At 47.2% G+C, this 233178-nt stretch overlaps 2 protein-coding genes across 6 annotated transcripts; one reads left to right on the forward strand and one right to left on the reverse strand.

Annotated features, from left to right (window-relative positions):
* Nucleotides 1-1698: 1698 nt before the first annotated feature.
* Nucleotides 1699-146783, reverse strand: EVC2 (EvC ciliary complex subunit 2). Its single transcript, XM_004269625.2, has 22 exons — nt 146512-146783; nt 139446-139500; nt 136159-136325; nt 133015-133083; nt 130848-131034; nt 125248-125357; nt 120596-120649; nt 105879-106013; nt 102881-103020; nt 73076-73400; nt 66477-66716; nt 64092-64267; nt 61198-61357; nt 56087-56541; nt 50712-50916; nt 47023-47145; nt 32365-32592; nt 23479-23696; nt 20670-20757; nt 13334-13530; nt 10468-10569; nt 1699-8199 (listed from the first exon to the last, which is right to left on the reverse strand). The coding sequence occupies exons 1-22, from the start codon at nt 146710-146712 to the stop codon at nt 7929-7931; spliced, it is 3906 nt and encodes a 1301-aa protein (XP_004269673.1). The 5' UTR covers nt 146713-146783; the 3' UTR covers nt 1699-7928.
* A 2384-nt stretch (nt 146784-149167) lies between these two features.
* Nucleotides 149168-232901, forward strand: EVC (EvC ciliary complex subunit 1). 5 transcript variants are annotated; one of them, XM_033427850.2, is made up of 21 exons: nt 149168-149568; nt 155984-156109; nt 162051-162134; nt 164222-164454; nt 165887-165971; nt 176605-176703; nt 179465-179602; nt 182289-182447; nt 186706-186922; nt 188638-188786; nt 191532-191630; nt 206315-206467; nt 214727-214836; nt 217201-217411; nt 218361-218567; nt 221270-221414; nt 223228-223339; nt 227900-228026; nt 229181-229274; nt 229987-230098; nt 230567-232901. In XM_033427850.2, exons 1-21 carry the CDS (start codon nt 149383-149385, stop codon nt 230649-230651), a joined length of 2931 nt encoding a protein of 976 aa, XP_033283741.1. In that variant the 5' UTR covers nt 149168-149382; the 3' UTR covers nt 230652-232901. The 5 variants fall into 5 exon arrangements, with proteins under 5 accessions (XP_033283741.1, XP_004269672.1, XP_012388416.1 ...); XM_004269624.3 differs by having other exon boundaries at nt 206255-206467; nt 230567-232900; XM_012532962.3 differs by having other exon boundaries at nt 206255-206467; nt 230570-232900.
* The last annotated feature ends 277 nt before the right edge of the window (nt 232902-233178 follow it).

Raw genomic sequence — 233178 nt, forward strand, 5'->3', positions numbered from 1 at the left:
ATTCTTGCTTCTTTGCTTGCCTGGTGATTTTTAAATTTTTTATTGGAGCATAGTTGATTTGCAATGTTGTGTTAGTTTCTGCTGTATAGAAAGTGAATCAGCCATGTATATACATGTATCCTCTCTCTTCTAGACTCCATTCCCATATAAGTCATTACAGAGCACCGAATAGAGTTCCCTGTGCTATACAGTAGGTTTTTATTAGTTATCTTTTAGTTATAGTAGTGTGTATATATCAATCTCAATCTCCCAATTTATCTCCCCCTCTTGGTAACCATAAGTTTGTTTTCTACATCTGTGACTCAATTTCTGTTTTGTAAATAGGTTCATTTGTACCATTTTTTTAGATTCCATATGTAAGTGATATCATATATTTGTCTTTCTATGTCTGACTTACTTCACTCAGTATGACAATCTCTAGGTCCATCCATGTTGCTGCAAATGGCATTATTTTGGTCTTTTTTATTTGCCTAGTAATTTTGGATTGGCTCCAAGCATAGGTGATTTTATGTTTCGAGGGCACTGGATTATCTTGTATTCCTGTAAGTGGCTTCGGACTTCGTTCTGGCATGCTGTGAAGTCACTTGAGATCAGTTTAAATTGTTTGAGTCTTGTTTTCTTCTTCTTTTTTTTTTTAAATGGTTTTATCAAGATAGAATTTACATACCATAAGGTTCACCCACTTGAAGTGTACAGTTCCCTGTGTTTTTTGTATATTTACAGAGTTGTGCTATCATAGCTATAATCTAATTTTATAAAATTTGCGTTACCTCAAAATGTACCCATCAGCCATCACTCTCCACAATCCCCATGCTCCTGCCCAACCCTCATGATTCCAGGCAACTACTTTCTGTCTTTATAGCTTTGTTGAGACTTGCTTTTAAGCTTTGTTATGGTGAATCCAGAACTGTGAATTTATTCCCATTACCACGGCAAGATCCACCAGAAGACCAGCTGATGCATCACACTCTGGCTGGTGGGAATGGGAAATATTCCCAGTCCTTGGTGAGCGTTGGGAATTGTTTGGAAACTCCGTCTTTCTGGTGGTTCTTTCTCCCCGCTGACAGTTCACCCTCATGTACACATGGTTCAGTATTCAGACAAAGACTCAAGGGGGTCCTTTTATTGATACTAACGTGCCCTCCCTCTTTCTCTTTCTCTCTCCCTCTCTGTGTCTCTCCTCTATATTCTGCCTCGTAAATCCCAGTTGCCTCAGCCTCCCTGAATTCCGCTCTCTGTCTCCTCAACTCAGGGAGACTGCTGGGCTCTGTTTGGGTTTTCCCTCCCTGATCTGCAGCCTTAAAACTGCCTCCAGGCACTAAGCTAGGGCAGTCATAGGGCTCCCTTCATTTATTTCCCTTTTTTTAGATATCACGGTCCCATGCTGCCTATTGCTCAATGTCTGAAAATAGTTCTTTCCTGTATTTTGGCTAGTTCTCTAGTTGTTTAAGTTGGAAGTTTAAATTCAGTCTGTGTTACTCTATCATGGCCAGATGTCCTTTCATGTTATGTTGAAGCGAATCTCTAACAACATATAATTTCGTCCATAAATATTTCAGTATGTTTCTCCAAAAGATGAGTCTTTTTTTTTTTTTTTACCATAACTATCAATTATTCCTAGCCAATTGTTAACTCTAGGGAAAATGAAGAGTTACACCAAAAAGGAAACGTAATTAAAATGCACTACATGGATCAGCTTCAAATAAAATTTTATTAGTTATAATAACATAAATGCTGAATATTTAGTGAAAATTGTACTTTAATTGCATTAACTGGAGAGGAAGGGTGTGTGTGTTTACATGTGTATAAGAAAGCTAAATTCTCATCTGCTGTAATAGAAGGTTAATATATGTTATGAATGATACAGCACTGAGAAGTTGCACTATGTTCCTAAGAGTATAAATCTTGATGCCACAAGAAACAGCTAAACAGTTGAAATTAGTTGCTCCTGGAAAAGAAGAAATTAAAGGTAAGGAGTAGTGGTCAGGGGACTACAGGGGGCTGTAAGAGACTGTACTTTAATCTTAAATAGAAAAAAAGAAATACTAAAATTTGTTGTATCAGAAGTCAAAGAAACTGAAAATAGGACAATAGAAACAAATCAAGAAAACATAAAACCAGTTCTTGGAAAAGATCAATAAAATCAATATACGTGTAGCCATGTTAATCAAGGGAGAGAAAAAGAGAATAAGCTCATTACATATTGGAAATGAAAGAGTGGTCATCACAACTATTCTCTTGGACATTAAAAGGAAAACAAAGGAATATTTTCCAAAACTTTATGCTTGCACATTTGATAACTTATATGAAATAGACCAATTTCTCAAGAGACACATGCTACCCAAACTCACACAAGAAGTAACAGACAATCTAAATAGGCTTATATCTATTAAGGTAACTGAATCAATAATTAATACCCTTCCAAAGGAGAAAGCACTAGGCCCAGATGGATTCACTGGTGAAACTATTCCATATGATAATTATTATTATTCAAGGAAGAAGTGATACCAATTCTCTACAATCTCTCCCAGATAGTAGAAGCAGAGGAAACACTTCCTAAATCATTCCATGGGACCAGCACTACCTTAATATCAGATAAAGGTATTATAAGAAAGGAAAACAACAAACCAATATCTTTCATAAATGCAGATGCAAAAATCCTCAACAAAACATTAGCAAATCAAATCCAATAAGAGTGACATCTTTAAAGTAGTGAAAGAAAAAAATTTAAACACTAGAAACCTAGAACCCTACACTCAGTAAAAACAGCTTTTGAAAATGAAGGCAATAGAGAGACTTTTGACACAAAGTGTGAGAAAACTCATCACCAGAAAACTTGCACTAGAAGAAATATTATGGGACATTTTTTATGAAGAAGGTAAGTGATACAAGATGGAAATATGGATCTACATAAAAGAAAAATGAGCACCAGAAGGTGCAAATGTTTGTAAAAACATATTCTTCTAATTTTAAGTCTTTAAAAGATAACTGCATATAAAAAGTAGAATATCATCAACGTACATGGGAGTTTAACACAGATAGAAGCAAAAATGTGGTTAACAATAGCAGAGAGGATAGAGCAGGGAAATGGAAGTGTATTGTCGCAAGATTCTTACACTATATGTGAAGGTACATAATACTATTTGAAGATGGAATATAAGTAAAAAATGTATATTGTAAAACCTAGGACAGCCTCTAAAAAGATATGATAGGATTTCCCTGGTGGTGCAGTGGTTAAGAATCCACCTGCTAATGCAGGGAACACGGGTTCAAGTCCTGGTCTGGGAAGATTCCACATGCCGCAGAGCAACTAAGCCCGTGCGCCACAACTACTGAAGCCCATGTGCCTAGAGCCCCCACTCTGCAACAAGAGAAGCCACCGCAATGAGAAGCCCACGCACCGCAACAAAGAGTAGCCCCCACTCACAGCAACTAGAGAAAGCGCACGTGCAGCAGTGAAGACCCAAGCAGCCAAAAATAAATAAATAAAGTTAAAAAGAGAAGTATGATAATAATCCAACAGAGAAAATAAAACTGAATCATAAAAGATACTCAATACCAAAAAGGCAGGAATGGAGGGAAAGGAGAACAAATAACATATCAAAGAATGGAAAACGAAATAGCAATTTGGTAGATTAAAATGCGAACACAACAAATATCAACAAATACATTAAATATAATGGTCTAAACACCCCCGTTAAATAAAAGGCAGAGATCTTTAGCATCACCCCCCATAGCCTGTAAGGAAACTCTGGGAGTCAGTGATGGTTCATCTCCTGGGGCTGGTGGAGGAATCCCCTTCCCCTGAACATGTTACCACATAAATGAAGTAGGGGTGCAGTAAAATCAGGGAGGAAGTACTCTCAGGTGGGTGAGAAATGGTCATTCCCATATACATTAATGATGAGTAAGGTCATTTCATAGCAGGTTATCTGTCAAATAAGATTAGTAACATCTCCTCTACCTGGTCTTCTTGAGGATTAGGAAAAATTTAGATAAATCTTCAAGTGATGTGCCTGATCCAGAGAAAGCAAACTCATGAGTAATGGTGTTAGTGTTGTTGTTGGTGGTGGAGTGGTTGCTGGTAATCTTGGCAAACAAAGGCCAGACAAGCAAGGATGCATACAAAGCAGAAACAGAATTATCTCCGCACTCCCTACCTGTAGCTGTGTATTGGAAGACAGAAGCCAATAAAAAGCCCAAGTAACTGCTTCTACTCCTGGACCATCCTCCATAAGACCTTTAGAGTTCCTTTCTAAAACAAATCATATCATGTCACTCCTCTGTTTACAAACTTTCTAAGACAACAATAATAGCTAGCATTTATTGTGTGTTCCCTGTAGCAGACACATTACAGTATCACTTCATTAATCCTATAAAACAGGTGAGGGAAACAGAGGTTCACAGAAATTAGGTAGCTTCTCTAGGGCCACAGAGTAAATGGCAGATCCAGGAGGCAAACCCAGATCCACCTTCTTCTTTGTGTCTCATTGCCAATCAATGGCTCCGTGGAAAGTAGAGGCTTCCCCTAGAGACGCGGGTAGGAAGGTTATTAGCGGACAATTCATGGAGGTCTTGTAGGCATTGAAAAGTTTTTGGAGGTCTTTCAGCAAGGGAGTGACTCAGATATGGCTACCATAGACCAAATTGGCTTGAGCCAACCTGGAGAGAATGGACGCTGCTGGCACCATCCAGGAGAGACATGGCCTGGGAAGGAGTGGAGGGGAGGAAGAGGGCATCAATGTGAAGGTTAATGCAGTAGTCCAATCAGCAAGACGTAGTCATCATATTTGGGGGTTGAAAACAGGAAGATGTCTAGGATGACCTGTAGGTTTCTGACTTGGTACCATCTACTCAGAGATGGGACATCCCATAGTGGAACAGGTTTTATAGGAAGCCAATGGGTTCAGGGCTGGACAGGCATCTGTGACAAATGTGTCTGGAGCCCAAGAGGAAGTCCAGTCTGGAGATAAAGATTTGGGGTCAAAAGCTTAAAGCTGTTCTCAAATATCCCCAGTCAGGCTGCATCTCACTCCCAAACTCCCACAGCATGGTTTTCAGAACTCTGTTTTATCCCTTGCGCTTAATGATGATTGATTTTTGTGTCTGTCAACTTAACTAGACTGAACTCTTAGAAGACATGATCCATGGGACACTGAGCCTCAGAGAGGTTAGCAATTTTCTCAAATTCTCCCAACTTGTAAGTAATGGAGCCCCATCTTGAAATCAAGTCCTCTCAATTCAAGTTCCCTGGAGCTTCTCTCTTATGAATAGGCTTCCATGTATTGTGGCAGGTACAGCCCTTCTAGAAGGGTCACTGTCTTCATGTTGGGTGAAAACAGGAATGAAAGGAACCGCAAAGCTCAATGTTGTATGTAAAAACATAATAAATAAGCTACATTTATTGCATATCAACATTTTATTGAACACCAACATTTTATATAATATCCAATATCTTCACTCTTTGTGACATCCCTACCCTAAGGTAGGTATTAGGACCCCTGTTTCACAGATGAGGAGACTAAGGTTCAGAGTGGTAAAGTGACTTGCTTAAAAGTTGTAGAGCCAGGATTTAAACCTGAGCTACCAGATTCCAGGAGCACAAGATTTCCCTATCACATCTTCGTGTTTCTCATGCAGTGAGTTTAGAGAAATTAAATCAATAGCTAGTCTTTGTCTATTAACATAACGAGTTATTATTAGGTTCAAATGCTGTATTTTGAATAGTTTGAGCACCTCCTGTTGTTGCTAATAATATATTCAATCAGCCTTCAGCCCATAATTTTGACCTATTTTTTCGAATCCTTATGTGCAATCTATTTTCAACCATGCATAATTCTAGCAGAGTCCTAGAATCAGGAAATTATTAGAAAGGCAGATGGGTCACCTTCAAGGAATACAGAAGGACATAGATGTGGCAGGTGCACACCACCACCAAACACTTTACTGATCCAGTTTCATCTAATCCTCATAACAAGGGATTCTCATCATCCTTTTGTTGATGAAGAATATGAGGCTCTGAAAGGTCAGGTGAGTTCCACAGGACACACAGCTCACGAGCAGCAGAGCAGGATCTGAACTTAAGTAAGCTTACATCAAAGACCATGCATTTTCCACTCCACTATCCTGTGTGGAAATCACTGTTCTTTCTCTCCTCTCTCTTCTCACTTGAGCTTCTGATGGGAAAACTGACCCCATCCACTCTTCTCTCCTGCATTTTAACTGCTTACTTGTGCATATCTGCTAATGCAGAGATATGGCCAACTGGCAGCCACTATGATGGTACACAGCTGCCCCCGGAAGAAGTGCAACTCCAGGCAAAGATCCCTGATCACCATGCTGCACGCATGCTGATGGGAAACTGCAAATAAGACTTGACCTTCAGGTTGCCAAAGGCAATGCGATGTCTCATGGCAGGTAAGGGTTTGAAAGCTAGGAGACTTGGGTTCAAAGTGAGGATTCCTCCCTTACACATGGTGTGATCACAGGCGAGTTACTTAAACTTTCTGAGTCTCAGTTTCCTTGGCTGTAAAACGGGAGTAGTGATCCTCATCTGCTGGGTATTGTCAAGGATTAAGAAGTGGGTTCAATAAAAAGGAACGAAGTTGGGTCATTTGTAGAGACGTGGATGGATCTAGAGACTGTCATACAGAGTGAAGTAAGAATGAGAAAAACAAATATCGTATATTAACACATATATGTGGAACCTAGAAAAATGGTACGGATGAATTGGTTTGCAGGGCAGAAATTGAGACACAGATGTAGAGAATAAACGTATGGACACCAAGGGGGGAAAGTGGCGGCGGTGGTGGTGGTGTGATGAATTGGGAGATTGGGATTGACATATGTACACTAATATGTATAAAATAGATAACTAATAAGAACCTGCTGTATATATAAAAAAAAAAGTGGGTTCAAGTAGCTGTAAGGGTCTAGAAGCAACTCTCATGTAAGAGATGCTTCATCAGAATCCCTTTTCTTCTCGTTGGTGACAGGATTCCCTGCCTAATCATTTCCCACGCTTAGGAAAGACCCATTATAATTGTATTCTTTGCCTGGTTCTCAGAAAAGCTCATATAATGATCCAACCACACTGTGAGGATGGAGAGGGTCAGGGCACAGGAAAGCACTTTGTGCAACACGAGGACCTGTGCGCAGTCAGTTTGCTGGCAAACACCTGAGGGCAGGTATGTGTCCATTTACCAAGTCCAGGAGAAGGGACAAGGGTTTGGGGCCGTAAAGAGTTCAGTGAGTCCTGACTTTGTTACTTAGTGGCTTTATCATCTTGCCTAAATCCCCTCACCTTCTTAAGCCTGAGTTTCCTGATTTGAGTTGGATATGGTATCGCCCAGTGGCTGGCGCATCTGGCCCCTGGAAAGATGGAGGGCAAATTTCCATTGAACATCACGATGGCCAAAACCCAAGAAGGGATTAAAAATAAATGGTTCCTACAGAAAGCAAAGACGAGTTCTCTTGAGAAGAGCTTTAGGGAAAATACTCTTCTTTCAAAAGCTCCCTTGATAAAAATAGCATATGTAACAAACACACAATGTGAGAGAAGAGAGAGCCTTGCCTTCAACATACAGCCCACTCTTCAGCCAGGTGTTGCGGGGATGTGAATTAGGGGCCCGGGGCTCCTCCAGACCTTCAGCAAGGTGGGACTGAAAGCAACGAGGGTTCACGGGCTGGTCCCCCGTCTCTTCATGTCCTTTGCGATGCTGAAGGGAAATGGGCCATCTGGGAATTCATGGGACCAGATTAAACTGAGTCCATGAAAGTCGTGGTGAGGGAGGGAGAGTGGATGTATCTGTCCTCTGCAAGTACAATTAACACCTGCAAGTTGTACATTATAAATGCATACACACACTCATGTGGGCAGGAGAAAACAAATCTTTCTGTCTTCAGACTCCCTGGAGCTTTCCTTTGGGCTAGTTCATGCCCAAGGCCCAAGTGGCCTTTTTGGCATTCAGAAAGTTCTTCTTCTTTTTCCTGGGAGGAAGGTGCAGTGAGATCTCCGGCTCCTTTGGATTTCTGAAGATAAAGAGCTTTTCGCCAGTGTTTAATAAATCAATGGTTTCTGCCCCTACAATGGGCACCGGGGCCAGTTCACCAATGGACTCCAGTGACAGGTGTGGCCAACTTCCTTTTCCAGGGAATATCACCCTCTCTCTGAGAGGGGGACACGTCTTCTTTAATATGCTAAAGAAAGAGCAGAAGATCAGATATGACGTTTTTGGCAACTGACTCTCCCGTGTCCTGAAAGAGTTCTCTAGGAAAACTCCCTTTTGTCCCTAGGGCCCCAATCAAGTGTCTTTTAAAGAAAGGTTTTTCCCTGTGGTTGCCAGGTTGCCCCTGAGATTAGCTGAAGCCTGTGGGAGTGGTGGCTGCAGACAGCTCTCACCAACTCATGACTGTTCACTTTTGTGGAGTTTTGTGAGCCTGTGGTCATCATATTGTCAGCACGGAATCAGCCATGGTGGGAGTGTTTCACACCACGGAAACAAAGTGCTACAAGTCAGAGCTCCCATCTCCCCCCGGAACAATTGTGAGACATTTCCTAGGACACCCCTGCCTGTGGGCTTCACACTAAAAGCAGGCTGATAAAACCTGATTATAAAGCAACAGTTAGAAGTTAGGTAAAATGTGTTTGAAATAGGACAGAGCAACATACTTTGAGAGTATCCTGTAAAAGGACGGCTGGAATCCTGCCCATAAGCAGTCCAGTCTCTTGATAATGGTTGTGACTCCTCCTGAGAGCGCTCTACAACCTGAAAGCCACAGGGTCCTGTGCCCAAGCGGTGCAGGACGAGGCCATGTCACTGGGGGGTCGACCTACTGGAAGCCACTGGCAGGCTCGTGGGCCCTTCCTGAACAGGCGTGGCCAATGAGGCTCCATCCCCCTCAGCAGGAACTCCTGCCCTGGCAGCTGCATGATCTGAGCAAGGACTCAAAGGCAACTCGGACTGATTCACAGTCTCTCCTCCTCCCACCATTGTACACAGCATCTCAAGGCAAAAAGGCGAGTACAGTGATCCGAGACAGTGGCGCCAGGGTTCTCCTGATCTGTACTCGCCCACCTGTGTCAGTGCAGCCCAGGAAGGCATTCAGCGGCCCCATCCCCATGCTAATCTAGAACAACGGACTTCCGTTCCTTCGTGGAGCGCTGTACAGTATACAGCTTGAATGTAATTTTCTTGGTTTGGGCTCAGTATCCGGTTCTAATTTCTCTGGGACTAAATTCTGATACCTGGCCCATTATCAATGGCTCCCAGAGTTTTATTCATGGACTATTTGGGAAGCTTGTCTCTGCGGCTTCACCGGAGCCCTGAGAAATTATGGAAGGGGCAGGACACTTCTCTTGGACATCCTCTGTTTCCAGAGCACACTTTGGTTATCACATTTTAACCTTGTATGTTAAACGGTCTAACGTAACTCTTGTGACTCACGTTACCCTTTTTCCGAATCTCTAGTGGGAAACACGCGAGACCCTTGGTCTGTTGTTTGTAGCACCCTAAAACCGCACTGCCTCTAACTTGCCTCTGCTCTCCAGGTGTGCAATCACCACAGCTGAAAGAGAAGGCACTCAAGAGAGTGAGCAGAGCGCTGGCCCGGAAGTTCAGGGAAATAAAGGGACCCTAAATCCCACGGTCACTTTTAACAGCTGCAGGCATGGGGTCTCTTCCTCTGACCTCCCTGAGCTGGTGAGGCGTGGCCGTGGCATTTCCCTCACTTTCCAGGAAGTGGGGAGGCTCAGTGCAGCAAGGCGAGAGAGGGCTTTGTAAACTATAAAGTCTGAACATTTATAAGGACTTATTCTCCTTCTAATGAGATTCCATTTAAAAAGAGCCATTAGTTAAAATAAATACTGCAATTAAAATGCTAATAAGTGACAACATTCTCCCACTGATAGCTGGTGGCTATCTTCAGCTCATAAACTAAGTGCACTTTGCATTTTTTTTTTCAATTGAAGTATAGTTGATTTACAATATTGTGCTCGTTTCAGGTGTACAGCAAAGTGCACCTTTTCCATTTTAGGTTATTACAAGCTATTGAATATAGTTCCCCGTGCTATACAGTAAATCCTTGTTGCTTATCTATTTTATATCTAGTAGTTTGTATCTGTTAATCCCATACTCCTAATTTATCCCTCCCCACCCTGCCCCCGCTATCCCCTTTGGTAACCGTAAGTTGGTATTCTATGTCTGTGAGTCTATTTCTGTTTTGTAAATAAGTTCATCTGTATGACTTTTAAAATTCCACATATAAGTGGTATCATATGATATCTGTCTTTCTCTGCTTACTTCACTTCAAACTAAGCCCACTTTGAATAAAGACTGCGGTCTTTAGGGAAGGAATGTTGACATGTTTGCAGTAACCCTCCCTTTGTGGTCCCCTCCGCCTCCCCTTCCCAGCTCACAGGCAGCCTGGCTGCCCTCCTCAGCCCACCTGAGCAGATGCCCTCATTACCTCTCCTTCCTCTTGTGAGCCCAGAGCATCTTTTCTAATCCTCTGCTTATCAGTTCTCCTCGAAGTTTGCTCTCAAAGGCTTGCCACCAGCCCTGATGTTTCCTGAGGGCAAGAAGGGAGCGTTCTTATATTTTCAAAAAGAACAGAATCTTCAAGCGATGCAAAATCTTAAAAAGCACTATGGGGACTCCTTCCCTCAGCTTGACCTTTGGCTGACATGAGAAACCCTGAGAGTTTTCACGTTTGTTCTCTCATTCACTCTGTGAACACCGATCAAGGATCTTTTCTGGCCGAGTCAAGACACGGTCTCTGCCGCAAGGGGTCCCCAATCCACGGGTCACAGACAGGTCCCAGGTGACATCAGTCAGATAAAGGAAGGCTGCCGAGATGCGGGACACTTGAGCTGGATCTTGGTAGCCCAGCAGGGAACGCATGGTGCATTCGAGAAGGAAAGGGCTCCTGCCTTGGCTTCTGTGCAGTCCACCTCCCCCGCTGGAGCGGACACCCCATGCAGCAGGACTGCCCCTTACTCTCCCACGTGCACCAGTGCCTAAGACAGTCGACATGCTAGGATCTCAGTGAGTGTTCATGAATATATGAATAAGAAGGTCGAGAAGGCACAGTGGAAGCTTGGAAGGTGGGTGAGGCAGGGAGTCCTCATGCCATGTGAAGAGGTGTGATTCTCGACCGAAGAAGGGACAGTGCATAAGGAATAGGGGGTGGGGAGGTGTTCGCAGGCTTGGGCTCAAGTTAAGTCAGTAAAGATCAGTGTAGCAGAGAGTCCTGTCTATGCCTGCCTCTGGCCAAGTTCATACTCTGCCTCAGCTGGTTCACACTGCCCAGCTGGTGGGGTGAAGGACCCTTGCCCACACTGGGCCAGGCTCTCTGTCCCAGGAGTCTAGCTCTTGGGCAGAGAAGGCTGGTCCTCTGAAGGGAGCACCCAGAGAGGATGGTCTCCGTGCTCTCCTTGTCCTGCCCATACAGGGACCCGGCGTACAGCTCTTCCTGGATTCTGACAGGTCCCTCACACACCCTTTCTTGCTTAGATTCATCAGTCAGTTTCTGCTGCGTGAAACCCAAGACTCTGAACTGACGGTGTGCCCAGGTACCAGTCGCTCGGGACACAGGAGTAGTGACTGCCCTGCCCTCAGAGGCTATGGTGAGTGGCTCTTGACTCCAGACGTCATCCAGTCTACTTGGCCATGAGGTCGGGCTACACAAGGGCATGCCCATGCTCCACACTCCTGGCGACACGCCACCTGGGCGCTCCTGCTTTGTCCCACATCCACCTGCCCATGCCGGCTTACCAGCCTCCCAAACTAAACTGGCCGAAGGGGAGCCCGTAAATAAGGTCCTCGTGGGCAGCCCTCAGGCAGAGGTGACATCGCTGTGACCCTGCACATTCCTGCTCCAGCGTCACCACCGACATCTGCCACCTTCATGCTCTTGCCTGACTGGGCACTGAGAGAAACCAGGCTGAGACATGCAACTCTCTGACCGCACCCAGCTCTCTGACCACGCCCACACCAGCCCTGACCCCACCCACACCCCAGCTCCTGTGACCACACTCACATCCAGCCCCTCGTGGTGAGCCCCACCAACTCTAGGAAGGCTCGTCCCAGCCCCTGTGGACTCCCACCCCTGCTCAACAGCTGTTGTTCCCAGGCTCCTATCCTTCCTTTCACCCTAACCCTACTCTTAGCCCTCAGCTGAGTCAGGGACCCCCTTTACGCGTCAGGAAAAATAATGTATATACACACCTTTCCACACAATCATGCCATTTTGGAAGACTCATGGGCTCCGAGACACCCATCCCCAGCCTCCTGTGGGTCCTGGTTGAGGACCTCGGCTTCACTGCCTGGCCTTCAACACTTTCAGGTCTGCTCGCGGCTTTCCCTGTAGCCTCACCCCCAGCAAATTCTGCTCTCAAGTGGCACCACTGGCTGCCCCAAACCCACCTTATCCACAGCCACGCTTCATGTCTTGACTTATAAAGACCCTTAACTGATCAAACACACACCTGAAACTTGACCCTAAAAAAGTAGCTCTGCAACATTACCCATAATTGAGGAGAAATGAACGCAAACTAAATGTCCAGTAAGAGGATAACAGTTACATACACTATGCTACACACCTCAGTGGAACAACAGGCAGCTGTTAAAAATAGTATCTATGGAGATGTTTCAATAACTGGGAAAAGTATGAATTTTAATTTGTTAATAAAAACAGCAGAAATAGCGTCAAAATAGTGTGATGATTAGAAAGCCGTCTGCACGTGGACAAGAGTCAAAAGGTAATAAGCAAACTTGCCTCTGATATAAGGTTCTGAAAAGCACGACACAAGGTTGTATATACTGGGATTCCTATACACACACACACACACACACACACACACACACACACACACACACACACACAATGCACACACTCATAAAACCCAGCAGAGGAAACATGTTCTGGAGGAAGAATGGTAGCAAAACGCTAACAGCCATTTTCTCCAGCTGATAGAACCATGGATATATTTTTCTTCTTTTTCTTTATGTATTTATTGTATTTATTTATTTCCTTTATTATTTATTCCTTGGGCTGTAAATATGCATATATGGCATATTTACAGCCCAAGGCAACTTATTCTCTTAAGATCCTACTGGGGAAATGAATTGGTGATGAAAAGAGAAGCTGTGGACAAAATACTTGGGTCTGCCATGACTTACACAGAGGATGCACAGCGACTCTCCGGGATGCTGTCTGTTTCTTGAGCAAAGAAACTCCCCTGGGAAGGCGGGTGTGCTTGTGCCCCGTGGTCCCGCTCCCCTCTCCCATCCGTTCTCTCTACAGGGACCTCGTTTTCCCACCCTGTACTCACCCCCTCCTGCCCAGGTCAGCCTGCACCCCGCCACCGTCACTCTCCGCTGTGTGGTCCTGATGCCTCTGGCCCACGGGATCCAGCACGGAGAGCAGCTCGGGCTGCAAGGCTGCAGGCGCAGCCACGCTCAGGAGCCAACGCAGTGTGCTCCCCGGCAGCATCGCCAGCTTCGACAGGTAGGACGCCAGTCTCAGCTCCTAGAGGAGTGAACGCAGGGACTCAGGGCCTCACGGCTCTAACCTTGACGAACAGCACGTTTTAACGGATCACAGTCTTAGGACTTTTTGTCCCAGGGAGATAAATATTTTAGTACCTCAGTCTTGAAACCGTGTTCCCAAAGTCACAGAGCTGTCAAGAAAAATCTATTTGGCCAGCAGCCTTGGCTTGCCATGACATTCCCCAAGCCTTCATCCATCCCTTCCAACGACTCTCCACTCACTCTTCACAGCTGCAGCCTGGGCCCATTAGTCATTTCTCCTTCTACTCATGTTCGATGAGGCGATAGGGCTCAGAGGGAACAGCACAGGCTGGAAACGACTGAAATGTGCCCAAATCCGTGGATGGTTAAAGAAACTGTGCTATGGCCATGCCACGGAATACCAGTCTGCAGGGAAAGGAAAGAACTGGATGGATCCCTAGGGCGTTTCGCTGCGTAAAAAGAGCCAGGCCCCTGTAAAGCAATTATACCCCAATAAAGATGTTAAAAAAAAAAAAAAAAAAAAAAGAGCCAGGCCCCGCTGTACTTCCACGTGAATAACATTCCAGAGGTGACAAAGTTTAGAGATGGGGAACAGAGCTTAGCGGCCGGGGTTAGGGGTGTGGAGGGGAAGTGGATATAACTATAAAAGCGTAGCACAAACAGGTCTTTGTGGTGACCAAACAGTTCGACATCTTAAATGCGGTGTCATGCTAAACTACATGTGGTAAAATGACACAGAACTATACATGCATTTTTTACGCATGTCAACTTTCTGCTTTTGATATTGTCCTAGGGTCCTGTAAGATGCAACCATGGGGGGGAACAGTGTAACAGGGGTCAGGGCACTGGAACTCTCCATACTAGCTTTGCAACGTCTTGTGAACCTAAAAGTATTTCAGAAAAAGGTTTGAAAAGGAGAAAGAGAGAGTACAGGCAGGCTCTGCACTCCCCCAAACCTGTGTTGGCTCCCAGCCCCAATGCACAGAACTGTGTGTCCTTGGGAAGTGTCTTTATTTCTCTTCAGGCCCCAGCTCCCTCATATTGTAAAATGAGTTAACAATAATACCTATGTCAAAAGGCTTTGTGAGGACAAAATGAGCTGTGATGTGTAAAACTGGTCTGTGTTAAGAAGGCAAACTCCCTTTCCTAGCAACAGCGTGGGCATGCCTGGCCACCTAGCCAACCAGAGACCTTCCCTGGGATTTTACACAGCAAACCCAGGAGAAAAAAAGCACTTTATACAGCAAAACCAGGAGAGCTGGATGCTGAAAGGCCATCAGCTCAGGGCTGTCAGCTTTCATGTCCCTTCCTGTGTGGAATAAGCTTATTAGTGGACACAAAGAAACAGGGGAGAGAGACAGAGAAGGAGAGAGAACCACAAAGAGTCCTTTGCCAATTGAGGCCCCAGAGCTCAGCTCTGCTCTTGGAGGGGACAGTCAGGGTATTAATACATTTCGTTTACACTCAAACTAGTTTGAAATGAATTTCTGTTACCTTCACCTAAAAAGAATTCTGACTTTACAAGACATCTAAGTGCCGTGCTTGACAAATCAAGGTCATTCAGTGAGTGTTGGTCGTTGCTGTTGTTACAGTATTTGTATGAGTTTCCTATTGCAGCTGTAACAGATCACCCCAAACTTGGGCTTAAAACAACACACATTTATTCTCTTACGGTTCTGGAGGCCAGAAGTCTGAAATCAGTGTCACTGGGCTAAAGTCAAGGTCACCCAGGCTGGCTCCTTCTGGAGGCTCCCGGGAGAATCCCTTCCCTGGCCTTCCCTAGTGTCAGCTGCTGCCTGCATTCTTTGGCGTATGGCCCCTTCCTCCACCTTCAAAGTTCATCCTCCAATCCCTGCTTCTGTCATTCTCACATGGCCTTCTCTTCAAGCTTGTAAGGACACTTGTGATTACATTTAGGGCCCACTGGGATAATCGAGGATAACACCCCCATCTTAAAATCCTTAATCACATCTACAAAATCCCCTTTGCCATAGAAGGTCATATTCACAGGTTCTGGGAATTAGGACTTAGACATGTTTGGTGGGCCATTGTGCCAGATTATTAGTACACTTATTCATTCAACCAACACCACGATGGAGTCCTACTGGGCGCCAGACCCTGTTCCAGGCACTGGAGGCAGAGCAGTAAGTAGCACAGACAAAGTCTCTGCCTTCATGAGGCTCACAGTCAGTCAAAGAGACAGATGGTAAGCCTACAAAGAAACACCGTATCAGGCAGTGTAGGTGCCACGATGCAAAACAAGGCAGGATAAAGAGACAGAGGGTGAGGGGCGGGGGTGGCTGATATATGAGACAGGTAGTCAGGGAAGGCTTCTCCGAGGAGGTGACGTCTGAGCAGGGACCTGAATGAAGTGAGGAAGTGAACCACGGGCACATGGAAGGGAAGAGCTTTCCAGGCAGAGGGAAGGCAAGGGCAAAGACCCTGAGGTGGGGATATCCTTGGCACGTTTCATGGAGAGCGAAGGAGGCCAGTGTGGCTGGCATGGACCGTGTGAGAAGGAGAGTGACAACAGTTAAGTTGGGACAAGTGGCGGGGGATCAGCTCATACGGACCTTTTCATCGTAGGGAGAATTTTGACTTGTCTTCATGGTGAGCTGGGGAGTCATTGCAGGAATTTAAGCAGTGGGAATGGCATGAGCTGATTCTCATTTTTTAAAGATGACTTTGGATGACACAGGGGCCATGAACCATCTGCAACAAGTGAGGTAGCAGAGGGGCAGCATCTCAGGCAAGAGATGGTAGCTGTGTGAGCCAGAGTGGTGGAGGGGAGGTGGTGAGAAGTGGTGGGACGCGGGAGACTCTTTGATGGCAGAGCCAACAAGGTTCATTGAAAGACAAGAATAAAGGATGACTCCACCATCTTTCACTTGGGCTGCTGGGTAACTGGTGTTACCCAGTGTGGAGCAAGCCTGGGACAGGGGACTGTCAGTCACTCGGAGTTCTGTTTGGACAGGTTAAGTCACTAATGGCGATGTCAAGTCTCAAGTTCAGGGCAGGGGTCTGGAGCTAAGATTAGATGGTAATCAGTGTGGTGATGACATCAGCAAGGGAGTGAATGTAGATGAGAGGGAATGAGGTCCAACGACCGAGTCCTCAGGCTCCCAACGTCCAAAGGCCACGATGCATCCAACACAGGGGCTTGACCACAGGTAGCCAGAGGGCTGGGAGAGAACCAGGTGTCCAGGGTTTGGAAGCCAAGGAGGGAACATATTCAAGAAAAGGGCAGTGGATCAAGTGCCACAGAGAGGTCAAGAAGGACAAAGACATGGACTTGACCACTGGATTTGGAAACATGGGGCTGCTTACTACTCTGACCAATGCTTTCAGTGCAGTGATGGGGAAAAGTGTTATTATAAATACCAAGCTCTTTCCTTGCGACCCGTGTGCTTCCTTCTGCCTGTAGTACTCTCTTCCCCAACGTGCTCTCTGTCTGGCTCTCCTCAACTCATTCTTTTGGTTTCTACACCCGTGTGGGGCTCCTGGAAGCCTTTCCTGACCCCACATTCTGGGACAGATGCCTCTCCTCTGCTTTTCTCTGGTGTTAATCAACTCTCTTCTGTCCAATTCTTGTATAAAATTCAGTTGTCCAATTTCTCATGTGTCTCTGCAGGGAGGTTTTAGGATGGGGTCAGCATCATATGCGTCTCTACCTCCAGCATTTAACCCGGTTCCCAGCACAGAGAAAAACATCAACAGACGTGGGTCGAATAAATGAAGGATAAACTCCATCAACACCCTGTAGACTCACTTCTTCCTGAGGCAGAGGAGTAACCCTTCATCACCGGGATCCCCACTGGTGAATATGGGGACCCACCGGCCCACTGCCATGGCTCTCCCAGCTCTGAAGCTTTCTGATCAATAAAATAATCCTTAACAAAGGTCAATTAACTGGGTCGAGTCTTCCTGAAGGTGGTGACACAAAAAGCATCTGTGTGGGTCACTTCTAGAGACTGAAATGAATCACAAAGCAATGTGGGGACCAGCTGTTCATGCAGAAGACGGCGGCAGAAAGACCAGGCTTAACAGCAGGCCCTGCCTGTCCCTCTCTCCTGTTCTGCTTCACCGCCACTGGACCTGGCACGGATTTCCATTGTTTGGGTGTATCTTGGCATATTTCATCCTTGCCTTGATCTTTAAGAAATACTGCTAATTTAAAGGAATCAAACAATGTAGAAAAGCATAAAAATGTTAAAGTAATTATTCCAAATGCCACTATCCAGAAATAGTTATCAGTACCATTAGGCAAACCACGTTCCAGGAATATTTTTAGGCATATACATAAGTAGATGAATGGAGGGATGGATGGATGGGTGGGTATACAGATGGACAGATGGGTGAATGGATAGATGGATGATGGATAGTGGGTGGTTGGACGGATGGGTGGCTCGGTGGCTAGATGGACGAGTGGCCAAATGGACAGATGGATAGATGGATGGATGGATGGTGGGTGGGGGGATGGATGGATGGACAGACAGATGGACTGATGGATAGATGGGTGGATGGATGGACGGGTAGACAAATGGACAAGTGAATCGATGGATGGATAGACAGATGGAGTGACGGCCAGATGGATGGATGGACATGACTATAAAAATGAGATCATAATCCACATAAAATACTATTTGGTTCATGTATTTATTTTGTTAATTGCCTGCTTTCCCCACCAGAATATCAGCTCCTGAGAGCATGGGCTTTATCTGTTTTTTTTTTTTTTTTTTTTGCAGTACGCGGGCCTCTCACTGCGGAGCACAGGCTCCGGACGTGCAGGCTCAGTGGCCATGGCTCACGGGCCCAGCCGCTCCGCGGCATGTGGGATCCTCCCGGACCGGGGCACGAACCCGCGTCCCCTGCATCGGCAGGCGGACTCTCAACCACTGTGCCACCAGGGAAGCCCTATCTGTTTTGTTTGCTGCTAAAATCCCAGTGCCTAGGATAGCACTTGCCACTTACTAGGAGCACAGTCAATATTATTCAAGGACAAAGCCCGTTTAGAAGATCTTAAGCTGAATCTAAGTCATCCTTTATGTGGTTAGAAAAGAATGCCACTCTGTTGTCTACAGTGGTTGCAGTCATGCTGGAGCCCCAGGGGAGAAAGGAGGCGAGTTCAGTGAGGACCACAGATGGGGTCCCAGCCTCTCCCCACAGCACAGGGAAACTTCCTGCCTTGTGAGGTTAGTACCATTCATTTTTAAATGAGCACCCCCTTCCTGTTTTATTCATGAAGCAATTAAGAAATACTTTGCTTTAAAGGGAATTGTGCAGTAGCATGAAATGGAATGAGTAGAGCCTTTAAAGGGATAAAAACCCTGATTTTAAACCAGCCCCCACTGACTGGCTATGGGACCCCGGCTAAGTCACATCACCTCTCTGACCCTCAGTTTCTTCATCTGTCAGGTGATGATCCTCTCCATGCCTCTCCTCAACGCTGGGCTGATATCAGCTGCTGTTTGTATCATCACCATCACAGAAGGGCTGATGGATTTGCAGCAGTGCCCTGGGGAGGCTCTTCCCACTGCCAGGGTCCCCAGAGCAATGGTGAGCATGAACTGGGATGATGTGTGATGTGTCTAGCACAGAGCAGGCATTCGAGAGTGTTATTTTGATATTGTTATAAACATGCAAAAAAGGAGGAGTTGGCAAAGTTGCATAAACATGAAAACATGGGTGCTCGTATGGAAACTATCCTTCATGCAAATTTGGGAATTCAAACTATGCTGTCCCTAAGGCAGTGTAACCATGAGGAAAGAAAACAGAAGAGAGAGAGAGAGAGAGACAGAGAGATCACAAGAGAAAGAAGAAGAAAAAGGAGGAGAAGGAGGAAGAGGAGGAGGGGAGGAGGAGTAATTAGAAAGAGTAGGAGGAAGAACAGGGAGACAGGGAGGGAGACCTGGGGTTCCCTCGTTATCATCTCGCCTGGTACAGAGAAGAAACAGGTGAAATACAGGAGTCCTCTAAACAGGGAGTGATGGTTAACTTTACAGGTCATCTTGTCTGGGCCACAGTGTCAAGATATTTGGACAAACATCATTCTGGATATTTCTTTGAAGGAGCTTTTGGATGAGATTAACATTTAAGTCAGTGGACTTAAAGCAGATTGCTTTGATGTGGGTGGGCCCCATCTAAGCAGGTGAAGGCCCAAACAGAAAAAAGACTGACCTCTGAGCCACAGTGAATTCTGCCAGTAGTGGGTCTTTGGACTTGAACTGTTAATATCAGCTCTTCCCTGGGTCTCTAGCCTGGTGGTCTATCCTGCCAGCCTACTTGGACTTGCCAGTCTCCATAATCACATGAGCTAATTCCATAAAGTAAGTCTCTCTCTCCTTCTCTCCCCCCCCCAAGTCTTTGTGGTTCTGTTTCTCTGAAAAATCCTCACTAATACACAGGGCCTGGAAAAGAAACAAATCAGTTGAGTAGACTTTGCTGAGGGGACTCTACAAGGCACAGGGTTGGGGGCAGAGAAAAACCACGCCCTGACTATAGGGCCAATTCTTTAGCAGAGTTCACAGTTTAAAAGAGCCAACAAATCAGAAATGAATCTGGATGAAATTCCACATGTGACACTTTGGCCGTCTGTCAATTCTCTTAGTTACAAAGAAGAAAGGGGGTGGGCGGGCAATCAGAGTGAGTGTGGAGATGGCTCAGTTCCCCCAGAGACCCAGGCCAGGGGCATCATGTGCTCTGCAGGGAAACTGAGCAGAAAGAGCACACCGTGTAGTCACCTACCCCAGGCTGAATCCTGAGCTCCAAGGAGCGGCAGTGAGCCCTGGAGCCCTCATGCCACCAATCTGGGCATGGTTCCTCTATTTGAAAAATGGATATATTAAATGTATATATTAAACTTACTTAAGACTGAGAAGAAGAAGGTTTGGGTGCCTGTCTAATTACAGAAACTGACCAGGGCAATGATTACTATTGTCATTGCTGCTGCCGTGACCCCCAATCAAATGTCCTCTATGTGCTGGCCCTGGGCCAGGGGTTTTCACAGATCTGCTTGGCAGCTCCCAAGGTTCGAGTTATCATCCCCATCTTGAGGGTGAGGAATCGTGGACACTGAGAAAAGGGTGAAGTGACGACCTGGCAAGGGATGGACCCAGGACATGGCAAACTTGTTCTCACCTGGCTGTACAGGGTCACAAAGGTGTCCGTCTCCATATTCTCCAGCAAATCTTCAAGCATGACACTGTTCTCTTGCTCTTCTCTCAAACTAGAGTGAAAACAAAATCTATATGAGTCCAGTTTTGTTATAAAGCTAGTTATTTAAATCCTAGTTATTTAAACAACAAGGGATCACAAATCTAATCAACATGATTTAAAAAAAAAAAATCCATCCAAAGAGGTGGCCAGAAGAAGCTTGCTGGTTTTTAGCTAGATTACCTTGCAAATAATGTACCAGGGAGGGCTCACCAGGAGGGAGAGCTCCTCGAAGCAAGAAGTTTTGTGGGAGCCATATGGAGACTTTTCTGTGGCTTTGCAGGGTAATCTGTGATCTGCATGGCTATTAGCGTAACTGATGCCATCTTGGGCCCTTACAGTCTCTCCTGTCCTTCTGCTGACCCACCTAGGACTGTGCAGTGAATCACTTCTCTGTCATCAGGGCTTTGTAGTTAATAGATATTGTTTAATAACCATTAGGACCAGGTAGCCTCTATGCTTTGTTCGTCCCCAGACAAGGATGAAAACCTTCCCTGAAGTATTCCTGGCACCCACGAGACTAGGTACCCGTTCATAAATCTTCACTTAGGAATGCACGTCCTAGTTCCAAGCTATCCCCATACCTTAGGTTAACTATCAAATTGTCCCAATGGCCCCTTGGTGGGGCAGAATGCAGCTGTGAAGGCTTCTGGATTATTGTCTGCTTGACCCCACCTTGTGAGGATGTTACCCTAGATAAACAGATCCATTGGTTATGTGGAGCTGCCTGCCTTGTTTTTCGGTCTCCAGATGCCTGCTCAGTTCGGTGGGCACTTTTCGTTCCCTCTGACCTCCAACCGTGATCCTAAGTTGAAAACTCTCAGTATTAGTTGTCATGCTTGTGCTCAAGAACACCAAGATCTGGAGTCTTCAATTACCATGTGACCTTGTGTTGAAGCGGGCCCAGAACCATCTCCCAAGGATGGACCTGACTCTGACCACAGAGGCTGGGTGGCACCTTATCACACAAGGTCTCTATCAGGCGTCTTGACTTCCCCACAAGGAGGTCCTCCCAGCCTATCCCTCAGCCAATCAAAGTTGGCATTTTGGGTTATCCATCCTTCATTCCTGCTGGTTAATACAATCCAAACCCAATCTGCAGGTACACTTCATACCAAAAGCTCCATCATCAGCATTTTCCACCATGAAGCATGGAATACGTTACTAAAATCCTAAATCAAGTCTAAATAAAGTCAACATCTCTGAGCATTTTCCTCTGATCAAACAGATTCAGTCTTTTATGCAATTATTTCAATGGAAAACAGAACTGCACTTTGATGTTGTGTTTACACAGAAAAGCGTAATCAAATACATTAAAATAACCTGTAATCTCACCACACAGAAATCACATCTATTACAATTTGGCCTATTTGCTTCAGTTAATTTGTGTGTATGTTTTCAAAAATGAAATCATGCTGTATATATAGTTTCTACCCTGTCCTTCACATGTCAACATTATATTCACAATGGAAAATTATGAAGCTGTTAACAGTTATGTTTTCCAGAAGATATATGTGCCTCTATGTTCACTGCAACACTATTTACAATAGCTAAGATATGGAAGCCACCTAAGTGTCCATCCATAGATGAATGGACAGAGAAGATGTGGTATATATACACAGTGGAATATTATTCAGCTGTAAAAAACGGATGAAATCTTGCGTTTGGAGCAACATGGATGGACCTGGAGGGTGTTATGCTAGGTGAAATAAGTCAGACAGAGAAAGACAAATACCGTATGGTTTCACTTATATATATGGAATGTAAAAAACAAAACAAATGAACAAACAAGACAGAAACAGACTCATGGATACAGAGAACAAACTGGTGGTTGCTGGGTTGGGTTGAGGGGAAGGGGGTGGGAGGAAAGTCAAAATAGGTGAAGGGGATTAAGAGATACAAACTTCCAACTATAAAATAAATAAGTCATGGGCATGTAATATACACATAGGGAATATAGTCAGGAATACTGTAACAACTTTGTATGGTGATGGATGGTAACTGGTTTTACTGCAGTGATCATTTCGTAATGTATAAAAATATTGAATCACTATGTTGTACACCTGAAACTAATATAATCTTGTATGTTAATTGTAACTCAAAAATAAAATAAAATACCTAGACTCTGTAAGGGAAAAAGTATTTTTTTCAACAGTTCTTAATGCCATGGGCAAAGGCTAATTGTCTAATTAATTGAAAAAGAATGCAAAAAACAACAACAAAAAAGAAGATCAGGGGCTTCTGTCTGTTTTATAATTTTACAAAAGCAGGATATAAATATTATGTTTATGGTGAGGCCTGAGTAAGGCCTGTATTCACTGCATCGTGCAAATGTCAATTCCTGGTCTGGATAATGTGTTGTTATCCTGTGAGATGTTGCCATTGGGGGAAGCTGGGTGATGGGCCATGGAACCTCTGCACTATTTTTTTCAACTTCTTGTGAGTCTATAATTATTTCAAAATAAAAAGCTGAAAAATATTACCTTCAGTAAAACCTCAATATTAAATATTCAACAGAAATTAAATATTAAAAGACTCAAAAAATGAAGTATAAAAAGATGTCAGGGAAGAAGCCTGTTACAAAGTTAACAGCTCGTGCCTGAGTGCTGGGAGGACCTCTCAGACGGCAGCACGACAGCCCAGGTGGGCCTTATCCCGCTGAGTCTGAGAGGCCAGGTGCCCCCCTGGCCTGCGGGGACTGAGCCTACACACTGCCCTTGGGCCCTTGGCTCACCTCTGCTGGTGATGCTCCAGTAACTTCTGACCCTTGCTCAGGGCCCGTCGCAGGACAGCCGAAACCTGCCTTTCAGAATCTGTCTCCTCCTCCGGCTCGTGCAGAAGCCCAGGCCCCTCACCTGCCCACTGCTGCCGACTCTCCAGGGCCCGCTGCAGCTGGGCCGCCTCTTGGTGCGCCAGCTGGTCCTCCAGCTTCCTCTCCAGTTCCTGGAGCTCCTGCACACAGAGGGGCAGGTGATGAGCCCAAGGCAGGTGGACCGCAGGATAAAATCCGCCCCGCTTGGCACGGCGCTGCAAGCCTAGCACCACCTCCTTTTGCTGCCTCCCGGATCTGGCCGTGCCAAACAGCATGAAGAGACTGCATCTGGGTCTCTCACACCTCCGTGCCTTTGCACACACTGTACACCCACCTGCAGGGCCTTTCCCCGTTTGCCTGGCCAACTCTGAGTCTTCTTTCAAGGACTGGCTTTAGAAGAACCTCCTCAGGAAAGAGCTCTGTTCTGTGTTGGTCTCAGCCTGTGGACTGTGACAGTACTAGCTGGAGATGCCTGGGGGTCCACACTCCCTGGGGCAGCGCCCACAGGCATTTTCCTGATGGGCTGATGTCAAGGTTGAACCGGCCCTTGTGGTTCTTATGATTGCAAGACTCAACCTCAGCAACAACCATCAGGGACCTTGAAAAAACAAGGTTTATTCCTCACAGGCCCTGGAGGGTACACGGCACACCCAGGCCACACAGCAGGGTCGCAAAGAGAGAGACAGCATGGCCCTTGGATGGTCAAGGGTGGGGTGCCTAGTGTTTCACTGGTTCACTCTTTGTTGGTGAACTTAAATCATAAGAGCAGGAATTGAGGCGCAGGGAGGGCAAAGCAGGGTCACTCAAGAGGTCAGGTATGTAGGTCAACCAGAGCTTTCCAAAAAAGGGAAATTCATGGGTGGGGCAGCCTGACTTTTATCTAGTTGTTTAGTTGGCAACCTGTTTATTTTCAGACGATGTCTTTGAAACAGATGCCTCGACAATCAAAAGCTGAATGTCAGGCACTTATATTACAATCAAAAAAGCTAATTGTCAGGCACTTACTAACGGCTCCCTAAGTCCCCTGGGAGATGCAGACTCCCCCTCCTCAACTGTCCACTCACCATCCCTCGTATTTTCCCATTACAGACTGAATGAATATTTGTGGTCCCTCAAAATCCACATGCTGAATCCCTAATCCCCAGTGGGATGGGGCTTGGAGGTGTGGCCTTTGGGGGTAATTAGGTTTAGATAAAGTTACAAGGATGGGGCCCCCAAGATGGGATTAGTCCCCTTATAGAACGAGGAAGAGACCAGAGCTCCCTCTCTCTGCCATGTGAGGACACAGTGAGAAGGCAGCCGTCTGCAAGCCAGGAAGGATTCTTCTCAACAGAAACAGAATCAGCCGGCACTTTGATCTTAGACTTCCCAGTCTCCAAAACTGTGAGAAAATAAATGTTTGTTATTTAAGCCCTGCAGTCTATGGTATTTGGATACAACAGCACGAGCAGATTAGGACAATGCTCCACTTTCTGCTAGAGTGTGAGCTCCTGGGGGGCAGGGCTGCATTTCCATCCCCCAACCTGCAGCACATAGCAGCTCCCTGGCAGCTCCCACCTGTTGCTAAAACACATGGGTTGGGCTTCCCTGGTGGCACAGTGGTTGGGAGTCCGCCTGCCGATGCGGGGGACGCGGGTTCGTGCCCCGGTCCGGGTGGGCCATGGCTGCTGCGCCTGCGCGTCCAGAGCCTGTGCTCCGCAACGGGAGAGGCCACAGCAGTGAGAGGCCCGCGTACCGCAAAAAAAAAAAAAGTTAAAACACATGGGTTATCAGCACGTAACCTACACGGCAAAAGCTGTGCTGGACCAGCAACCATGGATAACACCTAACACTGACAGTACGCAGGTCAAGCCTGACCCACTCTAAGTGCTCTGTGTTTATTCATCTCATTGAATCCTTATAACAACTGTAAGGAATATCTTATTTTCCCTGTTACAAATGATGCAACTGAGGCAGGGAGACAAAGTAATTTTCCAGGTCATGCAATTCTTAAGTGGCAGAACCAGAATACGGGGCCAGGCCAGCCGGCTCCAGGGTTTGTGTCCTTAACCCCCAGGCTATACTGTCTCTCACTGGCCAGACAGAAGAAATCTGCATTCTGAGGCCACCAGAGTCAGAGAATCTGGGTACAAGAGACTGTCCACAGCCTGCTTAGATGGGTAAGAGAGGGCAGGCAGGAAGGTCCCAAGCCTTGTAAAATGCAGACACACCGAACCTATTATTCACCAACTGGCCAGTGTTCTATGTGGGGTGGAGTGAGGATGGGGCTTAATCGTAAGAGGCCTTGGTTAGGTGTCATCAGGAGATGGTGGCCCTTGGTCCTCCTAAATTTTGTGCAAAACCGTCTGCCTGTCTGCAGAGGGGCCAAAGCTTGCATCAAATGCTCCGAAGGGTCTCAAAGTCCCCCAGAGGCTCAGAAACCAAGGCAGAAGAGAAAATGGCCAGAGAGGTAAACTGAAGTCGTAGTGTGGAGAGTGCCTGGGTTGTGCCGTCAGGGCCGTGGAAGCTTTGGAATGCTCTGAGCGTGGGCTACCATCACACTGAGATTTCCAATTATGACCATCCTTCTCGTTGCTGCGTCCCAAATTGGAAACATAACCAAACACAGCATTTCCAACAGCACTAATGAGTTTCCCTCAGCGTGTTCTGTCAGCATGCCCGGAGCCTGGTCACGGACCAGGCTTCCACTGAGGCAGCCCCCAGCCCACAGTGTGGGGAAGGAAAGGACAGACCCACGCCTGCCAGTGTCCCCAAAACAGGCAGAGCACAGAGAGCTGGCGAGTCACACTTTGGTTTTCCGAGACCGGGTTAGCCCTGGTTAGGAACAGGAAACAAGGTGGGAACCTGGTATCCTGCAGGTTCTAAGATGCTGATGGGAGGTTCTCCCAGAGGTCAGTTCTCCTCCAAACCCCTGCCACTTAGCACAACTGGAATCCAAGATTCGGTTCTAGAACTGTCTTCCTTAATGCCTGCTCTCTTCACTAGAGTTTAGATGCTCAGGTAGGGACTCTGGGACTGTCTTGTTCATCCTTCTCCCCAGCAGGAAGCAGGCACCTGGCTTGTGGAAGGAGTCACAGTAATCAGCAATATCTTACTAATAGTAATAATAACAGCAATTAGCACATACCGAATGCCCACCTTGCGCTAGATTTGATTCACGCTATCTTTACATGAATTAATTTATTTAATCTTCACAAAACAGCACAAGGTAGTCCCATTTTATCGATAAGGTAGCTCAGGCGCAGACAGTGTAAGGAAATCTCCTGAAGTCCCAAGAACCCAAGAGAGGAGTGATTTTAATTTCTCTGACTCTGGGCCCCATCTCTCGCTTCTATTGTCTCTGGAAAGCATTATGTAGGCATCTTTTGAATGAATGGATGGTTGGACAGATGGACAAATGATGATGATGATGATGAAGACAGACAGACAGGCAGATAGAGAGACAGTTCCAGGCCTTTTATTGGGCACAAGGGATGCTGGGGTGAATGAGACATGGCCCCTAGACTCTGGAAACTCACGGTTTAGCGTGGGAGACAGTTGTTCAAACACAGTAACAGTGACAGGTAACAGCCCGTCTCTGGGAATCGCGATGGAGAGTTATTTGAGTACAGAGCTGGGAAAAACCAACTCTGTCCAAGGGAATCATGGATGGCTTCACAGAGGAGGCAACATTTGGCTTGTCTAAGACTATGGAGAGGAGTTTGTACGTGGGCAGCAGAAGCATTCTAGGCAGAGGTCCTTCCAAGGAATGGAGGCCTGAATGTGTCTCAAGTGTTCAGGAAGCTGCAAGAAGGTCCAGGGGCTAAAACTCAGAGTCCGAGGGAGGGAGGGGTAGAGGATAAATATTAAAATATGGAGCTGGGAATGGGGCTGTCACTGATCATTTTTATTTTTCAGAAAGGCTCCTCTGGCTGCAGTGTGGAGGAGACTGCAGCGGGAAGGAGGAAGGCGGGTGGAAATCAATGTCAGGACAGGAGCCAGGCTTTGCAGGCAGGAGGTGTGGGCTCTGCTTTCCAGCTGTGGGACCCTGGTGAAATGCGTTAACTGTCCTAAGCCTCAACTCCATCTGTAGAATGGGAATAAAATCATCCTGGGGTTGACAGAAAGTTTACACACTTAACACGATGCCTTGCGCTTAACGAGAGCTCAATGAGTGCAAGCTACTCTTGGTGCGATTTTTGGTTTTCAGATTTGTCTGAAGAGTGAAGCTGGGCGGCAAAGGTCAGAAGTGAGAAAATTCCAGCAGGATCGACAGACTGGGTGACTGGCAGCAAGTGGGCAGTAAGGCAGAGGGGAGAAGAGAAAGATGTCCAGTCCAGGCTTGGAAAAGTGGATATGCAGCCACTGAAATTGAAATGCAAATACAGTGGGTACAGTTAGTCTGGGGTCACATTATCTGTATGAGTAAGTCCATCCCATTTAAATTTGCCCATGATTCAGTTATGCCTTTGCCTATGTCCCAATTTCACAAAATGAGTCTAAATCTTTCATCAAGTGAGGGGAACTTGATATAGTTTTCTTAGGAGTCATTGCTTCCAAAGCATTTCATTTCATGCTTTTTTAAATTCTCCTGAATGTGAAACAGCTTAAAAGCCCGTTCCCAATGGGAAAGTGGTTTTCCCAGAAGGATCAGATTGCAGAATGAAAGTCTAATACCAGGAGCAAAATGACAGGTTTGTCTTCCCCCCAAATGCAAATCTTCACTGCAAAAAAACCCGGCATCGTATCCATCGCTGTACCAGGAATTTAATCATGCAGCATCCTCTGATTTATCATCAGTTGCTTCCAATTCAGGACACATTAACTCTTCTATTCTAAACACGCTTGAGAATAAGAAAGCTTTGATGTTACTCAAAAGGGCTTTAAGATAAAATTGAAAATGTAAGTGTTGTGCTGCCCAATTACTAATGGGAATAAGGGTCGTTGCAAGTGGAAAGGGCCATTCGGTGTCTCAGGGCTTAACTGAGGTGCTTCTCAGAGCATTTATGATGAAGAGATGAACTGGGAACTGAAAGCCAGAGGTTCCTAGTGTCTTATTTTGTTCCTAATTTGTTTGATACATGACCTTGGACCTGCCCTTCCTCTGAAGGCCTCACCTGCTTCATCTATAATTCCTGGCAATGTCCACCTCCATGCCAATCACCCGGCAGCGATATTTACTGTGGGTTTTGGGTAAACATCCTGCAGGTATTTCCTCCTATTATTAATTTGCTAAGGAGTCTTAAGTTGAATGGGTGCTGAATTCAATAAAATACTTGTTCTGTATACACTGAAATGATCATAGGAGTCATTTCTTTAATCTGTTAATCTAATGAATTTTGTACATGAATGTTTTAATGTTAAACCAACCTTACATTCCTGAGAAAAACTCAGTCCGGTCATGCTGTATTAAATCCTTTTTACAGACGGCTGGATTAGGTCAATATTTTGTTTATGAATTGTACATCTATGCTCAAAGTAAGACAACTGTAATTGTTCTTTCTTGTACTATTCATGTCTGCTTTTGGTGTCAAGGTTATCTGAGCTTCATGAAATGAGGAATATTCCCTATTTTTTTAACATCAGAAATAATCCTTATATGAGATTGGAAAAACTTGCTACCTTAAGGTTTGGTGGAGCTCACCTGTAAAACTATCAAGGTAAGATATCTTTGCACGTGTGTCAGAAGATTTCGAGACTACTGAGTCAATTTCTTTCGTGGTAATAGACCTATACAGATTTTTTTTCTAGTTGAACCAATTTTGGTGATCTATAATTTTTTAGAAAATTTTCTTTCATTGCAATGTCTAAAGTCATCTACATAAAATTATTGTTCACAGAATTCTCTTATTTTTTAAAACTCTAGGGCATCTATTGTTATGTTGATTTTTATACTTCTGATATTACTTGTCCCTTATCTCTTTTTTAAATGGTCAGTCTTTCTGGATATTTGTATATTTATTAGACTTTTCTCAAAAAATTCAACATTTCACTTTATTGATTCTCTCTACTGTAGTTTTGTTTTTAGTTTTATTTATTCTCTCTTCCTTCCCTCTACTTTCTACAGGTTCATTTGTGGTTGTTATCCCCCTAACTTTTTGTTTTGTTTTGTTTTTTGGGGGTTTTTTTGCGGTACGTGGGCCTCTCACTGTTCTGGCCTCTCCCGCCGCGGAGCACAGGCTCCGGACGCGCAGGCTCAGCGGCCATGGCTCACAGGCCCAGCCGCTCCGCGGCATGTGGGATCTTCCCGGACCAGGGCACGAACCCGTGTCCCCTGCATCGGCAGGCGGACTCTCAACGACTGCGCCACTAGGGAAGCCCCCCACTAACTTTTTATATGATTTCAATTGTGAGCCTTTCTTCTTTTTCAATATAAGTTAAGGGCATAAATTTCTCTCTAACAACTGCTTTTTTAGAGGGAAAAAAAGCAGTTAGAAACGTCGTATCTACATTATTTTTCTGTTCTTTGAATTTTAAAATTTCCATTTCTTTGATTTGAAAATTTCCATTCTTTTGATTTGAAAATTTCCATTTCTTTGAAAATTTGATTTCTTTGATCCATGAATTATTAAGAAGTATGTTTAATACTTCCAAAGTATGGAAGTTTTAATCTCTTAAAAAATTGGATTTAAACTTAATTGTCCTTTTTCAAAAAGGTGGTCAACAGGGTAATGCATGGTCAATTACTTTTTAACTGTTCTAATATGTGCTGAAGAAAAACGTATGTTCGTTAACCGTTAGCTGTGAGATTTTGCATGTGTGCATTAAATACAGGTTGTTAACTGTGTGATTCAGTTCATCTGTATCTTCACTGGTGTTTCATTTGATCAATGTTCAACCACAGAAGGAGGTGTGCTGAAAGTTCCCACCATGATGAGAGATCTCTCAGTTTCTCCCTGTTTGGTCAATTTTTCTTTTTGTTGTTTTGGGTCTTTTACCACATACATGCAAGTTGAGAATCTCTCTGCTCTCTGGGTGAATGAAACTTTGAAATCATTTTGGAATTATCTTTAACTTTTTAAATAATTTCATAAATCATTCTTTTATACCCTATACTGATAATTCAGACATCTACAGTCCTTGGGGATTTTAATCTGCTGGTGTTTTGTGTCTCTTACCCACAGGTCCTCTTGTCTTGCATCTTTATGTGTTCAGTGACTCTTTAAATTTTAATTGAGAACTCATAGAAATCCTGAGGTGCCCGGATTGAGAATATTTTCCTCTGGACAGGATCTGCCTTAGCTTTAGCCATGCACCAGGGCAGGCATCCCACCTGGACCTATTTAAATTTAATTTATCACCTTGGAGATTTCCCGACTGAATGGCTAAAGTATTTTTGGATTCCTTCGTCACATTAGAAGAAGCCTTTGGTGACAAATTCAGAGGAGACTCACACCCCGCGCCCCTCACCCCCTGCCACCAGCAGGGCTGAAGATGGACAGGTTACCCTGGTGGCTGCTTTGACCACAGGTGGCTTTCTCCTCCCGCCTCACTGGGCATTCTGTCTCCTCAGGACATCCCACAGCCCCATCTCCTAGTCCTTCAAATTAATCCCCTATCCCTGGGCGTTCTGGGTTTCACCCTTTGCCCCTAGATTTCAGCCTCTGGATTTGCTTCTATCTCCCTCTATGAGTTCAGCTTCTCCAGGCTATCCTTAGCCCTTGGGGATTTTCCTCATTCTCTTGCAAAGTCACAAAGCATTAAAAAGTATGTTTATTTTTATTTACCCAGCGTTTGGATGTTTTGTGCTGGGATATCAGCAAAGCTTCCCCTTCTTTCCTATCCCTACAAACAGGCGTCACAGTGCAGGGTGCACTATGTTTGCTGGAAAAATAACTTGGACTCTTCAGGGTCTCATGTTATTTATGACTTCTGTAAAGAAATGACGGGAACCCCCATTAGCAAGATCAACTAGTCCATGAACATGACCCAGGGGTCTGAAGTGAGAAAGGGATACATTTCTGGCTCCTGTCACTCAGTAGCTCTGTGGACCTCGGAAAGAACTTGACCTGCCACCTGCCCGAATCTCATTTCTTCACTTGAGAATTGAGCACAGAAAAGGTACCGACTTCATGGCATGGCTCGATGATTAATTGGCATAATGCCTGACAAAGCGCGTAACTGCAAAGCAGCATAAAATCGCAACTTATTAATAATCATGCTTAAATGATCATCTTAAGACGCACAATTAAGTAATGAATTGTTAATGCTTAAATGAGAGTACACCCATTTCACAGCTCATTAGTGCTTGCCTGCCACACACGTGACACTCGATAAATGTGAGTTCCCTTTCCTCACTGTAACTATTATAATAATACATGAAATTCTAAAATTATACATACAGGGACTAAAATTAGTCCTCAAAACCATTACGTCGGTAGCTTTTGTTTTACGAGTATACCTCCCACGCCTTGAAAAAAATGCAGCAGGTAGGAATAATTAGAATTTTGAAAATAAAAAATAATCCGTTATTTCACAGCATCTAAGGCGCCATTCATTGAAAGCGACACAGCTATTTTTCATAGTAGTATGAAAGATACAATACTGCTGTTGGCTGCAAGAGGCATCCCAGTTTCCCAGATTTTAAAAATGTTAAAATTCAAAAGGTTTGCTTCCTTGGAGGCAATGAAATAGAGCAGCCTTGGGCGGCAAGGGTGCACCACGCTCCCATGGAAGTTTCCTCACTCAACCCTCTCCAGGACGCTGCAGTGGGCACAGAACAGTGGACCACCCACCTAATGGTGGGAGAAGTGGAGGTGGCCACCAGAACGAAACACCAAGGTATGTGGTGCGGCCCCCCGCGCCTTCCTTCCCAGGTCTGTCACTCACCGGGCTGTGCGACTCCAGGATCTGCGTGCAGGCTGACTTGGTCAGGGTCTCTGACGCGCTCAGCTCCTCCAGGAGCAGGTCCTGGATGGTCAGGAGGGCAGTGTACGCCCACAGGGTATTGGCCATCCTGGCCGCCTTCTGGAACTGCAGGGAGACGAGGGACTCGGCAAAGCGTCCCTCCTGGGCTTCCAGCTGCTGTACCCTCTCGCGAAGCAACTCTCCTCGGACCTGGGAGGGGCCAGCCAGAGAACCAGAGAACAGTAAGTGGAGGGACGGCGGAGGACAGAGCACGCGGCTTACAAAAGCACGGTGTATGTATATCCGTGCAGGCAGGCAGCCGGTCATCGATTCGGGATTCTGAAGAAGGTCTCAAGGCAGCAGCGTTGGAATCTCAGTGCGCAGTTTAAGACAGCAAGGGCCTCTCTGCTTATAAAGATGCTGCGGGACTTTCAGAGTCCAGCTGTTCATTCCACATTTATCACTCTCGGAGGTAGATCGAACTGTGTTGCTCTCCAGGGCAAATTCCTTCAAGCCTCCCATCTTAAAGGATGAAAATTCAGTCTTCCTAACACAGCCCCTAAGGCCCTCCCCTCCCCGATCCCAGCGAAGGTACAGCTGGAAAGGTCTGGTCTGTTCTGCCACCTCCACCCACATACGTGGGACTTCCATTACTCCTGACAGTTCAGGGCCTTGCACACCATGCTCTTTGTGTCTGTCATCCGAGCTCTTCGCTATGATTCAAACATCCCTCATCTTTGTCCTCCTGAAAATCTCCTACTTGGCCTTTGCGTCTCTGGTTCCCAAGGAGCCACTCTGAAGCATCCTCACTCTGCACATCTGTCGCCCTCCTTGTGTTTCTTTTGTCTCTCAAGCTCCTCTCCCCAGCTGGTACTACACTGTTTACCCCACCAGGACAGAGCTCTTGCAGGGGAGGGCCCAACACCCGAGGGGCCCAGCAGCCTCTAGATGAGAGAATCCATTCATTATACTCATTCACTCAACTAAGTAGTTCATTCCAGCTTCTCTACATTTTTTCTCTGCTATCACTACCTCTTACACTTTCTCTAGGAAACTTGTTACAGGGAACAACATAGTCTACTGCTTCTCTGATTTCACCACCCGAGCCCCTAAAGGCAGGTCCCTGTAAGTGCATGCCTCTCCCCTGCACAGGAAGCTAAAGTACAACCCCAAAAGTAGCCTACACAAGCATCGTATCTCGATGAAGCCTTTCATTTCATCTTTAAAGGTTTGTGGAATATATTGACAATAGCCAAAGTCAAAGCAACCCAAGGACCCCCTCAACAGATGTACGGATAAACAAAATGGGGTCTATCTATACAGTGGAATATTATGCAGCCTTAAAAAGGAAGGAAATTCGAGCACATGCTACAACATGGGTGACATTATGCCGAGAGAAATCAACCAGTCACGAAAGGGCAAATCCCGTATGATTCCACGTATATGAGTTTCCTAGAGTAGTCAAATTCACAGAGTCAGAAAGTAGGATGGTGGTTGCCAAGGGCTGGGGAGAGGAGGGGGTGGGAGTTAGTGCTTCATGGGGACAGAGTGTCAGTTTGGGAAGATTAAAAGTTCTGGAGATGGATGGTGGTGACAGCTGCATACAACGTGAATGTACTTAATGCCACTGAACTGGATCCTGAAAAAATGGTTAAGGTGGTACATTTCATGTTACGTGTATTGTACCACAATAAAAAAAATGGAATTTTGTTTGCTGCTACGTAACCTATTTTTAAGATTTGTATGTTTATATTCAGAGGTTATAAAGTAGCTGGCCCAAGGGAAAATATTTACACGGCACAGAGGCTGGCAGAAGATGGTGGCCCGGGTTCTCCCAGGGCTGTGCAATTTTCCTGTGCCCATTGTGTGTCCTTCAGAGGAAGGCAAATCCCAGTTTAAAGAGATCAGATTTCACCTGTGTGATCTGTCCTTCAGGAAAAACTCTGCTGCAGGAAGGAGGAAAAAGTGCCCCAAAGAAGCAAAGAGCCCACTTTGTGTATTATTGGCTGGAAAAGAAAACTCTGCTGGGGGACCTGCAAAGGCTTCTGGGAGGGGTGGTGCTTACCACAGGCCATGGAGAAGGAAGGACAACAAACAAGTGAAACTAGTTCTTCAAAGACACGCTGTGGGGACCTGCATATTTGCAGCCCACGAGCAACAGGGATCAGAGGCAATAACACACAGAACTACGGCATGAAAACAGCTTCTCTGGAAGAAGACACTTCATTTCCCTGCTTGAAAGGAAACATGAAGTCTTGTTATCAAAAGGATGCTACCAGACCCCAGTCTTTCCCTAGTTTGGAGCACCAGGTGACAGCCACTTGTGACAGTCCGGTGATCTGTTTCCATGGTAATTACAGATCACTGGCCTGCGCCTTCCAGGTGGGCTTTCTTCGAGGGCCAGCAGCTATACTCAGCTGTGTGGAGGAGCCTGCATAGCTCGTAGAGATGGTCCAATGTCCTTGCAAGACTGGGCGATGCCCTGTGAGAATGGGGCCCCAAGAGCGCTGTCTGATTACTTCCTCATGGGGACACCTGGAAACTGAGTCTCTGAAGTGCTTTACAGATCCTAACAGTCTTCCAGCAAACTCTTTTTTCCCACCGTTATTTTTTTCACAGTAAGTTCACAAACAGAAAATATATTTACATCTTTGTTCATTCATCCAAAAAAATTTAATGAGCACCAAATATGTATAATATAAAGGAATGTGTGACGCACCCAGGGAATGGGGACGGGTGCGTCACTAGACACGTATCTAATCCTGAAAGAGCTCAGAATTGAGGAGGGAAGTAGGCACCATGGTGAAAGGCACAGGCTCCAGAGCCAGTACTCTAAATTTGTTTGATATTTTTGCACTTTAATTATCTAGATGATGGGGTGGGTGGCAATGTCTTTCCAGGCATAGAAATCAATTTTTCTATCTTAAATTTAAGCACTAATGATGTTTATTCAGCCGGGTGTTATGTTTATTTAGTCATGCACATGACTTAGCTTCTCTGAATTCCTAGCTTTGTCTTCTTCACTCGAGGAGTCCACCAGGTTCTGCCTGGTTTCCTTCCCCTGCGCCATGGCCTGGAAGCTCTTTCAGGGCCGTACCCAGGACAGTCACAGGGCTCAACTCATTTGCTCCCTGTTTCTCAGGGATCACTTTTGACTGTTGTCCAGTGTTTTAAAAAACACATTATTTCATACATTTTGTTCATTGTTTTTGTTTTGTTTTGTTTTAGGTGAGGGGATAATTTGATGCTTCAATTCCGTTACGGCCAGAAGCAAAATAAGTCCCCAGTAAGGTTATTTTGATTATTAAATAATCTACTACTTTCAGAAAACCATAATTCAAAAAGAGCCATGTACCAAAATGTTCACTGCAGCTCTATTTACAATAGGCAGGATGTGGAAGCAACCTAAGTGTCCATCGACAGATGAATGGATAAAGAAGATGTGACATATATATACAATGGAATATTACTCAGCCATAAAAAGAAATGAAATTGAGTTATTTGTAGTGAGGTGGATGGACCTAGAGTCTGTCATACAGAGTGAAGTAAGTCAAAAAGAGAAAAACAAATACCATATGCTAACACATATACATGGAAACTAAAAAAAAAAAAAATGGTCATGAAGAACCTAGGGGCAAGACAGGAATAAAGACACAGACCTACTAGAGAATGGACTTGAGGATGCGGGGAGGGGGAAGGGTGAGCTGTGACAAAGCGAGAGAGAGGCATGGACATATATACACTACCAAACGTAAAATAGATAGCTAGTGGGAAGCAGCCGCATAGCACAGGGATATCAGCTCGGTGCTTTGTGACCACCTAGAGGGGTGGGATAGGGAGGGTGGGAGGGAGGGAGGTGCAACAGGGAAGAGATATGGGAACATATGTATATGTATAACTGATTCACTTTGTTATAAAGCAGAAACTGACACACCATTGTAATGCAACTATACTCCAATAAAGCTGTTAAAAAACAAAAAAAAAACCCCAAAACAAATACTTGTAAGAAAATAAATAAATAAATAAATAATCTACTACTTTTCATTGACTGTAACAGTCCCTGACACACTGAAGTGTTGAATGATGGCTAGCTGTTGTTGTTTATTGTTTTTGTTTTTTTTTTTTTTTGCGGTACACGGGCCTCTCACTGTTGTGGCCTCTCTGGTTGCGGACCACAGTCTCCGGAAGCGCAGGCTCAGCGGCCATGGCTCACGGGCCCAGCCGCTCCACGGCATGTGGGATCTTCCCGGACCGGGGCACGAACCCGTGCCCCCCGCATCGGCAGGCGGACTCTCAACCACTGCACCACCAGAGAAGCCCTGTTTATTGTTAGTATCAATTTTATTATTAAAGGTAGAACATGGTTGGTGGCATAAAGGAGGTCCATATATAGCGCTATGATATTTTAGAGGATGGAAGAGGGGGAGGGGTCAGGGAAGGTTGTGAAGATATCAGCGTTTGAACTAGATATTGAAGGATCCAGGCATTAAGGAAAAGGGAACAGCACAACCAAAGGCACTGAGGCAGGAGTGTATGGGGTCCCTATGGGGTTAGTGAGAGGGTGAATTAGACCAAAGCTGAAAGGAAAAGTGGAAGATAAGGACCTAGAGGTCAGACAGAAACCACATTACAGAGACCCTCACTGCTAAGGGGAGGTAGGTAGCCTTTCTCCGGAGGCAACAGAAAGGGCTTTGGCAAGCCTGTTAAAGTTACTAAAAAGGAAAAACATGAGTGACAGGCAGGTGAACAAGAAATGGATGAGAGGTCCCCTCCTTACACACCTGCATGAACTCATATTTCCACATTTCCTCCATGTGGTTTCAATCTTCCCCACCACTGGACAGGTAGTGGTCCAAATACCCTGTAAGGCCTAGTCCCCTGCAGAGATGCAGGGCAGAGTAAGGTGGCCATGAGGGATATCTCATTTTACTTATGCAAAGTCATTCCTAAAATGTGGGATAAGTGTAAAGCCCTTTGCATGTACTTCGAGAACAACTTGCACAGTGAAATTAACAAAAGAAAGCTTCTCTAACATCCTCTTTCTTCTTCGGAAAGCTTAATTTCTTAATTCTAGCCCTATGAGGATACGCCTCTGAAGAGGGCTTTCATCCTTGTTTAAAAGAACTCCTGGGAAAAGATACAGATTTGCATTTCTATGAGGTATTAATGACAGGCTTAATTAAATATTCAAGCTACCTAAATTAATAAAAATTCATTTGCAAAACAATATGCTGCTAAATACTCTTATTTTAGATGTGAAGTTCAAACAGCTTCCTAACTGGTTTCCCTGGTAGAATGTGCAGTTTTGAAGGAGTAGTTTCTTCTATTCATTGGGATGTCCTTTAAACACAAAATAAAATCAACCTGTCAATCATCAGAGAATTACTGAGATTCTAAGAAGTTCAAGACCTTACACCCCTCCTCCCTGCACAAGTTTGGAAACATATACAACTGGATGCATGGGTGAGCCAGACAGACACCAAATGTCAGCTCTGATATTGATGGAAACTAGACTGGAGAATGCGGCTCAGATGTGTTTGCAAAGGAGTGGACAGTCCTCCAAACAGCAGGCCTCCCCCCAGCTCATCACATTGTAGTCGGAAAACGGGGGCTTCCTGCAGGCAGGCTGGCTTCCAAAGAGAGCAGGGAGTTGCGCTGAGCATGCTCAGTTCCTACTTTAATCTCGCCAGTCAGGTAACACTCTCCTTGGAGAGAAGTGGGCAAGGAATGCAGAGAGGCCAGGATGTCACTAGCAAAGTCCCTCCATGTGGAAAGAGAGGGGTCAGAAAGGAGTCACATTAGGAATCTCACATCCAAATGCTGGGAGGAGATGCTGATGAAACACTATTTAAATATAAGAATGTACTCGTATTCTAGTGGCTGGCCCTCTCAAAAAGCAGGTCAGCTTAAACCATGCTTTGCAGGATGGGTTCAAAATTTAAGACTCTCTCCTTTATCTTGCATCAGGAGGGGAGTGGACTCAGTAAAGGTGTGTTGGGTTAATGTTTATTGAATGAAATAACACCCGGCTAAATAAACATCATTAGTGCTTAAATTTAAGATAGAAAACTTGATTTCTGTGCCTGGAAAGACATTGCCGCTCAACCCATCATCTGCATAATTAAAGTGCAAAAATCTCAAACAAATTAAGAGCGCTGCCTTAAACGAGTCAGCATAGTTTTATTTCTTGTGTTTATGGCTGATCTGTTATCTCCTACGTAAAAACTTACCACCTAACTAGCTGTGTGACCTGGACAAGCTGCTTAACCTCTCTGAGTCTCGGTTTTATCTCCGAAAAGCAAACAATAAAATGACAGGGAACAATGCCTAGTAGAGTCTGTGGTACTTAATGAGCCCCTAATAAATAGTAGCTGCTGTATTCTTACCACTAGTATTATTTTGGTATCATCACTATAATTAGTTAAATAGAGTCTCCTTTGGGTTGCAGGAAAAAGATAAAACAATAGTTTATAATATTGAGAGTTTTCTTTCCTCCTTTAAAAAGTTTTTTCATTTCTAATTATAAAAAAACATGCACAATGTAGAAAAATATTCACAACTGAGATTCCTGGAGAAAGACAGTAGATTTATAACATGCATCTACTGCTCTCTTTAAGGCAGAAGGACTCAAGTAAAACTCTACATACTGACTACTAAAATCTCAGTTCTCTTCCCTCATTTGGCTCCTGACATATGGGCAGCAAGGCCTTTACCATTTAGGCAGGAGACTGGTCTTCTCTGGGCACTCTGACCAGATTTCAAGAAAGCTCTAAAGTTACAGACATTGGGAATTCACCAAGTGAGTGGTCCAGTCCAGTCACAGCAGCGTGAAGGTCACAGTCTGCAAGCCCTACTTACAGGTCAGAGCCTCCAAGTAGCTTTTAAGTACTCGACTCTTTTTTTTTTTTTTTTGGGGGGTACGCGGGCCTCTCACTGTTGTGGCCTCTCCCGTTGCGGAGCACAGGCTCCGGACGCGCAGGCTCAGCGGCCATGGCTCACGGGCCCAGCCGCTCCGCGGCATGTGGGATCTTCTCGGACCGGGGCACGAACCCGTATCCCCTGCATCGGCAGGCGGACTCTCAACCACTGTGCCACCAGGAAAGCCCAAGTACTCCACTCTTAAATATGAGCAGACCACCAAGGATGGCCACATACCTGGGAAAGCCTCTAATGAACGTAGAGGTAATAATAAATGTGCAGGAATTTTTTGAAAAACTTAATGCTCTCAGAGAGATACAAGAGTTATTGTAGCCTTAAAGCAACAAGACAATGTTATTTCGTAGAGAGCATTCAGAGAGAAAAAACTCTTGAAAAATTAGAAATTAAAAATATAAGTGGGCTGCTTTGGTAGCAGTGGGAAACTATGAAGCTTCCCTTAGGAACTCTGCTCAATATTCTGTAATAACCTAAATGGGAAAAGAATTCGAAAAAGAATAGATATGTATATGTATAACTGAATCACTTTGCTGTACACCTGAAACTAACACAACATTGTTAATCAACTATGCTCCAATATAAGATAAAAATTTAAAAAAAGGAAGAAACTTTCCTTAAAATGGTGTTTCAGGGAGATGACTTTGACAGAGTCTGCCTCAAGGGATAAAACAGGGGCAAGAGTAGACATGAAGAGAACCGTCTGGAGGCTTTCCCAGTCTTGGTAGGTGGATGAAGGGATTTTCTCGCCTCTTCCTAAAATGCATTCCCTTCCAATATGCCTTCTTTTCTAAGCTTTATAAAGACCTGTACCATCAGTTTTCTCTCTTGTCATGTCATCTGAAAATAAGCACATTATTCTCATGCTTAAGCTCTAGCCACTTCTGAAATGACAGGTGTGTGAAGAGCTGTTCCTGACAGAAGCACCAGCCACCTCTGCATAATTGCCGAGGCTGCTGCAGAAACACACTAGGATGCGTGGTTGATTGCACTGCAAGAGTTCCACTCCTGATGGAGGGATTGCTAATGAAGTATGCAAGCATGGCATCTCGTGAAACCTAGAAATAGTGAGTGAATAATGGATGGGTGAACGGTTATGTGGTAGACACACCACCCAGATGGAAGCAACATTATTAAAATAGTACCAGAAATCGTGGGTGAGCAGAAAATACGGTCATGTCACTTTCATTTATATTGAAGTGCTCCTAGAGAAAATTTATGAGAAATTTATATATACTTTGTGCAAAACCAGCAAGAGAACAGACCAAAGATGAACTGAAATATTGCCTTCGTTTCTGGATCCATCAATTAAAATTCTGCTAACAGAACACAGAGGTGGGCATCGAGAGACTGGAACCTTATCCTTGCTGAAGTGTCTGGCGTCAGGGCCCCTCAGTCCCCAGAAATCAGTCCAGCTCTTGAAAGGGGCTGGAATTGCAACCTTAACCTCCATCTCACACTGACAAGTAGAAGGAAGAGACCAGGTCAGACTAAGACACGGCCCCCAACCCCTAGAACCAACGAGAGCAGAGGTCAGGAGAGGAGGACTGGCCAACAGAGACTGACTTCTAGAACTACTAATGAATATATCCTGAGAGATACTCTCTACGAAGTGCCTAAATCTTGTCAATGTTCCCTCAAAAGGTCTGAGCTTCTCAGTGTAGCTGTCAGGACTCCCATGACCTGGGTCCTCCCTGCCTCTACTGCTCCTGTCTCCATATCTAACGGAAAATACTCAGCCTTTTGGAGGACAAATAAAGCCACAAGGTAAGCCTCAATAAATTCCAAAGACTTGTTATCATATACACTTTGTTCTCTATCTAAAACATACTAAAAGTAGAAATCAATAACAGAAGGATAGGTTTTTTTTCTTTTTAAGGATCTGTTAGAAGTAAAAATCAATCAAAAAGGGATAGGTTAGAAAGTTCTGCTTCTGGCCATGATACAGGAACAGGGAACAAATTTACTCTGTAACCAGATTTGCTTTCCCACAGCTAGAAAACTAGACAAATCACATGATGCAATGGTTTTCAGACACTGGACAACAGGCAGCACAGAACTGGGATACTTGAGAGAAGGGAAATAGACAAGGTGAGCCCCACGGTTGCCCCAGCTTACAGCCTGAATGCAGTTCCTAGTACACAAAAGGATGTGTTGGGGAACCCAGGGAGAGACCAGCAGGCTCAGTACTGTGCCTAGAATTTGTGGGGCAGAGTCCTAAAGAGGAGGGAGCTGCTGAGAGAGGGAGAGAGAGAGAGAGAGAGAGAGAGAGAGAGAGAGAGAGAGAGAGAGAGATCCAGAGATTTGCAAGGGGCTTTGGCTCAATACTGTGCATGTTTGAAAAAAACCCAAATAACAAACCTATGCCAGGCCAGGGAAAGAACCACCAGAAATAATAGGCAGAACCATTGCTGGAGCTCACACAGTGCTGGGAAGAGCTTGTGTTCCCACGACCCAGAGTGAAAAGATCCCACGACACACAAGGTATCAGGTAGAGTCCTCAGAAGTGTGTAGCCTCAGCAGCGGGGATACGTTAGTCCTCGACTAAAGGCAGCTCTTGACCCAACCTAACAAAGCTTAAAAGCAAGCCTTGAGGTGAGCTGTGACAAAGCGAGAGAGAGAGACATGGACATATATACACTACCAAATGTAAAATAGATAGCTAGTGGGAAGCAGCCGCATAACACAGGGAGATGAGCTCGGTGCTTTGCGACCACCTGGAGGAGTGGGATAGGGAGGGTGGGAGGCAGGGAGATGCAAGAGGGAAGAGATATGGGAACATATGTGTATGTATAACTGATTCACTTTGTTATAAAGCAGAAACTAACACACCATTGTAAAGCAATTATACCCCAATAAAGATGTTTAAAAAAAAAGCAAGTCTTGAAAGGATAAAATGAATCCAAAAGAACATACCTACATGTCAAAACTCCACTATTAAAGAAAATACAAAATCCAGTACCCAACATGTAAAATCTACAATGCCTACCATCCAATCAAAAATTACCATGCATGCAAAGAAGAAGGAAACTATCCATAATCCAGGGAAAATTCAACGAATGGAAATGAGAGAGATCATGGAATAAGCAGACAAGGACATTGACACACTGCTAAGAAAAAGAAATGAGGCGTAAGAATCAGAAAGGAGGCTACGAAGCTGTGATTATTTGTAGACATTACGACCAAATGCAAAAAATCAACAGACACATTCTCACAAGAATCTTAAGAGGTAGGTGTACCTATCACGCACACTTGAAAGATGAGTACGCTAGGGCATAGAGTGGTTAAGTGACTTGCTCAAGGTCACAGGGCTATAAGTGACAGAGATAGGGACTTTGGACCCAGCAGTCTGGCTCCAGAGATAGAATAAGGGAGTCTGGAAAGACTTATAAAAATTCGTAACATTTCTTTACATCAGTATCAAATAAGCCCAAAACATAACTGAAAATAGGTAATAACTCACAATTGCAACTAAACCTATCATGTATCTGGGAATCATCAAAAAGAATACACAAGACCTTATGTATATGTACACCTTATCCATAAGGTGACCCTATGATTTCTTGCCCAAGTTGAGAGTAAAAGGAAGAGCTAACGGGAAGGGACGTGGGGATGACAGGGGAGACTGGGACTGTCCCAAGCATATCGACTTAATGGAAGCAAATATAAAATCTATTAAAGATCTTAAAAGAAGATCCACATAAAATAAGAAACATTCCACCTTTTTGGAGGGGAAGACAATTCTCAAATTAACCTGTAATTTTAGTTCAATCCAACAGAAATTTATCTTGGAACTTGATTAACTTATTCTCAAATGTACATGCCCTCCAGAGTCCTCCAGGTTGAAAATCATGCATCTGTGCATTTGTAAGGAGCCTATCAGAAGGACTGGGATGTCTGTGGAGTGTCACAGGTGCACAACAGCCACTCAGGATGGCTGCCTCTGACCGGAGCTGGTAACCCATCAGCTGGACAGAAAAAGTGGGCAGGCAGGAAGTCCACTTTCATCCCTCTGCCTGTCTCTCTTTTCCTCCCTGAATCAGTCGTACAAGTCTTTCTGAATGAGTCACGTACCACTCATTCAAGGCGGAGCTCAGCATAGTCAGGTGGCTTCTATGTGAAAGCAGGAGGCAAACCTGTAAACGGTCGATGTACAAACTTGCTGCTCATCTAAAACCGTGAACATCTCAAGTGCAGGATCCTGCAACAGTGCCTGGCCCAGAGAACAGGCTACAAAATGTTCTAAAGGAGGAAGTGAAGGAGAATGAGGGAAAGGGGAAAGCTGAGCAGGGCAAGGAAAAGGAAAGAGGTGGAAGAAAGGGAGGGGACGTGGGGAAGAGGACCAAACAGCCCTGCTGGGAGGCTGAAGCCTTCTCACTGTCACTGCGGACCCAGCACCATGATGGAAAGGGCATGGGTGATGGAAGCAGACGTGCCTTGTGGGAGCCCCAGCTCAACCACTCACTGATGGCGTGACCTTGGGCAATTCTGCCGACCTCTCCAGATGGCAGAGTCCACACCAGGGACATATCAACCTGGGGCTGAGGGTTGCAGATTCTAGTAAAGAAACGGGGCACCTGGCAGGTGCTTCCAGCATGCTCTGCAAACCCCAGCTGTGAAGCCACAGTCCCTTTGGGGACAGCATGCTGCCAGCCAGGCAGGGGCTTAACAGTGGGTCTTGGGACAGTGGCCATTAGGTCCCTGCTCCATCTTGATAGCTACATGAGCTTGGAAGGGGTTCCCAGTCCTGAAGCACAATCAAACAACTCTCAGCTGCTGCCATCCCCCCAAGGGCTGTCATTTCTGTGCAATTACCCTGCAAATAAAAAATCTGAACAATTGCCACTCGGATGCTAAGAGATGCAGTCGACCGACTTCAGGAGGAACATCAAATCTGCTGACTGGGGAGTGCCTATTGTATTGGCACTTGCCACAATGAGATAGCCATTTGTGAAGATGGCCTGTCATGAAAAGGTCACAGCTGACAAATGACTCTTGGCTGCCTTTCTCCATGAGGCCGGAATTAGGTAGCCTATGAGTTGCTCCATTATTGGGGAAATGGGCACTGGAGCCCACTCCAAAGTTAAAAAGCACCTTCCAATCCATTTGTTCCTCACAAATCCGGTGACTAGTGGGTTATCATTGTCTCAATCCTGATTTTACGGATGTGGGAGCCAAGGCACGTTCATCTAACATTACACAACCGTGGGAAATAACCATGTTCCGTGAGAATATTCCCTGTCAAAGATGAAGAAGAGATAGAGCTTTAGTTTGAAGTGCTGGATCCACCACCGCCTGGCTGCAGAAACCTGGATGAACTCACTGTGGAGACTCAGTTTCCACATCTGTAAAATAGGGATAAGGACCGTTCCTACTTCTTAAGGAAGTCGGGAGGGGTAAAGCACGTAATGGAATGAAAGAGACAGGCTAGAATGGGGGAAGCACGTGCGGTCAGGTGAACTCACGGTGGGTGGGCTGCTGAGTTTGGCTCAGGAAACCTCGGGACCTTCTCAACCCATCCTTCATCCTGTCCCTCTCCTCCTTCTACAGCGCTGGTGAGACTCAGCCCATCTTCCCAGACAGGCACTTGAGACCCTCCACCCCAGGTCTGTTTCCCCATCCCCTCGGGAGACCCAGCACCCCAGCAAAGCAGCCTTTTCACGGGGCTGCAGACTCTCTGGGCTCCCCTGAACCTGCATTGTGTCCTTGGCCACGGCTCAGGCCATGCATTCCTTCCACCAGATCAAATCCTCACTTTTCCTTCTCTAACAATATCTACCTTAAGTGTGACAATGGGTCACAAACCAGCGTGCATTGGAGGAAATGACCTGCCCCGCCCCCCATGCGGCTAGTTCCTCCATGTAGTCCCTGCCTCGCTCCACCCCTCTCCTCGTCCCCTCCTGGGTGAACTGGGAATCCACCCCACTGGGCAGGCTTGGCTCAGCTCTGCTCTGGGAGCCCCACTTCTGCTCCTCCAGGTAGGTTGCTGCCAGGACCCCCCCAGGGACACCTGTGATCGTGTGACTGAGTCTGTCTAATTCTGGGATGTTTAGCAAGCCCATCTGGCTCTCATACTAATTTCTATCTTCTGAATTAGCCTTTAACTGTAAGACAGATGATATTTCCACCTGTACCTGCCTTAGTCTTTGTCTTGTGTCTCAATTTTATATAGAACACAAGTGGGAATAGGGTGCTACTTCTGTGTCCCTTAAGACATCAACAACCTGTACACACCTGGAAGGAGCCATGACCTTGCCTGGAGCAGGTTCTACGGCTCTTTGCTGGATTACGCATTTGTGTTCTGAGAAATACACTTACATTAAAAAAAAAAATTAAAATAACTAGGTAAAGGACCCGAGGGACAGAAGGTAGGAACAAGACGAGCAGATCTAGAATATGGTCTGTACATCCACTCACTGACAGTCCTCTGGGAGTCTGCCCTTTGCTGGGGAAGGCAGCGGGCCCCCGGCAGTGACAACACGGTGTCGACTCTTAAATGTCACCTCCTCAGAGACACCTCACCTGACTCTCCCACCTATAGTGGATCCCACTTCCCCCTCGCCATCCCCCCACCCCGGCACTATCATACCACCTTGTTCATTTCTTTATCGGCACTGATCATGATCTATCATTTTAAGTGCTCTTTGTCTAGAATGTGCATTTCTGAGAGCTGGGACCACCCCAGCGGTCGTGAACACGATGCCTGGGACGTTGCTGCTTCCTCAGCATCCCAGAGGAATGAAGGAACAGCGTGAGATATGCTAGGACGGGAAAGGAAGTTGGCAGGGGGAGGGGTAAGTGGGAGAACTGGGTGTTCTGGGAAGGCTTCTTGGAAGAGGGGGCACCTGAGGACAGAGGTTGTGCCTTAGGACAGCTGAGGACAAAGTCCACTTGTTCAGGTAAAAAGAGGTGGAAAGGTAAATCCAAGAAGAGGGAAGGACACAGGTAAGCAGCACGTGGTCATACGCAGTACGCGCAGGAACAGAAGTGTAACAAAAGGGGGCTGGTGAGGGAGGCTGGGTTGCTTGTGGTGCACAGAGGAGGGTGTGCAAGATAAATGCGGAGATAGAAGTGAAGCAGCACAAGTGAACCCCTCAGCACAGAGCCAGGCACAAGGATGGTGGCAACCACAGGCCATGGAGGCAGCACCAGAGATGAGGCCAGAAGAATGGACCAGAGAGAGACCTCCTGGGGGAGAAGTGGAGGAAGAGGGTTCCAGGCAGAAGGACCAGGTGAAAAGGGGTGGGGGTGGGGGTGGGGTGGGTCCCACCTGCAGGAACACAAGGTAAAACCCAGGTGCTGTGGGGAGGGGGAAGGGTAAGCTGGGGCGAAGTGAGAGAGTGGCATGGACATACATACACTACCAAATGCAAAATAGATAGCTAGTGGGAAGCAGCCGCATAGCACAGGGAGATCAGCTCGGTGCTCTGTGACCACCTAGAGGGGTGGGATAGGGAGGGTGGGAGGGAGACACAAGACGGAGGAGATATGGGGATATATGTATATATATAGCTGATTCACTTTGTTATACAGCAGAAACTAACACACCATTGTAAAGCAATTATACTCCAATAAAGATGGAAAAAGAAAAAAACAGGTGCTGGGTGGAGATGGACAGTCACAGCCCCCAAGGGCTCTGTGTGCCCTTAAACTGGGCGGCTGCCAGCCCTGCCGTGTGCTATGAGGAGTGACAGATCGAACACTGACCTTTTCAACCAGGTCTTCGGGGGCCTGTTCCTCAAAGAGCTGAATTTTATCTTCAGTGCACTTCTTCAAAAGGTCTGTCTTGCTTTTGCTCTTGGAGCGTGGCTTCCTTGCCTTGGATTGTGGCTGGAGAGAGGGGAGAAAACATGGGCGAGAAAGTGATCACCAGTAGGTTGGTGCAGCCCCTGGTCTCCCCAAGCCCAGAGAGGCTCCTGCAGCTCTTGGCACCGCACAGCTGTCTTAGCCAGAGAGGGGAGGAGAGATGAACACTCTCCTGGAATGAACTCCGTTCATGGGCCTTCGGTCTTGGCATACTTTGGGAGCTTGTCCCGCCAAAGGGAGGAGAGGGATGCTCGTGGGCAGAGCCAGAGCTTTGCAGTCAGACAGATAGTGGCCCCACCTGCGTCCACCTCCTCTCCAGGGGGGGACCTCAACCCATCAGCCTCTGTGAGCAGGCACAGGACGGAAGAGGTGCTTGTCCTTGGGAAGCTTACAGAAGAGCGGAGGAAAAAATCGTAAACGTGAAAACAAATAACAGACCAAGACACTCTCAGAGGGTTGGTGAGTGCCATGAAGACAAGGAGACGGATATTCTCTGGGTATTATCTTACATTAGGCGGACGGGGACACGTCTGCAGAGGTGAACGGCTGCTGAGGACATCTGTATGCATGCATTCAAGGAGGCATTATGCGTCGGCTTTAACACACACCATCCTCCTAGAATAACAGTCTGCACAACCTACACACACATAACAGCTTCTCACAAATGTAAAGAAGTGACATTGCAGCTCAGCCCCGCATGACACGGTGTCAGGAGTGTGAAAATGTGGGAATAGAAGCTTCCAGACCCTGAAGCCCAGAGCAAGGGTGAGAGGGGTCAAAGAAGAGGTTGTGTGGGACTTCCCTGGTGGTCCAGTGGTAAAGAATCTGCCTTCCAACGCAAGGGACCCAGATTCGATCCCTGGTCAGGGAACTAAGATCCCACATGTGGCGGGGCAACGAAGCCTGCGTAACACAACTACTGAGCTTGCACGCCTCAACAAGAGAGTCCATGTACCGCAAAAACTACGGAGCCCACGTACGCGCTCTGGAGCCTGCCCGGAGCCCGCACACCACAAAGAGAAGCCCGCGCTTCCATAACGAAGACCCAACACAGCCAGAGGAAAAAAAAAAGAAAGAAAAGAAATAAATAAAATAAATAATTTAAAAAGAGAAGAGGTTGTCGGTGCTCAGTAAATTGATATTCAGTGAATGAATGAATGAGTGTAGAAGATGCTACCCTCTCTGAGCCTCAGTTTCCAGACCTGTAAAATGGAGCTAATGATACCTACCTCATAGGATTACCGCAAGAACATAACACAATGGAACATAAATGTAACATAATCTAACATAATAGACAGGAAAATATAACAATACAGCATACTGTAACACAACACGATAGAACACAACAACATGCTTAGAATGTAGCATAAATGAGAATATAACAATAGGACATGACATAACATAGCAAAACAAAACAGCATGCAGTAGGGCATAATGTAGCAAGACCAACACAACACACACCACATCTAAGATGCTTGGCGCAGTACGTGGCTGCTGGTCACTCCCCATGAGGGCCAGTCCTCCTCCCTTCCCAGCTCACATACCCACCCTTCCTCCACTCTTTCACTGTCACGATCTCCCAGAGCCTGCTCTAGACCTGGACTCAGGCCTGCCCACCAGACTCTGACCCGGCGCCTATGGCCGTGGTGATGATGCAAGAGAAGACCCCCATGTCCTCAGGGCCTGCCCCAGCGCACTCAGAGGAAGCGAGCACGTACACAGCAATTCACTGAGTTCAGAGACCCCCATTTGACAGAGGAGGAGACTGAGGCCAGAACAGAATCGGTGACCTCAGCCACATCATGGGAGCCCTAAGAACTAGACGGTGAGCTTCCTGACTCCTGCACCCAGGGTCTTTAAAAACTCGGGCTGGGCTCAGCTAATCCCATGAGTGAACTATAGTTTTTATCTCCTGATCTAATGGTGATAATACCAAAAAGAGGAAATTGCGGGTCAACCCCTCTTAGGAACAGAGCTAGGCTGGTGGGTAAGACCCTGAAGCCCAGAGCAAGGACTGGCACTGGAAGCGGGGGAAGCCAGAGTGGCGCGGGGGTGGGGCAGATCGTGTGCATCCCTCCCAGCCCCACGCACAGTGATGTCAAGTCGGTAGCCTGAAATTGGCCTTGGAAGGAGTATTTACACCAGGGAAATAGGCAAATGCTACAAGTCAGGAACTCCGAACCCCCAATGAGAGTCAGTTTACCAGCATGTGACTGATCAGGGGTCAGACCACAGCGGGTCTTGAGATCATGGTAGAACTTATAGCTGGGCAGAGAGCACCAAGGATGTCCCTGAATTTTGTTTTCTCCTCAGGGAGAAGCAGTAGGTTTAAAGTCAGAAAGCACCAGCTCCAAGATGAGTCCTTCTACTTCCTCCTACGTCGGTCAATCACTTTACCTCTGCTGGTTGGTGCTTTCATCTGTAGAATGGGGACAAAATATCTACCTCCTGGCCCTGCTGTGAACCACAGATGAGCTACTGGAAGTGTAAGTGATTCGAAATGTTTTCAATCTCAACATAATATCAACTCAAGGGAAGTCCCCGCATTCCGCCCACATCCGGTGGTTGGTTGGTTGAGTCAATAAAGTTTATTGCACACCTGTTATGCACCAGGCACCTTCTAGGTGCTGGGATGGAGTGGTGAACGGGAACTACAAACAGGGAGCTTGTTGGCAGTGGGAGCACAGACCGTGAGTTAAGTCGAGAAACCAGGACATTGCAGATAGCAATCAATTCTCTGAAGACGTGGGAACGCAGCATGGGATAAAGGATGGCTGGGAAAGTGGTGATCTTGGATAGTGGGCAGGGAAGACCACTGTGCAGGTGACACATTTGAACTGAGATGTGAAGAGACCATAAAGAGCTGGCCCTGTGATGTTCTCGGCAAAGGAAACAGCAAATTCAAAGTCCTTGTCTCCGGTGGGATTCCCCAGAGGCAGAGCCAGAGACAGGGACTGGGGTGCACGCAGTTTCCGGAGAGAGGACCTCTGAGCAAGGCGTAGGGGGTGAGGGAACCAGGACAGGAGGGGGAAAGGGCCACGCACGGTGGAGGTCTTAGGTAGGGTCTGGCCTTGACTGGTCCATAAGGGGCTCCAGAGTAAACCCTGCACCCAAGAGTTGCCTCGTCTGTGGCCCGTAACACGTGCTCACCACAGGCATCTGTCAATCATCACCCTCCGAGGCCCAGGGTGAGAGATGCCCTTTTCCACCTGAGCTGAGCATCCTCCTTGTGCCACTTACAGAAGTACTCTGAGTGGGTCACTGGCTGTGGCCAAGGGAGGGGGCAGGAGGAAGAGTCACCTTTCAGGGCAGGTGGATCCCATCACTGAGGGGAATGCTCAGGACAGGGGCGCAGCTGTGAGCCGTGAGTGGCAGAGACTCAGGGCCACTGGTGGACAGTGCAAAGTCCAGGTACCAGTGTGTCCACTACAGAACTTAAGGTGCTTCCAGGAACAGCTGATGCCAACAGGGCCAGAGAGGAGAGGGTGGGAGATGAGCTGAGGGTGGGTGGCGGAGCGAGATCCTACAGTATCAACCGCCGGAGGAGGCCCCGCTTCTGCACCCACGAGGCCCCAAGATGCCCATCCTACCTGCAGCTCAGGGGCGGCCAGCGCCTGGTCCAGTTTCAGGAACTCTGCTTCTCGCCATGCGGTTTGAAATTGCTGCAGCAGGACTCGGGCCCGGATTTTGGGAAGGGCCAAGCTCCTGTCCATCTGAGCGAAGCAGCCGTGAACTTCCTGCCTCATCCCGAGCAGCTCCTCTTCGGACAGGGAGAAGGCAGAGGACCAGAGCTTTCTGGAAAAGCAAGAACAGTGAAATGTTTTAGTGGAGAGAAGACAGTGCGGGTTGTGCTGGGGGGAAAGTGTAAATTCAAAGCTCAAACTCCACTAGTCAAATCCACGTCTGGAAAAACCCCGCCATCTCCTTAATCGGGCATTCATTCCACAAGGATTTCTTGAGCATCTAATGTGTGTCATGATGGACACAACATCATATCGGGGCTAGGAATTCAGAGTTGAATGAGACAAGCCTGTGAGCAGGCAACAGGTGTCCCGGCACTCACGACCTTGAAGAGAACCTGTCTCCGTTTAGAACAGACATGAAGACAAAGAACTGTCCACCGAGCCTGGCCAGCAGCAGACTGTAAGTAGGGACCAGCAGCTCAGAGGAGAGATGCCCAACTCGGCAGGTCATGGGGAAGGGGGGGCCTTGTGCTGGGTCTTTCTAGGATGATGAGCGACAGCTCTCATTTAGGGAAAACCTATTCCGTGCTGGAAACCATGCAGGGTGATTTACCATTAGGGGCTGACTGTGTCCTCCCAAAAGATATGTTCAAGTCCTAACCCCTGGTACCTCTGAATGTGATCATATTTGGAAATAGGGTCTTTGCAGAGGCAGTTTAGAAGTAAGTTAAGATGGGGTCATGTTGCAATAGGGTGGACGCTTAATCCAACATGACTGGTGTCCTTCAAAGAAGAGAAGACACACACACAAGAAGGCCATGCGATGAGGGTCTACGAGCCAACAAGTGCTGCGGATTGTAGCAACAGCAGAAGCTGAGAGCAAGGCGGGGATCAGATTCTCCCCTGGAACCTTCAGACAGAGCATGACCCTGCCAACACCTGGATTTGGACTTCTGGCCTCCAGAACTGGGAGCCAATACATTTTTGTTGTTTTAAAGCCCCTGGTCTGTGGTGCTTTATTATGCCAGCCCCAGGAAACATCTACCTGCATCCTCACTGATCCTTTGGCAACTCAATCCTCAATTTACAAATGAGGAAATTTTTTTTTTTTTTTTGGTACGTGGGCCTTTCACTGTTGTGGCCTCTCCCGTTGCGGAGCACAGGCTCCGGACGCGCAGGCTCAGCGGCCATGGCTCATGGGCCCAGCTGCTCCGCGGCATGTGGGATCTTCCCGGACCGGGGCACGAACCCGTGTGCCCTGCATCAGCAGGCGACTCTCAACCACTGCGCCACCAGGGAAGCCCACAAATGAGGAAATTAAGGAATGTCCCCCTCTTCCTCCCAGGCAAGGCCTACAGCCACTCTACAGGGGAGAATGGCCACAGGCTCTCTTTCCCACCTCTGGGGATCCAGTCTGGCCAACGAGATGGAAGAGGAGGTCGGCTGGGACTTCTGGACAGAACGTCCTCCCTGACCCAGGAGACAGCATCTGGGGGGAGGCCATCTCTTCTGTCCTGCTTTGGGCAACATGTGTCTGTTCATTGATCACTCAAAGAATCTTCATGTGGGCCTGTGGGACTTCAGCTCACCTAGAAAGTTCTCTCGTGGAAGCAGAATAAGACCGAAAGGGCTGACTTGGGCCCCCAGACAGAAGCAGTCTAAAGGCCCCAAGCCCATGTCTTGGGTTCCCTGGGACTCACCAATTTTTCTGAAGTACTTTAGGAAACTGCAGCTGTTCCTTTGTACCTTCCCTCGTGGAGAATCTTTGCCCCACGTGTTTGCTGCTTACTTGGACTCCAAGGTGAGAGCAACTCTGAAATGAATCTGAGTTTTTAGTCTTGCCAATCTTCAAACCAGATTGGCCCAGGGTGGTCTGGCTTTAATGCCTCCACTAGGTAGGCACCAACATAATACAGAAATATAGGAGATAGGGTCTTTGCCCTGAAGGAATTTAAAATCCAGGCAGGAGTTTAGCAAAAAGCTCTCAAAGACACTTTCCCTGGCAAAATATGCAACCTTATTAATTCTTATTTTATAGGACCAGGTTGACAGCAACTCTCTCTTGCTTGAAATTGAGAAGCTTATAAAAATATGTTTCAAAACTATTGTGCAAAGCCATTTCTACTTAATGCCTCAGAAATAAAGGCTACAACCTTTTAGGGTCTTAAATAAGCAAAGTATATAAGCAGACTCAGATTGTGTGTATTGTTAGTTGACCCCCTTTAACCCTTAGGAAAATCATAAAGAGTTTTCTGATACCAAAGTGAGATCTCTCTTTTCCTGTTGAACGACTCAATCGGCGGCCGCTTTAATAATACTCCCTGCAAAATGGAACCACATGAATCAAAGAAGATGACCACCCAATAATGGGAAGGTCACGTCCAATCCACACACTTTGAAGAGCCCAAAGCAGGCTGGATGGAGCAAAGAGACTTTGGTCGAATGTAGATTGAGCTGAATAATTACTGCTGAGAACAATTAGTGGGAATAAGAAGTGGCATTGAAGCATCTGACTTGTGTGGGCTTGGAGAAGACAGCATCTTGTTTGTTCAAGAAAACAAAAACGAACAGAGATGGCGAACTAAACAAGGACAGAACCATAAAGAAAGAGCGATGAGAAGGAGGGGAGAGGTCACTTCATCTAAACCAAGACAATCTCACCCTCTGCGAACACCTGGGACCTCTCCTCCCTGGCAGCAAGGTCAGTCCCTGGGAATGAGCACTTAAGGAGGAGGCACTGCATCCTTGAGGCCAGGACGACCTTGTTCCATGGGATGTCACTGCCACCGAGGAAGGATGGGCACTGCAGAACGATGCTCTGCTATTTGGTATCCCTGAAAGGGTTCAAGGAGAGCTCAGGCCTCGGTGCAGATGGGGAGGACCACCGACGTCCAGCGAGCAGCATGCAGGATCAGTAGAGGAGGGGGACAGAGGGACCGAGCAGACAGACTGAGAAGGGCGCCTTCCCCTACCCTCCCCCAACGCCCACCCCCAACACCCCCTCCACAATCCTATGTCGATGCAAGCTTTTCTAATCAAAAGGGCTTCAATTCAATTCAGAATTGAAATTGTGGCTAAGATCCAAACTGAACTGTGGAGTGGCCATACCGAGGAAAGAATAGTCAAAGGGCTTTGGTTTTGTTTATTCGCTTCAATAGTGTTTTCTGGGTTGGTTGGTTCCTTTAAGGAATATTGATGGGTGGGTCCATTGGTTAAAAGGAAAAGAGCGCTATGTTATAGCCAAACGGGCACCGTTACGCCCTTATGTGTAAACAGTCTACACTAAATAAACAGACTGGGAAGGTGGCAGTTACTGTCTATCTTCACTGCGCTGCTGTTGCTGGGGGGTTTGATTCTGTCTTTCATGCGGTGAGACTGGTCTCCCCTCTTCACACCCAGACAATGACCCACCCAGCTGTTCCACCGCCTGGTCTTGCCCCGCCTCAGCAAGGCAACTGTGGGCAGTGTCCCCTTGTCTCTGGCTCCCAGTACCAGGTCAGTGGCCGGCGCCCAACATGTACCTTCTTCAGAGCTTGGTACCTGGTTAATTACTCCTGCTTTGTGTATCACAATCATCTATTTATGTGTCTGTTTTCCTCCTGATAATCTGAGTTCTTCCAGCACAGGAATGATGGTGGTGATGATAGCAGCTACCTCTTATCATCCACTTATTGCAGACCAAGGGTTGTGTTAAAAGACTGACATAGGGCTTCCCTGGTGGCGCAGTGGTTGAGAGTCCGCCTGCCGATGCAGCGGACGCGGGTTCGTGCCCCGGTCCGGGAAGATCCCACGTGCCGCGGAGCAGCTGGGCCCGTGAGCCATGGCCGCTGAGCCTGCGCGTCCGGAGCCTGTGCTCCGCAACGGGAGAGGCCACAACAGTGAGAGGCCCGTGTACCGCAAAAAAAAAAAAAAAAGAGATGATGTACGTGACACCTGGAGCTGCAGCAGCCATCCTGAAACCATGTGGGGCTGAGCCCAAAGACCAAAGCAGCACACTGAGTATAGTGGAGCAGAAGGATGTTGAGGGCTGGATCCTTGATAGTATCATTGGGTCATGGAATCAAAACTAAAAAATTTACCCCCCGACTTCTTATAAAATGCTTTCTTCACCTTCTAACAACCCAGTAGTATCATGTGCTGCTGAAAGCACCGTAAATGATTTATCATTGTCATCCCATTCTACAGGCAAGAAAGATGAGGCTCAGAGAAGTTAAGTAACTTGCCTACACTCAGACAGTTGGTGGCAGTGCTGGGATTTAAACCCAGGTTTTTGGTCTACACTGCCCACCTTTCATTCCTCTCTGTAGCCCCATGTGGGCCGTGTTCGAGGCTCCTCCAGTTTCCAATCTGACGTGCCAGCCCTAGACAGTTGCCAAAGCTTTGCTGGTGTCTATCACACAGCTGATGGCCCCTTCTGGGCCACGTCAAATCTCAGTCTGCACAAAGAGCTGGCGAATGCTGCAGGGGAGTGAAGGACTGTCAACAGTGGCCCCTCTGGAATTTGATTTTAACTTGTCCTCATTGCTTCCATAGCTCTCCAGTGGCTTTGAAAACATGAGTGGTGCAAATTATCCATTATTTTATAATTATTACACCAGGATTGCTGGCGGGCAATGGCTTACAGCATCCTAGTCAGAAGTGGATGTCATTCCATGGTTCTTGAATTCAATGAATGAAGGGGACCCATAAAGAGATGGTGCAGCGGGCCATAAGGCCTGGAATGAAGGCCCACTACCATGTGCTCCCTGACATCTGCTGACACAGGGAGGGCCTCATGTGGCTTAACTATAAGTTCCCCTCCCCACCCTGCTCCTGTGGACAAGCTCCCCTCTTCACACAACACTTCTCATCAAGGGGACCAGGTGCAATTCCTGCTTACTCATGAGCAGTGGGTTTCAGTTCCCTGCCAGCCTGTAATTGTCCAAACAAGCCCATCACATCCTCCCACGGGAACCAGGGGGCACCTCACCCTCCTGTTGCTCTTGCGTTGGCCAAAAAATTTGTTTGTTTCCCCACTCACATGAAAAACCCGAACTTTTTGGCCAACCCAAATACAAAGCCTGCCTCCCACGAGCACTGGTTGTTTGCTCTGCAACCCCTGAGTGGCCCTGGGGGGACATGCACTGCCCGTCTTCCCTGGGCTGTGGGTATAAGTAACTAATACACTGCTGTCCAGTGTCAGATGGCACGTGTCTGGCCATCCCCGTAACCAGGCGGTGGAATCCCTCCCCCACTAGTGGGAGGAGAGGAGGTGATGAAAATACACAGGGATTAAAACTCACGTGAAGATCAAGTGCTCCCAGTGTCTCAGCTCCGCCTGCTCCTCCGTGGAGGCCTCCAGAGCATCGTCCTTCAGTCTCTGCCTCACGCTCTGAATGCCCTCCTGGCCTCTGTCCCTCTCCTCGCCCTCGAGCCGCTCGGCCCGGGCGGCCAGGTCCCTGCTGTGCTCCTCCAGGATCTGCTGCAGGAAGAGCCAGGGGACCCCGCGCTTGAGCAGCTCCTGGGTCATCACCGAGTTCTGCAGCCGCCGCAGCTGCTCTGTGGCTTTCTCGGACAGTGAGAGGGTCAGGGCCCTGAGCTCGTCCAGGGCAGCCTGGTCCAGGCGCTCCTGCAGCTCCTCCAGGGTGGCGCTGTGCTCGGCCACCAGGCTCCGCCACTGGCCCATGTACTGGCAAGCATCCTCAGACGCCCCGAAGGCTTCAGCGATGGACAGCCGCTCCCTCCGCTGCTCCTTGTGCTGGCAGGAGTTCCAGAACAGACAATTAACAGGGGGCGGGACTCAGTTGTACAGCTCTTGGGGAAAACACTCCGGTTGCAGGAAGCACCGAATGTCAACATCTCTTTCCCCAATCACCTCACATTCAGCAAATTATTCTTGAAAACAAAAAAAGTAACATAATAGAAAGACCAATGGAGATTGCCAAAGTAGCAGCAGAGGAGAATTGAGCCACGAAATGGAAACTTTGAATAAATGCTTTGCTCTTCTAAAACCTACTAAGATTTTTATGCAAGTAGGCTAATAGGACAGAAATACTGCAAGAGCGTGTTCAGAACTGGAAGGACTCTTGATTTCTCCCCATAGTCAAGTCTTAGACAACAAGAGAGGAAATTTCTATTAAGGTTTTTACCTTCTTAACACATCCTCCCCAAAGGAGAAGAGTGCATAACCTGGTTGATCTTTAGCGAAATGTGACCACCTTTTACTCATTTGTTTCAAAGAAGGATCCAGGACATCTTTTTTTCTCTTCCTTCACTCAGATATAATATTCTCTCTATTCTCTCTATCTTGCTCTCTTCTTCTGGACTAGACAAAACCTGCCTCTGTCTATGTTAATCACAGTATTCCAGAGGCAAGGGGTGGCAAATTTCATAATTCAAAGATTTAGGGTGAAGATTTAAGCAAAAGGCTTAATCTGCCTCACCCAACTGAGCTTTTAGCAGTACCTCCTTTGTTTGAGGTTGCATCGTTTTTAAATGAATCAATAAAGTTGATCGTTCTTTCCCCCCTCCCCAAAAAACAAAATTATTCTTTAGAAAATAAGCCAACATGTAGTGAAAACTTCATTTGTTCAACATTTATTGAACACGTACCTATTGAGTAGGTAACACCCAAGAGGCAGACCACCTGGGCTCCTATCCTGGCTTCTCCACTTACAAGCTGAGCCACCCAAAACGAGTGTCTGGCCCTGTCTGGGCCTCTACTGCCTAATCTGTAAAATGGGGATAATAATAGGATCTACTTCACAGAGTAGTTGTGAGGATGCAATGAGTTGCTGAAGACATGTGTAACTCTTAGAGGAGGGCCTGGTGCAGAATTGGCATCAGTGAATATTTGCTATTATTATTACCAAGTCCCAGGCACATAGGAACTGAAAATTGAGATATCCTAAGAGAAAACCCCCCTGAGATCCATGAGAGACAATTTAAATGAGGAGGTCACAGAAGGCCTTTTAAAGAAGGAGACCCAAATGGATACAGCACGGGGAACGATATTCAATATCCTGTAGTAAAACATAATGGAAAAAACAAACAAACAACAAAGGCTAATCACCACCAAGAGTAATTATAGTAATGATATGCTACTACTAATTTTAAAAAGTTAAAAAAATAAAGAAGGAGACCCAGGCTTCCCTGGTGGCACAGTGGTTGGGAGTCTGCCTGCTAATGCTGGGGACACGGGTTCGAGCCCTGGTCTGGGAGGATCCCACATGTCGCGGAGCGACTGGGCCCGTGGGCCACAACTACTGAGGCTGCGTGTCTGGAGCCTGTGCTCCACAGCAAGAGAGGCCGCAATAGTGAGAGGCCCGCGCACCGTGATGAAGAGTGGCCCCCGCTTGCCACAACTAGAGAAAGCCCTCGCACAGAAACGAAGACCCAACACAGCAAAAATAAATAAATTAATTAATAAACTCCTACCCCCAACATCTTCTTCTTTACAAAAAAAAAAAAAGAAGAAGGAGACCCAAGGGAGACCTGAGGGATGAGGTCATATCTCAGCTGGGTTAAGATGGGGGAAAGGATATTCCTGGGAGAAAGAGCAGTAGGCATAAAGGCCCTGTGCTGGGAAAAAGCTGACATGCATAGAGATGTACATCACGGTGTTATTAACAATAGTGCATCTGTGGACAGTCTGGGTTCTATGTTGTGCAAATATGTCTTGTTCATGGGTCCGGGTGACCAGAGAGTGTCAATTCCTTCCTTCTACAATATTGGTTGAGCACCTACAATGTGTCCTCAGAGCTGAGGATATGACACAAACCTTTGCCTTTGTGGAGCTATGTTCTCACTCTGTACCACTCACAAGATTTATCAAAAGCAGCTGTAAGAAACAGTACTCATGGAAAACTGCTGAAGTATCTGCAGTTCTTCCATCCTTCCAGATCCTAGCCTGGAACCAGGCCAGACCATCAGAGAAGTGTGTTCTTGGGCCTCATTGCTTTGATCCTTGAGCCAATGGAGATGGATGAGGTGATGCTAAAGATGGGGTGGAGTTCAACGGTCCAGGTGAGAATGCTGGGCCCAACACTTGATAATAAAAGCAGAGTTTTTAATCAACCAAATTAAGTTATTGTTTCCCTTTCCCTCCCGAATGGCATCAGACCACCCCCTGTGTTATCCCATGTATCTAGTATCTCCTCTGAATCTATCCTTGTTCCCATGCTCAGGACATGCTCTCATCCGTTTTGACCTGGTCAAGGTCTACAGCCTCCCACTGGTCCCATTGTAGACCTGCTCAAGGTCTACAGCCTGGGGCTCCTCCAACTCTATGGCAGGCTGCTCACAGGAGCTTCCTAAATCCCAAATCTGATCTTCCTTCTGAAACTGAGCAGGACCTGTGGGGCTCCTGGGTATGGGAGCCTTTTGAACAGCTGCTAATCAGGGAAGGGAGGGGAGGCACAGACAAGGGAGGGGCAGCCAAGAAACAATAGTGTAGCCTTGGGGCAGGGTCCCGGTTCCGCCTCAAGGGATACACATAACAGTATCTTTGAGCTCTTTTACAGAACTAAAACCCCCAGCAAATGGAAGTATCTTTGAGCTCTTTTACAGAACTAAAACCCCCAGCAAATGGAAGATGTTAGCATTCTTCATTCCAGAGACGGTAATGACCTGCTCATCAGGAGACCACCTGAGGCCAGATTAAGGAACTGCGGGCACTGCACACACCCTGACCTTTAGCAGCATCTCTGCCCTTGAACCACTGCCACAAAACTCATCACCCAATCCTCCCGGGTTGGGACACACAGTTTTTCAGGGCACGAACCCACTGCGTCCTTCTTTGCCTGACAAAGCAATAAAGCTATTCTTTTCTACTTCACCCAAAACTCTGTCTCCAAGATTTGATTCAGCACTGGCGCACAGAGGCCGAGATTTTGGCATCACTTCTCCTCCTGAAAACCCTTCAATGTTCCCCACTGTCCTCGAATGAAGGTCAGCTGCCAGCCCGGCACACTGCCCTCATTGACGAGGTGCTGCTTCCTGGGAGTGCCTCCTCCAGCCCCCACCCTCTGCCCTCCCAGCTCTCAAGTTCTCGGAGCTCCACGCACAGCGGGGCACCCTCGCCTGAGTGCTTCACCTTTGAACAAGACGCCTCCCCATCCCCTGCAGTGTCCTTCCTGCCTTGCTCGCATCAGATGCTCATCTGTCCCCCAGAACTCGGGTACCCCAGGAGACGGTGACTTCCTCTCTGTGCTACCAGAGCATGTAGGGAGCACATGATGCCTTTCTGTGGTTGCCGGTTGGTCTCTCCCCTCTCGAGGTTCACAAACAGCTGAGAGGGTCAGTGTCAAGGACAAGACTGAGGCTCTAAGTCAGACAGGCCTGGGCTCAATTCCACATCTGCCACTCACTAAACATGTGGCCTTGACCTCATTACTTAATACTGTGATCTGAATGCTTGTGTTCCCCCAACATCCATAGGTTGAAACCTAACATGGGACATGGTGGTGTTAGGAGAGGGGGCCTTGGGGAGGTGCTTAGGTCATGAGGGTGGAGCCCCCTGAATGGGATTAGTGCCCTTATAAAAGAGGCCCCACACTCACCCACCAAGCTTCCTCCCCCTTTCCACCCTTCTGACTTCTTCTACCAGCAAGAAGTCAGCTGTCTGCAGCCAGAAGAGGGCCTTCACCAGAACCCGACTTGCCGGCACCCTGACCTTGGACTCCCAGCCTCCAGAACCGTGAGATATAAATTGTGGTTCTCTATAAGCCACCCAGTCTGGTACTTTGTTATAGCAGCGCAAATAGACCACAACACTTAAGCCCTGTCAGCCTCGAAGTCTTCATTAAAAAAAGAGAAAACAGGGCTTCCCTGGTGGCGCAGTGGTTGAGAGTCCGCCTGCCGATGCAGGGGACACGGGTTCTTGCCCCGGTCCGGGAAGATCCCACATGCCGCGGAGCGGCTAGGCCCGTGAGCCATGGCCACTGAGCCTGCGCGTCCGGAGCCTGTGCTCCGCAACGGGAGAGGCCACAACAGTGAGAGGCCCGCGTACCACAAAAAAAAAAAAACAAAAACAGAAAACAGTAGCATCTACCTCATAGGGTTAATGTAAGGATTAAATAAAATACATAATACACTTAGCACAGTGCCAATTAAACACTCCATAAATGTTGTAGCACCCATCGGTCATTATTCACTGGAACCAGCACTCCTATTCCCTTGCCCTGGCAGACATTACTAACCTACCGCAACCCTCAGCTTTGCTAGGACCTGTAGAGATCTTGACGCAGCATTCCAAAAAGTCACTACCAATCAACTGTAGATGGCACATCAGGATGCCTGCCCAGCTGCCCTTCGGATCCTAGCCCTCTGATGGCAGTGCCTGGCATGGAGCCCGGCACTTGGTGGGTGTTCACAATGGTTATGTAAAGAACCAAGAGCACAATTCCTTATATACCTTTTGCAGCATCTCTCGCCTTCTCTTAATTATTAATTTTTGGTGGAGTTTTTTCTTTTCCTGCTTTAAGTCATTGTCCAACTTCTGTTTTATAGAAAAGACTTCTGTCTGAGCCCGCTCCAAGAGCACCCGCATCTGATCTTCATCCAAGTAGCCTGCTCTAGATGAAAAAGATGCAGGGTTAGTTAACACACTATCCAAACTCACCTGCAGCTTGGCTGTGCTGTGGCTGAATGTTTATCTCCATATTAGTTCGGTTCGAATCAGAGAAATCTCTACCATCAGAAGGAGCAGGAGAACAGGAAGCTAAGACGTTACGAAAATGCAGGAAGGGTAAGGTCAGCTTTTTCAGAGATGTGCAGAGAAAGCTCACATCCCGAGAGAAATTACAATTGGGCAAGAGTTCTTGGAGGCAGCAACATTCAAGGGGACCACTGTGGAAGAGATAGAATCTTCCAAGAGGAGATGGTAGATTAGGAAGTCCTAGTGACAGGAATGGCACAAGTAAAGTCCAAGAGATAAAATGCAGGGAAAACACGCTGTGAGGGTTAATTCTGTTTATCAACTTGACTGGCCAGGGTGCCCAGACTAAAGATCACTTCTGAGTGTGTCTGTGCAGGGGTTTCCAGGTGAGACTAACATTTGAATGGGTGGGCTCAGTAAAGCAGATGACCCTCCCCAATGTGGGTGGGCACCCAGTCCACTGAGGGCCTGAACAGAATAAAAGGTGGAGGAGTAAGGAATTCACTTTTTTTTTCCTGCCTCACTGTTGAGCTGGGACATTTCATCTCATCCTCTCCTGCTCTAGGGCTGGGATTCCCCTGGTTCTCAGGCCTCTGGACTGAATTACACCACTGGCTTTCCTGGGCCTCCAGCTTGCAGACGGCAGATTTTGGGTCTTCTCAGCCTCCACAGTCACACAACACAATTCCTCAAACATATCTTACTGGTTCTGTTTTGCTGTTGTTGCCACTATCACCACTACCATTCCCAGTCTGTCTGCATCCTTGGGCTGGGCCCCCTGCTTGGCATACCGTAGATTCCCCATGGAAGCTTCCTGAAGGAATGAATAGGTGACTGAGCAACTGGTAGATATGCATTTCAGAAATATAAGTCTGTGCCAACCTATTAAAATAGGATTTAAAAATCAGAGGTACAGAACACTTCCCTGGTAACTGCTCCCCATGTATACCCAGCTGTTGGGTGCTTCCATTCAAGGCAAGGAGCTGTTTCTTTCACTCGAGTGAAAATGAATCAGGAATGTCAAGTTAACTGCAGTGACAAATTCATTAGCATCTTTGGGTGGGGAGTGTTCACATAACTTGCACCTTACTGAATCCTCATTAAAGAGGACAAGAGAGGGCTTCCCTGGTGGCTCAGTGGTTGAGAGTCCGCCTGCCGATGCAGGGGACACGGGTTCGTGCCCTGGTCCGGGAGGGTCCCACATGCCGCGGAGCGGCTGGGCCCGTGAGCCACGGCCGCTGAGCCTGCGCGTCCGGAGCCTGTGCTCCGCAACGGGAGAGGCCACAGCAGTGAGAGGCCCGCGTACCGCAAAAAAATAAAAATAAAAAATAAAAATAAATAAAGAGGGCAAGAGAGCTGCCAAGTCCTAGCACAATTACTCAGGTAGTAGAACCAATTCATAAAAGCACGGCTTGTCCTAAGAAAGCCAGCCTTATCATCATGGCCCTACTCATTTTAAAGCTTGTAACCTACAAAGAATAAATTTCATTGTTGACAATTATGCGTCTCATAGACTAGCTGAGAAGGAACGCTGCCGAAGGGCTAGAGGCTGCAGTGAACAGCACCATTTACCTGGCTGCATGGTACCCCAGTGCCATACTCAGAGTGCAAGATAAGCATCTGTGTATTTATACTTAATTCCAAAGGCCAAGACATGGAGGCAACCTAAATGTCCATTGACAGATGAATGAATGAAGAAGATGTGGCATATATATATATATATATATATATATATATATATATATATAGTGGAATATTACTCAGCCATAAAAAAGGATGAAATAATGCCATTTGCAGCAACATGGATGGACCTAGAGATTATCATACTAAGTGAAGTAAGTCAGACAGAGAAAGACAAATACCATATGATGTCACTTATATGTGGAAGCTAAAATATGATACAAATGAACTTATTTACAAAACAGACTCACAGACGTAGAAAACAAACTTATGGTTGCCAAAGGGGAAAGGCATGGAGGGATAAATTAGGAATTTGGGATTAGCAGATACACACTACTATATATAAAATAGATAACCAACCAGGACCTACTGTATAGCACAGGGAACTATACTGAATATTTTGTAATAACTTATAAGGGAAAAGAATGTGATAAAGAGTAGATATATATATGTATGTATAACTGAATCACTGTGCTGTACACCTGAAACTAAGTCAACTATACTTCAATTAAAAAAATACAAAAATAAAAACAAACTCCCCCCCCCCCGAAAAAAAAGAAAAACAAAGGTGAATGCAAGAGCCAGCGGTGTCCTAGAGCTCAAGGAGAAGTGGGCTATCCCATCACACAGTTCATGAAAGCCTCCACCATTGATTTCTCTATGAAATGTTGGGGATTTGCTTTAAGATAACTCAGGGCAGGGATGTATAGCTACATCAAGATTGCCCACAAGCTGGTACCTACTGAAGCTGATGACGGGCACACGTCGGCTCACTGTATGGTTGTCTCGACTATGGGGTATGTTTTAAAAATTCTGTAATGCAAAGGATTCTTCCAACTAGAGAATTCTTAAGAAATAAGTCAGGAGCAGCCAGTGCATGCGCTGCATGAACAGAAGTAGATGGTCTTTGATGAGGAACGTTGGGGCAAGGCTGTTTGTCTGCATCATTTTGGGTGGTTTGGGGGTTTTACCTCTCGTGTTTCTGGATAAGGAGGGTCAGCTGAGCAGAAGCAGTGCTAAGCAGGCCCTGCACACGGGTCTCTGATGACTGTATGTTCTGGACCAGATACTCCCTGTGGCCAAATCTTTTACTGAGATGGTATCTCTTACTAGCCTGGAAAAAGTCCATTAGCTCTTCTACATTGTCCTGTTTAAAAAAAAAAAATCAAGAAAGTATGCTTAAATAAAATTTAAAGAAAATTCTTTCTAGTCAGTTAAAATATTACATTTCCTTTCTGAAGAAAATACACGGGCATAGAAGCCCTGGGATTAACACCTTAAATGTCCCTGCCTCGAACAAAGGCTCAGAAGAAATGAGGGCTTTGAGAAGTGCATTTGAGACCCAGATGGTAAAGAGTTATCAAAACAACTAACTTTGCTTCCCTAGAAATGGAATATAAATTTCTCTCAGGCATCCTTCACCCACGCGCACAGTCACACCTGTGGTGCTCCCCAAACACAGCACCAGGACAGGTGCTGAAGTTCTGGGATAAATTAGCCACCGGCTCTGACCCCAGAACTCCCACTCTCATGGAGGACATGAGATGAGCCTGGTCACAGAGTAGCACAAAGTTCTTATAATGTACAAAATGCATAAGAACCCAAGCAACACAAGAGAGTAATAATAGCCTTGCATATACTGGGTGTTTTTGCTGGGCCTGGCATTGGACCCAGAGCATTTCTCGTCTTTTGTAACTTAATTTAGGGACAGGATACTATTATTCCCATTTCACAGATGAGGAAACTGAGTCCATATCACACAGCTGGTAAATGACTGAGCAGGGATTTGAACTCAGCCATCTAATTCCAGGGCCTGTGTTTTAACTTCATAATAGGCTGTCTCCCAAATCCAGCTTCAACCAGTAGCATAATAATTAGACCAGCAGTAATTAAACCCACGGTAATTAAAACATCAGCCTCAGTGTACTATCCCACTGACTGGCTCTGCTGTCTTTTTTCCATCTGGGGAAATACTGTCCATGCAGTGGGTTACCCGAAAGTTCAACATTTTGTTCAATAAGAAACGTATGATGTTTTTCTTTCCACACAAAAGCTATAATCTCTCCAGGTCCAACACCTGAGGATTTGCACTCTCCTGACAGTGAAAAGCAGAATGGTCGGTGGGATGTGGCCAAATGCCAGCTTCTGTCTGAGAGCTCCTGGCAGCAGAATCAATACAGCAGGAACACTGTGGTGACATTTCTATCCTCTACGGAGCTGGATCACGTGAGTCAGCTGACCTGAGCCCTTGCCGTCGGGAAGCTCAGAGTCGGGATCCTCAAATCCTAATCTGTCTGTGCCTTGGGACTGTCACCAGGGCTGTTACTTTTTTGTCCCCAGTATTATTAACAATAACACGTGTTTTTCCAACGTGGAGAGTCAGCCACAGCTTATCACGAGGAGCGGGCAAAACGACAGCAAAATCTGTTAATCCCTAAGTGATGCTGTGGGGTCTGAATACCTACCCAGGACTTTATTTACTCTCCTAAAGTTTTACTGGGAAAAACCAAGAGCAAAACGGAGAGGCTGGCCGGCTCTCTTCACGCCAAGATGCCCAGTGCTTTCTGACAGTGGTCCTCTCTTTCCAAAAGGCTCACGAGAGCCGCCTGGTCTCCTCGTGGGACAGCCCTGATCTGTTGCAGCTCTCACTCACGAGGCCTGTGCCAGGACCAGAAATCTGGTGCTTTATTGCACACCAGTGATGCACTGTGTGTACAGGCACAGGTAAAATGCCTCAGGCAGGCCTCATAAAAATAGTGACAGTCTCATAAACTATTTTCACAGTCATCTAGGAATTTATTCAGTCTGGGTTAATGACACTCACACTCAAGCTTACATGCAAAAACACCCACAAATTCACCCAAGAATATCGAGACAGAGAACATAAACCCTAGGCATACATTGCCATACATACGTGTATGCACATATATATTTATATTTTTAACCACTATATATATTAACCATATATTGTGCCAAGCACTGGCTTTCCATGAATTAGATCATGAAATCTCCATCATGACCCTCTTAGTGTGGGGACTCTATTACCCTCATTTTACAGGTGAGGCAACTGAGTCTCGGAGAAGTTAGGCAATTTGCTTAAATTCACAGAGCTGATGGGTAGTGGAACTGGAATGCAAGTCCAGGTGAGCCTGAGTCTAAGGTCTGTGCTTCAAGCCCCCATTTGCCCTGCTTATTGGAAACTCAGCCGCCGCATCAAGAGGTCGAAGGAAGACAGCATTAGTTCACTGGAACCCAGCACAAAAGAGACAGGACTTAGCTCAGAAAGAGGAGAAATTTACTGAAACAGTTCAGGAAAATGACTCCTCCATCAGAGAGAGCCTCATTTGAGGCATTACCTGTATTTTAGAGTAATCTTGCAGCAGCATTTTCGCTGCCTCTGGCTTCAGTTCCCCTTTGAAAATAGCACTTTTTATCTGGGTAAAAAAGATACTGTGCAGTTCATTCCTCTGGAAAATGGCCAGCTGCCTGTGGGCCTTGGCAAAATCTTCCTCCTGCTGCAGAGCAAGGGACCTCCTCAGGTGCTCCTGTTCTAGGCCATGGAGCGTCCGCAGGAGGCTGCTGCATTCGATAGCGGACTGTGGAGAAGAGCGGGGCACGTGGGAGGTAACACACTGGTCAGGCATGCACAGGCACATGTGTACAACATGTGAGCACACACATGCATGCACGTGCACATGTACATACATGCACGCACACACAGCATACATGCATGCACCAACACACATGTGCACAGTGCATATAAATGCACCCAGCAATAATGCACATACAGGCACACGTACATGCACGTGCATATGCACACACGTGTACAGAGGACACATACATGCACCACCAACATACACACAGTGCATATCAATGCACACAGCAGTAATGCACATACACGCACACACATGCATGCACGTGCACAGGCACATACACATACACTCAGCACACAGATATGCACCACCAACACACATGTGCACACATACACATGCACAGTGCATATAAACGCGCACAGCAACAAACAGTGCACACACATGCACAAAGATACAGGCAACACAGCAATACAAATACAGAGCACGCATGTGCACATGCACACACAAGCATGTGTGTGCACACCCACATGGAACACACACATGTATACACACAGGCATACACACACACTGAATCCCAAATTTGCCATGAGGAAGCTGCTAAACTCTGGGAAATGCTGTTGTAACCTGTCCTCCCTGTTATCTTAACGTTTTCCAGAACCATCTCAAAGAAAAAAATTCACAAGAGTGGAAATTTTCAAATCAAACTGCCTGAAAATAGCCCGCAAAATGGAAACATCAATGGACTGTGCTGTTAGGCTCTCAAGCTTATTTCCATCATCTTTCATCCTTAACTTAGATGAAGAAAAAAATACGAGCAATCAGGCCCAAACTGATAACCTTTGTGTTAAAAGGGAGGCAAAGGGGAGGTAGGAAGTGGCTCCTGGGATGCCTCCACTTTATGTGGTCCAGAGGGAGGGCAGCAGGGGGGTGACACGCCTTCACTAAGTTCCTGATGCATCTGCACTCCCATTACCTCAAAAGACTCATGCCGCAGGAGGGTGTCTTAGTCATTCCACGTGCAGAGGCAGAATTCTAAGAAGCCCCCAAGATTCCTGGCCCCCAGTGTAAGACGTCACAGAAATTCCCTCCCTCTGAGTGTGGACATAAACTTTGAATATGATGGGACTGTCACTCCAATGGTCAGATTATTATGTGGCAAAGCTGAAGGGGTCTTCTCTTCTGGAGAGAAGTAGTTATTCACAGCTGACTTGATCTAAATTACAGAATGCAAGTCACCCACAATGAGGGTGTTGGGCCCCTGGTTCTGGGCAGCACAGGGATGCTCTGCTACCAGGGGAGTAGCTGGTGCCCAGGTAGGTCCATTCATCCATGAAAGTGACCTTCTATTTTGACAGTATGCAATTCGACAAGCTCCAAACCTCAATTTATTTTAATTAATAGGAATGAAACAGGGGTGAAATCCATTTAACTCCTCACAGCCAGGACAAAAAGCAAGCACACAGCACACGTGCACGCGCACACACACACACGCATACACACGTGCTTGAGTGCGCGCGTGCAAATCCTAAAACGTAATTATCTGTCCTTGCTTAGAATAGTATTTCTGAAGAATAAGGCATGAGGAAATGTGTTTGTGTCATAGTGAAATGCTCCTTAAAATAACTTTTGGTGGGAATCCTCCCCATTTCCATGTATACTGCCCTCCTAAGGGGGTCCAGAGACCCACAGAAATGTGTTCATCCCCTGCTCTAGTTCAATCCTTCTGTGGCACAGATGAGAAGACTAAATCCTAAAACAGGGGACACCACGGAGGCCTGCCAAGCAGGGGAGGTCATGTGAGGTAGCCTGGGAAGCACTGTACTAGGGGGCATTGGGGACTGGGGTAAAGTAGAGAGAGCAAGCCCTGCTTACGGGGTCAGCCACTGCTCAGCCCACCAAAGGGGGCTTTGCAGGACTACGCACCTGGTGTGGCCATATCTTTCCATTTTTTTTAAGAGAAGTTGAAAGTCTGGATTTTCTATCCAAAATTTTATATTTTAAATATTGGCAACAAATGTGCATTTTTAAAGGTACATTAAAATAATGGTCACTCACCCCCAACTCCCTATTGAACTTTCCACTAAAATAGACTTCTCAGAGAAATGAGGCATGTTTATCCTTCGGCTTAAAAGGCCTAAAAAAGCAACTTGCATGGAGAGATTGGGAGGCCTGGATCAGGATAGGGTACTTCGATCCTGGCTCGAGAATTGCAGGCCTGTGCCAGGCTGTTCTGACAACTGCTCTTCGCGCTGACTCTAGGCCATCAAAAATGTGAAATCGCGTCAGGAAATTATGACTGTACTAAATGACACTCCCTGTACTCAATTTAGCAAGCTGGACAAATTGTGAAAATGTTTTATAGAAATAAAACCCCCAGAGATGGTTCCAGTGTTAAGAGTTCTTGCCCTTAAGGCATCTTTTCCTTTAAGACACACTCAAAGGAGTTAGGAAACCTCCGGCAGCTCAGGGCAGGATGCGCTGCTGCTGCCTCTTCTCCGAGTAGCTGGGAAGCACGTGGATCTGGAAGAGGGTCCCCCTACAAAGTACACATGCTGAACGGCCAGTGGCTGCTTGCAGGAAGCTGGGCAAGACACTTCCCCTCTGGGCTTCTGTTTCTCCAACTTGAACTGGAAAGATTTCACATCCTGACTGTTTTATGTCATGGGCTTCTTTAAAGATTACACTAAATAATGAAACTGGATAGAACAGGGCTGACACTGCCAAGCATCGGTCTAAGGACTATACAAGCATTGACAGTCCTATATGACAGGCATCATTATTACCCCCGGTTTAAGGATGGGGAAACCGAGACCCAAGGAGCCTGAACAAGGCACCTTCTGGAGGAAGAAAGTGAGATCTAAACCTAAACCACCTGCCTCCAGAGTCTATATTTGCCACTACCCTTAAGAGTTTCTCCATGCAGAAACGCTTTACAGACTGTACGGGATCATATAGATGTTTAAATGTGAACAGATTTCATTGCTATACTAATTACTGGAATTCCTAAACTTTACTCAAAAAAACTGATCCTCCTCATTTAGCTTTTTTTTAAAAAAAACAAAACAAAAAACTAATTCTTGGAGGAATAATATGGCCAAAATATTTTCATGCATTTTATTTAAAGAATACTACAATAAATGAATAGATGACAAAGTCACTCTAAGATGGAATGACTTGCACGGACTGGGAGGGAAATAGCTCTGTTAACTTTTGCAGTTTTATGCTATTTTTGGAAGTGGATTTGCTCAAATAAGGAGACTTGTCTCTGGACAGGGTGGCCTGGGGGATCCATAATGATGGTGCCGCCCACCCTGAGCCCTGCACAGAGCGAGCAGGAGAACACTGTGTGTCACCCCTTCTCTTTGCCCCCAACAACCAGTGGAAACAATGAGCAAACACTTAAAACTGCGCTGCCGCGGGCAGTCTTTGCAACAAAAGCATTGCAAAGGCAGAAGCCCACCAGGATTACGATGCACTGTTGCGTGAGGGTGGCCGTGAGGCCTGATGGTCGGGGAGAGCTGCCTGGGTGTGTGTCTTGGTCCATCCACGTGTCCTCAGGCAGGTGACCTTCTCCTATCTGTTTCCTCACCTGTAAACGTGGGAGCCTATCAATTCCCACTTCACCGAGTGGGTGTGAATATTTGAAGAGAAGGTCCAGGTGATGTGCTCTGAAAAACTCCTGGCCTTCAGTGAATGCTAAGTGTGAGAGCATTTAATGACATCTGTGATGGTAAGTGGAAACAACCATGATAGAAGGTTCAATGAACCGCATAAACCTTACTCTGTAAGAAAAAAAAAAGTAAAAATAAAGCAAAAGGTTTATGCTGAAATCCGAAGACAGGAGTGGGGTCCCCTTAGCATAGTGGTGTCTCCAGGCTCAGACACACAGCAGGAACTCAACAAACAGGCTGAACGAATGTTTGTCCACTGTTGACTGGTGGAATGTGTTTCAATTTTTTTCTGGGTTTTTCCTTTTATGCTTTGGAGCTGGAGTTGGCAGACTTTCAGTAAAGGCCAGATAAATATTTTAGGCTTTCCAGGACACATCAGGGTTCTGTCACATATTCTTTTTTTGTTTTTACTTTTTACAATCCTTTAAAAATGTAAAAACCATTCTCAACTCAAGGGCCAGAAAAAACAGGCCGGGCAGGATTGGACGCATGGGTCCCAGTTTGCTGACCTCTGCTTCTGAGTACCTTCCAAGTCTCCCTCATTGAATGCGTATTATTTTTATCAGAAAAAAATATATAACAAATTGAGGAAATAAGAGAGAGAGAGAGAATGAGACTGTTTGGGGCTGAAACAGTGAACAGTGTGTTTAACACATTCTTTTAAAGTGCTGGACTCACGGAAACACAGTGCCGACCTGTGCAATCATGGATGGAGGTCAGAGAGCACGGTCAGCCAGGGGAACAGTGGTGGGCTGAACGTTGCCCCCTCTCCAAAAAGATACATCCACATCGTAATCCCAGAACCTATGAACATGACCTTATTCGGAATAAGGGTCTTTGCAGATAATAATACAGGATCATTTAGCTAGGTCCTAAATCAAAAGATGAGTGTCCTTAAAAGAGACAGAAGTGGACGTGACAGGGTCATGGGGCCATGTGAAGACCAAGGTCAAGATTGGAGGGATGGGGCTTCCCTGGTGGCACAGTGGTTGAGAGTTCGCCTGCTGATGCAGGGGACGCAGGTTCGTGCCCCGGTCCGGGAAGATCCCACATGCCGCGGAGCGGCTGGGCCTGTGAGCCATGGCCGCTGAGCCTGTGCGTCTGGAGCCTGTGCTCCGCAACGGGAGAGGACACAACAGTGAGAAGCCCGCGTACCGAAAAAAAAAAAAAAAGATTGGAGGGATGCAGCCACAAGCTAAGGAATGCTTGGAGCCACCAGAAGCTGGCAGAGGCAAGGAAGGATTCTCCCCAAGAGATTTCAGAAGGGCCATGCCTGGCTGACACCTTGATTTTGGACTTCTGGCCTCCAGAACTGTGAGAGAATAAATTTCTGTTGTTTTAAGCCACGAAGTCTGTGGTCATTTGTTACAGCAGCTACAGGAAATCCATACAGGAGCCAAACAGAAAATAAGCCACACCCTAAAATGAGATGTGTGTTGAGGCGAGGGGACCCCAGCTGCAGGGGAGTGGCTGGGGGTGAGACAGCGTGAATCGCACCTCTCTGCTTAAGTGCCCAGCCCGTAGTCTGACCACAGGTGACCGACCCTCTGAGAGCCGGGCGCTGTCACCCTGAGAGCTCTCTACTCTCTCCCAGAGGATTTCTGTGCACGGCTGCCAGTCTGCAGAATGGAGGTTAGGAGTTCAGAAGCTCGTTCCTAAGATGTTAGACCTCCCTAGGTTGATAAATTTTCAGAACAGGTTATATGGGCTCAAGTCACCAGAGGGAACCAGCCATCTCTTCCATGGAGGAAGGTAGAAATCAGACTGGATTTGGTGCGCCCGGGAAAAAACTCTGGCGTGATTCCTTTCAAGACGGAAACTGACACTCTCTTAGGAAAATGAGAGCTGATCTCCGATCAACAGAGACCAGCCCTGGGAAGGCCGAGAGGTCAGAGATCCCAGAACTGGGCACTGTGCACGAGAGCCTACTGCAGCCCACACCCGGGGCTCCTTTCCTGCATTACTTCTTCCAGCTGCTCTGAGAGGGGGGCGCCCTCGGCCTTGACTCACAGACTTACAGAGGCTAGTTAAGGCCTTCCGGAGCTGAGCTGGAGTGTACTAGAATATGAGTCCAGGTTTGTCTGACGCCAGAGCCCGTGCTGGAGAGAACTTAGTGTGGTGCAGTCCAGACGGACACACGTGTGCACTGACATCACAACCCCCCTGAGCTGTGCTCTTGTGGACATGCTTTTCTGTGAATGAAGCCATTCTACCTGTCCCATGACACCCCACAGCACTGTGAACGTACCTCTATTACAACATGGCTGAATGAATTCACATGTGTTATATGCGAGAATCCTTCATTAGACTGTGAACTTCTCAAATGCAAGAACCATGTCTCAGTGCTCTCTGTACCTTCACTGCCTAGACAGTAGTGATCAGTAAATGCTTTCTAAATGAATTCTGGATGGATGGATGGAAGTGTAGATGGGCAGGTGGATAGAAGGGTGGTAGGCGGATGGATGGATGGGTTGGAGTTTGGATGAATGGATGCATGGATGGGTGGTGAGTGAATAAATGGATGGATGGATGAGTACATGGACAGATAGATGGAAGGGTGGTAGGTGGGGAGAATGGATGGATGGGTGGGTGGATGGATGAATGGGCAGGTAGATGTATGTATGGATGGATGGATGGATAAATGATGAAGGAGGGAGGCAAAGGAAAGCCTTCCTTTCAAAGTTGCCTTACCCTCTCACTAACACGTTTCAGCACCTCTTCTGCTTCCTCCATTGCTGCCATCTCCCTCTGGTACTGGCTTTCTGTCTTCTTTTTTGTTTCTAGGTCACACTCAGCTGTCAAGGCCACCATCTTCCGATCATACTCGTCTTGAATTTCTTTCTCCAGCAACAGAAACTGCTTTTTGAAAACAGCACCCATCCTCCTCTCTACCTGAGGGGAGAGATGGCCACTGCTGGTCAGATTTTTCAGTAGAAGAGCAATGATATCTTTGCTGATTTGGGTTCGACAAGCTTCCAGATCTGAGTCTGCCCAATTCAGGGTTGCAATTTCCAGCCTGGGAAACACAAAGGTCAAGAGAATTCCATTACATAAAATCACAGCAGAAACCAAAGGTCCCTCAGAGCTCTGAGGTTTCAACTTATTTGTAAAGTAAGGTCTTTCTTTTTTCCTTTTCCTTCCTTCTCTTCCTTTTCTCCCTCTCTTCTGCTCCATCCAGTTATTGAAGGACAGTGACTAAATTAGCAGAATATTATTTAGTAAATTTGCAGGGTACCATGTTGGAAACTACAAGGAATATAACTAATATAAGACATGGTCTTTGTCAACAAGCAACAAGTCAACAAAAACAAGAAGACCAGGAGAAAAATGGTTAAATATTTGGAGGATTTGAAAAATTAGGTTCATTTTACTTTTTTCCAATTAAAAATTAATTTATAGATATGTCAAGTAAATGTAATGTAATACCCTGGATTGAATCCTGGAACAGAAAAAGGACATTAAGTAAAAACTAGGGAAATCTGAACGAGTATGGACTTTAGTTAATAATAACGTATCAGTATTGGGTCATTAATTTTAACAAATGTACCACAGTAATAGAAGATTTTAATAACAGGGGAAACTATGTACAGGGTATGTAGGAACTCTCTGTACTATCTTCTCAATTGTTCTGTAAATCTAAAACTGCTCTAAAAATGAAGTCTACTCAAGAAATATTTGTGAGATACTTCACAGAGTCACAGGTTCTAAAACTTGATTGTAATGTTGTAATGGTGGTTGTACAGCTATATATAGTTACACATATATATCAGACTGTACTCTTAATGTGGGTGAATTTTATGGTTTGTTGGTTATACCTTTATAAAACTATTACAAGATGCACAGGACAAAACTATGTCTATGATAGAAAAATCTGGAAAATAAACACAGAAAAAGACTTCATTCACAGTAGGTCTATCACCCAGTCAGAACCAATGGAGGTATTTGTTGTATTTGCTTCCAGTTTTTTTTTTGTCTACACATATTTTCCCCATGGATGTATATTGTTTACATAGATGCACATATAGTTTTGTCCTGTTTTCAATTAATGTTGTAACAGGCATCTTCCAGTTGTATTTAAAAACTGTAAAAGTTTCCTTTATGATGGTTGCAAAATACTTCATGATGTGGTGTACCATGATTCAATTAACCATTCTTCTAGTGGTGCACATTTGGGTTACTTGCAAAATTCAAAGTCTAAGATAACCTGAAGTGAACATCTTTGTAAAGAGTTTTTGATATTCACAATGATTTTTTCAGTATGATTTCTACAAAGGGAATCACTGGGTCAAATGCTAGCAATATTTTAAGCCTCTTAGGGCATCCTGCCAAACTGCTTTCCAGAAGTTCCCCAGCAATGCAGTAGGATCCTTATTTCACCCCTCCCTGTAAAATGTTTAAATATATTTAATAATTTGATAGGAGAAAATGGCATCTGACTGTAAAAATATAAGGGTTTTAAGAAAACCTTATTATGGGGCTTCCCTGGTGGCACAGTGGTTAAGAATCCGCCTGCCAATGCAGGGGACATGTGTTCAAGCCCTGGTCCAGGAAGATCCCACATGCCGCGGAGCAACTAAGCCCATAGGCCACAACTACTTAGCCTGCGCTTTAGAGCACGCGAGCCACAACTACTGAGCCCGTGTGCCACAACTACTGAAGCCCATGCACCTAGAGCCCATGCTTTGCAACAAGAGAAGCCACTGCAATGAGAAGCCCGCGCACTGCAACAAAGAGTATCCCCTGCTCACCACAACTAGAAAAAGCCCATGCACAGCAACAAAGACCCAATGCAGCCAAAAATAAATAAATAAAATAAATAAAAATTTTAAAACTTATGAAAAGAAAAAAAAAGAAAACTTTATTATGGAAATTTTCAGGCACTTAAAGTAGGTAGAATAATCAGACTCCCAATGTAATCATTACTCAACTTGGAAAACTGTCAATATTTGCCAATCTTGTTTTAGTTACTCCCTTCAAAGTTTGCTTAGCTGGGCTTCCCTGGTGGCGCAGTGGTTGAGAGTCCGCCTGCCGATACAGGGGACACGGTTTCGCGCCCCGGTCCGGGAAGATCCCACATGCCGCGGAGCGGCTGGGCCCGTGAGCCATGGCCGCTGAGCCTGCGCGTCCGGAGCCTGTGCTCCGCAACGGGAGAGGCCACAACAGTGAGAGGTCCGTGTACCGCAAAAAAAAAAAAAAAGTTTGCTTAGCATTTTAAAGCAAACCCCAGATTTTTCATTTTACCTTTAATTTCCTCAGTATGCATCGTTAACTGTCAACTGTATATATATATATATATATATATATATATATATATACACACACACACGTGCATATGTATGTCTATATATGTGTATATATGTGTTTATGTATATCAGTTTTGCCTAACCTTGATGTCATTATCATATTCAATACCATTTAACCGTATCATATTTAAAGTGTTAAACAATAATCCCAATAATTAATATCAGTCATTATTCAAACTACCTCAAGTGTCCCAAAATAATTTTTACAGTTGAAAGTTTAATTCAAGAACCAAACAAAATCCCACAATGTTGACTAAGTCCACTTTATTCTATATCATTCTGCCCTTCCTTTTTTTTTTTTTTTGCGGTACGCGGGCCTCTCACTGTTGTGGCCTCTCCCGTTGCGGAGCACAGGCTCCAGACGCGCAGGCTCAGCGGCCATGGCTCACGGGCCCAGCCGCTCCGCGGCATGTGGGATCTTCCCGGACCGGGGCACGAACCCGTGTCCCCTGCATCGGCAGGCGGACTCTCAACCGCTGCGCCACCAGAGAAGCCCTCTGCCCTTCCATTTTCCCTTCCATGATTTGCTGGGGAAACCTGGTCGTTCATCCTGCAGAACGTCCCACATTCTGGACTTGGCTGATTGCTTCCAAAGGGTGTCATTGTTCCTCTATCCTTTGTATTTCCACAAACTACTAGTTAGATCTAAGGTCTTGATTAGAGTCAGATTAAATTTGTTTTTTTAAAATGTACCATAAGTAGTACCGTGTGCTTCCTGTAGGATCATACAATGGGTAAATACTAAGATGGATCACAAGTTCAAGTGGTTCCAGTATGATCCCTATATTATGAAATTCCCTATCTACCTTTCACCTAATGGTTTTAGTATACATTGTAATTGTTACCTAGATCCATGATATCATCAGGGGTTGAAAAATCACACTTTCTAATTCTATCATTTCTTCTGTATTTTTTTAAGCTGGAATTCTTCACAAAGAACTTTCTCTCCTCAATAATGCAGTTACTCTGACATAAAGCTTATAATTATGATAGATGTTTGATTCTTTGCTAAAGAGCTGGTGTCATCGCAACCTCCCATGGTGACAAATGAGTTGGGGTCTGTTTGTTAGTTGGTTTATTTGCTTGTTTAGGTATGAGAGCAAAAGGTTAATAAAACTTTTTCCAACTTCCTGAGAATCTGAGCTTTGGCTTTTACCTGAAAACCTCAGAAGGACAAGAACATCAAATGTCATAAAAAATAAAACCTGATTGGTAAATTACATCTGGATGGGAGGACCTGTAAATGAACCATAAATCCCTAACAGGGAAGCAGACACTGTGCTTTGAACTTTCCCGAGTGAGGTCATTCTTGGACCTGGGCATGTCCCTTGTGGAAACGCTGGAAGCCATGCCCGCGAGTTATTACAAAAGATGCTGGCAACTCTGGGGTATGAAGCGTTTAAGCCAGGAAGGCTCCCATAGCTGCCTGATGTAGACTGAACCTCCTTGCACTAGAGCTGTGTGACTTGGGGAGAAAATACCTCCTGGACAGCTATAGGTTGCAGTGTGACCTGAGGCAAGGGCACCCACAGAAGACTGTCTAATGCTGCCCTCACAGTGGACACGTACACTGTGTTCCTGCCCTCGAGTTACATAGAAGGGGTCAAGTGTGGCCTATGGGAGTCTGAAGAGTGCAAATGTTGAGCTGAATCTAGGAAGACCCCATGCCTCTGCGTAGAATCACTATGAAATTGTATATATTTGGTGGGTTTCAATCGACTACAGCCATTATTCTTTTTAATGCTCAAATTTTACCATCTTAGATCAAAATGTCTCCCGTGTCCTTTAGACCAAATTAATATAGTTTTAAACAACAGCTCATTCATTTCATTCTTTCATTTCCTCAACGGGTACTTACTGAACCTGGCATGTGCGGAGAGAGTTTGCAGGTTACAAAGCAAGGAAAAAGCAAAGAGATGCTTCCAGGTGGTGCGTGCACGGTTAAATATCCAAGGAACCAAACAAACCATGTCCCACAGTCTCAGAGAAGAATTACTTCTCTACTGAGACAGACAAAATAGATTGCACACGTTTAATGAAGCTTTTTGTGGTAGACAAAATAATGCCCCCGGCAAAGATGTTCATGTCCTAATCCCCAGAGGCTGTGAATCTGTTAGGTGACACGGTGAAGGAGAAATAAGGTTGCAGGTGGAACTAAGGCTGCTAATCAGAGATTGATAACAAGGTCTTTAAAAGTGGAAGAGGGAGGTAGAAGAGGAATGGGAATCAGAGGGAGATTCGATGAAGGAAGCGGCGGTAGGGGGGTAGGAGTGATGGAATCATCAGCTTTGAAGATGGAGGAAGGGGTCACGAGCCTCGGAATGTAGGCAGCTTCAGGAGGATGGATAAGGCAACGAAATGGATTCTCCCCTACAGTTGACATCTTGAGTTTTCCTAGCGAGGCCCATGTTGGACTTCAATGTCCAGAACTGTAAGATAATACATTTGTGTTGTTTGAAGCCACCAAGTTTGTGGTCACTTGTTACAGCGGCATATGAAACTCATACACCTTATCTGACTCACTCCATCCATCATCCATTCATTCATTCATTTATTAACTTGTATTAGAAAATGGGTGGCTGCCTATCGGGTAAACTGCAAGTGCTTTGCCAGGTACATGGGGATTGAAATGAACAGGAGGACATTTCCATAAGTTCTCTGCTGTTAAATCGCTTCCTAGCTTAAGCGAGCTGGGTAAAGGACTTGGCTTCCCCACCGCACAATGGGGACCATCCTCATAGGTCGTTGTTCAGGGCTAAAAGAGATAAGATATAGAAAATACATGGTGCGGAGTCCGGCATTTTGTTGTTTCTAAATACAGTAGTTTCCTTATTCTTTTCTATTCTCTCTCCCAGGAAATTGGTGGCAGGAGAGAGTCGGTCCTCACAGCTCACCCTTCCCGATCCCCTGGGAACACAAGCTCACAGACACTTTCTGTTTTAATAGTATTAATGTTAATCACCATGGATATACTCTCAGAAGTAACAATAAAACTGTCAGGGTGTTCCAAAGCCACAAAAGAAAGAAAAATGTCCCTTTAAACCAATTAAAATAGCATGCAATTAATGAAGGTGTCATCTGTTAATTTCCCAACCAGCCACAGAAGAACTAAATGCATATTAAGAATGCATAGTTTGCATACAGGATTGTCTCCACTGGTAAAATTCTCATCACCCCCTATGGTACTTTTAATTATTTAGACAACAATGAAATACACATATTTTCCCACTCCCCGCCCCCTCCAAAAGTCCCTAATGCCTCCATGAAACAAAGACATTTTGAGTTGCACAGGCTGGACTGGGATTCTTCATCTTCTTTACTACTTCAACAAGTTGGCAAAGTTAGCAAGATTCAAACGCTTCTTTCCTAGAGAACATCTAATTTTTTCAGGTCACAGAAGTGTCAGCTTTTGTCACTGTACTTTAGAGAGGAATGTACTTACTCTGGCCAGGTTTGCTGCATATACATCCTGTACAAGCAACAGCCCTCTTATAAATGAGTGATTTCCCATGGGAGTTAGAACAATGACCAGCACAGAGGGAGCGCTTCATAAATATAAGCCATTAAGATGTATTAGTGGCTTTTTCCCATGACAACATCTTTGCAAAAGAAATGGTACAGCTTAACTTATCCCAGAACTGATTAATGCTTTGCATAGCTACGGACGATACAAAAGAAACAAAGACATAGGTGTCTTTTTCCTTATTTATTTTGTATAAAAATGAATCAACTTCTCACCAAATGGCAAGCAAGGTGTCAGAAAGAAACTACAGTAGGATTTGCTACAGAAGGCAGTAGGTGTTCTCCTGAATGAGAAAGAGGGCTCATTAACGTGGAGGGTAACTCATTCAGAGTGAAAATGAAATGGCCATGGCCACTTTTATAATACAAATCTCCACGTTGGCTGATGTAACCACAACAGACCCACAAAAAACAACTGAGTATTAGTGAAACCAAAATTTTCCTCATAGGAGCCAATTTCCATGGCATCTCACTGCAGCAAGATTCCATGTAGAGACCATAAATCATATTTATATCCAATCGATTTGAGGGCCTGGACAATAAGAATTCAGGGGAAAATATCTCCTGGGTATCCTCACTGTCAAAACTGTAATGGCAGGTTAAATCAGAGTAAGACTAACTACTGTGTGTGAGTGAAACACTGGTTGAAGTTATGATAAACCCTAAATTTTTTAGTTTGGTATAAACTCAAATAGATTGTCAGACCCAGGGTCAGCATCCTTGTCTTTGACTTTTTCCTCTTAAAGATCTCTTGGTTTAGAAGTCAGCTTGGGCCCTCCCTCTCCAAGCTTGAAGCAGAGGCTCGTTAACTCCTTCCATCCTGGCGTTTCCACATCACTGCCCCCTCCCCAACCCCTCGGTGGCCAGACCTGACGGGACAGCTCTGGAACAGGCGAAAAATGTAAGGGAGAGTTCCTCTCTCCACTTGGCCGTTTCCCAAGAGATGGTGTTTCACTACGTCTGAAAACATCATGAGCTCGGGAGTCACGCCAACTTAGCTTCCAATCTCAGCTCCCCCTCTTAGGCGCCGGGTGACTCAGGTGAGTTATTTGATGTCTCTGATCCTAGATCCCTAGTTGGTTAGTAAGAATATTATCACCCATGTCAAATGAAGGCCACTGAGATGCACATGAACTTATCTACAAAACAGAAACAGACTCACAGACGTAGAGACCAGACCTGTGGTTGCCAAGGGCAAGGGGGTTGGGGGAGGGGAGGATTGGGAGTTTGGGATTAGCAGATGCAAATTATTATATATAGGATAGATAAACAACAAGGTTCTACTGTATAGCCCTGGGAACTATAGTCGATATCCTGTAATAAATCATAATGGAAAAGAATATGAAAAAGAAGATATTTATGTATAACTGAATCACTTTGCTGTACAGCAGAAATTAACATTGTAAATCAACTATACTTCAATAAAATACATTTTTTTTAAAATGAAGGTCATTGAGAGGATTAATAGTGCCTTTTATGCACAGGCTTTGTTTTAATAGCTTGATGGATATCAAGCCATTTAATCCCCATGATGATCTTATAAGGTAGGTGAAGAAACTGAGACACAGAAAAATTACCTTGTTGAAAGTCACAATGCTATTAGGTGGCAGAACTGGGATTTGAAGGCATGACATGTCTCCAGAGTCCTGGCTCTATACTCTGCCCCACTGCCTCACACTGACACGCACAAAGCACTTAGCTGGTGCCCGGCACAAAACAGATGCTGGAAAATGTTACTTCACACTGTTGTTGCTGTGGTTATGGCCATCAGAGTCTTCCTTGGTGTCATTCTTTATGGCAAAGAAAAGAAAATTTGAAGGGAACATAAACAGATGGATAGATGGATGGAGAAGTGGAGAGATGAATGTTACATAAATAGATTACATTTGAAATTCTTATTTGTATAGCTGGATCTTGCTCTACCTGGAGATTAGATGACAGTGATGGGAAAGAAAATATAAGGTGGAACATTTAAAGACGGCTTTAGAAATGAGATCAACCTTGGACATCATCTAAGTCATCTTTCCAACCAACGCCCAGGTGTCCTCATTATCTTTCCTGCAGAAGTCCCCCAGCCACCACTCTGCACACGCATGGTGAGGGGTGCTAACTGCCTCTCCGGGCGGGCTTTCCATCGTGGGAGAGCTCAGACAGTCAGAATGGTCTTCTTTGTAATCCACTAGAAGCCACCTCCCTAAAATGTCTATTGTTGTTCCAGGTTCCACCATCTTCTTGATGATTTCAGAGGTATCTGGCAATGGTGACCACGTGTACACTACTTCCAGTTGGGGCAGACGACACGGGTTTACCAAGAGCAACAGGAGGCTGGCAAAGCCGGGGTCACTGAAAAGAATGGATTGAGGGTCCGGGATGGACGTGAGGTGAGTGCAGGTGGCCGGTGAAGGCATGGCAATGACCAGGAATCGGGTGGTGAAGGTGAGACGGAAAGAGGGGAGAGGTCTGGGAGAGAGAGGTGAGGGGCCCCAAGGAGAGACCGCGTCGGGATGACGCCCACAGTTCACCAGGCCGTTTGCTTGCTCACATGGAACCTTGAATGGGGACTCCTGGTTAAAGATGAGGAGGGCCTTTCAAGGACTACAAGCTGCCTACACTGAGATGGACGACTTATTGGTTTCCTGGAGCTGTTGTAACAGAGTCTCACAAACCAGGTGGCTCAGGACAACAGAAACACCTTGTGTCACAGAAGAAGTCTGGATCAAGAGGTGGGAAGCCATGCAGGGGGGTTAAGACCCTCAGGAGCATCCTTCAGGCAGTGAGGGCTCGGAGTTGCAGATGAATGGTCCAGGGTAAGAGAGACAGAGGGCTGGAGGGTTTGCAGTTTTACACGGGGAACCTTGGGACTCTAGAACCAACTAGAGGATGCACAGTTTGGGCACATGGGTCTCCAGCAGAAGCTCTCGAACTATTAGGCATCAGAAGGACCAGAATGACTTCAAGTCATGTTAAGATGCAGATTCCCAGCACTACTCTCAGATTCTGATTCCGAACAAATGGATTAAGGTGCTGTATTGGTTTCCTAGGACTGCCTCATTAACAAAGTACCACAAACCAGGTGGCTTCAAAGAACAGAAATGTATTCTCTCCCACTTCTGGAGGCCAGAGTCTAAAGGCAAGGTGTCCACGGGGTTGGTTCCTTCTGAGGACCATGAAGGAGAATCTGCCCCATACCTCTCTCCCAGCTTCTGGTGTTGCCAGCAATCTTTGGCATTTCTTGGCTTGTAGAGACATCACTAGTCTTTACCTCTGTCTTCACATGATGTTCCTCCTTTCTGTTTCTGTGTCCAAATTTCCCTCTTATAAGGACACCAGTCATACTGGCATCTTAATTGTATCTGTAAAGATTCTATTTCCAAATAAAGTCATATTCACTGGTGCTGGGGTTTAGGACTTCAATATATCTTTTTGCAAGGACACAATTCAAGCTCTAACAGCAGCCTCCCAAGAATGAAAGTCCCTCACTGTCAATGAGATATCCAAGTAGAAATGGGTTGACCATCTGTTGGGTGTACTAGAGACAATGGAATGGAGCAGGACCCCATGGTCCTTGCCCTCCACCTGCCTCTTGTCTATAGAAAAACTTTAGCCAAAGAATAAAATTAATCAGAGAGGGCTTCCCTGGTGGCACAGTGATTGAGAGTCCGCCTGCCGATGCAGGGGACACGGGTTCATGCCCAAGTACGGGAAGATCCCACGTGCCGCGGAGTGGCTGGGCCCGTGAGTCATGGCCGCTGAGCCTGCGCGTCCGGAGCCTGTGCTCCACAACGGGAGAGGCCATGACAGTGAGTGGCCCGCGTACCACAAAAACAAACAAACAAACAAACAAAAATTAATCAGAGAGTGAGAAAATGCAGAAGCAAAGGAAAACAGTCAAACACGACCAAATAACAATAGTTCAGTCATTAAGCAAAGTCAAGGACTTTTAGTTCTTCTTCAAGGGCTGTAGATAATATTCTCAGCCATGGCCATATCCTCTGAGCTGTTCTGTAGATACTGAAACCCCCGCCAGGTGGAAGAAGTTAACTACATGATAATCAGACTGTAGCCATGACATAAGCTGCCACAATTCTGAGAACTAGCCTCAAAGAAATGGGAACAAACTGACCCAGAAACTGAAGATTAACTGTACTTAAAACAATCAAGATGACGCTGATCAGACCACTGCATGACCAATTTCCAGATGACTGTCAGAGCTGACTGTGCTGCTTCTGCACGTAGCCCCCTCCCTCCACCTACACACCCCTGAAAATTCCCTTCAAAAGCCCTTGTCCACTGATTATCAGGGGAGAATTGGCCTTTGGACACGAGTTTGCCTTCTCCCCCAGTTGCTGGCCTCCAAAATAAACGAAACTTTCCTTTCCACCAACCTTGCCTCTCGAGTATTGGCTTTCAAGCAGCGAGTAGCCGACCTAACTTTTGGTAACAAGAATACTTTTTCCCCTGGCCAAGAATTTAGACCAGATGACCTCTAAGATCCTTTGCAGCATCAAAACTCTAAGACTCTATCCTCCCAGGAAAGTAGAAATCACTTTATACTTGATGTTAGCTAACAGATGATCAGCAATTTGTGAAAATGGTTTTCATCCCACATCTATCCTTTTACTAGTTTATAAGGGTGTACTCTTACATAACCAAGAAAAGCTTATTTTCCCACTCATTGATGCATACATATAAAATGTGCCCTTTGTTGCTCATTTAACCTTCACCACATCCCAACATATCATGACAACCACCTCCAAGGTGTGCCATCCTGGCAGCCCCTCAAGAGCTCAGCCACCACTGTTTCAGGAGGTGAACGAATTTCTGGGCTTTTTATTGTCACACTTGCACAGAGTTAACGATTTTTCACTTTACGTGCACTGGACACAATCACAGCATTAATTCTTGTTCTTGTGAACTAGTCTTGTTCACTCGTTCACCAACATTTACTGAGCACTCGGGGTGACTTGTCCACTTCTCGGGACTGGAGCTGATTACAGGGCAGACACGTGCTAAGGACAAGGAGATAAAGCTTCACGGTGCCCAGCACGGTATGGAATCATATATTTTTCCATGTGGTCCTCTGCTGATTGCCTGTCTCCCTCAGTAGACTATAAGCCCCGAGGGCCAGGACCCTGCCTGTTGAGCTCACCCTTGCATTTCCAGCCCCTTGCCACCTACTGTAGACTGAACGACTCATGCGTGGGCAGCGGAATAAGGAGTCAGGAGTCACCGAGGAAATGCTGGCCATTTTTGCAAAATCCATGAAACTGAGCCATAGAAAGAAACCATGGGGTTCAGTGGGCAGAATAGAGCCAAGAGCTAAAATGAATGGAAACAGGTGAATCACTTACTGTGAGCCAGGCATCGCCACGCTCAGGTCTGGGTGTGTGGGAGCTCATTAAACCTTCACCATCCCCGTGTTCAGATGAGGACACTGACACACAGGAAGGTTATGGGTTGTGGTCAAGGTCATTAAATGATTAAAGGGCGGAGCCAGGAGTGGGGAAGAACCTTGCAACTCAAGCAGCCCTGCGCTAAGCCCAGGCGACCTCCTCTGCTAACCAGACAAGAAAACACAACTACACCTTCAACGTATGAAAAGTTGTCCAACCTCACACATTACAAGAAAAGTGAAAAATTAGAGCTCCAGGGAGGTGCAATGGTTTCCTATCAGACCGACACAGGTAGAAAGATCAGCTGCCCCTATGACTAGGGTGTGGGAAAGAGAGGCTCTCAAACACTGGAGGTGGCAAACTGGTCTGGCCTCTATGGTGGGCAATACCTATTTTAAAAAATACACACTAATGCAGCAACTTGACTTTGAAGAATTCATGCTACAGATGACCTTGCACACGTGCATCAAGACGTCTGTGCCGGACAGGCACCGCAGCACTGTGGGAGGGTGTGGTTAAGATGGTAGGCTCTGGGGGCTTCCCTGGTGGCACAGTGGTTGAGAGTCCGCCTGCCGATGCAGGGGACACGGGTTCGTGCCCCGGTCCGGGAGGATCCCACATGCCACGGAGCGGCTGGGCCCGTGAGCCATGGCCGCTGAGCCTGTGCGTCCAGAGCCTGTGCTCCGCAACGGGAGAGGCCACAGCAGTGATAGGCCCGCGTACCGGACGCATGTCCTGACCACACCTCCTACTTGCCTTGTGACCTCTGGAAAGTGACTTAAACTCTCTGGGCTTTAGTTTCCTCATCTGTAAACAGTACTTAGCTCAGAGGCTGCTCTGAAGGGTAAATATGTTAATGTCAATGTCAATAAAAAAAACCAGATCAGTGTCTCATTCGTATTAAATTCTCCAAAAATTCAGTTATGATTACTGTTATTGGAATATTATGCAGCCACTTAAAAGAGCAAGGTCGCTGTGTAGGTATAGATCTCCAAGACTGCTGCAAAGTGGGAGAAAAGGGAGCAAAACAGTGGGTAAAGTATGTGATTATTTTGCATTTTAATAAAGGAGTATATGTGTAAATATACATATAGTCATCAATGATCTCCAAAGGGTACATGACATGGGTAATAGACTGCCTTTGCCTCTAGGGATGACAACCAGAGTGCAGGTGATGAGAAGACAATTTGGTTTTTACAGTATGGCCTCTTCTGTCATTCTAGTTCTTGGCCATGTTCATTAGTTACTATTCAAAAAACTGAGTACAGAAACAGAAAAAAAGCAAACATGGGTGTTATCAGAGTCAGGGACTACATGTCCCTGCAGGACAGAATGAATTTCTGGGTCGCTTCTGACAACCTCTCTTCTGGCCGCTCTCTGTGGCTGGTGCCAGACCAATGTGGGTAGTGATGTCAAGATGGTGGCCCAGGCCAGGGCCTCAGAAGTCGGCTAGAAGCACCACCACACCCAGAGCACCCAGCCCTACCTGCCAGCACACACAAACTTCCATGAACTAGTGTCCATCACTGCAGCTGACTGATGGCCTGTGCTGGGGAGGGGCCATGTGCCTTTTCCCCCTGCTTACGGCCCTTCCACGTGGAGAAGATCTGGGAGTGGAAGTGACGGAGGACCGAAGCAGGAATCCCCTGCAGTCAGTTTTAGGGAGAGGCCTGCAGTGGGGCTGGCTATGCTTCCAGATAAAAGCCACATCCTCCAGCCTAGCTCTTCTAAGCAATAAAAGTAATGGGTGATTTTTCTGGCTGGACTGGACAACATGCCTGATGTATGTCTTATCTCCCAATTGGCTCAGAACTCAAGGCGGTGGGAGATGGGAGCTGTTTACTGACCCCTCAGACATGCCCAACTGTTGAGATGATTCCTGTTATGTCTAAGAAACTCCTAAGAGGATGCACGAACCTTGTGATTTGGAAGGGGTGTTGTGAGGAAGGGGAGATGCTGAGTCAGAGAGCACACCCATCACAGCCTGCAGTTGTTAAATGGACCATTTGTAACTCCTTGGCACACAGCGGAGGGGCTGCAGTGGGGGTGAGGGTGCTAGTCGACGATCATCCCAGCCTGCACCGCGTCTCCCTGCACTGCATTTAGTCGTCTGGGTTGATTCTCCCCGTAGACGGCTGCATGTTGAGTCCTCACTTGGTCTGGCTTCCTCTCCAGCACCTCATCCAGCTCTGCACCAAGCACTCAGCGGGAGCTCGGTAAACACTTGCCGAAAGAAGGTGTCTGTGGGACACAGAACTTCTCCGACAAACACCTGGCTGCAAAGACGAGTGAGGGTCACCATGGAAACCAGAGTGGCACTGCTGCTGCTCTGCTCAGCAGCAGTCTCATATGTCCCCATGAAAATCCCCCTCTGGCTGGTCGGGCACTGGTGGGACCCGGGGCAAGGCACAGGTGTGAGGACAGGGCTGCTTTCTGCCTCAGTCGGCCTGTGTAGCAAGATGCTTGGCCATTTGATGCTCTAGGTGAAATTGCTCCTTCCAGAAAGCCAGGAACGGCCCAGGCTTGGGTTATTTTCTTAAGAGCCCATTCACTTCCTGACAATGTCTCAATGACCCTTCAACATCCAGTGCGAATTTCACCCACTCATTCATTCACAAGACGATGGCTGATGCTTACCTAGTACCACCAGACTGGTTCCCTCCGAGGGCTCAGGGTCTAATGTGGAAACAGACACACAATCTGGGCATCACAAAACCATGTGGTGAGGGCCCGACGGGGGCCCAGGGGTGGGAGCACGGGTGACTCTTGTTTGTGTCCCCACCATGTGGCACGGTATCTGACACATACTAGATGCTTAATCAATACACGAAGAAAAAAAAAATGAAGGAAGAAAAAGGAAAGAAGGAAGGGAGGGGGGAAGGAGAGGAAGGGAGGGGGGAGGGGAGGAGAGGGAAGGGAAAGAGGTATCCTCAAAGTCATTTAGAATTTGGGAAGAAAAGAGGAGGGAGTTATTTACTGGCCTCCTAAAACCCACCACGACCCCACTAGTCTCCAGTGGGACATCCGGCCCCAGGCGACGAGGTGCGATTCTTCAAGGCCATAAGTATTTTCTGAACCCCTGCCACCTGCAAGCTGCCACTTCTATCCCAATCCCACTGAGGGAAGTGGGGAAGCTGTACCATGAGGGGGAAGGCTGCCCCCACCTGGATCAGGACCCTTTTCCCTCCTGGGAAGTCTCCTTTTGCTTATTTTGAGAAGACTCTCCATCAAATGCTTTGTAGACAATGAGGAAGCACTAGAGGGTACCCAGCCTTGGTGTCCGAAGACTCACATTTGAGCCCTGGACCAACTACTTCTTAATAGAGAGAAGACCGTTTCCAACAGCGCTTGTCTGAAGAGAACCCTCAGGAACATTCCAGAAACAATGCTATAACCCACCTCTTTGAAACCCCCAACCCACAGACCCCCTCCTCTCACTTCTTCATGAGACCCCTCAAGTCTCCACTCCCTTCCTCATTCTTTTGAGATTTCCTGATCATTTGCTGGAATAATGGCCACCCAAAGATATCAGGTCCTAATCCCTGGAATCTGTAAATGTGGCCTTATTTGAAAAAAGGATCTTCGCAGATGTAAGTGAATAATCACGACTGGGGAGACCATCCTGGATTATCTGGTGAGCCCTCAATCCAATCATGAGTGTCTTCCTAGGAAGAGGCAGAGGGATTGGATACATACTGAAGAGGAGGAGGCCACGTGGGGGAGAGATTGGAGTGATACGGCCACAAGTGAAGGACTGCTGGCTGCCCCCTGATGCTGGAAGAGGCAGGAATGACTCTCCCCAGGAATATCTGCAGGGAATGCAACCCTTCAACACCTTGACTTCAGCCCGGTGAAACCGACCTTGGACTTCCGGTCTCCAGAACTGTGGGACAAGAAGTTTCTGCTGCTTGAAGCCATCGTTTATAGTGCTTTGTTAGAGCAGCCACAGGAGAATACCACACTCCCCTCGTCCCTCTCCTGCTCACCTGGAAAAGCCCTTTCTGTGCAGAGCAGGGGACCAGCCACTGTCCTAGCACTCTCTGAGGCAGGCACAGTTATCCCCATTTTATAGAAAAGGCAACCAGAGTCACACAACGGCAAGTGGCAGAACTCGGACCCCAACCAGGAGGCCTGGTTTCTCAGCCTGAGTTCCTAAACCCTGGGCTCTACAACCAACCTTCAGCTGTCTCTGCATCCACCCAGAGTGCTTTAAGCATTTCCCTCTCATGGGCCCATGTTCTCCTTAAGCTTCGGCTCCGTTTCTCTGCTCCCCTTCATAGCAAAGCACCTTGAAGGAGCTGCCCATACTTCTTGTCAGCATTCTACTCACTCTGTTCTGGTTTTCTGCCCCTGCCTCTCCCCGAGAGCTGCTCTGATCTTCAATGGTATCCCAGTAGCTGAAAGCAAGACACTTGACTGAACTCCAGGCAATATCAGGCATGGTCAGTCACCCCTTTTTTCTAGGACCCCTTTTCTCTTGACTTTCCAGACCTCCTTGTTCTCCTGGGTTCCTCTTACTTTTCTCACTTCTAAATGCTGGCATTCCTTAGGGGATCGTCCTGGTTCCCTTCCTTCCCTGTCCTCTCCCATAAGTTCCCCCATGAACCCCCATCTCTACCTAGCACCTCCATCCAGACTTTCAGCCAATAACAGACCTACACAGCTGACTGCCCACCTGACACCTCCATCTGGCTGTCTCAAAGGCATCTTTCAGTCACCATGTCCAAAACTGACTTCCAATCTTTTCCTCAAAATGCAATCCTGCCCTCTCCTTCCTCATCTTAGGAAATAGCACCACATTCTCCCAGTTTGTCAGGCTGAAACTTCGGCATCATCCTTGATGGCCCTTTCTCCCTCAAACCCCATTCTCAGTCCATCATCAGGTCCTGCTGAGTCTCCCTCATCATTCCTCAATTCCACGAGTATATATGGAACCTGTAGGATGGACATCAGACAGACCTACATCCTAGGGGTTCTAGTTTGAGTAGCCTTGCACCTTCTAATCTTTGTCATCAAATTAACCAACAGTGATTGTAAAAAGCATCATATGGTTGGTACATAAAAAACTACTCAATGCCGGCAGACCTTGTTTTATTGGGCTCTGCTTTACTGAACTTCACAGCTACAGTATTTTTTACAAATTGAAGCTTTGTGGCAACCCTGTGCTGAGCAAGTCTATCGGTGCTATTTTTCTAACGTCATTTGCTCACTTCCTGTCTCTGTGTTGCATTTTGGCATTCTCACAATATGTCCGATTTTTTCATCATTATTATGTTTGTTAAGGTGACCTGTGATCAGTGATCTCTGATGATACTATTGTAATTGCTTTGGGGCGCCACGAACGGCGCCCATACAAGATGGCAAACTTAACCAATACCGTGTGTGTTCTGACTGCTCCACAGACTGGCCATTCCCTCATCTCTCTCTCCCTCTCTTCGGTCCTCCTTATTCCCTGAGACACAACAATATTGAAATGAGGCCAATTAATAACCTGTAACAGGGAAGAGCCAATTTTGACTCCACTTTGGATCCTTTTCTTTGACTTTAGCCTTTGCTTTTTGTTGCTTTTGTTATTATAATCATACATAATGGCCTGCTTCAGGGAACCCTACCCACCCGTGGATGGCTGCAAGAAAGAAATTAACACATCTCCTCCCCCCTCCCCTAGGCTGGCCATTCCAGGAGACGTTTTGCAAGACTGATGGCCCTTTTTACTTTACTTCCTCTCCACCTCTCCCTCTCTATTCTGCCCTTTTACTTTACCTCCCTCTCTGATTCTATAAAAGAAACTGGCATCCAGACCCCTACGAAATGGTTTTTTGGGGGACCCTAGTCCACCATCATCTCGGTCTGCCAGTTTTCCGAATAAAGTCATGCTCCTTGCCTCAACACCTCGTCTCCAATTTATTGACCTGTTGTACAGCGAGCAGAGCGAGCTTGGACTCCGTAACAGCCCCACAATGACCTCTAAGGGTTCAAGTGAAAGGAAGTTACACATCTCTCACTTTAAATCAAAAGCATTTTTTGGCAATAAAGTATTTTTAAATTAAGGTATGTGCATTGTTTTCTTAGACATAATGCTATTGTACATTTAATAGACTACAGTATAATGTAAACATAACTTTTACACGCACTGGGAAACCAAAAAATTCATGGAACTCGCTTTACTGCGGTGGCCTGGAACAGAACCTGCAGTATCTCCCAGGTATGCCTAGACACGTGTTTAAAAGCCTCAGTTTTACAAATACTCTGAACACCCACTTGGTACTGATGCCAAAAGCTCAGCCCCTCAGCACAGGTGTCGAATCAAGTCTTGGAAACAGAGTTTTGGGTGAAGTAGAAAAGAATAGCTTTATTGTTTTGCCAGGCAAAGGGGAACACTGCAGGTCCCCGACCTTGAAAACTATGTGTCCCAACCCAGGAGGATGTGCGGGTCCCTGACCTTGAAAACTATGTGTCCGAACCCAGGAGGATTTGATGGGGAGTTTTATAGCAACGGTTCAAGGGTGGGGCTGCTGATAAGATTAGGATGTATGCTTGGCCTGCACCTCTAATCTGGTCTCAGGTAATCTTCTCGATGAGCTTCTCTGGTTCCTTTAATGTAGTCTCAGGTGGTCCTTCTCCTATGAAGAACGTGGACATCTTAAAGAGCTTAAAGGCACTGCTATGTGTATCCCTTGAGTTGGAACCAGGACCCTGCCCCAAGGCTGCACTACTGTTTCTTGGCTGCCCCTCCCTTGTCTTCGCATCCCTTCCCTTTGTGGATTAGCAACTGTTCGAATCTGCCCTTTGGAACTCAGGGAAGGTCATGGAGGTTAGAGTCAAGAAATGGGACATAAAGACTTCTGTGCCAGGAGCCCCACAGGGTCTTGCTCGATTTCAGTACAAAACATGATTCTGAGGCAGTTTAGAAGGTAATGTCGGTAGCATCGAAAGATAACAGTAAGCTTCCTTTTAATAACAAAGGAAATAAACGCAGACCTGGACTTACTAGCTACTCCTATTTTTCTTTGCCTCTCTAGAAAAACCTAAGCTCAGTCTTTAAAAAGCTCTTCTGTCAATAGAATGGTGGATTTGAAAGCACTCAGGCCTGGACAAAATCTATCACCACTTGTGTGACCTCAGGCAAAACCAATAAACCTTCCCGAAAGTCAGCTTCCTTTGTTAGAGTTGCTATGAGGATGAAGTAAGGGCATGGGTGTGAGATGCTTGGTGGTGGTCAGAGCCAGAGCAAGGCTGGAGCTAAAACCCTGTGGGCACACTATGCTTCCAGAAGCTTCCAGGACCAGCAAGTCGTGGTCATTTCCTCCTTTCTCCTGTCCCAGCATGACTGGGGCTGAGCCACCTCCATTATAACCATAGCTGGGGAGCCTGATAAATATCAAAGGAAATATTCCTTCCTCAAATGCTCTGTGTAGGAGGCAGCCTATGAATAAACAATGTAAAAGATAACCAAGCAAACCAAGGAAATGCTCTTTGTCAAAAATAAATCAGCAATATAGGGCAAAGTTATGGCTCTGATGGGTCTCGGAAATGAGGTGGCAATCAAATCACAGGCCTATTTAGAATCCCAGCGAAACCTCAGGTAAGAATTACAAATGGGATAAATGATTTGCTGGAGAAAAACTCTATTTTTAGTGGGGAGACTATCACAGATTCCCATGCATATTAATCCCCTGACATTCTGAGTGACATTTTTCTTTCTGCGAGTTTCTAAGCCTGACATAAATCAAGATGGAAAGATTAAAAGTAATTGGCAATGTTACAATTTTTAAAATAATCACCAGGTCCCAAAATGAGCGTCCAATCACAGTGCTTTAAACAGACCTGGCATGCAGTAAATATTGAGTGTCAGGATGGGGAGGGAGGGCAGAGAGATGGGAGAGGAAGCGAGGAGAAAATTTAGTTCTCTAGGTGAGGATTTTCAGGTCATGCTTGATAATCAATGTTAAACACTCCTCAGACAAAATAAGATCAGTTCCCAAGGAGAAATAAATATAAAAGTCCAGAGCTACTAAGTAATTTACAAGAATAAAATCTTGGTGAACCCCAATATCCCTATTGCATTCACACACCAGGATCAGCAAATTGCAGCAGCTGAGAATAATCTCATAAAATATAGGGATAAAGGAAGACTTTACCCCTATATTTAGTGTTAGCTTTTCATAGGCTAACACTTCTTGAATCTAAAACAAAACCGGGATGATCAATACTTTCCTATTTTATAGTACTAATGACACCGAGCAAGACCCTACGGTGCTCCTGGGCAAAAAGCCTTTCTGTGTCCCCCATTTCTTGATCACAGGAAATAGGTTTCTTTCAGCCTCTATGACCTTCCCTGAGTACCAAAGGGCAGGTTCAAACAGATGTTAATTAGGGAAAGGAGAGGATACTAGACAAGGGAGGAACAGTCAAGAAATAGTGCAGCCTTGGGGCAGGGTGCTGGTTCCCCCTCAAGGGATACACATAACAATTCTACAGATACTGAGACCCCCACCAGGTGGGAGAAATTAACTGTGCGCTGCCCACAAGCCCGTAGACCCCAGGCCGGTTGGAACCAGAAGGTTGGTGATGCTGACTCCCGCTTACCTCACCACCAACCAATCAGAAGAATGTCCACGAGCTGATCACGCCCTGTTTGAACTATTACTATAAAACTTCTCCCGACCCGCTCCAGGTTGGCACACACAGTTTTGAGGGCAATATCCCACTGTGGCCCCCTTTGCCTGGCAAAGAAATAAAGCTATTCTTTTCTACTTCACCCAAAACTCTGTCTCCAAGATCTAATTCGGTGTCAGCGTACAAAAACTGGATTTGGCTTCATTAATTACTCAGGTCAGAAGGTGACAGAGTCTGATCTACTCGCAAAATGAAACATCTAAGTGCTGCTCACACAAACCAAATCATTTCACTCTGCTCATTTTCAAGTTTTGGAAGAAAACAGACTTTTAGTTACAAAATACACTGATAATCACCTGCTCGTACCACTTAATATAATTAGAGATATTTACAAATCACTGCCATAACCACCCCCCTTCTCCCCACTGCCTGTCCTCCCTCCGCTCTCTCAGACAGTGTGGAGGATTTTAATTTGTCGCCCTTGGCATTCTGATGAGGGAATTCAGCTAAAATGAAGGCTCACAACTGAATGGCTGCACAACCATGACACCCAGCAATGGATTAACAGGCCCAGTTCCCAGCTGGGTGCCAGGTTAGCCCAGCACTCACGAAGCTGATGGCCTGGCCCTGCACTGAGGCACTCACTCAGCTGGGAAGGAGCTGCCTTTCAAGCAGGAGGAAAGCCCCTCTCTGCTTAGAATACCCTCAGCCCACAAAGTGCTGTGAGTCAGACGCAACAGAGTTCTCCTCTTGGGCCGATAAGCGGTCCCTCTGAAGACGAGGAGGCCACACTCTCTGTTTCTGATTCTATCTTGGGTCCATGTCTATTCACCATCAGGTTCCATGGAGAGAGGATCACACAGATGCTCAGTTTTGCCTCTGAGCTTGTAACAGAGCAGGACCCTACGGGGCCTTCCTGGGACAGACCCCTCCCCCATATCCTCTGCTGTAGCTCCTCTCCGAAGGACCTAGATAACAGTATCAGATGCACATTTCTTGAGATGTTTTACAGATGCTAAAACGCCTACAAAATGGAAGAAATAAACTACTTGAGCATGTAGCCCCCACCCACCCACCCCCCGGACCTACTGGTGCCTGAGGACTGATAACGTTAACTCTTGTGATTCCACCCCATTACCTCACCATCAACCAATCAGAGAACAGTGCAGAAGCTGATCACATACCCTGGGACACTCCTGTCTCACCTGGCCTTTAAAAATGCCTTGCTGATGGACTCAGTGCCCCGTGGTGACCTAAGGGGGAAGGAAATCTAAATAAGAATGGATATATATATATGTATAACTGATTCACATTGCTGTACAGCAGAAACTAATACAACATTGTGAAGCAACTATACTCCAATAAAAAATTTTTTAAAATGCTTTGCTGAAAACTATTATATATAGAATGGATGAACAACAAGGTCCTACTGTATAGCACAGGGAACTATATTCAGTATCTAGCGATAAACCATAATGAAAAAGAATATGGAAAAGAATGTATATATATATAACTGAATCACTCTGATGTACAGTAGAAATGAACACAACACTGTAAATCAACTATACTTCAATAAAATAAAAGTTAAAGAATTCTTTGATGAAACCTACCCAGGAGTTCGGGGTTTTAAGCTCTAGCTGCCCTGAACTCCTTGCTTGGCGTCCTGCAATCAAGCTGTACTTTCCTTCACCACAAGCAGGTGTCAGCAGATTGGCTTTACTGCAAACAGGGGAGTGGACCCCAGTTTGGTTCGGTGACAAGCTCTTCCATTTTCGGTTCTATCTGCAATGTTCTTGAGAAAGACTCAAGAAAGTGCTGATCATCTTGAACATTTCTCTTCAGCATCTGCTAATCTCCCTTGAACTGAGATCCAGGCTTAGAGGCAACATCGCAGTGAAAACTCTACCATCATGTATCTTTCATATCAGTACACTTCACAGTATCCCAGGGCAGTAGGTTATGGTTTCTCCACATGAGAGATGAGGAAACTGAGGCTCAGGGAATATTTGTAAAGTATCATGTGCTCAATATTAAATTCTGAGAGAGCTCGAGACCTGTTCTGTCACTTACTAGATGTGTGACTATGGATAAACCTCTTTACTTAGGCATGCATCAGATTCTCCAACTATCAACTACTAAAAATAAGATGCCCTAAAGAGCATCAGGATGAGGACCAAATTAACTAAGGCCTGGGAGAGAGACTGTACATTTTTATACACTACCCAAATATGAGTTATTATACAAGAATATAAGGCATTATAACTTATCAGTATGGTAATGACTCAAAATTCATAGAAATTACTCCCCAGTGGAAAATGGGCAGATGAAGCTATGCCTCTTGACTCTAGACTCAGAAAAAGGTTGCTGTACATGGAATCCAGTTTGAAGAGTTCCCACATGGTCCCAGTATTAATAATCAGCAGTCAATAATCAACAAGAAAGCAAAGAAAGCAAAAATAAAAAGCTGATAAAACCAAATGAGAATCCAATCTCTTCAGATGGTATATTTGGCATACATAGAACTTCCAAAGACCTCTGCCCCAGATTCAGCATCTAACTACTGTCCTGAAAGTGAACCCCTCTCCTTCCTCCAATCTCCTGGACACTTCTGCAGCCTCTGGATCTACTGAGCAGCTGGAACTGTTGGGTGGTCCCCCCCCGCCTCAAACACAAATACATAAATAAACTAACAAACAAAACCCAGAACCCTGGGGAGTCATCCAAAAATGTTCCCTCCCCTTCAATGTCCAAACTGCACCCACCCTGTGCATACACACACAGTAAGGTAACAACGAGTTACCCAGTTCTATAGGCTCTTCTCACTTGACCCTCTCCTCCTCAAGTCTACCGTTCCCACCCGACATCACACCTCAACATCTCCCGCAAAGTCTCCCTCACTCTCCCCTCTAAGCCATTTGCCATCTGCATTCAGAGTAGTCTTTTAAAACGAAATCTACCCGTGTTAATAAACCACTGCCTGGGTCTCCGATGCCTACTATGGAGCCCTGACATCCAGAGATCTCTGTGACCCAGCTCCTCTTCGCCATCCTAAGCCATCACTTAAGCAAGTAAACCAAGGCCACATGGGGATACAGCCCAGATTTAAACCTGACCTAACTCCAGGGACCATGGTCTTAACCAATGCACTCAATAGTCCTATTGCTCTTTGCTATTTTGAGCCTTGTCTGTTTCCACATCAATCTCCCTCCTAGGCTGCCACTGATAACAGGGACTGTATCTGGTTCATTGTGGAGAGTATGATTTACACAAAGAAGGATTCTGTTCCTATTAACGGTGGTCTAGGTAATTTTGACAAACTATCCCACTGAAAACAGTTAGAAAAGTTGGACAAAAACAAAATCTGTTTGAAAGCATCTGAGAGCTAACAAGGCAGTGAGTAAATATGAGGCTAAGATCTAGGAGAATAAGGAAGCTCAGAGATGGCAGTCCCATATTTGGGGTCACTGTGTTCCTAAGAGCATCTTGTGGTTCTAGAAGAGGCAGCCCAGGGGCTGAAAAGCTGAGCAGAATTTCTGATGATGAAAACTGGAGTCCAAAGACTGCTGAGGAGATGTCACCATGATAAAATCCCTTAGCCTTTTGTTTAGTATTCATACCTTAGTAGTAAAGGACACCTGAAACAGATCAGCCCTTGGAGGAAATGAAGCCCAGCTTCGAATGAACTCAATTTCTGATGAGATTGAGGTAATCCATAATAAAACCCTTAGTTGCCTGGAGGAAGATAACATCATCCTAGTCCTCAAACTGTCTTCTCCATTTTCATTTACAATGTCTGGCACACAATCAAAACTACCTAGGCATACAAGGAGACAGGAAAATAGGATCATAAACTAAGAGGAACAAGAGCTAATAGACACAGGACAGGGGTAAAGATAATGAAGTTTTCAGACAGAGACTTAATAAGTATACTTAATATTCTTCAGGAAATAAAAGATAAGACTGAGAATTTTAGCAACAACTGAAAAAAGGGAACATATAAAGAAGTCACCTGCCAATTATCTGTGAAGTGAAAGAAGGAAAGGCCAAATTGATGAAACTTACTGAGCTACAGTCAGCCAGCAGACTGTGTCCATTGCCTGGCCAGGAGAAATTGTGGTCAGTGCAGCACCCTGATTAAGGGCATGTACCCTGGAGCCACAGCAAGTGGGTTTGAAACCTGCCCCTCTCATTTACTAGTGTGTGCCCTAGGGCAAGCTTTTTAACCTTAAGTCCTCACCTGTAAGATGGTAAAAACATCAATGCCTGCTTCCTAGGGTTGTTGAGAGGATTATACATATTTGCAGAGTTCTTAGAACCATGTCTGGTTCTACGTTCTATTACTCATACATAGAACATTATAAGTATTTGTTAAATAAATAAAAATAAATGGGTGGACTGGAGGACATCAGCATCATGGTGGAGTGAGACACTCTCTTTGTCTCCCCTTCAATCAGTAACCAGTAAGGCACCCACAATGCAACAAAGGTGCCTCTGCCCGACAGGATACCAGAGAATTCCACATATTTGTACATCTAAAGGTGAGCAGACTGGAACACACAGAGGGGGCAGAACTGGGGGAACAGCAGGACTGGTGCCTGCAGTCCTGGCCCCCCAAGCCATGGCAGATGAACCCACAGCCCCAGAGATCCCAGTAGCAGCAGGGGGAAGAAGCACACAAGACTGACATCCTGGCCGCAGCAGCGCCCATGGCCATAGGTAAGTGGGCAGCAGTGGCAGTGGGGTCTGGGACCCCGTCCCTCCAGCCACTGAGGCACCCATGACTCTGACCCCTCAACCCCCTAGCCCCCAGCAGCAGAGCTCATGAACTGTGCAACACTGGACAAGGCAGAGGTGCCTGTGTGAATCCAGCTCCCCTCTACTACCCCTTGTGGTGGCAGAGCCTGCAACTCAAGGATTCCCAGACACGGCAGAAAAGCCTTTCATCCTGGTGCCCCAGGTAGCAATGCCAGTGACCGTGGCAACAGCAAGGCACCAACAAACCCGGAGACACAAGAAATGATAAAGAAGACATGGAGCCACACCTCTGACAGAGGCAGTGGAGGATGAAAAGTGCCAACTCTCAGATCTAACTAGAGGCAGCTCAGAACCAAGCACAAAGGTGTTTGCTACTTCAGATGCACTGGCAGGGGAACAACTCATCAAGCACCATGAAGAACCACAGTAACACTGCACCACAAAAAGAAAATGACAATCTCCAGAAACCAAACTTAAAGTCACGGAATACTGGGATCTAACATATAAAGAATTCAAAATAGCTGTCATGAAGAAACTCAGTGAGCTATAAGAAAACTCAGAAAAGCAGCTCAACGGGCTGAGAAATAAAATTAATGCATAGAAGGAATGCTTTACCAAAGAAATTGAAACTCAAAACAAGAATCAAACAGAAATTCTAGAGCTGAAGAACTCATAAACAAGGTAAATTATGCATTAGAAAGTTTTGGAAATAGAGCAGCCCATATGGAGGAGAGAATTAGTGAGCTCAAAAATAGAAATCTAGAAAGATACAAGTAGAAGAGGAAAGAGAAATAAGATGTTAAAAAACAGGAAAATTCTATGAGAGCTATTCAACTCATTTAGGAAGGGTAACATTAAGGTAATGAGTATTCCAGGGAAGAGAGGGAGAAAAGAACAGAGAGTTTATTTAAAGAAATGATAACTGAGAATTCACAAAGTTGGGAAAGGAACTGGATAAACAAGTCTGTGAAGCTAAGAGAACACCTAATTACCTCAAGGCAAAAAGACCCTCTCCAAGACACACTATACTAAAATTGTCAAAAGTCAATGACAAGGAAAGAATTTTAAAGGCAGCCAGAGAAAAAGGTTCCTACAAAGGAATCACCATTAGGCTATCATCAGATTTCTCCACAGAAGCTTTATGGGCCAGGAGGGAGCAGAATGACATTCTCAAAATACTGAAAGATAAAAACTGTCACCCAATAATATTCTATCCAGCAAAGTTATCATTCAGATATGAAGGAGAAATAAAGGTTTTCCCAGACAACAACAGCTGAGGGAGTTCATCACCACTAGACCTGTCTTACAAGAAATGTTGAAAGGAGCCCTTTGATCAGAAACAAAAAGGCAAAGTACCCCAAAGTTTGAGTAAGGTGATAAACAGAATCAGAAAATTGTTACTCTTTCCCAGAATAGGTTTTACAATATTTTATCATAGCATAAAGGTTAAAGGAGGGGGAAAAAGCAGAAAAAATAATGATAACTACTTCAGTTTGGTAACTCACAACATAAAAATGGATAATTTGAGAAAACAAAAAGGGGAAGAGGAAAAAGGTGGAACCCATAGAGTTGAACGAAGATAAGATGCCATCAGCATAAAAAGGACTATTTTATCTATGAAAAGTATTACACAAACCACAAAACATAAATCTAGGGCAGAGACACGGAACATAAAAAGAGGAAACTGAGAAAAACATCAGAGAAAACCACCAAATCAAAATGGCAGACAGAAACATAGGGGGAAAGAAAACAGTGGAGAGACAGAGCAACCAGAAACGAAAGATAAAATGGCAGTACTAAGTCCTCATCTATCAATAATAACCTTAAATGTAAATGGACTGAATTCACCCATCAAAAGACATGGAGTGGTTGGATGGATTAAAAGACAAGACCCAACTACATGCTACCTCCAGGAGACCCATCTCAGCTCTAAAGACAAACACATGTTCAAAGTGAAGGGATGGAAGATGATACTTCAAGCAAATGACAGCCAGAAAAGGGGGTGTAGCCATACTCATATCAGACAAAATAGACTTCAAGCCCAAAAGGTAACAAGAGACAAAAATGAACAGTATATAATTATAAAGGGGAAAATTCACTAAGAAGACATAACAGTTATTAATGTATATGCACCTAACATAGGAGCACCAAAATATATAAAACAATTATTAACAGACCTAAAGGGAGAAATTATTTCACACAGTATTGGAAGTCCTAGCCAGAATAATTAGGGAAGAAAAAAACTAAAGTTATCCAAATTGGAAAGAAAGAAGTAAAGCTGTCACTATTTGCAGATGACCTAATTTTATACATAGAAAACCCTAAAGACTCCACCAAAAAAACTAAAAGAAATAATAAACAAACACATAAAATTGCAGGGTATAAAATCAACATACAAAAATCTGTTGCATTTCTATATGCTAACAATGAGCTACCAGAAAGAGAAATTAAGAAAAAAAGTCCCATTTACAATCACAGCAAAAAATATAAAATAACTAAGAATAAATTTAACCAAAGAAGTGAAAATATGTACACTGAAACTTATAAAACACTGTTGAAAGAAATTGAAGGAGGCACAAATAAATGGAAAGATATTCCATGCTAGTGGATTGGAAGAATGACATTGCTAAAGCATCCATATTACCTAAAGTAATCTACAGATTCAATGCAATCTCTATCAAAATCTCAAGGACATTTTTCACAGAAATAGAACAAAAATTCTAAAATTTATGTGGAACCACAAAAGACCCTGAATAGCCAAAGCAATCCTGAGAAAAAAGAACAAAGCTGGAGGTATCACACGCCCTGATTTCAAACTATATTACAAAGCCATAGTAATCAAAATGGTGTGGTACTGGCACAAAAACAGATATATAGATCAATGGAACAGAATTGAGAGCCCAGAAGTAAACCCATGCATATATGGACAATTAATTTACAACAAAGGAGCAAAGAACATACAATGGATAAAGGACAGTCTCTTCAATAAATGGTGTTGGGAAAGCTGGACAACCACATGCAAAAAAAAAAAATGAAACTAGATCACTATCTCATATCATACACCAAAGTCAATTCAAAATGGACTGAAGACTTAAATGTAAAACCTGAAACCATAAAACTCCTAGAAGAAAACATAGGTGGTATGCTCTTGGTCATGGGTCTTAACAATATCTTTCCAAATATGTCTCCTCAGGCAAAGGAATCTAAAGCAAAAATAAACAAATGGAACTACATCAAACTAAAAAGATTCTGCACAGCAAAGGAAACGAAACTATCAGCAAAACCGAAAAACAACCTACCGGATGGAAGATATTTGTAAACAATATATCTGATAAGTAGTAATACCCAAAATATATAAAGAACAGATACAACTCAACAACAAAACAACCCAATTGAAAAATGGGTGGAGCTGAATAGACATTTTTTCAAAGAAGACATACAGATGGCCACCAGGCACATGAAAACAATAGCACGAATTATTAGGGAAATGCAAATTAAAACCACAATGCGATATCACCTCACACCTGTTGGAATGACTATTATCAAAAAGGCAAGAAATAACAAGTGTTGGTGGGAATGTAAATTGGTGCAGCCATTATGGAAAACAGTATCGAGATTCCTCAAAAAAAATAAGAACAGAACCACTATATAATCCAGCTATCCCACTTCTGGGTATTTATCCAAAGAATATGAAAACATTAATTTGAAAAAAATACATTCACTCCTATGCTCACTGCATCACTACAATTGCCAAAATATGGAAGCAACCTAAGTGCCCATTAACAGATGAATGGATAAAGATGTGATATGTGTATGGAATATTACTCAGCCATAAAAAGATGAAATCTTGCCATTTGCAACAACATAGATGGACCTTGAGGGTATTATGTAAGTGAAATAAGTCAGGTGGAGAAAGAAAATATCATATGATTTCAGTCATATGTGGAATATAGAAAATAAACAAAAACACAAAATAAATGAACAAAATCAAACATGTATATACAGAGATCAGAATAGTGGTTACCACAGAGGAATGGTGGGGGAGGGCAAAATGGGTAAAGGGGATCAACTGTATGGTGATGGATGAAGACTAAATTTTTGGTGGTGAACATACTGCAGGGTATACAGAAGTAGAAATATTTAATGTTGTACACGTGAAATATATACTGTTATAAACCAACATTACCTCAATAAGTAATAAAATAAAATAAAGATACTCAGGTCCTGTTCTTAAAAGTAAATTATAGATAGATAAATAGACAAAAATTTAAAATAAAATAAAAAGAACTGAATTCAGTTTAGCCAACAATCACATCACCTGGTCTGGCCTCTCTCTCAAGGTGTTACTTCCTCTCCTTCAATACACTACTCAATACTCCAATCAACACATCAATCATACTGAGCTCCTTACACTTCACCAAATGTACACATCTTGGTCACTTCCTATCTTGGCATCTGTCCTGTATTTCCTCTGCCTGAAAAGCCTCTCCTCCCTTCATCTACTTGAAAAACTTCTGCCCGTGCTTCAAAAATTAGTTAAAATATCTCTTCCTCTGGGAAGCATCTCCATGGCCTGCTCAGAGGTAATTACTTTTTCTTCTGGGCTCAGCTAGCCCCGATCTTAGCATGGTACTCATCAAACTTTTATGGTCACTTCTGTTTCTGTGTTTGTCTTCCCACTAGGTCAGACTGCCTCACAGCTCAACCTATGTCTTATCTCTTTTCTCAAATACCAAGCATAGTGTTCAGGGCATGGCAGTTGTTCGATTATGACTACTGAATGACAAATTAATGATTAATAGGATGAATTAATGAATGAAATACACTCAGTGTTTGCTCTCATGCTGCTATAGGTAAAACATTCATCATATCCATGGAAGTATAATGTGACTTAGAATTCTTACTCTTCTAAGGCTTGAAGCATGCTCCCGGGGTCCTCTGAAGACAGAATGTCTATCATTTGGTCATTTAGCGCGAGATCTTCATTCATACCATCAGCTGAGGTGAACTGGGAGCGCTCCAGCTTGCTCTCGTGATGCTGAACCTTCAGGAGAATTTCAGAAACCACAATTGAGTAGGCCTTCTTGTGAACGTCACAAGCTGGAAAAGTCATGAGGGTAGGTGGGGATCTGCAGTCAGAGAACCTATCTGGCCCCACCCACTTGTGAGCTGGTAAGTCTCAGGCAAGACATTGCACTTCCTTGAGCCTCATTTTCTCATCAAAGAAGTGGGATAATAATTCTGGTAGCCCTGCACAGGCTTGTTGTGTGGATAAAGCAGAGCAATGGATGGAAAGACCTTTATAACTATAAAGATGTAATAAAAATACTTCACCATCATCATCACCACCATCATCATCACCACCCCCATCATCATCATCACCATTATCACCAACATCATCACCATCCCCATCATCATCAACACCATCATCACCATCCCCATCATCATCATCACCATTATCACCAACATCATCACCATCCCCATCATCATCACCACCATCATCACCATCCCCATCATCATCACCATTATCACCAACATCATCACCATCACCATCATCATCACCACCAACATCATCACCATCACCATCATCATCACCATCATGCAGAGGAAAATTACAGTTGGCAGATGGACGTCAACATCATGGATCTGGCTGGTTTCTAATCAGACTATAGAGTTGTCACATGGAAGTGACATCAGAGATAATTAAGCTCAACCCTCCGATTGGGTAGATGATATATCTGTTCTGCTCACTATCATCATTATTTCTGCAGAAATGCATGATAATTATAACTAACATTTAAGAATTCCTGTCCCTGTGCCTGTATGTGTCATACCATGAAACCGTCACACCAAGTCAGTGTTGATGCCCCCACTTCACGTACATGGAACTGCAGCTCAGAGAGATGAAATGACATTATCTGAGTTCACACAGCTCATAAAGAGCCTGCTTGGTTTTTGACCCAAAGTCTATCTAACTCTAAAGGCTGTCGTCTGTTTATAGCATGTTGTCTCCTTGGTTACTACCACGATGGAAAAAAAATTTTTTAATGTGAAGAGAGATCGTTTTGTGATGCCGGGAAAAAAAAAATTCTATAAGAGGCTTCAGATCTTAAGTCAAATTCACACTGTGCTTTCCTCCCGCGGTTGTAACAATCAGCCTTTAATCTCCAAGAAATGAATCCTGCTCCTTCATCGAAGTAGCAGGGTGAGTTCTGTTCTGTGATTGATAACAGCTTTGGGAGAGTAAGTGGAATGTCTTTTTTGGAGAGTAAGTGGAATGTCTTTTTAGATGGGCCATTTTTCTTTTCCTCACTTCTGCCTGCCAAGGAGACTGTGGGCTGACCTCACTTTGAAATAACAACTCTCTTCTCCAGGAAGCAGAAACAAAATGAACAATGGCACAGGACTGCCAGCCTCCAGAGAGGGCGGCAGGGTGGTCCTCGGAAGCCAGGTCCAGCCTACACTCGGCCACGTGAAGCAGGTTGTTGAGCTTCACGGGCCTCAGTTTCCTCACTGTACGGTGAGGTAGAAAGATGATCGATGTTCCTTTCAAGCTGTTGGACCTCTGGGTGACAGAGTCACAGCAGCTGCAGCCTCCATGGCCCTGAAGGAACAAACAACCTACCAGGGTGCTCAGTCCCAGCAGTGCCTTCTCACCCTAGGACTGTGCCCTGCTTTCCTTCCTCTGTCTGCCCATCCTCTGGCTGGGGGCTCATTCATTCCTTCACACGTTTACTGAGTGCCTTCTAAGCGCCAGGCTCTGTACAAGGCAATGGGGATTACAGCAGCCAGCATCCATGCTTCATCCGTGTCCCCTCGTCCTTGCCGTTCAGTGCCTTTTAGCCCAAGATCCACCGGCCAACACCTATGCTGCTTCCTCCCCTGAAGGCTCCTGCTGGCTTTCAGAGCCTATGCCAGGGAAATAACGTTACCCTTTGCCCTGGCCCCCTCACCCCCTGTCATCAACCAATGACCAATGGGATTTGATGGCTAAATACCCTGGCTCCTTCTCCCTTCAGGCTTTATCCTGGGTGGGATAAAGCCCCAGGTGCCCACAGTGGAAGCTTGACTGACTGCCTTCCCTTCCCGCCTCACTTCCCCACCTCCTACCATTACTTCCTGGGATCACTTCCCATATAAACTGTTTGCATTTGGGTCCTAGTCTCAGGATGTGCTTCTGTGGGAACCCAGGCCAAGACAGGAAAACAGAGATTGAGGAGTTCACAGGTGGGGATAAATGCTGGGTGGGGTCCAAAAGCTAGTGCAGGAACCCAGAGAGAGAGTCCCCAACTCAGCCAGGAAGTGGCCAGGGATGACTTCCAAGGAGAGGCAAGGCCTGAGATGAGTCTTAAAGGATGCGTCAGAGCTCTGCTCATTGAAGAGCGAAGAGAGGATTATAAAAGCATCCAGGTGAGTGTGGAGAGCTCAGCAGTCATTGGGTAGAGCCGGAAGCTGAGGTGTGAAGCTGGACCACAGGGGACTTTCTTTATAAGCCATGCTAAGGCATCCGGGCTTCACCCTGAGGTCAAACAAAGTAAGTCTTCAAAGACTTTTCAGAGGGAAGTGTACACCAGGACCTGAGTCAGGGTGTGGCATGAGTGCACAGCTGGCCATACAGGTGGGCGCTCAGTTATTCAGTCAGACTGCAGGGGTTCCCAATCCTGGTCGTTTGTTAGAATCATCCAGGGAGCTTTTAAAAACTACTAATGATTGGGCATGGCTCCCGGGACAAAGCAGTCAGAGTCTGTGCAGGAGCGCCTGGGTCTGAGCATGCCTCACGGTTCCCTGGGGGTCCCGACATCGATACAGAGTTGAGACTGACTGAACTGAAGCATAAACTTCAACCTCACATCTACCACCAACCAACTACCCTCCAGGGAGAGGATGCACATGGACTCCCACCTGATGTCTGGTAAGCATGCTTCCCTTCAGACACTGATATCGAACCATGAAGAAAAGCACAGCCCAGGTCAGCACCAGGGAGAGGATGAAGGCCACGAAGAACCCTGCTGCGTGGAGGCCGTGGTTTGGTAGAACCTATGGGGATAAGAGAGAGAGATTTGTTTGTGGCCACACTTTACATTTTTCAAGTCAAGTTACAACTGCGTTAAAGCAGAACAAGCGCAGAGTTAGTGAAACCGACCTGGGTTTAGACCGAGCTCTGCCACCTATTAGCTGGTTGCCTTGAGACCATTGCTGGACCTCTCCGGGCCCAAGTTAAATGGGGCAAGCACTTCAAGGAGCTGAGCATGGAGGCTTGCACACAGTAGGACCAACCACCCCAAGCCTGGCACATCACAGGTGCTCAGGAATGTTAAATTCTCAAATCAAATATGTAACAAACCTAAGGCAGCACTAAGGATCTGTGAAATGTTTTGAGTCGGGCAGAATTTTGCAGAGGGCAGAGGAAGAATCCAGGGTGCCCTCAACTTCCCTCAAAGCTGTCCGCTCTCCCCGCCCTGGGAACACGTCCCATTAGGGGTGCAGCCCACTCTGGACTTCAGGATCACCCTGGAGGATGCACGTGTCTGGGGAGGCATCACACAGCGGGAGGCAGACCAGCTGCCAGGCAGTCCAGTAAATGACCCGCCAGGGGGAGCTCGAGAGTTCACGTGAGCTTCACTTAATGTGCCCAGTGTACTTCTCCCTCCTCAAAGGCTTCCTCCGGGCTCCAGTCAGCGACATCCTGGGACCAGTGTGAGTCCACTGATGGGCCAGAAGGGGCTGGCACCAAATAACAACTGTGAGAAGCAGTAAGTTCTAGACACCCCACATTCCTCCCCTCCCTCCACCATTTCTTTGGGATCTAGAACGTGACACCAAAGACAGCAGCAGCTGCTGCTGCACTCACCATGGGGCAGGCTTGGGGCTAAGGCTGCGCTCCTACGTCAGAGCTCACATCAGAATCACCTTCAGGGTCTGTGCAAACAAATTGCTGGGCCCCTCCCTCGGGGATTCTGAGTCACTAGACCTGGGGCAGGAACCGAGAAGAGGCATTTCTAGCAAGCTCCCAGGGGAAGCTCCCACCCTTTGAGAACCCCTAGGCTAAGGGTTTCACAAGAATTAACTTCTTGAATTCTCCCAAAGACACTCTGAGCAAAATAAAAACAGCTCTGGTTTCAAATCCTACAGGCCTGGGGCATCCCTGGTGGCGCAGTGGATAGGAATCTGCCTGCCAATGCAGGGGACACGGGTTCGAGCCCCGGTCCGGGAAGATCCCACATGCCACGGAGCAACTAAGCCCGTGCGCCACAACTACTGAGCCTGCACTCTAGAGCCCGCGAGCCACAACTACTCTAGCCAGCAGCCTAGAGCCCGTGCTCTGCAACAAGAGAGAGGCCACCGCAACGAGAAACCCACACACCGCAACCAAGAGTAGCCTCCGCTCGCTGCAACTAGAGAAAGCCCACGTGCAGCAATGAAGACCCAACACAGCCAAAAAAAAAAAAAAAAAATCCTACAGGCCTGAATTACAATGCCTCCTCTATTGAAACAGCTCTATACTTTGGGCAAGTGACTTGATCTCTGGAAACCTCAGTTCTCTCATCTGTAACATGGGGATAAAAATACCTCACAGCATGAAGATTAAACAAAATAATAATGTAGAGGAGTCTGGTGTAAAGTTTGGCTTATCTATTTAGTCGACAAATAGGTACTGGGTGTCCACTGTGTACCAGGCAATATGCTAGAAACTAAGAAGATGCTGATGCGTTCTCCCCTTGTGTGATTACACTCTTCCTGTGGACACTGACCAGGGCTGACCCAGCCTACCTGCTTCTCACAGATAAGGGCCTGTAACAGCACAGAGAGTGAAGTTTGGGCTCTAGACTCAGACCCCTGGGTGTGGGACCCATCTCTGCTACTTACTGGCCGTGTGGCATTGGGGCAAGTAACTTCATCTCTCCTTGCCTTTGCTCTTCCCTTGTAAGACAGAGACAAGAGCCTTCCAAAGGTTGTACTGAGGATTAAACATGAGACATGAACAGAGTCCAATGAAGTCACTAGAAGAGGGCCTAACCTGTGGCACTCACTGACTAAATGTAAGTGATTCTGGCCGTGCCTTCCTTTGTGGGTTGGGTGACGCAAGGCCACTCCACTGGTACAGAAAGGGAGATGCTACGTGGTGACCGTTACCCAGTCATTTCTTCAGAGCGTGACCTCGAAAACAGGCCTGGACAAAAAGAGACTAAGATTTTTATGATACTTCCATCCTTTGGAGTGCTCTCACCAAAATATCTATACTCAAAAATGAAAGGGAAAAAATGTCTGTGTCCATAACAAGGGGCTTTAAAATGTTCACCCCTTTAACCTAGTGATTTCATATCCAGGATTCACTCCTCAGGAGATACTACAAAAATAGGCATAAAAGCTTATACACAGGTTGGTTTGATCCAGAAATATGCATGAAGATTTATTTATATATAAGGCTGCTTTTAAGAACATCATATAAAATAACACAAATGGGATGTATCCTAAATGCTCCACAACACAAAGAAGGGTTAAATATTTTAAGCTTCTATGAGTTATTCTATCCATAACGGCCAATCATGCAGTCATTTTACAAGTTTTGAGAAGCAGAATAATGCATGCCTGCTAGGGAAAAAAAAGGTGTTTAACAGAAACCAAGGGTTTAAAAAGAGAAGCAAATAGCCTGTGTGTCCTTCTGCATCCTCTTCTAACCCCACTTCCCAGAGGCAACTATCTTAAAGAGATACTGGTTTCAGTTTCTATGGTTTAGTGAACCAGAATGGTTAGTTAACTTAAATACTCTAAAAATTATGCATATATCTTTATTCCTTGATATGTCAACATTACACATTACTTATGAATTCCTGCTACGACAGATGTGGATTTTAGCTCACGAATTTTTACCCCCAAATTTTGAAGGATTGTTACCTACAAATAACCCTCCCTACACTTTCTCCCAATTTCAATGGTTATATTCAGTTAGCTACCTTTGTCTAACTTTAAAAAAATGAAACAGTTTGTATGTCTTCTTTGGAGAAATGTCTATTCAAGTCTCTGACCAATTTTTTAATCTGGTTGTTTGGTTATTATTGTTATTGAGTTGTAGGACATTAGGGACTGAATGTTTGTGTGTATTCCCAAAATTCATATGTTGAAATTCTAACCGCCCTTGTGATGGTATTAGGAGATGAGGCCTTTGGAAGGTAAATGGTGTCCCTATAAAGAGAAAAATGGACCAGAGCTCTTTCTGCTCTCTGCCAAAGGCAGATTCAATGAGAAGATGGCCATCTACAAACCAGGAAATGGGTTCTCACCAGATACCATATCTACTGGCGTATCTACTTTGACCTTGGACTTCCCAGCCTAAAGAACTGTGAGAAATAAATGTGGGTTGTATAAGCCATTCAGTCTATGACACTTTGTTATAGCGGCCCAGACTAAGACATAGGATTTCTTTATGTGGTATAGATATTAACCTTTTATCATATAAATGATTTGCAAATACTTCCCCCCATTCTGTGAGCTGCCCTTCACTCTGTTGATTGTGTCCTTTGGTGCACAGAAGTTATTAATTTTGATGTAGTCCAATTTATCTGGTTTTTTTTCTCTTTTGTTACCTGTGCTCTTGGGTCATATCCAATAAATCACTGCCAAATGCAATGTTATGAAGCTTTCCCACATGTTTGCTTCTAAGAGCTTTATAGTTTTAGGTCTTACATTTAAGTCTTTTGTTAAAATTAACAAAATTAACAAAAATTAATGAGTTAATTTTTGTACATGGTATAAGGTAGGGGTCCAACTTTATTTTGGACCCCAACTTTATTTTGGATATCCAGTTTCCCCAACATCATTTACTGAAATGACTATCCTTTCCCCACAGAATAGTCTTGGCACTCTTGTTGAAAATCATTTTATTATAGATGTGAGGGTTTTTTTTTTTTCCTGGGCTCTCTATTCTTTTCATTGGTCTTTATGTCTGTCTTCATGACATTACCACACTGCTTTGATTATTGCAGCTCTGTAATAAGTTTTGAAATCAGGAAGTGTGAGACTTCTAACTTTGTTCTTTTTCAAGATTGTCTTGGCTATTTGGGTTCCTTTGAGATTTCATATGAATGTTAGGATGGGTTTTCTTTCTATTTCTACAAAAAAAATGTCATTGGAATTTTGACAGAGATTGCACTGCATCTGTAGATCATAGCAATATGAAGTCTTCCAGTCTGTGGACAAGGGATGATTTTCCACTTACTGGTCTTTAATTTTCTCTCGGCAGTGTTTTGTAGCTTTCAGTGTACAAGTCTTTAACCTCTTGGTTAAGCTTATTCCTAAGTATTTTATTCTTTTTGATGCTACTGTAAATTAAATTGTTTTCTTAATTTTCTTTTTGGATTGTTCATTGTGTATGTATATAAAAGCAACTGACTTTTGCGTGCTGAATTTTTAGTAATATAAAAAGTGTCTATATGCTAGTATAACATTTTAAAAGAAGACACAAAGCTGTATATACATAAAAATTCCAATTACATTAAAATAATATATATGCACCCGTATACATATGGAACCTATGAAGAAAATATTCCAGAATTTTGTTGAGCGTAATTACTTGATGAATTTTCTCTTTATGTTTCTGTGTTTTCTATAATGGGCATGTATTAATTGTATAATCAGGAGACAAAAAATGATAATAATGAGTTCTAAAGGTAAGTTTGGTAGACAAGGAGATGCACCACCCAGATCTCCCTTCAGGGAAGGACTAGGTGTCCAGCTACGGGCAGTGTGGTCAGTAGACCTCCCACTTCATGGTCTAGATCAGCTGCAGAGAGCCACATCACCTAGGTCATGCCAACATCTGGTAACAGAACAAGGCAGAGGCATAATGGCCAGCCATTTAGCCTGATGAGGGATGCTCAGACAGGTGACAACACTTGCCCCACAGCTCTCTGCAAGGTGAAGCTTTGTCAGCCTGGATCACACTTGACTTCTTTCTCTGCCCAAACCTGCTTCCTCCTCCTCCCCTTCACAGGTGATCTGATTGTGTTGGGGGAACCCCACGACCACCCCCAGGTTGGATGATTCACTAAGACTCATATATAATCACAAAGGACTCAGCATATAATCATTCTACAGCTATGATTACAGTGAAAGGATACAAAGAAAACTCAGCAAAAGGAAAAGGCATGTGGGGCAAAGTCCGGGGAAACCAGGAACAAGCTTCTAAGGTCCTCTCCCAGTGGAGCTACAAAGGGTACGCTTAATTCCTGCAGCAATGAGCATAAACGCTGTCCACCAGTGAAGCTCATTTGAGACTCGGTACCCAAGGTTTTTATTCAGGACTAGTCACTTAGGCACCCTCTGCCTGGTATGTACCAAAATCCCAGACTCCAGACGGAAATGAGGTGTTCAACATAAAATATATTCTTTATAAACACAGTTTAGGTGGGTGAGCCACCCATAGTTCAGTAAATGGTGAGAATCATCCTGAAATCCAAGTTCCCAGATGCCAGCCAAGGACTAACCTTGTAAGTAGGGCTTTCTAAGGATAGCAGTCTCAGGCCAGCTATGTCAACTTTTCTGCACACTGGTTACCATGTTATACCCCAACTCTGTCTTGGCATCTGCTTCCAGAGAAGCCAACCTGTGACAAGTTTAATTCAAAATGGTTGCAGGCCCCAATGTTCATTGCAGCACTATTTATAATAGTCAAGACATGGAAGCAACCTAAGTGTACAATGACAGATGAATGGATGAAGAAGACGTGGTACATATATACAATGGAATATTACTCAGCCATAAAAAAGAATGAAATAATGCCATTTGCAGCAACATGGATGGACCTAGAGATGATCATACTAAGTGAATTAAACCAGACAGAAAGACAAATATCATAAGATATCACTTATATGTGGAATCTAAAAATATGATATAAATGAACTTATATACAAAATAGAAATAAACCCACAGACATAGGAAACAAACTCATGGTTACCAAAGGGGACAGGTTGGGAGGAGGGATAAATTAAGAGTTTGGGATTAACATATATACACTACTATATGTAAAATAACCAACAAGATCCTACTGTATAGCACAGGGAACTATACTCAATATTTTTTAATAACTTACAAGGGAAAAGAATATGAATAAGAATATATATATATGTATAACTGAATCACTTTTCTGTACACCTGAAACTTACGCAACATTGTAAATCAACTATACTTCAGTAAAAAAGTGGCTGCAGATTACGGGAACATTTAATGCATTATGTAGGAGCTGGAAGACAACTAACCCATTCCTCATTACTGTGGTCACAATGCACACTGTAGTTAAGGTTAAATTTTTCTGACAGACCAACAAAGCCAACCTGACCTTCCAAACAGTCAAAGCCAAGTTAGGTTGGGAACAGGAGCTTCGGTCCAGACAATTACTGGAACCTGAATCAAAGTGTGTTGCCACATATGACTCACCTATGATGAATCAGCCTCTGTCCATAGAGGCTGTTATCAGAGGTGGTCAGGAAACCAATTCTGTTTTCAGACTCAAACATCCTGATTCTAAGTCTTACATTTTCATTAGCACCAAATTGAAACGCAAGTTCTCCATTTGCGCTGGAAATAGCCTTCTAAGCTCTGATTTGTGAACCTATCAGATAAGAAGAAAATCAATAAACTGGGTAACTATGAAAAGCAGTGCAAACAGGTTACATTAAAATACTGATGGAAAGGAGACAAAACATCTGTGTCTCAAGAGAACAAAAGGCTATAGATCAGCGATTTGTCTTCAAAGTTCGCTACTGACAGAAGGCAAACACTTCTAATTTTACAGCCTTAGGGAGAAGAATGGAGAGGTAAGGGAATGAATGACATTTGATCACCTACAATATGCCACTCCCTGGGCTAGATGCATGTAGGGGGTTGAACTGTGTCCTCCAAAAAGCTATGCTGAAATCTTAACCCTCAGTGCCTATGCGTGTGACCTCATTTGGAAATGAGGTCTTTGCACACATAGTCAAGTTAAGATGAGGTCATACTGGATTAGGGTGGGTCCTAAATCCAGTGACTGCATCCTTATAAGGAGAGGGAGATTTGGAGACAGACACACACAGAGAAAAGGCTACGTGACCACGGAGGCAGGGATTGGAGTGATGTAGCTACAACCAAGGAAGCATTTCCAGGAGCCACTTGAAGCCGGGAAGTAGCAAGGAAGGATTCTTCCCTAGAGTCTTCAAAGGGAGCATGACCCTGCCGACACCTTGATTTCAGTCTTCGAGCCTCCAGAACGGTGACAGAATAAATTTCTGTTGTTCTAAGCTTTGTGATAATTTGTTATGTCAGCCCTAGGAAACTGAAAAAGTGTGGTATTGCTTTATCTCACTCAATCTTCAGCAATCCTGCAGGGGATGTATTATTCCCATTCCACTGATAGATACATGGAGATGCAAAGAGATCAGGTAGTTAATCAAAGTCCATAGTTAAAGAGGGACAGACCAGCTCTGCTTAATTCCAAAGTCTGTGTTCTCCCCGGTACATTACACTACTTGCCGTCCAGGGGGCTGTGTGGTTTTCTAAACACATTTTTAGTCTCAACCTCCCACACCGTGGTAGAAGTTACTTGTCTGATGGATGAGAACCAGAAACAGATATTGGGACAGAATTACAGGCAGGCAGCGTCCACGTACTAAAAAAATCAGGAACAAAACTAACTTATTCTCTCAAAGTCTCCCTCCCTTCCTCCCTTTCCTGCTTTAGGAAGTAGAACAGCCAAGACAAGCCACCTCACTCCTCCTCTTCCCACCTCCACCTTCTCTGAATCTCCACGTTGAGATCTTGCAATTCCTACTTTCCAATACCAGGTGATAAGCAAACCTAGGTAAAGACTGCCTACTTGGGGCAAGCCCACTCACAAGTCCCACTTTCTTCTTTTCAACCTTCTTCATTTACCTCTGTTACTAACTTAAGCTAGGTCCTGATCCCCTGACCTGTCCACAATGCCTCTAGTCTTCAACTTCCCTCCTCCATATAAATGGCCAAAGAAGACTGAATCTCAAGATTTAGCTTTATGGGAAGGAAAATCCCCATAATCGCTCATATCACCATCATCATCATCATCATCATCACCATCAACATCACCATCACCACCACCATCATCATCACCATCAACAACACCATCACCACCATCACCATCATCATCCTTACCATAATATCACCATCAATACCATCATTATCACCATCATCACCACCATCATTATAGCTAATACCTATTGAGCAGATACTGAGTGCCAAGGATAGTTCCAAGTGCTTTACATGTTTTATCCATTCACTCCCCATGGCAATAGTATAAAGTGGGCACTATTTTAATCCATAATTTACAGATTACAATGCCAAAGTATAAATAAGTTAAATAAATGGCCCAAGGTCACAGAGCTAACAAGTAACAGACCCAGGATTCACACCCCATGGTCTAGGCAGTAGTCTTCAGACCGCAGCTGCCTCTCCAGGACTCAGGCTCCAGCCTGGCCTTTTACCAGGAGCCCTGCATTGAATCATCAGGGGCTTGTGCCGCTGTGAACACTTTGACTCCCTCTCTGAGTATACAGCTCACCCTTTTGCGGTAAGTGACTAGCAGGGCAGAATTTTAGAATTCCTGAGTCTCTGGCCAAAAGCCATCCCTTCAAAACTACACTTAACTATCAATATCGTTATTGAACTTTCATCAGAGGCCAAGTAATTCCTTTGAAAGCTTTAGAACAACGCTTTAAATACAGAATTCACACTTCATGGCTGCAAAAACCAAGCTTTGCTATAATTCCAGTTCCCTGAAAATTTCTATTAAGTGGCTACATCACAATTACTGCCAGGTTTGACTCAATGTTTAGATGTGGTGGTAACCTTTCTTGACAAGGAAAGACAAGGAGGAAAGAGACCCAGGCCCTGCTCCGAGGAGCTCAGCATCCTATAGAGGAATGGCCAGGCACACAGGCTGGGGCAACATGTGTGACTAGGGCAAGGAGAGAAGAGGGGCAGTCCCTAACCCAGCTCAAAGGACAAAGAAGACCTTCCAAGAGGTGACCCGTGGGGAGAGGACAATGAACCATGCCAGGAGGAGGGTGAGCCAGGCAGAGGGAACAACATGGGCAGGACTTGCAGACGGCAAGAGACACAGCCCAGGTCCCAGAGGGCCTTCAAGAGAAGGTTAGGGATTCGTGACATCATCCTACAGGCTTAGGGGGCTCCCTGCAGGGTTTTAAGCCAGAAAGTAACATGGTCATATCAGTATTTTAGAAAGAGAAAGCCTGGAGGAGGGTGAACCTGGATGACACAGCCAATGGAGAAACCACGAACTGCTATGGGAAGCAGCAGAACATACTCGTAAAGACCATGGACTTGGGCCCTCATTGCGGGCTCAACTCTCAGCTCCTCCCCTACCACACTGTGGGACCCTGAGCCTTTCCCTCCCTGAGCTGCAGTTTCCCCATCTGTAAAATGAGGGCAAAAATCTTGCAGAAAAATTCCACTGATAATCATTGTAAGTACAGAATTTCAAAGAGCCTATCTACCTTAAACTTCATTATCTAAGAATAAAGAAAAAGAGGTGGCTCAGTGATCCCAGCTGTCTCACCCCCAGAGCCCGCACTAACTTTCCTTCTTGTCTCTGGAAAAGGATCCGTTATTATCACCACTTTAATCACATATTAGCTGGTAGCAGATTCCTTTGATGCGTTCCACCACTGCATTTATGAAGAGCAATGCCAGACAAAAAAAGATTTTCAAAAGAAATGCTTTAAATGCTTAAAATCCGATAACAAGTTACAAGAGCATGAGGAAAAATTGTTTATACAATTTGACTTCAATTATGTAATAAATATATTTATAGACTTGCAGAAGGCAAGAAACTACCATGCTAGCAATGGTTATCTCTGGTGGCGGGGATATGAAGAAATGTTATCTTATTCTTCTAACTTTCTCCTTGTGTCTGTCTGTCTGTCTGTGTGTGTGTCTGTGTGTGTGTGTGTGTGTGTGTGTGTCTGTGTGTGTGGAAGGGTTTTTTGTTTAAAGTGTCCATAATAGACATATATTAAATCCCACCCCCTCCCCAAACCAGGAAAAGTTTGAAGGGGAGAGCATACAGAATGATTTCTCTGAAAGACATTTTAGGAGTAATTTAGTTGAAATCCTTCAACTGCTTGAAGAAGCAGAGGAGTCAGTGACTTGCTGACCCTTGTCCTACAGCCCTTGAGGGGCAGCTCTGAGGGCAGAAACTCTGATAACTCTGGCAAGAGCAAGAGCTTGAAGGTAACCATAAACAGAGACGATCACACTCACTAACAGAGGTCTGTAAGTTACAATCCAGTGAATAAGGCTTGGACTACAGAAGAAACTGCACAGCACGATTCCATTCCTCAATGTTGTATCAAGCTTCAGGACCTTGGCCAGTTCCCAAAGCCTCTCAGGACTTGAGTTTTTTTCACTCTTAAATGAGGAAGTAAAACTAGATAATCTTTAAAGTCTCCCCCTGGGCAAAAATTCTATTCTGATGTCAACAAAAATGTATTAAGTGCCAACCAGGGGAATAGTCTCAATGTCACAGAGTGACAAGGTTTATCAGATGTCCCAATGCCACTAGATCCCAGCAAGGGGTGCCACCAGCCTGCTTGGGGGATGTGAAGGAATCACAGAGGTGGAGAAAGTTGGTCAGGGTCCTGCAGGATGTTTACGAGCTGCCAGAGGACAGGAAGGAAAGGATCAGCATGTGTAAAACCGGAGCGATGTGGAAAACACAGGAACCCCACGGCACAGGGAGCTAGCAGAGGTCACCTTTCCTGATGGAGCCTGAATCCTAACTAACTTAAGGGAATTGGGCTTTATCCAGCAGGCAATGGGGAGCCCCTCCAGAATAGAAAGTGAGCAGGATTGTGTTTCAGGATGATGGGCTGGAGGGGAGCAGGACTGAACAGGCAGAAGGCTGGTAAGTCATCCAAAGAAGTGATCCAGAGAAGGCAGACGTGATGATATGCGACTGCATGCTTCCAGCCCTCCGAGTTAAACCCAAAGCCAAATGGTTTTGCCAGTGGAGTTACACGTTCCCTCCACTGTGCTCAAGGGCACACGCTGTAAATCTTTGTGTTTGAGAAATTCTCATATCGTACATAGCTATCTACTGAGGCATTCTTTACCTTATTAATGAATGGGAGCTCTTTATAATATATTATAAAGACATTAATCCTTTTTAATGTATGCTACAAATATTTCCCCAAGTTTACCCCTGACCTTTTTTAATACTGTTTTCAAATGTAAAGTTTTCAACTATTTTGTGTACTCAGACCCATGGTTTTGCCCCATGGTTTTTTTCATAGCATATTAACCGATATTTACTCTTTAAAAATTGTTTTATCCATTTAGATTTAAATCTGTTGAGGGAATTCATCTTCATTTTTCTTCCAAAAGATCCTGTCAGTTGTCCCCCAAATTACAAGAAGCTGGAGTGAAGTCCAGCTCAATCAGAACACCTCCACTCAACTACTATCCGTAGGATAAACAAGGTCCTACTGTATAGCACTGGAAACTGTACTCAGTATCCTGTGATAAACTACAATGGAAAAGAATACGAAAAAGATATGCATAACTGAGTTACTCCGCTGTACAGCAGAAATTAACACAACATTGTAAATCAACTATACTTCAATACAATTTTTTAAAAAAGAACACCTGCACTCAATGTCCGGCACAGGGTGGAGTGATTCTTTTCCTCTCTATTCATCCAGGAGGCAGAAAGGGTAAGAAGACTTCTTGGGGTCTTAGTTGACATCTATCAGTTTCACCCTCAGGAAATTAATAAGAAATTAAGGAGGTGATGGCGTCTCTTCCAAGTGTTGCAGTTCCCAATTTACACAATGGGTTACTCAATGTCTTTGCTTTGTAGTTTTTAACTGCTTGATAAAAATGTCAGAGGAGCTTATACCTCACTGCTGAGTTCCTCCTATTCATCACTGTCACACTTTCCTAGTATAACGACGTTATCTCTGCAGGTGCCCAAGTCAACCATGCTAGAACACACGCTGCAGCTGGCAAGGGCTGAGCCTCCTCCTTACGTATACCTAAAAGGTGCCAGGCCCTGTGCTCGAGCCCAGTAAACCTTGGTTCACGTCCAACCGAGAGTCAAACAGGCTTAACCTTGACGTCAGATCTTCAGATACATATTTCAGAAACCTCTCCTCCACCCTTAATTAACTCCTTCCTTTAAGATCCAAGTGAATTCTTACCTCCTCCAAGAGGCCTGCCATCCACCCAGCCCGCCCAGCCCACCCTTTCTCCCTTGTCAGTACCCCCAGCACCTATAATCTGTACATTGGGTCACAACCTCACAAGTTCAGTCACAGCTGATGTACGTGGTTTGTTTGGCTTTTTGCCCTTGTTTAATGTCTCAGTGTGGGGAAGGGATGGTGGGTGATGGTCGATCGGAATCTCCAGGCTGCCTCAGACTCCTCTGCGCCCTAGAATCTTGCGTGGGCCTGACTCACACACTTACAGCACTGGCGCGGCCCTCGTGGGAATGTAAGCTTGAGACCCTGATACATAACATTCTTTTCGCAATTAACACAGAACACTTGCACAGCAGCGTTATTTCCGTGTGAAATAATACTGATGATGTTTATTGAGCGCTTACAGGATGCAAGGCACTGTGCCGAGCGCTTTGCCTGCATCAATCCGTTTACTTTGACGACCACCCTATGAAGTGGGTACTATTATTATTCTCATTTTACAGCCAAGATACTGAGGTCCAGGGAGGTAAGTAATGTGCCCAAGGTCACATACAATGCGTGGAAAAACAGGGATGCAAGTCCCGGCCTCTGGTGCAAGGGCCCGTTGTTCCCACAACACTCTAGGGCCATCACCTGCATATGTCTCATCTCCCCACTCGATAATGACCTCCTTGAACGTGATCCACAGGCAGAGGTCACCTGGCCCAGGGGCCAGCGGGGCTGAAATCCAACCCATTGCTCCACTGCCAAGCCTTGCACCCATGGGACTGCAGCCCAGGGGGGCCACCTATGCCTGTTTCTCCTGAAGGCAATGAACTGGAGACAGCCCTGAAGACCTGGGTATGGCTCGTCTCCATCTATGTGAGGAGGTCTGGGCCACGGAGAAAGGGCTCATAAATACTGATTAAATGAATGTTCTCTGACCTTTATTGCAATCACGCAGCATTGACAGCAATCAGCTCAGTCACGGGATATTTACCTGTTGAGTGCCACCCACAATGTAAGGCACCGTGCGGGATGCAGGAAGGAATCAGACATGGTGCCGCCCGGAGAACTGTCTGCACCTGTGTGCCTGACTCGGGTTTTGTGCCGGCCTCATCTGTGCAGCCATTCGGCTCACTAGGAGGCAGTGTGGCCCACTGCCCAGCAGCAGGGCTCTGGAGCCAAGGGGCCTGGGTTCATATATTATTCTAACACTACCTGTGCAGAATGGCGTTCACACAGCAGGTCTGAGACTTCCATCCTCTGGGAGGCCTGCTTAAGGTGCTGGGCCTTGGCTGGTGTCTGGGAACTCAGGTTTCAGAGGGTTCCCACCATCTCCTGATAAGAGGGGCTCACAGGGCCTAAACTGTTGGGCAAAGGATGTGGTGTACACTGAATACATGCTGTCCTCCTGGGAGGTACCAGGCAGAGGGTGCCCCGTGCCCAGGTCCCAGTACAAACCCTGGCACTGGGTCTCTAATGAGCTTCCCTGGTAGACGGCACTTCACATGGGCTGTCACAACCTGATGCAGAGGCATTAAGCATGTCCTACGGGTCTCCACTGGGAGAGGACCCTGGAAGCCTGCACCTGGTGTCCTCCAGACCTCGCCCTGAGTCCCTGTTCCCTTTGCTGATTCTGCTTTGCATCCTTTCTCTGTCATAAATCAGCCTGAGTAAGACTATGTGTGCGGTCCTGTGAGCCCTCCTAGGGAATCACTGCACCTGGGAGTGGTCTTGGGAACACTGATACCCTAGCCATGTGACGCTGGGCAAATGACTTGACCTAAGGGTGCCTCAGTTTCTCCATCTATGAAATGGAGGTGATTTAAAATACAATCTCTTCCCTCAGATTATGGTGAAGATGTCACAATTCAGCAAATGAAGACCGCTTAGGATGCCTGGCACCTAGTAGGTGCTTAAGAAATGTGGAGCGTGGTTATATAGTGAATAAACACTTGATGAACATGTGAATGAATGAATGCATGAGCTGTGGGTGATTGAATGATGAACAAAAATGGAGAAATGTTAATGGTGAACAGCAGAAGCAGGCCTGCAGGGCCCTGGGCAGCTCTGGGAAGACAAAACATGACCACCCACTAGCCGTGGGGTGAACACTGCAGGGCGGGTACCAGCCGGCTGATGGGTGGGTGAGGCCCCAGCCTGTCCAGGCAGTGACCGACCCGTCTTGCCCAGATGAAAGGGTCATCCGGGAAACTAGCCAGACAGCCTCAGGCCACACTGGGGGACCCCAGACTGCACAGAGCCCCCAGCCTTGGCTCGTGTCTGGGAGGCTAAGGCCAGCGGTAGGCTCCTACCCTTGGCTCTGAGGACAGCAAGAGACCACACACCAAAGACATAAAAAGACACACTGGGGGCATAAAGCGGGTGTCCAGGTCAAAGATTTTCTCCTACCGTGATCTTTTCTTCTGTTGTTATGGTGAAAAGGGCTTTTAGCTGGGCTCTGTTCTAGAAAAAGGAAAAAGAAAGCACTTCAGTAAATAGGTTTTGACATCTGAGACACGGGGTAACATTTCGTGTTTCCGACCCACCGACCCACCGCGCCTGGGCCCTTGACTTTGCGGGTGGAGGCTTGTGGAGGTCTTAAAGTCCCTTTGGGGGAAAGGTCTATGAAACCGTGATGCCTCCTTCTCTCCTAGAGGCGTGTATGATATCCAAACACCAGTTTCCCTAATTGCCAGGGAAACCCAGGCAGTGTGCCCTGGTGGTGAAACACTTGGGGTTACGGTCAGGTCGGGCTGGGGTGAGGGATGACCCTGTGACCTGGAGCAGCCGCTTTCGTCCTCTGGGATCTAGTCTGTACCCTTCAGGAAGGGGGAGAGAATCACAGGCTCTGATGGCATTGCTCCAATTGTCAGCTCTCTTTCCAATGCTCCCAACACCCCTAAACCCCAACTCCCTATGTGTCTCCTCCCAATACCTTCTAATACTCCTCTGCTTAGAAAACACAGGAAATGGAAAAATGAAGGGTGAGCGTTATGACTGCTATCTGTCCAGCCATGTAGTATCTGAGGAGACTTAACATGAGATCACACTTCTTCCTGAGGGTAGAGTCAGAATATCTTGCAACTGAAAGGCCGTGCAGGGTAGTCTGGAGAGAACCAGACTACCCCAGTTCATGCCTGGCTCTATCACTCGCCAGCACTCTGGTTTTGGACGAGTTATTGACCTCTCTGTGCCTCAGTTTCCTCATCTGTACAATGGGAATTATATTCAACTCGGAGGGTTGCCGTGAGGATTAATTAGAAGAGTGCCTGGCACATAGCGAGGAGTGCTGTGAAAGTATTACTGCTATTGGGTGTAGCAGGTGGTGATGGGTGGTTGTATCAGTGTAGGTAACCTGGCCTAGAGACTTGGAACCCGAAGTCCAGTGAGCTAGGCAACCCCTGTGTAATCCTATCACGGCCACTTGGAGGCATTTTCCCTTGACCTGAGTGATGGTCCACCTGAGGTAGGAAACCTGATCCATGCCCTACAGTTGTTACAGCAGCCACACTGGGAGCACTGGGGCATCCCAAATGCATCATGGGCCAGCAGGACAAGCTGATGGAGGCTTCCAAGGGAAGTGGAAATGCCACAAGCTTTCCTTTTCAGGAGGGAAATGGAAATTTTAAGAAACAAACAAATAAACAAACAAGTCTTTAAAGACACCTGTGAAGCAGTAACTTGGCCCTTTCTGTTCCTGAGTTGTCTGTGCTTCGGAATATTCATGGTGCCCTGTGAGTTTCAGGGTCTCCTGAACTAGTGGGTTCAAAGGCCAGTTTCCTCTCTCTTCACTCCCTCTGGGTCCCTTTTCCCTGTGTTTCCTGACACTCAAAGTCTCAGCAGAAAGGGGCTGAAAGTGTACTTCATCTCTTTGCAAAACATGAATCCTCAGCCCCACGCCTATATAAACTTCAAGGCTTGAGAAACATGTTTTAGATCACAGCCTGAAGTCAGGAAACATGGACCACGTGAGATCCAGTGATGGTTTTATAAGGTGGGCAGCATGTTTATACAATAAATGGTAGGGAACTGGAGATGAATGTTCTAGATGTTCCCCTTTGACCTCCCTTCATCTAGGTCCTGTCTCATCTACCCTTGTATGAATTTGAGGTGCATGTGTGTATGTGTGCATATCCACATGCATGTGTGTATCCATGTGCATGTGTGTATGTGGGCACATCCACATGCATGTGCATGCGTGTGTGTCCACGTGCATGTATGTGTGCATTTCCATGTGCACATCCACGTGCACATGTGTGCACATCCAGTGCACATGTGTGTATCCATGTGCATATATCCATGTGTGCATCCATGTGCATGTGTGCATATCCACGTGCATGTGTGTGTATCCATGTGCATTATGTGTGCACATCTGTGTGTGTGTGTTTGAGAAAGTAGTTTCCAGATCTAAACATAATGCATTTCTGGGAGTACCTACCTCATGCTGTGAGGATTAGTAAGTGGTAACTATTTTTATTACCCTCTCCACTGCTCTCATACCATGTGAAAATGTCAGAACTAGAAGAGATTGTGGGGAGTCTTCCTACCCCTCTCATTTCTCAGGTAGGAAAACTGAAACTCAGAGACACCAAACTGTTCTGAAAACACAGCGAGGACAGCGTTCCCACCTCTGAAATACCAGACACCAGCTCCACACTAACTTGAAGGATTTCAAGTTGGGCACCTGCATTTTTAAATAACTCCTTTATTCTCCCATTTGTAGTGTCAGCCTCTTTATGGCTGACAAGCAGAGTAGACCAATGTTCTCTTGGGGAGTTGTCGTGAGTCTCACTCAAACTTTGATCATGTTCAGCCCCAAATACACTGGACCTTCTTGCCATCCCGCAGGAAGGCCCAGGAGTCACCCAAAGAAACTGTGAAGTCCAAATGGGTGAACCGATTGGAGAACGAGGCACAGGAGCCGCTCACCATTATCAACACTCATCCACTCAGCAAATGCCGGCCTTCCACGGGCCTTTTCTAAGGCAGGGCCAGGAAGGATGATGCTGACAGTCTAACGCAGGCAGGAACCTACAACACTTGGAATCTCCAGGTGGGCAGGGGGGCTCTCCACTCTGTCTACAGAACTGCCCAGAGAGCACCTGAAGGCTTGGAAGGGGATGGAAAGAAACTGCAGGCCACGTGCAAATGTAAAATTACCTCTTTTATTCCCACAAGAGACTGGAGACTATAGAACAATCTCCCTTTTACTGATGAGAAACTAGAGGCTCAGAGAAGTTAAAAAAGAAAACAACCACACCTGCCCAAGAACCATTAGTTCACTGATCTATTCATTCGTTCACTCAACAAATATTTACTGAGCAACTAGTGTGGGTGGGGCTCTATTTTTGGCACTGAGAACACACCTGGGAATAGGGCCAGTGGGGTCCCTGGTCTCATGGAGTGACATCCTAGTGGCGGATGGGGGTTTACTGGGGGGATGGGGTTGACGTGACACAGACAGGCACCAAGCAAAGCAATGGACAGGACCCGTCAGGGGGTGACAGCCAAGGAGGTCGCCCTGGGGTGAGAGGGCCCGGACCTCATGCCTCCTGCTGCCCCACCAGCCTCCCCAGGCTCTTCTGGGAGGTGAAGCCGCCCTAGCCTAACATCACCTCCCTACACGAGGAGGTGGAGGCTTCCAATTTCACTGGGTTTCTGAGTTTCTCACTGTTGGTTTCTGACTGTTGCCTTATCTTAAATTTTGATTTTAACATATTTGGTTTCCTCTCCTTTGAAATTCGGATGGTATTTCTTCTGGGCCATTTTATCTCCATTTTTGTATCCTTTGTCCTCTGTTCTTGACTTTGCACTTAATTGTGTTCGGAGACATCTGTCTTTTCTGACAGTTTTATACAGTTTTCTCATATCTGGTCTTTACCTTTCGGGAATCTTTCATTTTATTTAATTTTATCCAGGACTATTTTTCTTATTGCAGCAGAAACACTGCACACAGGCTCCCCAGCCTTGGATGGAAGGATCCGGCAGCTGTGGGGTCCGATATTGATTCTGCCACGTGATCTGGGGCAGTCACCCTTGGAGCCTCATTTTCTAAGTCTATTATAAAAGGTACTTTCTCCAGGGACTGAAATCAGAACAAAATGACCAGAGTAACTAGAGCACGAGCTCCTTGATCTTGAGGCCGGAGATCTTGAGAATACTGTCTTGACAACAAAGACAATACCAGTGATGAACTCTGGAAGGAGAGCTGGGCAGGAAGCATCGGAACCTCTCCACTCCCAATATCTCCGGCCTCGAGCGGAGCACAGATCTCCTCCTCTGTATTCCCAGAAGTGTACAGCATGTACCAAGGGTCATGCAACCAACCACATCCACTGCCTACGTGGATTAACAAAAAAGTGAATGGAAAATGAAGGTGCTAATAGTAATGGGGTTACAGGTTAAATCACGTCCCCCTAAAATCCATACGTTGAAGCCCTAATCCCCAGTATTTCAGAATGTGTCTGTATTTGGAGACAACCTTTACAGACGTGATTAAGGTAAAATGAGACCACCAAGGTGAACTCTGATCTCACCTGAAAAGTGTCCTTCAAAGAAGAGGACACTAGGACACAGACACACAGAGAGGCACGACCATGTGAGGACACAGGGAGAAGACAGCCATCTACAAGCCAAGGACAGAGGCCTCAAAAGGAACCAACCCTGCCCACACCTTGATCTGGACTTCCAGCCTCCAGGACTGTGAACAAACAAATTTCTGTTGTTTTTGAGCCATCTGGTCTGTGGTACTTTTTCACAGCAGCTCTAGCAAACCAATACAAATGGGAGATATTTAGTTAAGTGCTTACTACGCCCAAGACACAGCGATGAGAGATAATCAGGTCCACAGAAGTTAAAGTAATTAAGGTCACAAGGAGCTTCGAGGGAGCCTGATTCATGGTCACGTGCGTGAGATTCCAGGGCCTGCGCATTCATCCAGAATTGGGTATCACTGAACAAATGAAGGATGGAACGAAGAAAAGAATGAACTAACAGATGTTGTGTCCAGGGTTTCTAAAACAACAGTGACAAGAAAGAAATCAAAGTAACAAAGACAATACCGGTGATGAACTCTGGAAGGAGAGCTGGGCAGGAAGCATCAGGACCTCTCCACTCCCAACGTCTCTGGCCTCGAGCGATGCTGTGTAGCTGACGGAGAAGGAGTCTCCAACTGCTCAGAGAGAAGGCACATGTGGGTCAAGAACGGGGCCCCTGCCACACCCCAGACACAGGCAAGCATCCAAAGGTGTCTGGCATCACAGCTGACAGCGGCAGCAAGAGCCCCTTTGATCTCACGTACTTTTTATCAGGGAGAAGAAACTGGGCAGGTGTGCTCTTGGACCCCCTCTTTTTTCACTTGGAAGGGCTGTCAGCACCCTTACAAGGAGCTTTACCTGGGTTCCACTCCATCCTGGGGCTGGGCAGCCAGTCCTCCTAATTCAGGATGTCATACACTTAGGGAATCCAGAACCTTTTTGTTTTGTTCTGAATCCAGGTGGGGACCTATTTGTTCCCAATGATCCCATCCACACAATGATGGGACAGAGTTTTTATAGGACTTTTGGGCGACACTAGCTGCCGCTTTGACACCTCCAGCTGGTTCTGAAAGCCCAGCACACAGCACAGGGAAGCAGTGCCAGACTGGGCCCGGGAGGGGGCAGTGGAGAAGGTCACTCAGGCTCACGTAGGGTCTCCTCCAACCTCATGGTCTCTGGCTGGCCTTCAACGGCTTAGTTACACAAACAGAGAAGCTTCCTAGGAGACGGGGTTTCTGACTCAAAGCTCCCCTTAGTCAGAAGCCAGGACTGGTCAGAAGAAGACGGCTCTGCTATCGGGAGGGGCCACACTCAGTCACACCCCCAGGTGAACAAGCAGGCTCTGGAGGATGGGTGGAAAAAGAGGGACCCCAAAAGAAAGCAGGTGACAGGGTGGCCACCACTGCAGGTTTCCAGTTTTGTAGGAGGCAAGGATGTCTCAGCCCCACCTTCTGGAGGTAGAGCCGGCGTGCCCTGGGGACCCTTCTGTCTGATGTTGGAAATAGACTGTGCCCACCGTAACTACTAAAGCCGGAGTTCTCCCACTGAGCTGACGTTCTCAGGTGGGCTCCAGATATCCAGCAGAAACCGAAGGCACCTGTGAACTAAAGCAACATCTCTGTCCTTGCTCTTTCTGACGGATGCCTCTGAGCCCCAGCCATGGCCTGGGGAGGATGCTGAGTGCTGCTTTGGGGACATGGCCGTGTCTGTCCAGAGGCTCAGACTGGCGGCTGGTTGTCTGAATAGGGTGGATGTGGAAATGAGATTGTGATACTTTTTTTTTTTTTTGCGGTACGCGGGCCCCTCACTGCTGTGGCCTCTCCCGTTGCGGAGCACAGGCTCCAGACGCACAGGCTCAGCGGCCATGGCTCACGGGCCCAGCCGCTCCGTGGCATGTGGGATCTTCCCGGACCAGGGCACGAACCCGTGTCCCCCGCATCAGAAGGTGGACTCTCAACCACTGCGCCACCAGGGAAGCCCGAGATTGTGATACTTTTTTTAAAAAAAAAAACAGCTTTGAGATAAAATTTATACATCACCCAATTCACCTGTTCTAAGCGTGAGATTTAGAGAATTTTGTATACTTACAGAGTTGTACAGCCATCACCACAGTCTGATTTCAGAACATCCTTATCACCCTAAAAAGTAGCCTGGTGCCCAATGGCAGTTACTCTCCATTGCCACCCCCAGCCCTAGGCAACCACTGATCCACTTTTTGGGGACTAATTGGCCTTTTTGGACATCTCATAGAAATGAAATCATACAAGCTGTGTTCTTTGTGTCAGGTTTCTTTCCCCGAGCAAACCTCTTTTTCTTGAGGTTCATGCATGTCGTAGTGTGTACCAATACGTCATTCCTTTCTATTGCTGAGTAATATCCCACCGTATGGATAGACCACATTTTGTTTATATGATACTCTCATGTCCCTTACTTCCATGGAAATTTTTAAAAGTGAAACGTATGAAAAAATTGGGGTTCAATGAGTTTCAGCTTCTGAGTCAAGGAGCTGCACCCTTCTGCTGAAGGAACCCCAACTCCTCCCGGCAGCAACAACCATCAGGGGGAGTCTGGACAGAATAAAACAATGGGAAGATGGTCTGGGGAAGCTTAATTTAAGAATTTTGACTGTGGACTTCAAAACTTACAAGGGCAAAGATTTTGATCTCAGATTTTAATTCCTTTTGGACTTGAATATATTTGGATTTCTATCCGTCAGGGATTCATTCCTGAACTTTTCACTTCTCCGGGAGAATTTGCAAAAGGGAGGTGCTGGCAGGTCATTGTTGGAGGATCTTGATGCGAATGAACTCAGGGTTGTCCTTGAATCCTACTGCAAAACCCCTGACATACTTTGTTTAATAGCGTAGCAGGATGTGATCTGAATGGGTTTTAGAATTAGGGAGAATTTCCAGCCTTGGGTCTGGAGTATCCTTTGAGTTTATTTCAATAATGTAATGCTCGAGTCATTTCCAAAACCTTCATGGGGCAGGAAAAAAGACTTCTTCCACCAACCAGCAGTCCCAGAGGGACACACGCAGGGGCAACGAATGGGGGTTTGGGGGAGCAGCGCTGTCCTGAGTCCCGACCAACAGCTGTTCTCCTTCCCCAGGGCACTAGTCACCCCCCTGGCAATCCTCAGATTAACCAGAAGCCCAGTGGGTTTGGAGAACAAAACGACGGAGATCGGCAAGGGAAGCACATACCCACCACCCTTGAGGTTTCTGTCCCTGAGCATGGGTGCCCCACCTGAAACAGGGCTGGCCTCTCCCTGCCCCTCTCTCACTGAGCAATGCACGCCATCCGATGGAAAGTTTGGGTATGCATTGCCAGTCAGCCTATCTTAGTCGTGGGAGTGGGCTACTGGCAGAAAGCAGGACTTGGCTTGCTTTTTTGTCAGGATGGGGGAGCCATCCCAACATGTCCAGTGGGTGACAAAGCCTGTCCAACTCTGCTGGTCAGTCAGCCAGCCCACCTGATCTCACCTACACTTGTCCTCTGACTCTGTCTGTACCTGTATCAGGGGTGATATTTTATCCCTAATACGCTATAATGTGCTTCATCTCTCAATGTACTGAGACCTCAAAAAGATGTAAAGAAAAGAGGAGAAATTAGCACTGAGCCTGTGGAATCCCTAAGATTTTTGTTTTAAAAATCTTCAACATTTTAACTTTGTGTATAATGATAAAAGTTAGATCATAAAGATAAGCTGATAAAGATTAAATTGCTAATTAAAATGATAATACCGGTGAAGGTCATTATAATCAGACCTGGCAGTGATTTTATCACCCTCAAAATGTCTGCAGGACATCAACCAGTTGATCCCCAAATGGTGTCCTGAGACAGATGGAAAGTACAATATTTCCTGTTGCAGACAGAAGAGAAAACTGAGACTGACGGAGATGAAGTGACTCGTTTAGGGTAGGAAGCCACCCATCCCTCTTGGACCTGTGGCTCTTTTAGAGCAGCAAATGATGATGATGATGAAAATGATATTGATATTGTCAGAGCATCAATGAGCTGGGGTCGGATGGGTCATTTGATTCTGTAGTTCTATACTTATTCTTTGGGAAAAAAGTTTCATGCCACTAAGTTGAAAACCAATGTCATATCCCTTGAGATTGCGGTAAGTTACAGACAAACATAGTTTGGATATTACTCTCAGGGCATGTAGAATCTAGCAGGCAGAGGTAAGGCGAGGGCATACATACAATAATATACAGTCACAAGAGTAAACATAGTTGGCAGCGGCTGGGAGGCAGGGGGCAATGGAGTTGCTATTCAATGGGGATAGAGTTTCAGTCACGCAGGATGAAAAAGTTCTACAGATCTGCTGTACAACAGTTAACAGCACTGTACTGTACACTTAAAAGCTTGTTAAGGGGGCAGATCTTATGTGTTTTTTGCCAAACACAAAAATAAAAAATAAAGATAATCACAACAAAATAGCCATGGACTTGGGAGCACTTCCCACGGGCCAGGCTGTGTTGCTTTTCATGAACGAACTAGCTTCTCCTTAGAAGGACTCCCTGAAGTGTGTCACCAGCACCCACAGTTCACAGGAGCAGAGGCTGAGGTTCAAGGGTGTGCAGAGCTCATGTGCTGGGGTGGAAGTCAGTGAGTTCATGCATGAAGTGCCTGGGTGGTCCAGGCTCCAAGCAGGTGAAATGCAGGAGGGGCAGGTGAATGAGATGCAGGGAAGGAGAGAAGGACCCTCCAGATGGACACAAGAGCAGGAGCTGATGCCTAGCCATGGGAGAAAAGTGACAAGTTCGGTCCGCAGGAGCATGGACTACAAAATACCATTGGAGCAACAAGACAAGAGAGGCAAGCCACACTGGAGCAGGCAGAGCGCCAGGCCACATCACCTCGTCTCGCCTCTGCAACCCGCTCTACGAGGCTGTTATCCGCATGCCACATCTGGAGTTCAGAGACGGTGATTTACAGGGGCCACACAGCTCCAAAATGGCGAAGTTAGGAGTCAAGCTAGGTCTGTCTGAGACCGAGTCTGTGCTCTGCTTACAGCCCCACGTTCTTTTCTCTGAGCACCAGTTTAAGAATTGGGGGGATTTATTTTTACATCATTGAAGAAAGGCACTGAAGATCACTTAGCTGGGATGTATCATACACTTTTTATGACACTGCTTAAACCAGAGCCAGCAAAGAGGTCATTACTTGTGGGCCAACTCCACTGGTGGCTTCTGTCAATAATATGGTGTTAAGAAGGATTCTGAGGCTTCATCTAGACTCAGAGAGAAAGAGTGGTGGATTGATGAGCAACGTGGGTCATGTGTATGGAAGTGGAGAGGTCAGTAAGAGTCCCAGGCGTGTGAGAGGCACTAGAGCATCCTGGGTACGGGGTGGATGGAGGAATCCAGACATTCTGAGTTTGAATCTCAGCCTTGAGTGCCAGTCCTATGGCCTTGGGCAAGTTCCTAACCACCTTAGTCTCTTTATCTGAAGACAGAGCACGTACTCAGAATAAAAGAAATCTCACCTTCCTAGGAAAACTGACAATTCTGAAGTCATAGTAACAACTGCATCCAGAATTGGTTTTAAATCTCCTTAATTAACCAATGACAACTCGCCTCAGGAAACACATCTCTGAAAGCCAATGAGTGACGGTGTCATACCTTGAAAGGGAGCCAATCAGTAGCAGAGTTACTCCCGTGAACACGCCTGAACACGCTTGAACATGTCAAGAGCATGCTTCCAGGGCTGATGTCAGACCACGCCCATGTCTGTCCAGCACTCCCCAAAACAAGCTCTTCATTTTACTGAGTGATGGTCATTTTGGTCATCTGGGTGATGGATATATTGGGGTTCACTCTAATCTCTGTGTATGTTTGAAATTTTTCATAATAAATGTTGAATATATATATATTTCAAAAACTCTTTCCCCAAATCCCACCTCTCTCAACCTAAGTGACAAGCCAGCTACCTGGCTGCAGATACTGAGCAGTGGCTTCCTCCTCTGATGCCCTGATAGTACAATCCGTTGTGAGGACCAACTGCATGAACACATGTCACGTGTCTAAGAAGATGCCTGCTGCACATCCCATGCTCTGTGAGTATCTGTACGTATTTTCATCATTTTCCACCCCTGACTTCATACACATGGCTATTACCTTGCAGAAACTTCTTCCTGAAAGCCTGGAACCCTCTGGAGGTCTGGTTTCCAGCCGACTCCCTAACGGTGAGGCCGGTGATGTTGTCCAGTAAGAGCAGGTCAGAGAGGTTGGCAGCCGCGGGCGTCCTGGTGTTGTTCACAGACAGTCGCACATGAGCTGTCGGCCACTCGCTCTGCACGGACACCTAGGACAGGAGGCAAAGTGAGGATGGGCTTGCTGGCAAACCCGACTTCCCAAAACGAGGCCCCAGCTCAACCTGTGCCCGTGGGAGGGGATTAAGGTCTCACAAAGGTTCTAGAATTTATCAGGTTTGATTTCAAAGGCCCCAGGAGAATTTTGACTCCCGCTTGCCAAGTTGTTGCTCAGAGATCATCTCAAAGAAACCGGGACCCTGAAATGCAGTGAAATGATGCCCACAGGGAAACTTAGAAGAAAAAACAGCCACGCACAGGACCACAGTCAGGCTGGGGAGATTGTGACAACTGGTGTCCCCAGGAAAAGCAAACAGTGGCTCTTTCTTACTCTACTAGTTTGAAGATTCAGCCCCAGCCAGTCCACGGCCTCTGACTGCCATCTGATCTCCAGGTTTGCCCCAAGCTGGTCTCCTGTCTCCTGGCCAGTCGCCCCCTTCAGGGTTCTGCCTGCCCATGTGTTTGAATAGCTCAGGGCTAGGGAGTTCCCTGGTGGCCTAGTGGTTAGGATTCCAGGCTTTCACTGCTGTGGCCTAGGTTCAATCCCTAGCTGGGGAACTGAGATCCCCCAAGCCATGTGGTGAGGCCAGAAAAAAAAAAAAGTTAAATGAATAGCTCAGCTATTCAAAGCCAATGGCCCACCAGCAGCCTGGCTCCCCACCTGGCCTCTGCGACGTTGCCCTGCTCCCTCTCTCGAACCCTATCTCCCACCACTCCTGCCCTTCCTTCATCCCAGCTCTGCTGAAACAGACACAGGAGCTGAGAAAAGAGAGGGCAGCCATGTATGTCCCAAGAAGAGTGAGCTCTGGAACATAATAAATGAAAAAAGCAAGTTGTAAAACTTCAGGTATGGAATACTGGCACCAACGTAAAAAGGGGAAGAAGGAAGGTATGTGTATGTACCTACATGCATACGCACAGACACACACACACACTCATAACTGAGTGCATGTGGCAGGAAACATCTTTAGAAGGACACAGGAGAAACTGGTAGTACCAATTTTATCCAGGAAGGGGAGCAAGACAGCTGAGGGCCTGGGCTGAAATGAGGGCTGTGCAGTACATGGTCAGCTCAGCAGGCTTGGATTGTCCAAACCTTGCACATCCCAAAGAGAGGACCAGCTCCTGGGAGACTAACCTCTAAAGCCCTTGGCATATCCTGCCTGATAAGAGTGTCTTTATATCCTACGGCTTTGGGCCGCCCCAGGTAGTCTCTGCAAACAATGTGGTTCACGGTGAGGGCCTTGGGCCAAGCTATGCTCAGGTGACCTGAATAACGGAGGTCAGCGACATGGGTGCTCCATGGCTACGTGGTGGATCCTTAATAAAAGTCCTGGATTCCATGGCTTGGGTGAGCATCCCTGGTTGCTGCCACACATCATCGCTGGGCAAATTAAACGCCATTCCTTCAACTCCACCAGGAGAAGACTGGCTGTCTTGGGCCTGGTCTCCCCAGAACTCTGTCCTATGTGCCTTTTGCTTTGCTGACTATAATCTATATCATTTTGCTGCTATAAACTGTAACTCTGTGTAGAACCGCTTTTCTGAGTTCTGTGAGTCCTTCTAGGGAAGCACTGAACCTGAGGGTGGTCTCGGGGACCCTCAACACAGGATCATGTGAAAGCCATCTCATGAGATTAGTAAGGGTCAAAGACCTAAAAGACATTAAGTGAGTTTTTAAACTGTCGGGCATCATATCAATGTTAAAATCTGAGAGAAAATATATACTTTCTCATTTTAAATGATCACAGAGGATTTTCACTGCCAATAATTTTATTGTTACCAAAAAATCTTAGTCCTGGTGCTGCCATATAAAATATAAGATCCCTGTGGGTTGCATCATCACCCGTGTCCAGACATGGGTAGATAACCACGTGATTCGCCAGTTCTTTAAATACATAACTCTACTAAGATATGATTTGGGCAAATTCAATTATTCTCTCTTTAAGTATAAACTACCTATGAATACTCACCACTGCACATTTCTGAAAAATTACTCCGTTCTCAGAAGTTCCTTGAATGTCTCTTGAAATGTCTCCATACTACAATAAAATATAGAAATCTTTAGAAAATGAAAAATATTTCATGCTACATTTGTCAAGTAAAAGTACAAGATGAACTTTTTTTTTTTTTTTTTTGCGGTACGTGGGCCTCTCACTGTTGTGGCCTCTCCCATTGCGGAGCACAGGCTCCGGACGCGCAGGCTCAGCGGCCATGGCGCACGGGCCCAGCCACTCAGTGGCATGAGGGATCTTCCCGGACCGGGGCACGAACCCATGTCCCCTGCATCGGCAGGCGGACTCTCAACCACTATGCCAGTAGGGAAGCCCAAAATGAACTTTTAAAAGGGCCAGGCAGAGGGGTGTTACTTCTGCTGGTGTAGTAACTCGCATCAATCCTGAAGATATTTTTAAAAGGAGTATTACAGGACTGGAACTTAAAACCTATGAGGGAAGAAGAACGTGGACGTGGATCACACGGGGCTATGTCCTGGTCTGGGGTGCGTGTCAATGACACCATTGTCACAGGGACTCAGCAAACCAGGGTTGACACTTCAGCAGGAGGAAGGTGAGCAGAGCTATGGAAAAGTCCTTTAAGGACTGCACGCATGTCCTGTGTGGGGTACACCAGCCACACAGCAGGGACTGAGCGAACGTGGACCACAGCATGTTGGGGCACCTCCCATGAGCTGGATGCATCATCAACAGGGAGAGAATCAACCCGGGATTGGGCTCCTCCAGCCCCACGATGCCTCCCCTTGAAGGACACCAGTGGAAAGCCAGAGCTCGCCCACCAGATGCCAGCCCCGCTGCCCCTCGTAATCACAACCGGTCCCTGCTCATTTCCGCCCTTGCCATATGCCCCGTGACCCCAGGCCATGCCTCCCCGCTGTCTGCCCTGCCCTGCTCCATCTGCAGTGGGTGGGGCCGTACTCTCAATCACAGACCACGGCAGCTCTCAGTGATACCAACGATCATAACAATGGCTATTCTTTCCCAAGTGCCAGGCATATGCCCATCACTGTACACACATGAATTCTATTACTCCCATTTTACAGAGGAGGAAACTAAGCCTCACGAGGGTTAACGCACTTGCCCAAGGCTGCATAGGCAGGAAGCTTGGACTCCACCCCAGGCTGTGTGCTCTGTATCCTATGATCCTCCCACACCACACACCCCTCTCCAGAGCGTGACCCTCTCATTGTACAGAAGTGAACAAAGACACAGAAAGGGGAAGTGATGTTCCTGAGAACACGCTGACCACATGCAGCAGCATAAGCTGACCAGGCCTCCGATTCCAGTTGAGTCTCTGTCCACGACCCCACCCTCGTGCTCTGACGTGCCAGGCCCCCAGTGAGTCCTTGAGGGCAGACGCCTGGCTTTCTACTCTTCTGATCCCCACACAGCATCTTGCAAACGACAATTGAACAAACATAGCTTGTTGGGCAAAGACACACAGGAGGGGGGATGGAGGTGCTGCCGAAAGAGGGGCTGAGTCACCTGTCACTGGAGAGGGTTGGAAAGACGATGACCAACATGGTGGGTTGAATGTGGCTCCACGTCCTAAAGCCCAGAAGCTGGGAATGTCACGCTATTTGGAAAAGGGGTCTTTGAAGATGTAATTTAGCCAAGGCTCTCAGGATGAGATCATTCTGGATTTAGGTGGATTGGATTTAGCTAGGCCCTAAATCCAATGACAAGTGTCCTTATCAGTGACAGAAAAGGAGAATACACACCCACAGAGAAGAGGCCACAAGAAGGTGGAAACAGAGTGACAGTAAATGTTACACGTCAACTGCTGGGCCATGGTACCCAGCCATGGTACCCAGATATTTAGTCAAACACGTCCAGATGTCACTGTGAAGGTATTTTAGATGAGAGTAATGTTTAGGTCAATGGACTTTGAATAAAGCCACTGACCCTCCATGAGGTGGGTGGGCCTCGCCCAATCAGGTGAGGCCTTCATGGAAAAGACTGAGGTTTTCCCTAAGGAAAAGGGAATTCTGTGGCAGACACCTTTCCAACTTGAGCACCAGCTCTTCCCTGGGTCTCCAGCCTGTCCTGCAGAGTGTGGACTTGCCAGTTCCCACAATCACATGAGCAATTTCTTAAAATAAATCCCCCCCTCTCTCTCGCTCACATGTGTCCTACCTGTTTTGTTTCTACCAGTTTTGTTTCTCCAGGGAATCCTAATATAGAGATTGGAGTGAGGCAGCCACAAACCAAGGAAAGCTATCAGAAGCTGGAAGAAACAAGGATGGATCTTCTCCTACAAGCCCCCAGGGACAGCACGCCTCTGCTGACACCTCGACTTCCCACCTCCAGAGCAGGGAGAGAATAAATGTCATTGTTTCAAGCCACCAAGTTGGTGGAAATTTGTTACACAGTCTAGGAAACTAATACAAACATGTAGCCGGGGGCCAAGAAGGGGCTTGTGGTCATGGTAGCCTGTTGGCCGAACGCAGTGGTCCTCAAGGCATTTTAAGTCATGAAAGCTTAGGTGAAAGTCAGCGCTATGTGAAGCCAACACATTACCCAGAATATGAAGGACAGCGGGGCAGGGGCAGTGGTTAAGAGCAGGGGCTCCAAATCCTGGCTCTACCACTTCGGCCTGTGGGACCCTGAAAAGCCTCTTAATCTCTCCAATCCTCATTTTCTCTCTGTAAAATGGGAATTAAAACAGTACCTATTTAAGAAACTCGTAATGAGGCCCCAGTGAGATTATGCATAGACAGTGCTAAGCCTCATGCCTGGCAAATAGAAAATATTTGTTAAACACCTAGCCCTATTATCGGTAGCAGCATTTTTATAACAGGGGCAAGTGAATCAGTCTGGTTAAAACAGGACCCCCTGCCCTGCTTTAGAACCAGCTGACGCGGGGGCCCAATGCTCAGATTCACACATCCTGTTCATCTAAACACTGTATATTGTACGGAAGCAGCAGCTCTCTGGAAAGTAAGAGGGATTTGCTTCCTAATGATAACTATATTCAGTGAAAGAGGAAGAATAGGTTTTTTGGAGGAACAAAAGCCTGTGATCTTTTCTACACATATGGTCCAAAATTGGCTTCTTTACAACTTCTGATATGTCTTTTAAAGAACTGAACGTGTTACTTACCAAGTGGTGTGTTACAGCAGACTCTCTTTTAAACAAGGTCTTCTTGGGCCACGAGGGTATAAAAGCAAATATGGAATGAATCCATGGCCCACTAGAGGCTGCAGAAGTCGGCGGTGGGTTAAAGACTTCAGTTTTCTTACTGAATTTCATTCTAAATGGTGCTTCTGCTGCAAAATAACAATGCACATGCATTACATGATACAGACAGAAAGGCAGCGGTTAAACTCCAGAGGCAAACCACGTGGTACGTGAAGGCACTTGGAAAATCTTTGCTGAGTAAGTGAATAAATGAGTGAATGAATGAATGGCTTACCATCTCTTTGCCAAGAAGATGAGGCATTCTCATTGGGAGACACAGAGCTTAAGGACAGTGTTTCTCGAAGTCTGTGCTCCTTACCTGGGCTGTAGGCTGAAATGTACATTCCTGGGCCCTGCCCCAGATCTACTGAGTCAGAACCACTAGGCAAGGGAGGAGCCATAGGTGATTCTTACACACCTGGTATCAGACACGCCCTGTGTTCGAATCCTGGCTCTGTCACTCACCAGCTGTGTCCTTGGGAAACTCATCTGACCACTGTGTAAATTTATATTTTGAAGTGACCTGAATTGTGGAGTTGTGCCTTTTCAACATTTATCTTCTATCCAGATATAAACTTATACTGACTGAGAACGAGTCCTGTTATTCAGTCTTTCTTACACAGAGTATTGATAGCAAGGTCTTTAGAAGTGCTTCTGAACCCTTTTTTAATAGAATTTCTAAATATATGTAGGAAAAATTAAAATTAAAACAAAAAGGACGTGGAACTGGAATCCTAGATAAAATCAGTATCTTTTTTTCTAGAATAGTATCTGTGGTTGATTCAGTTCGTGATGCTGGAATGGCGACGAAGGTGAGCATCGGGGAATTGACAGCCCTCACACGGAAAGAGGCCGGAGCTCTCCCAGGCTGGCTGCTCAGTCGGGATTGTTTGAGTCAATCACACAAGTGGGACAGGACACCCACCTCTGGACCGCAGCCCAGCCCCTCGGGCTAAGAACAAATGCTTTCCCAGGAGACTTGCTGGATGTAAAATCCTAAGGCCACTCTGGGCTTTATCTCTGGTGCAGGCATCCTGCAGGTGCCCCCTGCTCTTCCAGGCCTTCAGAAGGCCCAGCGCAGGCTCTGATGAAGGCCTGAATGAGGCAGCCACTGCTACTGTCCACAGACAGTATAGAAGGAAGTCAAGCTCCGAAGTGACCATCACCACCCACTGCATCATTGCCCAGCAGCCTCCCCACTAGTGCCACTGTCACGTGGGTCACCTGTCCTATTTGTGCAGGTGTTTGGATGCACCCTTACTCCCTCGCCTCTGGGCTGCCACAGGCCTGGAAGCCTCTCCCTCCATCCCCTTGTCCTGCTAACTACCACTCCTCAGGACTCAGTTGAGCAGCACCTCCTCCAGGAAGCCCTCCCTGAAGCCCTCCCAGTGGCCTTAGTCCTCCACCCCCTGCTCTCACTACAACCACAGTCCTTAGTGCACTGCGCTCCCTCTGACCGACAAGTCTGCTTAATCAGTGGCTAAAAGGTCTCTGTGATTTCTGTGATATCACCTCAACCTATTTTATGCAAATGAAAACATTGGATTTTGTAAAATGTAAAGACTGCAGAGAGTAATAAAAGATATAAAAAGTACTTTTAACTCCCCCAGGAAATGAAATATGTTTATCCCTGGTATAAAACAAAGAGGTGTATTCATAATCTGTGCCGAGAAGATTCTGGACAAAAAAACTATTCTGCCTGCCCAGTACCCCTGCCTTCATGGTAGCCCCCCACACACACACACTAGTCAGTAAGATTCTTAGTCTATATAGAAAAACCTGGATCCCAGCCCATCCTGGTCCCCAGGAGGCCAGAATTAGGCACAGAACCCAGAACACTCTCCCCCCAAGCCCCAGTGACAGAGTCAGGGACTGGCATGGGACCCAGGCTGCACCCACTGGTCTTTCCTGAACTTTTGCCGAGCTACTGGGAAGTCTCTTCCTTTCTGCAAGTGGCAGCAGTCAGACTCCTGGAAGTCCAGGACTGCCAGTGGTTGTCTTTCCCACCACGTGGAAAGAATGTTCCTGAAAATCACACTCACCAGAGGAAAGCAGGGGCCGTGATGGAAAGAGAAAGGCAGAGCCCTGACATATATACACTACCATGTGTGAAACAGATAGCTAGTGGGAACCTGCTGTATGCACAGGGAGCTCAGTCTGGCGCTCTGTGATGACCTAGATGGGTGGGATGGGGGGCAGGTGGGAGGGAGGTCCAAGAGGGAGGGGATATATGCATACATACAGCTGATTCACTTCATTGTACAGCAGAAACTAACACAACATTGTAAAGCAACTATACCCCAATTAAAAAAAAGAGAGAGAGAGAGAGAGAAAGGCAGAGTCCTGAGAACACCACTCCCGCGTCCAGCAGTGCCGAGGGCCTGCGAGGCCCAGTTATAGGGACCAACAAATTCCTCTTTGCTTAAGTTAGTTTCAGTTGAATTTCTGTCACCCAGTGTGGTAGGCTGAATGACAGTCCCCAAAGATACCCAGGTCCTAATCCTAGGAACCTGTGAATATGTTACCTTATATGGCAACAGGGACTCTGCAGATGTGATTAAATTATGGGCCTTGTGATGGGGAAGTAAGCTGGATTACCCAGGGGCCCATAAATGTAATCCCAGGTGTCCTTAAAGAGGGAGGTAGAGAGAGATCTGAGAGGCAGAAGAGAAGGCCATATGCCCGCTGAGGCAAGATGCTAGTCTGCTGGCCTGGAGGCTGGAGGAAGGGGCCATGACCTGCAGAATGCAAGGAATACAGCTCCAGATCCTGGAGAAGGAAAGGCCTTCTTCCTAGGGCCTCAGAGGGCGTGAGGCCCTGCTGACACCTTGACTCAGACCAGTTAGACTGATTTTGGACTTCTGCCCTCCAGAACCATAAGAGAGTATCTTTGTGCTGTTTTCACCTCTAAATGTGTAATAACTTGTTACAGCAGCAAAAAGAAACTCATACACTTGGCTAATACAAACATTCTGCATTTTCTTTATCAGACGCCTTCGGGGGGAATGAAGACAGACCACCTCACCCTGAATTCTGGGCTGTGCACCCAAACTCCAACGTGCTGCTGTAGCAGGTGACACATTGCCTTGCTCTGTAAGGCACGCTGGTGAGCAGGGGCAAGGGAGGCAGAAGTAGGAGGGCTATGGCTTTAGGGTCTGGTTCTCTCTCGTGGTCAAATCAATAAAAAATCAACCAAAAGAAAAACTTACCTGCAGTCAGAAAGTGAAAGCTTTCCACACTGGGCCAAATCCCATGGGGCAAGTCCTAAAAAGAGTCAAAAGGCACAAAGACATTAACGAAGGACATACTAGGAGTGGCTGAAAGCCATTTTTGTAAATGGCTCACGTGGAGAGGAGCTGCACTTTTATCCAGAAGTCTGATGTAAATCTTTCTAAGTCGATCATCCCACCAGCTTTTGAATATAGGATGATGTAACTGCAGCTCTGGGAGCTGTCTAGGGAGACAGCAGAGTGTAGGGGAAATTTTATATAGTTGGACAGACCTGGGTTCAAATCCCATCTCTGCTTTTCACAAACCCCGTGATGCTGGGAGAGCCTCAAATCTCTGAACTCCCAAGATCCTGCCAGTTTTCACAGAGTGGCACATAAAACACTAGCCCGGGAGTCAGAACTGGATTTGAACTGGACCATTTACTTGCTGTGTGTCCTTGGCCAAGTCTCTCAGCCTCTCTGAGCCTCAGATTCCTCCTCTGAAAACTGTGGACCTCAAAGCATCCTTCCAGCTTGCTTCACCTCGTTCAGTGATGAAAATTTGTCTAAATGGGGCCCAGCCAACCCCTCCACTCTACTTTTGTAAAATACTGAGGCTTGGAAAGGCCCAGACCCCACCAGTATAAAATAATGATAATAATAATTACTGTTATTATAGTGCCCTGGCTACAGCCATTGAAGTGGGCCAAGCCGTCTGTTCACAGCAGCATTATTCACAGTAGCCAAAAGGTGGAAGCAACCCAGTGTCCACTGATGGATGGATAAGTAAAAGTGGTCCATGCATACAATTCTACTTATAGGAGGTATGTCAAATTCATAGACAGAAAGTAGAATGGTGGTGGCCAGGGGCTGGGGGACAAAAGAATGGGGGGGTTGTTGATTAATGGGGACAGAGTTTCAGCTTCACAAGACGAAAAGAGTTCTGGAGATGGAAGCACTAGAGTGTGAATGTATTTAACATCGCTGAACTGTTAAGAGGGTAAATTTCGTTATGTGTCTCGTGCAACAATTACAAATATAAACAAAGAAATAAATAAAGCAGATCTGTGATCACCTAGAAAGAACTCTAATATATATCAAGTAAGATCCCTAGGTCATAAAATTATGAATAATATGGTTTCATTTAATAAAAATGGCATTTTTGTATGCTTAAGACATTATTATATATTTAATAATTACATTTATGTATTTATATTATCTTTAGTTTTATATAAATTACAGTTAGTTTACTAGTATATATTTACATATTTACTTACATATTTAATAACTTGAAAGTATATCTATATATGTAGCTATTTAACAATATAATTAATACTAATTATTTATACATTTAATATATAATTACACGTTTTAACAACATATAATATCATAACCACGCATTATTTTTAAAAGCCTAGAAAGGAGTATGCTGAAATCTTAGACTTTGGGTCTTGGGGACCAAGTCTGTGCACAGTAGAGGGGAGAATCCCTTGTTTCCACGCCACCTATATTGTTTCATTTCTTGTAAGAGGAGCGTGTGCCCATGTGTCATTGCAACACCAGCAATAAGGAGAACATAGACTGAGTGATGGGAACTACGCCTGTTCCTTCAGGGTCTTCCAGGCCCGCCACCCCCAATGTGAACGTTGTCCCCGACACCCCCTCGGACAGGCGTGTGTGGCCAGGACAACCACTAATCCATAACGTGCCTTCCACAAGGTGGAAAGAGATGCCACTTCCTCAGAAGAAGAATGCCGTGTGCCAGACACTGATGTGGATGGAATAAGTCTTTGCTGCCATCTGGCAGGAAAAAAAAATCTCCTAAGAGCATACATCCAGCCTGCGCATAGTGACCTCCTTCTAACAAGTACGGTGCAGGGGAGGGGGTAATTTCACAGTGGAGCAACCTGGCCAGCGCTGGTCCAGCTGGGAGTTCAAGGTCAACACCGACAGCAAAACATCCCAGAAAACTTCCTCTTAATGGCTAATCTCTACTTCTGAAATTGAAGACCGTGGCATAGTTTCCAACTTATTTAATATTTCTTTCCCTTTGACTGGGAATCCACTAAAGAATCATTTTTGTCATTGTGTGTTTCATTTAAGGAAACATTTACTAATATGATCATTTTTACTGTGTGAGCAGATGTCTTTTCCCAATTTAATTCCTGGAAGCCAGGAAGAATTCCAAGCAACTCACAATTATTTGACAGTTTTCCATCTTTGTTTCCACTGGTAGAAACAGCCTTCTTAAATGTTCAACTCTTTCAAATAAATTAATAACATCTTGAATTTATGTTCATGTCTAATCTAATGTTCCCAAACTGGGATAATTTCTAGTCAGAGAAAATTCCCCAAAGCTGTTTTGTAGGACAAGGTGTTCTGTACATTATTTTTTATGTGGCTGCATATCATTATAAACATAGAAACAACAGTTTAATGTATCTAAATCTGTCTTCCTTTGATGCTCATAAATTGAATATGCCCTTAGGACCATGTGGGTGTTTTTTCACTGATATAAACTATAGTGAAATCTGAAAACAAACAAATGAAAAAAAAAAAAAAACGCCAATAGCGATAAATCATGTTACTAGATGCACCAAGATGAATCCCAACAGAGGGCACCCTGCAAAGTACCTGCCCAGTCCTCTCTAAACTGCTGAGGTCCTCAAGACAAGGAAAGTGACAGCTACACGTAAAGTGGTGTCCTGGATGGGGTCCTGGGACAGGAAAGGACATTGGGCACAAAAGCTAAGGAAATCCGAATAAACTATGGACTTTTACAATAGCATATCAAGGTTAGACCATTAACTGTAATAAATGTATCTTACTAATGTAAGACACTAATAGTAGGGGAAACTGTGTATTGGGGGGGATATATATGAATTTTCTTTACCATGTGTACAATTTTTCTAAAATCAAAAACTGTTCTAAAAACTAAAGTCTGTTAACCAGAGAAGACTAGAATTCATTCGTGAGGTCTCTGGGGCAAACAGTGGTGCTACGGGGCACCCAACTCCGACACGACTGCCTATACGACCCCTGCCCCTGGAACTTTCCATCCATTCTTTCACCCAGCCTTTGCCACTCGGCAGGCTCTGTGGCAGGTCCCTGACCTCACCGACGGACAGAGGTCCCCTTCCCAACAGACGCTTCCGCTTGAGGGGGAGGGGCAGGATCCCAGGTAGCAAATGACTCAGGAAGCCCTCAAGTGCCAGGGACCCTTGGGGACCCTTGGCTGTGGCTCCCTGAGGTCTCGCCGTATCCTGGGTCTCACTAGCCTAGGGGTGACTCTCTGGGGGCTCCTTGGCCACCGTGAGCAGCCTGCTCTCACAGACACCACACCAACTGCCAGTCGATACCCACCTTCAATATCCAGCCTTCCCCTCCCTGGTGATCCCCTTCTCCGAGATGGCACAGCTCCTGACAAGGTCACCAGGACCTCTACAAGGCCTCAGTGCACAGCCAGCTCTCCATCCTTATTGCACACAACTCACCAGCAGCATTTGGTATGTGAGTGTATTAGCATCCTATGGCTGCTGTAACAAGTCATCACAGACTGAGCGGCTTAAAGCAAACACATGTTTATTACTGTACGGTTCTGGAGGTTAGGAGTCTGACATGGGTCTCACCGAGCTAAAATCAAAGTGTCTGCCGGGCTGCATTCTTTTCTGGAGGCTCTGGGTAAGCCTCTTCCAGCCTCTAGAGGCAGCCCACACTCCTTAGCTCGCGGCCCCTTCCTCCATCTTCAAAGCCAGCAGCGGTGGGTTGAGGCCTCCCAGTGCATCCCTCTGGCCTTCCAATGTTCCATCTTCTGACTCTCTCCTGCCTCCCTCTTCCATTTTTAAGGACGCTTGGGATTACCCTGGGACCACCGGGATGTTCCAAGATAACCTCCCTTTTATAAGGTCAGCTGATTAGCGACCTGAACACCACCTGCAATGTTAATCTCCCTTTGCCATGTGATGTAATACGCTCACAGGTTCCAGGGATCAGTATGTGAACATCTTTGGGGAGCCCTCTCTCCCTCTGAAATACTTTCCTCCCTTGACCTGTGGGTCACAGTCTTGGTCTTATCTCCTTTGCTGGATGCCTGGCCCTGGTGTTGCTCCAGGCCTCTGCCCTAAGGCCTCACTCTTCTCAAACCACACCATACTTACTCCCAAGGGGAACTCAGCCAGGCCCTGTGGGGTTAAAGGCCTGTGTACACTGTCCACTCCCTGATATAGATCTCCAGCTCAGATTCCTCCCCCAGATCAAGACTCACCCATCCCCCACTCTCCTGTACATCTCCACCTGGATGCCTCATAGGTACGTCAAACTCAACAAGACCAAATCAGAATTCCTGATTGCCTCCAAGGTTTCTGCATATTAGCTAATGGTATCTCTAGTCTCTCATCTGCTAAGGCCCAAGTCCTTGGTTTCATCCTTGACTCCTCTTCCTCTCTCTCAACCCACATCCAATCCCAGCAAATCCCCTGGCTCTACTTTCAAAGTATATCCCCAATCCACAACTTCTCAGCAGCCCTCCACTAACCTCCCTGGTCCATTTCACCTCCATCGCCTGCCTGGTCTCCCACATGCCTCCTCTCTTGGTTTTTCTTCCCACCTCTGTCCTCTCTCCTCTACTCCCACACCTGCCATGCGGATGCTTTAAAAAGACGAGTCAGGGCTCCCCTGGTGGCGCAGTGGTTGAGAGTCCGCCTGCCGATGCAGGGGACGCGGGTTCGTGCCCCGGTCCGGGAAGATCCCACATGCCGCGGGCTGGGCCCGTGAGCCATGGCCGCTGAGCCTGCGCGTCCGGAGCCTGTGCTCCGCAACGGGAGAGGCCACCACAGGGAGAGGCCCGCGTACCGCAAAAAAAAAAAAAAAAAGGACGAGTCAGAGCAAGCCACTTTTCTGCTCAAAACTCACCCATGGCTTCCATCTAACTCAAAATAACAGCCAGTCTTAACCGTGGGCCACAGGGCCTTTCCTGATCTGGCCCCCCCTCACCCTTTAGCTTCACCTCGTCCCCCTCCTCCCTTCTCCCCCGACCCCTACTCAGGCCACACCAGCCTCCTTACTGGTCCTGGGCCACACTAAGCACTTCCCACCTCTGGCCTTTGTCCTCACTATGATGTCACTCTGGAAAGTTTTTCTCCAGAAGCACCCATGCCCCTCCCTCATTCCATCCAAGGCTCTGCTCAACTGTCATCTCCTAAAAGGGCCTTCCACCCTGACCACGGCTCTCAAGGTCATCTCTGCCAGTCCACTTTGCCCACTGTATTTCTCTTTACAGCCTGACCACCAACTGCCACACTATAGACTAACACCATTTAGTGTCTTTCTCCTGCCCCAAGAATGCAGGTCTAAGAGCAGAGACTGTCTTGTCCCCTTGTATCTCAAGCACCCAGGACAGTCTGGCACCCAAAGGCCCTTCCAGAAACACTCAGAAGCCTCTTGTCCACTCAAGCCTTCACTGTTTCTCTCCTTCTGACAAACTTCCAATAGCACTTTCTGGGATGATGGAAATGCTCTATGGTCTGGGCTGTCCGATATGGGAGCCACTAGCACATGGGGCCATCGGGCACCTGAAACGTTTAAATTCAAACAGCCACAGCGTGGCCGGAGCCAATGTACTGGACACAGCAGTTTTAGAACAACTGGGAAACAGTTGTAAACTGGCTGTTAGCTTGCCCTTTGCAGGAGGGGAGAGACAATAAGTTAATGTGAGCATTTGGGTTCCAGTTTTCAAAGCACTCTTTTGCAGAGCCTAGCATCCATGTAAATGTTCTGGCATTGGCTTCCCAAAGGAAAGATCAGGTGAGGACAGGTGAGTGAGCTCTGAATGGGAGAGCCATTGTGAGAGCACAGGACAGGCCTGGGGGTTTGGCTCCCTGGGCCTTGGTTTTCTCGTCAGCAAAATGGGCCAGATACTTCCCACCACACCAGACAGGAGCAAGTGAAAGGACCTTGTGAAAATGTTCATCATGAGCTTTATAAAAGCTCAGTAAATTGACACAGCATTATTACTTTGTCTTCTCTAGTGAAAACCTAAGAACTAATCATAGACAGTGAAGGGAATCTCATTTAAGAGACCTAAAAATCTGTAGCAAGTGTAGCAGGCGCCCTGGGGTCTACAGGTAGAAAACTCAAAAGGACAAGAGGAGCCGGGCCCTGGGGGAGGGCTGGGAGGACCACAGGGCAGCGATGGGCCAGACCACTGGACATTCCTGGGAACAGAAGCCTGGATTTGCAACAGGGGTCAGGGTGGAAAGGGGATGTAAGTGGTGAGTGGGGGGCGGGGCAGAGTGGTCAGGTGTCTACCATGGACAGGTCACCTAGAGGTGGGGGGAGGAATGGACGGGAAATTAGGGTGTGAGGGTGACCCAGAGGAAACAACCATCAAAGGCCAGAGGCTGAGGGGTGGGGACTGAACCTAGTGGATGCAGCCGCGTGGGCAAGGGAGTGGGGAGCAGACATCAGAACTGATTAGGAGGAAAAGGCAGGGGGACTGGTGACCAGATTTGGCGGAGGGAGAGGGGAAATCTAGGGTGACAGCCAGAGCTCTGTGCCCTCCCAAGTTAGGGACCACACAGGAGGGGCAGGGTCAAGTAGAAAGTAGCTAAATTTGCAGTCACAGGAAGCCCCAACAATAGTGCCTTGTATCAACTGCTACACTCTCCCGAAGCGCTCACCTGTGTGAGATGCGCTACCTACATTCCTGAGCTCATCTAAACTCTCACATCGACCCTCTGGGGTGGACCCTGCAACAGTCACAGATCAGGAGACCGAGGCACGAGAAGGGAAGCTACCTGCCCTAGGTCACAGAGCTCTTAGGTTGCTGAGGGGGGTCGACCCGGCCTCTGGCAAGGTCCAAACCCACAGTCACCAGCCACACCGCTGTCTCCACCTTTCCAGGGAGTTTTCTGGCCACAAGCGTTAAGGAACACGGGTTGCATCCTACTCAGATCCCGCCCTCCCTTTAGGGTAATTTCCCTAACCCGAAGGGGCCTCCCCGCCGCGGGTATAGGGTGAAGCCAAACTTCCCAACTCAGTCCCGAGACTGGGGGCGGGCCCTCCTTACCTCCGCGGTCTGCTCGGGCCCCACCCCGGGAGCGAAGCGGGGATCCTGGGTAGGCTGGGCACCGAGGGGGCGCCGGAGGGGCCCCGGGTCCGCGGGGAGCCGGCCTCGGTCCCCGGACCCCGCAGGCAGCGCCAGGGCGGCAGCCAGGAGGCCCCCGGCCAGCACCCACGTGGCGCGCCCCCGGGCGCCCGCCGAGCCCATCGCCAGCCAGGGACGCGAGACCCCAGACGTGGCTGGGGAAGGCCGAGTTGGAGCAGCTTCCGGACCCCAGGCCCGCCCCGCCGCCGAGCATGCTCAGTGAGAGCCTCCGCGGAAAGTTTCCTGGAACAGACACAGGCATCTGGGGCTTGGCGGGACCGGAGGAGGCTGAGGACCAAGACTGGCGTGGGAGGGAGGGAGCCAGGCTGGCGCGGCGGGCGCTGGGCGGCCACACTTGAGTTTGATCGCGCCCCAGCCGGGGTCTCTACCAAAATCAGATTGGGTGACCCCTGCTTCCAAAGATTTCAGGGGTTCCAAGTGCCCCTCCATTAATGCCTCCTCTGTTCTCTAAGTCTCAGCTCAGACTCACCTGCTCCAGCAAGGCTTCCCTGACACACACACACCGCGCTGAATCTGGAGTCTGCCCAGGCCCACCAGCCCCCTATTAGAGAACTGTGAAACTTTTGGAGAGGCAGGGTCATGGGGACACAGGACAGCAAGGAGAGGGGCTGGGAGGGAAAAGGCAGCTCAGAGGCTAGAGAGGAAGGCCGCTGTTCATGTCCTGTTGGGTTCTGTTCAACCCAGTGAGGTTCCCACTGTGTGAACCCTTGCTGTGGATGAGCCCTTGAACATGTCCAAGAAGCCACCCTCACATTCCCCCAGGAGGGAGGGGTGGGCAGGTGGTCAGGACAGCCACTGGGGGACCTCTCTGGGGAACCAAAAATAGGGAAGTTGGTGTCTCGAGCCAGGAGGCAGCAGCTGAGCAAACTCCCAGAACTCTCCATGGCAGCAGGGCTGTTACTACCCTGGGCCCCCAGCGACAGCTTACACCTCTTCACCCTCCTGCAGCCTTCCTGCAGGGCAGCCTGTCATGCTGTCTGCAGCCTCAGGCCAGGAAGCCTGGCACCTGTGCTCCTTCTTACCCTGCCCCTCCGAGGACCGTCCTTTCCTGACTTGACAGGGACAAGACAGTGGGGTTTGGGAATCTGAGAGTTTATTAGCCAAGCTTTCCACACAGGGTACACTGTCCTTGGGGGTACGCAGCGTGTGCCAGGAGTGAGACAAGGCCAAAGACTAAATGCTAGCATATTGCTGGAGCATTAATTCTATTAGTGAGAAATGTAAAGGATGATTTCGATATGCAACCAATTTTATAATAAACATGCAAAGAACACTACATTTTAAGAAATGAAAGCCTGACTATCCAAGGAAATAGCCAGCATAAAGCAAGAACTTCTGGTTGCCCTCATATATGTTCCCAGGAGCCTTGGAGCTGCTCCTAAGCGAACATTTAAGAAGCACCGCATGGCAGAGAGTGTGAGTCCTGAAACCAGACAGACACGGGTGTGAACATATGTGCCCAGTTTCCTATTGCAAGACCTTGAATGAGCCACTTCTCCTGTCTGGCTGTCAGTTTCTTCATCTATAAAAAGTAAATCTAGGTAATAGTTCCCATCTTGCCAACTTGGAAGGAGTGAAGAGGAAATGAGTTAAAAAGCCAGAAACTTGGACGTCCAGGTCAAGGACAAAAAAACCCTCTCTGGATCCCCAGAGATCCCCATGGTACCCCTGCTCTGGCCCTCACAGGGAATTAAGCTCCAAAGGGTAGGGGTGTGACTGCATTCGTGCGCGCATGCACGTGTGTGTGTGTGTGTGTGTGTGTGTGTGTGTACCCCAGCACCCAGAAAGAGAGCTAGCATCAGTAAATGTTGCTTAAAGAAAACAGTTGCTGAATTCTTCTGCCTATCTCCCCACATAGCTGTGAAATCCTCACTGGTGGACCTTGTCTGGTTGGTGGCTGCCCTGGTGCTGGTTCAAACAGCAGGGTCTCTGGAAATGCTGAGTGAATGAATGACCACGCAGCATCTCCTGGCTAGCAGAGGCTGAGTGTAACAATCTCCCTACACGTAGTCTTAGAGGAAAGCATTGACCATCCTGGAAGAAGATAGTATTAAAAAAGGAGGCTGCAGTTAAACAAGTTCAGAGGCAAGGCCGGACTGTGCGGTCCAAAGGGGGCCAATTGGTAGAGGTCAGGAGCAAGGCTGAGTCAGACTCGCAATGTATCACTTGGTGCTGACCCTGAGCCTCGTCAGGAGGAAGGGCGCGTTAATAGTGCCCATCTCCAGAAACTAACACACCATTGTAAAGCAATTATACTCCAATAAAGATGTTAAAAATTAAAAAAAAAATAGTGCCCATCTCCGAAGGTTGTTAAGAAAGTTACTCGGATCATCAGGCTAAATGCTTAACAAATCCTAAGCACTCAGTAAACAACCGAGCAACACCCTCCTCCCTGGCTGTGGTCCCCTCCCCCTCTGGAAGTCAAGAGGCCCGTGCAAAACAAGACTCCTCTCAAAAGGTCCTCCTGGCTGAGAAGCACGCCTCTGGCCGGGCATGCTCAGTGCAAAGGCAGGGCTGGAGGCGGGGGTGGTTCAAAGTTTTGGGCGGAGGGTCCAGGCTCCTCCCTCCGGCTGGGCAGCGCCGGGAAGCTGGAAGGGGAGCTGGAGGAAGGAGGCTGCACAGGCCGGAGGAGTCGGCGGAGCGCGCCGCGCCCCTGGCCCGCCGGGGACCAGGTCCACGGAGGACCCGGCGGGGATGGAGCTCCGAGCGGCGGGAGTGGGCAGCGCGCGGCAGCGGGTGGGATGCGGCGGGCCGGCCGCCTGAGCACCCCCGATGGCCCGTGGCGCGGCGACCTGCGGGAGCGACGCGCGGCTGCAGCTGGGCCGGGACGCGGTGCGGCCGGCGCCCGCGCTGCTGGTCCCCGCCGTGGTGCTGGGCACCGCGCTCGGCCTCGGCCTCGGCCTCGGCCTCGGCCTCTGGCTCGGCTGCCGCGCCGCCCGCCCGCGTCCGCCTCACCAGGTGGGTCGGCCGAGCGGGCAACCGGGGTGTGGGGCGCGGGGACGCGGTCTTCCTCGGCCCTGTGGTACGGGTTTCCATCCCCCTTCTCTGAGCCCATTTGAGCGTGATCTTGGGCATCGCTTGCAAAAGGTCTTGCCCTGGGGAATTCCCCTTCTGCTGCGGGAGGCGGCTGGAGACAGTGATTTCAGGGGGAGCCGGCCAAGTGACAGAAGGGCTCTGGCTTGGAGTTGCCCCGAAGTGTCTGCTCCATCTGACAACGCTGTGTGACCTTAGCTGATGAAGGCCTGCAGGCCTCAGTCTCCTCATCTGTAGCACTAAGCGTTTGGACTTATGGGCGGAGCTCAGCGTGGTGGACAGGAGGGCAGGGGATTTCCCCGCCCCGGGATGTCCATTCTGCTTCCTTGCCGTGTGCATTACCCAGTTAGCTCCTCTTGAGTCCCAGCTGCTACATCAGCATGCATTCAACGTTCGATCACACAGCAAGAGTTTGCTGAGCACCTTCTACTGCCAAGCATGGCCTAGGGGCTTAGAGACCACATCTATGTACAGGATAAACTCTGATCCTGCCCCTGGAGGTTCACAGCCTCTGGATGGACAGATTACAAGTAAACACTTGATTATAACACAGCCTCATCAATGAGTTGTGTGATGGGGAAATGAAAATGCTAGCATTTATTGAATTCTGGCTGTATGCTGGGTGTTGAGCTACACTTTCTACCTGAAAATGATCTCATTGACTCTGCAAAACAGCTTGTGAGCTTGTTCCATTAATGGCCCCATTTTGCAGATGAGAAAACCGAGGCACAGAGAGGTTAAAATAACTTGCCAAATGACAGGCGTGTGTGTCTAACCCCAAAGCCACTGTATAGGAGGTGGATGGGATTGGTCACAGGTGGCTGCCTGAAAGGGATTCATGGATGCTTCATATGGCAGTTGTTATGGAATCGGATGTTGTGTGGAGGTATCGGGCATGCAGCAGGCATTCCTTCACTGGTGGTATGATCGCTGTCTTAGGTTCCTGCAGCTTTGACCTCTTTGAGGGATGAAATCTGGTGGGATCTGAGAAAAGGTGGTGTGGTTTTGTTCCCCCATTCCTGGCCCACATGAGAAGGGGATGCATCCAGCAGATGTAAGCATCTCACATGGCAGGGGAATTCAGGGGTGTGTCGTGCTGCAAAGGGGTGATAAAAGTTGAAATTAACATAGTGCAAGATGCTTGTAGGTAAGTTTGAGGTTGTCACATCCCGCTGGTGATTAAGAGACACTGGCTCCTTGTGTGAAGAGGGAAATAACACGTCAGAGCCTTTCCTGGGTGCCGGGCCCCTTGCCAGGAGTTTGCGGGCATTTGTTTCTATATTCTCACTCCAAGCCTTTGAGTGGGGGGGGACTGTCAGCCTCACTTTCCAGGTGAGGACATCTAGGCTCTGCAAGGTTGTTCTCTGTCCAGGGTCACATGATGAATAAACAGTGGCTGGACTTCAACTGCAGTCTGTCTGAACCCCTAAGTCAGAGTGTTTAGTCATCCGCTACCTGGTAAGGTGGCAGTTGGTATCTGTCTTAGTCTGGGCTGCTATAACATAAATACCATCAGCTGGGTAGCTGATAAACAACACAAACTTATTTCTCACAGTTCTGGAGGCCGAGAGTCCAAGATCAGGGTGCCAGCATGGTTGGGTTCTGGCTAAGGTCCTCTTCCAGGTTGCAGATGACTGACTTCTCGCTGTGTCCTCATAGAGCAGAAGGGACAGGGGAGCTGCTGGGGCCTCTTTTATCAGGGCACTAATCCCATTCAGGGGGGGCTCCACCCTCATGACCTAATCACCTCCCAAAGGCCCCACCTCCAAATACCATCACCTTGGGGGTTAGAATTTCAACACATTAACTGAGAGGGAAAGGGACACAAGCATTCAGACCATAGAGCAGCCCATTTCGCAGCTGAGTAAGCCGAGGCTGACAGAGACTCACCAAGCTGTCTGGGTTTCCACAGCTGGTCGGTCACAGCTGCACTAGTCCAGTTGAGGGTGGTCGTGGCTCAGACCAGGTTTGTAGCTATGGAGGGGGCTCTGGCTCAAGGGTAGGGCTGATTGGATTTTCTGATGGTTTGGATGTGACCTTTGTAGCACTCCTTTCTAAGTGTCCTCCTTTCCTCCGTCTCCCGCCTCTAGTTTCTATTTCTAAAATAGAAGCAATATGACTGTCCTAGTTAAAAACCTCCAGTGGCTCCTGGTTACCTGAACAAGATCACGTCCAGTTTCCTCGCATGGTATATAAGGTGACTGACCTTCCCTGGGACATGGGCGCCCATGCATCCAGCCACCCAGAATCCCCTTGATTCCCAGATGTCGCTGCACTTCTGCACATCTGTTCCTTGCCTCTTGTCCCACCCATCCTTCAGGACCCAGAAAGAAAACCATGTAGGGAAGTGTTCCCAACCTCAGGCTGGATCAGACACTTCCTCCCTCTTGGGTCCCGGGTACTCTGTTCTCCTCCTGTGGTCCAGGTCACCCAGCTCATAATTCTGTCTTGCACCCCTTTCCCTTTGTGGTTTCTGTTTTATTTTGTTTATTAGTTTTATTTATTTCATCATTAAAACTTTTTTTTTTGCATCAAAGTTACACATTCACATAATTTAAAATGTTCATTTGCAACCATTTCCCACTTTTCAGAAGCCATCATATTCGACTCTTGTTCAGCTGGCCATCTTGGTCATTTACTTCTAAATAACCTGCTGACATGGCTGCTTGACTTCCCACTGAGGAAGTGCGCAGTGATTTAGCTCTCTTTTCTCCCCTCCTTCCTATGTCCACCCTCCCTATCCACCGTCACCACCTCCCTATGTGGTTATGGGGTAATTTTGGTGAAATCAGTATTTGGTGTTTTCGCTATTACAATTCTGTAAACATAATTCACTGTCAACCAAGGATCCGCTGTACTTAGGATTACTTTCCTTTTTTGCACAATACTTTGTTTTCCCTGAAATGAATAATTACCCGTTTTTTTCATTTGCTTAGACTCTGTGTACTTATCATCTGTTTAACAGTAAACTTTCCCCCATTTGTCTACATTTTCTTTCAAGACATTTGAATACATTAGGTATTTGATTAGTTTTATCTTCTAGGAAAACTTCTCTCCCAGAAGGCTTCTGAACTCTCCAATATGAGCAGCTTGCCTCTAGACCGTTGCTGTTCTCATAGTGAACCAGAGCAATCTCATCAGCGTCACCTGGGAGCTTGTTAGAAATGCCAGTTCTTGGGCCCCACCCCAGATTCACCGATGAGAATCTCTGGAGGTGGGTCCAGCAAGCTGTGTTTAACAAGCCCTCCCATGGTCTCTTTGTTCTTAAAGTCCGAGAAACATCTGCTGTAGGCTTTTGCTGTCACCATTGGGACCTCTTGGGGCCATCATGCTGGAACTTCTTCACCTCTCTCCTGGGTTGGACCCTCTTTCAGGATCTCCTACACTGTCTTTATTGGCTAATTTCCTCATTTGGGTGGAGCACATCTTCCAGTAGCTTTCTGAGAAAAGGATAGGTGGAAGTTCTTTTGAGAATTTCTATGTCTGAAAATATCTTTTTTCTATCTTTATACTTAATTTGGTTAGAGTAGTTAAGTTATAGAATTCCAGGTTGGAAATAATTTCCCCCCAGAATTTTGAAGGCATTTTCTCCATTTGTCTTTCAATTTCCATTGTTGATGTTGAGAAATCAGGTTGTATTCTGATCCTTGATATTTTGCATGGTATCTCTTTTTTTCCTTCTGTTCCTCAATAGAATCTTAAAGGATCTTTTCTTTACTCCCAGTATGTGAAATGCACCAGGATGGGTCTTGGTGGAAATCGAATGCTACTTATTGTGCTGTGCATTCAGAAGGCCCTTTCAATCTAGAAATTCATTTTCTTGATGTCTTTAATGACTCTTTTCTTCTCTATGTTCTGTTGCTTCTTTCAGGAACTCCTATCAGTTTTTGATTAAACTGGGCCTCTAATTATCTTCCTTCTCTCCTATTTTTGATCTCTTTATGCTGTTTTTTGGGAGACTTTTCTCAACTTTATACTTGTACTGAGTTTTTCATATTCTTAGTTTTCAAGAGTTCTTTTTGTCCTCAGAATATTCTATGTTTTTACTAGCCTGTTCTTATTTTGTGACTGTAAAATCTTCTCTTATCTCTCTGAGGATATTATAATTGTTTGTTTTTAGTTTTCTTTTCCCCATGCAGTGTCTATTTCCTGCCTGCTTTTTATTTTTGTTTGTTTTGGGGTTTGTCTTTCATATTAGAATCTGTCCTGAAATGGCTGGTGACCCTTGATCCCCAGGCCATTTTTAATTGGGGAGCAAAAAATCTGATACTCTTTCTTGGGTGACTGAGGTTTTTCTCCTGGAGTCTTTACTGTACAGTGATTGGACCGGGTCCTTCCCTGCAGAAGCCTTGTGCTGGTCAGCTATGGCTGCTAAACAAACAACCCCCAAATCTCTGGCTTCATCTAACCTTGCCTACCCCACCCCCAACTGCTCCAGACACATGGGCTTCCCTGGGCATGCTGAGCACGCTTGTGCCTCAGGGCCTTTGCACTTGCTGTGCCCTTACCCTGAAATGCTTGTCCCTGTGATATCTGAATGGCTTGCTCTCTCACTTCCATCAGGTTTCTTTTCAAATGCCACCTTGTCCAAGAGGCCTTCCCCTCCCATCACTCACCATTCCCCCATCCTCCACTGATTTTCCCTATAGCACTTACACCTCCAACACACTATATATTTATTTCTTTGTTTGCTTATGTCTCTCTTCTGTCACTAGAATGTAAACTCCATGAAGGCAGCAGCTTTGTTTGTTTTGTTCATTACTCTATTCCCAGTGACTAGATTAAGGCTTGTCACTGAGTAGATGCTCTATAATAGTTGGTTACTAACTCAATGACAAACTGGTGATATAACCTCGGTTCAAGATTATATCTATGAGCAGCCAGTGGTCAAAGAGAGGCTTGATAAGTGTCTCTGGCATAATAGGATTTTCAATACAGTAGATAATTATGTTCTATAAAATCAGTGCAAACGTAGGATTAGCAAATACTGAAGCATTGCTCCCAGGGGAGACGCAGGGTTTTGTTTCTACAAGATCCTGGTCACAATATTTTCATTAACCAATCAATACGTGTGTTTATGTGTGTTTCTGTTTAAAGATGCCTCATTTAACATGGCTGATTCATTAACCTTGAACTCACAGCCGATAGCACTATAACTCATGCCTGAACAAAGGGAATCTCATACATACATTTTCTCCATAAGGCACATCACAGTCTTCTTGTCCTTAGAAACACTAGACAGCACTTAGGGGTCATTTTCAACAAAATCACCAACAAAAAATGCTAAAAAAGAATGGTACTAAATAGAACATAGAAAGGACACTTGTTTGCGGTATGAGCTCAGACAGAAAGTAGAGTGTGGCCTTGTTCAATCTCATTTGGAAACTGCACATCGGGCAATTCACATTTTTCACATTTCTGCTCGTGTCCAGGAAGGACCGCAAATGCACCCCAAGTGTCGGTTTGGGGGATTACAAATAAATTTACCAAGTAGGCAAATTTGCAAATACAGAATCCACAAATAATGAGCATAAACTGTAGCTCACAACAGAAACCATTCTATAGTTTAAGGTTACCTAAGATATTGTCTTAAAAATTATCCAATCACATTATAGGAAGTAACAGGAATTTTAATATTTATTTGTCATTCTCCATGTTAAGCAGTTACCCCACCCCAAGGAGCTCACAGGCTACAGGAGCTGGGGAAGTGGGGACCAACTCAGAAAAACAATGGAATGAGCTTTTTAAAAATTAATTAATTAATTAACTGATTTATTTTTGGCTGCGTTGGGTCTTTGTTGCTGCATGCGGGCTTTCTCTAGTTGCAGTGAGCAGGGACTACTCTTCCTTGCAATGCACGGGCTTCAGTAGTTGTGGCATGCAGGCTCAGTAGTTGTGGCTGGCGGGCTCAGTAGTTGTGGCTCGCGGGCTCTAGAGTGCAGGCTATAGTAGTTGTGGCACACGGGCTTAGTTGCTCTGTGGCATGTGAGATCTTCCTGGCCCGGGGCTCGAACCCATGTCCCCTGAATTGGCAGGCGGATTCTTAACCACTGCACCACCAAGGAAGCCCTGGAATGAGCTTTGATCCAAGTATTGCCTCCAGGTCCTGAGGACATGCTGAGATGGGGCTTTGGGGCTTGTCAGGAGGGTGACACCTGGACAGTCTTGAAGGATGTGGACCTGACTCCAGGTGGAGGGAAGCACTGCACACAGAGGGCCAGGCCCAGAGCAGAGATGAGCAGCCGTGATGGCTGGGGGTGGGGAGTAGATGGCTAATGTCACAGGGGCACTAGGCTGACCAATTTCGATGTGTTCCCCCCACCCCACCTTTGGATTTTAGAAAGATGACTCTCAGAGTCTGCTCAAGAATTTGGAACCTAACGTTCAGACGCCGTCGGAAACCGGCTCCCCATCCAGGAGGAGGAAGAGAGAAGCACTGACTTCAAAGGATGAGGAGGCTCTGAACGTAAGCTGGGTGTTTGGGGTGCATTGGAAGAGACTCACGCTGGGTGTCCCGTGCCCTACCTGGATTTCATCCAGAGGAGCCCCAACAGATCTCATGTCCCAGTAGGCTTCTTTTTGAGGTATAATTTACATAGAAAAAATGCACAGATTTTAAGCTTACAGTTTAATGAGTGACAAGTGTATACAGCCCTGTAACCAACACCCCAATCGGGAACGTTCCTTTACTCCGGGAAGTTCTCTAGTGCCCCTTTCATAGGCAGCCACTGCTGTGATTTCCATCGCCATGATTGGTTTTGCTGTTCTAGAATTTTACATGAATACAATCACATGCTTTCCTGTACCTGCTGATCCAGGTTGTCGTTGCACTTGTCCCTATTAATTGCTCAGCCTGCTGTGGGGATGTGTCACAGTGTGGGTTGTTTTCCAGTGCTTGGCTGTTCTGAACAAGGCTTCTGTGAATGTTTGTGTGTAAGTTGGTTTGTTTTCGTTTTGTTTTATTTCTTTTAAGTAAATATCTAGGAGTGGGAGTTCTGGGCCTCTGATGGAGATGTTAAAAGATAGGTGCTCCCTGTACCTTCCTCGTTGCTCCTCTCCCCGCTCCATCCAGCCTGAATCAGCCCATAGGGCATCACTTCCTGCATAAGCTCCATGGATGGAGAGGGCGTTTCTTCCAAAGATGTGTTCTTTCTAGTCACTTCCTGGTCCCTAGAAAGGACCAGACTCCAGTCATTTGCCCATTTGACTCCAGCCTCAATTGCCCAAAGGTGAATATAGACATCTAGGTAGGTAGGTAGGGGGAGAGAGAGAGAGAGAGAGAGAGAGAGAGAGAGGTGCTGGGAAAAGGGGAAAGATTGGAACCAAGTTTCTTATTTAGCATCTACTGAATTCCAGGCATTTTCACGTGTCATTTTTGAGTCATGTAAACACTCGTGTGAATTCTCTCATGCAATCCTCTCAGCACCCCATGATGTAGACCTTGTTTATTTGCCCATTTTCCAGATGGGGAAACTGAGGCTCGTGGAGCCAGGTCACTGTCCTCAGTCACGTAGCTGAGATTTGGGCCTGGGGGTGTTCAGCTCCTGACCGGGAGGGCTGCTTCCCCACACCCCGCAGCCTCTGACACTCAGTCATGTTCTGCAGCTTCTGCTTACCAATCAAGGAAAGTGCGTTGGGTATTCTAAAACAAATTTCATGAAAAAGTTGGAAATGAATAGGAAAAGCTTCTAGTTAAGCTGAAAATTCAGTGTTCGAGTCACCCCCCTGTCTGTACTTCCCAAGGGTTCTGGAGACAGGGCTTCCCTTCCCCACGCTGGGCCAGATCCCGTGGAGCAATCAGCTGCCCTCCCAGGGCTGAGACGTGGGGAGCTGAAGAGGAAGAGAGAGCGCCTGGCTGTTCCCGGAGATGAGTCCTCCCTTCCTTGTCTGTGCTGTGTGTCTCGAGCTCACACTCCCAGCCTCTCTGTTTCCAGGTGCTTGTCTTTCCATGTGTGTCTGTCTATGTGTGTATCAGTGCATCTCGCTGCATGTCCATCTCTGTTTTTGTGTATCTCTCTCCATGTGCATCTCTGTGGGCCTGTGTGTGACAGTGTGACAGTGTAGCTTTGTGATGTCTCCCTGTCTTAGTTTCTCTCTCTCCCTCATCTATCCCTATGCCTCTGTTCCCCTCACCCCATAGGATTAAAACCCTGCTCACAGCAATGAAAACATACATCCACGCAAAAACATGTGCACAAATGTTCCTGACAGCCCTAATCACAATAGCCAAAACGTGGAAACCCAAATGTCCATCAGCTGACGAATGAATGAACAGAATATGGTCCTTCCATACAATGGAATACTGTTCAGCACAAAAACAACATGAATGAAACTTGAAAATAGTACGCTAACTGAAAGAAGCCAGTCACAAAGGACCACATGTTATAGGATTCCATTCATCTGAAATGTCCAGAACAGGTAAACTTACAGACACCAAAAGTAGACTGGTGGTCGCTTAGGGTGGGGCGGGGAATGGAAGGGGTAGGGGTAATAGCTAAAGGGTACAGGTTTCCTACTGAGATGATAAAAATGTTCTAAAACTGACTGTGGTAATGGTTGCACATATCTGTGAATATACCAAAAAGTATTCAATTTACATGGTTCAGTTGCATAAATTATATCTCAATAAACCTATCTGAAAAAAAAAACCCTTCTCACAGAGAGGGCAGCCTCAGATATGATACAAACAACGTTGGCTTTGGGATCCAGAATCCTGGACCCCAGGCCCAGCTCTGCCACCTGTGTGCTGTGTGATGTTGGGCAAGAGAAATAACCTCTCTGAGCCTCAGGGTTCTCAGTTTTGTGTTGACAGTAGTGGTGGCGGCCCCACAGGGTCACCCATGAATCAACCCTGTGAACAGTCCTACCACAGAATGAGTCAGTCTTTGCCAGGGAGCCAAGTCTCTCCACCTCCCCAGAAGTCTATCTAACCCATTTCTTCCACCTAGTAATGTTTTACCTGTTAACCATTAGCTGTGCCTCGCCGATGCCCATTATCAAGCTAATAATTGCCAAGAGTTAAGTTAAAGGTCTGCCCGTTCCAGTGACTGGCTTTGCCAAAATGCCCCTGCCCTCTGCAGGCTGAGCTTGTCAAGGAATGAGGACAGGGCTGATTTTGACAGGGCAAGTTGAGCTGTAACTCTGACATCCTCCAATACCCAGAAAACCAAGGCATGTGGGGTCCACGGCACTCCTTGCATGAACTCTGTTTTGATAAATAGCTCACGTTAGCCACAAACAAACAAAATTCCAGAAGGCTCTGAGGCATGCTACTCCCCAGCCTCCTCCTGTCCTTTGGCTGTGGAGGAGGGAGGGTGCATACCTCCCCTCTGGAGGTATTTGTGCATTTGCCGCAAAGAGCACCTTTTGTCAGAGAGTGAAATGGCTTTTCTTTTCCTACAATTATGTTTTAGCTAATTTTCAGAATAATCACACTGCTTCAGTTGAAGAAGTTTTACATTGTAAATTTGCACTACAGCCAATTTTCTGAATAATTGTGTTGCTATGGTTGGGGAGATGATCAGACTTTGGAGGACTTCTGAACTTAATAAGAAGAGCTGTGAAAAACTGAAAACAGCCCAGGTTCCCAGTTCCCAGGTTCTGCTTCTGTCCATCTCAGGTGGACCCCTGTGTCTATATTCTTTGCTTCCTATATTATGTTTTTCCCCTGAAATGCAATGTTTGTTTGGTGTCTCCTCTTTAGAAGATGCACTCCTGGAAGGCAGAGACCAAGCCTTCCTCTCATTTTCTACCCCTTTCATTCCGTCCTTTCTTTTCACCTCTGTTTGGAAGGAGTTTAAAAATGCACAGTGCGGGCTTCCCTGGTGGCGCAGTGGTTGAGAGTCCGCCTGCCGATGCAGAGGACGCGGGTTCGTGCCCCGGTCCGGGAAGACCCCACATGCCGCGGAGCGGCTAGGTCCGTGAGCCATGGCCGCTGAGCCTGCGTGTCCGGAGCCTGTGCTCCGCAACGAGAGAGGCCACAACAGTGAGAGGCCCGCGTATCGCAAAAAAAAAAAAAAAAAAAGCACAGTGCTCTTTCTGCTTGTGCATCGTTCCTTGAAAAAGTGTGTTTCCACTGGACCATCAGCCAGGGCCGGCTTCATAGGTGGACATGCCCTATGGTCACACAGACCCCGTGCCCAGTCACCACGCCCCCTTCTCCTCCTGCCCCCCGCCAGTTTCTGGACTCTGCTGTCTTGAAATTCTTAATCATGTTGACTAAGACCCACCCGCCCTGCCGCTGTTTTCATTTTGCACGGGGCCCCACAGATTATGTCACCCGTTTTGAAGTCAGCCTTTTTGGTCTTACTGCCACGCTTTGCTGTTGTACCAGTCCCCCAGCTAAGAGAGTGGGACTGGCTGCTGGGAGCTGGGGACGGACCTTGCTCTGTTCTCTCAGATCCAAGGAAAGCCAGGAAGGGTTTTAGCATCAACCTCCCCAAGCTGACTGTCGTGTGATAAGGAAATGAGCAAACACACGTCAAATGCCCGCACATAGTAGGCCCTCAATACATGGATGGGGAGCCAGGGAAGAGGCTGTTGCTGCCCCTTGGGGTAAATATAATGGTGGCTTGGGCCAGGGCTGTGGATTTGAGAGACGTTTAGGAGGTGAAGTTGGTGGGATTTGTGGTCGATTGGATGTAGCAGATATGGGAGCAACAAGTGTCTCAGGATCCAACTTGTGTCCCTGGGGCGTGGTGAAGCATGGCTTTTCCTCTTGTTCCCATTTGTGTCATGTCGAAGGAGATGGATGGTGTCAGCTGAAGAGGAGGGACTCTGGAGCCAGGGAATTTGATTCAAATCCTGATTCTGACATTTAATAGCTGTGTCACCTTGGGCGCACAGCTCAACCTCTCTGTGTCATCTTCCCCATCTGGGAAATGGCAGGGTCCTTGGAAGTTTAAGGATGGATAGATGGACATATGAATGGTCCTTAAGTTTAAGGACCACATGTTGGTGGTCTTTCCCCATTCTTGTCTTCTAAATCTGTTTTTGCGAGTCCAAAGAGAGAGATAGACATGACAAGAACTGGGGCCCTTGCCCCAGAGCTTCCCCCCTGCCCTGCTCAGAAGGGCACGTGGCGACACCCTCTCAGGAGATGTATACGGGCCACGTCACGGGCTCTGTCAGGTGCTGTTTCAACGTCACACAACGTGAGGAAGCCATAAATTCTTCTGCTTTCCTCGTGATAGGATATGTAATTCCAAGGAGAACTCAGCAATCAGAAATCAGTCATTTGTTATGGAATTCTTTTTTTTAAGATTTAGTTGCAAAGCATTGGAATCGATGTGGATGCAGTTTTCACCTGCCAGCCAGTTCAGAATTGCTGAGTAGAGATTCCTCCCGGCCTGGAGTGCCGGGTTCCTGAACTGCTGCCCGCTCAACTTCATTCACCCGCTGGTTGTGGCCAAGCATTTATTCAGCACCGACCGTGCAAAGTGCAGGGGCGACCCTGACAGGAGAGCGATATGGAAAGGATGTGGGGCCTTTCTATATCGTGTGGAGCAGGCACGAGTCAGTCCATCCAGCTGCGGGTGGGGAGATGATCCCTGCGCAGTGTTTGTTGGTGGCTCTTCACTACCGTGACATAGCTGTCCATTGCCTCACTTCTGCTGTGTTCCAGCAGCTCTGCTGGGAGCTTTATCCACACCGTCCTTGGGGGCAGATGCGCTACCTGCTTACTGTCTGGGAACACTGAGGCTCAGAAAAGTGAAAAGACCTGTCCAACCACTATTTTTTTTTTTTTCCTTGCGGTACGCGGGCCTCTCACTGTTGTGGCCTCTCCCGTTGCGGAGCACAGGCTCCGGACGCGCAGGCCCAGTGGCCATGGTTCACGGGCCAGGGAAGCCCCAACCACTACTTTTCATTTAAGGGTCTAATCAAAAGCCTTGCATGCATATTGCCACACGTAAGTGCTTATACACCTGGCAATGCTAAAAATATATGCTTCCTTATTCCACCAAAAAGTGGTTCACAAGTTTTAGGAAACCTTTTGGTGTTGTCAAGTTATTTAAATTCTTACTTCTTCCAAAGCTGACCGCTTGGAATTAAATGAAGAATGTGCTATTTAACTTTGGTCCGTTCGCCCACCCACCCATCTGTACATCTACCCCTCCCACACCCATCCCTACACCCATCTATCCATCCATCCACCTGCCCATTCATCTGTCCATCTGTCCGTCCATTCATATGTCTATCCATCCCCATCCATCCATCCATCCTTCCATCCATCCAACCTTCCATCCATCCATCCATCCCTCTAGCAAGTGAGCACTAAATGTGCTTATTATGGGCCCTTCCCGAGGCCACTGTTACAAATGGGATGTGGCATTTTGGAAACTCTTCGTGGTTTGTCCTTCATTTTACTGAAAGCCCCCATGCCATTTGTTTTTTTTTTCCCTTCCCAGGAATGTGAGCCATCTTTCAATGGCAATATCACAGCGTTTGCACTGAAGGCAAAAGTCGTCTATCCCATCAATCAGAAGTTCCGGGTGAGAGTCCTGAGCTCCGTCTTAGAAATGCAATTAACCAGTAATGTGCTAGAGATTGGGGTAGGAGAAGGGGGATTAAATGTGCAATTTGGGGTCCTTTTTGAGGATTTTATGGCAAGTCATTTTAATAGAGATGATTTTGTGGCTGTGTAATGGAGCATAACTTTAGGGTTAGTCCATTTTATGACGGTGTTGTCAGGGACAGGGTATGCCCATGGTATATATAGCAAGATATCCACAGGGACACCAGGTGACAGCACAGTAAGGCAGCATCTGCCCTGACCTTTTAACACTAGTACAAATACTAACAAGTTACTGACATTAATCCTTACAGACCCTGGGACTAATGCCAGCAGCTGATGCTGAACATTTACTGCGGGGCTGGCACAGTGCTAAGCATTTGTCATACATTACACATTTCAGTATTCCTTGCAACGTTCCTGGAAGGTAAATAATATTGTTCTCTCCACTTTATGCATAAGGAAACTGAGGCCAGGAGAGGTTAATGGTCTGCTCAAGGTCATACTGCAGGAAGTGGCAGGGCAAGAGTCGTACCCTCAGGTCTTACTCCTGGAGCCAGGAGTTCACACCTGTGGCTGGGAGTTTTGCAGAGGGCAGCATATTCCTTGATGTTTCAAGGAGGCCTCGGCCTATGTGATGCCCCACGAAAAAAATAGTTCCCTGGTCAAGTAAGTTGAGGAAAGTGCTGCCTGCTCTCCTGGAGATAAAGAGGACAGACTCAAACCCAGCTCCTATCTCAGCCGTTTACTCTTGGCCATTTTCTGACTTCTCAGGACCTCAGTTTCTTCATCAATAAAATGGGGGTAAAGGGCCCTCCTGCCTCACCCAGTTGTCTTGAGGATGAGATAGGGAATTAGGCATAGGGCTTAGAACAGTGTGTGATGTCTGCACACTCAATACGTGTTCAGTTTTTTAAATTATTATTTGCTTTTGAGGACAGCCAGAGCCTATCGAAGGCTCTGAGAATTCCTGTACCAAAGAAATGATTCTACCTTGTTCACGCAGACTTTCCCAAACTAATTTTTCTGTGGGACCCTCACAGTGAGCAGTAACTGGTTATAGTTCATGGGACTGCTCCCCGGAACACACATTGGGAACCACTTCCTTCACCATCTGGTGGGTGCGGGAAGGTGCAAAACTCCCAGACCTGGGGCATTCATTCGTCATCAGCACCCGTGCCAGGCAGGCTCTGTGGTGGGCACTGGTGATTATCCAGTGGTCAGGAGAGCACTGTCCTCACCCTGGAGGCCCTCCCAGCCCGGCGGACATTGCAGGATGGCGTGTGATAGCAGGCAGGACAGAAATGACCAGGGTCCTGTGGAACCCGGTGTGGGCCAGGCCCGGGGATCAGGGTAGGAAGATTCAGGGGTCTGTGTCTGGAGGGAGGGATGCTTCAGCCCAGCAGACAGTGAGTTAGGGGTGTTTCAGGCAGGGGGACAAGAGTCTGGAAAGGCTCAGAAGCATGAAATGATAGTGAGGGTTGGAGCTGGCCACCAGCTCAGTGCTACCTGGGCATGCACCTCTGGGGGCAGCAGGAGACGAAGCTGGACATAGGGATGGCTGACATTTGCTGAGCTCTCTGGCTGTGCCAGGCACTAGGCTATGACCTCATGTGGTCATGGCAGTGCAAGGGGCTTGAGTTCCTCGTTAAGGGGCTTTGAGTCTATCCGAGGGCAGGTCAGTGGACAGAGCGGGCCAGGGGTCTGGGTCAGCAGCCAGAGAGGTGGGGCAGGGCAGGCGGGCTGCTGGGGAGGTCAGAGCTGGCGGCCGAGGGTGGGTACAGGTGGGCCATCGGGGAACAGACCCAGGCTAATAGCTGGAGGGGAGGAGCCTGGTGCAGAGGGGCTGGCCTCTGGGGACAAGTGATGTGACAAGAGCTGTGACGAAGGCCCCTAGGGCCGTGGCCGTGCCCCTGGGGCAGAAGCTCCATGGCGTCCACTCATACCCTCCCTGCCTGTCCCGGCTTGGCCTTCCTGGGAGCCACCGCGTGTGTCACTGGCGGAATTACGGAAACGCTCATGATGGGTCATGTGGATTGAGAGTACACTTTCTCTCCTGCCCCCCAGCCTCTGGCCGACGGTTCCTCCAACCCATCTCTGCATGAAACCTTAAAGCAGGCAGTCTTGCCGAACCAGCCTGTGGAGGCATCGCCTTCCAGCAGCCTGGGGAGCCTGAGCCAGGCTGAGAAGGACGACTGCAGCTCCTCGTCCAGCGTGCACTCGGCCGCCAGTGACGACAGGTTCCTCGGTCGCACCTTCCTGGGGGCGAGCAGCTTCCCCGAGGCACTGACCTGCGAGAGGTGAGGAGGGGGTGGGATGGAGGATGCAGACTGATAGGCTGTATCATGCTCAGTGGAGGAAGTGGAGGCCCAGAGAGGTTAAGGACTCAGCCATGGACACACAGTGACCCAGTGTCAGAGCTGGAGCTGAATGTGTGCTGTTGGCCAGCATGGGGGTCAGGGAGCCAGGCCTGAGCCCTGGGGAGAGACAGAGGGGACCTCCTTTAATCACTGACCTGCCCCGTGCACTGCATAGCAGCAGCTAGCACTGGTTAAATGTCTTCTGTGTACAAAATAGTAAGCACTTTGCAGGGATTAATTCTCTTTTGAGCACGAGGAGAAGGTCTGTCTTATTCACAGCTGTGCACGACCACCCAGTGGGAGCCTGGGACAGGCACAGTGATGAGCAAGTATTAATCAGTCAATGAATTAATTCCTCTTAACAGCCCTATGTTGTTAAGGTTGTATAGTAGATGCTAATATTGCCCTCATTTTCAAAGAATAAAATGAGACACAGAGAGGCAGAGTGACTTGCCCAAGGTCACGCAGCAGGTGAGTGTTGGAGCCTGGTGTGACCCCACCACCTTATCTTGCAGCCCATGCTCTAAATCGCCAAACTGTCCAGCCCAGAGTAAGGCTTGGCACCCAGTAGGTGCTCAAAAAACTAGTCAGCAGGTTTGCACGTCAGTCCTCAGGCCTCTCTCAGATCTGAATTTCCGTGAGTCCAAGGAGCCCTGGGTGATTTGAACCAGGCATGGCCTGGCTCAGGGCTGTGCAAAGAGTGGGCTCAGAACTCTGAGCTTGGTGTTGACTCTGAAGGTGGACCCGGGAAGGAGGGACTTCGTTTAATTGCAGCCTTCTTGGCTCCCCTGCCTGGCTGGGAAGGGGTGTTTCTTCCCATTCGGACAAAGAGGACTTGAACAGTTCAGGTGGGAGTGTAGTCATTTAAGATGCATTTGCCTATGTCGGAGAAAAGGTCAAAGGCCTTTATCTTCACACTGTCAGTTATCTGCCCCCGTGACCACGTGACCACGACTTGATTTCTCTGACCCTTGATTTCCTGAGTCAGTTTCCTCATCTGTAAATGGCTGTGAGAATGTGTACATGATGGCAGAAAGGAAGGATGACACGTGACACTAGACATGAAAATGCCGGGGGGGGCCTGGGGGGGCGTGCTCTTTTTCATCTCTCACCTTCCGTCTCTTCCTGTGTCCTGTCTTTGATGTCTCGGGCAGCCGTTGCCTTCTAGTCACAGGTGGCTTTCAGAGGCTACTTGGATTGCTCCTTGTGCACCTGGGGTGGCTGTGAGCAATCTCTGTGTGCCGCAGAATTTAAAATCTGGAGTCAGGATGCACCATGGCTTATCCTGCAGGGATGTACTGATAACTCGGTAACCTTACCCCCCACATCAAATACTCTGAAAGTCTCTTCTGTTTCTCTTTGGACTTTGCAGCGTGGACCTCGACTTGTGTATCTACAACCTTCACTTGAAAGACCTGCTGCATCTGGACACGGCGCTGAGGCAGGAGAAGCACATGGTAGGTAGAGGACTCGGGACCCGGGAGACAGGCTCTCCGTGTACATGGAGTCCCGGAGACCCTTGGGAAACGGGTGTCGGTGACAGCGGAGCCGCCACAGGGGAAGGCAGAGCAGGGTTAGGCGTCCGACTGCAAAATGGAAAAGCAATTCGTGCCTGCAGACGGGAAGCAGGATTTACCTTACCCAGCGCCACTGGGGTTAAAAGCAGAAAGCTGGGTACCTACTCTCTGCGCACACCTCCTGATGGAGACCAAAGAGCACAGGATTTTTAGCGGAATGATAATAGGGATCATAAGGTTTATGAGTGCTCACTATGTACTAGGTCCTGGGGGTGTTACACAGGTGGTTATTTTAAAGCTCACACAACCTGGCGAGGTGGGTGCCATCCTTATGTCCACTTTACAGATGGGGAAACTGAGGCACAGAGTGGAGACTGGCCCTAAGTCATAAAGTTCTAAGTTGGGGCTGAGATGGGAAGTTGAGTACCTTCTTATGGGTGTGCATTCTCCGAGCGAAGGAAGGAGAAATCAGAGCCACGGAGGAAACAAGGTTGGTCTCTGCCAGATGCACGTGGATCCACACTGGATCCAGGTCACAGAAAATCAGAGGGATGCGTCCCACTGTAGCTGCAGAGCCTCCATGGGTTAGCCAGGCAGCAAGGCCACTGGGGTTTAAAAAAGAAAAAGAATTATTTCGGGCTTCCCTGGTGGCGCAGTGGTTAAGAATCCGCCTGCCAATGCAGGAGACACGGGTTCGATCCCTGCACCAGGAAGATCCCACATGCTGCGGAGCAACTAAGCCCGTGCACCACAACTACTGAGCCTGCTCTCTAGAGCCCGTGAGCCACAACTACTGAGCCTGCGTGCCACAACTACTGAAGTCTGTGCACCTAGAGCCCACGCTCTGCAACAAGGGAAGCCATCGCAGTGAGAAACCTGCGCACCGCAACGAAGAGTAGCCCCCGCTCGCCGCAACTAGAGAAAGCCCGCACGCAGCAACGAAGAGCCAACACAGCCAAAGATAAATAATGAAAATGAAAAAAATTTAAAAAAAGAATTATTTCTCCATGAGACACATCCTCTGAATGACTGAATGAGGGAGGAGACCTACAGAGAGAAGGGAGGAGAGAGAAGGCCTGTTGGGAAGAGAAAGGGAGGGGTAGATGGAGAGAGTGACAGACAAAGATATGCCCGCAGGTGCTTCATTGTAAACAGGAGAAATAAAAGAATATTAAGTTGAGGATGCAACAGAAAGAAATTTTGCTCTGTGTGAGCAGAACGGGCCTCGTAAACAGGTGCCAGTATTTGAAACCATAAATCATCCTAGGATTCCAGAAATCGAGCCTGTTCCTACCGCCCCACAGACCCCTGTGCAGAGCCTCATGGACATGAGGCACGAGCCCACCTGCAGCTGCAGGCTGCTTTCACTTAGCCACACCTGGTTCTGCTTGGGGGCAGGTGGCCCTGGCGATTTTCTCAAAGGCTGTGCTCCCTGGAGGGTGATTGTTTCTGTGCTCAGAGCCCCATCCAGCTGGTGAGTGACGTGGTCCTGGCCCCTCACCCATGGAGCAGCCAGCAAATGCCCACAGGGAAGCAGCCTACTGTCATGAAGAGAGCATTCACTGTCACTCATCTGTGGGCAGCCTCCCCGCCCTTCTGGACACAATACTGGGGACAGCCCCTGCCTTTATGGAGCCCACTGTCCAGGAGAGAGATGGCAGTCAATGGACTGCACAAAATGCACAGAGGCAAAAAGTATGACAAAGCAAATGATGGAGTACCATGAGGGCATGTAAGAGAGGACCTGAGGGCGTGTAGGCTTCAGGGAGGTGGTCAGGCTTCCCTGGAGGGAGATACTTAAGCTGGAACCTGGGAAAGTTCCAGGAGCACCAGATTAGGAATTAGAAACTTGGGTTCTAATCCACCCTTTGACACTTAAGAGCTGTGTGACTTTTTGTAAGTCACTTCCCCTCTCTGGGCCACTTTAGGAAAGGTGTGAAAATAATATACTTCCAGCTTTTACTCCATGGAATTACTAGAAGTGAAGTCCCACTTTGAAAGTTCTCTGTAGGCAAAGTTCTGGGCTCTGTTGGGCTGTGTGATCTGCGTCATCACAGCATCATTTATGAAACACTGAAATTCTGCTAGGCTAAACACTTTAAATGTCTGATCTCATTGAAACCTCAGTGCTGTTCCACTCATGAGTCTCAGAGAGGTCTAGTCAGTTGCCCACGATCACACAGCTGGTAAACTGCAGAGTCAGAACCCAAATGAGGTTTGTCTGAGTCCAAGGTCTGTGTATCCTCAGAGCCCAGAACAGTGCCCTACACATAGTAGGTGCTCAATGGAAATGTGTCTGGTTGACACTGTCGCCACCCTGGGAGAGCTGCTTTCTAAGCATGGCCTTCCATTCACTGCAGGGCATGTCTTCATTGTGTGTAAGACCTAGAGAAACATGGGGAACAGGAGGGAACCATGTTACACAAAGACTTCAAATTTCATCTCTCTGGTAGAGATCCACTATCACAGGTCAGGATTCAGAAGTGACTCAGACCAGATGTGACCACCATGCAGCCAAGAAGCTTAGAGCTCTCTGGTGGCCCTTGAGGAGGAAGACACTGGTGCTGGGCTTGTCTAGGAAGTGGTAAGCTTTAAAAGCAGAATGGCAGAAGAGAAAATAGATCAAGGGATGTGGGAGGGGGGTGGCTAATATCAGAGGAGCACTAGGACTAGCGGATTTCTCCTGGTGCTGGAAAATTCTCTATCTTGATTGTGGCAATACATGGGGGAAAATTGCATAGATCCACACGCACACATATACGCACAAATGAGTGCATGTAAAAGCGGGTGAAAACTGAGTAAGGTCTGTAGTTAACTGTATTGGACCTATGTCCATTTTCAGGTTTGATATTGTACCACAGTGATGTACGATGTCACCCCTGGGGACAAAGCGCACAGAACTCTGTACAGTTTTTCATCTTCCTCTAAGTCCATAATTATTCCAAATTAAAAAGTGTTTACAATTCAAAGGAATGGGACAAGACCTGTAAACGTTACTGATTCAGTTTGGGGTCAAAAAGAAAATAGGTTTGAGATTAACATCTTGAGAAAAGAATGTTACTGTACATAGCCTCAGACTTCAGTGGTTGGAAAGTCAAGACAATTTTTGTCTTTTTAGAGCTTATTAGCATTGGCAAGCATAATGAAGGTTGGTGAAGAGTTCTGGGGCTGTCCCTCATGGATGTCCCTTGTGACATAAGGCCAGTTGTCCAGATTTCTCAACTGAGAGTTCCTCATCTGTAAAATGGGGAATATTGTACCAACCTCCTGCTGTGATGATCATTTGAGATAATATATATATTAGCCTGACACAGAAGAGTGTTTAACAAACCTTAAAACAAGGATCATAAACTATGGCCCTTGGGCCAATCTGGCCATACCTATTCTTTTACACATCACCTATGGCTGCCTTCATGCTGTAACAGCAGAGTTCAGTAGTTGCAAAAGAGATAGTATGGCCTGCAAACCCCAAAATATTTACTTTGTGGACATTTGGAGAAAAGCATTTGCTCACCCGTGCATTTAAAAATGTCTTACCACGGGGGCAGTCCGAGATGACTGCGTAAGAAGATCCTGTTCTCACCTCCTCCCATGGACACACTGAATCTATAGCTACGTATGAAATAGATCCCTCTGAAAAAGACCTAAAAACTGGTGAACAGCTCCTTCATGACTAACACTCTTGGCATACCCTCAACAAGTGGGACCCATCAAGAATAAATTAGGCTGCTGCGGAGCAACTAAGCCCGTGAGCCACACTACTGAAGCCCACATGCCTAGAGGCCATGCTCCACAACAAGAGAAGCCACCGCAATGAGAAGCCCACTCACCGCAACGAAGAGTAGCCCCTGCTCACTGCAACTAGAGAAAGCCCGCGTGTAGCAACGAAGACCCAACACAGCCAAAAATAAATTAATTAATTTTTTAAAAAAGAAAAGAATGAAAAAGAATATATTAGGCTGCTTAGATACTCACAAAGGTTTGAGAGACAACCATGAGCTAGGGCAAGGTTGAAAGATAAAGTTCATCTTTTACAAGTCCACTTCTTCAAGACTGGGAGAGGTAGCTGTTTTGCCTAATACATAGAAACCAACACAGTCAATCAAAATGAGGAAACAGAGCAATATGTTCAAACAAAAGAACAAGATAAAATGTCAGGAAAAAAGCCTTAATGAAAAGGAGATAAGTAACTTACCTGATTAAAGAGTTCAAATAATGGTCATAAGATGCTCATCAAACTCGAGAGAAAAATGGATGAACAGAGTGAGAACTTCAGCAAAGAGATAGAAAATATAAGTACCAAACAGAAGTCACAGAGGCAAAGTATACAATAACTGAACTGAAAAATACACTAGGGGGTTTAACAGTAGACTAGGTGAAGCAGAAGAAAAAAATCAGTGAACTAGAAGACAGGGCACCCAAGCAGAACAGCAAAAGGAAAACAGAATTTTAAAAAGTGAAGATAGCTTAAGGGACCTATGGGACAATATCACATGAAATAATGTTCGCAATACCAGGGGTCCCAGAAGGAGAAGAGAGAGAGGGGCAGGAAACATATTTAAAGAAATAATGGCTGAAAACTTTCCTAACCAGGGGAAGGAAACAGACATCCAGATCCAGAAAGCCCAGAGAGTTCCAAAAAAGATGAACCCAAAAAGATCCACACCAAGATACGTTAAGATTTAAAAGTCAAAAGTTAAAGAGAGAATCTTAAAGCAACAAGATTAAAAAACAACTTGTTAACTACAAGGGAACCCCCAAAAGACTATAAGCAGATTTTTCAGCAGAAACTTTGCAGGCCAGAAGGAGTGCCGCGATATATTTAAAATGCTGAGAGGAAAAAACTTCCAATCAAGAAAACTCTACCCAGCAAGGTTATTGTTTAGAATTGGAGAGATAAAGCGTTTTCCAGACAAGCCAAAGCTAAAGGAGATCATCACCACTAAAGCAACCTTACAAGAATTGTTAAAGGGACTTCTTTAACCTGAGAAGAAAGAGCATTAATTAGTAACAAGAAAGCATACAAAAGTAAAAATCTTACTAGTAAAGGTAATTATATAGTAAAGGTAGTTAATTAATCACTTATAAAGTTGGTATGAAGATTGAAAGACAAAAGTAGTAAAACTATAACTATAATAATCACAGAAACACAAAATAAAAAGATGTAAAATGTGACATCAAGAAGCATAATATGTGTGTGCCAGGAGCAGAGGGTGGGTGGGAAATGTAGAGTTTTAGATTGCACTCAAACTTAATTTGCTATCAACTTAAAATATACTGTTAAATATATAAATATTATATGAACATCATGGTACCCAGAAAACAAAAACCTATATTAGATACACAAAAGATAGTAAGAAAAGAATCTAAGCAAAACACTAAAGAAAGTCATCAAACCACAACGGAAGAGAGCAAGAGTAAAAAAGAAAGGAACAGAAAGTAACAACAAAACAGCCAGAAAACAATTAACAAAATGGCAATAAGTACATACCTATCAATAATTACTTTAAATGTAAAAGTACTAAATTCTTTAATCAAAAGACATAGAGTGACTGAATGGATTAAAAAAACAAGACCCAGGTATATACTGCCTACAAGAGACTCATTAAAGATATATGTACACAAGTACACACATGGACTGAAGGTGAAGACATGGAAAAAGATGTTCCATGCAAATGGAAAGCAAAAGAAAGCTGGTATAGCTATACTTACATGAGAAAAAAGTAGTCTTTAAAATAAAGATTGTAATAAAAGAAAAAGAGGGGGATTATATAATGATAAAGGGGTCAGTGCAACAAGAGGATATAACATTTGTAAATATTTATGCGTCCAATATAGGGGCAACTAAACATCTAAAGCAAATATTAACAGATCTAAAGGGAGAAACTGACAACAATACAATTATAGCAGGGGGCTTTAATATCCCATTTACATCAATGCATTGATCATCCAGACAGAAATTCAGTGAGGAAACATCAACCTTACAGTACGCATTAGACCACATAGTCTTAATATATATAAACAGAATATTTCATCCAAAAGCAGCAGAATTCACACTCTTCTCAAGTGCACATGGAACATTCTCCAGAATAGATGATATGTTAAGTCACAAAACAAGTCCCAATAAATTTAAGATCAAAATCACATCAAGGGCTTCCCTGGTGACGCAGTGGTTGGGAGTCCGCCTGCCGATGCGGGGGACACGGGTTCGTGCCCCAGTCCAGGAAGATCCCACATGCCGCGGAGCGGCTGGGCCCGTGAGCCATGGCCGCTGACCCTGCATGTCCGGAGCCTGTGCTCCGTAATGGGAGAGGCCACAGCAGTGAGAGGCCCACACACCGCAGAAGAAAAAAAAAAAAAAAAAAAAAAATCACATCAAGCATCTTTTCCAACCACAATGGTATGAAACTAGACATCAGTTACAGGCATACCTTGGAGATATTGTGGGTTCAGTTCCAGATGACTGCAATAAAGCAAATATCACAATAAAGTGAGTCACATGAATTTTTGGTTTCCCAGTGCATATGAAAGTTATGTTTATACTGTAGTCTCTTAAGTGTGCAATGGCATTATGTCTATCAGAACAATGTACATACCATAATTTAAAAATACTTTTTTGTTTAAAAATGCTGACCAATATCTGAGCCTACAGCAAACTGTAATCCTTTTGCTGGTGGAGGGTTCGAAATATCACAAGAATTACCAAAATGTTACACAGAAACACAAAGTGAGAAAATGCTGTTGGAAAAATGATGCCGATAGACTTGCTCAACACATGCTTGCTACAAACCTTCAATTTATAAAAAATGAAATATCTGCAAAGTGCAATAAAGCACAGTTCAATAAAATGAGGGATACCTGTACAGGAAGAAAACTGGAAACATCACAAATATGTGAATATTAAACAATGTGCTACTGAACAGCCAATGGGTCAATGAATAAATCAAAGGAGAAATCACAAAATGCCTTGAGACAAATAAAAGTGGAAATATAATTTACCAAAATCTATGGGATGCAGCAAAAGCAGTTTCTAGAGGGAAGTTCATAGCCATACCTCAAAAAAACCAAGAAAACTCAGAAAAACAATCCAATTTTACACCTAAGGAACTAGAAAAAGAAGAAAAAACCAAGCCCAAAGTTAGCAGAAGAAAGGAAAATAAAGATCAGAGCAGAAATAAATGAAATAGACTTTAAAAAAAGCATAGAAAAGGTCAATGAAACAGTGGCTGGTTCTTTGAAAGGATAAACAGAACTGACAAACTTTTAACTAGCTTCACCAAGAAAAGAAGAGAATGGGCTCAAATAAATAAAATCTGAAATGAAAGAGTAGTTACAACTGATGCCACAGAAATACAAAGGATCATAAGAGACTACTATGAACAATTATGTGCCAATGATTGGACAACCAAGAAGAAATGGATAAATTCCTAGAAACAGGGACTCTTCCAAGATGGAATCATGAAAAGAGAAAATCTGAATAAACTGATTACTAGTAAGAGGATTGAATCAGTATGCAAAAACTTCCCGACAGACAAAAGTACAGGACCAGATGGCTTCACTGGTAAAGTCTACCAACACTTAAAGAAGATTTAATACCTATCCTTCTCAGACTCTTACAAAAAATTGAAGAGTAGGGAATGCTTCCAAACTCATTTCACTAGGCCAGCATTTTCCTGATACCAAAACCAGACAAGGATGCCAGAAAAAAAAGAAGAAAATTACAGGTGAATATCTCAGATAAACATAGATGCAAAAATCCTCAACAAAATATTAGCAAACCAAATTCAGCAACAGATTAAAATGATCATATACCATAATTAAGTGGGATTTATTCCAGGAATGCAAGAATGGTCAACATGCACAAATCAGTCAACATGATATACCACATTAACAAAATGAAGGATAGAAATCATACCATCTCAAAACAGAAAAAGCATTTAACAAAATTCAACATGCATTTGTGATAAAAACTCAACAAAGTAGGTATAGAGAGAATGTACCTCAACATAATAAAAGTCCATATATGACAAACCTGCAACTAACATCATACTCAACAGTGAAAAGCTGAAAGCTTTTCCTCTAAGATCAAGAACAATACAAGGATGCCCACTCTCGCCACCTTTATTCAACATAATATTGGAATTACTATCCAGAGCAGTTAGGCAAAGAAAAGAAATAAAAGGCATCCAAAATGGAAAGGAAGAAGTAAAGCTGTCAGTATTTTCAGAAGACATGATTTTATACGTAGAAAAGACTGGACAAAACCTGTTAGAACTGATAAATTCAGTCAAGTTACAGGGTACAATGTACAAAAATCTGTTGTGTTTCTATACACTAAAAACAAACTATCAGAAAGAGAAATTGGGAAAACAATCCCATTTACAATTCAATCAAAAAGAATAAAAGACCTAGGAATAAATTTAGCTGAGGAGGTGAAAAACTTGTACACTGAAAACTTGACATTGATGAAAGAAATCAAAGAAGCCACAAATAAATGGAAAGATATTCCATGCTCATGGGTTGAAAGAATTAGTATTGTTAAAATGTCTGTCTTACCCAAAGTAATCTACAGATTCAATACAATCCTTATCAAAATCTGAATGGCATGTTTCAAATAGAACAAACAATCCTAAAATTTGTATGAACCCACAAGACCCCAAATAGCCAAAGCAGTCTTGAGAAAGAACAAAGCTGGTTATGTCAATTATTCTTCAAAAAAAAAAAAGCGCCTTACTACACAAATATGTCTAACTGACCTTTGACAGAGGTGCAAATGGAGTTCAGTGGAGGAATGATAAGCTTTTCATTAAATCATGCAGTTGGACATCCATAAGCAAAACAAAATGAACCTCAAGCTAAACCTCATACCTCATACAAAAATTAACTCAAAATGGATCATGTACTTAAATGTAGAATATAAAACTGAGTCTTTTAGAAAAAAAAAAAAAGGGGGGAAAATCTTTGGGATCTAAGGAAAGAGTTCTTAGATTAACACCAAAAGTGTGACCCATAAAACGGAAAACAAATTGAAACTCATCAAAATAAAAAACTTCTGCTCTGCAAAAAATCGTGTTAAGAAGATGAAAAGACTGAGGCAATATTTTGCAAGCCACATTCTAAGAAAGGACTAGTACCTAGAATATATGAGGAACTCAAACCTCAATCCTAGAGTCTGTCATACAGAGTGAAGTTAAGTCAGAAAGAGAAAAACAAATACCATGTGCTAACACATATATATGGAATCTAAAAGAAAAAAAAACGGTTCTGAAGAACCTAGGGGCAGGACAGGAATAAAGATGCAGACGTAGAGAATGGACTTGAGGACACGGGGAGGGGGAAGGGTAAACTGGGATGAAATGAGAGAGTGCTACGGACTTATATATACTACCAAATGTAAAATAGATAGCTAGCGGGAAGCAGCCGCGTAGCACAGGGAGATCAGCTGGGTGCTTTGTGACCACCTAGAGGGGTGGGATAGGGAGGGTGGGAGGGAGACTGAAGAGGGAGGAGATATGGGGAAATATGTATATGTGTAGCTGATTCACTTTGTTATAAAGCGGAAACTAACACACCATTGTAAAGCAATTATACTCCAATAAAGATGTTAAAAAATAATAATAATAGAAAAAGAAAAAGAAATAAGTAAACAATCCGATTAGAAAATGGGCAAAAGACATGAACAGATTATTTCACCGAAAAGAATATACGGCTGGCAAGGAAACACACACAAAAGCACATGAAAAGATGTTCAACATCATTAAGCCATTAGGGAAATGCAAATTAAAACCACATGAGATATGACTACACACCTATCAAAATGACAAAAATAAAAATAACAATGCCACCAAATGCTTGTGGGGTTGTGATGAAACTGGATCACTCATACATTGCTGGTGGGAATATAAAATGCCACTCTGGAAGACAGGTGATTTCTCATAAAACGAAATATACAATTACCAGGAGACCCAGCAGTTGCAGTCTTGGACATTCATCTCAGAAACACATATGTTCAGTCAAAAACCTGTATGTGAATGTCCATAGCAGCTTTATTTGTAATAGCCCCAAACTGGAAATACTCAGATGTCCAGCAATAGGTGAATGATTAAACCAATTGTGGACACAGCACCCTTGGACTTGCCAGGGTGTCCCTGCCTATGGAGGACCCTTCTTGGGTTTAGAGGACATGTCCATCCATTGAGACAGGGGGGTGGAGTAGTTGACTTTACACATCCCATTTCTGTACAACCATCTCTCTGATTCTTTCCACAAAGAAGCAACCCCCCTTCGCCTCGTCTGTTTTCTTGACTCATGGAAATGGGGAACGTGGGGGCTTCCCACAGAGTGGGCTCCTCATAGATATGTGCAGAAGAAATGAAGCATTTTTCTTTAGCGGCTTCATGAAAATGCAGTCCATTACAGGCCATTGTCATGACTTTTAATCTGAGGTCTTTTCCTAGAGCAAAAAGTGTGTGGGCAGTTGGGGGAGAGAGAAAGGAGGTAGGAGAAAAAGGAGGGAAGAGAAATACCATTGTTGAAACCTTTCTCTTTGTTATGTTTCCCTTTTTGGCAATAGATGTTTATTCAGATTTTTAAAATGTGCCTCCTTGACCTTCTTCCTAAAAAGAAGACTGATGATGAATTATACCAGAAGATTCTCTCAAAACCAGAAAATGTAAGTCTTCAACCTATATTTCAAAATAACTTAAAAATAGTTTATTATGATATATAAAACACATTATAGTAAAGTATTTTTATGTATAAAAATAGCTTATTACAATATATACTTTTCAACAAATATGGTGTATAAAAGTATAGCTATAAACATAAAACTAACAGTGCATATTATTAAAATGTGGAAAAATATTAGAAGTAGAAAAAAAAAGAATGTTGGTCATACCCACTACTCAAAGAGAACCACTATTGATTCTATTTTCTGTACAAATGTGGGGTATTTTAAAATATATAATTTGCTTATTGGTTATAACTCTTCCTACTACTTTGCATTCTTCTCATTTCAGTCTTTTATACAAGCTTTATATTGTTTTATGTGCAGCAAAATGAGTCAGGGCTACCCTGGAGTCAGAGTGGTGGAGATTGATATCCTGGTCCTGTCTTTCACAAACACTCAGAATCCTAGGTTGTTCCTTTGTGCAATGGGATTCTAATTCCCATCCTGTGGGATTACAGAAAGAAGAAAATTTGTATGAAGCACCTAGCAAAGTAACAACCAGACCCTGATTATATGATCGCTGCCATCATTCCCATTCCCACCAACACCACCACAATCATCTTCATCATCATCATCAATATCATTGTCATTATTATTGTTTTATTACCAACACAGTCACCACCACCACTATCATTATCATCATCATCGCCATCGCCACCACCATCTTTATTATTTTCATCATTGTCGTAATCATTCTTATTATGACCATCACCACTGTTATCATTATCTTCATCATCATTCTCATCATCCTCATTACCACCACCATCACCATCCTCCTCATTACCACCACCACTACCAACATTTCATCATCGCCACCATCATTGTTGCCATCATTCTTACTTCTCCCATTGCCACCATCATCCTCATCTGCATCGTTATTCTCATCTTCCTTACCGTGACCATCACCACCTCCACCATCATCCTCATCATCCTCACTTCTGCCATCACGACTTTCATCTTCATTGTCATATCGTTGTCATAATCCTCATTCCTTCCATCACCACCATTATCTTCATCATAGTCATCATTACCATCCTTATCACTGCAACCATGAGATTTGGGGGATTGGGAGGAGGGAGTGTTTCTTCCTCACTCTTCTGGATTCCAAGGGGGAGGATTCATCACTCCATCCCAGGGAGAAGGCAGTACGTCTTCATTTTTGTTAACATCATTGTCATCATCCTCAGTACCACCACTACTGTGATCCTCCTCATCAGGCGATGTACAGAGTGCTTCATACACATTATTTAATCTTCACAACAGCCCTGTGAGTGACCATCATTCTTTTTGTTTATAGCTGAGGAAGTTGAGGCTCAATGAGTTTAAATGACTCTCCAATGACAAAAAGAATGATAATGGTGGTGATACTTGTAATTGTACTAGTAATGAATGTCATATGGAAAGAATAAGAGCTTTGGTATCTGCAGGCCTGGGATCAAGTCCCACCTCTACCGCTTCCAGAGCATCTTAATGATGTCAGTGGCTACTGTTCAGTGGATGTAGTCTGGCCAAGGGCTTTAAATGCATACTTTCCTATAATATTGACAACAGCCTCAGAACTTCTAGATGAAGATGAGAAGTGCCCAGAAATAGCAGCTGCTTTGGAGAGAAGCAGCATAGTGCGTGCAGTTAGAAGAGCGGGGCTCTGGAGTCAGTGAGCCTAAGGGGCCTAGCCTAGCACGCCACTTCCTACTGGGAGACTTTGGACGAAATATCTCAACGTCCCATAGATAAGATTCCTCATCTGGAAAAGAACCCTCATTTCTCTCTTGTAGAGACGCTGTGAGAATTAGAAGTCACATATGGCTTCTGCTTGGATAATCAATAATGGATTTGGACCCACACCAGTGTTGATTACATGTCAGGGAACATAGGTCTAGAGAAAACAGAACAGCCCAGAGAACAGAACAGAACAGAAAACAAACCCTCCACACTCCAGGTTGGGGTCTGAAGGACTCCATACATAGGGTTCCCCTTTTCCTTCTAAGTTCTGAGTTAATTAAGAGAAAGCGTTGGGGAGACAGAGAAATGTCAGCTTCATCACTGAAAGGGGCCAGCTTGGAAGACATAGCTTAGGTGCACAGCGATCATGGCTTGCTTCCTAACACTGAATCCCAGGATTAGCTAAATTGCTTACTGGCAAAGCTGGGCCACCTCAGGCCTCCCCACACAGAAGATGGACCTTTGCTGCCCAGCTCACTCTGGGCTGAGGCCGCACCAGAGCAGTGGCCTCCCCTGAATGGTCCATCCCAAAGAAGAAGAGGTTGGGCAAGCTAGGGGCTGTGCTCACTTCCTGCTTTGGAACCGCCAGTCAAATACATATCACTTCCTCCCTGGGGTGTACTAAGTAATCCTTCCCCATGGAAACCAGAGGAGTGGGGAGGAGACATTCCATCCCACACCCCAGATGTCATGACATGTTCCCGGACTTCACAAAGATAGGAAGATACTATTTCATTGTTTTTAAAATATGGCCTATTTTGGGGGGATGAGGGAAAAACTATAGAAGAAAATACGTAATCCATTATTCCCGAGGCCCTTTGATGATTTTTATCATCAATCCTTCAGTAGGACAACACCGAAAGCATTTAATTATGGTTAAGAAATATTTTATGATAATGGGGTGAAAATAAAAGCATTTCTTCTCTAGAATTTAAGATACATTAGGTTTTTTCTGTATTTACCTTTTTCTTTTTTTCTCCAGGATTTGGAGGAATTAGAAAAGAGACTTCAGGTCAGACTGTCAAACACGGAGATGTTGGGTGCTGGTGACTCTGAATACATCACCCTGGCAGATGTAGAAAAGAAAGAGAGAGAATATTCTGAGCATCTAATAGCTAATGTATGTGGTGGATTTTCTTTCCCATATAAAAAGCGTGGTTTCTGGGACAGTTCGTTTGGCGAGATTAAAGAGATGGTACCTAGAAGCATGTTTAATACTGGAATTCCCTGTTGCGTTCTGCTCTGGAGCCAGGGATCCAGTTTCTGAAGTTAGTGATAGAGAAGGTATAATTAAGGGGCCAAGATTTACTGAGGGAGTCTTTTTTTCCTCTTAATGAATTCTCCTTGTTTAAATTTTACATCGATCTTTTTATCATTCAAAGCAAAGATCACTCTAACCCTGTGTGTCCTTACCGCCCTGTGGCTTAGAGCAGATGCCAGCTGCTAACTTCTCAAACTCCAGGCATCACTCCTAAAAGCATGTTTTAAATTCTAGAGAGGATGGCTTCCCTCAAACTCTTTTTTGCTTTGAGGTTCTACTACCTGCTGTTCATATATTACAAATTAAACAAATATTTTCTTGGCACGCAGGTGTTGTGTTGGACTCTGGGAATTCAAAATGAACTTAGACCTGGCCCCGCCAGGGAGATGCCCAGGCCTGTCTGGTGGGGGGGGGGGGGGGGACTGACGGGTGAACGGATGAGGACTTTGTGGGTTACAAGTGCCATGATAGATAGAGGTATGGGAAGACTGAGGTACAGTGGGGAGAACGATTCATTTTACCCCAGGGTTGTGAAGGTCTTTGTAGAAGAAAGGGTCATCGAGAAGCTTTTGGAGAGAAGTGTGGATGGATGCTGTCCAGTGGGTGGGCAGAGAAGGGAGCCAGGGCTAGGAAGCAGGCTGAGCAGGATAAAGCCAGAGGTCTTCCCTGAGGGTTTTCGTCTCATGCCAAGGAGATGGGAGTCACTGAAGCAGCAGAGGGTGGCTTGGCCGTGTTTTAGAAGGACTGCCCAGGCTGCTGTGTGGAGGGTTGTTAGGGACTTTGGGGCTAATCCAGTAGGAATTTCAGGAAGGCAATTGCAGTGGGGATGGAGAGGTAAGAAAAAGTGGGAGAGCTGATAGGGTGGTGTCTAAGGAGGTGGTGGGAAGAGGAGGGTATAGAGGATCAGGTCTACAGAAATAAGGATCCCAGAAGGAGAACAAGTTGGGAGGGAAGATGGTGAGTGTGGCTTGACATCCTGAGTTGGAGATGCCTGGGGGTGGAGAGTCCCCACTAAGCTCAGGTAGGATCTCACGGAGAACGAGGATATTCTCGGGATGAGATGGCTAAGGGAGGGCACTCAGCCCGGATTCTGGTGGTGCAGGGACTCCCCAAAGCCGTGGAATATCTTGTCCGTGTCTGCACATTTCAGGCAGAGGATTGATCATTCTCATAAGATTCTCTGAAGTATTGGTGTCCTTCGCTAACTGAGATGCTTCTGGTCTAGGGGTGTGTGTGGAAGGGGTAAAGAAAGGAGCCTCATGCCAGATCTTGGATCTTGGCAGCACTGAAGGAGCCGGAATCAAGGAGAATCAAGACAAGAAGCAGAGTATGGACCTTTAAGAAGCAGGAGAAAGTCAGGTCATGGATGCCAGGGGCATCACGAGTTTTTCAGAAGAGCGGAGTGGGCATCCTCGTTCTCTGCGATGGGAAGAGAAGAGGCGAAGCTGCTTGGATGTAGAGCTCTGGTTCCGGGTGTGCAGGAATTCACGGATGATAGTCCACATTCTCTGATAGTTGGAAAGGAAGTCGTCTGATGGGGCGAGAGGGGGTGAGAGCAGGGTGTGAATGTGAGGGAGGAGGTGGCCAGGGAAGATAAAGGGTTTGCTGAGCTGCCACGAGGCCCTTGAGACAGGACAGCAAACTTACGAAGAGGTGCTGGTTCGCGCAGGTGTGGGTTTTCTGCTGACCCTGCCCAGCAAGCAACGTCCATCTCAGCATCTGAGAGGTGGAACCAAGATGGAGAAAATCACAGCTGTGGGACTTGAAGGGACCTGCATCAAATATGCCTCTGCTTCTTGTTGCCTCTGTGACCCTTGACGAGTGACCTAACTTCCTGAGCCTGTTCCCTGTACCTCCGATACATATTTTATCTAGAAATAAAATGCGTGAAGGACGGAGCCTGGCTTGTAACCTGCGTGCCGTAAAGGAAAGTTGCTATGACTATGGGCATCGTTGTTCTTAGAGTCTGGAAGGCTGCAGTGACAAAAATGTAGCCCCCAACATTCTAAACCACTTGGCGATTCCCTACTCTGCTCCTGATAAGATGGTGGAGAAAGGAAAAAGATTTGAAGGCAAAATGTTTTTATGGTCGTCGTCATCTCTGTCATATTGTTCTTTTATACTTTTAGGACAATAATCAATAATTAAATGGCCATTCGTGCTTTTATTTCCAGGATGCGTTTAATCCCCTTTAAAGATCTGGAAGCTTCCAGGAGCGCATTGTGGAATTTCATGCACCCGCCCCCCTCCCCACCCCACTGCCGGGCAGTCTTTCAGCTGTTTGAGAGATTCATGGTGCTTGCCTTTCTTATCAGCAGCCCGTTGGTGTTTGCTGAAAAGCCACCTCCAAACTGACTGGCACCTACAAAGAGAATGGAGAATGTGATCGTTGCCAAGATAACTTTCTCCAACTTGTAGAATTGTTTCTAATCTCAGTTTGTGATAAGGGGTGAATAGTAATGCCCAAGCCTGAGCCGGACAGCTTTAAAGCTTTCTTAAATAAGTTTTCTCCCCCCACCTCTTGCATCTCATTCTCATTTCACAGATGGAAGCTTTCTGGAAACAGATGGAAAACATCCAGCACTTTCTGGTGGACCAATTTAAGTGTTCCAGCTCCAAAGCCCGACAGCTCATGATGACTCTGACAGAAAGAATGATTGCAGCTGAAGGGCTATTGCGTGATTCTCAGGATTTGCAGGCTCTGGTAACGCTGGAGGGGGCAGGGAGGGAACGTGATAATCAAACTAGAGACGTGGAATCCGGAAGCTTGGAGCACCGTAGGGGTCATTAAGTTCAAAACTGCAGATTGTAGAAAGGGATATAGAGGCCAGAGAAAAGCAGTGTGTCCATCCATCCCTCCATCTATCCATCAGTCATTTATCTGTCCGTCCATCCATCTAACCATTCCTTTAGTGGAGAGACTGGCCCGCCCCACGTCACTACAGCATAGGACACTGGTGGTTCTCAATCCTGACTGCACGTTGAAGTTATCTGAGGAGGTTTAAATAGTACTGATGCTTGGGTCCAAGATGGGTCCCCACCCCAAAGATTCTTAGTCCGGATTTTTTAAGGTTCCAGGTGACCACAGTGAGTAGTCATAGTTGATGCTCACTGGTGTGGACGGAGCTTTGGTTAGCTCTCCTGGACGGCCCCATGTACCACCTAGGGGGCTTAAAATAATGCCCATGTCACAGGCCTCTTGCACAGAGATCCAATCTGATTGGTCTGAAGTGGAGGACCTGGCATTGCTGTTTTTAAAACTCCCCAAACAATTCTGATGTATAGCTAGGAATGCAAACCGCTGGCACATAAGAGGAATCCACAAATCCAAATCCGACTTTGAATCTAAGCTTAGCCACTTGAAGCTGTGTGATCTCGAAGAGGTTACTTAACCCCTCTGAGCTTCAATGACTGTACTTAAAAAAGGTGGTCCCAGGAGTTGCTGCAGGCAGGGCCCGGGGAAATGCTTGGTCACTGTCGGGTTTTGTTGTGGAGGTTTCGGTCTAGCCCTGCTGTGTGCAAAGGCCAGGGCACCTACCCACCCATTTCCCCTTCCTCTGACCTTGAGAACTCATGAATTACATTTCAGACCTGTGCACCTGCCCAGGGCACTCCTGACTCAGAAACCTGCAGCAGTCGCCCTGCCCTCAGCTCAGAGACTCAGCTCCTCAGACGTGAGGAGAAGGCGCTGCTGAGTGGAGCGGTCCCTGCTGCTTCTGCACAAACTGCTCTGCTTCTCAAAGTGTGGTCCGCAGACCAGTAGCATCAGCGTCACCTGAGAGCTGGTTAGAAATGCAGAATCTCGTCCCCCCTCCCGAATCAGGATCTGCATTTTTAACAAATTCCCAGGTGCACACAGCTGTTTGAGAACTTTCTTTGCTTTTCCTTGTCACGTACACGTATAGTTTCCTTTCCCTCCTCCGCACTGCTGAAAGACACACAAATATTTCATTCCCGAAAAGCAGAGGAGCCAGCTAAGCGACTCACCTAGGACTCCCATGTTGCCTAATGATATCGCTCAGCCTGTGCCCCAGGCTTCCTGGTTTGCCGTCCAAGCCCTTTGAATTGGATTTTGATTTGATAAGGCTTCCGATATGAATGCATATCAAAGAGAAAGATCTTTTTCCTTTTATTCTTTTTTTCTTTGTATTTAATTATTATTCCATCAGCAGGATATTGATGCAGAAGAAAAACATATCCTTAGCTGACTCTGGCCCGAGTGTTAGCCGGTCACTTCCACATAGGAAGAAGGGAAATAATTTTCTCCAGGTTATCTGTAGGCCTTTTCCTTCTGTCAGCATTTCATGAGCACCTGCCGTGTGCCACATCCTGTTACAGGAACAGTGTTGCAGACTGGAGCTAGAAACCTGAGCTCATCCCACAGTTGCCTTTTATTAGCTGTATGACGTTGAACAGGTTACTTAACCTCTGTGACTCAGTTTCATCATCTGTAAAATGGGAATCTGAATAGCATCAGCTCTGAGAGTGTTAGAAAGTGGACAACATGTAGGACCTTTAGAACAGAGCCTGGCCCAGGGGAAGTGCTCAGTATGTGATACGGATTAGACAATGGCAGGCCAAGTGTCAGCAAACAAAATAGACGTAAACAAGTCATCGTAATGATGTGTGGAAAGAGCTACAGTCTGTGTTTGTACAGAGAGGGACGGGTTGGCTCTGTCAGAGTATGTTGTTGATAAACTCCAGAAGAATTCAAATTCTCAGGCTGCAGACATCTGAGAACTCTGGCCTGGGCGGTCGGAATGTGTCGCATGGAGTTGCTGAATATCAGAACTGGAAGAACCCTGGGAAGGGCCCCAGAGGTCATCAGAATCAGCTTCTAGGGATGCTCGAGAGAAAGAGGATGGTAGGAGGGATGTGGGGACCTGCTGTACATACTTATGACGACAGCTTGCATTCATGAGCACCTACTGTCTTCTGGTTGCTATTTTAATTGCATTACCTATTTTAACTTATTTAATGCTCACATCCACTCTGTAAGTCAGGCGTAGGTGAGGACTCTGTGCCCAAGGTCATGCAGGTCTGGAGCCAAGTTTGAGCCCGGGCACGTCTGAGGACTGGCTACAGCTCTCAGAGCCAGCAGTGGCCCCCTCGCCTCCCACGCAAGTCCCTTTACTCCTCCCACCTTCCATCTGATGCCCCTCTGCTCATGTTCGCCTCTCGACTCTACTCCCGTCTTTCCTTGAATATAAATCCAGAGGCTGAGCTGTCACTCTCCAGCCGGGTGGCGTGACCGTGATGCCTTAGAGGTGGCTGCTCTGGGCACTGGGCGCTGTCCCCCACGCCCTGAGCCTCGCTGGATCCCTTGCCGTCCACACCTGCACCGAGCGCTTATCCTCTTGCGCCCTCTAGCGGTCATGGGCCCGCTGACGGCCGTCGGGCTCATATAGTTGGCGGAGAGGAAGGTTCAGAGCTGCTGTCCCTGGGCTATTTGGGTGGCGTTCCAGAATAAACCTCAGTGCTCTTGTCCATAACTGGGGGATCATTGTCCTTGCCCTGTTCACAGGTTGCTCAAACACAGACCGTTGCAGTTCAGCAAACAGTGAGCCCCAGGGCTGGTTACCGGGTGTTGCAGGTATGGCCGCTGTCTCAAGGGCTCTCAGTCCAGCCTGGGACTGTCCCTATGCTTAGACAGAGGCACAGGAGCAGCAGAGACGGGAGGAGGGGGCCGTGGAGGTGGAGGGGGTCAGGGAAGGTGCCACACAGCGCGTAAGGACGAGCAGGACCTGGCCAGGCAGGGGAGTGAGAGGAGGCCGGGAGGGTGTTGCAGGTGGAGGCCTGTGTGTGCAAAGGCTGGGTGTGCTGGGCAGCCAGGAGCAAGGAGGTGTGTGGGACGAGGCTGGAGACTCAGCCAGGCTTGGTCCTGAAGGGCCTCGTGCACCGTGCCCAGGAGTTTAGACTTGGTTTGAAGGCAGTGACTGCAGGGTTTGGGCCCCAGGATGGCAGAGCCACGTTTGCACCTCAGAAAGGCCCCCTGCCTGCCGTGCGGGGCGGGGCGGGGTGGAGCGGAGCGGGCAGGTGGGAGGCTGGCAGAGCAGGGACGGCCCTGGGCAGTAGCCCAGGGCGGAAGTGACCTGGGCCTGAGCTGGCCGTGGCTCTGGGCCAGCTGGAAGGAGACGGAGCGGAGGGGTGTGAAGGAGGCAAGGGTGCCAGCGTGGTGGGGAAGAAGGGCGGAGGCGAACTCAGGCTGCCGTGCCGGGGGTCCTGGGGGCCCACCCCTAGGTGGGAAAGGTGTCCTTCGGAGGCGCAGGGCGTGAAGCTTTAACGTGGTGCACGTGCTCTCCTTCTACAAGGTTCCTGGAGCGGCTGCTCTCTGAGACGCGAGGACAGGAGACGCAGACCTGCAGGGTCCGCCCCCGCCTCTGGTGGACATGTCCTCCATGGGGGAGGCGTCCTGTCCGAGAGCCGTGTCCTAAGTGAAGGACAGCGTGGTAGGGCAAGCAGGCCTGTTCTAAAGTCTGACGGCTGGGGCCCCCCTCCAGGTCAGGCTTACCTGGCAAATCTCTTTAATCCCCAGCACTCAGGTTCCCGGAGGTTAGAAAGCCAAAAGTCCCGCGACCTTTATTGTTTCTCTAATGTCTCTCCTCCAGGGCTGTGGAGGCCCGAGGCCCCGTCGACTGGGGAGGGATGACAATGGGAAAGGGGGACTTCCCTCTTTGGTCGTGTGCATTTATTAAATTTCTCCCCAGAAGTGTGGGCCACTCACCGAGTACCCAGCGCTTTCCTTGTGTTATGAGGCGTCAGCCTCACCACGTCCCCGTGCGGGACCATTTTGTCCCCATCTGAGGCACACACACACGAAGCTCGTGAGAGCGGTTTGGCCTGTGCTCTGCTCCTAGGGAGGTGGGGCCCCAGGACCAAACCCGTGACTGTTTACAGACCCTCAAGGCCAAGGACTGACCCAGGGCGTTCCAGCCCCTTGTCGCCTGTGTTTCTCTTCTTAGGACACCCTGGAGAGGACAATGGGGCGGGCACACGTGGCCAAAACCATTGAGTTCCTGAAGCTGCAGATCCGGGAGGAGACCAGATGCCGCCTGGCCGCCATCTCCCACAGCCTGGAGCTGCTGACCGTCGAGGGGAAGCTGTCGGGGCGGCAGAGGGAGGAGTTGCTGACCCAGCAGCACAAGGCCTTCTGGGAGGAGGCGGAGCGCTTCGGCAGGGGTGAGCGAGTGGGCCAGGCCCGGGCGCCCGGCGCCCCGTGTGTGCTGCAGGCTGTGTGGGCCAGGGCTGGTGGCGGCACCTGCAGGCGTCGGGAGCAGCTCCCGTGAGGCTAGCACAGGCTGCCATCCCAGGTCACCTGCTCGGGCCCGGGATTGCCTGTTGCACATCGCCATCGGTGATTCAGGCTGCCAGAGGAGCACCCGGAACATGCAGAGGGCGAAGGAGGCGGGAACGCCCGGAAGCCCTGCATGTGGCCCGGGGCCCGGCTCAGCGGCAGGTGGGTGAGCGTGGACAGGGGTCAGTCACGTGGGGCAGGAGAGGGAACCCAGCGTGGCTGTTTCCCACACGTGCTGCTGCTCCCGGGCCGACCCTGGGAGATGGGCAGATCAGGGCTCAAGACATCAAGGGCACCTGGGAATTAGTCCAGGTCACACCGCTGGTGGGACCTGCAAGAGGAAACCCAGGTGTTTCACCTGCAGGAGGTGACCACGTGGAAAACTTTCTGTTGGCTGGAACTTTGGACCATGTAGAATCTGAATGCATCTGGCCTTGGGGGTCACCACACACAGTGGTCTGGGCTTTATCAGTGGGAAGCGAGTGGCTGGGATGGGATGGTGAAGCAGCCCCCTAGGTGGGGCTCTGTTGAACTTGGACAAGATGGGGGAGACAAGGAGACAGTCAGGGGTGGAGGGAGGACCCTAGGCAGAGGGGGGACTCCGGTCTCTCCTGGCCACCTGGCCACACTCTTTTCTTTGGTGCCAGAGGCTAAACAGATTCTCAGGTGAAACCTAAGGAAGTGTGCCTGCCTTAGGGCAAGTGCAGAAGGAGGTATGACGCGTGTGTGTGTGTGTGTGTGTGTGTGTGTGTGTGTGTGTGGCGGGGGGGATGGTGTGAGGTGCTGAAACCAACGCTTCCAAGGACTGCAGACCTCTCGTCGCCAGGCCCTCACTTGCTTCAGCAGCTTCTTGCTCAGCATCTCCCCCAAAACCCAAGTGGACAGAATCTGACCAACCTCTTCCTTGGCGCTACTCCCAGGAGCCTTCTCTGGGGTCCCACACTGCGTGTGCCCCCTCTTCCGCCCACCCCCCCGCCCTGCCACCGCCCCGGCCCTCATGCAGCATAATTTCTTCTCCTGCATTCCATGAACATCTTGAGAGCTGGGCTGGGTCCTGCTCACTGGTAGACCCCAGTTCCTGGCCCTGTACTTGGCGCACTGCTGGGGCCGAAAGACGCAGGTGGGCTGAAGGGTGGTTTTAGGCCCCGCCCCCCTCCCCAAGTTCACCTTCCCCTGCCACAGGGGGCCTTGCCCTTGGGTTCACCCTGCTTCTCTTCTGCTGATCTAATAACTCACCCTGGCAGTTTTTGAATCTCGACTCCAGTCTGACATGTCACTATCTTCCTGAAGACTCAGGCTCTCTGTACCTTGTGTCACCTGTCCCTCCCTCTGCCACCTACCTCTCCCTCACACTCTTTTCTCCGGGAAAATACCCCTTTGTTTACTTCTTGGTCAGGTTGGCCGGCTGCCCTGCACAGCACAGCAATTACATGAAACCTCTTATGTCGCTCTGAGTCCTGGACCCCAGGGAGAGGGCCCTGAATGATAAAACCAGAATAAAAAGGGGACTTGCCCCAGAGTTTCTGACCCTCCACGTGCTGGCAGAAGCAGTCAGTGGAGGTTTCGCCAGGGGAGCAACCTTGTTTTATTTCAATTTCAGAGTTTGTCCAGCGAGGCAGAGACCTGGTCAAAGCGTCACTGGTTCACCAGGCGGAGGGGATGGCAAGGCTCACGCTGGCCCAGCAGAAGGAACAGAGGAGCTTCCTGGCCACGGCGCCGCAGACCGCCGACCCCGAGGAGTTCCTCCAGGTGACCTGCTCCTGACTCGCTCCCACGTCCGCGGGCACAGCCGTCCCGGGGAGCCACGCGGGTTGATCAGGGTGGCAGGAGGGGGCTCGGCCCCCCGCTACTGCGCTTGGGAAGCCAGAGGCCTTGGCATTTGCCAGACGGGAGGTCTCTCCTTGCCTCCCACCTGTCAGCCCAGTGACCTTAGCCAGCTCCCTTGGGCTCTGCATCCCTAGCTTCCTGGTCTGTAAGCCAGTGGCTCGAGCAGCACCGCCCTCACTGGGACGATGGAAAGACGGTGGGAGGGGCCGTGGAGAGGGCTTCACACAGATGGCGCAGGGCAAGGGCCCAACCTGCGATGCAGACCAGCGTGCGATGTCCCCAGAGGGGACAGGCGTGTCCTGGACGTAAGGCAGGCTGCCACACAGGGATGGGCCCCCTCGCTGGGTCAGGTGGCAAGTCAGGGGAGGACCCTGCATGGGGGGCTGAGCAGGTGGGACCAGCGAGGTGGCCAAGGTAGCCAACGCTCGTGGTCTTGACTGGGAAAAAGACAAGGAGACTGGCTGGAGGGCAGGAAGCAAGGTGTCACCCTGCTTGAGGGATAGCAAGTGAGCTGGCGCCAGCACAGGCTGGAAGGACCAGGGCTTGCAGTTCGCAGAGAGAGAGCAGGACTCTGCCTCAGCTTCCCTGTTGGTGGAGGGGGGCGGGGATAGGCAGGGCTGCTTGTCAGTGGCGTCCCCCAGGGTTGGTAAGCATTGGCGCCAGCACAGGCTGGAAGGACCAGGGCTTGCAGTTCACAGGGGGAGAGCAGGACTCTGCCTCCGAGTTTCCCTGTTGGCGGAGGGGGGCGGGGATAGGCAGGGCTGCTTGTCAGTGGCGTCCCCCAGGGTTGGTAAGCATTGGCGCCAGCACAGGCTGGAAGGACCAGGGCTTGCAGTTCGCAGGGAGAGAGCAGGACTCTGCCTCAGAGTTTCCCTGTCGGTGGAGGGGGGCGGGGATAGGCAGGGCTGCTTGTCAGTGGCGTCCCCCAGGGTCGGTAAGCATTTGGGCGCTGAGGCAGCAGGACCTGGGTTTAGATGCTGACTCTGCCGCTGTGTCTGAGCGACCTTGCTAACCCTCTGGCTTCCTCATCTGTGCAATGGGAATCATAGCACCGCCTTGCTGGGTTGTTAAGACTCAGACAGACCAGTAAGGGGCAGCCACGGCCTGACTGTGTCTCTGGGTCCTTCTCTCTTCACTAGCATTGCTTGTCTCAGCTCTGCCGAGGGGATGGCAGGACTGTAGCTGGGTCCAGGCTCAGGCCAGAGCCCAGACACGTGCCCTCCTTGGGGGCCGGCATGGTGGCGGCGGCTATACCCGAGTGAGAAGCCAGCGGCCAGAACAGAGGAGAGGTCTTCACGTCCCTGGTTCCCTGGTCCAGTGCCCTTCCCCACCCACAGAGCCTCCTCCCAGGGCCCACGCCTGGGGTTTCTGGGGTTTGTCATACCGTGGGGTGGGGGGCTGTTTCTGTCTTTAAGAAGATCCATTTGAAATGAGAGTGAAAAGATACGATTATACAGCAGTTTGTTACTCTGAGATTTCTAGGCCCTTCTCTCTGACATCACATTGCTCCGTGCAAGTCCTGAGTGTGGAGACGGTGGCAGCGTCAGCTCTGCAACCCAGGACTTCAGCACAGCCGGGACCTGGTGCCCAGGAAACCTGGTGCTCAGGAAACATGGGACCACGGAGGGAAGGGTTGAGTGCACGCATGCATGCGTGCATGAAGGAATGAGGGAATAACTGAATGGACAAATGAATCAATGAATGATGGCTGGAAGAACAAAGGAACACATAATTGAATGCACAAAGAAATGAATGAAGAACCAACAAATGAAAGAAAAGTCAAACAAATGAATGAAAGAAAGAATGAATGAACACGTGAACGAATGGATGGATGGATGGATGATGGATACAAAAGAACAAATAATTGAATGAATGAACAAACAACAAAAAAGTGATTGAATGAACAAGGAACTGATGAATGAGCACGGCCTTTGGCACCACGTGCAGCCCCTCCCTCTCAGCTCCCCTCCCACTCTGCCCCCACCAAGGCCAGAGGGTTCTAACTGCCTGGTCTCTGTTGCTGTAGCTCCTTGAGCTGGGACTGTGTTGGCCCCCCACCTTCCTTCCAAGGACCCCTCCTTGTCCTTCAAGACTCAGCTTACTCATTTCCCCCATGGGGCCTCTTCCCCTACAGCTGCCCCCTAAGAGGAGTCCACCGTCTGTGGTTTCGCCTTGCGGTGCCTTCTGCCTGTGTCTGGGGCACCTGGCGCACGCCTCCCTGTCACTCTGCTGGGCTCCTTGAGGTCCATTGGTCAGAGCGGAGTCTGGCTAGCCACTGACCGCGCTGACCTCCAGTGGCCCTGCTTGGCCTCGGGCTCCACTGGGTGGGCCTCCCAGGGCCTGGATGGTGGCCCCCAGCAACTGAAATCAGAAAATGATGTCTGGGTGGCCAGGAGAGAAGGGTGACGGGGATGCTGGTCGCACCTTCTCCTGCTGGGTACACAGACAGAATCACAGTCTGTGGTTTTCCTGGAGGTCGAATTCACTGGTCCCGGCCTCAGCCACAACTCACAAGCCATGAAAGTCACATACATCCCTGTGCCTCAGTTTCCTTGTGTATAAGTTGGGGTGAACATCCTTCCAACCTGAGAGGCGGGGTCCGTTGAGGATTTTCTGGGAAGAACATCAGCATTTTCCTTCCAGATTCAGCTCCCGTTTTACTCACAGGGTTTTCACGAGGTCCTGGAGAGGCAAAGGCTGAGTCGGAGTGACCTGGAGGAAGAGGAGGATGTCAGAGCCACCAAGGCCGTGGCCACGCTCTGCCAGGTATGTGGTTTCCAAGTGGGACTGGCAGGAAAACCTCAGGATCCGGGCATGTGTGAGAACCTCACGTCCTCCTGGGCAGGGGACCCCGAGACCCTCTTTGGCAGAAACCAGGGAGGGAGGTTGGCCCAGGTCACATCTGAGGCCCTTTCCATTTCTGAGGTGCTCGGGACCCTCACCTCCAAATGTCCCTAGAGGCAAAGGTCTTTGGAAGTCAGCTCATCCAGGATGAAAATAGGCCAGTGTTTGTGGGCGTCATGAGTGTGGAGCGGTGATGAGGAAGGAGGGTTGGGCTTGAAACGGAGGCCTGAGTTCCAGTGCTGGTGCCACCTCTTTCTCCCTGGGCAACCTCGTGCAGCTCTGGAATGACGGCTGGCTTTGAGATAACAGGAAGAGAGCACCCGAGCCCTCCAAAGCCAGAGGGGCTCCCGGGATATGGCAGTGACCGAGACAGGCAGAGCTCCTTGCCCCGGGCAGGACCCAGAGCTGCTGGGAAGGTGGAATGTGGCCCCGGTCAAGAAGGAAGGTCACAAGTGCCACCGTGGTGGGGAGCACCCTGGAGAAGGTTCACCTGGACCCAGAGTGCTTGTGTCTGCGTCCTGGCTCTCCTCCCTCCTCGCTGTGTGGCCTCCAGAACATTACTTGGCCTCTCTAGTTCTCAGTTTGCCCATCTGTGAAATGGGGCCAGTGATGCCCATCTTCATGGTTGTGGTGTGAACACCAAATGCACGTGAGGCCCTTGGACAGCAGCTTGCACCTGGGACATGCCCAGTCCAAATTGGCTGCCCTTACAACATCCCTGCTGACGGGTGCAAAGAGGAGGGTTGAGAGACATAGGGGTGAAGGTGAGGTCAAGGACGGCCATCTGCTGGAGGTGATGCCTGAGATGGGCTTTGAATCAGGAGGTGAGCTCCAAGTGGACCAGGAGTCAGGGGGCAGCCCAGACAGGACATGAGGAAGGACAGGGAGTGCAGCCCCGCGTCATGATGGCGACTGTGCGGGGTTCAGTGGTGTCTGAGTTTTCAGAGGCTGCCATAGCAAGTACCCCAGCCTGTGCCTTAAACACAGACATTTATTTTCTCACTGCTCTGGAGGCTGGAAGTCCAAGGTCAAGGTATCATCTAGGTTGGGTTCTAGTGAGGCCTCTCTTCCTGGCTTGCAAATGGCTGCCTTCTCACTGTGTCCTCGCGTGGCAGAGAGAGAGCTTGGGTGTCTCTTCCTCTTACAAGGACACCAGTCCTATCAGGTTAGGACCTCACCCTGTGACCTTTCTTAAGCTTCATTATCTCCTTAAAGGCCCTATCTCCAGATATAGTCACATTGGGGATTAAGGCTTTAGCATATGAATTTTGGAGGGACATAATTCAGTCCATAATAGTGTACCTCAAATTTCATGTCCACCAGGAACCTCAGAATGTGAACTTATGTGGAAATAGGGGGGCTTTGCAGATGTGATTAGTTAAGAAGAGATCATTCTGGATTAGCATGGGCCCTATATCTAATGACTGGTGTCCTTATGAGAAAGTCATTGTGGAGACAGACACACAGGTAGGTGGCCGTGTGAAGACAGGCAGAGACTGGAGTGATGTGGCCACAAGCCAAGGAACACCTGGGGCCTCCAGAAGCCAGAAGGGGCAGGAAGGGTCCCTCCAGAACCTCCAGAGGTAGCTGACACATTGATTTCTGACTTCTGGCCTCTATAGCTGTGAGAGAATAGACTTCTGTAGTCTTGGCTACCCAGGAAACTGATACCGGAGCCAGTCTTGTTCAGAGCCAGCCACTGTTGTAAGTGCTTTCTGAGTATTTGATCATTTTATCCTCATGAGAATCCTGTGAGGCAGAAACTGCATTTTCCTTCCTTCACAGATAAGGAACCAGGAAGGATTTTCTTGGGAAAAGTGCAGGGTGGGATTCAACTTGTCAAAGCCCCAGGCTCCCAGGCAGGAAAGGAACACCACCATGCCTGGGGGGAGTCAGGACTCAAATCCCTGGGCTGGGAGTGAGCACACTGAATTCCAGTCCCCTTCTGGGTACTAACATGCTGTGTGACCTTGAATTGGTTACATAACCTCTCTGTGCTGGCCCAACCATCCTGCTCAAGTCCTACAGCCAACAAGCAGAGAGATGGGATCTAAAGTAAGTCTCTCTAACCTCAGTGCTGATGTCCTCGCCGGGACCCGTGCTGCTGAGCGTGGGCTGTGAATCCCACAGTGAGGACAGGCTCTGGACTCAGATGGCCTGGGGTCCAGTCCCAGCCCAGCCATTGACCAGCTGTGTGGTCGACAGCAGGTTATCTAACTTGTACCTCAATTTCCTCTGATGCACAGCAGAGTCTGAGGACCGCTGCCTTGGGGGGATGGAGTGAGAGTCCAATGGACTTAAGACTCATGGGCAGATGCCATTGATGATGTGCCCACCTGAGCTCTTGTCCGGCAGGGGACAGTGTGTCCAGCAGGCTGACACTTCCTCCTTTGAGCTGCAGTTAGAAGCTAAAGTCTTGGTCGACCAAATGCCACTTTCGTCCTCCACAAAGCAAGGATAAAACACTGAGCACTGCTACAGGGAGGAAATACATGTGGAAGCGCCGCGCCAGTCTCAGTGGGTGGCAGTGAATACATCACTTTCAGTAAAGAGTTGATGATGCTGATGTGACCACAGCCTCACGCCCCAGCAACGTCCTTAGGATATTGTACGCTTGGCTTACTGTTGCCAGCCCATTGAAGTTTGGGCCGAGGAAGTAAAGACGCCCTTGTTTCTAGCATCAGGAGAGCCCAGCAGGTGTGCGTGAGGGGTGATGGCGCTGCTGGAGTCTCTGTCTTGGAAGCAGGCACTTGGAAATGCCCTGCATGAGGAGGGGTCAGCGGCAAGGTGAAGGGGGGCCAGCAGTTCTGTGCATCTGTGCAGGTCCTTCTGAAAGCAATGGCCCAAGGCCTGTGCCAGCTTCTCTCCCAGCGTCAGTGCAGAGCTCTTTCCTATGATTCACGTCGTCATTGCACATCAGGCCCTCTGGTACCAGATAACTTTGGTTTATTTTACATCCCTTAATTGTGGAAATCATTGCTTTGGGTATTGGAAACTGCTTTATCTGATATTTCCAAAAGGTGGAGGTTGAAATCCTCTGGTGTGGTGGAAAGAAGCCAATTGGAAGATTGGAATGCTTGGCAAGGACATTCCCCGGTGGGCGCCCAACATTCCTGGGTGGGCGACCTTGGGCAAGAGCCTTAACTGCTCCAAGCCCATTTCCTTATCTGCGAGATGGAGACAGAGAGCCTGGTGACCATTATGGCGGCGCAGGAGGGCAGGGCTGAGGGCCTCACCTGGCAGGTGCTCAGTTAACACCTTCCCTTCTGCCCCATCACTGAGCGTGTTGAGCAGGAAGCCTTGAGCCCAGGGTTGGTGAGCATGACTCTGGACCCGGGGCCTGGGGGAGAGTGTGGCTTCCTCGCCGACCGGCTGTAAGCTTGCGAGCCTGTTGGTTCATTCATTCAGTGAATATTATCGAACACTGCTTTGTGCAACCCACAGTCTCAGCACCGGGGCCTCAGCAGTGAACCAAACAGATAAAGGGCTTATTTTTGTGGAGCTGGAGAGGCAGCAGCACATGTGGGGTTCCAGCAGCCGCCGCAGCAAGGAGGCCAGTGTGGCAGCTCTGGGGGAAGGGGAGACAGGTACGGGCTAAGGTCAGAGTCTTGTAGGGCCTTGCAGTCCATCCGAAGACGTTTGCATTGACTTCTGAGGGAGATGGGAAATTGCCGGCCTGTTTTGAGTAGGGACATGACTTGCCTTATGTTCCCAAGGATCCCTCTGGATTCCGTATGGCGGATGGACTGTAGGGGGCAAAAGTGGAAGCAGGGAGGCCTGGGGAGGCATCGCAGAGGTCCAGGCAAGAGATGCTGGGGGCCTGGGCCAGGATGGTGCGGGTGAGGATGGTGAGGAGGCCTGGGGTTGGGGTCCGTTTTGATGGTCAGTATCTGGGTCTCCTCTTAAAATGGGGATGGTCACTATCTGGGTCTTCATATAGCTCTTCAGAGGTTTGAATACGTTCACACATGCTAAGCATATAGAAGAGTGTGAGGCCCACAGTGAGCACTTAAATCTGTTATCATGGTCCTGGTTAGTATCACTCACCGTCTAAGCAGGTGTGTCTGCACATAATTCCCCCCTTTCTTTGGGCACTGATCATGATATTGTAGGCACGGCGGCTGTGAGATAAATTTGATCACCACCTAACGGTTCTCAGGCTGTAGAGAAAAGTGCATTTTTCTAAACTCCCACTGTCTCTTGGCCTCAAAACACACAGTGAATTCTCATTTTGACTGAGATGGATGCCACTAAATTACACGTCTCGGTGCCTTGTAGAGAGATTCCTGAAATGAGCCCAGAGTCTTCCTGATAACGACAGGCGCAGAGCTGAGTTTGCCACGGTTGCATCACAGGGTGCCCCGGAGACCTGCTTGTTTATTTGTTCATTTCTGACTGTCCTCCCCCTACTGTTTCTCCTGAAGGGCTCCTGGGGGAGTAGGGTGATAACAGCCCTGCCAAGGTCAGCCGTCTCAGCTTCAGAGTCTCATGGGAAGTTAGGGCTGAGGAAACTAAGAGGAAAAGTGAAGCTCTGTCCTCAAAGAAGACAGGAATAATAATGGTAAGCACTCATGAAGTGTTTGGGAGTAGACCACCCTCGCTTCTGATACCAAATGCAAGTCTAGAGGTCCCCAAGACCACCCTCAGGTTCTTCATGTCTCTAGAAGGACTCACACTGAAAGCTGTTCTGCTCACGGTTATGGTTTATTACAGCAAAAGGATACAGATTTAAGTCAGCCACGAGAAGAGGCACATGGGCAGAGTCTAAAGTTCTAAATGCAAAGCTCCCAGGTATCCTGTCCTGGTGGCGTCGTGGACAGTGCTCACTTCTCCTGGGAATAGTGTGTGGCATTACACACGGAGCATTGCCATCCAGGGAAGCTCACCCAAGCCTTAGCGTCCACAGTTCTTGCTGGGGCTCAGTCACATAGATGTGGTTGACCACCAACGTGGCTGACCTTAAGCCCCAGCCCCTCTAGAGGTGGAGCTGATGCCACATGGCCCAAGGGCCCCACCCTAAATCGCATCACTGTCATAGATTGTCTGAAGCTGCCCAAGGTTCCCAGGTAAATAGAGACCCTCTTATCAGGCAGGACATTCCAAGAACTTACAAGTCAAGGCCAGGCCTCTCTTTCAGCAAGGTCAGTTCTTCACTGCACAGCACTGAAAGGTTAAAGTATTTTGTTCAAGGTCACACAGCTGGGGGCCTGGGTTACAGGCCCAGGGCTGTAACCTTCAGGTGGGGAGAAGTGATTTGGTGGACAAGAGGAAGGCGGGGGTGTGGAGTCCTTGCTGGGAGGGCTGCGGTGTGTTCTGCAGAATCCAGCTGGGGATGACACATTACAGGCAATCAGGCAACACTGATGAGTAAATGAATGGGTGAATCAATGCATCAGTGAATATATCAATCAGCTGAAACATTGGCATCCTGAAGATGGTGTGTTATTGCTGATAGAACAAACTACCACAACTTAAACTTAAAAACAACTTAAAAACAACGAAAGTTATTACCTTACGTTTCTGGAGGTCAGAAGCCCAAAATGGGTTTTAGTGGGCTGACATGAAGGTATCGGCAGGGCTGGTTCCTTCTGGAGGCTCCAGGGAAGAATTCATGTCCTTGCCTTCTCCAGCTTCTAGAGGTGCCAGCATTGCTTGGCTTGTGGCCTCTTCCTCCATCTCCAGGCCACAGCCATACTCTTCCTGCCTCTGCTTCCATCCTACATCTCCTTTCACTCTGACTGCCTGCCTCTCTCTTTCATTTACAAGGACCCTTATAATTATGTGGGACCCACCGAGATAACCCTGGATAATCTCATCTCAGGATCCTTGCTTTTCACTTAGTCCTTTCATCACATCCACAAAATCTCTGACTGTGTGGCACATTCAGAGGTTTCAGGGATTAGAACATGGACATCTTGGGGAGCCATTATTTTGCCTATCACAGGTAGGAAACAGTAAGTTTCCAAAGAGTAGAAGAAACTAGGTTTGGGAGAAATACCAAAACAATGATTTGGGGGCAGTGTTCTACTGGAAGTAGATCTTGAGAAGGAAGTTGACAAGTGTAGGCACCATACAGCTCCTGTCACTGGAAAGAGGATTTCCGTAGGTGCTACAGAGGGTGAGTCAATTCCATGGTCCTTTATCAAGGTTAAAGTGTGATAAATCATCACTAAGTATGACAAGTCTGAGAAAAATAGACTGGCATGCTTGTATCTACTTTACTGTAGCAAGCTACGGGAACGTGGCTTTTTGTTTTATTTTAGCAAGGCTAGTAGAGTAATTCATTTATGTTTTCTTCATGTACAGAAGTAAAACTTGCCGGTGCCCTCAGGGTACCACATGCTACCTGATTATACCTCTCCCTCCTTTTAGTAATTTTCACAGTCAGCTCACCTCCCTGCAAAGAGTTGCAAAATTGCAAAGGAGAGAAGAGTCACCCAGGAATCAGACAGGCCAGGTTGTGGGCCTGATTCAGCTCTGTACCAGCTATGCGGCCTGGTCCATATCATTTAACCTCTCTGATGTAGGAATTCTTAGCTGCCTTCTTTTGTAGATTGACCATATGAAAGAACCCACTTAATACCCCAGAATGCCACCCATAGCTCTCAGGATAAAGTCCAACATCCTTAACCTGGCCATGGTGACCACCCAGCCTGGCCAATGAAGTGCTCACGTGGCCTGACCCTTGAGACCCATCTGACTTGGTCCAAAGGCCAACCTAGTCTGGTCCATGAGACCCACCCAACCTGGCCCATAAGGTCCCCTGACCTAGCCCACAAGGCTCATGTGACACAGCCCACTCACCACTTGTTTGGAGGCATGTCCCTTGCTCCCTGCCTTCCAGCCAACCTCAGACATCCCTCAGCTCCCCAAAGGTGGCCCAGTTCCTCCTGCCCCAGTGCCTTTGCATGTGCTCTTCTGCGGCCTGAAATACCATTCCCTCCATCCCCTCAGTTTGGCTTGTTCTCATCTTATCTCAGCTTCCATGTCACTTCTTCGGGGAGCCCTTCTCCGACTCCCCCTCAGATCGGTTAGATTCCCTGGTCTGTCCCTAGGGCTCCCAGCCTCCCTGCCATCACACTTGCCATAGGATATCGTGAGTTCCTGTGCGATGTCTGCCCCCTCCCTGGGGGTGCGTTCTCTAAAGTCAGGGTCCACGTCAGCTTTGTTCACCCAGCGGCCCTGGCACAGAGCCTTCCTGCAGTAGGTGCTCAAGAGACATTTGCAGGATGAACCCGTGAAGGCTGTGAGGATATGACACCTTGACTCCAGAGCTTTGACCTTTAGGGCCCCTTCTGTCCGGTGTGGTATCACGTGATTATGACCACAGTAACGCTGTGCAACGAGATACCTCAAAACCCTGTGGCTGAAAATGGCAGTGATTTATCCCCAGGGTCTGTGCGTCAGCTGGTGGTTGGCTGATCTAGGCGTGACTAACACAACTTGGCCCCGCACACAACTGTCTCTACTCTTCCTAGGACCAGTGGGCTGGCCTGGGAATGTTCTCATAGCTATGACAGGGGTCTAGCCTCCAAACTAGCCCATTTCACCTCCACCTCATTCTGTTGACCAACGCAAGTCGCATGACTGACCCGAAGTTAAAGGGTTGGGGAGGCGCTTCCCACTCCCTGTGCAAGGTTATGTGCAAAGGTTATGTGCAAGGTTATGTGGCAAAGGGCATGGCTCTGGGGGAGAGGAAGATCTGGAGCCACTGTGCCCATCCACGCACACGTCTCCTGTGTCGCATGTCCTTAGGGAGCAGGTATCATTTTCCTCCTCTGTTGGGTGAAGCCCCAGAGAGGAAGAGAGTCGCCCCTTGTCACACTGCTGGCAAGTGACCCAGTGCAGGTGGGTTCCCAGGCTCCTGACCCTTGATCCAACCTACTTCCAGTTTTGTGGGTTTTTTAACATCTTTATTGGAGTATAATTGCTTTACAATGGTGTGTTCGTTTCTGCTTTATAACAAAGTGAATCAGCTATACATATACATATATCCCCATATCCCCTCCCTCTTGTGTCTCTCTCGCTCCCTCCCTATCCCACCCTCTAGGTGGTCACAAAGCCCCGAGCTGATCTCCCTGTGCTATGCGGCTGCTTCCCACTAGCTATCTATGGACTTATATATAAGTCCATGCCACTCTCTCACTTCATCCCAGCTTCCCCTTCCCGTTTTTAAGAGACCCAGTTTCACCTGTGCTCTCAGCACTGCTCTGTCCCAGGATCCTGTGCACACCTCACTCTGAAGTAGTTAACTGTGCATCTTCAAAACTGTCAGGGTGTGGTCCCTGCAGAGGAACATTTCTGGTTCCTGTGATGAACCGGAAACTCACAGGGAGCCGGGCCACGTCCATGGGATCCTGGAAGTACATGTTTTATTCCCTCAGTCAGCACTCACCCTCATCAGTACATCTTCAGACCTGGCCACATCCGTGCCTTGTGTGAGCTCCTTCACGGGTGCAGGCTGCCAGGTCTTGACTCCTCCGCGTGGCATTGAGCTCCCTGCCCCCCGGAAGGCTGACCCCCTGCTGCTTCTCTGCTTCCACACATCCTGTGCTTCCGCCCACTGGTCCACCTGGCTTTCTCCCAAGGGCACCTGCCCACCTCTGCTGGGAACGCCCCCTTCCCTTCCCTCTCTCCTCCCCACCCTGCAAGCAAATGGAAACACACACTGCCTTTTCTCCAAAATGCTCTGTTCTGGGAATGAAAATAGCAACAGGTAACATTTATTGAGAGCCACACGCCAACTTTCCCAACCTCTCTGGAATGAGAATAGCCGGCGTTTATGAAGCGTTTGCTCTGTGCTGTGTGCTGTATCTAATCCCTGACAATCAGCCCTCAAGGCAGGTGCTGTCTTTACAGATGTAGTTCGCATCTTATTCCTTTTGCAGGTACGAAAACTGAGACTCCTTTTCAAAGGTTTCAGAACGTGTGCCCTTCCCCTGCCCCAGTCCTTTCTCTGCAAGAAGACTGGAGAGGACGCTGGATCCTCTGGGTCAGGCTGCAGAGGTGGAAACCTCAGTGAAGGACGAGTCAGGGTGAAATGCCACCCTAGCTTGGGTTCTGTGTGCTTCTATTTGAGGAAAAGTGCAGGGCTGAGGCCCAGGGCCAGCCTCTCCCCTGACCAGTGTCCCCTGCTGTCCGACCCCTCACACACGCTGAGAGAGAAGAACACGGATTCATTCCTGTTCTATTTCAGGCACAGGATAAATCATCATCTCCCAAACGAAACGTGTCAGCGTTAAGTGGGAAGCCACGTGTTTCATGGCCTATCAGAGCACGTGCGATGACGCAGATGTGTCTGTCCAGGGAGCAGACAGAATCCAGCACATTTTTTATTAGAAAGAGCCTCGACTAATGGACCATGTAGCTTTTACAAAGTTCACCTTTCTTGAATTTGCAAACCGTGTATTTTTGCAGTTTGACCATCATGAACACAAAAGAAAAAGGTGTGTCTTAATATCCCCAACTGCTGCTATGGAAGGATAGATTCCAACATAGGAGAATCAATTTTTAAAATCTGTCTCCTAGCAGAAAATTGGGATTTCCAGAGGCTGGAAGAAAATGTAAATCACTCTCATATTATTAAACCATTTTTATTGTGAAATGTAATAGACACAAATAAATGGATAACACGTAACCTTATGGATTAACAAATGACTATTAAAAACACCCATCTATGTAACACATAACCTTACGGATTAACAAATGACTATTAAAAACACCCATCTATGTAACCCCCATCCAGATCAAGAAAGAGATCATAACCAGGGCCTCTGAAGCCCCCTCACACCTCCTCCCAATCCCAATCCACTCCCTGCTCACAAAACAATATTAAGAAAAATTAATAAGACCTAAATAAATGTAAAGATATACCATGTTTCTGGATTGGAAGATTTGATATTGTCAAGATGTTCATCCTCACCAAGTTGATCTATAAATTCAAAATGTTAATCAAATTGGTGGCTACTAGTTATGGAGGATATGGACTGAAGCTACACACACACATAGCCCAACAATTCCACTCCTTGGCATATGCCCAAGAGAAACAAGCGCACATGTGTATCAAACGGCATCCACGAGAAAGTTCATGTCAGCAGAATGTGTGATAGTCTAAAATAAGACTAAAATAAGACACTCAAATGTCCCTCAACAGTAGAACGGATAAATGGTGGTGTATTTATACAGTGAAATACTGCAGACCAGTAAGGAAGAATGAACTACTGCTACACACGACAGCACAGAGGAATCTCACAAGGACATATAAAGTTGAGATACACAAACCTAACATGCTATATGATTCCATTTACATAAAATCAGGACCTTTGTAGTTTCCACCCTCAGGTATAATGTTTGCTATAGTTTTTTTCTTTTTTCAGATTGAGGAAGTTTCCTTCCATTTCCTATTTTGCTAAGAGTGTTTCTTCTGCATGGAAATTAAATTTTGTGAAGTACTTTTTTCTTCATTTATTCACATAATCATCTTGATGCTTTTCAGCTTTATTTTGTTAATGTGACAAATTGCATCGATTTGGGTAATGCCATTAAGTGCATACAAATTTAGAACCTTTACATCTTTCTGGTGAATTAAAGCTTTTGGTGCTATGAGCTGATCCCCTTTCTCTCTAGAAGAGCTTTTTTTCTTAAAAACTATTTCATCTACTTTTTAAAAAAAATTTATTTGTTTTTATTTTTGGCTGTGTTGGGTCTTCATTGCTGTGCACGGGCTTTCTCTAGTTGCGGCGAGCGGGGGCTACTCTTCGTTGCGATGCACAGGCTTCTCATTGTGGTGGCTTCTCTTGCTGCGGAGCACGGGCTCTAGGTGCACAGGCTTCAGTAGTCGTGGCACGTGGGCTCTAGAGCACAGGCTTAGTATTTATAGCACGCGGGCTTAGTTGCTCTGTGGTATGCGGGATCCTCCAGGGCCAGGGATCGAACTCGTGTCCCCTGCATTGGCAGGCAGATTCTTAACCACTGTGCTACCAGGGAAGCCCTTTATCTACTATTAATGTCACAAAAAGTGACCCTGTGTTTATTAGGTGCTGCTTATTCTCTCATCCATTCTTTGTTAAAAAAAATTACCTAAGAGCATCATGGTTAGATCATGGGTGCAGGAGCCTGACCATCGGGGCCCTGTGTGTGAACTTATGCAATTTATTTAACCTCTCTTTTACATGTACAGATAAAGCCTCAGTTTCCTCATCTGTAAATTTCTTTCATCAGTTTTGAGAGATTTCTCAGCCATTATCACTTCAAATATGACTACTGCCTGGACTCTCCCTTCTTTCCTTTGGGGACTCCAATTAAACATTTTGGACTTTCTCACTGTATCTTTTAGCCTTTATCTTCTCCTCCATATTTTCCATCCCTTAGTCTCTCTTTACTTTGTTCTGGATTTTCTCCTGATCTTTCTTCCAGTACTAATTCTCTCTCCAGCTGCATCTAAACTGCAATGAAACCTATACATTGGGTTCATATTATTGAGCAGTGTTTGTCAATTCTAGAAGTTCTGACTTTTTTTTAAACTAAGTAACGTTACTTTTTATAATTTCTAGCTCTTTGCTTTAAGGTTTAAGAGTGGCTTTTAACGTCATGAGCACGGTAAGCATCAATCCTTTAAAGTCCTTGTCTTCTAATTACACTCTCTGGACTACCCGTGGGTTTGTTTTTCATGTCTGTAGTTTGTATAGGTCTTTGGTCATATTCTTATCTCCTTGTGTACCTGTTTATTTTTTCTACATATGCCTTGTCTCAGATTTGTACATATATTGGTAAAAATATTTTCAAGCATGCAGTGAGGCTCTCCTCCCGCAGAGAGGATTTTCCTTTGCTTCTGCCCAATGACTGGGCCTCTGATGATTCAGAGTCATGTTAATTCAAGGTCTGGACTTGAAATATGCTGGGTCACCCACATGACCAGACTGCAGGTTGCCATCTGTTTAAACCAGTCAGATCTGGTTTCCTTCCATTTCAATCATGTATCTCTGGTGCTGCTTTTTGGGTTCCAGCCCTAGGTGTGGAATGGTTTACGAGGCCCCAACCCATATGAGCTGTGAACTCCACCTTCTGTCCCTTCGACTGCTTGAGGCTGTCATAGGTCCATCAGCTGTGCAGCCATCTCCCCTGGATTGACCTACACCCCTTATGTAAACACAGCCCAAGGGCTGGGCACACTTCTCTGACTGCATCTTCGCCCGACCTTGGGCACCACACCCTTCACTACCTTGTTAGCTCTTTTGGACTTCTATGATGATTTAATAAACATTTTGTCCTGCTTTTTAAAAAAATTCATCTTCAGTGGGAGAAATTGGTTTAAGTTACCTGGTTGGCCACTCTCGGAAGCAGGATCTCTAAATCTTTTAAAAAGGTGTGGGTCCCTTGTGCCCCTGTCATGGTCACTTTATTACAAACAAAGTTCAGCTTAGCCATGAACTTTTTAAAACATGGCATTCATTGGGTTTCGTTAACACTGATTTGAGTTAAATTTAACTTATATTCATTGAGCACACCAAGTATGACTTCAGTACACCAGAGGAGGTGCTGAGAATTTTTTTTTCCAAAAATAACCAATTATCCTTGTAGCATACAGGTTAAGAGCATGAGTCCAATAGTCCAACAGCCAGGACCCAACCTCTACAAATGTCCAGTTACTTATCTTCTCTGGGTCTTAGTTTCCTCATCTGTAAAATAATGGTAATTATAATAACATCTTCATTGGACTGTTAGAAGGATGAATGGGATTATACAAGAAAAGCGTTTATGACACTCTCTGGCACATGGTAAGAATTCATAATTATTAACAATTATTATTACCTGATATTTGCCAGGTGCTTTTCTAGGCCCTATAGATGCTAAAGTAATAAGACTTTATTCGTAAAAAACCCTGTGGTCGGCATACATATGGAATCTAAAAGAAAAAAAAAGTTTCTGAAGAACGTAGGGGCAGGACAGGAATAAAGATGCAGATGTAGAGAATGGACTTGAGGACACAGGGAGGGGAAGGGTAAGCTGGGATGAAGTGAGAGAGTGGCATGGACTTATATATATTACCTAATGTAAAAGAGATAGCTAGTGGGAAGCAGCCACATAGCACAGGGAGATCAGCTCAGTGCTTTGTGACCACCTAGAGGGGTGGGATAGGGCGGGTGGGAGGGAGACGCAAGAGGGAGGAGATATGGAGATATATGTATATGTATAACTGATTCACTTTGTTATAAAGCAGAAACTAACACACCATTGTAAAGCAATTATACTCTAATAAAGATATTAAAAAAACAAACAAACAAAAAAAACAACCCTGTGGTCGGGAGGCCTTCCCAGAAGAGGAGACCTCAAATTGAGTTTGGAACATGTGAGGGGAGTTTCTAGATGGAGAAGGGGAAATGGGCATTCTGCATCATGTTGGTGTGTGATGCATTCAGAAACTGAAGTCAGGTGCTTAGTCTAGGAGGGTGTGAGATGTGGGTGCAGATCTGAGTATGATGCAGCCTCTGCTCTTGGGAAGTTGTGGCCCAAGAAGGATGACAGATAAACTGTAGTTTTGATGCCCTGGTGGGGCTAACCAAAGAGCTGCAGGAGCCCAGGGTGAGAAATGTCCATGTTAGTCTGAGTGGCCCAGGCAAGGCTTCACAGCGAAGGGATTATTTTGCAGGGGTTTTGCAGGGTGAAGAGGAGTCCATTTCAGATGTGAAAGTGCCTGGAGGTGGGGAGAAGGGGAGAGGCTTTAAAAAGCATCCATATAATGAAACATGCAATGAGATGCCATTTATGTGAAGTAACACACACACCAAAAGCCACATTTATGGGCATCATATATAGTGAAAGTATAGAAATATAAATTGGAGACAGAGATGCTGAATTCATGGGGATGGCTATCTCTGAGGACACTGGGAGGGAGGGGAAAAGAATTGCAGAGCGAACTTAAAGGATTCCAACTTAACCTGTAAGGTTTAGTGTTTTTAGTCTGAAACAAAAAGGAAAACTGAGTGGTGGATTCAGAGATGTTTAATGTATTATTATCTACAGGTTTTTGTTTTTCACAATTAAAAAGAGTTTTAGAAAGAGAATGGAGTGGGGGAGGTGGGATGAAGGTAACAGAATGGTGAGAAATGAGGCAGCCCCTGAAGCCCTGCTAGGCAGGTCTGATTGCGATGGGAAGAGAGGTCTTCCAGGTTATTTGAGCTGGAATTGAAGGATCTATGCTTGTGCAAATAACTCGCCTAAGTGTGGAGGGTGGAGGGAGGCAGGGAGACCAGTGAGGGGTCATGAAAATAATCCGGATGGAGGTTTAGAGGAAACGCCAGTGATTAAGGGCTCATTGGGTCAAAAGCGCAGGTCTGGTACTTGACTGGGTGAGGGTGAGAGGGCTGGAAGGCAGTGGGCGTTTCCCAAGACCGAGTGTGTTTGTGTGCATGTGTGTGCGTGCACGCGCCTGTGTGTGATTTGAGAGCTCCCTTCGCTGGATTTCCTCTGTGTCCTGCGTGAAACACTCGGCCCTGCCCTGGGTGAGAGCCTGACACGTAGCTGCGTCGTGTGGCTCTCGGCTTCAGGAGCTGTATCGCAGCACCATGGAAACGTTCCAGAAGTTTGTGGACGTCCTGTTCCTCCAGACGCTCCCCTGTGTGACTGACCTCTCCCAGGCAGAGTGTGAATACCTGAGGCAGGAGGCCCAGGAGAACGCGGCCCAGCAGCTGGAGAAGTTGGATCGCTTCCGGAGTCAGCAATGGAAACTCTTCCAAGATCTCCTGGAGCAAGAAAAGCAGGTGCAGCATTTTGTAAAACTGGGTCTGGAGTCTGCCTTTTTTTTAAACTTCTGAAGAATAATGAGGGATTTCCATCTCTGAGCATCCCCTAGTGCCTATGCTAGATGCTTTACCAAGATTCTGGTTGCCAACCTTTCACAATGGGGAGAGGGGGAGAAGACAGCAAGAGCCCTCCTCTCCCAGGATAGGAGGTCAGTAGATGATGCCTTCGGTTAATCCGACAAGAAGGGCAGCAAAGCCTTCTTTAGAATAATAGAAATAAATGACAGAGAGCGGTTCTTCAAGGGAGTGGACTGGTTGGGGGGAGGAGCTGCACACACGAGACTCCTGTTTTTCAGTGAAAGTCTATTTCATTATTAAAACCATGTATATATGTGGTAGACAGAATAATGTCGCCACGTCCTCATCCCCAGGACCTGTGAATATGTTACCTAACAGGGCAAAGGGACCTGATTGCGTGCTATCAAATTAAGGATCTGGGGATGTGAAGATTATTCTGGATTATCTGAGTGGCCCAGTGTGATCACAAGGGTCCTTTTAAAAGGGAAGGAGGAGGGTCAGAGTCAGAGGGGATGTGAGGACCTAAGCAGAGGCTAGAGTGATGTGCGCATCGGCCAAGGAATGCGAGAGGCCTCGAGAAGCTGGAAGAGGCAAGGAACAGATTCCCCCCAGGGTCTCCAGAAGGAACTCAGCCCTGTTCCCTTCATTTCAGACTTCTGACCTCCAGAAATGTAAGATACTAAATTTGTGTCATTTGAGGCCACAGCGTTTGTGGCCATGTGTTACGACAGTTAATAGTTATGTAAGCTAATATACCTCAATTTTATTTTTAAAGAATTAAGTTTTTTTTTTTTTTTTTTTTTTTTTTTTTTTGGCGGTACGCGGGCCTCTCACTGTTGTGGCCTCTCCCGTTGCGGAGCACAGGCTCCGGACACGCAGGCTCAGCGGCCATGGCTCACGGGCCCAGCTGCTCCATGGCATGTGGGATCCTCCCGGACTGGGGCACAAACCCGTGTCCCCTGCATCGGCAGGCGGACTCTCAACCACTGCGCCACCAGGGAAGCCCTCAAATTTCTAAATGAAAACGCCCACATTTCCTTTCTCTCTTGCTTTCCTGCATGCTAGAGGCTGTAAAACTAACATGCTCAATATCCCAGCATCTAGAAGTGGCCGCGTGCAGTTCTAGCCTATGAGAGAAGGTATGGTACCTGCACAAGGCTTCTGTTCCCTAATACAGAGGCCAAGTGTTGCTAGGAGACATCCTCCTCTTCAGTGTTCCCTGTTCTTTGTGCCCAGAGCAGGTACAGGAGGACTGGAGGTATGCTGGCCTTCCTCTGACTTAGAGGCAGGATTCAGGAGGGTGGGGCAGAAAGGCGGACTGTCTCAGCCCTGGACTGCCTACCCCAAGGTGCTTGTTATGAGAAACACCCTGTCTTTTTACATTGAGTGTTCAGTTAGGTACAAAAGAGCGCTCAACTGATGCAACCAACAGAGGTTTTCTAAAGCAACTAACGGGAGCTGTCCAAAATACCAATAAATAAAGGGAAGCATCATGGGGCCATTTCCAGCCAGGGACGAGCATAGGGCCTAGTTTCCTGCCTGTCCAATTTATTAGACCTCCTTCTAATTAATTTCAATCCGCCGTCAGCTGCATTGTGTTGTCCTGTCACTGGTACCTTGCAGTCTCCTCCATATGGCTGTAGGCTCCTGGAGGACAGCAACCCTGCTTTTCATATTTCACTTCCTTAATCAAAGCCCAGTAGCTGGGATATAGCAAATGCTCAGGAAAACTTGGCTGCATTTCCAGCAACAATAGTGCAGCTTTGGAAATTATCACAGGGTCACCAAGGGTAAATAAAGCTGAATTCCTCTGATTCTTAACCAATCCTGGGCCCCAGACCATATAATTTACCATCTCCAGGGAAAGAGGGGAGAAACCTGGGCCTCAGCAGTTTGGTAAGATCACCAGATAAGTCTGATGTGCCTCTGATGTCGGCTCCCAAATGGGGATCAGGCCTTGTAGAGACAGTTGTGGTCTGAAGACAGGCTTCTAATGTTGGAAGCTGAATGCCTGGGTTTGAACCAGAGCAAGCCCGTTAATGGGCTGGGTGACTCTTGCCGGTCACCTGGCAGATTTCCCACAACTCTGCTTTTGCACAGCTCGCTAAATTTCTCTGAACCTCAGCTTTCATGTGAAAAATAGGGATCAAAACACCCAACAGGGTTGCTGCGAGATAATGCAGGTTAAGACCCTTCAAGCAGTATCTGTTCAATTGCTTAATGACTGACACTGAAAAAAATCTAGAACTTCATTTCTGATAAATTATTAGGCAAACAGCCATGATTCATCTAAAAACCTCTAGTTATGAGTCTTAAGTTACTTTACGCAGATGTCAGACAATGCATCGCTTCTGGTTTTTATTTTTTATTTATTTACTTTGTGAGCATATACATGCGTGTGAGTATTCCTTTGCTTGTGCAGAAGTATTTCAAGAGGAGTTCTGCATGCAAGAAGCAAGCAGAAGTTAATGACCTCATCAACTGATGAAATAAGTATGACCCAAGTCTGTTTTCTCGAAGTTTGGATGTCAAAATTAATTTACTGATTGATTGTTTAATTGCCTTAAATTACCACATTTAGAGATCCAGATTCTCTCTCACTTGCCATATTTCCTTGTTGATGACAAAAATGAGATGAACTTTCTGTGGTCAAGATGAATATTTAGTCATGAGATGAAAAGGCCAACAAAACTATTCCTGGAAAATCTAACACACACCCAGACTATGAAATGCATTTTCCACTTATTTGCTATCCAAAAGGCCTTGGTGATTTCATATCCTGTTACTCAGAGAAGTTGTTAAATGTTGTGGAGTTTGTCAGTCACACAATTGGAACAGGTTGTAGAATGGTGGTTCTCAAAATGTGATCCGTTCTAATGCAGGTTTGTGGGCTTCTCCCCAGTCTGCTGAGAGCAAGCCCTCTGGTCTCCCTGAATCTACGGCCCCTTGTGGTCTATTCTCAACCTCCAACCAGAGTGATACTTTCACTTAAAACTTTTTTTTCTCTTCCATTTTATTAAAAAAAATTTTTTTCTCTTCCATTTTATTAAAAAAAATTTTTTCTCTTCCATTTTTACCGAGATGTAATTGACATTATAGCACTGTGTAAGTTTAAGGTGTACAGCATAATGATTTGACTTCCATTCATCATGAAATGATGACCACAGTAGGTTTAGTGAACACCCATCATCTCCTATAGATACAAATTCAAAGAAATAGAAAAAAATATTTTTTCCTTGTGGTGTGAGGATTTACTCTCTTAGCAATTTTCATACAGAACATAGAGCAGTGTTCATTATACTTGCCATGTTGTACATTACATCCCTGGTACTTATTTATCTTACAAGTGGAAGTTTATACCTTTTGACTATTTTTATCCAATTCCTCCTCCTCCTTCTCCGGTAACCACAAATCTGATCTCTTTTTCTATGGGTTTGTTTGTTTCTTGTTTGTTTTTGAAATATAAATGACCTCAACACTACGTTCGTTCCTGTTACACAACACAGTGATTCAATGTGTCTATACATTTCAAAATTATCACCATGATATGTCTAGTTATGACATGTCACCATACAAAGATATTAAATAATTATTGACTGTATTACCCACAATTCATACCCCTGACTCATTTATTTTGTAACTGAAGTTTGTGTCTCTTAACCTCCCTCACCTATTTCTCTCCTCCCCCCTCCCCCCTCCCCTCTGGCAAGCACCTGTTTGTTCTCTGTGTCTCTCTCTTTTGTTACGTTTGTTCATTTGTTTTGTTTTTAAAAATCCACATAGACGTGAAATCATACAGTATTTGTGTTTCTCTGTCTGACTTACTTCACTTAGCATAATAGCCTCTAGGTCTGTCCATATTGTCACAAATGGCAAGATTGCATTCTTTTTTATGGCTGGGTAGTATTCCATTGTATATACCACATCTTCTTTATCCATTCATCTATCAACGGGCACGAGTTTGCTCCCATATCTTGACTATTGTAAATAATTCTGCAATGAACATAGAGGTGTGGATATCTTTTCTAATTAGTGTTTTAATTTTCTTCGAATAAACACCCAGGAGTGGTATTGCTGCCTTATATGGTAGTTCTGTTTTTAATATTTTGAGGAATTTCCATATTGTCTTCCATATTGGCTGCACCAATTTACATTCCCACCAACAGTATATAAGGGTTCCCTTTTCTTCACATCCTCGTCAAAACTTATTTGTTGTCTTTTTGATAATAGCATTCTGACAGACATAAGATGATACCTTATTGTGGTTTTGATTTGCATTTCCCTGACGACTGATGATGTTGAGCATCTTTTCATGTGCCTGTTGGCCATCTGTATGTCTTCTTTGGGAAAACGTCTATTCAGATCCTCTGCCCAACTTTTAATTGGGTTGTTTGTGTTTTTGATGTTGAGTTGTATGAGTTCTTTGTATATTTTGGATATGAACCCCTTAGAGGATACATCATTTGCAAATATCTTCTCCCTTTCAATAGGCAGCCTTTCCGTTTTGTTGATAGTTTCCTTCACTGTGCAAAATCTTTTCAGTTTGATTTAGTCCTGTTTGTTTATTTTTGCTTTTGTTTCCCTTGCCTGAGGAGACATATCCAAAAAAATCTTACTAAGACCACTGGAAGGTGAGGCTGGCCTTGGGGCTAGTGCTGGCCCACCGGTGGGCGGAGCCAGGTCCCGGGACCTCTGGCTGCAGGGTCCTGGGGGGTCCTAGAGTTGGTGTTGGACCACTGGTGGGCAGGGTAGGGTCCTGGGCCAGCTGGAGGCTCTCAGGGGTCCTAAGGCCGTTGGCCTACTGGTGGGTAGGACTGTGTCCCTGCCTGGTTAGCTGCTTGGCTTGAGGTGTCCCAGTACTGGTGCCAGCAGGCTGGTGGGTAGGCTGGATCCCTGCGCGAATGAACCAGAGGGAGGCTTCCGAAAGGACGCTTACCAGCACCAGTGTCCTTGTGGTAGAATGAGCTCCCCGAAATGGCTGCTGCCGGCATCTGTGCCCCCAGGGGGAGCGCCAATTGCCTCCTGCCTCTCTGGGAGGCTCTCCAAGATCAGCAGGTGGGTCTGACCCAGCCTTCTTTCAAATTACTGCTTCTGCCCTGGGTCCTGGACCTTGTGAGATTTTGTGCGCACCCTTTAAGGATGGCTCTCTATTTCCCATGGTCCTTTGGCTCTCCCGAAAACATAAGCCCCACTGACCTTCAAAGCCAAATGCTCTGGGGGTTCATCTTCCCAATGCAGGACCCCTGGGCTGGGGAGCCTGATGGGCCTCGGACCCCTTACTCCTTGGGGAGAACCACTGAAGTTGGAATTATTCTACTGTTTGTGGGTCACCCACCTGGAATTATGGAACTTGACTTTACCGTGACTCTGTCCCTCCTACCCATCTCCTTGTGGTCCCTTCTTTATACCTCTAGTTGTAATTTTTTTTCTGCTAGTCTTCAGGTCTTTCTCATCAATAGTTGCTCTGTAAATAGTCATTTTGATGTGCCGTGGGAGGAGGTGAGCTCAGGGTCTTCCTATTCTGCCATCTTGGCCAGTCACTGCTCCATAGGGAGCATATCATATACCACTCTTTTTTTTTTTTTTTTTTGCGGTACGCGGGCCTCTCACTGTTGTGGCCTCTCCCGTTGCGGAGCACAGGCTCCGGACACGCAGGCTCAGCGGCCATGGCTCACGGGCCCAGCCGCTCCACGGCATGCGGGATCCTTCCGGACCAGGGCATGAACCCGTGTCCCCTGCATCGGCAGGCGGACTCCCAACCACTGCGCCACCAGGGAAGCCACCACTCATTTTTAAGATGCAGATTTTAATACCATTTTAACATCTCTGAGATTGAGGTGCATCTTAATGTAATTACCAGTGATTTTTCTCTCTGTGTGGTACCTCAAATAACTGCATCTCATAATTACTGGCACATTAGATTTGATAAAAGACACTGTGTCACATCGTGTCATTTCTCAGCTCTAAACCCCCTTCTCATTTTATGCAGCGGAAAAGCCAGAGTCCTCACCATGCCCTACACAGCCCTGCCTGTCAGGACCTGGTTACCCTCTCACCCCCTCCCTGTCTCCCCCTCTCACCCCATTCCAGCCTCCCTGGCATCCTTGTGTCCCTCCAGCTCCCTGGGCGCTCCTGCCTCACTCGTCCTGCATCAGGTCTTTATCCTGAAGCCACCTTCACCTTGAGGCCTCCTCTGACTATGCTTTTAAAACTGCAGTGCCTCCCTCCTCCCAGCACTCCAGTGTCTGCCTTAGGTGTTGACTTTTCCACCGGCCCTACCTCTAAACCCACCCCTTTTATAGGAGCATGTACCGGGCATGCACTGCCTGTTGGTTCCTTTTCCCTTTCTCTCCTTAGTAAATGAAAATTTGAAACAAAGAGTAAACATATGGGAAACCACAGAATAACCTGAACAGGGTCAGCGCTCTAGCCCACGGAAGCAGCTTTTTGCGTCGGAATTTAAACATTCATGAACCTGCGTTCGATAACGTTGAAGAGGGTGGTGTGACCATTGCAGGCACCATCTGATCCTATGATCTCCGTCCTCTTGATCGGCCTTGGATCCCGTTGCTAGTCTTATCTGCCTTCTCAAAACGCACACCAAAGACCCCCATGTTCTTAGTGACGATGTTAATTTACCTTTTAGAGAATCTGCACTGTGTAGAATTTTCTAGAATGTTCTGGTTTCCCAAGCACTTTGACAGGTTATTGTAGACCCCTCACAAGAGGAGTCAGAGACTGACTTAAAGGAAGAGTTCTGAGTCACACAGTGTGATTTTGTGAGATTAAGTATGAGCTATGAATCTAGAAGGAGAGAATGAAGGAGAGATAAAATTCAAAGTGATAACAGATAAGAAATTTTCAGAAGTGCTGACTGTCATGAATTCTAAGGTAAAAGAAATGTTGATTAACTTAAGATTTCTGGAGGTGGGAATGTACATTAAAAATTTTAAACCACTGAAGAAATAGAAACAGAATAGGTAACTTTCAAAGCAGTAGAGGAGAACAGTGATAACATAAAGATCCTCTTCAGAATAAAAGCTACAGGGAGCCTAAAAGATCCCCTTCAGTATATAAGCTACAGGGTGCCTAAAAATAAATCTGACCAATGTTTATAAGAGCTTAACAGAGAAGTTTATAAAATGTTGTTGAAAGGGTAAAGCAAGAATTGAGAGAAGGCCTTGTTTTTGGATAGGACAACTCAATTTTGGAAAAACAGTGATTCTCTACAAATTAATCTGTAAATTCAATCCAATTAGAAGAAAATCTAAAAAAAAGCTGTTTTCCCAAACTTGATAAACTGATCCTAAAATTCATATGTAAAGAAAAGCAACCAGGGCTTCCCTGGTGGCGCAGTGGTTGAGAGTCTGCCTGCCGATGCAGGGGACGCGGATTCGTGCCCCGGTCCAGGAAGATCCCACATGCCGCGGAGTGGCTGGGCCTGTGGGCCATGGCCGCTGAGCCTGCGCGTCCGGAGCCTGTGCTCCGCAACGGGAGAGGCCACAACAGTGAGAGGCCCACGTACCGCAAAAAAAAAAAAAAAAAAAAAAAAAAGCAACCAAGCATAGTTAAAACAGTTTTGTACAAAAGAATATGGAAGACTTGCCCTAGCAGCTATGAAGTCTTCCTATAAACTACAGGAATTAAAGCAGTGAGGCATTTATATAGAAATAAACAGACAGATCCACAGAATAAAAGAAGGAGCCTGGAATGAAATTCATATATATATGGAAACTACATCAGACAAGGTGGCATGACAGGCCCATCATAAAAAGATAAATTATCTAATAAATGGTGCTAGGACAATTAGTATCAATTTATCCAAAGAAAATTAGATCCCTTCCTCATGCCACAGAAAATACGTATTAAATGCCTTAAGATGTACGTGCAAATAGGAAACATTTTTAAACTTTAGCCGAAAATATAAGAGAAAAACGTAATTAAATCAAGGGAGAAAGGGATTTTTAAAAAATAAGAAACGAAAGATATGATCCAACAAAGCAATGATGGATGAAATGAACTTGAGTTGACCCCTGTCCCTCTGTCCTGGGGTTTAGGTATGGATGGAGGAGGGACTTTTAAAAAAATCCCTTAAGAAAGGGATTTAAAAAAAATAAGAAACAAAAGGTATGATCCAACAAAGCAATGATGGATGACATGAACTTGAGTTGACCCCTGTCCCTCTGTCCCGGGGTTTAGGTGTGGATGGAGGAGCACACACTGTCCACTGTGCTGCAGACACACCTGCGGGATGACCAGGACAGCATCGTCCACCGAGTCTTGGGCCAACTTGGCGGCCTCAGTGAAGAGTGAGTACAGCCTTCTGGAGGGTGGGGGCCTGTGTCCTGTGTGATACTCCGTGCTAACCTCAGAGTCCTCATCCGTAAGGTTAACCATACCCCGGCCTCCCTTACAGTGTGATCTCGAGACCACATTGTGAATATAAATGTGAAATAGAGCGATAGCAGAGTGCCGCAGATGAAAGCTCGGAGTCAGAATTGATGTGGGTACATGACTTACTGGATATTTTACATGTGTATATATTTTCAACCCCATGAGATACTAGTTCTGGTTTCTGCAGTGAGTATTCATTTAGATTTACCCTTTCCGTTGCTCTGATTGTTTCCTGTATCATTAAGTTTCCATCTAGGAGTATTTTCTTTGGCATGAAGGTTCTCATTATTTTAGATGTGCTGGTGACAAATTCTCTTAGGTTTTGTTTGTCTGAAAATGTCTATCTCATCTTCATTTTTGAGGAATGTTTTCATTGGGTATAGAATCCTAGTTTGGTTGGTTTTTTTTAAATACTTTTGAAGGTAATATTTTGTCTTCTGATTTCAATTGTTTCTGGTTGCTTTTAAGATTTTCTTTTGTTCTTTGGTTTTCATCAGTTTATTATAATATGCCTAAACATGGATGTGGTTTTTTGTGAATCTCTTGTTTGCTTGTTTTAAATAAATCTGTAGTGCTTCTTGAACCTGTGATTTGCTATATTCCATCAGTTTTTGAAAATTCTGAGCCTCTATCTCTTTAAATATTCCTTCTGCCTATTCTGTCCCTATTTTTCCTGGGGCTGCAGTTACACGTTTATTAGATTATTTTCACCTTATGTCCTTTGCCTCTTAGAAGCTATTCTGTATTTTTGTTCCCTGTGGTTCAGTCTAGATACTCATTTTGAACTATCTTCCAGTTCATGCTCTCTTCAGCTGTGTCTTATCTGCTGTTAAACCCATGTACTGAATTCTTAATGTTGGTTACTATGTTTTCAGTTCTAAAATTTCCATTTTATTTTTGTCATAGTTTCCAGTTATCTGCTAAAGTTCATCTTATCATTTAATTTCCTAAACATGTTCATCATAGCTGATTATTCTAATGTCCAATATCTTGTGGGTATGTTTCTATTATCCATTTTTTCTTGTTATTTTTGGTCACTTCTTATCTGTTTGCAAGTCTGGTTATTTTTACTGAATGCTGGACAGTGTTATTAAAAATTGTAGAGATAATTTGAGACTTTGAATGATGGGATCATCCTCCAGAGAGGATTTATCTTACTTCTAGCAGGGATTTCAGAAAGTGACAAATCAACCACTCCATTGGTGAATTTAGCTGATTCAAAATTAGGTCTTTACAAGGGATGATTCCTTATTCTTAGGATGAGGGCCCCCGGCTGGAAGCCTGGAGTGTTTGCCAGGTCTCTTCTCCTTGGTAAACTGACTGACAGTGCCTTGTTCAACTTCTCAGGCTGTCAGAAAATACCTCAAGTTATAAAGCCAAATGTCAAGCCTGCTGGGTAGACCGAGGTTTTCTACTTGACTCATTGGGATAGGAACTCAAAAATAGCTCATCATTTCAGTTTTGGATGTGTTAATTTTGAGAGCTATGTAAGAAATTTGAGTGGATATGTACTGAAGGCAGCTGCATATATGCACCTGAAACTTGGGGCAGAACGTGATAAAGTTAAAAAGATTAGTAAAAGAACAGTTGGCTGAATATAACCCAGGTCAGCACCACGTCTAAGAGGATGGGCAGCAGGGGATGGGATAATTCCAACCTACGACCTCTGTAAAGGCTCCCTGTGGGGCATGACTATTGGGGGCATTTCTTGGTGGGTCAGTGTACTAGGATTCTCCAGAGAAACAGAACCTATAGATATAGATATAGATATACAGAGAGAAGCTGAGATGTCCCAAGATCTGCAGCTGACAAGCTGGGGACTCAGGAGAACCAATATGTAGTTTCAGTCCCAAGTCCAAAGGCCTAAGAACCAGGAGGGCTAATGGTGTAAGAGCCAGTCTGAAGGCAGCAGTCTCAAGACCCAGGAAAAGCCAGTGTTTCAGTTTGAGTCCAAAACGAGAAACCTATATCCCACTCAAGGCCTTCAGGCAGGAGGAGTTCCCTCTTACTCATGGGTAAGTCAGCCTTTTCCTCTCTTCAGACCTTCAACTGATTGGATGAGGCCCACCCACATTAGGGAGGACAGTCTGCTTTACACAGTCTACCAATTCAAATGTTAACCTCATACAGAAACACCCTCACAGAAGTTCTCAGAATGATGTTTGATCACATGTCCAGGCACCCCATGGCCCAGTCGAGCTGTCACATAACATTAACCAGTCACACTCAGTGGAGCCGAGAATATTGACCCCTCAGCCCGGCCCCCACTTTCTCCAAAGGTCCACGCAGTGCATCCTGCAAGGGCATGACCTGCTCTTACGCTCAGCTCTCCGGAGGCTGGCTCTCCGCAGCAGCGCCATCACCACCCTGACCCAGATGAGGCTGTCAGGGAAGAAGAGCCTTCTCCAGGAGTTGCGCGAACAGCACGCCCTGGAGCAGGACTCCTCCCAGTGTCTGGACGAGCACCAGTGGCAGCTGCTCAGAGCCTTGGTAAGACTGTGCGTCAGCCCCCTGCCCCGCAGACAGGAGTGCTGCTTCCTCAGCTTCCAGGTTCCAGCCCGGTTTAGCCAAAACCCCAATCCTGCCCCAGCATCATTGTGGGGTCAGGACAATGGCAGCCCCCCCTGTAGTGGGGCACTCAGTATGCCCAAAGTTTCTGGTGTACATTATAATTATACTAAAAACGCACGTGAAATCAGAGCACGGATAGGTACAGTCGTCACCGGGCGTAGGGAGAAAAGGGCTCTGTAGTCTGTGTTAAGGTTTTAACAAATCAAAAGAAAGACTGTAAATTGTGGGACTGGGATTTAAACCCAAACAAGCTGACTCCAGGTCTCCTGTAGCCACTGAGCTATAGGAGCAGCTGACGTTTTCTGACCCCTTCGCGAGGGACAAGCTCACAGTCTCTTTTGCTCGGCCCAGGAGGGCTTGGTGGGAAGCAGGCAGGACTTACTGCCCTACCTCTGATTCCCCCACCTCCTTCTCCAGCTCTTATTCCTTCAGGGAAAGGAATCCCCATAGGCCTTGTGTTGGCCTCCACGATGTCCCAGACGACTCGCGGACTCAGACGTGACTTTAGAACCCGCTCTGCTGGGGGACTTATAGAAAGTTACTTAGCCTCTCTGAGCCTGTGTCCTCATCGCTGCTAGTGTTCAGGCCTCACGGTGTTTGGGATGAATGAGGAAGTGCTTGGATATGTGTGAAGCCACATGGCACTGGGCACGTGGTTGGTGCTCAATAAATGCCTTGGGGGATCCTCAATATACCCAGGCCCATCAAGTGATATAGAGGTCCCCACTTTCCACCCCTTCTCCATCCCTTCTCCAACCTTCCTGGGACCCCGGGCAGGGCCGACCGTACATCCTGGTCCTGGCCCTGACCGGAGCATCCGTGCAGGGCAGCAGTGGGGCTCCAACCCCTCCCCGCCCGTCCTTTTCAGGAGGCGCGTGTCCTGGAGGAGGCTGGCCGGCTGGAGGAGGAGACGCAGCAGACGCGGCTGCAGCTTCGGCAGCAGCTCCTGGCCGAGGCCCAGGAAGTCGGGCAGCTCCTACAGCAGCACACAGAGCGCGCCATCGGGCAGACGCTGCTGGGCCACGCGCGGAACATGGCCTCCAAAAGCCGGGCCAAGGACAGGGATGACTTCAAGGTGCGAGGCCACCCCGGCCCCAGGGAGCCCGAGGCACTTTGGGCTGGGGTGGGGGGCGGGGGCGGACAAGAGGCAGGATTTGGGCAGAGCAGCAGCCGGGGCCTGCCCAGGGGCTTCTGGCCTCGCAGGGCTGACCTGGCTCCCTGAGCCTCCTTTTCCTCACCTGTAAGAGGGAAGGCCTCCCCCGTGGAGCAGTGAGGACTTGTGCCTGCTGCCTGGCCCCGTGTCGCACCGTTCTGAGCCCTGGCTCGGTCCTTGCAGCAGCTCCGAGAGGGACGTGGTTTCACTCAGAGCCGCCCCGCCCAGCCGGTCCGTGGCTGACGCAGAATTCGAACCGAAGCCCCTCTCCCGGGGAGAGACATGGACACTCCCTGCCTCTGGCCGCCTCTGCGGAGACCTGAGGGTTGGTGGCGTTGGCCCTGACAGCTGAGCAATGCAGCTAAAATCAGTCTGACTTGAGTAAGCAGTGGTTTACTCCTTGTACTGACGGTGATGACAAACCCCAGGTGTGCAAATAGCCGTGTAAGAAGTGACGTGAGCGTCGCCCTCCTACGTCTGCAGGAGGGCTTTGCCTGCCTCGTCTCACTGGGCTCTCACCACAGCCCTTGCACGGAAAGGATGATTTTTCTTTCCATCATTCGGGTGGGAAGACTGAGGCTTATCGTTGGGCAAAAGACATGTTTAAAGCCTCCCAGCCTCCGTGAGTGGCTGGGACCGGAGGTGGCCTTGCCCTGCATGACCGACCCCTTGGCTGCCTCCTCACTCGAGCCATAAGAAAAGGCAAGGCACCCCGTGTATGGCAGACCACGGCAGAGAGAGTCCGTGGCCGGCACCCACGGGAGGTGGCGCAGATCTGCGGCTAGCAGCAGACCCACATCAGGGTATGCCAGGACGCTTGCGGGCACCTTCCATGAGTCCTTTCATTTACGTAAAGTCACACATCTGCACAGTAAAGAGGTTGGACCCACATTTCTGAGACACCCCTTGTCGTTCTAAATCTCTCACGTCTGCGGCACATGATCCAGACGTCAGGGCTAGCGATGCTGGACGGGTCTCTTCCTTCCCCTAAAATTCTATAACTCTGACCTAATCAACGGTCGTTACAGGAAAACAGAATGAAGTATGAGTTTGGCATATTTTGTCCTCACCTTCCCCAAGGGACTCTGATTCAGAATTAGATGATGATGAACACCCCTCCCCGCCCCCAGTACACACACGCACCAGAAAGAACATGGGCTCAGTATCTGGAAGGATGTTCATTTCACAGGGCTCCTTGGCCCCAGGCCCTGCGGCAGGTGCTGGGATAGAGAGTAGCCAGGTGGCAGCATTCCTGCCTTCAAGGAGCTTACGATCTACTAGGAGAGGACACGCTAACCCTTGAGAAGTTTTACAGAAACTGAGACAACAGGCAGTGCCTGAGGGGGATCGAGAGAGGGCTGAAAAGTTGGAGCTACTCAAGCAAATGTGTTTGCTGATTCGAATGGTACACCAGCTGGAAAAACTAACGAGGAGGAGAGAATGGTGGAGGCCCTGGAGAGGGGGGAAGGGGTGGGATGCAGAGGGGGTAGACAACACTTCCCTGTGGCAGGAAGACAGACGGACAGAAGGCGTGATGTGCAGGTGGGTTTGCTGACTTGAGAGGGGAGAAGAGGGACTTCCTGTCTTCTGCCTTCCATGTGCTAAATGAAATTCAAGGAAGGCCACTGGCCGTCAGTGGGAGCTCCTGACCGGAAGTGCAAGGCCAGAGCCCAGAGTCCTCGTGGGGGGTGGAATCAGATGTAGATGTCTGACAGAGAGGGAGAGAGAACCGGCCACAGTAAGGGAGGAGCAGGGCCCGGGAGTGCGAAGGTGGGCTCTCACCTGCTCTGCACCCTGAGCTGCAACCCTCCTCACCTCCATAGCTTCCGTCCACACCTGCAAATCAGGGAACATTTCTTAGGCCTTGGAACATAACCAATCACTCAACAATAATAAATGGGTATTTTTTTCTTGCCCAAAGCTTGGAACCATTCAATAAATGCTGAAATGGGGGCTCTGGAACCTGACTTTTGCCCATTATCTTATGAAGTAAAAGACGGTGGTTTTGCCAGTGCACAACCAACATGTCCCTGATGATGGGACATCTCAGCATTTCCTTTCTGTTCTGCTTTGGGTCTGAAAGTATATCATTGAGGAATGCATGTAACTGCAAGGGACAAAAATAAATAGAAGTTACTGATCTCACATAACAAGAAATGTGGAAGTAGGTGGTTCCAGGCTGGCACAGAGGCTCTGTGATAGGACCAAGGACCAGACTCTCTCTTTCTGATCCATCATTCTTGGTGTTGGTTGGTTGCCTCATAGTCTCAAAATGGCCACTGCCACTCCAGACATCAAGTTTGCATTCTAGGCAGGAAGAGGGAAACAGCAAAGTCTTTCACCCCCACCAAGGCTTTGCCTTAATGTTTGGAAAGGGTTGGCCCTCAGCAGACTTTCCCTAATATTTCATCTCATTGACCAGAACTGGGTCATACAGTCAGTCTCAGACCATCCCTGACAAAGGAAAATAAGGTTATCGAAACTGGTTTAAACCAGCCACGCACTGTCTGCCTGCTCCTGACCAGCCAAGGTTGGCAGTGGGTGGAAGATGGGAGCCAGGACCATGTCGGCCATGGCTGGCTCCGAGTGTGCCCTCTGCCGAGACTTGTCCCTCCTGCCCACAGAGAACACTGATGGAGGCGGCTGTGGAAAGCATCTACGTGACCAGCGCTGGTGTCGGCCGGCTCGTGCACGCGTATTACCAGCAGATCAGGAGGGCCATGCAGGACCACGAGGAAAGAAAGCGGCATCACCTGAAGACCCTACAGGGTATAGCGCCCTTCCTTCCACCGGGAAGCCCTGCCAACCACGAGCCAAACATGCTCTTAGCTGGGGACAGGGCAAGATGTCAGGTCTTTCAAATTTTATTTTGGGAGATTTAACTTTTTAAATGTTTTATGTATTTATTTATCTCCTGCTCTGTCCCCAAAAGGCTTTTGAAAAAGCACTTAAAGAAATATATCCATACAGTACAGTAGGATTTTTTTTTTAAAGTAGGCTAATCAGAACAAGGACAGGACAGTGAGGTGGAGTTGGGGCTACGCCATCATCTGGGACGTATGTCATCAGATCCCTACTTAGAGGTGACATGGGTTTGGCTCTGGACGTCCTGGTGGCCAAAGAGATAGAAATTTCCTCAAGTAAAGCTGTCACAGTGTCCATAAGAAAAGGCTAGTGGGGGCTTCCCTGGTGGCGCGGTGGTTGAGAGTCCGCCTGCTGATGCAAGGGACACGGGTTCGTGTCCCGGTCCGGGAAGATCCCACATGCCGCAGAGCGGCTGGACCTGTGAGCCGTGGCCGCTGAGCCTGTGCGTCCTGAGCCTGTGCTCCGCAACGGGAGAGGCCGCAACAGTGAGAGGCCCGCGTACTGGAAAAAAAAAAAAAAAAAAAAAAAGAAAAGGCTAGTGGCTCATAAATGTGCCTGAGGCCCAGACAGTTTTCCCCTGTGGGCTCTTGTAAGAGGCCACCCAGGGGATGGAATGGACAAGATCCCCAAGGCCAGCAAGAACGTGGTGTAGTAACAGACATAATCCAGTTCCTTAAGGCCTGTTCTTGTACCATCCCTCCCTGCATCCAGGGCTTCAGAACAAAGTAGAATCCCATGTTCTCTGACGGATGCTTCCTGGACGGTCCAAGATCCCCAGACGAAGGACCGGCAGCGGGTCCTGGGGTCAGGTCTCCTGTGAATATTATGTTTCTCAATAAGCTCAGCTGCCACTTTTGTCTTCCCCTCGCCCTGGGGAATTTGAGCCCTACATTCAGATCAAATCTGGGACACGCCCAGAAATCTACCAGCTGGCTACAGATCCCTCCTGCTGTTTTTCCAAAGTAAGGGTTGGTCTCCTTCGGCAGGGGACAGATGAGGCTGATCGCCTCTGCAGAACGTTCAGGGACCAGGGTGCTCACATCCCCTCTCTAGGCCTCGGTTTCTGCATCTGCAGGGCTACGGTTGGGCTCCCCCTTCATACATCCTCTCATTATAACTACGGTCCAATAAATAGGCAGTTAATTCAGGTGGTAGTAAGAATCCAGTAGAAAATAATTTTAGGCTTCATCATCTGTTTCAAAATATACCATTGTTTTAAATTTAAAGAAAAAAGAATAAGCAGGTTCTGATACGCAGACCAGTGCACCTCGGACTCAGAGGCTAAACCTCCCGGCTCCTTGGAAAGCACCCAGTTCAGCACCCACGTCTGTAAGGCTAACTGCACCCCTACAGCTCTGATTGGGGTTTGAATGGTTTTTCCTTCCTGGTGTGGATTTTTATCCATTTGTGGTGGCCCTTTAGCGTTAACTCTTTCCTATTCGGCTCCCCTTTCTCCTGATACTTACAAGAAAGCCGGGCCTGAGCAGTTGCAGGGAGAGCCGGGGTGCTGTCCTCCCGGGTTCGCAGGGTGTGACGGAAGCTGCAGCATCCTCACGCACACGAAGTCCTTCCCAGGGTGAACTGTGGCGCTGGTGGAGGCACACCTGAGAGCACGTGTGACCTGCTGATCCCTGCACCTCAGCGCCCGGGCCAGACCTGGCAGTGTCAGTCCTTCAGACATGCACCCTGACCGTTGTGTGTATGTTAAATGCTCTAGGTGAGAGAATGGAACATTTCAAGCTGCGGAAAAAGCAGGAACTCGGTGATCCTTCGTCAGGGGCCGAGGTAGCGGGTGGAGCTCAGGAAGCCTCCGGAGCTGTGCACCAGAGGTGAGGCCTCACTGCTGTCTGCGGGTCCCCACGCGGGCCATCCCGGCCCCTGTGCATTGCACGTGTCTCTCGGCACTGACCTTACACTCAGTGCAAGTGACACTGACACTCTCGGCAGCCGACCTCCCACACATTCGCCTGCGGACCCGGGTCTCCTCTGCCTCTCCCGCTGCGTGGAAGCCCGTGAGCCCCTGTCTGGCTCTCCCTTCTACGCACGGCCCCTGCAAGGGACCTGGCACAAGGGTGGAAGTCAAGGTGTGGCGGGAGCTTCCTTTCCAGGTCTGAGCGGTCTTCACAGCCCTGAACTGGCATCTCCTCTCTGATCCGTGCTGAGGGTTCCCCCAGAAGCAGACCCTGAGCCAAGGACCTGGGGGGCAGGTGAGCCCAGGAAGCACAGGGAGGGAGCAGGGGAATGAGGACGAAGGCTGTTTGCCATAACATGGACCCACCGCCAATCACACGCTGTGTTATCTCAGGGATCCAGAGGTCAGAAGTCGGGCGGGCGCCGCCGGTTTCTCTGGGCCTCACAGGCCGAAATCAAGGTGTTGCTGGCCAGGCTCTCATCGGAGGCTCTGGAAGCTTCCACGCTTCTTCAGGTGTCGGCAGAATCCAGTTCCTTGTAGAACGGAGGTCCCATTTCCTTGTGGCTACCGGCTGGCCCTCCCGACGTCCCATCGGCCACGCTCTGGTCTTTGCACGTGGCCCCTGCATCTCGGAGCATTAAGTCCTGCCTACACTTGGAATCTCTTCTGCTGCATCTCTCTGACCCCAGCTGGGGAAGCTTCTCTGCTTTTATGGGCTCTGGTGATTGAGACCCACCAAGATAATCCAGGATCATCTCCAAGTTTAAATCAGGAACCTTAATCACGCCTATGAAGTCCCGATTGCCGTGTAACAGAACATCTTCACACATTCCAGGGATGAGGGCGTGGACACCTTTGGGGGCCGCTGAGCAGCCTGCCACATGGGAGGAAAGCCAGTAAGGCCTGTGATGATGAGGGGTTTCCATGGCAACTGAGGCCCAGCCCTGGTCTGGACCTCCTGAGAGATTGTGCAGAACTCAACTTCCAGTTACGCCAGCAAGGGGCAAGGAAGATAGGGGATTTGTCTACCAACCCCCTTTCACATTGGTTGAGGGTCTGCCCTGGAGATGTTACCTCTCCAGCCTTCCCAGGCATCCCTGAGCTGGCCAAGCCCCCCGCCCCCTTCACAGCCGGAGGAAGCCCCGGTACCTGGTCGCAGGTGCTTGTAAGATGCCGTTGGTGCGTGCGGGAACTGTCCACTGAAGGGCAGCCGGCCACCAGGTGGGCTGAGGAGATGTGGGCTCCGCACCGACAAGTCCATGTAAGCACATACTTAGGTCCTGAGCTAGGCACGGGGGACAGCGCCTCCCACCCGACTGCTCACAGCCTGCAGGGAGAGACGGACAAGTAAAGAGACGGCAGTAAGTTGGTGCGGGCACTATGATGAGGGGAGGGGGCAGAGGAGAGGCATCCCGCCGGCTGGAAGCAGCAGCAGGACCACCGCTCTGCAGGGTAAAGGAGAGCAGGTCCGTGCCATGCCATGAGTAAATCCCAGCCCTCATCTCACGCTCATTTAGGAAACAGGAACCACGGCGTCCCCTGGGTCAGAGTGAGTCGAGCATCCCCTCTGTAAATCCTCTGGCCATTAACAGCGGTCAGTAAATGCCCTGCCATTGGGTTGAGGCTGGGGCTTGCTCTGACTGTCGCACATCCATCAAACTACAGTCCAGCGGTTCTCAGATCTGGGGGACGTCCGTCTCACTTGGCTTTCTGCTGAACATGCAGGGCCGCCGCACACCTGGAGACCCAGACTCAGGGACTTGGAGGGAGGCCCAGGCATCTAATTGCTGACACACTCCCTCCCTCCAGGGATTCTGACGGATGTGGTGCAAGGGCTCCACTTTGACCCCAGTAACCCAAGAGGAGGGGCCTTGGCCACCACCTGGTCCAGCCCTGCTGGGTTTATGGAAAATAAAAGCAAAGCCCAGTGCAGGTGTGGGTGCATGACCCAGTCTCACTGATTTACAGGCTCATACATGGCCGTTGATGCCCTTCCCTCCATGCCCATCTCCTTGAGTTCATAAGTGCAGTTTCTAGTGAAAGTCAGCCAGAGCTCCTAGGGACAGAGCAGTGTGGTGATGACAGGTATTGACTTTAAAAAACGAGATGTCAATAAGCACAATTCTCAGTCAGATGGTAAATTTCAAATTGCATCTCTGGCAAGGGGTGGGATTGTGAGTGAGCTTGCCTAGGGATACCAGGTGACGCGGTGGCGACCCCTCCCGTCAGCCACATAGTGGCTGGGTCCCTTCACGCCCCGAGCCCCAGGTTCCCCATCTGTAAAATGGGGTTGCAGTATATGTTTCATGTGTCATGGCTGTATAACTGTGCAGATGAGCCATGCAAAGCCTGCACGACGCTCACACACAGGCCAGCACGTGGCCAGGGCGCTGATGTCCATCATTGCCGTCAGTGCTGTCATTGCCGAGCCGTCGGGCACTGCACAGTGCAATGTGAACTTCAAATAGTTCTGGAATCAGAACTCCTTCAGAATGGATTTTTTTTTTTTAATGTTCATTTCCATAGTCAAATCTGAGTCCAAACACAAGAAGTCGATGAACTTACGCATCTAACTGGGTGACTCAGATCCCACAGCCAGGCCTACAGTCAGGCCGTTTCCTCCCTTCAGGACGTGCCAGGGGTCAGCAGTCCTGAAGGGGCTCCTGCTCCCAAGCTCGGGCACCACCTGGCTGTCCCAGCACAGCCTCTGTCCTCTGTGGGCTCTCTTGTCCGGGGCCCTTGTTGCTCCCCTCCTGGCTTAGAGCTGTGGCCTCTAAGCTGTGACCAGAATCCTGCTCGTCCTCCCTGCTTCCCGTGCTGCAACCAGGGCATCGCAGAAAACACGAGGCAGCCCATGTCTCAGATGCTCCTGGACCCTCGCGTGGCTCCCCAGGCCTCGAGCATGAAGCCCTGCTCCTAACCCGGGCACAGGGGCAGGCCTGTCACTTCCCTGCGTTCCCAAGAGCAAGGTCCATGGGGGAGCAGACAAGCCAGCAGGATGATGGTCGAGAGTGGCCAGGACTGGTGACAGAGCGGGTCTGGGGAGGAGGCTGCTCACAGAAAGAAGGCACCCAGCTTCTGTAGTGAGCTGAACGGGGCCCGCAGAAGATATGTCCGTGTCCCTAATTCCTGAACCTATGCATGTGACCTTATTTAGAGAAAGGTCTTTGCAGATGTCATTTATGTAAAAGACGTTGAGATGAGGACATCACCCTGGGTTATCCCAGCGGGTCCTACATCCAATGGCAAGGGAAGCAGAGGGACATTTGATCACACACAGAGAAGATGATGTGACGACAGAGGCAGAGATTGGAGTGACACAGCCACAAGCCAAGGGGTGCCAGCGGCCACCAGAAGAGGCAAGGAACATGTTCATCTCTAGAACCTCCAGAGGAAGGACGGCCCTGTCAACTCCTTGACTGAAGATTTCTGGGATCTTCTGTGAGAGGACAGATTTCTGTTTTTTTAAGCCCCCTAGTTCGTGGTCATTTGTTAGAGCAGTCCCACGAAAGTAATGCATCCTCCTTGAGGGTGTGAGAGAGAACCACACTGCAGAGCACTGACCTCAGCCGTATCACAGTTATTTGTTCGATATCTATCTCCCTCCCCAGCTCAAAGTGGGGCCCCATGAGGGCAGAGGCTATGAGTCTCTTATTCACAACTGTGTCTTCAAAACCCAGCATAGCACCTGGAAGCCCAGAAATACTTTTATGAATAAAGGAATGAACGGATAGATGGATGGATGACGGATGATGGGGTCTTGTAGGATGAATAGGAGTTTGCCAGACAAAGACAATGAAGAGGGGAAAGGCATTACTGGTAGAAGGAAGAGCAGAAGCAAAAGCAGGTGGAATTTTGTGCCTTCAGATATATTCCATGGACACCTGCCTATTGATGCTAAAAGTGATTTCTGCCTTCAGGTCTAGAAATTCAGCCCCTTTCAGAAAATCAACCACAAAATTGAAAGGAAGAAGGCAGAGAACGATTACAGAAACAGAGTGGGTGGTATTGAATGTTCCTGTTTGCTGAGGACTAGAGGAAGGTCAGCCAAGGAGGGGAGGGTATTCAAAGCAGGAGGGGAGGGGTCTCTGCTGCTGAAAGGGAGGTGGGGCCTCTCTCCAGGTCAGGGACCCTGCTTCAGCCCCAGCTCTGTCCTCTGCCACTAGCAGTAATGAGGCTGCTGTAGGCAGGGTTTCTCAGACTCTGCATCCTAGGAAACGAGCCTTCTGTTTTACAAGGGAGGAGCTAGGGCAATTCTGAGATTTTAAATAAAGACAGGTGCTATCAGGGGACCATCTCCCTGCTCCCTGCCACACCCTGGGGTTAAAATGATTTTCTCATATGAAGATGCCACTTGCAGCCCAGCCGCTTTGCCGCTGTGGGACCTCAGGGTTGCCCCTGCCCCTCTGAGCTTCTCCCGAGCTTTTCTCCTCTCTGTCCTGCTGATGTCACCAACGGCCTTCCTTCCTTCCCCCAGGATGCTGGCGCAGCAGAAAAAGTTCCTGGCCCAGTTCACGGCACACCAGCGGACCCGCCAGGACGCGTGGAAGCAGAGCGCGAGGGTCATGGACCATCTGGAAGCCCAGCTTGAGACCCAGCTACAGGTACAGCTTCTGAAAATGGGCCTTTGCAAAGTGGGCAGTGGTTTACAGGGGAGTGGAAATAGTAAAAGGCTAAGCTCATGATCGCAGGTCAGCACTGGAGCCTTTGTGAGGACCACACGCCCTGCTCGGGACCCCCTCAGCCCCCGCTAGTCTCACAGGCTGATGACACATCAGCCTCGCTGCTCAACTGTGAACTTTGATTCCCCCGGGTCTGCAGCACCCAGCTCCGGGCCAGGCCCTGACCACTCGTCAGTTTTGTCTGTTGAGCTGAAAGGAATGAGCGTCTCCCTGTGTGTGAATCGCCACCATGTGGGCCTCTTGGTGTCACGGCAAACATCGGTATCATTCAGGCAGTGCTGCTGTGACCAAGGTTTGCACTTTACCTAGAACATACAGGAAGCTCAGCTTTCGTGATATCCTGTGGATATCTCATCCCAGAAAAATCTCATCAGCGTGAGATTATAAGGTGCGGCTTGAAAGCAAAGTGGCTGCCTGTAAAAACATCAAATATTCAGAATGGCAGGGCTGAGCGGAGTGCTGGCGCCCTCTGAGTGTTCGCCGCCAGTGTGGCAGCGACATCTGAGACGATGATGAGAAAGACGTTCATGGTGGTTCACGTCTATTCCCTGAGGGTCTCTTGTAGACAGTCACTGAGCAGAGAGCTTTACATCCACCACCTAAAGTCCTACTCCGACAGCCAAGGTGCGGGTTACACCCAGTCTCCCATTTACAGATGAGGAAACTGAGGCCCCGAGAGGTAAGTCACCTCCCAGTGCCCCACAGTTAATAAGCCACGGACTCCGGGTCTGGCTGATAATCAATGGTGTTGGCAGTTAAGGACTCAGACTCGAGTCACCAGGGGTTCGCTTGCTCCTGGTTCTGCTGCCCTCGCCGAGCCCCTCGCGCCTCAGTGTTCTCATCTGTAAAGTGGGATCCGTGGCTGGTGTGAGCGAGGATGGGTGGTTAGCTCCCCCCGCATCACACGTGCGTCTGCCTGCTCCTGGCGTTTCTGGACGCCTCTTGGAGAGTCCTCCTCCACATGGGGACGCGGTCCTGTCCCCACTCTCAGAGCGCCCCCTCGTGCTGATGGAAGGCGATGTAGAGGCGGAGCAGGGCAGAGGCAGGCCCAGCTGACCCTCTCTCTCTGCATCCAGGAAGCTGAGCAGAGCTTCATCTCAGAGTTGGCGGCGTTGGCCCGGGTGCCCCTTGCCGAAAGCAAACCGTTTTCCAATAAGCATGGGCTGTCAGGTGAGTCATAGAAGGCGATGCCCTGCAGGCTCTCTGGGCTGGGAGTATAGGTTCTAGCACCGGGTCTACCACTAACTGGCGTGTGGCCCCAGGCACCGCACTTACCCTCTCTGGGCTTCTGTGTCCTGTCTGTAGATGAGCGGCTAGGCTAGGATGCCCCTGTGTCCCTGGCCCTTCAAAATACAATAATTCCGATTCCTGGGTCTGCTGCTCAGTAGCTGACTCTCATCTCTGACTCTGTTTCCCCATCTGTAAAGTGGGGATAATTAGCCCTCCTCCTTTGGCCAGCAGAACTTCAGGGACATCATAGAGTGTTGTAACCTCTAACGGGATAGCAAGGGGAAGGTGTGTAAAGTCACGGAGGGCTATTAAAGTAAAAGCTATGGTACTGGAGCTGTGTTCTAGGTTCTTAACTGCTTCGGAAGGGAAGGCTGCCCGTCCGCTGGGTGTGGCAGAAACACAGCAGGAGCCTGGCCGACTGAGTTTGAATCCTAGCTCTGCCACCTTTCAGCCTTGTGGGCTTGGGATAGCTTTCACCCCCCGCGAGGTCTCAGTCTCCTCACAAGTTAAACGGGTCTAAGAGCAGTAGCTACCGAGTGCATACTCGGCCCCCAGAGGTACTTAAACAATGCTGGGGTGGCGTGAGGCCAAGAGATGCTGTCACCTACCCAGAGTCACACAGCCAGTTTCTGGGTTCACGTGTCTCCTGCAGAGAAACCCCTAAGGACCAAAAGGAAGAAGCCGGCACCCCGGGACAGAGGAGACTTTGGGGGGCCCAAGGACGACGACCCTGCCTCAGGGGGCCCTCCCCCAGGATCGCTCAGGTACACCGGGGCCCTTGTTGATCTCCTAAACCTGGGCAGGATATCCAGCGCCTCTCAGAGGCGTTGACTCGGGTCCGAGAAATGATGGGTGATAATGGGAAGTGTTGGTATTACTGTTACTGCTATCATTAGTGTCCCATTTGGCGGGTCAGCCACGACCCACCCCCCAGCCCGTCAGCATCCAGCCTGAATAGCTGGCAATCCCAGGCCTCAGCAGGGCGCTGCCAGCTACAGATGCTTCCGCATTTGTGGTAGGGTGCCTCAGTCATCTGAGCATGGGTCGGACCTCCCACCAAAGAGAGGGAAACTGGGAGTTTCTTTTGTTTCTTAACAGCCCATGTCAAAATGCAGATTGTGTTGATGGCCTGTCACCGCCTTTTCATGGGATCAGATTGGATGCATTGGTATTGCATCTAGACAGACCTGGAATCAAAGCTCTGACCAACTGCCTTTCTTCCATATTTTAAGCAGCAAAAGGCTGAGCCAGCAAGAAAGTGAGGTTGGTGACGGTGAGAATTCCAAGAAGATGCTAAAGAGAAGAAGCAATCTGTAGCTTAAGGCTGGTCAGGGGGACGGAACCTGAAGACCCCGTCTGTATGCCACCTGCCTCTCCCCCAGGCAGTGAGGAGGGACTGGCCACCCCGGGGTGGGGGACAGTGGGGTCTCCCCTCTGCCCACAGGCTTGCTGTGCAGGGATGGAGAATGGGTATCAAAGTGCCAGAAAAAGGCCTAAACGAGCAGGGCGGACCCTACCGCCTGTGAAGATGATACCCACCCCCACCCCTGTGTTGGAAACACGTCTGCTCCAGTTTTTCAGTGTCGCCTTGGCTTCGAGATGTGGCTCCGTTCCTTGGGAAGCCCCTCCTTCCTGGCTCCCTGTGCTTCCCAACCCCGTGTCCCAATGTCACCCCGAATCAGCGTTCCGCGAGCGCTAAATGGTCTCATTCCCGCCCTGGGGGCCCTCTGCTCGCCAGCCGCCCGGTGGAGTTCCACCTACATTAAAGGGTGTTTTCTGGGTCCGAGGCCTTTTCTCCTCCGTTCCCATCACCCCCGCTCTCTCTGTCCCCTGCACCGTGGGCACTGGCCAACATGGATTCTCCTCAGGACCCATTCCCTTCTTTGGTTCAGCCAGCAGCGACGGCCTGGTCTCAGTGAGGGCATCTGAGGAGTCTCAGGGCTCCATGACATAGACCATGGAATCCCTGGCCGGCAGGCCTATCCTCACCCACCCTGGGGACCTAAGGACCCACAGATACATGACACCTGCGTTAGGGTCTTCTGTTGGAGACAGTTAAAGCGCTAAGAAGGAGGCCCTGCCCAGGAGGACTTCCCCTGGGAGGGATGAGTTCTTCTGCCAGACAGCAACCCTCCCCTAAGGAGAAATGCTTCTCGCAGTGGATGCTGAGAATATCCAGCTTTCAGACCAGCCAGTGCCTTTCCCACCCGGAAAGAAAATTGCCCTTTTCATCGAAATCAGGGATTCTCAGTCTTGGCACTGTGGATACGTGGAGTGAGAAAATTTCTTTTTTGGGGGGTGGGGCTGACCTGTGCGTTACAGGATGGTTAGCAGCTTCCCTGGCCTCTTCCCACCAGATGCTGGAAGCACTTCCCAGTTGTGTCAACCAAAAATGTCTCCAGACATGGCCGGATGTTCCCTTGGGGGCATCACCCACTGATGTAAGTCAGAGCATGCTGACCCCGGGCAGGTCTGGGATGGGGAGTACAGGGTTTCCACAAATTCCCAGTACAGAGTGGGCTGCAGGTTATAGAAGCTTCTGTCTCAGGGATTTTCTGGACCATTTGTGGTCTGAATTTTTATTTCTTACAACCTAGATTAGTCTCTCTTATTCAGGAAAGCGAGGTTCCTTAACAAAAGAAGTAATCCATACTAGTTACATCGTTTGTCAAGGATACTAACCATCGGAGATCCTCAAATCCTGACTGGTCACCAGGCGAATTTCCGAAGTTAGCCAACAGCCCCCTCTAGTGGCTAAATAAAATATTTCCTTATTCTGCAGAGTCTTGTAACAAGTTTTGACTTCCTGCGATATTTTGAGAACCTGTTTTATATAGCAATTGCTTTTGTCCCATGGGTCCTGTGCACAGAGGCATTCTGAAGGCAGATGCCTCCTATGCTGGTAACGTCTGAGTTGGTGACGTGAGTTTGGTAAATGGAGATGCCCTGGCAGCACCAGGATCTCTGGAAGATCCGAGCAGTATAGGTTCAGCCTCCACGGATCTTGCATGGGTGACGCTTTTGCTTAAGTGTAGCTTCCTTAGTCCAGGGGACATGTCACCTGTCACCTGTCACATGCTGGACTGCTTGGCACAGTGTGGGGTGCATAGCTCTCCATAAAGGCGTGTGGACTGCGTCTGTTTCCATCACATCAAAAATCGACTCTAGAGGTGCCTTTCATAATGGAATTGCATCCTTGTTCAAAACAAAATGCGACTCGCTCAGAAAGAGAGAGACAAATACCGTATGCTAACACATATATATGGAGTTTAAGGGGAAAAAAATGTCATGAAGAACCTAGGGGTAAGACAGGAATAAAGACACAGACCTACTAGAGAATGGACTTGAGGATATGGGGAGGGGGAAGGGGAAGCTGTGACAAAGTGAGAGAGTGGCATGGGCATATATACACTACCAAACGTAAGGTAGATAGCTAGTGGGAAGCAGCCGCATAGCACAGGGAGATCAGCTCGGTGCTTTGTGACCACCTAGAGGGATGGGATAGGGAGGGTGGGAGGGAGGGAGACGCAAGAGGGAAGAGATATGGGAACATATGTATATGTATAGCTGATTCATTTTGTTATAAAGCAGAAACTAACACACCATTGTAAAGCAATTATACTCCAATAAAGCTGTTAAAAAAGAAAACGCGACTCTCACATCTGGAAGGACTCTCCACTGTGTTGGGCGCAGGCTCTGGGACACCGGGGTGTGGAGGAGGACTTTCAGGCCTGATACTGAGCTGCATGAACACAGCACACCGAGGGCCGGGGAGAGAGAAGGAACAGCAAGAAGACCCCGAGGACACATCTCAGCCGCCCTCCCTCCATCTGGGTTGTGTCCC

This window comes from Orcinus orca, chromosome 4 (assembly GCF_937001465.1).
Source record: "Orcinus orca chromosome 4, mOrcOrc1.1, whole genome shotgun sequence".
NCBI classification, from domain to species: Eukaryota; Metazoa; Chordata; class Mammalia; order Artiodactyla; family Delphinidae; genus Orcinus; species Orcinus orca.

What these genes read in the sequence shown, in the direction of transcription:
- EVC (XM_004269624.3), top strand. Translation starts at nt 149,383, where the DNA reads ATGGCCCGTGGCGCGGCGACCTGCGGGAGCGACGCGCGGCTGCAGCTG. An exon ending in GGCAGCTGCTCAGAGCCTTG is followed by an intron (nt 217,412 to 218,360) that starts GTAAGACTGTGC and finishes CGTCCTTTTCAG; the next exon opens with GAGGCGCGTGTCCTGGAGGA. An exon ending in TCCGGAGCTGTGCACCAGAG is followed by an intron (nt 223,340 to 227,899) that starts GTGAGGCCTCAC and finishes TCCTTCCCCCAG; the next exon opens with GATGCTGGCGCAGCAGAAAA.
- EVC2 (XM_004269625.2), bottom strand. Translation starts at nt 146,712, where the DNA reads ATGGGCTCGGCGGGCGCCCGGGGGCGCGCCACGTGGGTGCTGGCCGGG. An exon ending in TGAAACGTGTTAGTGAGAGG is followed by an intron (nt 66,717 to 73,075) that starts GTAAGGCAACTT and finishes TCTTCTCCACAG; the next exon opens with TCCGCTATCGAATGCAGCAG. An exon ending in TCCTGGAGTCGCACAGCCCG is followed by an intron (nt 23,697 to 32,364) that starts GTGAGTGACAGA and finishes CTCTGTGTGCAG; the next exon opens with GAGCTCCAGGAACTGGAGAG.